Here is a 247545-nt window from a genome sequence, read left to right as displayed (position 1 = left end):
GTACTTGGGAGGCTGAGGCAGGAGAATCGCCTGAACCCGGGTGGCAGAGGTTGCAGTGAGCTGAGATCAGACAACTGCACTCCAGCCTGGGCAACAGAGTGAGACTCCATCTCAAAAAAACCAAAAACCAAAAACCAAAAAAAAAAAAAACCACCACCACAAAAACAACAACAACAAAACAATCAACATATCATGTCTCACTGTTTCTGTGGGTCTAGAATCCAGCTTATGTGGATGATTCTGGCTTGGGGTCTTTCTTGAGGTTGTAGGCAAGATGTTGGCCAAGGCTGAAGTCATGTGAAAGTTTGTCTGGGGCTACTGTCATATAGACCTCTCCAGAAAGCTGCTTGAGTGTCCTTATGACCTGGTGGCTAGTTTCCCCCAGAGCATGTGACCTGAAACAAGGCAGAGCTGCAATGTTTTCTCTGACCTAGCCCCAGAAGCCACGTATGCTCATTTCCAGTTACAGAGTTCAGCCCTAGTCAAAGTGGGAGGGAACTAAAAAAGGATATGAATGTGAGGAGGTAGCCATTTCTAAGGCTACCACAGTGCCTTAGAAAGAACTTGGAATGAGGAGCTTGGGGTTTAAATGTTGACTCCAGCAACAACCAATTGTGCGATCTTGGGAAAGTGTCTTTTCTTTACTGGCCCACTTTTCTCATTCACCTCGTATGATGGTTTTGGAATTCAAGAGTTAAGTCCTGTGAAAAGCCATTTATATAAGCCCCCAACTTCACGTTTATATATTAGAGGAAGAAAAGGCATTTAGGGTAGGGTGTAAGTTGATGTTTTTATTATAAATCATAGGAAACAAAGAAATAACCCATTCACCGCTCTCATCACTTTGACACACCACCCTCTCAGCATTTTGATGTTAAAATACATTTTAAAGTTTCTTTTCCTTCTTTCACAGAGGAAATAATAGAGGAAATGGCTTAAATTGAGGCCAGAAGCATTATGGTGGATGTGAGTACATCTCTGCATTAAGAGAGATTAAAAATTGGGATGGGTACCTTATTGAGGTCCTGAAATCTATACCTGAAAACCTTAAAGCATCAGAGAGCTGCCATTTTCCATGATTTCGGTAAAAAGAAGCTCAGGTTATCCTTCCTTTGAGGCCATTCTAGGGCGTCCCACAAATCTTTTTAAGCAAAATAAAAATATTAATAATTATTAAAGTTGTTTTCACATTGTTGAGGTATATTGCATTGAGAATGGAATTTGTTTTTCCATCATAAAAGTAGCACATACTAATTCTAGGTTTTGAAAATACAAATATAAAAAAATATATATTACCCATAGCTACTACCTTAATCTAAATGCTCCATGTTTTGTGGTTGAAATGAAAAAGAATTTTTTTCAATTAAAAAGTGTAATATGGGCCAGGCGTGGTGGCTCATGCCTATAATCCCAGCACTTTGGGAGGCTGAGGCAGGCAGATCACTTGAGGTCTGGAGTTTGAGACCAGCCTGGCCAAACATGGAGAAACCCCGTCTCTACTAAAAATACAAAAATTAACCTGGTGTTGTGGCACATGCCTGTTATCCCAGCAACTGAGGTAGGAAAATTGCTTGAACCTGGGAGGCAGAGGTTGCAGTGAGCCAAGATCATGCCACTGCACTCCACCCTGGATGACAGAGCAAGACTTTGTGTCAAAAACAAAAGGTAATACGGCCATGGCTCACAACTGTAATGCCAGCACTTTGGGAGGCTGAGGCAGGAGGATCACTTGAGGTTAGGAGTTCGAGACTATCCTGGGCAACATAGCAAGTCCCTGTCTCTACAAAAAATTAAAAAAAAATTAGCTGGGGGTGGTGGGATGTGTCTGTGGCCCTACCTACTAGTTACTCAGGAGTCTGAGGTGGGAGGATGGCTTAAGCCCAGGAGGTCAAGACTGCAGTGAGCCATGATCATGCTACTGCACTCCAGCCTGGGTGACAGAGTGAGACCTTGTCTCAAAAAAAAAAAAAGACAAAAGTTGCCATAGTCTTATGGTTACCCAGAGGTAACCATTATTGACATTTTGTTGCCAGGCACAGTGGCTCATGCCTGCAATCCCAGCACTTTGGGAGGCTGAGGTGGGAGAATTACTTGAGCCCAGGAGGTCAAGGCTACAATGAGCTGAGATTGCACCATTGCACTCCAGTCTAGGCAACAGAGAGACCCTGTCTCAAACGAAAAAGACATTTTGGTAATTTAAACACATTTTCCTCCCTACTGGGAGACTGAACAGCAGGATTTAAATGATGGTAAATGGAAGGTGAGCTATGAGTTAGGGCTGCCCATCACGTGGGCAGATTCTGTGACTTAATGACAATAATAAGGTCATGAAGTCTCCTATACAGGGTCTTGCTCTGTCACCCAAGCTGGAGTGCAATGGCGCAACCATGGCTCACTGCAGCCTCAAACTCTTGGGCTCAAATGATCCTCCTGCCTCAGCCTCCTGAGTAGTTGGGACTATAGGCACAGGCTACCACGCCCAGCTGGTCATGCTCTCTATCCATGAGCATCTTTATAACTTGCATAGATATATTTGGGTGAAATCCTGTCTTAGTCTTTCCCGGTTCTCCCTGAGCAGGTTCCAAACATTGTTTAGGGCTCAAAGGGAAATTAGTCTTCAGAGAGTTTCTCCAATAAAGTAATTACTGAGATCGGGTCATTTATTCAACAGATTGGGTGCCTACCATGTGCCAAGACTGTGCCAGGCATTGGGGATATGATGATGAAACCAAAGGTGCTAGCATGAACACAATCACTAAACCAAAGTCACACAAAGCAATTAAATGTGGGAGGGACAAGGAGAGCTATACATGTACTGATCATCTGCTATGCTGGAAGTTTATTTAGCAAATGTAATCTCATTTAATCATCTGGACCCGGGGGAGGTAATCTGACCTCTCTGAACCTCAGCTTCATTTGAAAATGGGGATAATATTATTGAGAGACAACATTTGTTACAGGGGCAAACCCTGTTCCAAGGTTTGGTTCACTCAAGATAAACAATGAGGTACTTTTTACACTGTAGACACTAACACTTTTTGGAGGCAAAGAGGGCTGGTATTTAGTGAGTATCTACTATGTGCTAGGCACTTTACAAAGATCTCATTTAATCTCAGTTCCATTTTTTGAATTTGCTATGTACCCTGCTGTCCAAATGATGGCACTGAGTCAGTGAGAGGTTTCATAACTTGCCCAAGGCCACAGAGCTGGACGGAGAAAGACTGCAGAGATTCAAACCCAGGCCTGCTGACGTGCAGAGCCAATGAGAATATATTATCTTGCAGTGCAGTTTATGGGATATATATATGTCACTTTGGGAATTCCTGGGTGTCTGCTGGTGGCCTGTTAACTTGGTTCTTGAATATGCACTTTGCTTATAACTGTGCAGTTTGAAAACAGTGAGTCATCCCCAAACTACGCAGGGTTGAGTATCTGTCCTGTTTATCTTCCACATGCCACCTGCACTAACTTCTGAAGATAATCTATAATAAAAGCACTATGATTAAAAAACAGAAAAACACACACCAAAAATGTATAGGTTTGTCTGTTGGTGCTTCTGACAAGAAAATAAACTCATGAATCTCATTAACTTTAAAAAAATCACATCTACTTAAGGTTTAATGACTAAAGCCAACTTTCTAACATACCTGTACAGTTCTCTGAACATACTCTTTTCACACTTAACTACGATGTTGTCATTTGTTTCTGTTTGATTCTGCAAGGGCAGAGACCTTGAAATATTCACATCTGGATTCCCCCATGGTTTGACCCAACTGAAGTCAGGTAGTGTTTGCTGAAAGAAATAAAGGTGTTTCCATAATGCCTGTATTAGCTTTCTTTTGGGGCTGTAAGAAGTTACCACAGATTTAGTGTCATAAAACAATATTCGTTTCTGTTTTACGCTTATTGTGGGCCTGACGTCTGGATTCCATGGCTCAGCTGGTTCTCTGCTTCCAGTCTCACAAGGCTGAAATCAAGGTGTCTATATTCCTTTCTAGAGAGTTGGGGAGGGGATATAATCTGTTCCCAAGTTCATTCAGCTTGTCAGAATTCAGCTCTGTGAGGTTGTAGGACTGAAGTCCCCATTTCCTTGCTGGCTCTTGGCAGGACTTCCTCTGAGCTTTTAGAGGCTGCCTGGATTCCCTGGCTTGTGGTCACTTTCAAAGCCAGCAACAGTGGGTTGAATTCCTCTCATACTTTGAATTTAATTCCTCTGCCTCATCTCTCCAAAACATCTTTTGCCTCCCTTTTCTGCTTTTAAGGGTTCACGTGATTACATTGGGCTCACCCAGATAATACGGAATCATCTTATTTTAAGGGCTTTATTTTTCCATTGGCAAAATATCTTTTGCCAAAGAATGCTGGCTGGTAATCCCAGCACTTTGGGAGGCCGAGATGGGTAGATCACCTGAGGTCAGGAGTTCAAGACCAGCCTGGCCAACATGGAGAAACCCAGTCACTACTAAGGATACAAAAATTAGCTGGGCACGGTAGCGCATGCCTGTAATCCCAGCTACTTGGGAGGCTGAAGCAGAAGGATCGCATGAACCCAGGAGGCAGAGGTTGCAGTGAGCCAAGATCACGCCACTGCATTCCAGCCTGGGCAACAGAGCAAGACTCTGTCTCAAAAAAAAAAAAAAAAAAGCAACATATTCACAGGGTTCCAGGGACTAGGGCTTGGACAGTTTTGGGCAAGGGGGGAAGACATTATTCTGTCTACCACAGTGCCTGTATTAAACATGTAAATTTCAGTTATTCCCTGTAGGTCAGAGGGGAGTAAAGCTACTTCAGAAGACATCTGAAAGAAGCCAAATGACTTGCCAAAGAGTACTGTATCGGCTGTAGATTGAAAAAAAAAAAAAGTTAAAAATCCTTTGTAAAAAATCAAGTCAAACAGTTTTTTGAGGGAAGGTAGTTCCTCCGTTCTCTCAGGGTAAAGCAAGAGAGATTTTAAGAGGTGTCTTACTCTAACTTTGCAGTCTTTTCCCTTCGTAGGATTTTGCTTACCAGACTCAAAAGTTTTCTGTGACCAGTATTAGAAGCAGAACACTGAACCCTTTGGCGTTACATTTGGGCTACACCATAATGGTCTCCTATCAATACCGGCTCTTGCTACGTGTTAACATTAGGGAGTGGAGAGTGTGTTTCCTCACCCAGGGAAACGGTTTAAATGTGGCCACTGATCCTGTCTTCATAGTTTTTAAGAGTTGGCATCAATCCAACTCCGGACGGACTCCAGAAATGTTTCTGGACAACGACTGAACCTATAGTTACAGAAAACCTATGTGCTAGGTGCTCTGAATTTCATTTCAGGTTCTAAAACTAAGGCTCAGAGAGGCTAAGTACATTGCCCATTGTCTCTCAGCTGGTAATAACAGCTACCATTTATTAAACATTTGCTCTATGCCAGGCGCCAAATCATACGGACCTAATAATGTCAAGATCTCCCTTCACATCCTCTTCCAATCTGTCAAGAATTGTATGCTAATTTTAATTCCAATAATGCCATGAAATACAAGACAAATGCAGATCAGAAAACTGAGGCTCAGAGAGGTTGAGTGGACAGCCAGGGAGTGACTCAGCCAAGATTCCAGTCTAGGTCCGTTGGACTCCAGGGCCTGAGTTCGCTCCAGGGTACTGCCTCTAAAAAAAAAACGCACTCAGGTGCATCCTGGTCAGTGTGGCCCCAGAGCCCAAGTTCTTTACACGACCCGTCAACATATCACCAAGTTCCTAAGAACGCTCTAGGCTGCGGGTGCAGTCTCTGCAAATACACAGCGGCCTGAAAGCACAGGAGGAAATGAGGAACCGTCTAAGTCCATCAGCCGTGGAATAACCGTTTTACTGGTATGAGGGTCTTTATGTCTCATTATTATGTGGCAGTGAGTCATTTAGAGGGAACCAAAAGGGAAAGTCCTGCCTCTCGTCCCCTACGAGAAGTGTAGGTGAGAACCGTTTAGGCGAGGAGAAGCACGAAGTGGGAACTGCCAGTCGAGCTCCCCATCCTCACTCCCCACCCGCACCCGCCCGGAGGTCCTGAAGCAAAAAGCACCGAAGGGGTTAAGGGTGACCGGGGGAGCCCAGCCACCGCCCCTTCCCAGCATCGCCTCCCAGAATCCCGCAGGCCCCAGTCAGTTCCCGCACCTCGCGAGACTCCACCCAGCCCCTTCCCCGAACAGCCACCCGTCCCCCTTCCTAGCTGAGGTCGGTGCTAGGCGGAGGACGCGAGAGGCAGAGCGGAAGGGGGCTGCCGGGCACGCCGGGAAGTGTGGTCCACGCGCTTCACGGGGCCATCTTCTTCCGGAGCGGAGGAGGCCAGAGAGGCCGCTAGGACTACGACTCCCAGCCGCCCTTTCGGTTTGTTTTTGTTCAAAAAAAAAAAAACCCACACTCCCCCTCCTCACTCTTCACACACACTCACACACACCCACGGCAGACACGCACGCACCCGGGCGCCGAAGGGAAAGCCGCGTCTCGCCCTCCCGCCCCGCCGTCGGTCCTGTCTCAGTCCCTCAGCAGAGCGGGAAAGCGGAGGCCGGAGCCGTGACCTCTGACCCCGTGGTTATGCGGAGCCGCCGCATTCCTTAGCGATCGCGGGGCAGCCGCCGCTGCCGCCGTGGGCGACTGACGCAGCGCGAGCGCGTGGAGCCGCCGCCGCCCCTCCCCCACCGCCGCTCTCGCGCCAGCCGGTCCCCGCGTGCCCGCCCCTTCTCCCCGGCCGCACCCGATACCTCGCGCGCCGCCGCTGCCACGCGCCCCCCCGCCGCCGCTGCCGCCGCCCCAGCCCCGCGCCACCGCCCCAGCCCGCCTAGCCCGGAGGTCCCGCGTGGAGCTGCCGCCGCCGCCGGGGAGAAGGATGAAGGACAAACAGAAGAAGAAGAAGGAGCGCACGTGGGCCGAGGCCGCGCGCCTGGTGAGGCGGGCAGCCGAGGGGGGCTCTGTGGGGCCCCGGGGGGGTGGGCTGGCCGCGCACCCCCTCTAGAGGGGGAGGGGCGAGGCCCTGCCCACCGCGGGAGGGGGCGGGGCCATCTTCCTTTAAAAACGGGACAGCCCCGCAAGGCGAGGGGTGGGGAGCGCTCCGCCGGGATGGGATGTGGCGCCTTTTTCCGCTCGCCCTCGCGCCCCCGCCCCGCGCAGCTAAATTCCTGCGGAGGGGCGAGCTGGCAGGCCGGCTCCTCCCCCTCTGGGCAGCGGGGTCCCGCCTCCCCTCCCCCACTATTTGGCAGCGTCTGGGGGTCTGGGGCAGCTTCGTTCATTTACCCGGGGGAGTTGGGTTTCCGGGAAGGGTCGGAAGCTCCTCCCTCGCTTCCTGGTGGGTAATGGGGTGGTGCCTTTGACTCCGGGGGTGGAAAAGCGACCCCACATTCAAGGACGCCAATGGCATTTTGAGCTTTCCCAATCTAAACCAGGTGCGTGGAGGGAAGCAAGTGCTTACTCCCAGCTTGAACCCTGAGCAGCGGTTCTCTAACTTCAGTGTCCTGTGGGCGACACCTGGGAGGCGGTTAGGAACGCTCCTCCTAGGGCCGTTCGTAAGACCTGCTGAGCCTCAGGGTCTGGGATAGAGCCTGGGAATCTGCGCTTTCACCAGCTTCCGAGGTGATTCAAACACAGTGGCTCACGGACCCCACTTTGAGAAACGCTGACTGGGGTGCTTTCCTTCAGAAGCTGGACTGGAAATTGGTATTTTGAGGAGAACTGAATCCACTTTGCAAAGAATGTATGTTGGACAAAGACAAAGTATCTCTGTTGGGAGACATTGTTCACTGAGAATTTAGCAAGGGAGAGCGTAATTTGAGTGTTTGAAGCCGTCTCGTTCAACTGATGGGGGTTGTGAATTTTGTGTTCAGAGCGTCAGAGGACTTGCAGGTGAAATAGCTTCCTTTTGGATTACACCCACAAAGCTCAGACACTTTGAGACATATTCGTGTAATTATCTGCTGATACCAGTAGTAACAGGTTATACTAAGATGTCAGTTCCTAAGATCTGTCACACAGCGAGGTTGTGGTGCAGATAGCATAAGTGTCTCTTGACACAGTAGTTTATATGTAATGATTGTAATTCAGTTTTAATGATGAGTGAAGCTCAGACTTAATTTTCTCTCTTATTTTGAAGTGAGTTTTCTGCTTCAAAGGTGTGCAAAAAAAAAAATAGACTGTATTGGGGGGGGTTTGATACAAACCTGAAGTACACCTTTTTCTCGAAGTCTGTAAAAGTTACGGATTTATAAAAACTGAAGAAATTTGGGCTACAGAATTTTCATTGGTGCTTGCTATCCTCTTCCCTAGTCATTTGTTGCCCAGGGAACAAAAATAGCAATTGTTTGTGTGCTGAAGTTTTGTGCTTCAGTTTATTTTGGCCTGGCATGTGAAGTTTGAAGATTTTGAGGTTCCGAAATATTTTTTTTTCTGATTCAGTCAAAATTGGAAGCTTGGGCTAGTTTTCAGGATCTTGTAGAAATTTCAGGATTTCTCTAATGGTTTTTCACCTGGAAACAAATATAGGCCTGATGGGGAGTGGGAGAGAGCTCTCGTTCTCCTCCTGGACGATGAGTTTTCTGTGTTCATTGACATTCTCCTTGGCGTTCCTGTTATGCGGGTGTTTATGACCCTGGGCACCCAAGGAAATTTGCTTGCTAGAGTTTTACTTGTTAGAGGTAGGTGAAAGTACCTTTAAATCCTGTGTTATGTATGTCTTGACAGAATTATAAAATCTGTTTGTCTCAAAGTTCTGTTGGCTCTTACTAGTTGACTTTAGGAATTTGGGGTCCACTGTTAAGTCTCTTTAGATTCTCGAATTTACTGTGGTCTGAACTTCAACATCGAGGTTGCTATTTCTGTTTTATCATTGACTCAACTTAAAGCCAGGTTATCAGGGTAAGTTATTCCTCTTTTTCTTCTAAGGCTTTTCATTAAAAATAGTAATATGAATAGGAATTACTTTGTTTGTTTTTCGTTTCTTTGCCACCACACCCGGCTAATTTTGTATTTTTAGTAAAGATAGGGGTTTCTCCATGTTGGTCAGGCTGGTGTCGAACTCGTGACCTTAGGTTATCCACCCACCTTGGCCTCCCAAAGTGCCGGGATTACAGCCGTGAGCCACCGCGCCCAGCCTATGAATAGGAATTACTTTGTGGTGCTGTTATACATGTGAAAAAGGATTTGAGAGACTTTGGGAGGCTGAGAGACAATAATCACTTGAGGCTAGGAGTTCGAGATGAGCCTGGGCAACATAGACCCGGTCTCTACAACAACAGCAACAAAATGAGCTGGGCATGGTGGTGCACACCTGTGGTCCTAGCTTCTCGGGAGGCTGAGGATAGCTTAGGCCGAGGAGTTGGAGGCTCCAGTGCCCAATGATTGTACCACTGCACTCCAGCCTGGGTGATAGAGGGAGACCCTGACTCTAAAAAAATATTGAGGCTGGGCGCCGTGGCTCACGCCTGTAATCCCAACACTTTGGGACTCTGAGGTGGGTGGATCACAGGGTCAGGAGTTCTAGACCAGCTGGGCCAACATGGTAAAACCCAGTCTCTACTAAAAATACAAAAATTAGCCGGGTGTGGTGGTGCATGCCTGTAATCCCAGCTACTCAGGGGGCTGAGACAGGAGAATCACTTGAACTCAGGAGGTGGAGGTTGCAGAGAGCCAAGGTCATGCCACTGCACTCCAGCCTGGGTGACAGAGCGAGAGACTCATCTCAAAAAAAAAAAAAAAAAGGACTTGTGAGAATGTGATACATAATTTGAGTATCTTGTGTGTGTGTTTTGTTTTAGAATTTTCCATTTCTTTGGATGGGACTGGATGATAGGTGAGGGGGAACTTTTTAAGAGTCCTAGGCTGGGCGCGGTGGCTCACGCCTGTAATGCTAGCTCTTTGGGAGGCTGAGGCAGATGGATCACCTGAGGTCAGGAGTTCGAGACCAGCCTGGCCAACATGGTGAAACCCCGTCTCTACTAAAAATACAAAAATTAGCCAGGCATGGTGATGGTGCATGCCTGTAACCTCAGCTACTCGGGAGGCTGAGGCAGGAGAATCACTTGAACCCGGGAGGTGGAGGTTGCAGTGAACCGAGATCGCACCACTGCACTCCAGCGGCGACAGTGAGACTCTGTCTCAAAAACAAAACAAAAGAAAAAACCAGTCCTCTTAATGTTTAAAACAAGTTGCTGTAACACTGTGCTGGAGACTTTGTGAGAGCTTACACTGGACTGAGAAACTTGACTAGGAGGGAATGTTGAAACTTGACTAGGCCAGTTGATTAGAACACCTGAACACTACTCTTCTCTTGGGCAGGTGAATTTGGAGTGCTTGCAATGGCAATTGTATGCACTTCCAGGGGAACACTTTCAGATTGCTCCTGACCCCACTCAGATTGGTGACTAGAGTGTTACTGGGAATCCTTTTAAAAATTGTTTTTGTAGGCCGGGCGCGGTGGCTCACACCTGTAATCCCAGCACTTTGGGAGGCCGAGGCGGGCGGATCATGAGGTCAGGAGATCGAGACCATCCTGGCTAACACGGTGAAACCCCGTCTCTACTAAAAATACAAAAAATTAGCCAGGCGTGGTGGCGAGTGCCTGTAGTCCCAGCTACTCGGGAGGCTGAGGCAGGAGAATGGCATGAACCCGGGAGGCAGAGCTTGCAGTGAGCCGAGATGGAGCCACTGCACTCCAGCCTGGGTGACAGAGCGAGACTCCGTCTCAAAACAAACAAACAAACAAACTTTTTGTAGAGGAAAGAAGATTCTTCTTGAGAATTTCAGTATAGCTACCCCAGGAGATTGATTTTTGCAGATGTTAATTAATGCTGTTGAAAAATAGTCTTTCTTTCACACATTTTGTAGTATTGTCTTTTCTAGATGTAAGAAGTAGACCTTACGTGATTGGGTCGATATAAATCCTCCAACTTGTTATGAACAGTTTGTTTGGGAGAAATAGCCAAGGAGATTTCCCTTTAAATTGAGGACCCTAAATGGATTCTCCCTGGCTTTGAGAAACTCTTTGTTGAATGCTTTATTTTTTACTTTGATTCATGACTGACCAGTTCTTACATCAAACATTTTTTCCCCATTGAAGTAAGAGAAGAGACACTTAAAAAAAAATGTAGTCTAGAAAGAGACTAGGAATAGAACACTGCTGACTTGTTCTTATACCAAGAGCTGGAGGCATAAACAGTTTTAATGAAAGTGAATACTTTGTATCTTTTGATGTAACTTCCCTTTAGAGATTCTGTTTCCCCCGTCTTAAATTCTCAGGCTATTTCTGATTGCTGTTTAAATAATTGTTAGTTACTATTTGAGTCATGCTTCTTAAAAAAAAAAAAAATGCTACAAAAATTCACTAGCTCAGCTTTCATTTAATTAGTATCAAAGAAATGATATCTGTGGCAGTGAACATTAGTAGCTTGTTCCAGGGTTTATTGTAGGTTTGTTCAAGTCAGTACTGCCCATCTTGGCACTTAGATTCTTGGAATACAGAGGTGGATGAGGTTTGCCCCTCGGGGCTTATGGTCTTCTGGGGATGAAGAAGGTCCAGACACAGGAACAGAATTTTACTACAGTCATGATACATGTTATCATAGTTGTATAAATCATAAACAGATATCCCAGTTGCTGCCTCCTGTCCAGTCATAATTATAAATAGTTTCTCCTTTCACTCTCAACTGTCCTGGTTTGGAAGATAATTGTATGTGTTATGAAGCAATGGGAACACTGAAAAGAGACGTTTACCTCTGCCTGGCAGAAATCAGGGAAGGCTTCCTGGAGGAAGGTGCTTTCTGAGCTGAATCTTGAAGGGTAACTAGGAGTTAGGCCAGTCACAGAGGGCATAAGCAGGAGCTGGTGAAACACATAGCAGGAGAGAAAGAGAGAGAGAGAGAAAGGGTGAGAGGGAGTGTGTGTATTTGCAAAGTGTGGGAATTAGGTATATCTACAAATTATTGGAACATAAAGTTTGTAGAGTGTCATTGTGGATGGGTAGAGAGACAGGCAGAGACCAGATTGTGAGGGTTCCATATGCCAGGCCAGTGAGCACCTACTCTGTGCCAGACATTGTAGGCATCACTTACATTGTCTCTAACCTGTCCAACAAATCTGAGAGAAAGACATCAGTATCCTTCAAAAGAGAACCTGGGTTCAGGTTGGGTTGTAGTTGTCTCAGTTTAGAATGTAAAAATTTGAATCTAACTCTAGATCCTGTTCTTTACCAGTGGGCCAGTGGACTTTGGAAGCTTCAGCTTTTGCAGTATGTGATTAAGGAGCTGTTGAAGGATTTTATTTGCTTTCTATTATTATTATTATTTTTTGAGACAGGGTCTTACTCTGTCACCCTGGCTGAAGTGCAGTGGCGCCATCACAGCTCACTGCAGCTTCCACTTCCTGGGCTCAGATGATTCTCCCACCTCAGCCTCCTGTGTAGCTGGGATTACAGGCATGCGCCACCATGCCCAGCTAGTTTTTTGTATTTTTTTGTAGAGACAGGGTTTCACCATGTTGCCCAGGCTGGTTTTGAACTCCTAGGCTCAAGCAATCTGCCCACCTTGGCCTCCCAAAGTTCTGGGATTACAGGTGTGACCCACTTTATCCAGCCATATATATTTTTAAAATTCTTTAAACAGATGAGGTTTCACTGTGTTACCCAGGCTGTAGTGCAGTGGCTATACACGGGCACGATCATGGTGCACTACAGCCTGGAGCTCCTGAGCTCAAGTGACCCTCCTGCCTCAGTCTCAGCTGGGACTATAGGTGTGCACCACTGTGCCTGGCCTGTTGAAGGATTTTAGAGCTGAAGGTGATGAGGGCAGGTTTGCTTTGCCGGGTTGACCTCAGGCTATAACATGTAAGTTCTACCAGAGCAGGGATTTGATCTTGTTTACTGTGAATCCGTAGAATTGTGTCTGGCACAAGGTACGTGTTCCATGTGTTTGTCGAATGATGGATGACAGCAGAGTCAGAATGGATTTAAGGAAAGCAGGACTGGATGGAGGGATAAATATTAAGAGGCTGTTGTGTTGGCAGGTAAGAGACTGGTTTTGGGACTTGGCGGACAGATGAGCGAGAAGGATGACACCTGCGTTTCTGAATTAGGTGATTATACAGGCTGTCAATCAAGGTAGGGAACACAGGAAGAAGAGTGGGTCTGGAGAAGAGGTGAATTAGAGTTGCCAATTAGATGAATTAAGAGTAGAGCTGAATTAGAGTAGATTATGAAGGGGTATACACTTGATCTTAGCCAAAAGGCCGAGAAGCGATAGATTATGAAGGGGTATAATCGGTACACAACTGAATATTTGAATCTGAAATTTGGGGGAGAAGTCAGCTAGAGGTAGAGATTAGGTGGTTATCAGAATTTAGGTAGTAGCTGAAACTGAGATGATAATGTTACTCATAGAGAATGGAAAATCTGAAAAGAGAAGCAAAGAATAGGACCATGGGAAATAGGGGTTTTATTTTAGTACCTTCTCCAAACCTTGACTTTGGTGCTGAGGTCTTAGGTCTGCTGTGGAAGGTACTCTCTATGGAAGAACATATCAGACAAGATCGGGCACATTCAGGGTGGTATGGCTGTAGACAGCAGCGTCCTATCAGACTTACTGCTTTATGTTTTGCTTGTGACAGCAGTACTTGGCTATGGTAGTTAAATGGACTGTAAGATGTTAGCTTGATTTGGACTACCCTGAGTAGCTGCACAGGTAGACAAAGTACAAAGATATTGACAGCTTTTTTCTTCCTTTAGAAGAACATATCTAAAACAACTCTTAAAGCAAGAGAGCTGCAGTTGCACACTAAGAAAATACTGCAATACTGCCATGACTTGGTTATAGGTGATGCTAACATAAATGAGATATTCTGTTTCTCATTGCACCAGTCATGCAGAATCATAGCATCACGTGCCAAATGGCAGAACATACTGTGGCAGTTAACACCACAAATTAACAACACAGTGGCAAAAAGCACCGTTTAAAAATATGGGTACTTGGCCGGTCGTGGTGCCTCACTTCTATAATCCCAGCACTTTAGGAGGCTGAGGCGGGCAAATCACCTGAGGTCAGGAGTTCGAGACTAGCCTGGCCAACATGGTGAAGCTCCGTCTCTACTAAAATACAAAAACTAGTGTGTGTGTGTATATATATATGTACTAATCAAACTTCCTTGGGAAAGAAAATGTGAATGCATTTCTGTCTCATACATTTCTTGTGCAGCGCTATATATTCTGTGGTTTAGCAGTATTAACAGAATCAAGCTAATCAGTAACCAATGTTGCTAAGGTCTTGCATACTATACCATGTATGCTGAGAAGATATGCATCCTTAGAATTGAGAATTGGAACATTTCAGTTAATTGCAGTAACTTTCAGTAACTGGATATATGTGTAATTTGATTTCTGAAGTAATTTTAATGTGGAAAAACTAAGTTGTCACCAGTGGTACCTCATAGCATAACTTTAGCCCATGATATATGGACGGATGGATATAAATGGAAATTGTACACTGAAATTAGGACGTTTATATTTCTTCAGGTATTAGAAAACTACTCAGATGCTCCAATGACACCAAAACAGATTCTGCAGGTCATAGAGGCAGAAGGACTAAAGGAAATGAGGTTTGTATTGTTCTTGTTGCTTAACACGAGGGTTTCATAGGATATGTGTCTTTCTGTAGTTGTGTAGTGATATGAGTAAGTACACCTGTGTATGTATTTGTGCTTCTGTGTCAGGTAGTGAGATGGAACTATCCATTTCCCAAATTGTGTGTTGTCTGAGTGGTGGGTGGCAGTGGGTGAACATCCATTTGTTTTCATTTAGAGGTGCAGTGGCTTTCCCCATCTCCTTGCTCTTCCTTAAATCTTGGCATAGAGGTTGTTTTTTGTGTAAGGAGTCAGGGCACATTTTCTCTTGTGCTGTTTTGGAAGTTTCAGACCTGATAGCCTCTATTGTGCCTAATGCTACCCTTTTCTCTATGCCGTATCACTGAAGTTCTTTCTTTTAGAATAAAAGAACAGTGGTCTCATCAACATAAAAAAACCCACTGACTTTTTTCCCCCTACTAATTCCAGTCTTATATGATATGATTTTTTTTTTTTTTTTTTTTGAAACGGAGTCTCGCTGTCACCCAGGCTGGAGTGCAGTGGCGCGATCTCGGCTCACTGCAAGCTCTGCCTCCCGGATTCACGCCATTCTCCTGCCTCAGCCTCTCCGAGTAGCTGGGACTACAGGCGCCCGCCACCACGCCCGGCTAATTTTTTTTTGTATTTTTAGTAGAGCGGGGTTTCACTGTGGTCTGGATCTCCTGAACTCGTGATCCGCCCGCCTCGGCCTCCCAAAGTGCTGGGATTACAAGCGTGAGCCACTGCGCCTGGCCTATGATATGAATTTACTAAATTTTGAGGTTGACCTTTATTTTCTAAATTTATGGTGTAGTATTCCTGGAGAAGTAACAAGTTAGAAACATAGAATTGCTGGCCTGAAACCCAGGGACTATCTTTAATCTTTTTCCTCATCCTAACTTCAAACTTAAAAAAAAAAAAAAAGCTGGGTGTAGTGGCCCACACCTGTAATCCCAGCACTTTGGGAGGCCAAGGCAGGGAGATCACTTAGGTCAGGAATTCGAGACCAGCCTGGCCAACATGGCAAAACCCCGTCTCTACCAACAGTACAAACATTAGCCAGCATGGTGATGCATGCCTGTAGCCTGTAGTTCCAGCTTGGGAGCCTGAGGCCAGAGAATCGCTTGAACTCAGGAGACGGAGGTTGCAGTGAGCCGAGATTGCACCACTGCACTCCAGCCTGGGCGACAGAATAAGACTCCGTCTCAAAAAACAAAACAAAAAAAAAGTACTTAAATGAGGAAAGAGGAGAGCACTACACAGTCCTCGCCTGGGACTCAGAGCAAACTTCATGTTTTTGCTAGTCAAACTTAGCTGCTTTAATTGACCTTTTAGGGTCAAAAGGCCCTCACTTTCCAGTTGTCAGTTCAAACATTCTCAAGTTGATGTTTTGTGGGGAGGGAAGATTAAGATTGTCTGCATCACATTTATTTGACTTGTACTTATCCACTGTGTAGTGTTATAATTGTGCTTTATTTTTGCTTTTATGGGCTATTTCCCATCATGCTGCTGTCTGCACTGCTGTTGGACCACTTTGCCTATAGAAGGTAAATGAGTCCCTTTGGGACATATGGAATTGAGAACCTTAACTTGTTTCTGCTTCTTGTTCTTAGAGGAATTATGAAGCAGTCATGATGGCTCATGATGAGTGAGCAGCTCTGTAATTTGTAGACAGAGGTATAATATGTAGGAGTCACAGAATAGCTGTGCCAGCATGCTGTTCCCCTTGTAGCAGAGATGCTAGCACACCCACTTGATACTCCAGATTTTGCACAAGGTTTCTTTTAGAGATTGGTTCTTGGTGAAAAATTTTTTAGCATCCAGTGTGTTCCAAGGCAAAATAAGTTATAGTTTTTTAATGGCTTTTTTAGACTCAGAATTTATTTTTAACACTGCATAAATTAGGGCCTCTAGTTCTGAAAAATGTGAAGAGGCTTACTTAAGCTATTTATGTATTTTTTAACATGCTGGGGAGAGGGAAGAGAGGGTGCACAGGTGACTGCTAGCACTAATATGCTAGTGCCAAACTCAGTTAATATTAATAATGGGCATTTGTTGATATTTTTGGTAGCTTTTCTAGTTAAAGATTCAGTAAGTAACATCCTTGGCACTGAATTGTCACCGTTTTGCAACCTGCTGTTGTGGCAGGGACCATGAAACAACTTAGTATGTCATTGTTTCAGTTTAATGTTTAAGCATTACTGGGAACTAAATCCACTTGACTTACTTTTTGCATTTAGGTTTAAATAATTGTTCCTGGGTAGATATAGAATTAAACTCAATCTCCCCACTCCCAGCAGAGAAAAAAACAAATGAAATACTGTTCTTTTTGTGTACTTACTAGAAAATGTTTAACTGGAGAAAAAGTTCTGCTTGTTATATTGGCACAGCACCATTGATTCTGTCATTCTTTGTGATAATATTCTATGGCAGTTTCTGAGTGATATGTAGATTGAAATATAGAGGCTAGGAAACTTTTAATAGTAAAATTTTACTAAAATTTATTAACTTATTAAAATATAACTTGAAGAAATTGTGAGGTTTTTCTAAATTTCTTGGAAATTTGATTTATATTGTCAAAAAGCACTGAAGAAGTGTTAGTTATGGATTTTGGGTATCACATAATGTTTATTCCAGAGTTCTCTGAGTGTGATTTATGTGAATTTCATTTGGTTATTCTTTTACTATTTTCACAGTGAAATTGTCATGAGATTTTTTCTTCTGTATTTCTTGCTTAGCTTCTTCTCATTTAAGAATGAGTTGGAGGGATTGAGTCTTTAAGTAGGCAGATGGATTGTATGACCCTCATCCATTCTTTTGTGGTTTTACAGTGGGACGTCCCCTCTCGCATGCCTCAATGCTATGCTACATTCCAATTCAAGAGGAGGAGAGGGGTTGTTTTATAAACTGCCTGGCCGAATCAGCCTTTTCACACTCAAGGTAAGTGATATGAACTCTGTTTTGGCGCAGTGATTCTTGGACTTTTAATGTGCATAAGAATCACCTGGTAGGTCTGGAATAGGGGCCATGAATTTGCATTTCTCATATGCAGTCAGGTGACACTAATGTTGTTCTTTTTTTTAGACGTAGTCTTGCTGTGTCACTCAGGCTGGAGTGCAATGGGGCGAGATCTCGGCTCACTGCAACCTCTGCCTCCCATGTTCAAGTGATTCTCCCACCTTAACCTCCCAAGTAGCTGGGACTACAGGCACACGCCACCATGCCCGGCTAATTTTTTTATTTTTTTTTAATAGAGACAGGGTTTCACCATGTTGGCCAGGCTGGTCTCGAAATCCTGACCTCAGATGATCCACCTGCCTCGGCCTCCCAAAGCGCTGGGATTACAGGCGTGAGCCACCGCACCTGGCCAGATGCTATTGGTTCTAAATGGCACTTTGAGGTGTTCTAATATGAATTGGATATTAGAAATTATTTAGTCATAGAAGCTCTTATCTGTGTGTTCATCTTTTCTTGTCTATATCTTTGTAGATTGTACAAAACTGAAGCATAACTATGGGGATAATTGCAGATGTGCCTTTTTTTTTTTCCTTTTTTTTTTTTTTTTTTTTTTTCCCTGAGATGGAGTCTCACTCTGTTGCCCAGGCTGGAGTGCAGTGGTGCGATCTCAGCTCATTGCAACCTCTACCTCCCAGGTTCAAGCAATTCTTCTGCCTCAACCTCCTGAGTAGCTAGGAGTGCACTACCACGCCCAGGTAATTTTTGTATTTTTAGTAGAGACGGGGTTTCACCATGTTGGTCAGGCTTGTCTTGAACTCCTGACCTCGTGATCCATCCGCCTTAGCCTCCCAAAGTGCTGGGATTACAGGCATGAGCTACCGCACCTGGCCACAGATGTGCCTTAATTAGGATTTTGTTGTAGTAATGATGTGAAGGATAAATTACTGGGCAGCTAATGTAAGACCTACTCTGGAAAATAACTGAAATGTGGACATATTTGTGGAAATTAAGTGACAGTAATTATAAAGGAAGAGTACTTAAATCAGGTAGAGTTAATAATAAAGCTTAAATAGGGCCGAAATGAACAGGCTAATTATTTTTCCACCATTTGTGATATATGGTAATCATTTAGACCAGGGGTCTGCAAACTTTCTCTGTAAAGGACCAGAAAATCAGTGTTTTTTGTTTTGTGGATCATATTTGTCTTCACCACTCAGGTCTGCCATTGTAGTAGGAAAGCAGCCATACCCAAATGAATGGGCATGGCTGTGTTCCAATTTAAAAAAATTATTTTATTTACAAATGTTTGTTTTACTTACGAAAACAGGCTGCAGGCCAGATTTGATTTGGGGCTGTACTTTGTCAACCCCTGATTTAGACATAAGATGACTTGTCGACATTGGAGAAACTGAAAATTTGATGCTGACCCTTTCATTCTTCCATAGTGTGTTATAAATTGTAGCAGTCAGTACAAACTTTTTCCTTTAAGTTTTGTTTTCTTGATGGACCATATTCAAGATAAATACCTGAACAAATACCAACTATATAACATGAAGCCATAAAACTTGGTCTTTATATATAAATAAAATTTATCTTGGGGTCAGATGTCTGTGCTGTTTTCTATATTGTTTTTATATCCAATAGTTTGATCTTTTTCTTGTAATCGAGCTTTTTGTATGCTTTTCTTATAATCGAGCCTTGGAAGAGACAGAGCCACTGAGCTCAAAACCTAGCTTTATGGTCGAGTGTGGTGGCTCATGCCTGTAATCCCAGCACTTTGGGAGGCTAAGGCGGGAGGATTACTTAAACTCAGGAGTACGAGACCTTGTCTCTATTAAAAAAAAAAAAAGCCTTGCATGTTGGTGTGTGTGCTTGTAGTTTTAGCTACTCAGGAGGCTGAGGCAGGAGGGTAGCTTGGAGATGGAGGCTGCAGTGAGCTGTGATCACACCACTGCTCTCCAGCCTGGGCCACATAGCAAGACCCTGTCTCAAAACAAAAACCTAGCTTTGTAACCTGGGAGGGATTTAACCCCTCTTTTTGGTGGAATGTGCATCCCTGGCATTGAGTCAGTCCTTAATAAATGATAGCCTTTATGATGATCTGAGGTTTATCATCCTTAATTGCCTGTTAATGGCACTTTTCTATTAATATTATATATTTTTTGAGACAGGGTCTTGTTCTGTCACCTGGGCTGGAGTACAGTAGCACAGTCACAGCTCACTGCAGCCTTGACCTCCTAGGCTCAAGTGATCCCCCCACCTCAGCCTTCTGAGTAGCTAGGACTTCGGGCACATACCACTATGCCTGGCTGATTTTGTGTATTTTTTGTGGAGAAGGAGTTTTGCCATGTTGCCCAGATTGGTCTCGAACTCCTGGGGTCAAGCGATCCACTGGCTTTGGCCTCCCAAAGTGCCAGGATTACAGACGTGAGCCACTGCACCTGGCCTATTATTTTTTAATTTAATATTAATTTATATTTTTAGAAACAGGGTCTCACTCTGTTGTCCACAGCTGGAGTGCAGTGGTATAATCGTAGCTCACTGTAGCCTTGAACTCCTGGGCTCAAGCAGTAGTCCCACCTCAGCCTTCCGAGTAGCATACACCACCACCCCAGCTAATTTTTAAATTTTTTCCTAGAGATGAAGTCTTGCTATGTTGGTTAAACTGGTCTCAAACTCCTGGCCTCAAGTGATCTTCCCACCACAGCTTCACAAAGCACTGGGATTACAGGTGTGAGCAACCATACCTGGCCCTCTATTGTCATATATATAGCGTATTGTTACATATGCTGTTAATTATATATGGTTATAATTATTTAATACATATTATATGTTTATTACAAATATGCCTGTTAATGGTATATTCTGTTTTTAAAAGGGAGGATAATTTTTTTCTATGAGTACCTTAAGGGCAGGAACTGAGTTTTATTTGTGTTTGTAATTTGGCTCTGGGCAGAATTCTTGGCATAGTACATGCTTTATGTGCGAACTGAATTATATTTCTTCATCTTAGTTTTACAGGTGTGAGCCACTGCACCAGGCCCCTTCATCTTAATTTGAATATATCTTTGAATAAACACCATTGTATGAACCTGCTGTAAGCTTGGGGGTGGTCTGTTAGTCTACAGCTTGTGTCTGAGATGTGCTAATTGAATATTTTGCTCAGTGCCTCATCTTAACTGCCTTTGGCTTTTTGTCGCTTATCCTTCATAGTATCTTGTTCATTGGCCTTTTACATCCATAGGCATTACTTCTCTGATATTCGTTGTGCTCTTTTAATGGATTAATGGTTTGCTTGGTTGGTTCCTCTAGTTAGACTGTAAACTCCTTGAGAGCAGAGTCTGTATTTTATTAATTACCTACAGTACTAGGTACATAGTTGCCTTCAATAAATATATATTTAATGAACGAATTTAGTGAATAATGGCTACACTTTTGTACTTCATTATTCTTTTTTTTTTTTTTTTTCTGAGACAGAGTCTTGCTCTGTAACCCACGCTGGAGTGCAGTAGTGTGGTCTTGGCTCACTGCAACCTCCACTTCCCAGACTGAAGTGATTCTCCTGCCTCAGCCTCCCGAGTAGCTAGGACTACAGGTGTGCACCACCATGCCTGGCTAATTTTTGTATTTTTAGTAGAGATGGGGTTTTACTATGTTGGCCAGGCTGGTCTTGAACTCTTGACCTCGTGATCCGTCTGCCTCGGCCTCCCAAAGTGCTGGGATTACAGGCGTGAGCCACTGCACTCAGCCTTCGTTATTCTTTTGACATTTGATGATAAATACTGTTTATGATTTTCTTTTTCTTTTTCTTTTTCTTTTTTTGGTAGAGACAGTCTCGCTTTGTTCCCCGGGCTGGTCTGGAACTTTTGGACTCAAGCGATCCACCCACCTCAGCCTCCCAAAGTGTTGGGATTACAGGCATGAGCCACCTCGTCTGTCCTTGTTCATAATTTTGATGGGCTGGGCACCGTGGCTCACGCCTGTAATCCCAGCACTTTGGGAGGCCGAGGTGGGTGGATCACTTGAGGTCAGGAGTTCAAGACCAGCCTGGCCAACATGGTGAAACCCCGTCTCTACTAAAAATACAAAAATTAGCTGGGCGTGGGTGTGCACGCCTGTAATCCTAGCTACTCAGGAGGCTGAGGCAGGAGAATCGCTTTAACTCGGGAGATGGAGGTTGCAGTGAGCCGAGATCGTGCCATTGCACTCCAGCCTGGGCAACAAGAGTGAAGCTCCATCTCAAAAACAATTCTGATGAATCTGTCCCTAGATTTGCATCTGGCATCTAGCTCATATCTCAGAGCCAGAATGAAGGATGCTTACCTCTGGGTTTGGTAAATTTTAGCTTGGTTAATTATGTGTGTGCCTTAATTTTTTTGACCTATTATAAAAGCAATATACATAAATGCAACAGAGAAAATGAAAGTAATCCATAAAATTCTACCTGCAACCAGCTGTGATGGCTCATGCCTGTAATCCCAGCACTTTGGGAGGTTGAGGCGGGTGGATCACTTGAGGTCAGGAGTTTGAGACCAGCCTGGCCAACATGGTGAAACCCTGTCTCTACTGAAAATGCAAAAATTAGCTAGGCGTGGTGGTGGGTGCCTGTAATTCCAGCTACTTGGGGAGGCTGAGGCTGGAGAATTGCTTGAACCTGGGAGGTGGAGGTTGCTGTGAGCCAAGATCGCACTACCTCACTGTAGCCTGGGTGGCAGAGACTGTTAAGAAAAAGAAAAAAAAAGTTCAGATACCTGTAACCTAAATAATTAATACTTGAAAAAATTTCATCATTGCTTCTTTCATTCAGTTAATATATTTTGAACCACTTGTCATTGTGTTATATATAGACATGTCTTATATATGTGTATATATATGTGTGTGTTTATTTTTTGAGACAGGGTCTCACTTTGTCATCCAGGCTGGAGTTCAGTGGTACAATCATGGCTCACTGCACCCTTGACTTCCTGGGCTCAAGCAGTCCTTCCAGCTTCCCTAGTAGCTGGGACTACAGGCGCATGCCACCACACCCAACTAATTTTTGTAGTTTTTGTTGAGGTGGGAGTTCACTAGTCTTGAATTCCTGAGCTCAAGCAATCCTCCTATCTTGGCTTCCCAAAGTGCTGGGATTATAGGCACGAGCCACTGTGCTCGCCTAGTTTTTTATTTTTAGATACAGGGTCTCACTCTGTGGCCTAAAGCTAGATGGTGCAGTGGCACCATCATAGCTCACTACAACCTTGAGCTCCTGGGCTCAAGGAATCTTCCTGTCAGCCTCCCCAGTAGCTGGGACCACAGGCATGCACCACTGCACCTAATTAAAAAAAATTTTTTTTATAGAGATAGAGGGGGTCTCATTTTGTTCCTCAGGCTAGTCTCAAACTCCTGGCCTCAAGCATTCCTCTGCTTCAGACTCCCAAAGTGCTGGGATTACAGGTGTGAGCCACGGTGCCTGGCCCCTTATTCTTTTTGAAGGCTGTTTTAAGAATTCCAGATTTCCGGCCATGAATGTGTGATTACTAACTAGTCTCTTATTATATGCCTCATTAACACCACACTTCTCTCAGAAGTTGTGCAGGCATTTAGTTTATTGTTACTCAGGAATGGATGAGAAAGGATGTCAAAGATCTGAACCAGCTGATTACCATCTTGACCACTTGAGAACTCAGGTCTGTCCAATAAACACCTTAATCCAAGGTGGTGTTAAATACATATTTTTATTTTTTACTTTATGTTTATTTATTTTGAAAAATTTCAAACCTATAGAAAAATTGAAGGAGTACCATAGTGTCTTAGTCCATTTTCTATTACTTATAACAGAATATCCAAAAGTGAGTAATTTATAAAGAAAAGTAATTTATTTCTTACAGTTATGGAGGCCAAGGTCGAGGGGACATATCTGGTCAGTGTTTTGCCATGTTGATCAGGCTGGTCTCAAACTCCTGACCTCAAGGCCTGCCTTGGCCTCCCAAAGTGCTGGGATTACGGGCGTGAGCCACCGTGCCCAGCCACCTCTGAGCACTTTAAATAGTATGTCTTAAGAACAAAGACATGGCCTGGCGCAGTGGCTCACGCCTGTAATCCCAGCACTTTGGGAGGCTGAGTTGGGCGGATCACCTTAGGTCAGGAGTTTGAGGCAAAACCCCGTCACTACTAAAAATACAAAAAATTAGCTGGGCATGGTGGCGTGCACCTGTAATCCCAGCTACTCGGGAGGCTGAGGCTGGAGAATCACTTGAACCCAGGAGGCAGAGGCTGCAGTGAGCCGAGATGGCACCACTGCACTCTAGCCTGGGTGACAGAGCAAGACTTGGTCTCAAAAAAAAAAAAAGAACAAAGACATTTTCCTACACCACAATGCCATTATCACACTCAAGAAACTTAACATTGATATGATTGTATATAATATATAGTCCAGATTCAAATTTTTCTCTCATTTCAAAATTATTCTTTGTGGCTTAAAATCCTGTATCCAATCGTGATATTTTTGAACAATCCAGACTAGTTGTTGTATAGAACTAAGTAGTTTTTAATTTATTTATTTTTTATTTTTTATTTTTTTGAGACAGGGCCTGGCTCCGTCGCCCAGGCATGGCTTACTGCAACCTCTGCCTCCTGTGCTCAAGCAATCTTGTGCCTCAGCTTCCCAAGTAGCTGGAATTAGAGGTGTGTGACACCACACCTAGCTAATTTTTGTATTTTTAGTAGATATGGGGTTTTGTCATGTTGCCCAGACTGGTCTTGAATTCCTGGACTCAAAGCAATCCTCCCACCTCAGCCTCCCAAAGTGCTGGGATTATAGGTGTGAGCCACGAGGCCTGGCAATTAAGTACATTTTTTAAGGACTAATAAAAATGTAGAAAACTTGGTTATTTCCAGAATCATTTATGTTTTACTGTCAGTAGTAATGCCAGACAGTAGTCATGTCTACTGTTCCAGGTTGTCCAAAGGATTCAGCAGCAAAGGATGAAAGTGGTGGGAAGTTTTGCATAATGGTCGACCAAGGGCTAGTTTGGTGAGTGTCTTGCCTGTGATAATGGACAGGAAGACACCAGTTTTTTTATTTTATTTTATTTTATTTTATTTTATTTTCTGTTGTGTTGTGTTGTGTTGTGTTATGTTATCTTTGAGACGGAGTCTCACTGTATCACCCAGGCTGGAGTGCAGTGGTGCAGTCTCGGCTCACTGTAACCTCTGCCTCCTGGGTTGAAGTGATCCTCCTGCCTCAGCCTCCTGAGTAGCTGGGATTATAGGCGTGAGCCACCACACCCGACTAATTTTTTGTATTTTTAGTAGAGACAGGGTTTTACCATGTTGGCCAGGCTGGTCTTGAACTCCGTACCTCAGGTGATCCACCCACCTCAGACCCCCAAAGTGTTGGGATTACAGGCATAAGCCACCACACCCAGCTGACACCAGTTATTTAACTCACATTTCTCCCTTTTCCTTTTAAAGGTAGTAGTGACACCTTTGAAATCTTTTGGCATTTTCTTTGCCCGTTCTCCCTTATGTGTTAAGGATAAGCTTATGTGCAGAATGACTTGTTAGTTTTTTCTCCTCCGTACTTGGAAATCTCATCTGGTGGGACATTAGGGTCAGAATTTTGTATATTATATATTATATATCTGTTATATATATAATATATTTTATATATTATATAATATATATTTATATATAACAGATACAGAATATATGATATAAAGATATATATGATAATATATATTATATAATATATATCTCATATGTATTATATAGTATATAGATCTATTTTATATATTATATATAATACATAATAGATATATATTATCTATTATATAGATATATTTTATATATTATATCTATATATATTGTATCACCTGACCTCAGGTGATCCACCCACCTTAGCCTCCCAGAGTGCTGGGATTACAGGCATGAGCCACGTGCCTGGCCAGAATTATATTTTATCTATGTGATTTTACTATTTGAAAATAATTGCAATTTTTTATTTTTATTTTTTGGTCCCGGAAACATTTGTGTGGACTTATCTATGATTATCAAAGGTTTACTGATTTGCTGGAGATTTTTTGAGCACGACAAAGGGTTTCTTCTTTGATAAAAGCTTTTCTGGGTAATGTGATGGTACAGGTTGAGTATCCTTTATCTGAAATGCTTGAGACTGAAGTGTTTTGGATTTGAGAATTTTTAGCGTCTTGGAATATTTACCACATACATAATAAGGTATCTTGAGGATGGGGCCCAAGTCTAAACACAGAATTCGTTTGTGTTTCATATTTACCTTATATGCATGAAACAAAGTTGTTTTCTTTTTTTTGAGACGGAGTCTCACTCTGTCGCCCAGGCTGGAGTGCAATGGCGTGGTCTTGGCTCACTGCAACCTCCACCTCCCAGGTCCAAGCGATTCTCTTACCTCAGCCTCCTGAGTAGCTGGGATTACGGACATGAAGCATCATGCCCGGCAAATTTTTGTATTTTTAGTAGAGATGGGGGTTTCACCGTATTGGCCAGGCTGGTCTCAAACCCCTGACCTGAAGTGATCTGCCTGCCTCAGCCTCCCAAAGTCCTGGGATTACAGGTGTGAACCACCGCACCTGGCCCCAAAATAAAGTTTTGACTGTGTGTGTGTGTGTTGGAGACAGAGTCTCACTCTGTCGCCCAGGCTGGAGTGCAGTGGCATGATCACAGCTCACTGCAACCTTAGCTTCCTGGGCTCAAACGATCCTCCCACTTTAGCTTCCCAAGTAGTTGGGACTACAGGCGCATGCCACTGTGGCTGAGTAATTTTTGTGTGTGTGTGTTTTTGTTTGTTTGTTTTTGTTTTTTTAATAGAGATGGGGTTTTACCATGTTGCCCAACCTGGTCTTGACCTCCTGGGCTCAAGCCATCTGCCCACCTTGACCTCCCAAAGTGCTAGGATTATAGGCATGAACCACCATGTCCAGCCTTTGACTGTGTTTTGATGGCAACCCATCATGTGAGGTCAGGTGTAGACATTTCCATTTTTGGCGTCAGATTGGCACTCCAAAGGTTTCAGATTTTGGAGCTTCTTGGAGTTTTGGATTAGGGATGCTCAGCCTGTACATTTGACAATTTATATACAGATGCTTGCATCAGTACTTGGAACTAGTCCTCAATGGTGGGATAGGTGAAAATTATCTCTACTTTGAGTTCTTGATTTGAATTCTTTTTTCTTAAGCTTTTCCTAAAGTCATCTGTCAGTGTTAATTATTGCCCGGTTAGAGGTAGGATTTGTATTGTTTTTTACACTTGGGATTTCCTATTGTCATAAGATCACTGTGAACTCCCTTGTAGTGTTGTACATTCTTAAGACTTTCATGCTGAAATACTATGCTTTTATGAAATGGTTGTTGTGTCTTTGCTGAGTTTAAATAGGGTCCAGGCCGGGCATGGTGGCTCATGCTTACCCTGTCTCAAAAAAAAAAAAAAAAAAAAAAACCCTCAACTAAATATAGTTAAATAGGCCAGGCTTGGTGGCTCATGCCTGTAATCCCAGCACTTTGGGAGGCGGAGGCGGGCGGATCACCTGAGGTCAGGAGTTCGAGACCAGCCTGGCTAACATGGCGAAGCCCTGTCTCTATTAAAAATAAAAAAAACTAGCCAGGTGTGGTGGTGCACGCCTGTAGTCCCAGCTACTCGGGAGGCTGAGGCAGGAGAATCACTTGAACCCAGAGACAGGTGAGACTCTGTCTCTCACAGACACACACACACACACAGATAAATAAATTGGGCTCATAAATGGTGATTCCAGCACTCACTGTCAGGTATAACTTCAGTCTTTTTTTTTTTTTTTTTTTTTTTTTTTGAGACAGAGTCTTCTTCTGTCGCCCAGGCTGGAGAGCAGTGGTGCAGTCTCAGCTCACTGCAACCTCCACCTTCTGGGTTCAAGCAATTCACCTGCCTCAGCCTCCCGGGTAGCTGGGATTACAGGTGCAGACCACCACGCCCAACTAATTTATTTATTTTTTATTATTATTTTTTAGTAGAGATGGAGTTTTGCCATGTTGGTCAGGCTGGCTTTGAACTCCTGACCTCATGTGATCCACCTGCCTTGGCCTCCCAAAGTGCTGGGATTACAGGTGTGAGCCACTGTGCCCAGCCAACATTATTCCCTTCTGTTGTTACATAAGATGTCACGGCCAGGCATGGTGGCTCACGCCTGTAATCCCAGCACTTTGGGAGGCCGAGGCGTGTGAGAAACCTGAGGTCAGGAGTTTGAGACCAGCCTGGCCAACCTGGTGAAACCTCGTCTCTCCTAAAAATATGAAAATTAGCTGGGATTACAGGCGCCCACCTGTAATCCCAGCTACTAGGGAGGCTGAGGCAGGAGAATCACTTGAACCTGGGAGGTGGAGGTTGCAGTGAGCCGAGATCACACCATTGCACTCCAGCCTGGGTGACAGAGCGAAACTGTGTCTCAAAAAAAGAAAAAAGTAAAAAGATGTCACTTATGGCTATTTGTACTTTATTATACTTCATGTGATGATATATGGTTCAGCATCAGGGTCTTTTTTCAGTTAAGTTCAGTTGAACCCTTTTCCTGTTTAGAATATTTTTTTAAAGTATAAAAAAACTTAATAAAAGAAATGGATGGCTGGGCATGGTGGCTTACCCCTGTAATCCCAGCACTTTGGGAGGCTGAGGCAGGTGGATCACCTGAGGTCAGGAGTTCAAGACCAGCCTGGCCAACACAGTGAAACCCCATCTCTACTAAAAATACAAAAATTAGCTGGGCATGGTGGCGGCCGCCTGTAATCCCAGCCACTTGGGAGGCTGAGGCAGGATAATCCCTTGAACCTGGGAGGCGGAGATTGCAATGAGCCTATCGCACGACTGCACTGTAGCCTGGGTGACAAGAAGGAGACTCCGTCCCTCCCATAAAAAAAAGAAATAGATGGCCGGGCGCGGTGGCTCACGCTTGTAATCCCAGCACTTTGGGAGGCCGAGGCGGGCGGATCACGAGGTCAGGAGATCGAGACCACAGTGAAACCCCGTCTCTACTAAAAATACAAAAAATTAGCCGGGCGTGGTGGCGGACGCCTGTAGTCCCAGCTACTCGGAGAGGCTGAGGCAGGAGAATGGCGTGAACCCGGGAGGCGGAGCTTGCAGTGAGCCGAGATTGCGCCACTGCACTCCAGCCTGGGCGACAGCGAGACTCCGTCTCAAAAAAAAAAAAAAAAAAAAAAAAAAAAAAAAAGAAATAGATGACTATATTTAAAGTATCTTCCATTTAAACCCATAGTTTGCAAATAAAGGAAAAAGCAGTGGAGGAAGAGAGTGAGATAATTACTGCATTTTTACAATGTTAAATAATTACAATTAAAATTTTTGTGTACAATTCCACATTTAATAGCAATTTGCAAATGACTTATTGCCAGGTGTGGTGTCTTACGCCTGTAATCCCAGTACTTTGGGACCCCAAGGTGGGAGAATTACTTGAGCCCTGGAATTCGAGACCAGTCTGGGCAACATAGTGAAGCTTTGTCTCTACAAGAAATAAACAAAATTAGCCAGGTGTGGTAGCCTGCATCTGTAGTTGGAGGTACTGGGGAAGCTAACGTGAGAGGATTGCTTGAGCCCAGGAGGTTGAGGCTGCCCCTGACATCAAGCCACTAGACTCTATCCTGGGCAACTAATTGAGACCGTGTCTCAATGAACAAACAAACAAAAAAAAACCCAAATGATTTACTTATCATTAAATACCAAGAAAAGAATGACTGGAGTAAGCTTAGATTTAGATACAATAAAATCATGGAGCTTATCATTTGAAAGGCATTTTTGACTTTTCATAGGTGCCTAGCAAGCAAAGTGGTCCTTTTGAAAAATGCAAGTCACATCATGTCACTTTTCTGCTTGGCTCTTGCCTGCTTCTCGAACGGTTCTCCTAGCACATTCTAATTGGTCATTATTCGTTGTGTTTCAGCCATTCTGGCCTTCAGCCTATTTCTCAAACACCCCAATCTTGGGTACACTTTAGGGCCCTTGCATTTGCTAGCTCATTTACCTGGAAAATTCTGCGGTAACTTCTTGCACATAATAGGTACTAATAAATATTGGCTGAATGCAACCAAAAAAGCTGACTTCGGTAGTAGAAGAGAACATTACCAAAGTCATTTTTTTTGAGACAAGATTTCCCTCTGTTATCTAGGCTGAGTTTAGTGGTGCCATCACGGCTCACTGCAGCCTTGACTTCTCGGGCTCAAATGATCCTCCCACCTCAGCCTCCTGAGAAGCTGGGACCACGGGTGTGTGCCACCATGCCTGGCCAATTTTTTTATTTGTAGAGATGAGGTCTTATTCTGTTGCCCAGAATGGTGTCAAACTCCTGGGCTCAAGTGATCTACCTGCCTCAGCCTCCCAAAATACTGAGATTATAGGTGTGAGCCGCTGGTCCAGCCTCTTACCAAAATCTTTTTTTTTTTTTTTTTTTTTTTTTAGACGGAGTCTCACTCTGTCACCCAGGCTGGAGTGCAGTGGCGAGATCTCGGCTCACTGCAAGCTCCACCTCCTGGGTTCACGCCATTCTGCTGCCTCAGCCTCCCGAGGTGCTGGGACTACAGGCTCCCACCACCACGCCTGGCTAATTTTTTGTATTTTTAGTAGAGACGGGGTTTCACCATGTTGGCCAGGATGGTCTCGATCTCTTGACCTTGTGATCCACCCGCCTCGGCCTCCCAAAGTTCTGGGATTATAGGCGTGAGTCACTGCACCTGGCCACCTCTTACCAAAATCTTTTTTTTTTTTTTTTTTGAGACGGAGTCTCGCTCTGTCGCCCAGGCTGGAGTGCAGTGGCGCGATCTCAGCTCACTGCAAGCTCTGCCTCCTGGGTTCACGCCATTCTCCTGCCTCAGCCTCTCTGAGTAGCTGGGACTACAGGCGCCCGCCACCACGCCCGGCTAATTTTTTTGTATTTTTAGTAGAGACGAGGTTTCACCGTGGTCTTGATCTCCTGACCTCGTGATCCGCCCACCTCGGCCTCCCAAAGTGCTGGGATTACAAGCGTGAGCCACCGCGCCCAGCCCAAAATCTTAAACTAGTTAATTCTTGTATCTCACCTTGCTTTTATATCAGTTTTTGTTATAGAATGTGCTTTCTTTTTAGGTTATTTTTCTTCTCAGCAAGTTAACTTTGAAGAATCTTTTTTTTCTTGCCCTTTTTTTTTTTTTTTTTTGAGACAGAATTTTGTTTTTGTTGCCCAGGCTGGAGTGCAATGGTGTGATCTCAACTAACGGCAACCTCCACTTCCCAGGTTCAAGCGATTCTCCTTCCCTAGCCTCCTGAGTAGCTGGGATTACAGGCATGCACCACCAGGCCTGGTTAATTTTGTATTTTTCTTTTTTAGTAGAGACAGGGTTTTTCCATGTTGGTCAGGCTGGTCTTGAACTCTCGTCCTCAGGTGATCCGCCCGCCTCGGCCTCCCGAAGTCCTGGGATTACAGGCGTGAGCCAGCGCACCCAGCCTCTTGCCCTCTTTCTAGCGGTTCTACATAAATCTGTGGAATAATCTGCTGACGTTAGAAATAAACCTTTCTCAGGCTGTGGCCATAATCTGGTTCATTTTAATTGCTGAAGGAAGAAACTGAACCCTTAGGAACAGTTTAAACATTCTAGGTGGTTTTTAGATATATTATTCCTGTTAGATTTTTGAACTTTGATCATCTTGTTAGAAAAAAGAGGCCAGGCACTGTGCCTCATGCCTGTAATCCCAGCATTTTGGGAGGCTGAATCGTCAGGAAATCACTTGAGCCCAGGAGTTTGGTACCAGCCTGGGCAACATATGGAGACCTCATCTCTACAAAAAAAAAAAAAAAGAAAAAAAAAAAAAAAGAATTAGCCAGGCGTGGTCGCCCATGCCTGTGGTCCCAGCTACTCAGGAGGCTGAGATGGGAGGATTGCTTGAACCTTGGAAGTTGCGGCTGCAGTGAGCTGTGATTGTGCCACTGCACTCCAGCCTGGGCAACAGAGTAAGACCCTGTCTCAAAAGGAATTTTTGCATTCATTTAAAAATGAATGGTAGCAACATTTTAGATAATAACTTATGTAGTCTGTGTGAATCTCATCAAATATATGTGATTTTTAATGCGTAGAATCCTATAATTTTAGTGAGAGTGGAGCTCTCAAGTTATCTAATTTACTTTCATTTTATAGATAAAAACTAAACTTCTGATAGATGAAAGGATTTATACCATACATCTATATGATAATTGCATATGGCTGAGTTGGGGTTAGAACCCAGGACCCAACCTTTGATTTGATTTCTTTTCATTATGCCAATTTAGAATAAAATTTTTTCTCTTGGTTTTCTGACCTTTGGCCACTTCATCTTTTGAAGGATCTTGTAAGTTCCTTGATATTTCTCAAAATGCCAGTTTTATTCTCTTCAATGAAAGTTCTTGTTAAGTGAAAGTAGCCTTTCATATACTTAAATGTGAACCTGTTCCTTAGGCTTGAGTTTTGCACTCTCCATTATATTGGCATTTATAGTTGTTGGTTTTTTTTTTTCTTTTGAGATGGAGTCTCTCTCTGTCGCCCAGGCTAGAGTGCAGTGGTGCGATCTCGGCTCACTGCAAGCTCTGCCTCCCAGGTTCACACCATTCTCCTGCCTCAGCCTCCTGAGTAGCTGGGGCTATAGGCGCCCACCATCATGCCCGGCTAATTTTTTTTGTATTTTTAATAGAGATGGGGTTTCACCATGTTCGCCAGGGTGGTCTCATCTCCTGACCTTGTGATCCGCCCGCCTCGGCCTCCCACAAGTGCTGGGATTACAGGCGTGAGCCACCGCACCCAGCCAGTTGTTGGTTTTCTTTTCTGTGCCAGATTGAGTGATACGTGGTGGTACTAAGAGCACTGGAATAGGAGTCAAGGACTGAGGTACAGCATAGCACCTCATGTATTACTTGGGTATCTCCACTTGTCTCTAACACTGAAGAGGTATAATTGGTTGTTTAAAAACTGTGGGTGTAAAATGCTAGTATCCCATGAAATGGAAGTGCAGAATATAAACGAATGCAAGCGTAAGGGCTCAATTTCTCCATCTCTCATGGGCTCCACCATCACTGTCTGACATCCTGATCTCCTAAGGCATCTTTCCTCCATCCCAGAGCTCTGTTGAAAATCTCTTGGGCTAAAAACCAGTACAGACCTTCTGATACTCACATTCTAGCCTTTTTAGATTGTTGTATGTGAAGAGTAAGTCAGCTGTGGATATTTTTCTTTCCTATTTTGTGATGCATTTGGTATTTACTGGAGGCTGCCTGTTTTGTTGCAAACCCTGTTCCACTATGTACTGTAGGAGGTCTGCTCAGAAAGCCTAGTTAGTAGAACGGTACCATTTGCTTTGGTCAATTGTAGCAGCAGTCTTTTTTTTTTTTTTTTTTTTTTTTTGAGACAGAGTCTTGCTGTGTTGCTCAGGCTGGAGTGCAGTGGTGTGATCTTTGCTCACTGCAACCTCCGCCTCCTGGGTTCAAGCGATTCTCCTGCCTCAGCCTCCCGAGTGGGATTACAGATGTGTGCCACCATGCCCAGCTAATTTTGTATTTTTAGTAGAGATGGGTTTCACCCCAGGCTGGTCTTAAACTCCTGACCTCAAGTGATCCACTTGCTTCGGCCTCCCAAAGTGCTAGGATTACAGATGTGAGCCACTGTGCCCGGCCAGCAATCTGGTTTTGAAGGAGGCTTTGCCCCTCATTTGGTAAAAGGTTCCTTCTTTGACTAATTCCCAAAGGACATCTGGATCTGTCTTCAAAAGAAGGGGTATTCCATTGTCAGTATTCCTAGCTAGCTCTGGGAGAAGAGAGAACTTGATTGTTTTCAGGGCCCTGGTCAGAGTCTGGTTTTATGCCCAAGAGATGAACTGCCTTTTGTCCTTCTACCTCCTGAAGTTCAGAGCCCTGTGAAAATGAAGTGGTAAAGGTCAAGTAGCAGTAGTTTGAAAAGCACCAGCACTGGGACGATTTTGTGGTAGCCTAGCGGAGTGGGCAGGATGCTTACTTCAGAGGTGCTAAAGGGATGTATTTTTTTTAAACAAGAAGGTTACAAATGTTTCTATTAAGTTTGATTTTAAAGCATGAGGGTTCTGGGAAAATGAGAAGATTGTACATACTCTAGGCTTCCTTGGGACTGTATTTGAAAAAAAATAAACTTTTCTTTGGGTCAGCCAGTATGAAAACTGCATTTGATCTCAATCCTTCAGATCAGGCTTTTGGGGAGAGTTAGTTGAAGAATTTGTTTAGTCTTAAGAAAGTTGCTTCTAGCTTAGCTAAATCTGGAAGAAAAGATGGAACCTGATGTTTGAGTGCTAACTGTATTCCAGACAGACGTTATACTCCTTATATTGGTCCTTTTGAAGCATAAATATGTTTCCAAGTCCTATAATAATGAGGAAATTGCCTGTGAGAGTTTAAGTAAATTGTACAAAGTAACACTTTTGGTTGAGAGATTTGTTTTTAATACAGAGAGGACAGGTTAGGAACTTTGAAGCTTCAACTAAATGAGTCAGTTCTCAAATGTTTGAGAAGCATGCTCAAGGTTCTGGAGGAATAGCTTAATTAATTTGTACATCATGAGGGGAGTAGGGAGCAAAAATATGTATAATTTCTTCTGAATGATGCTGTCTTTTTTGATGCAGTGGTGCTAAATGGGCTTTGCTTGTATGATACTTCTTAAACGCATTAGCTAATTATTTTGTTTTAGTCTTCTTTTTTGAAATACAGATGACTCTTCAAGCTGGTTTTCTTTGGGAAGTTATCTGTCCTGACAATTCTACTTCTAAAACTTCAACTTTTTTTTTTTAGTCTTCATTTCCATTGCCACCACCCTATCCTAAATTATCCTCTTATGCTGGATACCGAAATAGCTTCTGCCTGGTCTACTTACTTTCACTTCGCCCCCTTATGATCCAGTGCTTTGCTCCTTTTAATCCAGTGGCCAGAGGGATTTTTTTCAAAACATAATTTGATTATGACAGATCTATGTTTGATACTTATCCATGGTTTCCCGTGGCAGTTGGCAGAAAAATCCAAACTTCGTTTGGCCACACTGCCCTTCTTTCAGTAATTTGAATTCCTTAAGCTTTTTCTAGTTTCAGGATTTCCCATTTTGAACTCTTTCTCCTCCACTTTTTCCTGGCCACAGGTTTCAAGAGCTGACAACTTACCTCAGTTCTTAAGAGGATCCTTTGTTTATCTCTAAATTGGATTTTCCTGTGTCCAAACCAGTGGGCAGCAAGCCACCCAGGTGCCGAGGCAAGAGACTGAGGACATGAGCTGTTCCAGTATAATAAAATATAAAACAAGAATAGTCATACCAGATATAGATTTTAGATATGATTATATATGAATATCATTAATCATTAGTTGGTAGTAATTACTCTTTATCCCAATATTATAATAATCCCTGCTCTATAATCATAATCTAGGAAAAACCAGGCCATACAGGGATAGGAGCTGAGGGGACATAGTGAGGTGTGACCAGAAGACAGGAGTGCGAGCCTTCAGTATGCCTAGACAGGGCCACCAGAGGGCTCCTTGGTCTAATGCCAAGCATCTGGGAAGATGCCCGTTGCCAGGCGGACCGTGGTCTAGTGGTAGCAAAAGGTGTCAAGGAACAACACTCGCTACTTAGCAGACTGGGAAAGGGAGTCTCCTTTTCCCCAGGGGAGTTTAGAGAAGACTCTGCTCCTCCGCCTCTTGTGGAGGGCCTGACACCAGTCAGGCTTGCCCGCAGTTATCCGGAGGCCTAACCGTCTCCCTGTGATGCTGTGCTTCAGTGGTCACACTCCTAGTCCACCTTCATGTTCCATCTTGTACACCTGGCTCTGCCTTCTAGATAGCAGTAGTAAATTAGTGAAAGTACTAAAAGTCTCTGATATGTAGAAATAATGGCGTAAGCTGTCTTTCTCTTTGTCTTCTCTCTCTCTCTGCCTCGGCTGCCAGGCAGGGAAGGGCCCCCTGTCCGGTGGACACGTGACCCACGTGACCTTACCTATCACTGGAGAAGACACATTCTTTACCCTGCCCCTTTTGCTTTGTATACAATAAATAACAGCGCAGCCAGACATTCGAGGCCACTACAGGTCTCCGCGCATTGGTGGTAGTGGTTCCCTGGGCCCAGCTGCCTTTTCTTTTATCTCTTTGTCTTGTGTCTTTATTTCTACACTCTCTCGTCGCCGCACACAGGGAGAGACCCACTGACCCTGTGGGGCTGGTCCCTACACAAACCTTACTTGTTATCACAAGTTTATAATTATTTGGGTGATTGTTTGATGTGTCTCTCCTGACTGGGCCTTAGGGGCAGAGAATCTGTATTTTGTTCTTGTTTATATCCCTAGGAGCTCTTATAGTAGGTATTCAATAAATGTTTGTTGAATAAAGGCAGTGGAAAAACACATAGAAGATGTGCTGTGGCAGCAGTTCTCAGTACCAACAGTTGAATTGGTTTACAATAGTAATTTTTGGTGTCAAAATGGAGATGTGTAGTATGGAATGTTTAGGAAGATCTTTTTCGCATGAATGTTTGAAAACCTCCAAAGTGTAAGGTTTTTTTTTTTTCTCAAAAGAAAAAAGTCATATTTGGGGTTACTTTTTTTTTTTTGAGACAGAGTCTTGTTCTGTTGCCCAGGCTGGAGTGCAGTGGCATGATCCTGGCTCACTGCAACCTCCACCTCCCGAGTTTAAGTAATTCTCATGCCTTATCCTCTGGAATAGCTGGGATTACAGGCGTGTGCCACCGTGCCCAGCTGTTTTTGTATAATTATTAGAGATGGGGTTTCGCCATGTTGACCAGGCTGGTCTCAAACTCCTGGCCTCAAGTGATCTGCCAGCCTTGGCCTCCCAAAGTGCCGGGATTACAGATGAGAGCCACCGCACCCGGCCCAGTGTTACTTCTGAAATTGAAATCAAATGCCATATTGATTCCTGATCTTTTGTGTATGACCACTCTCTCTCTCTCTTTTTTTTTTTTTTTGCTACGTCTCCCCGAAAGTTTTTAGGATCTTTTTTTCCACGATTATGTACCTTGATGTGGGTCTTTTCTCACCCTTTGTGCTATTAGGTCTAGCAACTCATGTGTCTCAGGTCTGGGAAATGATTTTACAGTTTTTCCAGCTGGTGCATAACTAGCTGTTTGTTCTGATACTGTCAGTATTTAACTTTATGTTAGAAACATTTCATAATGCAAATAAAAAATTTAAGCCAGGTGCAGTGGCTCATGCACTTTGAGAGGCTGAGGTGGGAGGAGCACTTGAGGTCAGGAGTTCAAAACCAGCCTGGCCAACATGGTGAAACCCCTTCTACTAAAAAAAAAACAAAAACAAAAATTAACTGGGCATGGTGGTGCACCCCCATAATCCCAATTACTCAGGAGGCTGAGGTACGAGAATCACTAGAACTGGGAGACAGGTTTCAGTAAGCCGAGATTGTGCGACTGTACTCCAGCCTGGGTAACAGAGTAAGACCCTGTCTCAAAAAATAAAATACATAAAAAATTTAATATTATGTATATAATATCCAGCCCAGGCTTTTCTATTTGTCATGCCCTGTTTCTTTCACATCATAGCCTTACTCAGATGTCTGCTGATCCTTGATTGAGGTGTGATGATTGAGAGTCAGGCTCTTATATACTGCTGGCAAATTCAGTGCATTGTGGTTTTGTGACTTCACTTGTCTCTCACAGAAGTGGGGAAGTGGTTTTTACTTCGATGCATGGTTCTGAAGTAGAGATGTCTATCTCCTGATGCACACTTTAAATAATCCCCATGTTTTCCACTCCATACTCCATCCTTGTCTGGTTTAAGCTCTTAGCCTGTCTGCAGTTCCGGGGATGAATTTGCTTGGTTCTTTTCAGCATCTCTCTCTGCAACACTTATGCTTTGCTAACTATTCTCTTTGCTCCTCCATTTGTTTCTCTGTCATTGATGACTTCCAAGTTATATCCCCATCCTCGATATTCCTTTTTGAACATCAGACTCATATATTCAGTTACCTCCTCAGTATCTCTATTCGGATATCTAATGGCATCTCAAAATTAACGTGCAAAACCAACCTGTTCCACCCTTGTGTTGACTGTATAAATTAGTGGGAACTCCATTTTTTAAGTTGCTTAAATCAGAAACCTGGGAGTCATCAATCTTGGAGTCTGTCCCTTTGCTCTTGTGGCATATGTAATCATGAATAAATCCTGTTGGCTCTACCTTCAGAATATACCTCATTTTATCACTCCCTCTGCCACCAGAGTGGTTTAAGCCACCTTCATATCTGAGGTTATTTTAGTAGCTTCCTAACTGGTCTCCTTCCTTCCATTCTTGCCACCTTCCTCAACACCGAAGATATATTTTATTTATTTATTTATTTTGAGACAGAGTCTTGCTCTGTCGCCCCAGCTGGAATGTGGTGGCTTGATCTTGGCTCACTGCAACCTCTCTCTTCCAGGCTTAAGCAATTCTCCTGCCTCGGCCTCCCGAGTAGCTGGGGCTGCAGGCATGCACCACCATGCCCGGCTAATTTTTGTATTTTTTAGTAGAGGTGGGGTTTCACCATGTTGGCCAGGCTGGTCTCAAACTCCTGACCTCAGGTCATCCACCCACCTCAGCCTCCCAAAGTGTTGGGATTACAGGCGTGAGCCACCATGCTTGGCCAAATTTTTTCTTCCTTTGGGTAAAGGGATATATTTTATTTCCTTTAATTTGGTAATATAGTGAGTTATGTTAATAGATTTTTTTTTTTCCAGTGCTCAAGCATCCTTGCATTCCTGGGATAAATGGTACTTCAACATGATTTTCCATTTAAATATACATTGCTGGGTTTAGGTTATAAATTATTTAGAATTTTTGCATCTGTATTTACAAGTGTTATATTCTAATTTCAGGCCTTTTCCAGTTTTATTATCAAAACAAGCTGTGCTGTTTTTCCTCTCTTGATTCTCAGTAGTAGTCTCTTTAAGATAGTGATTATTCATTCTTTTTGGTAGATCATGCCTGTAAGACCTGGGCATGTATGTTTTTATTGTGGGAATGTATTGTTTTTACTTTCCTTGTTATGAAATATATAATTTATTTTAAAGTATGTATATACAGAGTTTGTGTTCCTTTAAAGAATAGTAGCTAAAAATAAATTGCACGCCCCCACATCCAACCATCGTCAAACAAAACGTCCTTTACACTCTATTTTATTTATTTATTTTCCCCCACCCCTCTAGAGTGTACACCCCTTTGGAGCCTCTGAGCATTTTCTTTTCCCTCACTGCTTTAGATAACCTCTATTCAGATTTTCATATTAATGATTCTTTTGCTTTTAACCCACATATGTTACTGAAGTTTAAGTCCTAAATAATTTTTCCTGCTTTAAAATATATTTTTATGTCAATGAAATCATACTGGTGGATGTATTTTCTCTGATTTGCTGCTTTTGCCTCTCATTTCTGAGCTTAATCTATTTGGTGCATTTATAGAAATACTTCATATTTTCTGCTGTGTACCATCTTATGCTATCAATGTGCCATATGATTTACCCATTCTTAGCATGTATTTGGGTTGTTTCTGGTTCTTGCTGTAACAAACAGCTGCATTTAGTGCTTGTGTATGTGTCTCCTGATGCATGTGTGCATTCACTTCTCTGGGGTGTATATGTTGCTGGGAATGGGACTGAGTATTGTGAGTGTATAGTAGTATCTTGTTTTTGTTTTTTTTCCCTCTCAGTTTATGGCATAATTTACATACAGTAAAATTTACCACCGCCCCCCCTGCCTTTTTTTTTTTTTTTTTGTTCGAGACAGTGTCTCGCTCTGTTGCCCAGGCTGGAGTGCAGTGGCACAATCTCGGCTCACTGCAACCTTTACTTCCTGGGTTCAAGCGATTCTCCTGCCTCTGCCTCACAAGTAGCTGGGATTACAGGTGCCTGCCAGGCTAATTTTTGCATTTTCAGTAGAGACAGGGTTTCACCATGTTGGCCAGGCTGGTCTCAAACTCCTTACCTCAGGTGATCCACCCACCTTGGCCTCCCCAAGTGTTGTGATATAGGCATGAGCCACCATGCCCAGCCAAATTCACCCTTTTTAGTGTACAAGTATACAGCTTTGTGAGAGTTTGATTTCTTAAGTTCAAATTTGTTTTAAAGTTATATTTGATATTTTAACAGTGGTATTTAAATATATGCCATATATGGCTTGAAGGCAATTATCCTAGTACAGATGGTCCTTGACTTATGATGTTTTTATGTCCCTTTAAACCCACCATAAGTTGAAAATATTAAGTTGAAAATGCATTTAATACGACTAACCTGCTGTAAATCCTAACTTAGCCTACCTTAAATGCGCTTAGAACACTTACATTAGTTTACAGTGGGCAAATCATCAAACACAAAGCCTATTTTATAATAAAGTGTTGAATATCTTATATAATTCATTGAATACTAAAGTGAAAAGCAATAGTTGTATGAGTAGTCAGAGTATGGCTTCTCTTCAATGCATATCACTTTCATATATCATCGTAAACTCAAAAAATCATAAGTCAGGGTATGCTGTATATTTTATTGGTGCTAACATACTTCTCCCATTTTAAAATCCAGGAAATTCACCTGTTTTTGTGTGTGTATAGTCTTGTAAGTTTTGACAGATATATATACAGATATGTAATCCCCACCCATGATTCTTTCTTAATTTAAAAAAATATATTTTTGAGAGAGCTCACTGTCACCCAGGCTGGAATACAGTGGCGTGATCGTAGCTCACTGCAGCCTCAAACTCCTGGTCTTAAGTGATCCTCCTGCCTCAGCCTCCCAAAGTGCTAGGATTACAGGAATGAGCTAGTGTGCCCTGCCACCACCATTATTAAGATCCAGAACAGTTTCATCATCCCAGAAACTTTCCCTGTATCCTTTTGTAGTCAGCTTCTTTCTTCACCCCCAGCTCCTGGTGACCACTGATTTGTTCTCTGTCCTTGCAGTACTGTCTTTTCCAGAATGTCGTATAAATTGAATCATACATTATATAACACTTTGAGTCTGGCGTCTTTTACTTAGTGTGAAGTATTTGAGATTTATTTGTCATGTGATGTGTATTAGCAATTTATTTCTTTTTTCTTTTTTTTCTTTTTGGAGACAAGGTCTTGCTCTGTCACCCAGGCTGAAGTGCAGTGGCACGATCATAGTTCACTGTAGGCTTAAACTCAAGCAGTCCTCCCACTTCAGCCTCCTGAGTAGCTGGGACTGCAGGCACACACCACCATGTTCAGCTAATTTTTTTTTTTTTTTTCTTGGTAGAGACAGGATCTCACTTTGTTGCCCAGGCTGATTTCAAACTCCTGGCCTCAAGCAATCCTCCCACCTCTGCCTTGCAAAGTGCTGGGATTACAGGTGTGAACCATTACAGCTGGCTAGCAGTTTATTTCTGTATATTGCAGGATAGTATCTCATTGTATAGATGTACCACATTTTGCCTGTTCATTCTTCAGTTGATAGATGTTTGGACTGCTTCCTCCTTTTGGCTGCTGTGAGTAATGCTGCTATGAATAAATATTGGTGTGTAAGTTTCTATGTGGACGTACAGTTTCATTATTCTTGGGTAGATAAACCTTGGAGTAATTGCTGGGTTGGGTGGTAATTTTTGTTTAACTTTTAAAGAAATAGCTAAGCTGTTTTCCAAAGTGGCTTCACCATCTTACATTCCAGTTTTTGTTTTTGTTGTATTTGAGGCAGAGCCCTACTCTGTTTCCCAGGCTGGAGTGCGATGGCAAGATTATATTATAGCTCACTGCAGCCTCAATCTTCCAGGCTCAAGCGATCCTCTCACCTCAGCCTCCCAGGTAGCTGAGAGTACAGGTGTGTGTCACCATGCCTGGCTAAGTTTTGATTTTTAGTAGAGATAAGATCTGGCTATGTTTCCCAGGCTGGACTTGAACTTCTCAGCTCAAGCAGTCCTCCTGCCTTGGCCTCCCAAAGTGCTGGGATTGCAGGTGTGAGCCACCAAGCCCAGCCAAGGTTATTGTGTTTTAGTAAAATTTCTGCTCTTCCTGGCAACATTTTTTTCTCAAATTTACTTTGATATTGATATAGTCACTCCAATTCTTTTCATGCTTGGTTTTTGCATGGTATATATTTTTCCATCCTTCTGTGGTATACTGTCTGTTTCATTATATTTGTAGTTGGACCTTGATTTTTTTTTTTCCTAATTCTTTTACTTGGGATGCTTGGACCTAATGTGTGTCTAGTTTTTACTAATGTGTCTTTTACTTGGGATGCTTGGACCATGTGTATTTAATTATTGATATGATTGGGTTAAGTCCACCATCTAGCTATTTGTTATTTATTTATTTTTAGAGCCAAGGTCTCGCTGTGTCACCCAGGCTGGGGTGCCAGTGGCATGATCATGGCTCACTGAAGCCTCTAAATTCTGGGCTCAAGCAGTCATCTCACTGCAGCCTCCTGAGAAGCTGGGATTACAGGCGTGTGCCACCAAGCCTAGCTGATTTTTTTTTTTGAGATGGAGTTTCACTCTTGTTGCCCACTCTGGAGTGCAGTGGTGCCATCTTGGCTCACCGCAGCCTCTGCCTCCTGGGTTCAAGCGATTCTCCTGCCTCAGTCTCCCGAGTAGCTGGGATTACAGGTGCCCGCCACCATGCCCAGCTAGTTCTGTATTTTTAGTAGAGATGGGGTTTCACTGTGTTGTCCAGGCTGGTCTTGAACTCCTGACCTCGTGATCTGCCCGCCTCGGCCTCCCAAAGTGTTGGAAGGCCGAGGCGGGCAGATCACGCCTGTGCTGGGAGGCTGAGGCGGGCAGCCACTGCTCCCGGCCCTAAAATCTTTACTCTTTTCTAAGATAGACATTTAATGCACACACACATTTTGATATGCTATGTTTTAATTTTCATTCAGCTTAAAATATCTAATTTTTCTTTTGATTTATTTTTTAACTTACTGATTATTTAGAAGTGTGATATTATATTTTGGGAATAAAAATCCAGAGATCTTTCTGCTACTGATTTTTGATTTAATTCCATTGTGGTTAGAGAACATAGCTTGTATGATTTGAATCCTTTTAAATTGATTGAGACTTGTTTTATGGATCAGAATAAGATGTCTTGATAAAGGTTCCACGGGCACTTGAAAAGAATGTGTATTCTACTGTTGTTAGGTAGAGCATTCTATTAATGTTGATTGGCTTGTTGATTGATAATGTTCAAGTCTTCTGTATTCTTACCGATTTCCTATTCTATCAATTATAGAGAGAGGTGTTAAAATCTCAATTCTGTTTGTTTTTGCTTTGAAATTTACTTATAAGATACATAAGCATTTATGATTGTCGTTGTCTTGATGAATTGGTCTCTGTCATTTTGAAATGACAACTTACTTTGTCTCATAGCTACTCATGCTTTTCATTTGATTAGTGTTTGTATGGCATATATTTTTATATTAAAAAAATCACCTGTGTTTTATGTTTAAAGTGGGTTTTTTTTCCAGGCATCATGTAGTTGCATCTTGCTTTTATCCAGTTTGATAGTGTTTGCCTTTTAATTGGAGTTTGTAGACTATGTTTAATGTGATTACTGATTTTTTTTTGAGATGGAGTCTCGCTGTGTCGCCCAGGCTGCAGTGCAGTGGCACGATCTCAGCTCACTCCAACCTCCGCCTCCCGGGTTCAAGTGATTCTCTTGCCTCAGCCTCCCAAGTAGCTGGGACTACAGGCACCTGTCACCATGCCCGGCTAATTTTTGTATTTTTAGTAGAGACGGGGTTTCACCATATTGGCCAGGCTGGTCTCAAACTCGTGACCTTGTGATCCACCCACCTCAGCCTCCCAAAGTGCTGGGATTACAGGTGTGAGCCACTGCAGCTGGATGTTTACTGATTTTTATAGAGTTTAAACTACCATCTTTTCTATTTGTCCGATATGGTGGTTTTTTTTGTTTGTTTTGTTTTTTTAAGACGGACTGTCACTCTGTCGCCTAGGCTGGAGTGCAGTGGTGCAATCTCGACTCACTGTAACCTTTACCTCCTGGGTTCAAGCAGTTTTCCTGTCTCAGCCTCCCAAGTAGGTGGGATTACAGGTGTGTGCCACCACACCTGGCTATTTTTTGTTTGAGACAGAGTCTCGCACTGTCACCTGGGCTGGAGTGCAGTGGCGCAATCTCGGCTCACTGCAATCTCCGACTCCCGGGTTCAAGCGATTCTTCTGCCTCAGCCTCCCAAGTAGCTGGGATTACAGGCGCCCATCACCACACCCAGCTAATGTTTTGCATTTTTAGTAGAGACAGGATTTCACTATATTGGCCAGGCTGGTCTCAAATTCCTGACCTCGTGATCTGCCCGCCTCGGCCTCCCAAAGTGCTGGGATTACAGGCGTGAGCAATGCCATGCCTGGCCTGGATTGAGGATTTTTTAGTGGTTCATTTTTAAGTCCTTTCTTGGCTCATTAGTACTTTGTTATTTTAGTGGCTGCTTTAGTGTTTATTGAGTTAAACTTGTGAAACTCAGTCTTTAATATTATACCACTTCACCTATATTACAAGAAACTTATAGCAGTACACTTCATTTTCCTCTCAGACTTTGTGCTATGTTTGTCATACACTTTTACATATGTTGTAAACTCCACAATACATTATTATTTTTCATTTAAGTAGTCAATTTTTTAAAAACAATTTTTTTTTTTTTTTTTGAGACAGAGTCTCACACTGTCTCCCAGGCTAGAGTGCAGTGGCGCAATCTCGGCTTACTGCAGCCTCTGCCTCCTGGGTTCACGTGATTCTCATGCCTCAGCCTCCTGAGTAGCTGGGATTACAGGTGTGCGTCGTCATGCCTGGCTGATTTTTGTATTATTAGTAGAGATGGGGTTTTGCCACGTTGGCCAAGCAGGTCTCGAACTCCTGAGCTCAGGTGATCCGCCTGTCTTGGCCTCCCAAAGTGCTGGGATTACAGGCATGAGCCACCATGCCTGGCCTAAAAAGATTTTAAAAGTAAGAAAAAATGTCTTTTACTTTATATATTTTCCATTTCTGGTGTTCTTTATTGCCTATGAGCGGTTCCAGATTCTCATCTGCCAGATTTTCTTCAGTTTTTTCTCGTCAGTTCAGATTTTCTTTCTGCCACAGGACTTCCTGTAATGTGTTTCTTGTAGTGTAGGTCTGCTGATGATATCTTTAAGCTTTGGTGTGTTTGAAAAAGTACTTCCTCTTGTTTTTAGAAAGATATATTCCTTTGATACAGAATTCTAGGTTGACAGGTTTTTTTTCATTGTGTACTTTAAAGATGTTGCTCCACTGTCTCTAGCTTGCATTATTTCTTCTGTGAAATCTGTTATTTTAATCTTTGTTCTTCAGTGAGCAATTTATCTTTTTTGCCTTTTTTGGTTAATTTTTAAGATTTTCTTTTTATCACTGCTTTTTCAGCAATGTGTTTATTATATACTTTGTTGTAATTTGCATCATTTTTTTTGTGTTTGAATTCTCTTGAGCTTCATGGATGAAATTTACGTATTCAGCTATTATTTCTTGAAATATTTTTCTTTTGTACTTCCCCACTGCATCTGGAGCCTGTAATTACATGTATATTTGGCTGCTTGAAGTAGTCATACAACTCACTGATGCACTGTTTATGTTTTTTAGTCATTTGATTCTCTTTGTTTTGGGTAGTTTCTACTGATCTTCATTTCACTAGTCTTTATCTTTCCCATGTTAAATCTGTTACTCTTATCCAGAATTATACCTTTTATCTTTAAAAATTCCGTTTGTTTCTTTTTTTTTTCCTTTTTTTTTGAGACGGAGTCTCATTCTGTCACCCAGGCTGGAGTGCAGTGGCATGATCTTGGCTCATTGCAACCTCCGCCTCCCAGGTTCAAGTGATTCTCCTGCCTCATCCTCCCAAGTAGCTGGGATTACAGGTGTGCATCACCATGTCCAGCTAGTTTTTGTATTTTTAGTAGAGACAGGGTTTCACCATGTTTGCCAGGCTAGTCTGGACCCCCTGACTTCAGGTGATCCACCTGCCTCAGCCTCCTAGAGTGCTGGGATTACAGGCATGAGTGACCACACCTGGTTTGTTTCTTAAAAAACATCTTACATTTCTCTGCTTAACGTGCTCAATGTTGAACATGTGAAATATAATAACTGTTTTCATAATCTCTTCTGATTCTGTCTCTATATCATTTTGGGGTCTGTTTTTATGTATTCTATTTTTCTTGTCATTATGGGTCAGATTTTCCCAGTTCTTCGCAATCCTAATAAATTCTGTTTAGATGAAAGACATTGTGAATTTCACTTTGGGTTGTGGATATTTTTGTATTCATGTTGGTATTTTTGAGCTTTGTTCTGGAGTGCAGATGAGTTAGCTGGAAACTAATTCTTTTGAGGCTTGCTTTTTAGCTTTGTTAGGTGGGGCTTATCCTTTCTGTGTTTATTTTTGTAAGGGTATACAGATATACATGTTTTCTTATTTCCCTCTATTTATTCTTATTTAATCTATAACAATCTTTTTCCTTATATTCGTAACATTCTTAGTTAGGGAGTAATTAACTCTTGCCTAACTGTTGCATTAGCTTCTTAATTGGCACTCTAGTTCCCAGACTTTTTCTGTCTCTAATGCAGTGTACAGACTACTGTCACAGTAATTCTAAAGCACAATTCTGATATTGTCACTGCATTACTTTTCAGTGCCTATAGCAGTAGGATTCACTTAAAAAAATTATTCTCCTAATGGTAATATAAAAAATTTTTTGGAACTCAAACTCTTATTCTCTCTCTGTATACATATTTGTTTATACATGAGGTCACATACTACTTAGTAAGTTAGCATTTTTTATGTGTTCATTTTGAAATAACTCTAAACAGTGGTATCCAATCTTTTGGCTTCCCTGGGCCACATTAGAAGAAGAATTGTCTTGGGCCACACATAAAATACACTAATGATAGCTGATGAGCTAAAAATTAAAAATTGCAAAAAAAACAAAAACAAAACACAGTGGCTTTTTTTTTTTTCCCCTGTATTTTTCTTTTTCCCGAGGTGAAGTCGTGCTCTGTTGCTCAGGCTGGAGTGCAGTGGTGTGATCTCGGCTCACTGCAACCTCTGCCTCCCAGGTTCAAGCAGTTCTCCTGCCTCAGCCTCCCGTGTAGCTGGGATTAAAGGTGTGAGCCACCACACCTGGTTTTTTTGTTTGTTTGTTTTTTGTTTTTTTTTTTTTTTTAGTAGAGATGGGGTTTCATCCTGTTGGCCAGGCTGGTCTCGAACTCTTGACTTTGTAATCCACCTGCATTGGCCTCCTAAAGTGCTGGGATTACAGGTGTGAGCCACCACTCCTGGCCTTTTTTATTTTGAGATGGAGTCTCACTTTGTCACCCAGGCTGGAGTGCAGTGGCATGATCTCAGCTCACTGCAGCCACCGCCTCCCAGGTTCAAGCAATTCTCCTGCCTCACCCTCCCGAGTAGCTGGGATTACAGGTGCGCGCCACCACTGCCAGCTAGTTTTTTGTATTTTTAGTAGAGGCAGGTTTCACCATATTGGCCAGGCTGGCCTCAAACTCCTGACCTCAAGTGATCCACCCACCTGCGCCTCCCAAATGCTGCTAGAATTGCAGGCGTGAGCCACCACACCAAGCCAATTGTGTTTTAAGAAAAGTTTATGAATTAGTGTTGGGCCGACACTAATTCAAAGTTTACAAATTTGTGTTGGGCCGCATTGAAAGCTGTCCTGGGCTGTGTGCGACCTGCTGGCCGCAGGTTGGACAAACTTGCTCTGGGACATAAGTTTAAAAGTTACAGGCCGAGTGCCTTGGCTCACGCCTGTAATGTCTTTGCATTTCATCAGTTTTTCCACTGTTATCTTTCTGTTACAGTACACAGTCAGAATACCACATTGCATTTAGTTGTCATGTTTCCTTAGATGTGAAACAAATTTACCAATTGTAGTATGGTATTTATGTATAGATCGGTTCGTTTGTAGGCTTATAGTATCTAGTCAAAACACTGTTATAAAGTTATGGTTATGTATCCTTTTGGGTGTGATTTCTTTCCTTAGAAAAATACATTTAAAATTCATGTTGTTACACGAATCAATAGGTTGTTTCTCTTTTAAAAATTGAGATGAAATTCACATAACAAAATTAACCATTTTATTATTTTTTTTTTATTTTATATGTTTTCTGAGATGGAGTCTCACTCTGTCGCCCAGGCTGGAGTGCAGTGACGCCATCTCGGCTCACTGCAACATCTGCTTCCTGGGTTCAAGCGATTCTCAGCCTTAACCATTTTAAAGTGCACAGTTAAGTGGCATTTAGTACATTCACAGTGTTGGGTAACCACCATCTTTATCTGGTTCCAAAACATTTTTTTTTCTTTAAAAGAAAACCCCCTATTTATTAAGCATTTTTCTCTCTGTCCTTTTCCTTTCACTCGCTTTTGGCAAACACCAGTCTGCTCTGATTCTGTGGATTTACCTGTTCTGGATATTTTATACAAATGGAATCATAGCGTATGTAGCCTTTTGTGGCTGGTTTTGTTTTAGTAAGATACTTTCGCTGGATTAAGAATAAGGTTGGGCCAGGGGTGGTGGCTCACACCTATAATCCCAGCACTTTGGGAGGCCGAGTCGGCCCAGCCTGGCCAACATAGTGAAACTCCATCTTTACTAAAAATACAAAAATTAATCGGGCATGGTGGTGGGTACCTGTAATCCCAGCTACTTGGAAGGCTGAGGCAGGAGAATTGCTTGAACCCGGGAAGCGGAGTTTGCCGTTAGCCAAGATCATGCCACTGCACTCTAGCCTGGGCGACAAGAGCAAGACTCGTTTCAAAGAAAAAAAAAAAAGAATACGTAGTTGACAGGTTTTTATTCTTTCAATACTTTAAAGATGATATACCACTGTCTTGTCACTCACCTTGTTTCTAACAAGATAATCTGCTATCTTTGTTCTGTATTTTGCATGCTTTTTTTTTTCCTTGCTGCTTTTATTATTTTCTCTTTATTACTGGTTTTGAGCATTAGATTATGATATGCCAGTATGGTTTTTCTTGTGTTTATCGTGCTTGTGGTTCATTGATATTCTTGGATATGTCGGTTTATAGTTTTCTTCAGGTTTCGGATTTTTTTTTTTTTGCCATTTTTTTCAAATTATTTTCCATCTAATTTCTCTTTTCTTTTTAGTCAGGTACTCTTTATCCAGACATTAGGCTGCTTGAAGTTGCCCCATAGCTTACTGATAGTTTTTGTTTTTGTTTTTGTTTTTGTTTTTTTGAGATGGAGTCTCGCTCTGTTGCCCAGGCTGGAGTGCAGTGGCGCAATCTTGGCTCACTGCAAGCTCCGCCTTCCAGGTTCACGCCATTCTCCTGCCTCAGCCTCTCCCAGTAGCTGGGACTACAGGCGCCCGCCACCATGCCCGGCTAATTTTTTGTATTTTTAGTAGAGACGGGGTTTCACCGTGATCTCGATCTCCTGACCTCGTGATCCGCCCGCCTTGGCCTCCCGAAGTGCAGGGATTACAAGCGTGAGCCACCGTGCCTGGCCTGTTTTTGTTTTAACCTGTGTTTTATTTGAAATATTCTATTTCTGTGCCTTTGAATTTACTTTCTTTGGCAATGTGTAATCTGAAGTTAGCCACATTTAGCATTTTTGAAAATCTCACATGTTACTCTTTTTTTTTTTTAGACCGAGTCTGTGTTGCCCAGGCTGGGGTGCAGTGGCACAATTTCAGCTCACTACAACCTCCGCCTCCTGGTTTCAAGCGATCCTCCCGCCTCAGCCTCCCTAGTAGCTGGGACTACAGGCACCCGCCATTACGCCTGGCTCATTTTTGTATTTGTAGTAGAGACGGGGTTTTGCCATGTTGGCCAAGCTGGTCTTGAACTCCTGACCTCAAGTGATCTGCTTGCCTCAGCCTCCCAAATTGATGGGATTACAGGCGTGAGCCACCATGCCCGGCCATATTTTACCATTTTTTATTGTTAGAATTTTGATTTGGCTTAAAAAAAAATCTTTCCTGTCTCTACTTAAATTTTCGAATATATGAAATGCAGATATAACTCTTCTAATGTCCTTGTGTACTCATTCTAACATCTATGTCATTTCAGGGTTGGTTGCAATTGACTATTCTCTTTAGTATACTATTTTTTCCTTGCCTCTTGCCTGGTGATCTTTGATTGGATGTCAGACATAGTGAGTTTTACCTCGTTGGGTGCTGGGGATATTTGTATTTCTACATATGTTCTTTAACTTTGTTATTGGATGCAGTTAAGTCACTTGAAAACCGTTGATTCCTTTAGGTCTTGTTTGTAAGATTTGTTAGCTGGGAACGGTGTAGTAATTGGTTTATGGCTAATTCTTCCTCACTTCTGAGACAAGATTCTTCCCAAATCTTGAGGGTTGTCTTGAGATTTCCAGTCAATAGCTACTTGAGTGGGTAAGGGCAGAGTACTGTTCATAATTCTTTTGGGTGTTGTTTTCCTCTCCTTGCTGCCCATGGTCTTGGGTAGTTTTATCACACTATGGGCCAGTCAGTACTCAGCTGAGTACTTCAGAGGTTTCCTCTCTAGATCTCTGCAGCCCTCTACTGTGTGGTATTGTCCCACGAATTCTAGCTGCCTAAGTCCTGCACTCTCAGGTGAGCTCTCTCTCTCCAATTTTGAGTTCTGCAGCCTCCATAGGGCTTCTGCTTCTGCATGGTGCCCAGGAAACTCTCTTCAGGCACTAAGTTTGGCCATCATAGGACTCATATCTTTGTTTCTCTTCTTTTGGAGATTACTGTCTCTCATTGCCTGCTACGCAGCATCTTGAAAGCTATAGTTTCATGTTTTGTTAGTTATTTTAGTGGTTTAAGGTGAGGGTAAATCTGGTCCCTGTTGTGCTTGAAAAGTTTTTTTCAACTTTTGTTTTAGAAATAATTTTAGGCTTACTAAAAGCTGCAGAAATAATACAGAGTTCTGAGGTATCTTTCACCCACTTCCCCCGTGATAACATTTTACAAAACCATAGTATAGTTATTAAGACTAGGAAATTGACATTGGTATAATACTGTTAACTAAACCTCATGCCTTATTTCATATTTTCACATGAACTATTTTGAGCTGGCATGGTTAATATACAGTTCTATGAAGTTTTATCACGTGTATAGATTTCGTGTAATTATCACGACAGTCAGGTTATAGAAGTATTCCATCATTTTAATGAAATGCCTTTGTACTACTCATGTGTAGTCATCATGTCCTCCCTCCACCTCCCTCCCCCCCCACCAATCAACCAGCCAACTTTGATCCCGGCAGCTACCAGTTGTCTGAATTTTATCACTTTCGCTATAATTTTATCTTTCTCAGAATGTCATAATACAGTAGTCCCCATTATCTGTGGTGATATGTTCTAAGACCCCCAGTGGATGCCCGAAACCAGCTATAGTACCGAACAATATATGTGTGTGTGTTTGCATGTTTTTTTTTTTTTTCCTTTTTTTGAGATGGAGTCTGACTCTCGTCACCCAGACTAGGGTGCAGTGGTGTGATCTTGGCTCACTGCAGTCTCCACCTCACAGGTTCAAGTGATTCTTCTGCCTCAACCTCCTGGGTAACTGGGATTACAGGTTCGTGCTACTACGCCAGGCTAATTTTTTGTATTTTTAGTTGAGGCGGGGTTTCACCATGTTGGCCAGGCTAGTCTCGAACTCCTGACCTCAAGTGATCCACCCACCTTAGCCTCCCAAAGTGCTGGGATTACAGGCGTGAGCCACTGCACCTGGCCTACTATACATATACACCTATGATGAAATTTAATTTATGTTAGGCACAGTAAGAAACTAACAATAATAAAAAATTATAACAATATGCTATAATAAAAGTTATGTGAATGTGGTTTCTCTCTCAAAATACTGTAATATTTCCAGGCTGCAGTTGACCATGCATAACTGAAAGCAAGGGTAAGTGGTGACTACTGTAAATAGAATCATATAATATGTTACCTTTGAGATTGGCTTTTCTTTTTTAACTTGGCGAAATGCCTTTGAAATCGATCCAAGTTCTGTGTATTAACACTGTTTCTTTTCATTGGTGAGTAGTATTCTATTCTTGGGCACACTACAGTTTACCCATTCTTCCATTGAGAACATTTTTCACCCCTAAATTACAAACAGAGAACGGGGTCTTGCTTTGTGGTTGGTCTCCAACTCCTGGGCTCAGTCTGTCCTGCCTCAGCATCCCAAAGTGCTGGGATTAGAGGCATGTGCCACTGTGCCTGGCCCCACTGAAGAACATTTGAGTTGTTCCCAGTTTGGGGCTCTTACAAATAAAGCTGCTGTGAACATTTGCGTGCAGATTTTAGTGTGAAAATATTTTTATTTCTCTAGGATGAATACCTACCTATGAGTGGAATTACTGGGTCGTATGATACATGTATATTTAACTCTGTAAGAAACGACTACACTGTTTTCCAGAGTGGTGGTAGTTTTTCATTCCCACTAACAATGTATAAGAAGTCCAATTGTTCTGCTTTCTTATTAGCACTTGGAATTGTCAGTATTTTTCCTTCTGTTCATTGTAATAGATGCATAGTAGTATCTCATGCCTTAAATTTGCGTTTCCGTAATGGCTAATGATGTTGAATATCTTTTCATCTACTTAGGTTCCATTTGAATATTCTCTTTGGTGTAGTTTATGTTCAAGTCTTTTCTATTCTCAAATTGGATTTTTTCTTATTGTTGAGTGTTCTAGACACAAGTTATTTGTTGGATACGTGGTTTGCAAATATTTTCTCCTAATCTTTTAATTTGCTTAAGAGTGTGTTTCATAGAGCAAAAGGTTTGAATTCTTATGAAGTCTAATTTATCTATTTTTAAATTTTATAGTTTTTTTTTGGTGTCACATCTAAGCACTCTTTGGCTGACAAAATTTTCTCCTCTTTTTTTTCTAAAAGTTGTATGCTTTACATTTAAGTCTGTGATCGCATTTGAATTAATTTTTAAATTAAGCATAAGGTTACATCAGTGTTCATTTTTCTTTTTGGGGGGCCAGTTATTCCAAAACTGGTAAATTTGCTTAAAATGATTATTCTTTCTCTATTGAATTGCTTTCTCACCTCTAGCAAAAGTCAGTTGGCCATGTTTTGTGAAAAGTTCTGTTCCTATGCACACTGTTCTGGCTCATTGATCTACACGTCTGTTCCTCTGTCAATACCGTACTGTCTTGATTACTGTAATATAGCTGTATAGTAAGTCCTAAAATCAGGCAGTGTTATTCCTCCACCTTCGTTTTTCTTTTTCAGAGTTGTTTCAGCTATTCTGGTTTCTTTGTCTTTACGTGGAAATTTTATTTATTTATTATTTATTTTCTTGAGACGGCCTCAGTCTTTTGCCTGGGCTGGGGTGTGGTGGTGTGATCATAGTTCACTGCTGCCTCGAATTCCTGGGCTGAAGGGATCATCCTGCCTCAGCCTTCCAGGTAGCTGGGACTACAGATGTGCACCACCACTCCCAGCTAATTTTTACATTTTTTGTAGTGCTGTGGTGTCACCCTGTTGCCCATGTTGGTCTCAAACACCTGGGCTCAAGTGATCTTCCTGCCTCAGCCTCCCAAAGTGCTGGGATTAAAGGCATGAGCCACCACAGTCAGCTGTGTATAAATTTTGGAATCATTATTATCTACAATAAAATTTTGGTGGAGTTTCAATAGTAAATGCATTAAACCCATTGGTTAGTTTGGGGAGAAGTGACATCTTGGCCATGTTGTCTTCCAGTTCATGGCTATAATATGTTTTTTTTTTACATTTATTTAGGTTGTCTTTTTTTTTTAAAGGTACATAATAATTGTACATATTTATGGGGTGCATGTGATGTTTTGATACAGGCATGCAGTGTATAATGATCAAAGCAAGGTATTTAGGATATCCATCACCTCAAATATTTATCATTTCTTTATGTTGGGAACTTTTCAACTCTTCCCTTCTAGGTATTTTGAAATATACAACAAATTATTGTTAACTACAGTCACCATACTGTGCTGTTGAATGCTGGAACTAATTTCTTCTATCTAACTGTATGTTTGTACCCATTGACCAACCCCTCTTTATCTCCCTGCCCCCTTCTCAGCTCTGGTAACCATCATTTTACTCTCTGCCTCCATGAGATCAACTCTTTTAGCTCCCACATAGGAATGACAACATGTGATATTTATCTTTCAGTGCCTCTTCCTTTACCTAACAATGTATTTGGGTCATCTTTGATATTTTTATCAGCATTTCATAGGTTTTAGCATGCATATTTTGTACAGTTTTGATATATACCTAGTTTTTTTTGGTAAACTATTATAAATGAAATTGTGCTTTTAATTTTTGTTTCTAATTGCTGATTGCTAATATATAGACATTATTGATGTTAGTGTGTTGATCTATATTCTGTGACCTTTATAAACTCACTATTAGTTCTACAAGTTTTTCTCCTAGAATCTTTGGGATTTTCTCTGTTAGACCATCATATCATCTGTTAATAGGGCCGGTTTAATATATTCCTTTCTGATATGTGTGCCTTTTATTTCCTTTTCTTGCTTGATTGCCTAGCTGGGACTTGTTTGCTGTGTCGAACATGAGTGCTTAGTGTGGACATTCTTGCCTTATTCCTGCTTTCAGATAGAAAGCCTTTAGTCTTTCACCACTAGTATGATGTTAGTTATAGACATTTTATAGATGGTCTTCATCAAGTTGAGGACGTTTTCTTCTATTCCTAGTTTACTGAGAGTTTTTATCATGAATGTATATGTTGAATTTTGTCAAAGTTTCTGCATTGATATAATTATGCTTTCTTTTCACATCTCATTGTTTAGTTTGCATTTCCTTGATGATGAATTCCTTTTCATATGCTTACTGACCAGTTTATCATCTTCCTGTGTGAATTTTCTATTAGTTTTGCCCATTTAAAAAATAGTTTCTATTTTGTAGCCATTTTAAGCTTTCATAAAGTTCTAAGTACAGTACAAAGAACTTTATTTTTTCCTGACCCATTTTAGAGCCCTGTTGTTCCTTACTATTTTTACTTATTTTTTGAGACAGGGTCTGTCACTCTGTCGTACAGACTGGAGTGCAGTGGTACGATCATAGCTCACTCCAGGGCATAAGCGATCCTCCTGCCTCAGCCTCCTGAGTAGCTGGGACTACAAGTGTGCGCCACCATGCCTGGCTAATTTTTTTAATTTTAATTTTTTGAACTTCTGGGCTCAAGCGATCCTCTTGCCTCAGCCTCCCAAAGTGTTGGGATTACAGGCGTGCACCACTGCACCTGGCCCTACCCTTAATACTTTAGTATTAATGTTTTAGTGTATTTGCCTTAAAGTTAATGACATTCTGCTTGCTACATGTCCACAATACATTCATAAAATTCGGAAAATTACATTGAGTCATTATTACCATCTAATCTTCAGATTTCATTAAAGTTTAGCTAATTGTCCATGTAATGTCCTTTTTGTCTAAAGGATCTAGGTCAGAATTATGTGTTGCATGGAGTTGTCATATGTCTTTGGTCTCCTTCATTCTAGAACAGTTCTTTAATCTTTCTTTGATTTTCGTGACCTTGACTCTTTTGAAGACGGCAGACCAGTTATTTTGTGGACTCTTTTTTAGTTTGAATTTTCTCATAATTGGATTCAGGTTTTGCATCTTTGTCAGGTATAGCAGAGAAGTGATGCTAGGTTCTTGTGTGTCCTGTCAGGTAGCTCTTTATTTCAGTTTGTCCTATTATTATCTCTTTGATCACTTGGTTAAGGTAGCATCTGCCATCCTTCATCACTATAAAGCTCCTTTTTACCCCCACCCCCCCCCTTTTTTTTTTTTTTTGAGATGGAGTTTTGCTCCTCTTGCCCAGGCTGGAGTGCAATGTCTCAAAAAAAAAATCAATAGTAATATATACAGTCATATTTAGAAGCCAAGATCTAGTTTCTAAGTATGTTTGCTGCTGTTGGAGTGTTGGTGATCCCAGTTCCTTTCAGTGGGAAGGGGCTAAGGAATATATGGGTATATTTACATACATACACATATGTTCACTCAATCTATATTTATATCTGTCTTTAAATATGTTGAAAACTATGAGCTTACCCCAATAATACAAGTTCTAATCCAGTCATTCTAGTTTTTTCCCTTTCCATATTTATAAGTCCTTTTTCCAACAATAATAAATCTGGTCTGGGCGCAGTGGCTCACATCTGTAATCCCAGCACTTTGGGAGGCTGAGACGGGTGGATTGCTTGAACACAGGAGTTCAAGATCAGCCTGGGCAACATGTCAAAACCCCATCTATACGGGAGAAAAAAAAAAAGTTAGCCAGGTGTGGTGGCACATGCCTGTAGTCCCAGCTACTCGGGAGGTTGAGGTGGGAGGATCGCTTGAGCCCAGGAGGTCAAGGCTACAGTGAGCCGAGATTGCACCACTGCACTCCAACCAGTGCTACTGAGTGAGACCCTCTCTCAAATCTGGCTTCTGTTTTTCCTGTTATCCCTAATATATTTACCTAATTACTTAATCACCCACTCTTCACTGTTGCAGCCCTTTCTTCCTGCAGATGTCCTCTTTACTTCGCTTGGACTCCAACACCCTGTGTTGGGTTGGCTCCACTCTCATCCCATGAATGAGTTCATTCAAGCTCTGACCAGTCACATCAGGGTGTTCTCCCATATACATGCCCTCCTCAACCCACGTGGGCTTCAGTACCCTGCCCTTTGTCATTCCCTGTTTGGGCATTTCACTCTTCTTGATCTCCGACTCCCACGTCATACCATAGTCAGATACACACAGATACCTTCTGTGTTCCACTCAGGCTCTGACTGTGTACTCTTGTCTATCTAGCCTCAGGCCCCCACTTTTGTATGGTTGCCTACCTTGCTGTGTACCGTGTAATGGAAGGGAAGACTAGTTTGGGGGAAGAGAATGGTAGCTCTTCCCATTTAAGAAGATTGGTTTGTCTTTTTATTTTAGGTTTATAGAATTGAAATATATAGGCTGGGCATGTAATCCCAGCACTTTGGGAGGCTGAGGCAGGTGGATCACTTTGGTTTAGGAGTTTGAGATCAGCCTGGTCAACATGGTGAAACCCCATCTCTACTAAAAATACAGAAAAATTAACTGAGTGTGGTGGAGGGCACCTGTAATTCCAGCTACTCAGAAGGCTGAGGCACATGAATTGCTTGAACCTGGGAGATGGAGGTTGCAGTGAGCTGAGATCACACCACTGCTCTCCAACCTGGGCAACAGAGCTAGACTCCATCTCGGGGAAAAAAAAAGAATTGAAATATATATATACACACATATACACACTCTGGATATATACTGTATCCTGAGTATGTGTATTGCAAATATTTTCTCCCAGTCTGTGGCCTGCCTTTTATTTCTTTTTTTTGAGACAGGGTCTTCCTCTGTCATCCACGCTAAAGTACAGTAGCACAATCACAACTCACCACAGCCTCAACTTCCTGGGCTCAATGTGATCCTCCCACCTCAGTCTCTTGAGTAGCTGCGACTACAGACATGTGCCACCACTCCTGGCTCATTTTGTCTATTTTTTGTAGAGACGAGGTCTCACTATGTTGCCTAGGGTGGTCTCGAACTCCTAGGCTAAAGTGATCATCCCACCTCAGCCTCCCAAAGTGCTGGTGAGCCACCATGCCCAGCCTGGCCTGGCCTGCCTTTGCATTTTTATTAAAGTGTCTTTTGATTAGAAGTTTTTTTGTTTTGAGGAAGTCTATTTTATCCACATTAAAACAATGTGTTTTTAGAAACTTTTGCCTATCTATTAATAGTCGCACAAAAATATTTTTTGGCTTTATATTTTTGGCTCTTAGGGGTGCGATTTATGTCAAATTTATTTTTATTTTTGAGAGGGAGTCTAGCTTTGTCACCCAGGCTGGAGTGCAGTGGCACGATCTTGGCTCACTGCAATCTCCACCTCCCAGGTTCAAGCAGTCCTCCTACCTCAGCCTCCTGAGTAGCTAGGATTATAAGCACTTGCCACCATGCCTGACTATTTTTCTATTTTTAGTAGAGACGGGGTTTTACCATGTTTGCCAGCCTGGTCTTGAACTCCTGACCTCAGATGACCCGCCCGCCTCAGCCTCCCAAAGTTGCTGGGATTACAGGCTTGAGTCAACATGCCTGGACTCAAATTAATTTCTATGTGTGGTTTGAGGTAGTCATTCAGATTTGTGTTTTTACGTGTTTATCTTGTTTCAGCTTTATTTGTTGAAATGATGTTCCCCTCTAGCTTTGGTGTCTTTGTCAAAAATCAATTGAGTCCATACATAAGGATATGTTTTTGTACTCTGTTCTGTTCCATTAATCTATTTATTTGTATACCAATATTTTACTCTCCTAATTTTAGTAAGTCATGAGATTGGGTAGTGTTAGTAGTGTGAATCCTCTGTGTTCTTCCTTCTTAAAATTGATTGGACTGCTTTTGGTTCTTTGCATTTATTTTTCTTTCTTCCTTTTTTAGAGACAAGGTCTTGCTCTGTCAGCAGGCTGTAGTGCAGTGGCACAGTCCTAGCTTACTGCATCCTAAAACTTCTGGGCTCAAGCCATCCTCCTGCCTCAAGCTCCCAAGGCGCTGGGATTATGTGTGTGAGCCACCATGCCCAGCCTTCTTTGCATTTTCATGTAAATTTTAGAATCAACTTGTCAATTTTTACCAATTTAAAAAATTGGGATTTTGATTGGGATTATGTTGACTTTGTAGGGAGAATTAACTTCTCAATGGCATTTTTTTCAATCCATGAACATGGTATAATCTCTAGTTATTATCATCTTTAATTTTTCTTAGTGTTTTATAGTTTCCAGTGAGGTCTTGCATGCCTTAACATTTTTTTCAAGTATTTTTATTTTTTTAATTTTTTAAGTTAATTTATTTTTTTGAGATGGAGTTTTGCTCTTGTTACCCAGACTGGAGTGCAATGGTGGAATCTCGGCTCATTGCAACCTTTGCCTCCTGGTTTCAAGCAATTCACCAGCTTCAGCCTCCCTAGTAGCTGGGATTACAGGCAGGCACCACCATACCTGGCTAATTTTTTGTATTTTTAGTAGAGACGGGGTTTCACCATGTTGCCAGGCTGTTCTCGACCTCTTGACCTCATGATCTACCTGCCTTGGCCTTCCAAAGTGCTGAGATTATAGGCGTGAGCTACCATGCCCAGCCTCAACTATTTTTATTTTCGATGCTATTATAAATGGAATTTGTTTTAAAATTTTGTTTCCCAGTTTTTTTGCCCTAGCAGGTATACAGCTGATTTTTTGATAACTTGTAGTTTTGATATAATTTCAGACACTATTGTATTTGCTTTATAATTCTAGCTACATGTTATTTTTTCATGTACTAAAGTGCAGACATATGCCCTGTAACCTCTAAATAGTTATTAACAACAAGTACATTCTCTTTCATAACGACATTGCAATTATCAATGTCAGAAAATTAATGTTGATGTGGTACTGCTTGCTATCTAATGTGCATACTTTGAGCTGGGCTTGGTAGTATACACCTATAGTCCTAACTACTCAGGAGGCTGAGGTGGGAGGATCGCTTGAGCCTAGGAGTTGAAGGCTGCAGTATGCCATGATCAACCCTGTGAATAGCCACTGTACTCCAGCCTGGGCAACAATAGTGAGATCTTTAAAAAAAAAATCTGCATATTTTACTGAAATTTTACCTATTATTTTCTAATGCCAATTATAAAGCAAAATTCTGGTTGAGGATCTCATCTTTGATTACATGGTACATTTGTTTGTCAAATCTCATTTCCTTTAATCTGAAAAAGTTCTCACAAACATTGTCTTTTATGACTTAATTTTTTTTTAAAGTACAGACCGTTCATTTTGTATTAATAGTAAGTTCTCCAATATGGATTTGTCTTGATGCTTTTCATTATTAAAGTAATGTTTTTGACAGGAATACCTCAGCATGTCTTCCTCAGTACATTTTATCAGGAGACACATGATACCTGTTTGTCTGATTTCTGATAATGATAACTTCAATCACTTGGTTAAGGTGGTGTCTGCCTTATTTCTCTCCTGTAAATAGTACCTTGTAGAGAGATACAGTAGTCCCCTTTATCTGCTGGGGATGTTTCAAGACCAGTGGGTGCCTGAAATTACAGATAGTCCCAAGCCCTATATATACTGTGTTTTTTCCTATGCATACGTACCTATGATAAATTTTATTTTATTATTCCTTTATTTAGTTTTTAGAAATACAGTCTTACACTGTTGCCCAGCCTGGTCCTGAACTTCTGGCCTCAAGTGATCCTCCTGCGTTGGTTTCCCAAAGTGTTGGGATTACAGGTGTGAGCCACTGTGCCCAGCCCCACAAGTTTAATTTATAAATTAGGCACAGTAAAAGAATAACAACAATAACTAAGAATAAAATACAAAAATTGCAACAATGTACTGTAATCAGAGTTATGTGGATGTGATCCTTCTTTCTCTCTCAAAATACTGTAATATTTTTGGACTGCTGTTGACCACAGGTTATTGAAACTGTGGAAAGTGAAACTTCGGGTAGGGGACACTTACTGTACTTTGAGACTATATGAATAGTCTCATATACTTTCATTCACTGGTTTTAGTATCCACTGATGAAGGATTCCTACCTAAAAGAGTTAGTACTCTGAGGCTGGGTACGGTGGCTCATGCCTGTAATCCCAACACTTTGGGAGACTGAGGTGGGTGGATCATTTGAGGTCAGGAGTTTGAGACCAGCCTAGCCAACATGGTGAAACCCTGTCTCTACTAAAAATACAAAAAAATTAGCTAGACATGATGGCGCACGCCTGTAATCCCAGCTACTTGGGGAGGCTGAGGCAGGAGAATCGCTTGAACTCCGGAGATGGAGGTTGCAGTGAGCTGAGATCGTGCCACTGCCCTCCAGCCTGGGCAACAGAACAAGAGTCTGTCTCAAAAAAAAAAAAAAAAAAAGTACTCCGAGAGTTGTCAAGTGGTGATATTTTTTTTTTTTTTTTTTTTTTTTTTTTTTTTTTTTTTTTAGTTCTGCCATTTATCTGACATCTATTAGTTGTGATTCTTCAGTTAAGGGGGAGCGCTTTAGTTTATCCCCCCCATTTGTTTATTCATTGTGAATTTATGGATTTTGTTTTGTTTTGTTTTGTTTTTTTGAGATGGAGTCTCATGCACTCTGTTGCCCAGGCTGGAATGTAGTGGCACAATCTTGGCTCACTGCAACCTCTGTCTCCTGGGTTCAAGTGATTCATCTTCGTTAGCTTCCTGAGTAGCTGGGATTACAGGTGCTTGCCACCATGCCCAGCTAATTTTTGTCTTTTTAGTAGAGACGGTGTTTCACCATGTTGGCCAGGCTTGTCTCCAACTCCTGGCCTCAAGCAATCCACCTGCCTCGGCCTCCCAAAGTGCTGGGATTACAGGCGTGAGCCACTGTGCCCAGCCATGGATTCCTTTTTTTTTTTTTTTTTTTTTTTTTTTTTAAATATGAAGACTTGCTCTGTTGCCCAGGCTGGAGTGCAGTGGTGAGATCTTGGCTCACTGCAGCCTCTGCCGCCTGGGTTCAAGTGATTCTCCTGCCTCAGCCTCATGAGTAGCTGGGATTACAGGTTTGTGCCACCACACCTGGCTTTTATATTTTTAGTAGAGATGGGGTTTCACCATGTTGGCCAGGCTGGTCTCAAACTCCTGACCTCAAGTTACCCACCCGCTTTGGCCTCCCAAAGTGCTGAGATTATAGGTATGAGCCATTGTGCCCAGCCCTACCCATGGATTCTTATTTAATTATTGAGTTATAATCTTACTGTCATTTTTAATGTACAAATTGTCTCTGGTTTGGCCAGTGGAATTGCATGTGCTCCAGCTTTTGTGTCCTTTTAATGTGTCTTCCTCATTCCTGAACACTTCTTTACTTACCTGCTTTCTGACCCAGCAAGATGTTCTGGGCTTAGCTTATATTTTCCCAGCCCACTTCTGGAATCATCCATTTTCCTGGGGAGCTCTGGTTTCTTTTAGCTTAGAATAGTATGCATGTATACATCTGTACCTGTTTCTCTCTTTGTCTGTCTATAGGTAAATATAGTATTCATACTAATACCTTGAAATTAGTCTCTTACTGGAGGTTTCATTCTAACTTTACCCTTGTATATGTGTGTCTTGCTACTCCAACATTGAACAACCTGGCTTCTATTATGTACTTTGTATCTACCTACTTGCTCAGTTTTAGTATAAACACTTAGTAGTTTTACAATTGTTAACCCATTCCGCTGTGGAAGAACAAATCTAACTAGAACTCAGTATTTGTTTATAGTTCATTTAGGTTTTTAGCCTAAGGATACATAGTCAAAATACTTGAAGAATTATTTGGGTTAGATCTGTCCTTATGCCCCTTCAGTGTGGTTATGTTATTCACTTTAAGTATATGTCAGTAAAAATTTTAAATGTATCACAACCACTTCCTCTTTTTAGTGCTGTGGTAAAACAAGCACTGTTGCATTACCTTAAGAAAAGAAATAATTTTTTTTTTTTTTTTTTTGAAACAGGTCTCACTCTGTCTCCCAGGCTGGAGGGCAGTAGTGGGATCATAGCTCACGTCAGCCTCCCAAGTAGCTGGGACTACACGCATATGCATCGTGGCCAGCTAATTTTTTTTTTTTCCCCCAGACATGGGAGTCTCACTATGTTGCCTAGGTTTATCTTGAACTCCTGGGCTCAAGTGATCCTCCCGCCTTGGCCTTCCAAAGTGCTGGATTACAGGCGTGAGCCACTGTCCCCAGGTCAAGAAAACAAATTGATACTTTTTTTGTTGGGGGATTTGACACTATTAACAAAATTATATTTGCATCTACCTTTTGACCGATCGTTTCCATTTGGTTATTCAAGGCAGTAATATTTGTAGTTGCAGAATATTAAAAGCCATCTAAATGCTGGTGGTACATGAGGGAGTGGTTATATAAATTTTGATACATTAACATCATGGAGTATCATGCAGCTGAGAAGAAAATGAGGAAGTTTTCTATGAAACAATAGAGTAATTTCCAGAATATATTGTTAAGTGAAAAATTGAAGTGCAAAATACTCTCTGAGGCACGCAGATTTTGTTGTTGTTTAAGGATGAAGGGTTAATAAAATAGATGTGTATATTATCATTTGTACAAAAAGAAACACAAGAAGAATAAACCGGAAACAATGAGGTTGGTTAGGGGACTAATAGGAATGGAATGGAGAGTTGGAGGGGGATGGAAATGGAAGGGATGGTGGGGAGCAGTGTCACTTACTCTGAGTATAGCCTTTTATATAGTTTTGATTTGTAACCATGTTATATTTCACATAATTCAATATGTAGATAAAATAACAAAGATAGGAAATAAAAAACAAAATGGGTTACAAACAAAAGATGAAACCCAGTGCTATTAACAGCTATACAATTCTTGATGTGTTCAACGTATTGATTTCATTCTTCTTTCTGAATGTTTGTTCCTGGAGCCATCTTTTTTCCTGCTCTCCGCATGGACAGTTTGTGGTGTAAGGTGGCCAGCCATCCGGGTTTGCCCAGGATTGAGGGATTTCCCGGGATGTAGGACTTTCAGTGCTAAAACTGGAAACTCCCAGGCAAACTGGGGCCTGTTGGTTACTCTTTTCACGTGCATGTGGCTGGTTTTCCTCGGACTTTCCTTATATGTACCTTGGGAATTCTCTTCACTTTCTCCTGTGTTATGTCCTGCCTTGCCTAGATCTCACACAAATCTCATTTATTGTTACTCCTTTAGTTGTGTGCGCATTCTCTACACAATACATTTATGTAGAGCAGACTGACGTAGAGTTGCTTCTTGAGAACAGGTGCCTAGGAAGTAAATTGAGGCCTTACATGTCTTTATTCTGTGTTCCACACTGGATTATTGGTTGGGCTCAGAATTCCAGAAGGTGTTACTCTTACTACTACATTCTTCAGAGCTGCTTTTGAGAAACATGCCATTGTGATTTCTGGGTATCATGTGTTTTTTTCTGACTGGAAGATTTTAGGATCTGTTTCTCTCCTGTGTTTTGAGATTTCATGATAATGCTGTGGAATGGGTCTTTTTCATTCATTATGCTGAGTGTTTTGCCTTATTAAACTCGGAAACTGGAGTCTTCTCGTTTTCGGAAAATTTCTTGTATTCTGTCTTTTGGCTTTCTTCCTCTGGACCTTCTATTTGTTGGATGTGGGACTCTCTTAATGGAGCTTCTTTTTCTTTTTTTTTTTTTTTTTAATCAGTTCTCTAGGAGATAATCTGTTGTTTTTGGCCTCTCATTTTTAATTTCTAGCAGATTGTTCATGTTCTTTAATGTTGCTTTATTTTTTTAAAAAAATATTCTGGCTGAGCTGTAGTATGTGTCTGTAGTCCCGACTACTGGGGAGGCCAAGGTGGGAGAATTGCTTACGCCCAGGAGTTTGAGTCCAGCCTGGGCAACATAGCAAGACCCTGTATCTTATTTTAAAAAAAGCACTCTATGTTTGTTTTGGGGCTCTTTGAGAACATTTACTGTGAAATTTTATTTATCTTCGTTTCCTTTCAGTTCTTCTTTTGTTTATTGTGATTATCTTTCATATAAGAATGTGCTTAAATAGCTGGTGGTTCTTGATAGGTCACTCAGCATTGAGCAAACTGATGGATCCTGTGTTTGTGAGCAGTGTTTATTGGCTGTGATAGAGGGTGGGGACCTAGATGCTTTTAGGGGATCCTCCTGTTATCCATTTCTGAAAGTGTTTTCTCCTAGGCTGGTCACTTTTTCCAGGAGGAGAAATCCTTTCATCTCTTGCCATCTACATGAGAGTAGGCTGTGGTTGGGGTCATAGTACTACTGCTATTTGGGGAGCTTTGGGAGCCAAGGTGGGGAGGGAAGCTAGTGGCGTCATGATTTTCTGGTGTTTTTTGTTTGTTTGTTTTGTTTTGTTTTGTTTTGAGATGGAGTTTAGCTCTTGCCGCCCAAGCTGGAATACAGTGGTGCCATCTCAACTCACTGCAACCTCCACCTCCTGACTTCAAGCAATTCTCCAGCCTCAGCCTCCCTAGTAGCTGGGATTACAGGTGCCCACCATCACCCCTGGCTAATTTTTGTATTTTTAGTATAGATGGGGTTTCGCCATGTTGGCCAGGCTGGTCTCGAACTCCTGACCTCAGGTGATCTTCCTGCCTCAGCCTCCCAAAGTGCGGGGATTACAGGTGTAAGCCACCATGCCTGGCCTGCGTCATGATTTTCTATGGTTGGTCTTATTTAGAGTGTGGCATCTCACTCCATGCCCCATCCCTTGAGCTGTGCCTCTAGTCTTCTATTCCAGAACTTCTGTGGTTCAGTTTAATCAGAATGTAAATCTGTTTTCCTCTGGAGTGGGAGAAGGGTGTATTGCCTTACTGTTTAGGGACAGGACGGAGACCTGAGGGGGTCTGACTTCTTTATTCAGAGTTTGAAACAGTTCTCCTGTTCTCAGCCCCTGCCTCTCAACTCTTGTCTGCAGTGGTTCCTGGTGCCTCCCACTTCCCTGCCTGCTCTGGGCTTTTGAAGCACTGGCTTGCTCTTTGTGGCTTTTCCCTCAGCAGCTGTAAACTTCAACTTTCCTTCTTTGCTGAGTCAGTTACTTCTTATCTTCCTGCTCAACCTGGTCTTTCAGATTTCTGTTGACATCCCTCATCTACTGCCTTTTTCCTTCCCCTTACTCTTTGTCTTTATGCATGTACACTTTTACTATTCCCTTATAGTCATTCTAGTGAACCCTCAGGAAGATGCAAAGAAGTATGTGTTCATTTTGCCATGTTTATCCACAACCCCCAAATATTAAACAAAAGAAAACAAAAGAAAAAATATTTTAAACAAAGAAAAAAAAAACAACAAAACAAACCCTAAATAAATGGAGAGCAGCTATACCATGCTCTTGATTAAGAAGATTCTATATCGTAAAGATGTCAATTCTTCCCAATTTGATTTGTAGATTCAATGCAGTACACTACAAATTTTGAAAATTGAGATATAATAGTTGTATGTATTTTGGGGGTACAGGTGATATTTTGATACCTGTATGCAATGCATAGACATTTTTCTTTGTGTTGGGAACATTAAAATTCTTCTTTTCTAGTTATTTTGAAATATATAGTAAATTATTGTTTACTATAATTTTCCTACTCTACTATTGAATATTAGAACTTACTCCTTCTATTTAACTGTAATTTTATACCCCTTAACCAACTTCTATTTTGCCATGTTTAAATATGGAAGCTCAAGCCTTTGTACAGAGAAAGTGGAAAATGCCCTTGGCTTTTATGCCAAACCCCAACCCCTCTGTCCCCACCCGCCACCCTGGCCTGTTGCCCCTGTTCTTCCCAGTAGCTACAACCACTATCATTAATTTAACATGCATCCTCCTATTCATATGGAGGTATGTGGTGTGTTTGTTTATATAAGTGTATTTTATTTTCTTTAATGTTTAATAGTGTATCATATCAGTATAGCTACATTTTATTTATCCAGTCCCCTGCTATGAATATGTGCGTTTTTCACTGTTTTCTAATCTCTGTTATAAACACTGCAGCAACACTTACCCTTAATCTCCATGTACAAACGTGTGAGAATTTCATATTGTATGCTTGGGTAAAATGGTAGTTACTTGGAGGCTCTTTTTATGGGGGTTGGTGAAAAGATTTCATTACATTTTCTTTGCATTTTGTAATTATGATGAGAAAAATGTAATTATAAAACTTACAAATCTTTTTTAAAAGTTTTGAGAAACATGCTTTGTTATGATCATGACATCAAGTTTTATGCCTAAAAAGTCTAATTCCTTGTGTTTAATGATGAACTCTTCACATTCCTGATACAGATCTATAGTCCCTTATTAACAATTCTGAAATCCAAAATATTATGAGAACTGAATTTTTTTCCCCTTGACTGATTTAGTAGTAAAACCTGACCTGTCTAAATTCATTTTGTGTCAAAACTCTGATGTAGATTGACAGGGTTAGGTTAGCTTATTTATTTCACTTGGTCTTTGTCTACATTTTATTTTTTTAAAAATTAATGTGTTTGATAATGGGTTGCTGGTGGTGATAATACACAATATATGCATATATTAACATTCTAAAATTCAAGAAATTCTAAATAAAAACACATCTAGACCCAAAGATTTCAGGTAAGGGATTGTGGGCCTGTGATCACCATTAGCTAGAAACTTTCAGCTGTGAGTGGCAACTTACAAGAATTTATTTCTGGTTGATAGAAACTCCCTTCTTATTATTAATAAGAACTCAGACAATTTCTTTAAGCTATTTTCCAAGAGTGTGTTCATTTTTTAAATAACAGCTCTTCCTTTTCTTTCGTTGACAGATATAATATTGAAATTGCTTTTGATAATACAAACGGATTTCACATTCAATAGAACCTTTTTACGTTAAGTATTCTGTTTAAATGGAGAAGCCTTTTCTCAAGCGTGTATGGAGATTGCTTTCCTAGTTTTAATTCGTCTTTAGGATTTTCATGAGAAAATTAAAGCATCATTAATGGACCATTTTAGCCACAGTTTTCCAAAGTTGCATTTTGACTTTGGATCTTTAAACTTTCTGTATACTTTAATAGGTATGTGTAGGTTTAAAAAAAATTTTTTTTATCAGAATCTTTTGTTTTAGGCCGGGTGTGGTGGCTCACACCTGTAATCCCAGCACTTGAGGCCGAGGAGGGTGGATTGCTTGCGCTCAGGAGTTCAAGACCAGCCTGGGCAATATGGCAAAAACCCCATCTCTACAAAAAATACAAAAATTGACCGGGCGCGGTGGCTCATGTCTGTAATCCCAGCACTTTGGGATGCTGAGGTGGGCGAATGACAAGGTCAGGAGTTCGAGACTAGCCTGGCCAACATGGGGAAACCCCATCTCTACTAAAAATACAAAAAATTAGCTGGGCATAGTGGCGGGTGCCTGTAACCTCAGCTACTTGGGAGGCTGAGGCAGGAGAATTGCTTGAACCCGGGAGGCGGAGGTTGCAGTGAGCTGAGATCGAGCCACTGTACTCTAGCCCAGATGACAGAGCAAGACTCCGTCTCAAAAAAATAATAAATAAATAAATAAATAAGCCTGGAGTGGTGGTGCGTGCCTCTAGTTCCAGCTACTTGAGAGGCTGAGGTGGGAAGATCACTTAAGCCTGGGAGGTCAAGGCTGCAAGTGAGCTGTGATAGCACTGTGGCACTTTAGCCTGGGCCTGCACAGTGAGACCCTGTCTCAAAAAACAAAAACAAAAAATAGTTTTAGAACTATCAGTTAAATTTTGTAAGCCATTGTTTACCTACTTTTATTGGGATTTAATTCATAGACCATACAGTTCACCCATTTAAAGTATACAATTCAGTGGCTTCTAGTATATTCATGAAGTTATGCAACCATCACCATGGTCTGATTGCATAGTATTTCCATCACCCCAAAAGGAAACCCCAGTAGGTCACTCCTATTCTCACCTCCTCCTAGTCCCTAGCATCACCAGTCTACTCATTTAATTACTGGAACTTTCTAAAAAGCAACTCCTCTCATCTTGTTCTTCAGGAGTATCTTGGCTCTTTGTGACCCTGTGCTTTTCCATGTAAAGTTCTGTAAAAGATCATGTTGAGAGCTTTATTGGAACTGCATTGAATCGACAAATCAAAATGGGAAGAATTGACATCTTTTTTTTTTTTTTTTTGAGACGGAGTCTTGCTGTGTCACCCAGGCTGGAATGCAGTGGCATAATCTTGGCCTACTGTAACCTCCGCCTCCCAGGTTCAAGCGATTCTCCTGCCTTAGCCTCTTGAGTAGCTAGGATTACAGGCGCACGCCACCATGTCTGGCTAATTTTTGTATTTTTGGTAGAGACGGGTTTCACCATGTTGGTCAGGCTGGTCTTGAACTCCTGATGTCGTGATCTGCCCACCTTAGCCTCCCAAAGTGCTGGGATTACAGGCTTGAGCCACTACGCCCAGCCAAATTGACATCTTTATGATATAAAATCTTCTTAATCCAGAACATGGTATAGCTCTCCGTTTATTTAGGGTTTGTTTTTGTTTTTTTGAGACATGGTCTTGTTCTGTCTCTCAGGCTAGAGTGCAGTGGTGTGATCATGGCTCGCTGCAACCTCAAACTCCTGGGCTCAAGCAATCCTCCCACCTCAGCCTCCCGAGTAGCTGAGACTACAGGTGCGCGTCACCATGTCCAGCTAATTTTTGAATTTTTTTGTAGAGCGGAGGTCTCCTTATGTTGCTCATGTTGGTCTTGAACTCCTGGGCTCAAGTAATCCTCCTTCCTCAGCTTCCCCAAGTGCTGGGATTACAAGTGTAGCCAACACGCCTGGCCTTATTAAGGTTTTAAACCTTTCTTGATAAAGTTTTATGTTTTCCTCATAAAATGATTATATTTCTTTTGTGAAATTTATCCCTGGGTAACTTATGTTCTTTTTTGTTATAAATTATATTTTTGTTTTCTTTTTTCTTCAACCCTGGCAAATGGATATATTTTCTTTTTTTTTTTTTGAGATGGAGTTTTGCTCTTGTTGCCCAGGCTGGAGTGCAGTGGCACCATGTCAGCTCACTGCAACCTCTATCTCCCAGTTCAAGGGATTCTCCTGCCTCAGCCTCCCGAGTGGCCAGGATTACAGGCCTGCGCTACCACGCTGGGCTAATTTTTGTATTTTTACTAGAGTCGGGGTTTCACCATGTTGGCCAGGCTGGTCTTGAACTCCTGACCTCAAGTGATCCACCCACCTCAGCCTCCCAAAGTGCTGGGATTACAGGCATGAGCCACTGTGCCCGGCCGATGGATAAATTTTCTAATTGATGATGTTAATTGGTGATGTTAGTATCAGTTGATTTTTTCCTTTTTTTTGATGTGATCTCAGATGTCACAATGTGGCCAAAATCTTTTACTAGGTCTGAGTCTCTTGGATCTTTAATGTAAATAATTATGCTGTCTGGAAATTATGACATGCTTTTCTTTTCTAATCCTTTCTTGTTTCTATTATGCATTGAAAGGAATTCTAGTATACTGTTGAATGGTTGGTATGTTCTTAGTTTTTAACAGCCTTCAAGTCAGCCTTCTCCTAAGAGATAGTACTTATTTTTTGCTCAGGAAAGATATAAGGAAAGGCATAACTGATATATATATATATATATATATTTTTTACTTCAGAATCTAATCTTGGGCCGTTTAAACTTTATCAATTTAAATGTTAGCTCTCCTTTGCTCATATTTGCTACATTCGTAGTGTCTTGTATTTTTTAAAACATCTGACCTGTGGGAGAACATTTTATTTTGGTTTACTTATTACTGATGGTTTATTTTTTTTCATCACTAGCTTCTTTTCTAGTTACCTTGCTGAACTAGTATACATTATGCATTTTAGAAACACTTATTTGTATTAATAGATGAACGTGAGTAAAAAGTATACAGCAAGTCTTCTTTGTACTGTTTTACTCTTTCAAAAGTAGAATGAAAAGCTCTTGCAGCTTTCCTGTAAAATTGAATTTGTTTCCATATAAAAATGTTCAAAATATATTTGTAAAAGGAATACATACTCATCATCAGTATTAAAAAGGTTCAGAATAAAGAATCCCTACAACTACAGTTTTTAAAAGACAACTCAAAAAAAATAGGTGAAAGACTTGAACAGATACTTAAAGAGGAAGATATGAATATGGCCAATAAGCACATTAAAAAGTGCTCATGCAGCCATAAAAAGAATGAGTTCATGCCCTTTGCAGGGACATGGATGAAGCTGGAAACCATCATCCTCAGCAAACTAACACAGGAACAGAAAACCAAACACCCCATGTTCTCACTCATAAATGGGAGTGAACAGTAAGAACCCATGGACACAGGGAGGAAAGCATCACACACCGGGGCCTGTTGGGGGGTGGGGGCAAAGGGGAGGGAGAGCATCAGGACAAATACCTAATGCATGCGGGGCTTAAAACCTAGATGATGGGTTAATAGGTGCAGCAAACCACCATGGCACATGTATACTTACGTAACAAACCTGCCCGTTCTGCACATGTAGCCCAGAACTTAAAGTAAAATTAAAAAAAAAAAAAAAAAAGTGCTCAACATCTTTAGACATTAGGCAAATTAAAATGAAAATCATTGAATTCTAGCACTCTGAACTAAAATTAAAACCACAATGAGGTACCATTATATTCCCACTAGAATGGCTAAAATAAGACTGCCAGCTTCAAATAATGGTGAGGATTTGGATCAACTGGAACTCATCAAGTGCTGTTGGGAGTATAATTTTTTTTTTTTTAATAAAGTTAGCTTTCATCCATCTTATGACTCGGCAATTCTACTCCTAGATAGTTATTCAGGAGAAATGAAAACATCTACAAGAAGTTTACAAGAATGTTCATAATAGCTTTATTCATAATAGCTAAAACCTGGAAGTAACCCAAATGTCCATCAAGAGAGAATATACAAATGGTTGTATATGAGAATATTACTCTGAAATAACAAATAATGAACTACTGATGCATGCAACAACGTAGATGAATAGCATAAACAGGCTGAGTGAAAGAAGCCAGATACAAAAGAATATATATGTATGAGTCCGTTTACATGAAGACCAAGAACAGGCAAAAGTACGTTATGGAGGTAGAAGTCAGAACAATGATTGCCTTAGTGGGGTGAGAGGGGTGGTTTTATTTATTTATTTATTTATTTATTTATTTTATTTTTTTTTTTTTTTTTGAGACGGAGTCTCGCTCTGTCACCCAGGTTGGAGTGCAGTGGCGTGATCTCGGCTCACTGCAAGCTCCGCCTCCCAGGTTCATGCCATTCTCCTTCCACAGCCTCCCGAGTAGCTGGGACTACAGGCTCCTGCCACCATGCCCGGCTAATTTTTTTTTTTTTTGTATTTTTTGTAGAGGGGGGTTTCACCGTGTTAGCCAGGATGGTCTCGATCTCCTGACCTCGTGATCTGCCCGCCTCGGCCTTCCAAAGTGCTGGGATTACAGGTGTGAGCCACCGCGCCCGCCTAGAGGGTTGGTTTCAAATGGGGGTTGATTAGGAAGGGGCACAAGGAAACTTTTGGGGGTGTTGGAAATGCTCTGTATCTTGATATGCATTTGTTAGAACTCATTAAATGGTACACCTAAGATCTGTGCATATTACTGTGTTTAAATTAAACTTTAATTTTAAAAAAATAGGGGAACGGTATGAGGAGGTATACATTGATCCAAGGGCATTCTCCTGCATAAGCACAATACAGTTATCACACTTAGAAAATTTAACATTAATGCAGCATTGCCATCTAGTATGCAGTTCACGTTCAAATATCCCAGTGTCTTGAAATTTGCTGAGAGTAGATCTTAACTGTCTTCACATTTCCCATCTCACACTCTCCCTCTTATGGTAACTGTGTGTGGTGAAGGATTGGTTAATTTTTTTTTTTTTTTTTAAGACAGAGTCTTGCACTGTCTCCCAGGCTGGAGTGCAGTGGCGTGATCTCGGCTCACTGCAACCTCTGCCTTCCAGGTTCAAGTGATTCTTGTGCCTCAGCCTCCCAAGTAGCTGGGATTACAAGCGTGTACCACCATGCCCGGCTAATTTTTGTATTTTTAGTAGAGACGGGGTTTCACCATGTGGGCCAGGCTGGTCTCGAACTCCTGACCTTGTGATCCACCCGCCTTGGCCTCCCAAAGTGCTGGGATTACAGGCATGAGCCACCGTGCCCGGCCTATAGAATTTTTTATATGTAGGATTCAGTAAAAGATCACCCATTATTAATTTTTTAAAAAGCTTCATGATGAAAATTATTCTTGTAAAATGTTAAAATCTTGAATCCTAGGGCATGTTTCTGGCACCTGTTATTTTCAGTAACCCATTTCGTTTTTGTCAGACATACAGGGTTAATGTATGAAAAGTCAATTATGTCAAACTTACAGAGTTTATATGGAAAGATTAATGATCTTTTACAAATGCAGAATTGGCTGGATGTGGCTAATTGTAGAATTGGCCTGTAACCTAGCACTTTAGGAGGCTGAGGCGGGAGGATCGCTCAAGTCCAGGAGTTTGATTTTTTTTTTTTTTAATTTTTTATTTTTTGAGACAGTCTCTGTCGCCCTGGTTGAAGTGCAATGGCATGATCTCAGCTCACTGCAACCTCCACCTCCACCTCCCAGGTTCAAGCGATTCTTGTGCCTCAGCTTCCCAAGTAGCTGGGATTACAGGTGTGTGCCACCATGCCCAGCTAATATTTTGTGTGTGTATATTTAGTAGAGAGGGAGTTTCATCATGTTGGCCCAGGCTGGTCTCGAACTCCCAACCTCAGGTGGTCCACCCATCTCAGCCTCCCAAAGTGCTGGATTACAGGTGTGAGCCACGATACCCAGCATTTTTATTTATTTATTTATTTGAGATGGAGTTTCACCCTGTTGCCCAGGCTGGAGTGCAATGGCACGATCTTGGCTCACTGCAGCCTGCACGTCCTGGGTTCAAGTGATCCTCTTGCCACAGCTTCCCGAGTAGCTGGGAATACAGGCATGTGCACCACACCCAACTAATTTTTGTATTTAAGTAGAGTCGGGGTTTCATTACGTTGGTCAGGCTGGTCTCGAACTCCTGACCTCAAGTGTCTGCCTGCCTCAGCCTCCCAAAATGCTGGAATTACAGGCTTGAGCCACTGCACCCGGCCAAGCCCAGGACTTTGAGACCAGCCTGGGCAACAGACCAAGACCCTGTCTGTACAATAAAAATTATGCAGTATTAGAATAGTAAATCTTACTCTTAAAAGTTTTGTTTTCCTCATTGTTTTTTTTACTGAAAATGCATGGCGTTAGAAACTTCTGGGTAGTTTGAATTGCAGACAAGCAGGCCCTATTCCTGTTTGTTTAACTAATGAGATTTGTAAACAGTACTTGGTTTCCCCAGACTCTAGGACCTAGAGGAAGGAAATTTTGATTTAGCTCTTGGTAAAGCATTTAGCACCTAATTTTTCTTTTTCATTGTTATTTTCTTGATCACAGAAAACAATACATGTTAATAGTAGAAAATACCCACAATTGAAAAGAATATAAAGCACTTAATAAAACTCTACCACCTAGGCTAGGTACGGTGGCTCACACCTGTAATCCCAGCACTTTGAGAGGCCGAGGGGGTGGATCACCTGAGGTCGGGAGTTCAAGACCATCCTGGCCAACATGGTGAAACCCCGTATCTACTACAACTACAAAAATTAGCTGGGCGTGGTGGCAGCCGCCTGTAATCCCAGCTGCTCAGGAGGCTGAGGCAGGAAAATCGCTTGAACCCAGGAGGCGGAGGTTGCAGTGAGCCGAGATCATGCCACTGCACTCCATCCTGGGTGACAGAGCGAGACTCTGTCTCAAAAAACAAACAAAAAAACTGCCACCTAGAGATGGTGGTGGCCAACAGCTTAGCAAGAATTTCTCTTGCATTTTTCTATGCAAACACATTCAAATTTTCATTTTTTAAAAATGATAGAATCATACTGTATGAATTTAACTGCCTAATTAGCTTGTTGTATCATCGTTTCTCTTGTCATTAAATGCTCTACAGCTTTCTTTTAAATGGTCATCTGTGGGAAGGAAATACCTTAAATTTTTTTGTTTTTAAACTTTAATAATTGTGGGAATGTAATACAGTGAATGCCTAGGACACAAATGTTCAGCTTAATGAATTATTATAAAGTGAACATCCTGTAACTGCCACTTAGATCACGACATCGTATATGGCCAGCAGACAGGAGCACCTCCCCTACCCCCTACTGCTCCTTCCCAGTCACAGCCCCATTCTTCCCACTGAAGGTAACTTCTGTCCTGACTTTATGAAAGTTATTTTCTTGCTTTCCTTTAGATTACCTACCTGTCTTTGCATTCCTAGTGCTGTACTTTAGTTGAGCTTATTTTGAACTTTTCACAAATGGAATCATCAGCTGTGCATTATTTTGTATCTGGCTTTCATTCACTATTTTGTTTTTAATATTCATCTATGTCGTTAGTAGCTATAGTTCATTCATTTTTTGTTGCTGTATAATCATTTGTTGAATGTACTACAATTTGATTCTGCCTTTGACAGCCACTTTGATTGTTTATAATCCAGATTGCAAATGCTGCATCATGAACGTGTGGGTTGTGATTTGTGTGGATGTGCATGTACTTCTCTAGGGAATCCAAGCCTAGGAGGGACGTTGCTGGGTCAGAGGATGTTTGTGTCTTCAGCTGAACCAGATAAGGCCAAATTGTATTCTCGAATGCTTGGATCCGTTTTCAGTGTACTTGTTCTACTCCTAACACTACTTGATATTGTCAAACTTTAATTTTAGCCATTCTGATGGATGTGGTAGTATCTCATTGCAGTTTTAATTTGCATTATTTTGCATTTTCTTTATTGTTAGATTAAATACCCTTTTGTATGTTTTGGCTACTTCAGTATCCTCTTGTGCAGTGCCTAATTCACTTCTTTTATTTTTCTTCTGAGTTGCCTTTTGCCCATTGATTTATGTTTGTTCCCCCACTCCCCCCACCCCTGAGAAGGAGTCTGGCTCTGTCACCCAGGCTGGAGGACAGTGGCGTAATCTTGGCTCACTAACCTCTGCCTCCTTCGTTCAAGTGATTCTCCTGCCTCAGCCTCCCAAATAGCTGGGACTACAGGTGTGCGCCACCACGCCCAGCTAATTTTTGTATTTTTAGTAGAGACAGGGTTTCACCATGTTGACTAGGCTGGTCTTGAACTCCTGACCTCAAGTGATCCATCCGCCTCGGCCTCCCAAAGTGCTGGGATTACAGGTGCAAGCCACCATGCCCGGCCTGATTTATGTAGTCTAAATACAAGTTCTTTATTGGTTATGTAAGTTGCAAGTACCTTTTTCAGCTCTGTAGGTAATAATGTTTTTTGATGAATAGGAGGTAATTTTAATGTAGTTTAATTGATTTGTTTTCTCCTTTGTAAGAATTAATATTTTTCATGTCTTGTGTAAATCTTGTATTGGGATAAAAGATACATACATATTTTTTAGGTTTTGGCTAATAGTTTTCCGTTGGCAGCATGTGAACATTTTTATGCCATTTTTACTTTCATCAAAAGTGTTTGTATGATTTTCTCATACTCTTGTCAGAACTGGAGATTTGGGGTCAACTTTGCCAGTGTAATAGACTTTCTTAATTCATTAAGGAGTATTTTATCTTAGTTTGCCCATGACAGAAGAGAGATTAAATTTGTTGTATTATACCAAGAACATGGCAGTCAATAAGCATAACTAAAAATATTATTTAGCTTTTGATTCTGAAGACCATGTATGGCCAGTAAGGAAAAGAGGTAAAGATCTAGAAAACTGTTTTCTTTTTTTTCTTTCTTTCTTTCTTTCTTTTTTTTTTTTTTTTTTGAGACGGAGTCTTGCTCTGTCACCAGGCTGGAGTGCAGTGGCGTAATCTCAGCTCACTGTATCCTCCACCTCTCGGGTTCAAGCGATTCCCCTGCCTTAGCCTCCCAAGTAGCTGGGACTACAGGCGCGTGCCACCACACCTGGCTAATTTTTTGTATTTTAGTAGAAATGGGGTTTCACCACGTTGGCCAGGATGGTCTCAATCTCCTGACCTCGTGATCCACCTGCCTCAGCCTCCCAAAGTGCTGGGATTACAGGTGTGAGCCACTGCACCTGGCCTCTTTTTTATTAATTTAAGATACATGATTTTGGCTAAAACTAATGAAAATAAATTGATGAAACTTCAATGTAGTGGATCAAGAGACTCATGAAATTGATGAGTTAGATTGTTGTGGGCACCTGTTTTAAATTCATGGTGCCTTTTTAGCAGAATCATGACTTTATCAACTCTTTTTCACATACTTTTATTCAAAGAAGACATTCTCCTCCTCTGCCCCAACTTATCTTCTTCTTGTCTCCAATTACCAGTATTCTCATCCACACTCTTTGTAGTTTTGAGGTGTGAGATAACTCCTAAGTTCTTCTTAGGAATGGGTTGAGTTTAATTCTGAGTCTACATATAGTGAGTCTATTGGAAGAAGCTTTTCTTAGGAGGTGAAATTTGGGAGGGAGTTCTCTACACTCTAGCTCTGTGGCCACAATCTTTGGTTTAGATCTTTGGCATTTTTTGTTGGACATCTGTCATAGTGTCTACCTCTTCTTCCTGCCTCTAGGCTTCCCGTGATTGCCAGATGAAATTCCAAAAACTCAAATCATTCCTGTAGTTAATATCCTTCAGTGACTCCGGAACAATCAAATTCTTGATCCCTCCACATGAGTCTTACCATCTGCCCTCGTGCCCTCTCTAGCATCCTGCATATTGAGTTCCCCACAGCCCTAGTTTCCCTGAGTTTGGAATATTCTTTCACATTTGCTCATCCCACTATCTAGAACTTCCTACAATCTCTCTGCTGCCAACCTGTTTGTCTAGTTGCTAATTTATTTTAAAACCCAGCTTAAGCAACACATCTTTTTGGATGTGTTACGTCCCTGATCGTTACTCACCTCCATGCTGTCTTTCGTTCAACTCCTTGAAGTTAGGTGCCCCCTCTTCTGGGCTGCCACAGCTCTCCGTGTTCACCTATGTACTGTACTTTGTATTGTAATCAGTTTAATTGACCCCCCTACTTATTTGAGCTCCTTGAGAGCAGGGCCCTGATTCCTGCTCCTTAGCACTCCACTCTCCCCAGAACTAACATGGTATATAGCTTATAGGAGGCTCCCTATAAATGTTTAATGAATGTTTGAATGCAAAAGTGTACCTAACTTTCTTAATGATATATTTATGAAAAGAACTTGCTGAGAAAAAGGTCAGTTAGAAAGGGTTAGGAACTTGTCAGTATTCTAAATCCCTCTTTTTCAAAAGCATACACATTTAGGAATGACTGCCTTGCTTTAAGAATTTGTAGTGTTTTGTTCACCTGAGTTGTACCTTGCTATCACAGAAGGATGCCCTGCAGTGGTCTCGCCATCCGGCTACAGTGGAGGGAGAGGAGCCAGAGGACACGGCTGATGTGGAGAGCTGTGGGTCTAATGAAGCCAGCACTGTGAGTGGTGAGAACGATGGTAAGGACCCTTTACCGGATGGGTGAGGGAGCCACAGCAGGCACTAGGGACTAATCTTTATTTTTCCTCTCTTCCAGTATCTCTTGATGAAACATCTTCGAACGCATCCTGTTCTACAGAATCTCAGAGTCGACCTCTTTCCAATCCCAGGGACAGCTACAGAGCTTCCTCACAGGTAAGGAAGAGGTAGAGCCTAGCCCGGGAGGATGAATGATGACAGGTATAAGGCAAGATCCCTCCTTCTTCTGTAGTGAGCTGTGAACGTGTTCAGAGAGTGAAGAATAGAAGTCTGGTCTCCAGCTGTTAGTAGCATTTAACAGGGGGCCGTAGGAAAAGTGAACAGTAGGTTTGAGCAGAGTAAGTTTTTTCTTTTTCTTTACCTTGGCTGAGTGATTTTGTTCATTCTTTTTTTTTTTTTTTGAGATGGAGTTGTGCCTGTCGCTCAGGCTGGATTGCAGTGGCATGATCTCTGCTTACTGCAACCTCTACCTCTGGGGTTCAAGCAATTCTCCTGCCTCAGCCTCCCGAGTAGCTGGGATTACAGGCACATACCACCGTGCCTGGCTAATATTTGTATTTTTAGTAGAGATGGGGTTGTGCCATGTCAGCCAGGCTAGTCTCGAATTCCTGACCTCAAGTGATCTGTCTGCCTCGGCCTCCCAAAGTGCTGGGATTACAGGCATGAGTCACCATGCCCAGCCTGATTCTGTTCATTCTTGTAATATACACGTGAACATTCAGGGAGAAGTGTGGTTAGTGCAGAGTGGAGAGATCAGGAGATTGGGAGTGAACAGTTTGAATGATAACCCTGCACTTACTAGCCTTGAGACTTTGGGAAAATTCCTTACCTGTAAAATGGGGATAACAGTACATTTTTGTAGCTTGGAATGATGCTTGGCAGTGACCAGCACGTAGCTCAGTAACATTAATCAGTGCTTTTGTCAGCATTATTTGACAGATCTGGTTGAAGAGAGTGAGTAGAGATAGTGTCGCCAGGGAATGCTTTTGTGGCTCTGCAGTTGACTTGGGCTCTCTTTTGTTCTCTCTGGGAACGAAGGCGAACAAACAAAAGAAAAAGACTGGGGTGATGCTGCCTCGAGTTGTCCTGACTCCTCTGAAGGTAAACGGGGCCCACGTGGAATCTGCATCAGGTATGTGTAAACTCATGGTTTTGATTCTTTTTCCTCAGGTCCTGGGGACCTGGCCTCCCTCTGTCAGCAGTTTCTGACCTAATAGTGTGATACCAGGAGAGCTGTCGGGCCACAGGCAAGAGCCCTGCCAGTGGATGAGGCCTGCCATAGGTTCTAGTGCTGGGCTCTGCTGTGTGCCTTCCTCTTTGTCTCCCAGGGCAGTCATGAGGATCCAGCGGAGGATTTGATTGTGCCAGTGCTTTGTAAAAGGTGTAGTGCTATACAAATAAAGATGGCGGTTTGGCACCTGTAAGGTGATATTTTAAAGCCAGACCATGAAGTGGTGGTTTCTCTCAGCCTAAGGCTGGGAGATGGAAGCATCCCAGTATTGCTGGCAGCATCTCAGGAAGAGTTGGGAGAAGTGAGCTTGTCTGAGAGCCATGGGCGCGGCTTGTGATACTTTTGACCAGTGGAATGCTGTGCCTTCAGGGTTCTCGGGCTGCCACGCTGATGGCGAGAGCGGCAGCCCGTCCAGCAGCAGCAGCGGCTCTCTGGCCCTGGGCAGCGCTGCTATTCATGGCCAGGCCGAGGTCACCCAGGACCCTGCCCCGCTCCTGAGAGGCTTCCGGAAGCCAGCCACAGGTGAGTGGCTTGGCACTTATTTCTCTGCCTGTAAAGGGGGCCCCTGCAGGCCTAGTGAGAAGATGATGTCTTCTATTCCAATTCCTTTACCAGTTTATTTTTACTTCTTGGGTGGCCCTCTATTTTTTGTTTATTTTTACTTTGTAATTTGGTTATTTCATTTGTAGCTCTCTGCTAGACTGTGAGAAGTCCTTTCAGGCAGAGATGATGCCACAATTGTTTCTTATATGTCCCTGTGGGCTTAGTCTGTGCCTGTCTTGTACTGCGTAGTAAGTGTTTGAGTGAGTGAAAACTGCTTCTGAGCTTCTCAGTGAAGAATTCCAACACCCCTTTTCTCTCTTCGGTAGCATCTTGCCACGTTTGTTCCCAACATCTGTAGTCTGTATCAGACACTCCCTTTTTTACAACCTAGTCAGTATGTCGAGTGGAAGCATGTGTTGAATTTTGGGGATGCAAACAAATTCAGTAGTGCTATTATCTATACCTCCCACCCCTCACCCCACCCCACCCGCATTAGAGTTATTTGCAATATTAGTATGCTCTTTGCTATTTCAGGATTTAATTCTTAATGACCCACATGCTGGTTTTTTTTGTAGATGAAACCATTAAGAAGACAAGCTTTTGCTTCTGAGAATTAGAGTAAACCTTTGCCCATGTGAGAACTAGGTTTGCTGTCTTGCTGCTTTTCCAGCTCATCAGCAGTGCTCAATCTAAGGTGTCACAGGTCTCTAGTCCTAGTTAGTTTTTCAGATAAAAGTAGCATTTGCTGAGGCTTCTGTGAGAGGTATTAGCATCTCAGTTGGCTTTGAACAGTCCTTAGTACATTTCTGCATGGAGATCATCCCTCTCCAGCCCATTCACAGAAGGCTTCTGCAGATTTTTCTTTAGTATACTAACTAGATTTACTTTTAGACAATTTCCATGATTTCTCCAGTTGAGCTTTGTGGAGCCTGTTCTCCAGCTTTGGAGGGAAGCTCAGAACCTGCTCCTTGCCTGATTTTCTGCGGGAAGTGTCCTTTTCAGGCTGTGACACAGCACGGTACAGAGTTTTGTCTGAGGGGATGCAATCCCAAAACCTGGAAAGAATATACAGGTTAGGATGGACTGGACAATTGAGCAGATTGTGTGCAGATAACTTCTGGGTAGCTTGGGTGCTGTCACCAAAGTTTTCCCATCAGTAGGTATTTGCTTTTTTCTTTTAAAAAGCTGAAATCCATACCTTGCTTCTTCTTGCTTCAAAAATGATAGGTCAAATGAAGCGCAACAGAGGGGAAGAAATAGATTTTGAGACACCTGGGTCCATTCTTGTCAACACCAACCTCCGTGCCCTGATCAACTCTCGGACCTTCCATGCCTTACCATCACACTTCCAGCAGCAGCTCCTCTTCCTCCTGCCTGAAGTAGACAGACAGGTGCACATGGGCAGCCTCCCCTTTGCCTCTCTCTGGGTGGGCTTCTGTTCTCTTTTAAGTTTATTTATTAGGATTTCTCCCCCTTGATCCTTCTAGGTGGGGACAGATGGCCTGTTGCGTCTCAGCAGCAGTGCACTAAATAACGAGTTTTTTACCCATGCGGCTCAGAGCTGGCGGGAGCGCCTGGCTGATGGTATGTAGACTTGATCATCTCGGACGGCTTGTGATGCACCTGTCATGTGGTGTTGCATGTCTCCTGGTATTTAAAACCCAAGCTCGCTCTTCTCAAAGGGTTATTTAGTGTAAGACAGGCTTTCCTCATTACTAATAAATGTGGTGGGTATTAATATGCCACACAGCTCTGAAGAAATAACGGGGTGTTTAGATTTAGACTTTCACTATATTGTATGTATATACTCATTCATCATCTCCTGTTTATCATTAGAACTATAAACGCCTATTCCAGTAATCATGGCATCGTCTGGAAGGGTGGAGGAAAGTACACTGTGGAGTTGACAAGCTCCACCATGCTCTGTCTTTTTAGGCATTGTCACTTGGAGTGATTGTTAGCGTCTATTAATTTAATTTTGTGGGGAAAGTGTTGAGAGGGCTCTAAGAATGCCCCTAGGTTTGATGATTTGCTAGCAGGACTCAGCATATAGTTATGTGTACAGGGCTGCGGTTTATTACAGCAGAAGAATACAAAGTAAAATCAGCAGATGGAGAGGCACGTGGGGTGAGGTCCAGGGGAAACCATGTGTTGGCTTCCAAGGTCCTCTCTCAGTGGTGTCACACAGGACACATTTAATTCCCCAGTAACAAGTTCTGACAACATGTATGAAATGTCTACTAGGGAAACCTGTTAAAGACTTGGTGCCCAGGGTTTTTATCAAGGGCTGATCATGTAGGAAGCCACTGCTTGGCACATACCCAGATTCCAGATTCCCAAAAGGAAGGCAGGTGTTCAGCATAAGCCATATTGTTTGCATAAACAATTGAGGCACAGTGAACAACTCATATCAGTTAGGGTGGTTGGTAACCCTCCTGAAATCTAAGTTCCCAGATGTCAGCCAAGGGCTGTTCTTTTAAGTAGGCCTTTCTAAGAGTAAACAGTCAGGCCTACCTACTATGTTAACTTTTTATCTACACAGGAAATAAGAATGGTTCTTTTGTTGTTTTGCTTTTTCGATCAAGGAGTTGCTTGGTCTCACTTTAAGGAAGAGTGAATTTCCCTTATAGTAGACGTGTTAGCTCTGTCCCTATAAGAGCATGATGTGAGAGAGCCTTTAGAAGAGACGTGTTGTTTTAAAACTGGGAGATTCAGCTGTCCATAAGACAGACATTACTATCCCGAATGCACTTACTAGAAGAGGTTTATTTCTCCCTAGGCGAATTTACTCATGAGATGCAAGTCAGGATACGACAGGAAATGGAGAAGGAAAAGAAGGTGGAACAATGGAAAGAAAAGTTCTTTGAAGACTACTATGGACAGAAGTAAGGCAGTTGGAGCTATGAGTCCTGGTCTGGGGTTTTGAGGGGATAGAGGTAGATGGTCTCAAAATAGTGTATACTTATGTGTTGGACAAGAATGTGGAGATTTATCTTAATGCCATTCATAGTGAAGCTAACAGAAGTTTTTCCATGGTTAGATTGTGCACCACGCAGATTTATTTTGTTCTGAGATATCTTGTGTTTCTGGGTCCATATTATTCATAGAAATAAAACAGACATGTCCACTCTGGCTTGAAACTGATGGCTGTGATTTTGATTTGCAGGCTGGGTTTGACCAAAGAAGAGTCATTGCAGCAGAATGTGGGCCAGGAGGAGGCTGAAATCAAAAGTGGCTTGTGTGTCCCAGGAGAATCAGTGCGTACACAGCGTGGTCCAGCCACCCGACAGCGAGATGGGCATTTTAAGAAACGCTCTCGGCCAGATCTCCGAACCAGAGCCAGAAGGAATCTATACAAAAAACAGGAGCCAGAACAAGCAGGGGTTGCTAAGGATGCAAAATCTGTGGCCTCAGATGTTCCCCTCTACAAGGATGGGGAGGCTAAGACTGACCCAGCAGGGCTGAGCAGTCCCCATGTGCCAGGCACATCCTCTGCAGCACCTGACCCGGAGGGTCCCAGATTCCCAGTTGAGTCTGTGGCTTCTTGGATCCAGGCTGAGCCAGACAACTTGGCACGTGCCTCTGCATCTCCAGACAGAATTCCTAGCCTGCCTCAGGAAACTGTGGATCAGGAACCCAAGGATCAGAAGAGGAAATCCTTTGAGCAGGCGGCCTCTGCATCCTTTCCCGAAAAGAAGCCCCGGCTTGAAGATCGTCAGTCCTTTCGTAACACAATTGAAAGTGTTCACACCGAAAAGCCACAGCCCACTAAAGAGGAGCCCAAAGTCCCGCCCATCCGGGTAGGAGACTGTTTGATTCCTGGCTGCCCTGGAGCCAGGTTTTCTTTGAGGGTCATGAGATTATAGAGCCCTTAACTCTGGGGCCCTGAAGTTAATTATGTGGGAATGTAGAGCTTTTTATGAGAGGTTTGCTTGAGACAGCCTTCAAGTTTAGTGAGATAGGTTCTTTTCTTCCTCACTTTTTTGTTCACTCTGTTGAAGTTATCTTGAGAGGTCAAAATCCTTTGGGGTTTTAAAATCTTTTTAAGATGGTGTTAGATTCTTTGCTGTAGTGACTCACACAGTCCCACCAGAAATTAAATTTAGAAGTGTGGCATATAACAGCCCTTGAGCAGAATCTTCTCTGAATGGTGTGTTATGGCAGCCATTTTACTATGATTTCATTGTTTTAAGGAAATTATTTGATTCTGTATGTCGTGACCCTTAAGCTACTAGAATCCTAGTTTTGCTTTACAGTCCCTAGGTCAGATCACCCAGTCAGTTAAAACTGTTTTCTAATTCTTTTTTTGCAGATTCAACTTTCACGTATCAAACCACCCTGGGTGGTTAAAGGTCAGCCCACTTACCAGATATGCCCCCGGATCATCCCCACCACGGAGTCCTCCTGCCGGGGTTGGACTGGCGCCAGGACCCTCGCAGACATTAAAGCCCGTGCTCTGCAGGTCCGAGGGGCGAGAGGTCACCACTGCCATAGAGAGGCGGCCACCACTGCCATCGGAGGGGGGGGTGGCCCGGGTGGAGGTGGCGGCGGGGCCACCGATGAGGGAGGTGGCAGAGGCGGCAGCAGTGGTGATGGTGGTGAGGCCTGTGGCCACTCTGAGCCCAGGGGAGGCCCGAGCACCCATGGAAAGTGTACGTCAGATCTACAGCGAACACAACTACTGCCGCCTTATCCTCTAAATGGGGAGCATACCCAGGCTGGAACTGCCATGTCCAGAGCTAGGAGAGAGGACCTGCCTTCTCTGAGAAAGGAGGAAAGCTGCCTACTACAGAGGGCTACAGTTGGACTTACAGATGGGCTAGGAGATGCCTCCCAACTCCCCATTGCTCCCACTGGGGACCAGCCATGCCAGGCCTTGCCCCCACTGTCCTCCCAAACCTCAGTAGCTGAGAGATTAGTGGAGCAGCCTCAGTTGCATCCGGATGTTAGAACTGAATGTGAGTCTGGCACCACTTCCTGGGAAAGTGATGATGAAGAGCGAGGACCCACCGTTCTCGCAGACAATGGTCTTATTCCGTCTCTAGTGGGAGATGATACATTAGAGAAAGGAACTGGCCAAGCTCTTGACAGTCATCCCACTATGAAGGATCCTGTAAATGTGACCCCCAGTTCCACACCTGAATCCTCACCGACTGATTGCCTGCAGAACAGACCATTTGATGACGAATTAGGGCTTGGTGGCTCATGCCCTCCTATGAGGGAAAGTGATACTAGACAAGAAAACTTGAAAACCAAGGCTCTCATTTCTAACAGTTCTGTGCATTGGATACCCATCTCATCAAATGATGAGGTAGTGAAACAGCCTGAACCAGAATCCAGAGAACATGTACCATCTGTTGAGCCCCAGGTTGGAGAGGAGTGGGAGAAAGCTGCTCCCACCCCTCCTGCATTGCCTGGGGATTTGACAGCCGAGGAGGGTCTAGATCCTCCTGACAGCCTTACTTCACTCTGGACTGTGCCATCTCGAGGAGGCAATGACAGCACTGGCAGTTACTGTCAACAGGTGGACATTGAAAAGCTGAAAATCAACGGAGACTCTGAAGCACTGAGTCCTCACAGTGAGTCCACAGATACAGCCTCTGACTTTGAAGGTCACCTCACGGAGGACAGCAGTGAGGCTGACACTAGTGAAGCTGCAGTGACAAAGGGATCTTCGGTGGACAAGGATGAGAAACCCAATTGGAACCAATCTGCCTCACTGTCCAAGGTGAATGGTGACCTGTGTCTGGTTACAAGGACAGATGGGATGGTTGCTTCTCAGAGCTGGGTGTCTCGAGTATGTGCAGTCCGCCAAAAGATCCCAGATTCCCTACTGCTGGCCAATACTGAGTACCAGCCAAGAGCCGTGTGCCTGTCCAGGCCTGGGTCCTCAGTGGAGGCCACTAACTCACTTGTGATGCAGTTGCTGCAAGGTAACTTGCCCCTAGAGAAAGTTCTTCCACCAGCCCACAATGACAGCATGTCAGAATCCCCACAAGTACCACTTACAAAAGAGCAGAGCCATGGCTCCCTGCGCATGGGATCTTTACATGGTCTTGGAAAAAACAGTGGCATGGTTGGTGGAAGCAGCCCCAGTTCTTTAAGGGCTTTGAAGGAGCCTCTTCTACCAGATAGCTGTGAAACAGGCACTGGTCTTGCCAGGATTGAGGCCACCCAGGCTCCTGGAGCACCCCAAAAGAATTCTAGAGCAGTCCCAAGTTTTGACTCTCTCCATCCAGTGACAAATCCCATTACATCCTCTAGGAAACTGGAAGAAATGGATTCCAAAGAGCAGTTCTCTTCCTTTAGTTGTGAAGATCAGAAGGAAGTCTGTGCCATGTCACAGGACAGTAATTCAAATGCTGCTCCAGGCAAGAGCCCAGGAGATCTTGCTACCTCGAGAACACCTCGTTTCTCATCTCCAAATGTGATCTCCTTTGGTCCAGAGCAGACAGGTCGGGCCCTGGGTGATCAGAGCAATGTTACAGGCCAAGGGAAGAAGCTTTTTGGCTCTGGGAATGTGGCTGCAACCCTTCAGCGCCCCAGGCCTGCGGACCCGATGTCTCTGCCTGCTGAGATCCCTCCAGTTTTTCCCAGTGGGAAGTTGGGACCAAGCACAAACTCCATGTCTGGTGGGGTACAGACTCCAAGGGAAGACTGGGCTCCAAAGCCACATGCCTCTGTTGGCAGCGTCAAGAATGAGAAGACTTTTGTGGGGGGTCCTCTTAAGGCAAATGCCGAGAACAGGAAAGCTACTGGGCATAGTCCTCTGGAACTGATGGGTCACTTGCAAGGGATGCCCTTTGTCATGGACTTGCCCTTCTGGAAATTACCCCGAGAGCCAGGAAAAGGGCTCAGTGAGCCTCTGGAGCCTTCTTCTCTCCCCTCCCAACTCAGCATCAAGCAGGCATTTTATGGGAAGCTTTCTAAACTCCAACTGAGTTCCACCAGCTTTAATTATTCCTCTAGCTCTCCCACCTTTCCCAAAGGCCTTGCTGGAAGTGTGGTGCAGCTGAGCCACAAAGCAAACTTTGGTGCGAGCCACAGTGCATCCCTTTCCTTGCAAATGTTCACTGACAGCAGCACGGTGGAAAGCATCTCGCTCCAGTGTGCGTGCAGCCTGAAAGCCATGATCATGTGCCAAGGCTGCGGTGCGTTCTGTCACGATGACTGTATTGGACCCTCAAAGCTCTGTGTATTGTGCCTTGTGGTGAGATAATAAATTATGGCCATGGGAAACATTGTATATTTAGTGTGTGTATTTTGATAATGATTGATCTTAAATCTGTATACAGAATATCATTGATACAATACTCTTTTTAGGCAGGAGCACTCTTGCCTTCCCCCAAAATTTATACTGCTAAAGCCCTCTGTCACTTGGTGACCCTTCTGGTCTTGCTGGAGGGGTTTCCTGGGTATAACCCATTGGGCTGCCCAAGGCCAGCCAGCCTGAGCTCTCCTGCAAGACACAGCCTGATGTGGCACGGAGTGGGGTTGCAGGGGGTGGGGGGACTGCCTGACTCCCAGAGGGACTTGAAACTGAAGCAAGAAGGTTGCGTTCTCCACCAAGGGAGTTAACCTACCTGAACTAAGTAGAAATGCCAGTCTTCCACTGCCCCCTCCCTGCCATCTTTTCTTCTGCTACTTTGGGGAGTTGATGGCCAGGAAAGAAGCCAGCACAGGGTTAAAGTAACTCCCAGCATTGCCCACCAGGGGGCTGGTGCACCTGCTGACCTTAGGGTCACAGTTGAGTCATTTGCCAGTTGACGGAGCAAGTTTGACCTTGGTTCTGTTGCTGAAGCAAATTTGGAACTTTTCTGTCTCAGTGTGATCCACTAACCCACAGGATCATTTGGAACCTTGAATAGCTCTGCTTGGACAATGGGGTTGGGGAATAGGGTTGTCTTTCCTATGAAAATGCCATCTGTAGACCTTGTGAGTCAGCCGTCCAGACGTTTGCAGGTGAATTCCTCTGCTTGACATCCTCCCTGTCACTTTGGACCCTATGGGAGTGGGCATCTCCACGCACCTGTGTATGTGAAAGTCATTTTACATTTCAAAGCGGTGTGTGTTTCTTATTTTTATATTTTTAACTCTTTATTCTTGGATGTATAAAGTGAACTTTTTGGCTTCTGTAAGTATGCTCTATGCACCTCTAATGTTTTAACATGTATTTATATGTTGTACACAGTACTGGCTGATTCTGTAAATGGATGTATTGTACAGAGAACGTGAACGTCTCTTCCTAATTTTACATCTTCAGCATCATTGCATTAAAGTGGTGTAATCTCCTTCTCTACACCTGTTGTCAGAGCCACTGAGTGCTGTGCTGCTCGACGTGAGGGTGAAATGATTGACTTGTGACCTGCCAGGTTGCCTGATGCCCTGTCGGGTCACCGGCTGGACCTGCTGCAGCCTGCAGAGCCACAGTCAGCCTGCCCACACGCCACCGAGCAAACGCATCTTGCTTTTCACATCTCTCCTCCTACAGTCTTAATGGCTGCTCGCTGCCATATGTGACAAATCACCACCACCAGTGTTAAGTGCTTCTGGATTCATGGGTGAATTCCCTGGGCAGCCCCCAGGAAGGCCTTCCAGATCTGGCTCCAGGGTTACCACCTGTCACAGCAATACCTGGGACCATGCTCTCCTGGGACCGTGAGGCTCCTTTTGACGTACTTTTGACATCAGGCAGGTTTGGGAAGAAACAAAGCCATGCCTGCTCCTGCCTCTCTCCCAACATGTTTCCAGCAAGTAGATGCCCCTGTGTGTGTTTTTCCCTTGCCTTGTTTCCTGCCTTATATCTTGTATTTCGACTTATTACAGAGTTGAGGGTTCTTGCTTAATTTAGGTCAAGTATCAAATTTGTATGACTTCAAGTCTTATGTTATCTGAAAGGTTTTTTTCTCATTTGATGTGGCATTTTCGTCATCTGAAGCATGAGTGACAAGTTGGGAATGATATGGTGATTTAGAATGCAGTATTGGCCAAGTCCAAGTTGTCAACTTAAGCGTCTGTTTACCAAAGACCGGGAACAGGGGCCCAAGCATGTCCAGTCCTCTTCTTCCCTCCGCTGGAACCTTTGGGGACACTCAAGGGTACAGTTTGACACTGATCTGGTCCATGGGGCTGCCCAGAGAAAGCACTGCTTCTGTATGTCTCTTGTGGTATTGGAACAATAAACCCGTACAACCTGCAGTTGTGGTCTCAGTCATCTGTGGCTGCCTTGCTGGTGTGGGAAGGTCAGCTGGAGTGCTGAGCTGGAAGGGAAGGGGTAGACGCCAGCTCTCCTCACCTTGGCTCTGGAGCTACTGTTCTTATACTTGGAGCTCTTCTTTTGGGAGGTTAGTCCAAAAGGAATGACTTGGCAGCTTCACTGGTCTTTAGCTGTTCATGACTTGGCGGACTTCACCACATAGACTGCAGTCAGCAATCTACTGAGAGCAATGAGAATGTTTCCCCTTGGGAGTGCGAGTCACAAACTGTGACATCCCTCTGCAGCAACTCGTCCAAACAGCTTCACTGAGCTTGAGGTTGCCAAGTGGCTTCCTAATGGTTAGGGGTCTTCTGTGGGAGGGTGACTAGCTCTGACCTTGGAAAACCTTAACCACAAGCACCTCTGGTGGCAGAGGAAGGTGCTGGCCCAGAGTGGGGTGTCTGATGCTAGTTGAGTGAGCCTGAGTAGATGACGTGCTTCAGGGATTGACTTCTTGATTGAGAAGTCCTCGGACGTCTCTAGAGTACGTAAATACATTGACTTTGTGCTTATCAGAAATAATTTTATTCGTATATAAATAAGCCAAAAGCGCAAAATGATGGAAGTTTAAACATATATTCATTAATTTTTTCCTGTGAGTTGGAGGAAAAACTTTGTGGTGGGATATCCTTTGGGGAGTTCAAGCTGCCATTTTGTATTGCTGTCGTTTGATCGACATGCAGTTTTGAGAATTGATGGTTCAGAGGCCCTGTGGTGACTGAGCAACTGCCTGGTGGTGGTGATATGTCCTTGTGTCACAGAATCCGTTTACCCACTTAATGTCTGCAGGAGCTCAGAATGAGCTCAGAATGCATTACGGTCCCAGATCGGGACCTTCCAATGCCTGTTGCCTCTCCTCAGGGAGGCAGAATAGTGTAGTGAGTTCCTAGAGTACAGCCTCTGCGACGTGCCAGCTCTGTGTTCTTGGGCCATGTTATTCAACCACGCTCCCAACTCTCATCTGTGAATGGGTATAATAGTTCCTACTTCCTGAGGTTGTTAGTGCCTGCCACCTAGCACATAATGACTATTAGTTCACAGCAGGCCAAGACAATTGTTAGATGAACTTATAGTAGAAATTTATACAGCTACTGCCACCTACTTCACTCTTGCTCCAGAAAGGAGCTGTCAGGATGTAGGCCTTGTGCCCACTGCGCTGAGGGGTGATGCAGTCTGTGAAGTCACTTTGGACCCTGGCTTTTGGTCTCAGGCCACAGACCTGACCAAAGGTTGAGTGTAGTCCTGAGTTTAGACTGAATATTTGGTCAGGAAGGCTTATTTTGCTTATGGTCCAAAGGACAAGGGAAATAATGTTTCAGAATACAAGAAGAATGGTACTGGCCTGGCAAGGTGTCATTTATTTGCTATCCAGCCTGCTGTAAGACTGTGTTAGAGGGGTGTGTGCGTATGTGTGCATGCTAAATAGAGCCGCCTGCATCCATCAGGGGTCTTGATGGCCAAAGCATCTGCCTGCCCTGTCTCCCTGAGAGGAGGGGACCCAAGCTGTGTTGCCCTCATGTGTGGGTGTTGTTTGAAGCCATGGAAGGGGCAGGATGTGGAACTTTGGAGATTGCTCCAAAATTGGACAACACCCCCATGCTTCCTCTTGTCTCTGGTCAATTTGAAAGCCTAAAATGAACATCTCTACTGCAAGCCATAGACGAACGCCCTGTGAGAACAACAGTTGTCAGTGCTGTGTTACCTGATATGGGTGAGTCTTAACCTTTTTTTGGGAACTCTCCCCCCATGGAATGCACATACAAAGTTTTTTGGGGTTTTTTTTTTTGCAGACTCTCACTCTTTTCAGGCTGGAGTGCAGTGGCGTGATCATAGCTCACTGTAACCTCGAACTCCTGAGCTCCAGTGATCCTTCCACCTCATCCTCCCAAGTAGCTCAGGCTACAGGCACGTGCCACCACACCCAGCTAATATTAAAATTTTTTGTAGAGACTGTTGCCCAGACTAGTGTTGAACTCCTGGCCTCAAGTGATCTTCCCGCCAGCACACCTGGCCTCACAAAGTTTTGCATACTGTGTCAGGATTTACCAGCTCCTTAGGCAGCTGGCGCCCTTTGTTTAAGAACCACTGGCTGAGAATAAACCTAATAAAATCTGTGTTTATACAGAAGATCAATTAAGGGAAGATAGGATTTTGCAAAGATTCTTCTTGCAAAGAAATGTAACTACTAAGCTTCCCTAGTGCGTTTTAAGTTGGAAAAATAGCATATGCATGTTTTCCTGTTTTTCATGAAGGGAGGTTTGCCTGTTTTGTCATTGAATACATTTTAGTTCACTCTTCTGAGGGGACATTCCCATTTGATGAAGTCTTTTATCCACTGTTAACAACAGTGGTGTGGAACCCCATTTAAAGAAGCTAGACTAGAATAAGGTAGCACTTTTCTGCCCTCAGGCAATTTCTCCTGGGAATCTCAGTGCTCTGGTGGACTGCAGTATTTCCTGTGGAAGGAGGTAAGTGTTTGCGGGGCTGGCCAGCAGGCCAGCGGGGTCCGTGTTCTGGAGCTGTTATCCCAGGTTGTGGGTTTCTAATAGTCTTAATAGTTTGAGGAGTCTCAGTGGTGATCATTTTAGGCAGGAGAAGGAATTTCCGTGGTATTAACTGAGGATTTGCTGCCCTTCAGCAAAAGGAAAGTGTCAAGGGCCGTCGTCTTCTGTCTCTCAGTGAGTCTCAGCCCCCAAAATCATGCCCTTCTCCATTTTATATATTTGGCTACTGCACAGAATTTCTATGAGAAAAAGGATTCTTATGTCGTTATTTAAAAATCAAGGTTTTAATAAGAACTGCCATAAATGTGTGTGTGTGTATATATATACACACACACAATTTTAGCAGTCAAATGTATGCTTTTAACATGCCTAAGTTGTTTTTAAATCCATGATCACGTTTGTTCCCAGCCATATTCCTACAATTTTTCCTTAAAGCTTAACCTAAACCATACATACAGGATGAAAAAACATTAGCACAAATAAGTATCTTTGGGAAAAGCAGCCCTTTTGTTTCCTTCACGGTGGGATCCAGGGTTTTGCATAGAATGGAAAGTTCAGCACTGAAGGTTCAGAACCAGGGATCATGTTTGCTCAGTTTTCCAAATTAGCGCTTAGGGATTGTTACGAGAATTTGGTTTCAGTCAGTTGCCCATGTGCTAGGGTGAGAGGTTGTGGAAAAGCTACAAGTTTTTTGCTGGTCACTGAATTTCAGCAAGGCGTGTACCCCGTGTGCCTCTGTGTCTGCACGTGGCAGATAAGGGGGCTGAGATTTAAAACAGTGCATGAGAGTTCTGCCTGTGCTCAGCAGCTGAAGGGCACCTGGGAAAGGTTCATTTCCTTCCCTTTCTAACAGATGAGGTGCTGGAATTACAGGTTTATTTGTTCTAGAAAATGTACTGAGGACCTTCTGTGTGCCATACTATTGGCTAGGAAAAGGTGGAATCTACTAGTAGAAAGATGTTTCGGTGCCCAACTAGATGAGGAAGGATGAGAAGTGGCAGGCAGTGCTGCTGTTGATAGGACACAGTGGAAGCAGAGCATTCCGTTTGTTGTTCAGTGTTTATTAAGTAGATTCAGTCTTATATATGATATACAGATTCAAAAGGAAAAGGATTCCACATACTTAAGAAATCAGTGCATTTAGCAAGTAATACCATGGAGATAACAGCTCGATTAACAGCTCATTGGTCTTTTGTTAAGTGAGGGAGAGAGGGAGTCGGCCTGTGCTAGTCATTCCACAAACAAAACAGAATTTAGTCGCATCACGTAGAGAAGACACATTCTAAGAATTAAAATATTAAGCCACATTTACTGGTAAAACTCACTATATAGAACACAAATAATTTTTATAGAGAGCATTGAGGAGGAAGTCCTCACCTGCTTAGAAGAGCCACGTTAAGTTGCATAGGTGCATATCTGTAAAAATATAATTTAGAGGTGAAGCCATTGATTAATAGAGTCACCTTTAAAAGTTGGTGCCATCCACTGTTTGCCTTAAGTGCTTACTATCTAGAGCCCTGTGCCCCTCCCCGGAGGTGGGACCTCATGAAGGAGCTGCCCCCAGAGGAACCCTGAAGAAATGGCTTGTACTATCTGCACTGAAAGTCTTAAATCTCATCTCGGATATGGAGCTCGTACTCTTCCAAAACATGTCTAAATTACGCCAGAGGGCTAAAGACCTCTTGGGTTGTCCCTAAATCCTGGTTGGCTTGATCCTGAAGGCCACATGAGTCATTCTGACCTTCCCACTCCCAGGCTGCCCAGGGAAGAACTACATTCATCCCACAGCTCTGCAGCAAAGTCCTGCCTTCCCTTTTCCTCTGTCCATGCAGTTACCCACCAGCAGCCAATAGGAGGTCTCTCTTCTGACTCCTGCTCCTAAACAGACCACATAATCGAGGCATATGGGCCATGTACCAGGTGGAAAGTGTTTTTCAGCCAATCTGAGTTCTACGTGGTGTAGGTTTTTTGTTGTATTTTTAGGTGGAAACGTAGGTAAAAAGTGAGAGGTTTTTGTTTGTGGCTTTGCTAAGCAGATGAGCTTAGTGAGGTGCATCTTCCTCCTCAAGAGCAAGTCTTGCAGAACACACAGGGACTGGGGGCATCTGTACATGTAAACAGTACACTTTCACTGAGTCCAAAATTAGGAGCAAAAATACAAAGGTTCACATTGGTCTTAGGTAGATACAGGCGAAAAAGAATTGAGCTGTTTAGCTCAGAAACAACAAAAACAAAGTTTCTAAAGCACCACTAAATTATATAAAAATCAGACCATGGACGGATTGAAACTGGTATTCTGGTGAAATACTTTACTATTTTGTAAAAAGTTTTACAAAAAATTACAAATTAAAAGTATCAACCCTCTGAGTTCAAAGCAGCATTTTGAAAATGAACTGGTAGTTAATCCTGTAACCACCCTTGGAGTTGTAAGTGGCCCTTGGGAATAGGGATGGATGGGTTCCACCTGTTTGAAATCCTTGAAAACCCTCCTAACTCCCTGCCTGTCCCCCTCCCCGTCAGCACTGTCCTTGGGAATAAACTGTCCTTTGTAAGAGTGGTGACGGTAAGATGAATTTCAGATGGGTTACACACACTATGACTTGCCTACCTGATGATCCACCACTAAGACCAATGCCCACTTCTGTGATGCTACCCTTGTGGGATTAGCCCCCTGCAAAGACTCTGGAATTGGAGTATCCTACTTCTGCATTTCCTTTTTAACTTAGGATCCCAAATGATTACTTTGTGCCCTGAGGCCCTTCAGAAGATTTTTAAATGGCTGTGGGACAGGGCTTTGGGGGCTCCTTTTGGGAGAAGACAGTCCCTCTGGTGAGGGTGAGACAGCAGCGAGCTTAGTTCATCAGAACCAGCTCTTTGGTGCCCTCCAAGTCAGGAGTAGGGGGAAGGGGTTGAAGCTGCATCTTTTAAAACAAAAGCAAAACAGAACAAGTTCCCTGACTGAGCCAGCTAAATGGAATCCTGTTCCCATGCAGAAACTTGCTCCTGATTCTGCCGTTTCCAGGGCTTCAGGTGTAGTTTCACTGGAAAGGAGGAGCCCACCCAAGAGGTGGGGTCGACATGATGAAATCCATTGCCCTGGAGGGGCCTGGGAGGCCCAGTGGACTTTAACAACATATTCTTTCCTTTCTCTTGAAAACACATTGAACCTACGCTCTTGCCGCAGTACTAAGGCAGGCTGGAGGGTGGTCAGTTCCAACAGCTTGAACTCAGAAAAACGTGACTTCAAACTGTAACTTATGCTGATCTTTAGATCTAATCCTTGTGTGGGTAGGGGGAGGGAGCCCCTTCCCCAGTCTTTCTCACTCCTGTCTGCCAAGAAATGCAAACGGTTCATGTCTAGCTTGGGTACTGCCTCTGGGAGAAGTGACATGTTAAGTAACTGATACCAGGAATTCTAGGGTGGCGATTGTCTCTGCCAGGTTTTAACATTAAGATTTTCACAAATTGCCTGGGGTAACATTTTGCAAAAGATCTTACTGATTACTTTGTAGTATTGTTCACACACAAAAATAAATATTTACACGAATTCAAATGTTGAGGGGAGTAGTACTGAGCAGGTGGGGCTGGATGTGTGGATGGCTGGGGTGTGGGAGAGGCCTTGGGCACTGGAGGTTGTGCTGTGCTAAGGGTGAGTCTCAGGTGTCCTGGCCCTGACCAGAGGCCTGGGGATTGGTCAGATGGAAGGCAGAGGTGGTGTGGCTGGATGGGGTGTTGGAGGCCACTTGAGAGATAACGACCACCCCTAACCTCTAGGGGCCGGAAGTAAGCACGGGGTGGGCACCCTACCTTTCAGAGTTCTGGACCTGAGGCAGGATGGGGCATCCTCACTGGTGCCCCCTCCCCATCCCTCCTTGTGGGGAGTCTGCCACAGTGCTGGGAGGCAGTGGCCACAGCTGCAACAGGCAATTGGCTGCAGAAAAGCTGGTTTGCGAAGGGGTGCCTGTTCTGGGAGCGAGTGGCTCTCCGTGGCCATCCTAGGATCCACTCGGCCCTGGCTCCCCTGGGGCCTCTCTGCTCTGAGGGAGGAAAGGCAACAGAGGGCTTCTGCCAGCTCTGGGCAGGGGCGGGCAGCAGAGAGCTGCTGTCATGGCTACGGAGTGTTGCATGGAGAGGCCCTTTGGGGGCCTGCTGAGGTCTGGGCGAATCCCTGGTTTAGCAGCACTGGTAGGTATTGCACTGAGCAAGAGGAAGTGCCTATCAGGGAGGAAGGAAACCAGGCCAGCTTTTTCTTTTTGCCCTTTTTCACACTCCAGGGATTACGGGTTTCTTCCAGGACTGGCCCCTCCAGAAGGGCTGGTCTTAGGAGAACCCAAGTGGCTCCTCCACTTCCACTGATCCCTTTACTCCAAACATGGCGCAAGGGGATGGGAGCTGCAGTCCGCCCTGGAACTCACAGCTGCCTGACAGCCGAGGCTCACCCTGAAGAAGTGGCCCCTCTTGGCAGGAGTCTGTGGCAGGAGTCTGCGGGCCCAGGCCTGTGCACAGAAGTTCAGACCTGGCTCCTGGCAGCGGGGTGTGAGGGCAAGGGCCCTGCCAACCGGCTGCCATCTCCCAGCAGTCCGTCCTGTCAAGCAGCTGAGGACCAGAGCTGGAGGACTGCAGTGGCTGGTTAGGGACAGGACGCTCTCTGGGTTCCAGCTCCTGGACACCCAGTCTGGACTTACCTCCCAGGCAGACACATTGTGTTGGGGAGTTGGGGTGACAGCTGTTCAGAACAGGCTCAGGGCACATCCTGGAAAAAGCCCACGCTGGAGTGTGAGGTAGAATACAGGTGACCATGGACTGGGGCTTCTGTAGAATGGGGTCAGGGTGCCTCTTTTGTTTTGCTTTGCCATGGGTGCGGGTGAGGTCCTCCTGCTTGGTGCCTAGGGAGGTGCCTGGTGGTGTCCCTGTGGCAGCACTGGGATCTGCAACAGGATGGCCTGGCCAAGGGATAGCAGCCACAGGGTGCGCCAGGCACGCAGAGGAACAGCCAGCCTGGCACCCGCCCTGCCCCTACTGGCCCCAGCCCACATCAGTGTAGTGATATGGAATGTTAGGTATGGGGATACATCCTTCTGATCAGACAGACACAGACTAGCAATCTGTACAAACACAAAAGAATCCATTTCAGAAAAATAAATTACTAAGGGGAGAGGAAGAAAGGGTCCACTTTGTTTTTCTCAATAAATATGCAATTCTGCTCACCTAAGACTTGAAAGGTAATTATCTGGGGGTGGGATTCTAACATCAGGGTCCACGAAGGTGATTCTAAACAGAGCTGCAGCCCCAGCGCCTTGTCAGGGGAGCCCCCAACCCTTCCAGAGCTGCCCCGTTGGCCTCTTCCAAGCAGGTCAGAGCACCCGTGTTGTGAGATTCCAAAAAAAAAAAGTGTCCTTGTGCCCAAAGTCTCAGGTGCTTGGAGTGTGGCTAGAAACAGCTCTTTTGGATCCCACCTCTTTCAAAAACAAAATGTACCAACTGGTGAGGCAGGAAGCCGGGTCCAGGCTGGGATAGCCTCCTTCCCTAGGGCAGTGCGCTCCAGGTGCCGGTGGGGTCAGTTCTGCTGTAGGATGAGGTTTTCCAGTTCATCTGCAGAGCGCAGCAGGAAGGCAGCAGACTCCCGGTAGCCCGCGATGAGCTGCCGCACGGCGCTGATCTCCGTGGGGCTGAGCTGAGCGGTGGGCACGGGCCTGCTGGTGCTGGTGCTGGAGGGGGTGGGCGTGGGGGTGGTGGAGGTGGTAGAGGCCCCGCCTTTCATGCTGAGGTCCGTGGGCCCTGTGGAGAGGGAAGTAGGGTGAGACTGGAGCAGCCACCCTGCCTGGCATCTGGGAGGTGTACCTTCCTTGGCGCTGTCATAACCTATGGCCCAGTGCCCACTGTGAGTTGGGCACTGGAGTCCGTGGCTCTGGTCCATCTCCCTGATGGCTCTATCCCTAGTGCTTAGAATGGGCCTGCGGATCACAGGGTTCTCAGAGAATCCTCAGGATGATCTTGCAAAGATCTGGTTTTAGGTGAGGAAGAGGAGGCCTTGGGGCAAAGGAACTCCTAAGATCTGCCTCTCCTCAGTGTGGTGAGCAGAGCTTGGGAATGGGAAATACTACTTCCATTGAGGAACTGTGGGACAAGTGCTAAAAGAAAGCCTCTGCCAGCATTCCTAAAGGAGCAGCACCCATCTGTGTGCTCTTCCTCAGCCCAGACATCGAGGCTGGAAGGGGAGCTGGTGTGCAGGAGACTGCAGGTAGGCAAGGGCCCAACACACCTGAGAGATGCGTGTGGGGAAAGCCCAGGAGGAGTTGAGAGTCGAGCCACAAAAGGCCAGGAGAAGAAACATCTGTGTGCCCAGACAAGAAAGGGGCTTCTGTCCAGCTGGAGAGAGGCCAGCTGCCCCGGTTGTCTGGGGGAAGAGGTACAGGCCAGACCGGCCAGGCCATAACTGCAGGTCCCCCAGGAGGGACCATGGCAGCCAGTGGATGGAGGAAGGGGCTGGGTGTGTGAAGCCTCTTTCTGCTAAGCCTCAGCACCTCGAACCCCCGCTCCTGGGAGGAGTCCTGTGCCTAAGTGAGGTGAAGGGTTCATGCTGCTGGGATACGAGGGAGTGTGGGCCGGAACCATCAGGACAAGACTCAGACTCGCTTCTGGAGAAACTGCCTGCCCTTTGTCCTCGGATGATGATGGCAAAGAGGGAGCCTGCCATCTTTTAAAACACACTGGGGTGTGTGTGTTGGGGAGGGGACTGCCAGGCCCTGTCCTCTCTTGGCCTTTCCCAAGAAGCTCCTGGCTTTGGAGTCGGGCGAGTGTGGATTCAGGTCCTGCCCTGCTACCTCACTGGCAAATTCTTTAACTTCTCTGGGCCTCAGAGCCCTCATCTGCCAAAACTAGGCGGCTCCTGTGAGCAGAAGCTGAGATGCCGGTTGTTGAGCAGAAGCTGAGATGCCAGTTGTGAAACACTCAGCACAGGCTGAGGCTCCTTCTCAGCCAGCAGGAGGCCTGACTGCCTAGACTGGCCCAGTAGGGAAGGGCTTCCAAACAGGTTTCAGGGCTTTCTGAATGGGCTCCCAGGAGACCTGGAAGCTCCTGGAATTTGAAAAGCATTCTGCAAGGTGTTCAGCCAAGAAACAGCCAAAGAAGAGAGAATCTGGGCAGGTGCAGGCAGAGCTGCCGCTTCCCCTGGGAAGCCTTCTCTGATGCAGCCAGGTCAGCTTCTCTGTTCTCTGCCCTCCCCCTGGAGTCCCTTCCCCACAGCTTTATCTTCCACGGGGGTGTGAGGCTCCCCCAACTACCCTGAAGGTTCTGATGGCCACATTCGCTCATGATTGCGTCTCCATGGCAGTTTTTATGCTGCTATGAAGAGAGATGGACAAGCTCTTGGCACGGGAGGTATCCAGACTGGAAGTAACATCTTGGGATAAACTATGGAAACCTGACTGCTGCTAAAAGGAAGCTGGTGCAGCCCCCAAATGGGGAAGGAAGCTGGAGTCTAAGATGGGACAGTTTGTCACATGGGGTTATTTCCTCTCCGGCCAGAGAATGTGGACACCAAGGAGGAGGTCCTAGGAACTATTTTCTAAACAGCGTCCTTGGAATTGAGAGTTAAGGAAACAGTTGAGTCTGTTAAAATCAAACACGGGGAAGGGGTTGGGGCTGTGTCTGGAAACAGCAGCCAAACAGGTGACCGACTCCCAAGGTGTTGTCACAATGCGGGACTAAGAAGCTTGGAACAGGAGTACCTCTGCTAACTTCTGGATATTGCAGGGGCTGGACCCAGAGGGATGGGGAGGAGAGGGTCTGGTTCCCTCTAGGGTGGTTCCGGTCCCCTCTGCATCATGCTTGGGAGTGGCCAGAGCCTCCTGGCATAGTCAACATGAGCAGTGGCCCCGGTTCCTTTCTTTTCTCCTCTCCCCAAGTGCTATCCTGTTCATGCCTGTGCTCAGAGCTTCCTCCCTTCTCTCCTGGGCTGTAGCTGAGGCTTGGAAAGGAGAAGGTCCCTATCTCCATGCAGACTCTGGTTACAGGCAGATGCTCAGGTTGCCGAGTGACTGCCGTATGGTGGGTAGAGGGATAGGAGTGAGCATGAGTTACCCAGCACCCCAGGCAAGACAGGCCCAGCCTGATTCTATCTAAGCTGATTTGCATCCCCAGATGACAACGTAATGAGCAAAGTGAGGAGCTCTGAGCCATTAATACGACTGCCCGGCCGAGGTACCAAACTGATTGAACAATCACTTGAAAGGCTGAGGCTGGGGAGGCCAGTGGGGCTGGATGGCCCTGCAACCATGCGGCTGCCTGTCGCCTTCCTTCAACTGCTGGAGGATTTAAACAATGTTCTTCAAATGAGGTACTAGTGCTCCAGGACAGGTGCTGCCCCAGGCAAGGAGGTAAATGACCAGATTTCTGCTTCAGTGGCCTCCCCACCCACCATGAAGGAACCAGGGTATTCACAGATGGGAGACTTAGACCCCAGGATGCACAAGGGCAGAGCCAGCTGCCTCCCTGGAAGAATCATCCTCTGGCTGCTGTTTGTGCCTCTTGGGCAGGTGTGAACGGACAGGCATGAAGCAGGCTCAGCCCCACCATGAGAGGCCCTTAGGAGGGTCAGGGGAACCTGGCAGTCGCAGCCCTGAGATAGGTCATGCTGGGTGGACACCAGGTAGAGGCATGTCACCATCGCCTGCTGTTAAGAGGGAGCAGGCCCCAGACCACCCTCACCTCACCTGCTGGGCCCCAGACCCCCATGTGTAGGGAGGGCAGAGCTTTTCTTCCTGGAACGAAAGGAGCCCGCCTAGGACAGCCACTCCACCTCTCACCATGCTGGCCACTCTGGCCTTAGCTTCAGGGATTAGGGCCAGGCGGCCTCTTATTTTAGGTTAAGAGGCATTAGGAAGGGATGAGGAGTTAAGCCCAGGCAGGAATCTTCCAGGGACCTGCATACACTTCCTGGTTCTGGGGGGTGGGGGGTCAAGGCGAGTGGAGGCAGCCTGGGCTTCCTGCCATGGGTGGGGACTAGCTCTCTCCCTTGCTGCCCAGGAACAGTGAGGGGTCTCCTGCAGCCAAGGATGGGGGCTTAGGGAATCCTCAGGCATATTCAGCCAAGACCTTGCACCAGGGTTCCCCAGCTTACAGGTGGCACCTTTCTCCAACCTACTCAAGTTCCTCAATTCCTCCCTTCATTCCCTGGCTTCTGAACGACCCCCAAAGCACGCGGCTTCTGCCTCCTGCTCTCCCCATTCAAAGCTTCTTACAAGGGCAGACAGAATGACACAGACCACACAATTCACAGCCCTTCTGTGCTTAAAACCTAGCAGGGGCTCCTTCTGCACACACAACACAACCCGAGTGCCTGGCCCAAGAGGTCCTGTGACCCACCAGGCTGATCCCACTCCTCCCCTGCTTCCCTTGGCCTCACAGTAAAGGGGTCTGAGGTTCCCCACTCCAGTTCGTGCTCACGGCAGCACCTGACTCCATGAGGAAGCCTCTGTCTCTTCGGGGGCTGTCTCCTCTAATGGTCTGTGCCCCATCTGCGCAGAGTAGCCTGGGAAGTTACCGGAAAAGCACCTACTGAATCACCCAGCTACAGGAGCGGAGCGAGGGAGCAGGTGTGCACCATCACCCCGGGTGTCTCAGATGTAGGCTCCATGAGCGCAGGGGCAAGAACGGAGGCCCAGCACCCGGGTGAGAAACGCTTTCACCTCACAAGGCAGGCCCTGAGCGAAGGCCTGGGGAGGGAGCCGCCCTGCAGGCCAGCGGGGCCACAGCTGGGCCGGGCCAGCAGCTGTCTCACTGAGCCTCGGTCGCTGTGGGTGAGATGGGGCTGTGGAGATTCAACTCAGGTCAAGAACAGGCCCTTGGCTGGGACTCAGCACCCACAGGGGCCCTGGGGGAGTGGAACCAGTGAGAGGCGCTGGTAGTGAAGGTGGGAAGTGTTGGAGTAAGCGTCACTGGCGGTGAGAAGGGGGCGGTAGGTTTTTGCTTTAACCAACTAAGTCTCCTTCACCTTCCAATCTAAGGACCAGCTAAGACGATGAAGTGGGAGGGTGCCAGAGCCGCCCCTCCTGTTCCCTATGCTGTGAGGCAGCCCCTTTCCATCACTGGCCTCTGCTTCCCTCTACCCTTTCCCCTGCCCAGGGCTGCTCTGCAGACCCAGCTGGGTGCTGGTCAGGGAGCCAGAGCCCAGGCCTCCCCCGACTCACCATTACTGTGGTTTCCTGTTTGGAGGGAGGCAGGGGGCTGCAGGTTGCTGCTCAAGGCCCCGTACCCGCGGTAACTGTAGTTGAGGCCGCCATTGGCGTACACAGGGTCCTGGGAGTAGGAGGAGGCTGGCAGTGAGTAGGTGGAGTGGGTGATGGCTGTGGAGTCCCGCGAGTGCTGCTTGTCCAGGGCTATGGGCTCATCCTGCAGAGGGGAGAGGGGGGCGCTGGGGAAACCAAGGGGCAGCTGGCCCCAACTACCATCCCTGGACACAAGGTGGATAAATGCTGCAGCCCCAGGACTCCTGGGACCCAGTGCTGTGGTTTGACCTGTGGGATTCCATCTGTCCCCTCCCCCGGCCACTTTCCCCCCGGGGGCTTTCCCCAACTCTGCTCATCTGCCCGTCAGCATATTTGATCAGGGCCCTCTGGTCTCCGGATGAAGTCCAGGCTTCCGTGTGAGGTCTGAGGACCTCTGAGAACACCACACCTGACCTCCACCCACCTCCTCTCCTTGTCTTTGCCCTCCTGTTCCCCCTCTGCCCCTCTCCCGACTGCACCCATCACAGCTCCCTCAGTCCACACCCATATGAGGCCTGCCCTCCCTGGCTGCCCAGGAGCGGCCCCTGTAGTGGCTGCAGTGGCAGGTACCTGTGAGGACTGGTAGATCTCTAGACGCATCCGCTTGGCTGCCTTTCTCGTCTCGCTCTCACAGGCAGCTGCCAGGATGTTTTCTGCCATGGCCGAGGTCAGATGGGGTGGCGTGGGTCTGGTCTACAGGCAGAACGGGGATGGAGCTAGCATGGGGCTCATGGGGGCCCTGGGCTTGTGCAGAGACCCTGCCCTAGGGGTGGGTGGCACAGGGTGGGGTTTGGGCTCCAGCACCTCAGTCTACGGAGCTGTGTGACCTTTCTGGGCCTTAGTTCCCTCATTTGCAAACCAGGGATTATGGTACTTGCTTCCAGGGCTCCTGGGAAGACCCTGGGTGAGGGGCCCGGGCATCCTGGGAGTGTGGCAGGAGGTCAGTGGTGGTGCCGAGGGAAAGTGTGGGCCAGGGAGGGGGACTCACCATCTCCATGCCGTTCTTCTTCATGCGACGGCAGGACTTGAGGTACGTGCGGATGCGCTTGCGGGCCCGCTCCTGGAACTCGGGGAACTGCCGGCTGCAGGACTCGATGATGGCCTGGATCTTCTCCTTGGGCTGCTTGGAGATGGGCACCATGCGGTCCAGGTTCTCGTCCACAAAGAGACGCACAAACATCTGTGGAGACACGGGCCATGGGAAGGGCTGGCCCTGGCCTTGCCCCCATCCCACCCCACCTGTTTCCAGCCGGTGCTCACGTTGAAGGCCTTAAGACGCTCAGGGTCCATGCCTTCAGAGTCGTTCATCTTGTCATTGTCCTCATGGTCATCGTGGTCATCGTCGTCATCATCTGCCGTCGGGGCCCGGCCCACTGTCAGGTCCTCAGGGCAGCCGCTGACCTCAGTCTTGATGGAATCGTAGCTCCCAGAGCTGTAGGGGGGGGACTAAAAGGAGGGCAAGAGGCAGAGGGTTGGGCCAAGCAGCTGCTCATGCCCTTGCTGGGTCTCCTACAGGCGGTGAGCTTGGGGACCAGGGTGGCACGCATGCCCTGCTGCCACGAGAGCCACAGCTGCAAGGCCCTGAGCAAGTCACTCCCCTTTTCTGCTCCCTTCATCTGTGCAATGGGGACAGCAATGCTACCACCTCCCTCCCTGGGCTGCCGCAGGGAGGACCGACTGCAATAGGGTATGCAGAGACCTGACTCCCGGGGCTGCGGAGCGCTTAGGAGGGTGTCAGCTGTTTCCTCAGCAGGGGCCAACACCAGGACCTGCCATGTGTGCAGGGGAAAGGCAGACACAGAAAGGACTCCCACCACCCGCCAGCCTCTTCTTGTGCCAAGATATATTTTGGCTCTGGGGTTTTCCTCCCTGATCCCCAAGGGGCTGCAACCCCAAGTTGACAACCGAGCTGTCACCAAAGCAACAAGCATGCTGTCTGTCGGGAGGAGGAACAGATGGGCTGGGCGAGGTAGCCAGCCAAGGCGACAGGTCCATTAAGCAGGATGCGTTCTTGCAGCTCCTGAGCTGGCCTTCTCCTGTCTGCACCCCCACCAGGACAACACAGTGGCCCCTTGAGAATATGTGGGCAGAAAGGGAGAGGGAGCCAGATCCGGCCTCCCCCAGCAGTCTCCTGTCCTCCAGTAGAGAAGGGCTCCAGCCCTGTGCCCCCACCACGAGTTTCTCCCTGGACAAGCCCCCTCACCCATCTCTCCTTAGAGGCAGCTCCCTCTTTTCCTCCATGCCTCCTCCATCTTCTCATCCTTCATGGCTCAGCTCCCACACCACCTGTCTCCTGCCCCTGCCTCGGGGCACTGCTGTGGGACGGCTGAGGACCAATGTTGCCTTTTGGAAAGTTTGTGCCTTCAATGTGTCCTAACTACTCATTCAGATCCTGACTGGCAGTAGCCTAGGGACACTGTCCCTGCCCTCAAGGAGGGTGGCATCTAGCAGGTAAGGCAGGCTCAGGGAGCAGGTGGCTGCATGGTCAGACCCTGTGATGTGGCAGCATGGCCATGGCACAGCCTGGAGGGGAACAGCACTCACTGAGGAGCAAATCCAGGAAGAAGTGCATTAGCTGGCACCTGGTCCCACAGCACAACCCCTGCCAGGCCTCTCTCCCTGGGAACAGGCCCACAGGGGTTGGTCCCCTAGGGACACTGGCTTGGTGCCTGTCTCTTCATCCACATACAGACTTGGATGGGGGCAGGATGCCGAGGGACCCCGCTGGCTACCATAACTGGCCGTGCGGCCCCAGGCAAGCCACACTCCCACACCACTCAGCCAAGCCCTGAGCCAGGGCCAGGGCAGACAGATGGAGAAAAGACTAAGATAGGAGCTGCTGGTGGCGTTCCTGCTCTCATCTCACTTCCTTGGGCCCCCCATGTACCCTGTGGCCACAGTGGCAATGGCTGCTGAACACAACTCACCCCCTCCATGGAACAGCAGCTATGCCTGTCCCTTGGACCCAGGCAAAGCCTGCTCTGGCCAGAACCTGCTCCCAGCCACCTGCGCTAGACACATAGCAACAACTCAGCACTGAGCCCACAGTACAGAATGTCCCCATGAGACATTCCAACTGAGGCAGGCACTAGCACCTACTCCACTCTCTCTGCAGAAGAGAAAACAGGCCCAGGGAGGAAGAAGAACCTATCCAGAGGTGTAAGCTCCAGGAAGGCACCTCTGGCCCCTGGGCCCAGGTTGGAGAAGAGGCACTACTGCAGGAAACCTTAGTGGCCCGGAGGCAGCTTGTGGAAGTGTGGGGGAGGCCCCAGGAAGCAGGGGGGATGCCCACTGGTAGGGGTACCTACTGTGCCCACCCTTACCACCGTCCATCAGCCTGGTCAAAGGAGGAGTTCCACTGCCCACATCCCTGGGCCCTCGCCCTTTTTTCGCACGACCTATAAAATGGGGACAGGCACGCAGAGAAACCAGGCAGTGGGAGGCCTCATACCTGGCTGTGCCGAAAGTGGCCACTTGCTGTTATCCACAGCAGATGCTGTTCTGGGGGAGGGGGAGGGGTTGTGGGGATGCATATCCATCTAACACCTCTACCAAGGCAGGGGCCGTCAGCTCCACTTCACAGGCTCGGAGAAGGGGGCCTGGCTTGGGGGCACACTCCAAGCCATCTCCCATTCCAGAGCTTCACCAGGAACCCGATGGCATAACAGCCACAGCCACCACCCTGGCTTGGTGTCACACACATGGGCTGGCTCCAGCTAAGCTCTGGGCATACACAATTTCATTCTTGCCTCTCGACAGCCCTTTACAGAAAGAAATGGACTCAGCCCCCAGCCCCACACACCTCAGGGGTGGTCTTCACCCCGTATTTGACGCGGCTCCGCAGCCCGTCGGCACCGCAGCCATCGGAGGGGTAGGAGGGTGTGCCAAGTGCCGTGGCCGGCGGGAGCTTGTCACACAGGTTGATGGGCTGATCCTCAGCGGCTGTGGTGAAGTCCATGGGGGCCACGGCGCCGTTGCCATTCATCTCGGGGAAGGCAGGGTCGCCCTGCGTGCTGCTCGACGTGGATGGGTTCAGGGTGGAGGAGCCATTGCCGCTGCCACTCTCAGAGGAGGAGTCATCTGGAATGAGAGGCCTGGGTGTGAGGCCCCATCCCAGGCACTGTGGCCACTGCAGCCACATAGGAGTATCCCACCCTGTGTCCTCCTCATGAGTGTCCCTGGGTGGGGGTGAGTGCTACTACCCTACCTCAGAGGCAACTTGCCCCAGCCCACAGCCTTAGCTGAGGCAGCCACAGGGTCCCCTCTGCCAGAATAGAGGGGCCATCAGGAGGGGAGTGGCCAGGCAGGGCTGTGCAGGGCATGGAGGGTCTTCCTGCACCCCAAACTCGCAAGCGTTATGTCCAGGCTTAAGGAAGGCCCAGCTGCAAGGGTTTGGGAGTGAGTGGCCTGCCAGAGGGCCCTGGAGACCCTCGAAGCCCGGCCAGGCTCTCCCTTCTCCCCAGCTCCCAGGACCGCACCTGCCACCCACCTGCCCCTGCTGCCGGGCACTGCCTTGCATCTTCGAGCTTTCAGAGCCCCTGCCCACAGTGGGCCCTCAAATGTCCCCTTCCTCTGCCCGAGGCAGGAAGGATGGCTCTACTGTGACCTCCAGCCATTCACTCCCTCCTGCAAGCAAGCCCAGCCCAGCCCTGGCAGCCTAGGCACAGGCACGGTGGCCCCTGGATCCGCGCTCTGTGCAGCCCCATGGCCTGGGACGTGCCAAGCCGGGACTGCAAGGTCTAGGGTCTGCACGCGGCCCCCAGTGGGCCTGCCCGGCGTCTCAGGGTGGGCGGCCCCGGCAAAGCACTGCGAGGGCGCCCCCTGCCGCGAAGAGCGCGGCACCGCCAGCCTGCGGGCGCCGGGGAGGAAACTTTAACCGGGGGACCAGACAGTTCCAGATACATTCCAGGCCTCTGCGCACCCAGCCCCAGCCCCAGCCCCAGCCCCGGCCTCCTGCTTGCTCAGCTGAGACGGCAGAGGCTGAAGCTGCACGGGAACTCCCGGGGTCACTGTCAGGTGAGCACCCGCGAGGGTCCCGGGGACGCACGGGTGACCCTGGCGGCTCCGCACCTGCACCCAGAGTGGGTGGGGGAGGGGTGGTCACAGCGAGCCCTGCCGCCCCTTCCCCCAGGCCAGGGTCACGCCGGACCCCACCCCCACCCTCCCAGCCGGCAGATTATGAAGATTTAGTCCCCGGTGCTGGGCACTGGGCACGCGCACCTCCAGAGCGTCCCCATGGCGACCGAGCGGCTCTAGTGCCCCAACCAATTGCTGGCCTCCCGGCTGCCCGGGGGCGGGTCCAGGCTGCCCATCATGCAGCCAGGCCGGGCAGAGGGGGATGGGAGGCCACGGCGGTGCAGTGCACCCCTCCCCCTCGGCTGCAGCAGGTCCCCTGGGCCAGGCGTCCTGTCCTCCTCCGGGCAGCCTAGCTTCATCACTCCCTCCATCCTCCCGCAGGGCAGCTCCGGGCTCTGCTCAAAGCCCGCCCATAGCTGCCCCTCACTGGCTGCATCCTCGGAGCCCCGGCCCACGCTGGCTGTCCCCAGGACCCCACAGCCTACTTGCGCCCAGTCTGGAGCGAACACATTCCCCAGCATTTTTACTGAGCACCTACTGAGCACTGGCCTGGAAACAAAGTAATGACTGCAACCAAGGTGCCAGACCTCCTGGGGGGCAGATGTGCCTTACTGAGCCTCGTGGGTAACAGGGAAGGTGAACTGTGAGAATGGGGGTGCCCACTGTCCTCCACCCGGGAACCAGACCAGCTCCTCATGCAGCCCCTACTGGCTGCTCTCCAGCGCCCAGGCCACCCACATCCCACCTGTGAGAGCCAGGCCTAATCCTCACTCCCCTATCCCATGCTTTCCTGTAGCTGAGTAAGAGTCTGGCTCATGGCCACTGGCACTCTCAGTCCTGTGACCTCTGCAGTCCCCCAGCCCAGCCTCACTATCCTGTGCTGGGGCTCTGCAATCTGCCTGCCATGACACCTCCAGCTGAGCAGATGGCAGCCAGCCTTCAAGGTCTGCTTCCACACTGCCACCTCAGGCTGGGACTTTTCTCCACTGTCCCTAGGAAGGAGGCACTCACGCCTCCAACCCCAGCTTGCTGCCCGGCCCTGCCAGGGATCCTCATGCTCCCTTCCCCTGGCCCAGGGTCATCGTGAGGGCCATCTGCCCCACCAGGACAGACCCTGTCACCAGAGAAGCCCCTGCACCTGAGGACCAGGAGCCTCCACGGGGGACAGGGATGACACCCATACTGACTGGTTACCCACGCTCCCATGAGCCGCAGGGGGCCCATCTTTCACCCACCTTGCAGGTGCGACTTCACATACCGACACCACCCTCACAGGCCACTTGCTTGACCTTGGAGGGCCTTAGATTCCTCCTCTGGAAGGAGGGGCTGCTCCTCAGTGGGCATCATGCCTGGCACACAGTGAGCCAGTGGTCACTGCATTCATCACAGGCACGAGGTCCAAGGCTGGCTGCAGTGCCCCAGCCTGCACAGGCCCAGAGGTGACATCCCATCATTCCATCACCCACCTCCCGATTGGGTTTTCCCGAGAAGATGGACTTGCCCTCCCCAGGTGTGAGGTCCAGAGACACGCTGCTCAGGGTGCTCCTGGAGCCTCTACCAGGTCAGATGCCTGGCACAGGGGCCCAGACTCTCCAGCTACCAAGACCTTTGCCTCGGGGCTGTGCCCCCGGCTGCCTGGCTGGGGATCGACAGGCACTAGTGCCGGGGCAGAACCTCCCCTAACTGCACTCAGACGCCACCCTGGTCTGGCCAGGGAAGTGGTTGGGCGGGTAAGACCCGTAAGGCACCAGGTGCTAGGACCTCGTATGGCCACGTGTTCCAAGCTGTTAGAAGAAACTGGAAATCTGCACCATTATGTAAACAGATTTTAAAATATTGGCGACTGATTTACATGGTTTACTTTTTTTTTTTTTTTTAGGTTCTTGCTCTGTTGCCCAGGCTGGAGTGCAGCGGTGCCTTTAGGGCTCACTGCAACTGCTGCCTCCTGGGCTGAAGCAATCTCCCCAGCAGCGCACACCACAACGCTTGGCTAATTTTTTTTTTTTTTTTTTTTTGAGATGGAGTTTCACTCTTGCTGCCCAGGCTAGAGTGCAATGGGGTGATCTTGGCTCACTGCAACCTCCGCCTCCCAGGTTCAAGTGATTCTCCTACCTTCAGCCTCCCAAGTTGCTGGGATTACAGGCGCCCGCCACCATATTCAGCTAATTTTGTGTATTTTTAGTGGAGACAGGGTTTCACTATGTTGGCCAGGCTGGTCTCGAATTCGTGACCCCAGGCCTCCCAAAGTGCTAGGATTACAGGCATGAGCCACCGTGCCCAGCCTCGGCTAATTTTTAAAGTTTTCTTTTTTTGTAGAGAAGAGGTCTCACTATATTGCCCAGGCTGGTCTTGAACTCCCAAGGCTCAAGCCATCCTTTGGCCTCTCAAAGTGCTGGGATGACAGGCGTGAGCCACTGCGCCCAACCCATTATTTATATTTTTAAAAACTTCGACAAGTAAATGGGTACACAAGTGTGGTCTATTCATACGATGGAATAGTATCCAGCCATGAAAAGGAATGAAGTTTGGATAAGCGCTGCAATGTGGATGATAAAAACACGAGGCTATGGGAAACAGGCCAGACGGACAAGGATACCCAGTGATTCTACTTCTACGCAGCAACTGGAACAGGCAAATTCACAGAGACAGAAGGTACAGTGAGGCTCCACGGGCTGGGGGAATGGGCGGTTGGTACCTAAAGCGTGCAGAGTTTCTGTTGGGGGATGAACAAGCTGTGGAATAACGGTACTTCTGGAGTGTACACTTAAAAATGGCAAATTTTATGTCACACATTTTACCACACACAAAAAACCCAGACCAAAACCAGCCCCTTCGCCCTAGTTTATAGGCTCTATCTGCCATTATCTCATTTTCTCACGCCGCACACACAGAGCCTACTCAGAGGGACAACATGGATGGCAAAAGCCTGCCTTCCCCAGTGACACCAAGGTCTCGCCTACCCCCAGCGCCGCTCAGGCAGCCCCGGCATGCCAGCCCCCACCCCACACAGCTGCCCTCGCACGACATGCTCTGGGGGCTGCCTACAACCTGAGGCCCATGTTTTGCCGACTGGGGAGGCCACAGGTTTGAGCCGTGGAGTGGCTGGAAGAGGCTACTCCACCTTCTGGAGCCTCCGTTTCCTTTCAGAGTGGGTCCCACAGCCGTAAAACACAGTTCTAAGGTGCGGATGGTGCCCGAAATGGGGCAGGAGCTCAAAAGGAAAACCCGATTCCCTGCACACATTTTCTCACATCATAACTCACCCACTGCCGACGCACAAGGCTCTCCCAGACTGCAACGGGGGCTTCTGGGGATCCCGGAGCCCAGCCTGTGACAGTGTGAGGTGGGCCCAGTGAGAGGGTCACCATGGGGATGGGGGCGGCTGCCACCCTCGGAGCTCATGCTCCAGCAGCGACAAATCAAACCTGAGGGCTCCAGAGGAGATGGGGCTTCGAAGGGGTGTCACCAGCTTTCTGGCCCCTGAGCCATGGTCTCTCCTTACTCTCGGCGACTCCTGCTCGCCCTTCTGTGCTAACCCGAGCACCACCACCTCAGGGAAGCCCTCCCTGCCTGCCCCAATCTCCAACATGGCACCGGCTGTGGGCCATAGCTCTGCAGAAGCCATCCCAGGGACGGTGGGGCGAGGGCTGAAGCCTCGTGAACCAGCAGGGGCAGAGGTGCTGCTTGGGGTGGGGTTGCTCCAGCCTGTCCCTTGGCCCCACAAGCAGTGGATTTGATGCCGGCTGCAGCCACAAGGGCTGAGTTTACTCCAACTGGAAGCCAGGTCCCTCCTTTGGGCCCACCAGGCCCTTCCAGCGAGCCCCTAGGGCTCACCCACCCGCCCCAGCTGTGACCCAGCCTTGGCACTTGCTGTTCCCTCTTCCTGCTCCACTCTGTCCCGGGTGCAGTCCCTCACTTCCAGGGCTCTGCGTAAAGGTCAACTTCTCGGTAAGCCCAGCTCCCGCGCCCTGCTCTGGCACACTGACCCCTCTACCTATTTTTTTTTCTTTTTTGAGATGGAGTCTCGCTCTGTCGCTCAGGTCGGAGTATGGTGGTGTGATCCCGGCTCACTGCAAGCTCCGCCTCCCGGGTTCACGCCATTCTCCTGCCTCAGCCTCCTGAGTAGCTGGGACTACAGGCGCCCGCCACCACGCCCGGCTAATTTTTTGTATTTTTAGTAGAGACGGGGTTTCACCGTGTTAGCCAGGATGGTCTCAATCTCCTGACCTCATGATCCACCTGCCTCGGCCTCCCAAAGTGCTGGGATTACAGGCGTGAGCCACTGCGCCTGGCCCCCTCCCACACAGTAGTATTGCAAGGAGAGGGTAAGTGCTTGGAAGAAACCTATTTCTTCTTTCTTCCACGCCCTTATCCTCTCCTTGCAGTACTACTGTGTTTATTGTGTCTCTGGCCTGTGCCCAGCCTTCACAGAAGCAGCCCCAGCCCTAGAGACCCAGAGTTGGTTCAGCTGTATTGGGTGGGCCTGGATGGCTCCTGCTGCCCCCTAGATCACACCCCTCCCTCTGGTGGGGGCAACTGAGTCTTCCTGGGCTCGCCGGGGTGAGTGCATGCCCCAGGCCTGGCCAGTCAGCCCATCACGGCAACTGGTGATAGTGTGTGACCAAGCTGGGCCCGAGGACATCACGCGGGGACTCCTGCTGTGATGGCTGGGAAGGTCCTCTCTACCTGGGGTTGTGGGGCCCATGGTGCAGAGAGGCCCACGCTGGGGAAAGCAGTGCTGATAGGGGGCACAGATGATCCCCTGAAATCCATCTGTGCCTGCCCTAGGAAGGCCCTAGAGGTTTTGGTGAGGGAGCTAATAATTTCCTTATTGCTTAGGCCGGCTAGAGGCAGGCTCACACCAATGGCTTGGTCTCTGAGTAGTCCAGCGTCTTCTCCCTGGCAGAGGCCAAGGGATGGGACCCGGGGGCTGGGATCGCTCTGCATGGGGACCTCACCATGACACCCAGCTCAGTCCTGAGGAGGCTGGTACCCACAGGAGGGGGTGGTGCCCACGGGAGGGCTGAAGCCCACAGAAGGGGCTGGCTGCAACCCTCACACCCACCCCTCACTGCACCTGGCCAGGAGAATGCGCCTGTCACTGTTTGGGGAAAGAAGGAACAGAGAGACTGGAGGCAGTTGGGTTTTGATCCGATTGGAATTCTGCCTCCCACAATCCTAAAAAAAAAATAGATTTAGGCCAGGTGCAGTGGCTCACACCTGTAATCCCAGCACTTTGGGAGGCAGAGGCAGGCAGATCATGAGGTCAAGAGATCGAGATCATCCTGGCCAACATGGTGAAACCCCGTCACTACTAAACATACAAAAATTAGCTGGGCGTGGTGGTGCACGCCTGTAGTCCCAGCTACTCAGGAGGCTGAGGCAGGAGAATCACTTGAACCTGGGAGGTGGAGATTGCAGTGAGACAAGATTGCGCCACTGGACTTCAGCCTGGCGACAAAGCGAGACTCTGTCTCAAAAAAAAAAAAAAAAAAACTGATTTAAAAGAGACATAGACAGGCACACAAACTCATGCTGGGATGGAATGCAGTGGGGCCCGGGCAGGGATGGTGCGGGTGTAGGGTCCTGCAGTCTGGGTGACCTTGGGCACTGCCACCTCCTGGGCCTCCTCTTATCTACAGTCCTGGGAGTTGCCGCTGACGCCCTCCTGGGCTCTGGCACTTTATGACTCTGTGAAGAAACCCAGCCGGCTCCATGGGCACCGAAGCCCCAGCACACAGGCCTCACGGGGTGCAGGCCTCCAGCTGGGAGGCTCAGTGGGAAGCTCAGATGGATCCTCCACACCTGGAGCTGGAAGTGGAACCTAGTGCCCAGGTGACCTCTTGTCCCCACCTGGTCCCCATCTTGCTGTTTCCAGGAGGCCCCTCCAGGAGGGTCACCCCTGAGGCCAACCTGCTGGGGCCCAGCGTGATGGCAGCAGGGTGGGCCTGCCCCCAGCCCATGGCTGCGTGGCCAGCAGAGACATCCTGAGGGGTCTTGGGGGAGCAGCCCGGGATGCACCCCCTCTGAGCATTTCCACAAAACCAGGCTTTCCCTGCTGTGGCAAAGGGTGACTCCTTCATCTGGGCAGGACCCGGAGCCCACCACCTGTGCCCAGAATGCCTGCGGGCAGGGAAGGACTGCCGTGTCCGTCTATTTGAACATGGGGCAATGTGCTGCTATTCAAATGGAGGAATTAGTGATGAATGGGGGAAATTGTTCCTCCCTCTGTCCCGTCTCCAGGAGGAGACAAAAACCCCTTTTACCTCAGCAAACAATGCCCTTATGTGGGCGCCAGTGCCCCGCAGCCCGCACAAACCCAGCTCTGTGCGAACCACCAATCGCCACACCGCGCTCTGGGGCCCACAGCCAGTGGCACCCTCTCCTGGTGGGCGACTCCCACCAGCTCCCAGGCTAGGCTTGGAGAACGGGAAGGCCCACCATCCCTGGGACCACAGACCAGGTACACAGCCACTGGAGGCCAGCAGGCCCTGCGTGCAGACTGCCTTCCGTGTCCAGAGGTGTGGCTGCTGGAGGCAGTGCCGCCTCCATGAGACTCTGTCACAGCAGCAGCCAGGCGGGGGACAGGAGGGGCATCAATAATTCACACACAACAGGGCGACGGGGGAGGAGGGGGCGGGAGACTGCTGGAGCCACGGCCCACCATGGCCAGGGAGGTGTGGACAGCAGGGCTCTGGGCTGTGGTCTGCAGGTGCTGACTCTGCTCTGAATTTGAGGCGTGCACCTCCCCAGGGCTGGCCCCCTGCCTGCTTTGACAAAGGCCAGTGCCCAGGCCGTGTTTACATGATGCAGAGTTCCAAGGAGCACCAGGCTCAGGGCAGGCTGCCCAGCTCTTCCTCCGGAAAGGCAGGAGGGGCGCAGGGGTCAAATAGGGGACACTAGGACCCTACCATCCCGGGTGATGGGGCCACACGGGGCACCTGCATTCTCCACGTGGCCCTCAGGCCCCGGCTGCCTGCACAGCTGCCCTCCTGAGCGCCCAGCTCTGTCCCTGTGGTTCACACAGCCTGGCCCAGCCCCAGCCCCAGCCACGGAGCAGAGAGCCCATGCCCCCCCATCTGGGTGCCACACTTGCCCCCGATTTGCAGCCCCGGGGCGCCAGTTCCTCTGCCCCCACAGCATGCGCCTCCTCTACGTGTGCCCCTCAGTGCCCAGGCAGCGGGCGTTCCTGCTGAAACTCTGGTCACTCTTTCCTTAGGCAGGTGCCAATCTAGGCCCTCACAGTCGGGAGCAGCACTGTCCGACAGAAACAGAGTGTGGGCCACATGAGGGATTTTAGTGCCCCAGTACCCACATTTTAAAAAGTAATAAACAGGTGAAAGCAATTTTAATAATCTACTTTATTTAACCCAATATATCCAAAATAGTACCATTTCAACAAATAGTCGATACCGTGTTATCAGAGCTGAGATATTTCACCTTCTTCTTTCCTAAGGAGCCACTGAGACACAGCGTGTACTGCACACCTGTCTGCACTGGCCTTTTCCAAGGCTCCATAGCCGTCCTTGGCTAATGAATTCGACGTCGCACACCTAGATTTTCCCCTAAAACTGAGATCATTTCTCTCTGCAGAGACCCTGGGGGTCCTGGCCCCTAGAGAGGTGTCCAAGCTGCAGATGATGTTCAGGCCTTGGGACAGGTGGCTCAAGCCGTGGGGCCCTGGAGACAGACACCACCTTCAGTGGAGGGGGAGGCGGACACCAATTATGCGTCAGGTCCCGAGTGTCAGGCGGCGGGTAACTCATCACGCCTGATTTGCACAACCACTCTCTGCAGCAGACATCAGGGAGGAACCAGAGGCTCCAGAGGGAAGTCACCGACCCATCACCCGGGATGAGTGGAGGCGCCCAGACAGCCCGAAAGCACCACCCAGGCCGCCCAGTGCTCTCAGACATTCTGGGAGCCTCCAAGGCCAGCCTTGACTTGCCCATCTGTACTGTGGGACAATTCCCTACCCCTGCTACCAGACCGCTCCACTTCCTAGAGCCCCTCCCCCAACACCTACTGGCCACTGATGCCCCCGGGGAAGCGCTCCCAGCATGAACTGCCTGGGTGTGGGTGTTCTCCCTGGCCCCATCCTCCAGGCCAAGCACAGGCGGTGAGAAATAAACACTAATTCAGTGTGCAAAGATCGAGCCGAGACACACACAGCCTGCTCCCCGTGTTCTCAGAGCAAACAGAGCCACTCCAGGCCACCATGTGTGAATGATTCACGGGGCAGGGCCCGGGCCCCAAAGCCCCTGCAGGCCCTCCTCCAGCTCTCCCGGAAGCCAGTCTGGGTTCGGTGCATTGCAGTCCTTAGGTGGGGGTGATGACGCCAACGTGGCCTGGTCACTTCCTGGTTCCTGGGAAAGTCACCCTTGAACAGGCTCCCGGTGGAGGTGCCTCAGGAGGGCCTGGCCTGACACAGGAGCCTGCAGGATGGAGCTCTGTATGTGGTCCTGGGCTGAGGGGCGGTGGCGAAGGGCAAGGGCATTGATCCCCACATGGCCCCACCAGCCTAGGCTCACCTTCACCTCCATTCTTTTTTTTTTTTTTTTTTTTTGAGATGGAGTCACTCTGTAGCCCAGGCTGGAGTTCGGTGGTGTGATCTTGGCTCACTGCAGCCTCCACCTCCTGGGTTCAAGCAATTCTCCTGCCTCAGCCTCCTGAGTAGCTGGGATTACAGGTACCCATCACCATGCCCGGCTGATTTTTGTATTTTTAGTAGAAGTGGGGTTTTGCCATGTTGGCCAGGCTGGTCTCAAACTCCTGACCTCAAGTGATCCGCCCGTCTTAGCCTCCCAAAGTGCTGGGATTACGGGCGTGAGCCACCGCGCCTGGCCCACCTCCCCACTTTCTCAGTAGGTGAACCTCCCAGCTCCTCAGGCCCCAGAGCTTGTCCTCCCCAGGCCTCTGGAGACCCAAGGCCCCAGCACCCCGGACAAGGCCAGGGCTGTGTAGGCCCTGCCCACTCCTGGATAAAGGGATCTCTCGGTGCTGTCTCCCGGCGTCTCTCACCCCTTGGCGGGCCGGGGCCCAGCACAGCCCAGCATTGTCTGTGCCGCCTGCGGCCCAGCTGATGATGGACACTTTCCTGTGACCCGGGACTGCCAGTGTGGCCCACAGCCAATCCCTGGAAGGCTTGGGCCCCAGCTCTCTGCTCCTGGGGGAGGGGAAGCCAGGAGGCCGCCGCCTGCTCATCTGTTGTGGGTATTTGGAGCCTTGACGAGGAACAAACAGCTCTTGCTCCTGGGGTGGGGGTGGGTGGGACCTGCACCCAGAAAATGGGGCCCAGTTCTGGTTTCTGGCCTCAGCTGTGAGAATTAGGGTCAGGGCAATGGACATGGCCATAATGAGCAGGTGGTGGGGAGAAGGCTTGGCTTAAAAACCCACTGCAAGAGAAGCCTTTCACAGGCCAGCCCAGGGAGGCTGGTGCAGGGGCCACAACTCCTGCCATGCATACCGACCAGGGCAGACGTCTGGCCATGAGTGTTGGGTCCAGGGGGAGGCAGCAGCAGGCTGGAATTCTATGCCCCCTGGTGGGAGAGGGCTGCTGTGACCCAGGGATGGGCCCAGGGGAGGGTGGGCATCACCTGAGGAGGACACTAGAAGGAGCCGCAGCACAGGGGTAACTCGGGTAATGGTCGCTGAACCCGGGTGGCCTGGCCATTACTCCCACCAGCTCCTTCCCCACCAGCCGTATGGCCTCCTGCCTGATCCTTCACTCAAACGGCTTCACCCTGTGCTGGGGACACCCCATGGCACCCTGAGTACCAGAAGCCAGAGGCACACTTCTGCCTGGCACCTTCTCCTTGGATGGCAGCACTGACTCCTCACTGCCTGCTTAGCTGCCCATCAGTGTGGGCACCTGGGATGGGTCTGGCGTTTGCCAAATTGAGAAGCAGGGTCTTGGGAACTCGGGGTCCCTGGACAGGGCCTGGAGCATGTGGGTGGGGAGGGAGGGACAGGGACTCAGGACAAGTTGTGAGTGCCTGGGTCTGGTTGACACCAAGGACCCCCTAGCCTGGCTCCCTTTCCGAAGAAGCACAACCCGGGTGGTGGTTGGGAGCTGAGAGCAGGGGCGGGGATGCTGCTGAGGGTGGCTGTGAGGCAAGCTGTGGTCAGGGTCCCACAGGCCTCCATGGCGGAGGGGACCAGGGGAGACCAGGCTGGCTGAGGAGGCAAGACTGGACCAAGGGGGTGACGTGCAGGGCTCAGAGAATCTGGGGGAGGTGAGGAAGACCGCCCACATCCAGTCCCAGCCTGGCCCCCGACGGGCCTCTGTGCTGTCCACATCTGGTCCTCAACCACCTGGCAAGGTGGGCCAAGATGATCACCCCCAGGCCGGCAAGGGGTCAGCACCCGCCCAAGGCTGCCTGGCAAGGAGGGAGCTGAGCAAGATCTGAGCTCTGTGCGCCCTCACACTTCCCTGCAGACCTCTTGGAGGCCAGGGAGGAGGCACCCAGGGGAGGGGGCTGGGCCAGGGAGGAGAGGCCAATAGCACTGCTGCTGTAAATACCGAGCCCTGGGCACTCAGCAACCACACCTGCTCCCCAGAAGCCTGCCCTGCTGCCCAGTTTGCATTTCTGGGTGGCAGAGGGCCCCACCCGAGGGCAGCAGGGGCCAGAAGGTAGGAAGCCTTAGTCTTCTCACTAAGAGCTCCTGGGGGCATGCCAGGGTGAGGGGCTGCAGCCCCCAGGCCATGTCACAGAAAGAAGCTGTGGCCCAGAGTTGGGGGGTCGGCTAGCTCAGGACCATACTTCGGGGAAGGGCCGGCCAGATCCATGGCACGGCGCCCAGGACCTGCCTACAGGATACCACATATTGGGCCCAACCACTCCATCCTCCCAGAACCCTTCCATGCCAGACCCTCCCCAGATGGCCTGGCTGTGGCCTCTCTGCCCTTCTCTCCTGGTTGGAGCTTGGGGTCATAAGGAGCTTTTGGAAACAGGTGACCCAAGAAACCCTGAATCCTGGCATCGGGCACCTCCTCCCTTCCCAGTCCCCTGCTGCCACGCCTCTGCCCGGCTTCCCAGGCCACCTCCTCCCAGGCCCTTTCTCTGATCCCGCATCTCTGCTGAGAGTGACTCAGTGGCTATTGGTTGAGCACCTGTTCAGTGCTAGGGCCTGGGGATAAAGCCCAGGACAGGAGACTCAGGCCACATGGGGCCAGCCCTGAGGGGCGCCCTGTGGCGCCACTTTCAGCAATGAAAAACAGGGACTTGGCCAAGCACGGTGGCTCACGCCTGTAATCCCTGTACTTTGGGAGGCCAAGGTGGGCAGATCATGAGGTCAGGAGTTTGAGACCAGCCTGACCAACATGGTGAAACACTGTCTCTACTAAAAATACAAAAATTAGTCAGGCGTGGTGGTGCTCGCCTGTAATCCCAGCTACTCGGGAGGCTGAGGCAGGAGAATCGCTTGAACCTGAAAGGCGGAGGTTGCAGTGAGCCGAGATTGCGCCATTTGCACTCCAGCCTGGGCAACAGAGCGGGACTCTGTCTCAAAAAAAAAAAAAAAGAAAAGAAAAACAGAGACTTGAGTGTCCTTCCACAGGAGTGGCCAAAACGCTGGCTCTGGAGAGACCCAGTCCCTGTGGTCTGGGCAAGTTACTTCCCTTCGGAGACAACGTTTCCTGCCCTGTGGAACAGCGATATGTATAGCTCTGGGCACACAGCAGGGTCAGGCTGGGCACACAGCAGGCTCAGGAATGGGACCCCAGTCACCGGGCTGACTAGACAACCTTCGAACTGTGGCTGGCCCACATCAGTGTCAGGGAGGCCAATGACTATATGAGAAAAAAGGTGGTGCCAATACTGCCTCATTGAAAAGAAAACGAGGCTCTGGTTACTTAGATACATAGAAAAGTCTGAGAAAAATAGGGCCCTATACATCATTATTTTTCATTTTCTTTTTTCCTCCTTTATTTTTCTATTTGTTTTTCTTTTTCTTTCTTTTTTTTTAGATGGAGTTTTGCTCTTGTTACTCAGGCTGGAGTGCAATGGTGCGGTCTTGGCTCACTGCAACCTCCGCCTCCCAGGTTCAAGCGATTCTCCTGCCTCAGCCTCCAGAGTAGCTGGGATTACGGGCATGCGCCACCACACCCAGCTAATTTTGTATTTTTAGTAGAGACAGGGTTTTTCCATGTTGGTTAGGCTGGTCTCAAACTCCTGACCTCAGGTGATCCGCCCGCCTCGGCCTCCCAAAATGCTGGGCTTACAGGAGTGAGCCACCGCACCTGGCCTTCTCCTTTATTTTCCTACAATAATTGTAATACTTCTCAAAGAAAGGGAGAAATAAGGGACATTTCTACAAAGATGTGGCTCCTGCCCTCTGCAAGCTGAGAGACTGCAGGGGTCCCACACTGGTGCCTGTTTGGCTTCAACCAAACCCCAGACTCCTCCAGGGAGATGGGGACAGGGCTCATCACCCCTGTGTGTCACAAGGCCAACGCTAGTGTGACTAAAGTGGCCAAGAACCTGGAAGAACCAAATGGCCCTCAGTGCCCTTGTCCAGACTCAGGCCTGCACAGTGCGGGAGCCCCAGTGTGTCCCAAGGCCCAGGCTGGAGGAGTGGCCTCATCTGAGAGGCACACACACCAGGCCCTGACCTGCCCCAGCCAGGGCTCCACACGACTCTTGCTCAGCAACCCCCCAACTGCCCACCCTGCGGAAGGCGGAAGCAGGCCCAGCGAGCAGACCCCTGCTCTCCCCTGGCGCTGGCTTCCTGTCTGCCCAGGAGGTGAGTAATGTCCGCTCCCTGCCCCCACGCATCCCTTCTGGAGGCCAGGCGGGCCTCACATTTTCCGCTCAGGAAGGGGCAGAGTGAGAGGCCTGCTGAAGCACATCCAGGGGAAACGGAAGGAGCGGCCCCGCCTGCCGGGTCAGGAACCTGGGCCAGCCCCGGCCTGCAGGAGGCACACTGGCTCACCTGCCTCTGTGCATGCCTTCGTTCATTTTCATCCACTCATTCATTCAACAAACAGCACCCCAGCACCTGCGCGGTGCCAGGCCCTGTGCTGGGTGCTGCAGTCCTGGCTCTCAGGGTGCTTATGGTACTTGGGGAGGAGACTGCATCAAACAGATCATTCCACCGGTGGCGGCGTAAGTACAGACGGATGTGCTGTTCAGCCCCAAGGCAATGCCAGACCACAGTGCCTCTGGACAAAGTCTCTCAGGCATCCTCCCTCCACACCCTGTGATGTGCACAGAGCCCCGTTCAGACCCAAAAGAAAGCCCAAGCCTCAGCCGGGGCTTAGCCAAGGGTCTTTAGGGGACCTGGCCCGTGCTGGGCAGGAAACTGTGGCAGGAGCTGGCCTGCATGGCCCTGGGCCCCAAGGGGGAAGCACCCCAAGTGTGTGGAGAGGGCCTTCTTTGGTTCCCTAGCTCCCCTGCCCATCTTCTGGGGACCCTCACACATGGCCCTTGCCCCTGCCAAAGGGGAGAGAGGAGAAGGGCTGGGACCTCCCCAACTCTGGCTGAGTTGCCGCAAGTCTCTCTCTGATCCTAAGTTTCCTCCCCATGAGATGAGGGCACTGTGAGTGGTGCTCCCTGCCAAGCACCAGCGGCTGTGATCGCAGGGACCTGGGAGCATCCCAGGACTTCAGAGTGTGGGGAACTGGTGTAAAGGGGTCTGGGAGACCAAGACTCGCAGCCAGTGGCAGGGTTGGGGGCAGAAACCTAACTGTGTTTCAGGACAAGCAGACACTCACCCCGGTAGAACCTCAGAGGCAAGCTCCCGGGGAGTGGGAGCAGACACTCACTCCGGTAGAAGCTCAGAGGCAAGCTCCCGGGGAGTGAGAGCAGACACTCACCCCGGTAGAAGCTCAGAGGCAAGCTCCCGGGGAGTGAGAGCAGACACTCACCCCGGTAGAAGCTCAGAGGCAAGCTCCCCGGGAGTGAGAGCTGGCACCCGCACAACTCACTCTTGGGCCCAGTGGTCTCCGCCATGGGATTTGCTCTGCCACTCAGCCTTCATCTGCCTTTGTTAAAATCTTTAAAGAAGGGCCCCAACAAATCCACAGCTGTAGATCTGTGCTAACTGCCTGGCTCCCTGAAATCACTCCCGGCTGGATCACTCGTCAGCAGGGATGGGGTGCTGATATGGTTGGGATCTGGGTCCCCTCCAAATCTCATGGTGAAATGTGTCCTCCAGGGTTGGAGGTGGGCCTGGTGGGGGATGTCTGGGTCATGAGGGGCAGATTCCTTATGAGTGGCTGGGTGCTGTATGGAGTGAGTTCTCACTATGAGTTCATGCGAGAGCTGGTTATTTAAAAGAGCCTGGTACCTCTTCCCACTCTCTTGCTCCCTCTCTCGCCATGAGACATGCCTGCTCCCCCTTCACCTTCTGCCACGTCTGTAAGCTTCCTGAGGCCTCACCAGAAGCCAAGCAGATGCTAGTGCCATGCCTGTACAGCCTGTGGAACTGTGAACCAAATAAACCTCTTTTCCTTATAAATTACCCAGCCTCAGGTATTCCTTTATAGCAACACCAAACGGGCCAACACAGGTGTGTCATCGGCACAGCCTTGGGAGTCCCCACACTCCCGGCGAAGAGAAAAGGCCCAGGTGCTCAGATGGGAAGGATGTCCCTAGAAACAAACAACCCAACTTATCCCCCATCGGAGGCGGAGCTCCATCTGCTCTGCAATGGTGTGCTTGGGTAGGTCTCAGTAAATGTTTGTTCGTTTGTTCATTCGGGGATAACAGACATTCAGCAGGTACCGACAATGGGCCAGGTTCGCAACCGAGTCCCAGGGGCAGGGCAGAGACCAAGAATGACCTTACAGCAGGCCTCAGACTTCCACGGAGGACTGAGGGCCAGAGCCCACACACCAAGCCCACCTGGGCATCACTGGGGTTGGGGGGCTTCTGCGATGGAGACCCTCGGGCGGGGAGTGGAGCACACAGAGGGCTAAAGTGAGTGCCTCTGCTTGGGCTGTCCCTACCTAGTCCTGTGTCAATAACAGGGGCCTGAGAGTGCTCTGATGGGAGCCCCTTGACTCATTCACGGGAGCTGGACCTCACATTTCTGTACCGTGAGCACCTTCAAGAGGGGCTGGTTGTATGTCTCCAGGGGGGTCGGAAGATGGCCCAGGACTCTAGGCTGGAAACCCACTGCTCTGGACAGACACCAACAGGCCCACAGGCCCAGAAGGGGCAGCAGAGGCCAGGCCAGCTGCCTGGGCCTTCCCAAGGCCTGTGCCCTGCCCGGGGTCTCAGCTGGCCAGCGGGGTGGCCCACAACTCCATGAGTGCCTCGGAGTGGACAGTGAGGCCCACGGCCCTGCGGTCAGCAGCATCCTCCCTGTCCCAGCTCTGGTGTCCATCAGGAGGGGAAGGTGGCATGTGACTACCCCAGGCTGACCCCGCACTAGGCTCTTGGGGACCTACGGACCCCCCCCCAGCCTCCCTGCGTCTCTCAGCCTCATCCTCATGGCCAGGCCAGCCAACCTCTGGGCAGCAGGTGCTGAGGGAGCCCCATGGACCCCACAGAAATGCCACTGTTAGCTACCTGATCCTGACGGCCCCCAAATCACCAGACCTCCCCAGGACGTGTCTGCAAGACAGATCACACTCTCAAAGGGTGGTCATGAGGAATAACAGCATGAGATCTGCTTGGGAATGAGTAGGGTGACCATGGCCCCTTCAGCCCCACTGCTCTGGGTTTCTGAACAACTGTCCCAGACCCTTCTTGCGGGGGACCACAGCCTGCAGCCCCAGCTGGTCTCTGCAGGCACCGCCCTCAGTATTCCTTGGGCGTGGCCTCAATCGGCTCAGTTGAGGCAGGAGGTCAGCTGCTGCGCTTGTCCCGGCCCCAGAGCCCCCCAGAGCACGTGGCTGCCCCCGCCGGTCCCCACCCCCGTGGGAACACTGGAAGGCGGCACTGGCCTGGGAGGCTGGCAGCACGAGGGGGTTGCGCCGACCTCACGAGGCATCAGGCACAAAAGCCTTTTCTTTGCCGGCAGCCACGCACCCCACTCCTCCTGCAGCCACTCCCTGTGCTCCCCAGCCCCTGGCCCAGACACCTCCAGCTGCCTCCAGGCTGGGTCTCCTCCCAAACAAAGCCGGATTCAGGCCTTCAGGAGGCAGGCGCGCAGGTTCTGCCATGGAGATGAACTTTGACCCAAACAGCAAGGCTCCTACCCCTTATTTACTCTTTAAGGCTGACCCGTTTCACAGAGTTAACATTACACCCCTTTTTAACCCGCACCTCCCTCCCACATTCCAGGCCTCGACCTTCAACCCCTCCTAATTGCTGGCTCCGGCTCCTACACCCCAGTTCTCTGGGGCCCAGCCCACTCATCCCCTGCCCCCAACCATCTCCTCCATGGAAACAAAGGCAATGCTGGGGTGCTTTGCTCACAGGCCCACCTCACAACCCTGGCACACCAAGGTAGATGCCAGGGTCCCAGAGCCCAACCACTTGGGGGAGTCCACGTGGAGGCTGGGGTGGATCTTTGGGGTCTGATTCCTGACCCTAACTCTCCAACCCCTGAGAAGCAAGCCTCTATTCCAAGGGAGGCTGGAATAGGCTGCCTGGCAGGCCCTGCGCGGAGGCAGCCAGGGCTAGGGAAGAATCCGGACAGCTCCCCAGCCAGCCGCATCGCATCCCAAGGGGCTAGGATGCATGTGGACAGCTGCACTGCCTGGTCACTCACCAGGTGACCCGGGCTATAGCCTCACATGTGGCTGCAGAAACACAGCTCGTTTCCCTTGCTGGGCAGTGGAACTGCTCTGGGTTAGGTACACTGTGAACCTTCCCAGGCCTGCCCCTGGTAATTCTGAAACCCACATTGCAGAAGCCCATGGCATCCCGGCAACCAGGCAGACCCCCTGCCCTGCAGGCTGCCAGTCCCATGGGCTCTCTCCCTCATCTTTGGGAGGAAGGAGCCAGGGGCTGGGGCATTGGGGCCCATGGAGATGCTGAGAACACTGGGGGCAGTGCAAGCTTCGGCCTGAGCCACCCGAAGGCCTTGGCCCAGATTCCGCCACCCTGGAGTGTGTCCACACCTCTCACCTGAGGACAACTGGGAGCAGGGGGCCGGACACAGCCCCTCCTCAATTGCCACCAAGTGGCACTCACCGTCCTCTTGACTGTGGAGGTTCTGTGGGCTCCGCATCCTCTCGTCCTGGCTGGGGCTCAGGCTGGAGGCCAGGTGCGGGTCAGCTGACATCCATGTGGAGTCGCTCATATCAAAATCCTCGCTGCTCACAGAAGTCTCATCCTGAGCAGGGACAAAGAAGGTGGGCATTCAGCAGGGACGGGCTCTCATCAGCCTGAGGCAGCCTTGCAGGTGGACCCCAGGGCCAGTGGGCGTTTGGGAGTGCCCTGAAGGCCGCAGGGAGCCCTCAAACTTTGAAGCGAGGGCTGGGTGGTGCTCCCCCTTGCCCAGTGGAAGTGGCCCCGGCTCTGGTTCCTGTCGGAAGCCAAGGCTAAGGGCCGGCACTGTCTGTAATTGAAGACAATTATGAGGTCTCGCATCCTGCAGGGGCGGATGGCAGGGCCTGGCTCTTACCCTTGTGAGCCAAGGTTGAAACAAGCGCTGTAAACAAGGGCTGCCGCTCCCTGCTCCCAGCCCAGGGACCAAGGCTCACTCTGCACAGGACCCGGCGGCAAGAAGCGGGCAACAGGACATGCCGGCCACCGGGCACTGAGGCTGAGCTGAGTGCCCCCAGCAGGCCTGGCTCCCTGACTCCCATGAAGCATGCATGGAATTCCTTTCTCCCACTCCCCCAGCCTAGAGGACATTTCTGTCTTCCTCCTTCCTAACCTTTGCTGTGCTTCAAAGATATGCTCTTGGGCAGCTTCCAGGGCTGAAAGGGCCAGCCCCAGAAGTGCAGAGAAGGAAGGGGGCGGGGCAGGCCAGGGTTCGGACCAGACCGCAAAGAGGGTTCAGCTCAAGGGCCTGGGGGGCCGCCAGGGCGTTCCAAACAGCCGGATGGCCTACTAGAGAGGACCACGCCTGCCTCCTCTCCCCTCGCTGCTGGCTTTGACCAGCCCTTGGCCAGTCATCCGGGAACCCCCGGGGCGGGGCCCCTTCAACCCAGCCCTCCAGCGGGAAGGGCCCCCACCTCCTCCAGGCCCAGCCTTTCAGGAGCAGCAAGCAACTGTGCCTGGGAGCTGGCTGTAAAACCAAGAAAGATGACCCAGCAGCTCCCACACCCGGAGTTCTGGCCTCCCCCCAGCAAGACACAATGGCCTATGTGGGCCCCCAGTGAGGACCTCTGACAGAGCACCCCCCAAGCCTCCCCTCCAGGGCCCCCCTCACAGACGCCTCTTTTATAGTGAGCAAACACACTTTGGTTGGAACTTTCTTAGGCTGCTGTCCCTGAGGCAGACACATCTGCTCCAAGTGCTAGGGAACCAGTGTGGATTCGTTTCCACTCCCTCCCCCACCGGCTGGGCTGGTAGGGAGTTTCCTGGAATTTATAGCTTCTGTGCAGTGTGGACCCTCTGCTGAATCCAGAGGACAGGAGCTGGGCTGTGACGCCTGCAGTCCCCACGCAGCACACCCAGGGCCTCGGGGGATGGACAGAGCCCACGTGTCCTCTAGTGTCCTCTCCCCACACACAGGCACACGCACTCACTCTGCCTCCCTCCCACAAGCTGCCTTGCTCCATAAACACAAGCACCTCCACCCACAGCCCTCCTTCGTGAAAACTCGCTCACACACCCGGAGGGACACAGACACACACACACACACACACATTCAAAAGGCTCTCTGCACAAAGGGTACAAAGGGACAACAAAACTCTCCCCTGTGCTAACGAAGGGTGGGGAAGAGAGGCTGGCAGGTGGGGGAAGGTTCCTTGGAGCCTTGAACAAGGCCCCATCTTCCCAGCTGGTCGTGCCATGCGGGCTCCGGGAACAGGAACAGGGCATCTTGCATGGGCCCCTTGCTACTTCCTGGCTGCCCAGCCGGTGCCATGCTCTGGGTTTGACCTGAAGTCACAGCTGAAGGAGGAAGACTCTTGGGTATTGTTCAAATGCTCATGACTTAAAAGACGGAATATTCTAGTAACAGTTGAAAGTGCCACCTACTCCAAACTCCCCATCCATCCATTCGACAGGTATTTACTGAGCACCTACTATGGGCCAAGCTCCCCTCTAGGTGCTGGGAAACTCAGCTGTGGACCAGACACACTCCTGGCCTGTCTGACACCCCTTGATCCACGAGGGAGATGGACAATGAGCAGAAAAATATTGATGAGGGCCGCAAAGCACACAGAAGCAGGGCGAGAGGGCAGAGGGACCTGTTTGCCAGGGCAGCCCAGGAAAACCCCACAGGTCAGAAACGCTGGAGCAGAGGCCTGCGAGAAGTGAGGAGGGGAGCCCATGAGGTCTGTGTGGCTCCACACGTTTCAGGCACAGGCAGCAGCAAGTGGGGCACAAGCTGCTGGGTTTGAGGAGAGGCAAGGAGGCCACTGTGGGCAGGCGTGGGCGGGCACATGGGGGCAGAGGAGCCACACGAAAAGTTCCCCTCCCACAGTGCACATAACCCTGGCAGGGCCGTACCTGCCACCTCTGGCTTGGAGAAAGGCTCTTGAACTCCACTCAATACGCACACCCTGGCCTCACTCAGCCAAGTTCAAAGCCATAACAACAGAAGGCAAACCTTTTCAGGGGCCCAGCGCTCCCCTGGACTTGTGGCATTTCACTCTCACTACAGGCCTACCAGGTAGGTACAGTTGTCAGTCCCGCTCCACAGATGAGGAAACCGAGGCTCCAGGAGGTTAAGGCACTTGCCCAAGGTCACGAGCTAACACGAGGCAGAGCCAGATCTGTGCAATCGCCAAGGACTGGACACGCCCTCCTAACTGAGTTGGCCCTCGCCTAGAACCCACACTGCTGCTGTGAACCACAATCCCAATTCCAAGCTGTATCCAGCTGTCGCTGTCTTGTGGATCTCTGCCCTGTCTTTCCCCGGAAAACCTTCGGTGCTTCCAACAGTGGGGACCAGACTGTATGTCCTCTGAATCCCTCACAAGGCAGTGAGACTTGTTGAATCAACTGAATTGCTTGGCATGGTGTTGGTGTTTAATGAGGACGCTGCATTAATCTGACAATTAAGGACTCTGGTCCCATTGCGCACGGTTCTTGAATGGAGGGCATATGAAGCCCGGGATGCAGGCTGGTGGGCTGGTGGCAGCCTGGTGCCCTGCAATGCCTCCCTCCTGCTGCTGCCAGCCACCCCACACACAGCCAGGGTTTCTCTGGCTCACATCACTGAACTGTTCACCCAAACGCCCCCCTCCAACCCTCACTCCCTTGATGGGTCCCACTGGGAAAAGGTGGGCTACACCTAACTTGGCATCAAAATCACCTGATTAGGACGAGCACCCAGTGCCCACAGGCACGGGACTTCAGGTTAAGGGTTTTATTAGATTTCCTCCCATGACCCCATAACACAGGCACCCACGTCAGGCCTAGCTCCAGCTCTGATAACTGCCCTGCGAGGCCCGCCCCACCTGCCCCAAGTGCCCAGGGGCATGGAGCCAGCAGCACAGCTGGGTGTGTAGACCCAGGCAGCCTGTGCCCAGAGCCTGCATCACACTGTCACTGCACCATGGGCCACCTCACCACATCTTCTCCCTTCAATGGGAGGAACCAGATTCTTTAACAACCAAGTGTCTCAAGATGAGGCCCAGAGGGAACTCATGGGTGATGAGGCTATATTTACACACACACACACACACACACACACACACACACACACACACTCTCTCTCTCTCTCTCTTTCTCACGCATGCTCACTTTCTTCAATGAGTTGCTGCACATTTATTGAGCATCTACTATGTGCTGGCACTGTGCTAGGGACATAGATAACTAAGGCAGGGTTCCCTCACACCAGGCCTTGTTAGCTAGGAAAAGGGACCAGCAAAACTTCTGACCCACCTGTAGGTGCAGTGGGGAGACACTGTGGACACACTGCCTAGTCACCTAACGATGACTGCTCTCTCCCCAGCTCCCCAGAGAATTTTCCCACAGCCTCCAGGGTTCTGCCACGTGGACCCCAGTTTTGTGAAAAGTGGTTCTAAGATTCTGATATCTTGACTGCTATAGCTTTTTTTAAAGACAAGATCTTACTGTCACATAGGCTGGAGTACAGTGGTGCAATTGTGGCTAACTGCAGCCTCGACTCCCCAGGCTCCTGCCTCAGCCTCCCGAGGAGCTGGCACTACAGGCATACACCACCATGCCTGGCTAACTTCTAATTTTTTGTAGAGACAAGGGCTCACTATATTGCCCAGGCTGGCCCCGAACTCCTGGGCTCAAGTGCCTTGGCCTCCCAAAGTGCTGGGAGTACAGGTGTGAGCTGCCACACCTGGCTGTGACAGCAATTTTTTTTTTTAAGTGAGAAATCAAGTCTATTAAGCCTAACTTTTCAAAAATACACAATACAAAAATAAGTGTTGGTCAGACTTACACAAACCCTTCAACACCCAGACTTTCAAGGGCTGAGCTAGAGAAGACTTCCCAAGACCCCTCTGCAACCTGTCTGGCACAGCAAAGCCCAGTTCATGGGTGTAAGCCCCCCAGCCGCAGATGGCCATACTGTAGCTCCAGTCCCTCACTCACACCCTAAGCCAAGGCTGGAGGAGCAGGCTAATCACACAGGCAGTTACAGGTACACACAGATCAGAACCCGTCAACGACAACTGTGCAGAGGGGGAAAATACACCCAAGTCCAGAGGGCCATGCTGGAGGCACTGGTGCAGGTTTGAGAGTGGCCAAGGCCTCAGGGACCCAAGGTGCTCACCAGCTCACCCAGAGGTCACAGGGCGCTTTTTACTTTTCCCTTCAGGAATCTCAGATGAATTGAGGGCTAATTTCTCCCTTCTGTTAACAAACTTCAACAAAACTTTACATTAGAGAATAAAAGTGTGGGCTGGGTGCGATGGCTCACACCTGTAATGCCAACATTTTGGGAGGCTGAGGTGAATGAATTGTTTAAGGCCAGGAGTTCAAGACCCACCTGGGCAACACAGTGAGACTCTGTCTCTATTTACGAAAGAAAAGTGTGTGCAATCCATTACTTCTGGGTTCCCTCTCCCCAGTCCCCATGTGACTGGCCAGTCAGCTACCCCCTGGTTTCTCTAGCCTCTGCCCTTTGGACACCCTGAAGCCCGTGGCCTTGCCCACCCAGCAATCATTTATTCCAGTACCAAAGCCATCATGGGTCACAGGGTAACAGAGCCAAAGCCAAATGCTCTTCTGAAAAGGGAACTTAAGAGTTAGGCAGGCAGATGGGTAGCACCCAGTCAGCCTCTGGGACACACCCCAACCTGGGAGCCCTGCCTCTGGGGCAGAGGGAGAGGAGCTGACCAGACCCTCCCTGCTCTTATCTTCAGTCCAAAATTCATGGACAGGTTCAGTCTCTCTCCACCCAGCTTCCTCTTCTTCAGGGTAACTAGCACAACCACTGCCCAGCCCAGGAGGAGGAGAAAACGGGAGACCAGAGGGGAAATGGTGGAAACGGGCCTGTATCCATGGCTTGTAACTACAGGCAGGTGCTATCAGTAACCTGATTATTTTACAACTGGGGTCAATTTCTCTGGAACTGGGTTCCTCGTGCCTCTGAAGTTAAGCCATTTGCATCCTCGGGGACTTGGGATCCTGGGGCGTGCCTCACACAGTATTTTCCAGACCCTTCCTGAGAGCTGTAATTCTATCTCTACAGCTTGCTTGAAAAAGAAAAGGAGGAGGATTTGCTGAGAATTTAGTGCAATTGTAAGCCATAAGCCCAGACCAGGAGCCCTGGGTGTGTGTTTCAGAGGAGGGCGGGGGCAGGGATGTGCAGGGGATGTTTCTGGGCTGAGCAGGAAAGAGACCCCTCTCTAAACAGCCCCCAGGCTTGTTCGACAGGAGGCTAAAGCTCCCACTGGGAAGAACACCAGCCTCAGGCGGTTGCCCCAGCACCAGCTCTATCCTAAAGTGGAGTCTCTTCTCAACCCACTGGTGGGCCCCTCCTTCTGGGCACCTGTAGGCCCCTTCCAGGCCCTGGACATTCTTCCACACGAGGCAACTCTCCCCCTTGTCTCCATGTCAGCGAGCATTACACACACAGCCTTCTGAGCATGCCAAGAAGGTACTGAACCGCATGTGACCCCAACTTAACCACTTCAGTTCATCAGATGGCTTATTAATGGAAGACGAAAAACCCCCAGGATCTAAAGCAACAGGGGTTCAAATCCTTGTTGTGAAGCGGCCGCACACATGAAACATGAGGGTGGTCTGAGCCATAGCTCCTGGGGGGTGTGGGGTCCCAAGGTTGTTGCTTCATGGCTACACCCCAAGCCCACCTAGCCACCAGGGAAGGAGGCCAGCCTTCCAGCACTCCCTGCACAATTCCACTCCTTCCTGCAAACATGCCTCCTCTGCTTACTAGCCATGCAAGCACCAGCTCTTCTGGGAAATATGAGGCAGGAAGGGCTGAGACACAGCCAATCACCTACCACACTGGAGGCATTCTCGCTCTCTCTCTCTCTCACACTCACTCACACGCACACTGTGTCTGTCAGAAGCGTATTCCCATCTACATGTGGTCCTCTGTTGTCCCTGCTGTCATGGACGCCTGGATGCTCGAAGTGAGCATTTCCCACACCTTCCCACTGTATATCGAGTGGAAAACAGGCTTTTGTTCCTAAGCAAAGGCACCTGGCTGCTCCCCATCAGCATTCCTCACCACGAGGGCCTCGCTGGTACCCTCAGACCCTGCCATTAATGGGGGTTTCTTTAAAAGTGAAGCTGGAGAGAGGAGCTTCAGCAGACAGGGATCTTCCAGCCAAAAGGAAGGCTGGAAGGGAGCCGCTGTGAGCTAATCCCCTGCAGGGCTGTCCTTCCAAGAAAGGAACCCAGACAACACAGAAAAAGTTCTTGAGCAATTCCCTGGCAGTCCAGCTCCACAGAGCCCCAGGGTAGCGGCCACAGGAAAAGTTCCCCAAAGGCGTCTTCTCAGCTGGGAGGAAGGCCGCAGTGAGCTCTGTTCCCATTGTGCGGCAGGAAGGTGCTGAATAGGGTGGTGTCGCCCAGCTCAAGAGGTGCTGTCTTAAAACCCTGCTCTATAAAGCAAGCCCAGCCTGAGCCTGGATTAGACAGGAGCTTGATATTATTCAAGGACACATTTAGGCCCTAATGGCTTTCCAATGAAGGGGTAATTTACTACCCGGGGGGCTAAACTGCCACAGGGCCTGGGCCATAAATGGGCCTTTTCCCCAGACCAACTCAGTCCAGAATCCAGCCTATGTCAGGGGTCAAGACAGGGGCCTGGTCCCATCACACAGATGGCTCTCTCCAGAAGAGCCATGAGGTCCCCCAAACACCTCTCCCCACACCCACTTTGGTGTGTGTGAGTTGGTGGGGCGGGGGGTGGCAGGCTGGGGTTGCCAGCTGATTCTGGGATAAGTAGGGCTTTATCTCAAGGGAGAATCTATTTCAAGCCACAATCCTTCTCAGAAAGAGGAGGAAATCACAGAGTCCAAACACCATTTCAGGTGAAATCAGGAGGTTATTCATCTCCCCTCAGAGCAGACAGAAAGGAAAATCAATGTTTTAGAGGGGGAAAAAAGGTTCCGTTTGAATTAATGGGTTTGTGGCTTCTCCATTGATCTGAGCCTCTTCACACTTTCTTTTTGTGCTTTTGTGCTCTTGGGGAGAGGGGAGGGAGTGGGGAATGGGGAGGGGGTGGGCCTCCCATAAGGAAAAGGACGGTCTAACCTTAACCTTTCTACAGGAATAATGCTAATTAGCGAGGCTTAATGAGAACTTCCCCCAGGAAGCGCAGCCCGGTAGGGGCGGCCGGACTCGGGCAAACGCAGCTCCGGGTGGGAGCAGGGTCATTTCTGCTCTCGAGCGGCTGGAATAAAAATGCGGATTGCACTCCCCCCTCCTCCCCACCCAAAGTGTCCAGCCTTGAAGACGAGGTGGAGGGAGGAGACAGCGGGCGGAGGTGTAAATCCAACTTAACCCCTGCGCGCGCCCTCGAGGCGGCCGGCTGCCCCCGCCCCGCCGTGTCCCATCATTAAGGAAGGCCCCTTCGCCAGGGGCCGCCGACGCCCGCGGCTTCCGGTCAGACGGTGCACCTGAGAGGGACACCCCATCCCCTCCCGGGAGGCACCCGGGCCTGCCGAAGTGGGCTCAACTCTGCAAACCGCGTCTCAACTCCCCGCGCCGCGCCGGGGAACCCCTCCCTGACACTCAACGCTTCCCGTCCTCACATCCCCAAACACAGTCCACTTCCCTTCTCGTGGCGGCCGCGGCAACCCGAGCCCGGCCCCCACCCGGCCGCCAGAGAACGCCTCCCTCCCCGGGACGCGGTGCCGAGCCCGCTGCACACCGAGCGGCCGTCGCACAATACCGCTGCGCGGCGCGCACAATCACCGCCCCCCAGGACCCGCGGCGCGCACCCCGGCAGTGGGGTGCGTCCCGCGACCCTGGACGCTCAGGGCCTGACACACCTCTTGGGCGCCCCGCGGCCCCCACAGTGCAGCCTTCATCGCCCCCCCCCCCACTCTCGGGCACACTCACCCGTCCCCCGCCCCAGCCCACTCCGCCCGCCCAGGGCGCAGCCGCTCCTCCGCGCCCCCTTCCTCAGCCCCGGCAAAGGAAGCTCCCCCTGCGCCCCCCTACCCAGAACCGCCCCCAGCCCCCCGCCCCCTAACCGCAGCTCAACGGCCAGCGGCAGCAGCCGGAGAAGGGGGGCGGCGGCTGGGGCCCCGGAAACGGCCCGATCGCCGGGATCCGGGCCGGACTCCGTACCTGGGCTGGAGGCGAGGCGGAGATGGGCGGTCGGGATCCGCGAGTGAGCGGGGCGGGCGGCGGTGACAGCCCCACAGCTCCAGCTGCTGCTGCTGCTGCTGCCGCCGCGGCCGCCCGGGGAGAGGGGCTGGCACCGCCGCGGCGCGTCACTGCCCGGCCCGGGGGCGGGGGTGGCCAGGAGGAGGGCCCAGGCGAGCAGCGGCGGCAGCGGCGGCGGCGCCGCGGCCCGGAGGAAGGGGGAGGGGGCACCGGGCACGGGGAGGCGGGAGAGGGGGGCGGGACCGGGCACGGGGCGGGGGCGCGGGGGAGGGGAACGCAGGGAGGGCGCAAGCAGGGGGAATAGGAGGAGCAGCAGGAGGAGGCGGCGGAGGGGCGGGTGAGAGGGAGGAGTGGGCACGGGGGGAAGGGGAGAGAGGAAAAGGAGGCACCCAGGGAGAGGGGAGAGGAGAAAGGAGGGAGAGAGGCGCGGGGGGAGAAGAGGAGGAAGGAGGGGGCGCTGGGCCAGGTAGGGGGGGATAAGGGCGCGCTGGACGCGCCGCCGTGCGCTTCGGTGGGGAGCGCGCTCTTAAGGGGGAAGAGCTTCGAGGAAGATCCTTGCACCGGGCTGAGCCCGGAAAGAAGGCGCTGGGATCTGTGCCTACCCATCGCTCCCGGAGGCTGCGGTCTCTGGGTCCGGTGGGGGCTGGGGGGAGTGGGCACCCGGCGGGCTGTCTGCGGTCAGGCCAGGAGAGGGAGACTTGGCCCAAAGAAAGTGACTCAGGCACCCTCAGGAACTCTCGGCGCCCGGGGCCCCTTCGGGCAGCCTTTGACCCCCGTGCGTCTCTAGGGTCCCCAGGGACGCGGGTACTTGTGGGGCGGGGCTGCCGGGCCTCGGGGTTCGGCTCCCCCGGGCGGCCGGAGCGAGACCCCGGGCTGGGAAAGCCAGGCACGTGGCCGGCTCTCTGCCGTGCCCCCGCCCCACCCCCACGGCAGGGCCCCCAGTGCTTGATCAAGTTCAAGCTCGAGCTCCTCGGCGCGCTGCCCACCGGCTGCCCCTCCGCGCCCCTCCCCCTTCCCCATCCTCACCGTCTCGCTCTTCACTCTTCCTTTGTCTCTTTCCCACCACTTAGTTTACACCCCCTCCGCCCTCCTCCCCTCCCCCCGCGGGCGCCCGAGTGTCCGGGAGGCGCTCACCTGTTCGACCCAAACATCTACGCGACCCCCAGCGCCCGCCGCCCGCTCGCGCCCGCGTGCCCGCCCCCGCCCCGCTGCCGGTCATTGTGCTCCGCCAGCCCACACGGGGCCAGGTCCTGACGGCGCGCGAGCCACAGTTGTAAAGTAATAGGATAATCTCGGGGACGCCGCTCCAGCCCGGACCCGGGCACCCACTGTCCGCGGAGACGGCACCGCCGGGGAGGGGGGCCACGCGGATCCCAGAGTCGGTCCCCCGGGCGGACAGACCCCTGCCCGGGGCGCAGGAGGAGGCGGGACGGGCGTCGCGGGGTGGGAGCCCTGGACCTCCCAGCAACCTCGGACTCGGCCCGAAAAGCAACACTCTGGTCACCAAACCGCAGAATTAGACCCCGATGGAGAAAATGGGTCAGGGGACCCATTCCCACCCCACCCCTCCAAATCCAGACCCTCCGCTACCACAGATCAGCCTCGAAAAAAGCTTGTGCTTCAACAAGGATGGGGAGCTGCCCTCGTGGAATTCTGTGGGGAAATTGCCAAAAAAAAAAAAAAAAAAACAAAAACTAAAAAAAACCCTGATAAGGATCCCACCTCCTGATTCCTCTGGTCGCATCCGAAGAGGAAGGGCAATTTCTACTGACTCTTTACGCTACCATTCATTCACGGTGGAACCAGCAGAGAAGAGAAAACGAGACAGCCACCGCGATTGTTTGCAATTTTGAAACAGACTGCCTTTAACCCTCCAACTTTTTTTCTGTAAAAAGCCTTTTTCTTTCTTCCTCTGAAAGCTTTGCATTGTGAACAATCCATGGTAAACAAGGCTCCCTCTACAGCCGCGAGCGCGAAGTACAACCCCACAGGTTCAGGGCCCAGCGTTTACCCGTCAGAAAAATAAAATGATGACAAGACATCACATTAGTGCCATGCAGGCTTCCTTCCGCACATGCTCAAGACTCTGCTGTCAATAGAAAACCCACACTTTCTTTTTAAAAGAGGGTTTAGGCACATTTACTCATTAGCACCTTTTATTCCTGAAATCAAATGTGTTTTCAAACCAATTCACTCTCCCCAGTTTACTAGATCTTCTCATCCTCAGTGGTGTGGGGCAGGTGGGAGGCTTTATTTATCCACACATGCTGGTGCCCAATAATGATTTTTAGAACGAACTAGTGGCCACAGCTCTTAAGTTCATCCAGGAAATGTGTTTCCAACGCGGGAACTGTCCATCCTCACTCTGAAAATGAGATAATTCAGACTCAGGATTTCCCTCTTTCCCCACCACATTTCCAGAGACCTTTGACTTCTCCTGGCCTGAATTACTATTTCACAGCAGTGGTGGACATCTGAGCTTGAAATATAAAGCCAAATCCAACTGAAGTTCAAAGGTGGAATTGAACCCAGATAACCCACCTCTTCTCTGACTAATAAAAGAGAGCTAGTACCGCCCAGGAGGGCAGAGCAGTGATTTTCTGTAGGCATGAAATGTGAACTCATTTACTATCCCTGAGATAAAACAGTCCGGCCCTGCTCAACCCACAGAAAACAGTTGAGAGCCCTGCAGAAACCTGGCTGTTGAGCAGCACTGCAAATGAGGCGAGTTTTCATGTGTGTGTGCTGAAGCCCTTGGAAATCTCCCAGATCCTTATTCCTACACAAGCTGCCACTCCTGGAGTAACCTTGTGTAGGTTGTTTTCAGTGTCCTTGTGCCACTCCCCCACTCCTTAAAGTGGCCACAGCATGAGTCCCAACGAGGAATCGGGTGACCTAGTTTCTTGACCACTAATTCTCCCAGTGATGTATCCCTTCTTCTGGCCCCAGCCTGATAGGAGACCATGGCAGAGAAAGCTGATCCCATCTGCTTTGGCGGGGGGCAATGCTGCCACAGGTCCCCTCCAGCCTCTGAAGACATTGGGTGCTTTTGTAAACAGATGATTAGGGTATGCTCTGATGGGACTTTTTAAGCAGCAAACCCCTTTCATGCAGCTTCCCATATGAAGTAAGCATGTCCCACAAGTGGGGACCTGGCCATGGGACTCTGGTTTGCCATTATTAGGACAAATAGGATCTTAGCGTGACCAGAGCAGACACTGTTCAAGCATGTCAAAACATTAAAAAAAAAATTATCCCCACAAATGACTTATTAATGACAGAGGAGAAAATGTACCTGCACAATGGAGCGATCTGGCAGACACTTCCCAATCAAGTCATCAAATTCAGCAGCCTCCAAAGTGGGGCCACCAGACATGATGTCCTCGGCTCCTGAAGGGAGGCACTGGAAGACACAGCATCACTTGAGCCGTGTGCTCCCCCAACACGCTTCACCTGAATCTGCTCCTCAAGAGACAACCAGACAAGAAATCCAGAAAGAGAAACTCCACAACACAACAGTCCTGGACTGTACAAAACATTCATTGTCACTAATTGACTTTCTAAATGATGAGATGAAAGAGAAATAACAGCTGGGTGCAGTGGCTCACACCTGTAATCCGAGCACTTTGGGAGGCCGAGGCGGGTGGATCACCTGAGGTCAGGGGTTCGAGACCAGCTTGGCCAACATGGTGAAACCTGGTCTCTACTAAAAATACAAAATTGGATGGGTGTGGTGGCACACACTTGTAATCCCAGCTACTCAGGAGGCTGGGGTAGGAGAATTGCTTGAACCCGGGAAGCCGAGGTTGCAGTGAGCCGAGATTGTGCCGTTGCACTCCAGCCTGGGCGACAGGAGTGAAACTCCATCTCAAAAAAATTAGAGAGAAATAACAACTAAACTTAATGTGTGACTCTTCTTAGATCCTGTAGAGAAGGAGTGAAGTGCAGACAAGGGGTGGGGGAGAGGCAGAGGATGGGGATGGAGTGAGGGTGGAGGCCAGGGTGGGCTCTGGGCTGAGTGGTCAGGGAAGAGCTCTCCCAGGAGGAAGCCACTGGGTATCCTAATCCCCAGAGGGCAGAAGTTGACAGCTGGGTGAAGACCTGGGGGCACTGTCTTCCAGGCAGAGGGAATAGCTGGTGCAAAGCTGCTGATGAAAGGAAAGGTGACCAGAGTGGCTAGAGCAATGTGGGCTGGGGGAGGGCAGGAGGGATGAGCGTCGGGGGGCAAACAGGGCCAAGCATGCAACATCCTGAACATCCGCCGTGAGGTGTGTGGGCTTTACACTGAGAGTGAGGAGAGGATGCAATCTGAGTTACGTTTTTAGATCAGGCGAGATGAGATTATAAAGGAGCAGAAGTGGTGACAGGGAGGCCAGTGAGGAGGTCCAATGGAAAGAGTATCATCAGATGGAACTAGTTCAAATTCTGGCTCTGACACTAGATGGATGACTTTGGGCACCATACCTAAACCTCTCTAAGCATCAGTTTCCTCATCTACACGTGATCCACAATGTTTTTGTTTGTTGGTTTTATTTTTATTTTTTATTTTTGGCCAAATCTTGCTGTGTCACCCAGGCTGGAGTGCAGTGGCACGATCTGGGCCCACTGCATCCTCCACCTCCCTGACTCGAGCCATTCTTGTGCCTCAGCCTCCCAAGTAGCTGGGATTACAGGTGTGCGCCACCATGCCTGGCTAATTTTTGTATTTTTAGTAGAGATGGAGTTTTACCATGTTGTCCAGGCTGGTCTCAAGCTCCTGGACTCAAGTGATCCACCCGCCTTGGCCTTCCAAAGATCCACTATGTTTAACATGTGTTTAACGTAGCATTTGGCAACAAATTTTCCCCTTTGAGATTACAAACTGTGGTAGACAGTCTCCAAGATGGCCCCACAATGACCCTCACCGCCCAGTTTCATACCCTGGTACCATCACAATGCACAGGGCTGTGGAACCAATGGTATATTGTGGAAATGAGGGTGTGTGACTGCAGAGGCTAGATCCTAAAAGACATCTTGATCTTTTCCCCAGAGGGAGTACTTGGTAGATGGTAGCTTTTATCATCAGGATTGTACATTTCATAATTGCACAACTGGGGTCACATCCCTCTCTCTAAATGCTACATGAGTTCACTCTGCCACCAGCAATATCTAGCAGCATTCATTTCACTGCACACTTGTCACTGCTTACTATTAGCAATCTCTTTTATCTCTGTCAATCTGAGGAGGGAAGAATGGTATCTCTTATTTTCCTTTGCTCCTCTTCACTTGGGAATGTAAGTAGATGTTTCTGTGCACTGTGTGTTTATGAGGCACCTGTATTTCTTTTTCTTTCTTTCTCTTCCTTCCTTCCTTCCCTCCTTCCTTCCTTCCTTCCTTCCTTCCTTCCTTCCTTCCTTTCTTTCTTTCTTTCTTTCTTTCTTTCTTTCTTTCTTTCTTTCTTTCTTTCTTTCCGACTAACCTGTTCATATCCTTTGCCCATTTCTCTATTTGAATTGTTGGTCTTTTTTTTTTTGGTAAGAACTTTTTGGAAGTAAGGAAAATTAATCTTTTGTCATGTATTTTGCAAATACGTTTTCCTTTTGTTGTCTTTTTATTTAGTTTATGACAAGATTTTTTTTAGCCATATGGAAATTTTACATTTTCATATCATCTTATTTTTTTTTTCCTTTAGGGCTTTAGGGCTTCAGGTTAAAACAAAAGCTTTTTTCCACTCTAAGATTACAAAAGTAATTCACCCATATTTTCTTCTGGAAACTTTATGTCTTCATTACATTTAAATCTTTATTCCATCTTTTATTTATCTAAATATAAGTAATGAAGTGGGGATCTAGCTTATTTTTTTCTAAATGGCTTTCTAAGTGGTGTCAATACCATCTTTTATCTTTTATTTTTTATTTTTGAAACAGGGTCTCATTCTGTTACCCAGACTGAAGTGCAGTGGCATGATCTTGGCTCATGCAGGCTCAACCTCCTGGGCTCAAGCAATCCTCCTGCCTTAGCCTCCCAAAGTGCTGGAATTACTGGCATGTGCCACTGCACCTGGCCTAAATATCATCTTTTAAATAACTCATCTTTATCCATTAATTGGAAATGTCATCTTATACTAATTTTCTATTATGTGTGGATTTTTATTATATTCTGTTGATCTACTATTCCTCTCTCAGTATTATGGCTTTAAAATATGTTTTCTGGGCCAGGCGCAGTGGCTCACGCCTGTAATCCCAGCACTTTTGGAGGCTGAGGCAGGAGAATGGTGTGAACCCGGGAGGCAGAGCTTGCAGTGAGCCGAGATCATGCCACTGCACTCCAGACTGGGTGAGAGTGAGACTCCCTCTCAAATAAATAAATAAATAAATAAATAAATAAATAAATAAATAAAGTTTTCTGGCCTGGCATGGTGACTCATGCCCGTAATCCCAGCACTTTGCAAAGCCGAGGTGGGCAGATCACTTCAGGTCATGAGTTTGAGACCAGCCTGGCCAACATGGTAAAACCCCATCTCTACTAAAAATACAAAAATTAGCTGGGCTTGGTGGTGCCTGTCTGTAGTCCTAGCTACTGGGGAGGCTGAGGCAGGAGAATCGCTTGAACCCAGGAAGGGGAGGCTGCAGTAAGCAGGGATCATGCCACTGCACTCCAGCCTGGGCGACAGAGAGAGACTCCATCTCAAAATATATATATCTATAATGTATATATATGTTTTCCTACTAGGTAGGGCTAGCATCCATCTCTACCCCATAAACTGTCCCTGCCCACACCATAACAAAAATGATTGAAGCAGTGCCACAGCCAAGGGGTACTCTAGGTGCAGCATATTTATGGAGAAAGGAGAGATGTTTCTCCTGGGGGACTGGGGGGTGAAAGGGAAGGTTCTTCAGAAGAAATGACATTTACTGTGAACCAAAGAAGGTGGGAGGCTTGTGACAGGTGGAAAGTAGGGAGGCATCCGGCCGGAAGAGGAGGACATGGAGAACACGAGGGCTTCACACATGCCTGGATTCAAAACACCCGATCTGTGGGCTGGGCCGTAGCGCTGACTATCCATTTATTCTTTATATTAACTGATTTTTGCATAGCTGCCTGCAACCTCACAGTCAGTTTGACACCTTTGCTGAAATCTAGGAGAAACAGTCCAATACTATTTCCTCATTCTTCTCTATTTAGATAAATTTTCCATTACGAATACAACTAACTGAGCCTGACTTGTTGAAATATATTCTCCTGAAAACCATGATAAAAGGTAAAAATTACAATTTAATTATTCTCCTTTTCAAAAAGTCTTGCTTTAAAATGTCATCAGTTAATTCTGGTCATGTCACTCTCTCCTATTCCAAAACCTTCAATAGCTCCCAGTCACCGGCGGAATTGAGTTATAGCTCTCTCTGGTCTGGCGTTGTAGGCCCCACTGCCCTGCTGGCCTTATTTCCTTCTGTTCCTCTCTGGGAACTGTGATGCAGACGGACTTGCCATCTTTTGTCCCCTAGTCACCCATATGCGACCCCTCCATGCCTTTGACCACACATGTTTTTAGGCCTGTGTTCCTTCCACAAATATGCACGGAGCCACTACCACACACCAGGCACCATGACAAGTGCAGGTGACATGGCAATGTACAATACGGACTCAGGGTTGACCACAGGGAGCCTCCAGGCCAGCAGGGGAGAGAGAGATTAAACAAGTGATGTCATAGGATCCTGATCTGCATGTTGGTCATGGGCAGTGTATTCCAGTTTGTACTTGATAGTCCTGAAACATACTAGGAAGGAAGTGCCCAGGGTGTGAGAAGGATGTAGCAGATCTGGGAGGGCTCCACTGAGGTGACATTTAAGTTGGGCACTGAAGGATGCATGGGTGTTCATGAGGTGGAAAGGTGCCTGGGCTGTCAACAAAGACACCTTCCACCCCAGCCAAATCAAGATCCCTCCACAGACTGCCGCCCAGCTTGCTCTGAACTGACGCGTTTGTGGTACTTTCTGTTTCCTGCATTAAACTTCATTTTCCCAACTGGGTCATTCACTGTGAGGGCTGGGACAGGTTCTTAGAAGAGTTACCCTGCACACAGTAGGGATGCATCACTGCCTTACTCAGGCCCCTTCCTGCCCACTGCCAGCACAGCTCTGAAGTCTTCGACAGAGCTCAGAATGAAGCGGGCCATCCTGGACACGGGCCACACTTTGTAACTCCCATGGGGCATGCACATGCCTCTTTTCCCTCCCTTCTTTCCTAGTGCCCTTGGAGAGGCTCAGAGAAAACACCAAGGCCAGCCACAACCCTGCATTTCCACTTGCAGGTGTGTACACAATAAAATGAACACAGATGTTCCCTAAAGAACACACAGTAGGCCGGGCATGGTGGCTCACACCCATAATCCCAGCACTTTGGGAGGCTGAGGTGGGAAGATCACTTGAAGTCTGGAGTTCGAGATAAGCCTGGGCAACATAGCAAGACCCTGTCTCTGCACAAAGAATTTAGCTGTGCATGATGGCATGCACCCGTAGTCCCGGCTACTGTGGAGGCTGAGGTGGGAGGATTGCTTGAGGCTGGGAGATCAAGGATGCAGTGAGCTGTGATTGTGCCACTGCATTCCAGCCTGGGCCATAGAGCATGACCCTGCCTCGAAAGATGGAAAGACGAAAGAACACATAGCAGACTGGAAGGCTGGTCATAGCAGCACTATTCACAACAGCTCCCAACTGTCCACCAATGAAGGATGGATACATTGTGGGCTCCCCATACCATGAAATACTACTCAGCCATAAAAAGAAACAAACTACTGACGCATGCCATAACACAGATGACGCTCACACACTCATGCTTGTGAGCAAACGAGTACATACTGTACAATTCCATTTCTATAAAGTTCTAGAACAGGCAAAATCAATGTATGCTCCTAGAAGTCAGGTCAGTGGTCACCCTGTCCCAGGGGCAGTGACTAGAGGAAGCACAAGGGGTCTTTAGGGTGGTGCCAATGTTTTGTTTCTTGATCTGGACATAGGTCACAGGAGGTGAGGTCAGTTTGTGAACTTGGCTGAGCTGTGAAACTGAGTGATGCATGCTCTTTTCTGAATGTGCATTATGCTTCAGTAGAAGTTTCAAAAGGGGAAACAGCAAGCCAGGCCAGCTTCCATGGCTAAGCAGCCTGGAGCTCGTTGTAGTCGATTACTGCGACCCACTGGACACCAGGCACCTGTGCTGGGCAGTGTGTATGTGTTATTTAATCCACCAAATAACAAGGTTCATATTCATTTGCCATTGTGCACATGAAGACTAGGGGCTTCTGGGAGGAAGATTAAGTGACTCACCCAGTCACCCAAGAGTGGGGAAACTGGCACTCAGAGAGCAGGTGACACATCCACAGTCATGAAGCTAGAAGCCACTGGCTGTGCTGGACCAAGATGTATGGGTCTCCAGGGTGTGTGGTGGGCCCTGCTAAGGTGAGACCACTGAGCCAGGCCACGTGGTGCTGCGCTTCACCGACCTCCAGCAGAGCAGGAGGAACCCACCAGAGCGAGTCAGATGCAGCCAGAGATTTCCCTTGGGCCAAGACCTGGGAATGGGCTAGGGCTGCTGTGAGGCCCTGCCTTGGGATGGACCCCAGGGCTTCACCATACAAGCCTTGGAAGGAGGCTGGCCTTGGAAGCCTGAAGGGATGAAACTCCAGCTGGCTCTCCGGCAGGTGAGGAGAGGTAAGGACCCTCCATGGGCTGTAGGGGTGTGAGACTAACTTACGTTCACTCAATCCAAGGAAGCCATGCAGGGAAACAGGGGCAGGTTACCAAGAGAAAGAGGCAGGCAGCACCTCCTTCCTAGGCCTTCAGTCCCTTCATGACAGAGCCCACAGCTCCGGTGCGGATGATGGCCCAAGGCTCTGGGGCCCGAGATGCTGCATGGGGACCTTTCTGGGGCTGAATCTAGTGTGGGGGGACATGTCCAGGTGTGGAGGGGAGTGGGCAGCTGCGGACACGCTCTGTTTGCACTCAGGCCCTTGCTTGGTGTGACCTCAGGCAGGTGACTTGGCTCTCCAAGCCTTGGTTTCCTCATCTCTAAAATGAGGGAACAACAGCAGGGACTTGTTTTTGAAGGTTGCAGTGAGGCCTAAATGCAGTGATAGCTGAAGAGGCCTGGACTGGTGCTGGGCACAGAGCACCGCCTGAACCGTAGTTATGGATAGTGATGGTACTATGAAAACTAAGTAATAACTCAGTCATCGGTCCACACGCATTTATTGAGCCCCTACTATGCTCCAAGGCCCGGTCCAGGTGCAGGGACCACAGTGGTGAGATAAGCAGACCTGGGTCTGTTCATGTGGAGCTGATGGTGCTGGTGCTGGTGCTGCTGTGGCCTCAGCTTGTCCCTACTCTGACTGTTGCTTTCTTTTTCCTTTCTATTTCCCCACCCCTTCCCTTGAGAAATAACAGCATTAAGGTTGGAGAGACTAGGGCTCTCTTTCTTACTAATTCTGTGACTTCAGACAAATTACTGGCCAGGCGCAGTGGCTCATGCCTATAATCCCAGCACTTTGGGAGGCCAAGGCAGGTGGATCACCTGAGGTCAGGAGTTCAAGACCAGTCTGACCAACATGGTGAAACCTCGTCTCTACTAAAAATACAAAAATTAGCTGGGTGTGGTGGCACATGCCTGTAATCCTAGCTACTTGGGAGGCTGAGGCAGGAGAATCACTTGAACCCAGGAGGTGGAGCTTGCAGTGAGCTGAGATCATGCCGCTGCACACCAGCCTGGGCCACAGAGTGAGATTCCATCTCAAAAAAAAAACAAAAACAAACAAAAAAACAAACACACACACACACACAAATTACTTAAGCTCTCTAAAGCCGAGCCTCAGTTTCCCTGTGTGCTGAGGAACTGAATTCTGTGTCTGGGGGGTACCCAGCACACAGAAGGCCCCCAACAATTGCTGTACCTGCTCCCCTGCCTACCTCCCTCTCCTCTCTTCTTCCTCCCCACTTACCCCATTTCCTTTCCTTACCATTGTTTTTCTCTGCCCAAGCCTTCGGCATCTTAACACCCAAAGCGATTGTCAAAGTTTAGTTGATGGTGCCCAGGCTGTGGCAGAGACTGTGAACCACTTTTCTTGATATTATACCCTGAATCAACATTCTCCCTTATCTTTTTCAACCACAGAGGGTAGAAACATGAAATTCTTTCTTTCCCAGCCTCCCTTACAGCTGGGAACCATGTGACGCTCTTGCAGCAATGAGACATCCACACAATGCCTCGAACGTGGACAAGGTTGGAACAATAGCAACTTACAACCATGAGGCAAAGACTCAACAACATCGCAGAGACATCAACCCAACATTGCAAACGGTACCAGTGGCGGCTCCTCCATTCTTCTTGTTTTAGGAGTAAAATAACTTCATGTTTTGCTATAGTCAACTGCGTTTGGGGGCCTGTAGTCAAAAGCATTCCTGACTTATTCACATGGCTCCTGTCTGCGGGTGGACTAGATGGCAAGGATCCCCCACTCCTATGTGGCCTTTTCTCTTTCAAGAGGACACAGGAGCCTCTTGACTCTTTGAAGAGGACACAGGGGTGCTACGTCCAGGCACCTGCCGTGCGTACTGTGGTGCCTGGGGAGCAGACGAGCATTTAGTTCCCTCACTTGTGGACTCTGAAGGAGGGAAAACTGTCACGGCTGCAGCACAAGTGTGCCTGGGCACTTCCTCAGCCACAGGAGTATCCCAGTTAAAGAACATCTTCTGTTTCTATCTTATCTCCTCTTGAGGTATTTAGAGCCATTCTAAATGCCAGAGCCTTAGAATGACCATGGGGCTGGCAGGGCATGGGCTCTGTGACTCATATCTGTCGAGGAGACTGCTTATGGTTGCGCTGGACCAAGCCCCTCTCCTTGACTGTCTTCGGCACCACAGGCCAAAGCTCAGGGCTGCCCAGGCCTGTTCCTGGGGTGGTGCAGGAGAGGCAGATGGGCTGCTGGGGACAAAAGGGGCAAGTGGGCGGGTTCTGGGCTCCGTGCCCAGCATTGCCAGCAACATGCCTGTCTGCTGCTGACCCCTGACCCACTCAACTTCCTCCCCAAAAGACAGTCCCTTGAAGAAAGGGGTTCCTCCATCAAAATGCAAAATTTGAAAGCCACAAATGTCTAACCCAAACCTGCTGATCTAGTAACAGGGAAGCTACAGCATGAAGAAGTTAGATGGCTGGGGCACAGTGGCTCATGTCCCAGCACTTTGGGGAGGCTGAGGTGGGGGATTGCTTAAGCCCAGGAGTTCAAGACCAGCCTGAGCAACACGGCGAGACCCCATCCCTACAAAAAATACAAACATTAGCTGGGTGCGGTGTTGCGCACCTGTGGTCTCAGCTACTCGGGGGGCTGAAGTGGGAGAATCGCTTGAGCTCAGGAGGTCAAGGCTGCAGTGAGCTGTGAACAAATCACTGCACCCCAATAAAATAACTTAGATGGCTCGTGGGGCAGAGGCACACCTAGAACCAGAGTCGCTGGACTCCCTTCTCAGGTGCTCATCTCCACTTTCGACCTGAGACAGGCCCAGGTCCCTGCCCTGCTCCCCTCTGGCAGAGAAAGATCACCACTAGGCTTCACATCACAACACATGTGTACCTGGCTGGCAGGCCCTGGGAGAGCTGCCTCTGAAGACGGCTCCCAGGCATAGCTCCCACTTGCTCTTCTATCCGAGCCCCACTGCTGTTCCTACCCCAGGGTCTTTGCATGTGCTGTCTCCCGTGCCTGGAAAGCCCTCCCACTTCATCTCTGCAGGGCTGGCCACTTCTCACCATTCAGGCCTTGGCTCGGATGCCGCCTCTTCAGAGAGGCCTTCTCGCCCTGAGGCACAGTCTGTCATCTTACTCTATTTTAATTATCTACCCCAAATTTCCTCCTTTTGCATATTTTTTTTATATTGCCTTGTTTATCATCTCCAAGTCTGTGAGCTCCTAGGGATGGGTACCTTATCTGTCTCATTCACTGTGGTATCCTCCATGCTTGGAATGACCTCCAGCATGTAGTAGGAACCTCGGAAATGATTTTTGAGTGAATAAAGGAAGAAATTTCTTTCTTTCTTTTTTTTTTTTTTGAGATAGAGTTTCACTCTTGTTGCCCAGGCTGGAGTACAGTGGCATGATCTCAGCTCACTGCAACCTCTGCCTCCCAGGTTCAAGCGATTCTCCTGCCTCAGCCTCCCGTGTAGCTGGGACTACAGGTGCCTGCCACCACAGCTGGCTAATTTTTTGTATTTTTAGTAGAGACAGGGTTTCATCATGTTGACCGGGCTGGTCTCGAACTGACCTCAGGTGATCCGCCCACTTCAGCCTCCCAAGATGTGCTGGGATTACAGGCATGAACCACCACACCTGGCCTAGGAAATTTCTTTAAAACCACAGGATGCTGTGTTGCAGGGAGGACAAGGGTCTGGTGGGCCGTGAGCAGAAGCTGTGCTGTGTGCCTCTCACTCTGAATAGGGGTGGGGGAGCTACCCGCCTGCTGGGATCCACACCCAGTCATCCCGAGCAAAACAAAGCAGACAGCACAAATTCACAAAGCAACACTATGCCCTCCCACCCTCAAAAAAAAAAAAAAAAAAGAAGTCCGATAATGAGGTAAACACAATCATGACCAGGAAAAAGCTTGGCCATGCTTCTTCCAGTCCACCCAAAGCCATTATCTCTAATTGATCTCCAGACATCAGCTGCTGAAGTGTCTGAAACCCTCCTGCACCCTCCAGGTCTGGTTACAAAGCCCTGGCCCACCCACCCGCCCTGTGGAGTCAGGTCTCCTGGAGCTGCTCTTTGCTGGGGGTGACAGGGCCTATCTGGGCCCCACATGAAAATGACCCATCAGGCTGACAAGAGTCAGGGTGGGTCAAGAACCTGTGTAAAAGCCACAACCACTAAGTGCTCAGCTGCCAGGGGGCTGAGCTGCCTGAGTTTCAGTGCCTTAAGTAGAAGGCTTGACAAAACCATCAGGGGTCCCGCATTCAAAATAAAAAGCAAGGAAAACCAGGGAGGGCTGCAGAAAAGCACCCTGCCCAAAATATCCCACTAGTTCTGGGTGAAACAGGCACCCAAAAGCTGGAGTGAGGAGTTTAGTTGCAAAACGGAACAGGATTTAGCCACAAGATCACGAATCCCTTCTGGGTCTCGGTCAGGCTGTGGCGGTCACAAGGGCGGCCATCGGTACAGGGACTGTCTGGATGTTTTGAGCTGCTCCTTCCTGGCCCAGCCCAGGAAAGACGTCTCCTTTCCTGTTAGGTCTCTCTTGTCCTTAGAAACAGAGCAGGAGTCAGCTCCCTGGGCTGCCTGGCAGGGGTGTTTTACTGCCAGAGCTCTGACAGGACACAGCCACTGCCTCTCTTCATTCATGGATGCCCAGGTAGCAGCTCCTGACCTCTGCAAGCTTTTCCCTTGACACACACAAAGTGTCCCCAGGCCAGCCCTGCATGCAGGGTTGCTGCTTATAGCACCAGGCAGCTCTCCTGCTTGCAACAGTAAATTACGAGTGCTTCCTGCATTTTTTTCCCCAGATAATAAAGTTGAAAGGCCACCTTGGCATCCTCGCATTTGTGGGGGTGGAGGTCTGCAGCCCGGAAGGGGCTCGAGCCTCAAGGAGCTGCTGGGGACAATGAGCTGTTCAGGTTCGGGGTATCTGCCAACCCCATCAGACACTGGCTTTCCAGACAGGGTGGTGGCTGTTTTCCACTTTCCCATACAGCTTCGGGGAAGCGAGAGGAAAGAAAAGACACAGACCTCTCCCAGCCCAGGTTGCCCTCACAAAAGAGAAGAAATGCTCACTTTCTGTGAGAATTTGGAAATTGTAGTAAGTTTCTAGAAAGCACCCCAGGATGTTCAAGAACATATACTGATTGCAAAAATAATGCCCCATAACAAAAGATGTTTGACAATGAGCTTTTTTCGCCTCTCTCTGTTCTCTTAAAAAAAAAAGTTTCTGATAAATCATTCCCTCTCAAGTTTAGAAATGCCCTATTTTCACAGGGCATGGTGGCTTATGCCTGTCATTCCAGCACTTTAGGAGGCCAAAGTGGGAGGATCGCTTGAGCCCAGGAGTTCAAGACCAGCCTGGGCAACACGTGAAGCCCCATCTCTATAAAAAAATGCAAAAAAATTAGCCAGGTGTGGTGGTGTGTGCCTGTAGTCCCAGCTACTTGGGAGGCTGAGTTGGGAGGATCACTAGAGCCTGGGAAGTCAAGGCTGCATTGAGCTGTGATTGCACCACTGCACTCTACCGTGGGCAACGGGAGTGAGACCCTGTCTCAAAAAAAAAAAAAAAAAAAAAAAAAGAAAAGAAATGCACTATTTTCGCTATTTTCTTTGGGAGGCCCAGAAGTTCAAGATCAGCCTGGGCAACAAAGTGAGGCATTGTTTCTACTTAAAAAAATTTTTTGTTTGTTTGTTTTTGAGACAGAGTCTTGGTCTTGCTCTGTTGCCCAGGATGGAGTGCAGTGGTGCGATCTTAGCTCACTGCAACCTCTGCCTCCCAGGTTCAAGTGATTCTCCTGCCTCAATCTCCTGAGTACCTGGGATTACAGGCTCCTGCCACCACGCCTGACTAATTTTTGTATTTTTAGTAGAGACGGGCTTCACCATGTTGATCAGGCTGGTCTCAAACTCCTGGCCTTGTGATCTGCCCACCTTGGCCTCCCAAAGTGCTGGGATTACAGGCGTGAGCCACTGCTCCCGGCCAAAAAAAAATTTGTTTTAAAGAAATGCCCTATTTTGCATGATACCATTTTAGGAGGATGGGGAATGCTGTGCTATCCATGTTCAGAGCCCCCCGATCCTGACACTGGGATCATAGTGCTCCTGGCTCTCAGTCCACCTCTGTTTGTCAGTGAACAAAGAGGCCTGGGATAAAGTATCTTCACTTAACGCTCGTGTGGTCAGATCAGTGGTGCTGCTGCAGTATTTTTCCTCCACCAAAAAGGGAATACAAACATTTTTAGGCATTAAACAATTTTTGGCTGGGTGCAGTGGATCATGCCTGTAATCCCAGCACTTTAGGAGGCTGAGGTAGGCAGATCACTTGAGGCCAGGAGTTTGAGACCAGCTTGGCCAACATGGTAAAACCCCATCACTACTAAAAATGCAAAAATTAGCTGGGCATGGTGGTGGGCATCTGTAGTCCCAGCTACTCAGTCGGCTGAGGCAGGAGAATTGCTTGAGCCCAGGCAGCGGAGGTTGTAGTGAGCCAAGATTTTGCGACTGCACTCTAGCCTGGGCCACAGAGGGAGACCTTGTCTCAAAAAAAAAAAAAAAAAAGGAACAATTTTTTTTTTCAAAGTAATGCCTTTTTTCAAGCCAGCAAAACTTTTAAAAAGAAAGCCAACAAAGGAGAAACAATTCCTACTAGATATTAAAACATATGATAAAGTTTTCACACTTAAAACAGTTTGTTGCTGCTACATGAATAGTCAAGGAGCCCAATGGACCAAACAGAAGTAGATTCTGTTTTGGATGGAAACTTAGTAAGTTTTAAAGGTGTCATCTCAAATCAGTGGGAGAAAGTGGAGTATTTAACAAATGATGCTGAGACAAAAGGGTTAAGTGGAATCTGTATCTCAGAATACTTCAGCATAAGCTCCAAATGGATCAAAGATTAAATATAAAAAATGAAAATAAAAACATGTATGCTTTTTGCTCTGTCAGTTGGAAGGCCCTGCAAGAAAGGATACTTCAGTACCAATGAGCACACATAGTGCCCGGATCTTGTTTTTTTGTTTTGTTTTATACAAAATATATAGAGATGAGGTTTCACTATGTTGCCCAGGCTGGTCTTGAACTCCTGAACTCAAGAGACCCTTCTGCCTTGGCCTCCCAAAGTGTTGGGATAATGGGTGTAAGCCACCATGCCCAGCCAGATTTTTTTTTTTTTTTTTTTTTTTTTTGAGACGAAGTCTCGCTTTGTTGCCCAGGCTGGAGTGCAGTGGCACAATCTCAGCTTACTGCAAGCTCCGCCTCCCGGGTTCACACCATTCTCCTGCCTCAGCCTCCCAAGTAGCTGGGAGTACAGGCGCCTGCCACCACACCCAGCTATTTTTTTTTTTTTTTTTTTTAGTAGAGACGTGGTTTCATCATGTTAGCCAGGATGGTCTCGATCAGATATTTTGGTTTTTAAAATGGTTTTCCAATAAAAGGAATCAGAGCTCCTTGGAGAAATCACTGATTCCAGGATTGGGGCAGGAAATATGCAAGATGAGCCTGGAGTCTTACAGCGCCAGAAAGCAAAGAAGCACTAAAAAACAAGAAACGAACAAACAAAAATCCCAAACACCAATGAGGTATGGCAAAAGAGCACGGGAAACAACTGAAAAAGCTCCAATGGCCAAAGCTAGAACAATTTGTACAACAAAATGAAGAAGTATTGAATGATCATCAAAGCATAAAATAAACAGCTATGAGTCTCCACTTCTATAAATGGCTGAATAAATTAATAAGTGGGGGAGGAGAAACAAATCTCCTATGCATAAGCAATCTAAATAATTTATGTCGATAATTCACCCTAAAAAAGGCAGAGCATGACTCCTCACTCTTCAGGTGTGGGCTGCACACAGTGCCTTCCTTCCCAAGTGCACAGTGTGGAAAGAGGGAAAAGTCACTTGACAGCAGAGAAACGTGACAACCATTATTTCAACAGGTGTGATCAAGGCCAATGGCAACAGTCCTAAAACATGTTGATATTATAGACCCTTAACAGGATGTGATGAAAATGACACTCCATGTCTGTGGTCTTCCTCCTAATAACCCATAACCCCGGTTTTATATAGAGAAAAACGTCAAATTTCTAAATCCTACAAAATACATGACTAGTACTCTTCGAAACTGTCAAGGTTATCAAAAACAAGGGAAGTCTGAGAAACTGTCAAAGCCCAAAGAAGACTAAAGGGACATGACAATTAAATGCAATTAAATGTTACAATGAAAATTAAATGTTGTATCCTGGATGAAATCTTGGAACAGAAAAGGAAATTAGGTAAAAGCTAAGGGAATCTAAATAAACTATAGACTTTAGTTACAATAATGTATCAATGTGGTTCATTAGTGGTAACAAATGTATCACCTTAACGTAAGACATTGATAATAGGCGAAACTGTGTGTCGAGGAGTGTGCAATGTGGCTACTCTGTACTATCTTCCCAATTTTTCTGTAAAGTTAAAACTGTTCTCAAAAATAGTCTATCAAAAAAATGAAAACATAAAAATACTAAAAGAAAACATGGGGGTGGAGTGGAGTTAGCCTTTTTAAGACTCAAATGCAGAAGCGATTTGAAGAAAAAATTGATACATCTGAGTACATAAAAATAAAAATGACAACACACACAGCATAGGCAATATCAAAAGAGAGAGAGCTACGGATGGGGAAAAGGAGGCAATGACTAACTCTGGGGAATCCGAAGAAAGGAAATGTAAGGAAATGTAATCATAGCATATGCTAATTGGGTCAGCTATGAGTACTATGCACACAGTCATAATAATATAAACAATGAATAGCAATTTATCTAAATAGAGAGGTATAGATTTGTTGCAGGATGGAGGAAGGAGAAATAATAAGTGTATTTATGAGAGGGCGTAAGAGTGCAAATACTTATTTCCTACAGCAAGAAATTAACAACAACAAAAGCCCCAATTGAAAAATCAAGAACTTATAGTATAAGCAGGTTATTTCAAAATAGGAGTTAAATACCAGAAGAGACAGCTAAAAGATAAGAAAGAAAAGAGACTGTCCCTAGAGAGTAGAAATTGAAGTGGGGAGGCTGGGGCAGGGTCTGCTATTTTTCTATATGATTTTAAAAAATGTATTCTAGAGGCCGGGTGTGGTGGCTCATGCCTGTAATCCCAGCACTTTGGGAGGCCGAGGCAGGCGGATTACCTGAGGTCAAGAGTTCAAGATCAGCCTGGCCAACATGGTGAAACCTCGTCTCTACTAAAAGTACAAAAATTAGCGGGGTTTGGTGGTGGGCGCCTGTAATTCCAGTTACTCAGGAGGCTGAGGCAAGAGAAACGCCTGAATCCGGGAGGCGGAGGCTGCAGTGAGGATTGCGCCACTACACTCCAGCCTAGGTGACGGTGAGACTCCATCTAAAAAAAAAAAAAGTATTCTATCTATAAAAATAAAAATAATGCAGGCCAGGTGTGGTGGCTCACCCCTGTAATCCCAGCACTTTGGGAAGCCGAGGCGGGCAGATCACCTGAGGTCAGGAGTTCGAGACCAGCCTGGCCAACATGGTGAAATCCCGTATCTACTAAATATACAAAAATTAGCCGGGAGTGGTGGCTGGGGCCTGTAATCTCAGCTACTCGGGAGGCTGAGGCAGGAGAATCTCTTGAACTTGAGAGCAGAGTTTGCAACGAGCCAAGATCACATCACTGCACTCCAGCCTAGGCAGCAAGAGCAAAACTCCATCTCAAAATAAAAAATAAACATAAAAAGTAAATAAATGCAAATAAATCAAAACAATTTAAAAAGGGGTAAAAGGCCACCTGGAAGCGATTTCTGTAGGCGAGCTGCCCTGGGATTGTGGTGGAAGGTCTGAGGGCACAAGGTAGAAACTCACAGCAGCTTCTCCAGCTGTACGTCCTCTCACAGCAGAAATGCTCCAAGGATTGTCCTCTGCCTAGAGAAATCCCAACAGCAGCCCTGGTCAAGGACAGTATTTTAGTTGCTTTTGTTTTCTTGCTGCAGCATAAACCTTCCACAGGGCCAGGAATTTACTGAGACAGGACGAAGGTTTGGGCTATAGATTCTCAGATACTGAAAATGTGGCCAATGGCATTTCAGGCCTTTCCCGTGCTCTCAGGGTGGCAAGTTAGGCCCTTGCAGCTCAGCTACACAACAAGAGGAGGTAATAGATGGAGCAAAGGAAAGAAGCCAGAAGCAGACCAGCAAGGCTGGGAGTAGGGAAGACAGTTGGTGGGACGGGTAGAAGCCTGGGAGGCTGGGAACTGAGAGGAAAGTGGTGGCCTCAGTGGGAGAGCCCCGTGGGGAGAGAATGAGGCAGACTAAAATCTAGGCAGCCAAAGCAGCAGACCCCATATCCTCACAAATGCCACAGGGTCTATCCCACTTATTGGTCCACGCACATTTTCAGGAGCAGACACAGATGCTCAAAGTTTGAACAGTCTAGAGAAATGGCTATTCCAAGACAGTAGCAAAATTTGCAAATGGTGAAAAGAGAGTGGAGATGGCAAAGATACGCTGAGAGCTAGAAAGAAAGATTCTGCCACTTACAGCAAAGCTTAACAGCCCTCCTCACCTCCCCAATGGCAGACCTCCAAGGTCTGGAGTGTCACTGGGAAACTGTCTTTGATCATCATAAAATATCACACTTTGCCCTACTTAATGCTTTTTTTTTGCCTTGAACATTTATTTAACATTAATAGCGCTACTCCCTCTTTTTTGTTTTAATTTTCCTTTTTGCGTCATTTTGATAAATGTCTTTTGTAAATACCAAATGCCATTTAAGAAGGCCCTTCTGAGCTTTTTATGATACTGTGTAATGAAATTTAACCCATTCACATTTTTTATATTTAGTAGTTTGGTCTTGTTTGTATTATGTTACTTTATGTAATTTATTATATACATTTATTTATCATATTCCTTTATATTTATTTTATATGTATACATAAATCTCTTTTTTGTGGTTTCTTCGTTTAGTCCCCTTAATCACTCTTGCTGGACTGATTAAGTTTTCTGTGTTTCTTTTATTCACTCTACTAGTTTAGAAGTTCTACATTCTATTTCTAGTCCATGGAGATTACTCTTTAACTTTAAAGAAACATCTCAGAGGCCGGGCGCGGTGGCTCACGCCTGTAATCCCAGCACTTTGGGAGACTGAGGTGGGTGGATCACGAGGTCAGGAGATCAAGACCATCCTGGCTAACACAGTGAAACCCTGTCTCTACTAAAAATACAAAAAATTAGCCGGGTGTCGTGGCGGGCGCCTGTAGTCCCAGCTACTTGGGAGGCTGAGGCAGGAGAATGGTGTGTACCCAGGAGACGGAGCTTGCAGTGAGCCAAGATCGCGCCACTGCACTCCAGCCTGGGTGAAAGAGTGAGACTCCATCAAAAAAAAAAAAAAAAAAAAAAAAAAAAAAAAAAAAAAAGAAACATCTCAGAACCTCTGCAGCTGCTTTTTTTTTTTTTTTTTTTTTTGAGACTGAGTCTTGCTCTGTTGCCAGGCTGGAGTGCAGTGGCGCAATCTCTGCTCACTGCAACCTCTGCCTCCCGGGTTCAAGCGATTCTCCTGCCTCAGCCTCCGAGTAGCTGGGACTACAAGCACGCGCCACCATGCCCAGCTAATTTTTGTATTTTTAGAAATGGGGTTTCATCGTGTTGGCCAGGATGGTCTCAATCTCTTGACCTTGTGATCCACTCGCCTCAGCCTCCCAAAGTCCTGGGATTACAGGCGTGAGCCACTGCACCGGCCACCTCTGCTTCTTTAAGAGACCATCAAAGGTCACACACATTGAGCCACAGCAGGAGACGAGGCCATGTTTCCATTCTGCTATTACTCCTCTGAACTCCCAGCTCACCTGGGCTGCAGGGCAGCCTGAGGAAGGAAAGAAGGGAATCATCACTGCTATCAGGCTCCTAAACATGGTTGTCTAAGTCAGTACTCTTGGGTTCTCCATGGTAAGAACCCCATGAGTCAGCACTGTTTGAGTAAGTGACAGTCTCTCACAGTAACCCATTAACACTCCTTCTCCTTTGTGTCTGCCCATATTTGGGGGTCTTTCTGGGCAGGAGGGAGATTGAGACGGTTCATAAGAAAAGAAAGAGAAAAGATAATGATTAAAAAGTAAATGTAGTTAGCCAAAAAAGTGGAAACAACCCAAATGTCCATGAACAGATAAATGCAATAAACAAAATGTGGTTAATACAAATAAATACAAATACAATAAACAAAATCTATGGTTAATACAATGAAATATTATTGTCATAAAAAGGAATAAAGTTGGTCAGGGGCAATAGCACACATGCCTGTAATCCCAGCACTTTGGGAGGCTGAGACGGGCAGATTGCTTGAGTTCCAGACCAGCCCAGACAACATGGCGAACTACATCTCTACAAAAAAAATGCAAAAACTAGCTAGATGTGGTGGTGCTCGCCTGTGGTCCCAGATACTCAGGAGGCTGAGGTGGGCAGATTGAGCCTGGGAGGGCAAGGCTGCAGTGAACTGTGATCATGTCACTGCACTCCAGCCTGGGTGACAGGGTGAGACCCTGTCTCAAAAAACTAACAAAAAGGAATAAAGTTCTGACACATGCTACTACATGGATGAACCTTGAGGACATGATGCACAAAAGGACAAAAGGACAAATATTGTCTGATTCCACTGACATGAGGTGCCTAGAAGAGCCAATTGCATAGAGAGAAAGCAGAATAGAGGTTACCAGGGCTGGGAGAGGGGAGGAAGGGGAATTATTGCTTAATGGGTACAGAGTTTCTGTTTCAGGTGATGAAAAAATTTTGGAAATAGATAGTTGGTGATGGTTGTGCAACATTGTGAATATACTCAATGCCACTCAATTATATACTTAAAAGTGGTTAAAATGGCACATTTTAGGTTTTATATATTTATCACAGTTTTCTTTAAAAAAAAGAAGGTGGTGGAGAGTTTTTCAGAGTGGGCTTGTTTCCTTCTCCATTTAGGGAGATGGAAGCCTGAGAAAATTCCTGCTTGAAATCTGAACCTCGCTCCCTAGTGCTGACTGAGGAAGGGCTCTCTCCTGGACCTGGCTTCCAAGGAGGGGGCTTCCTCGGAGTCCTGGCCTCCTTCTCCTCTGTTCCCCAAACTGGCTCCAGCCTCCCCTGGCCCCAGGTCCTGCTCCAGCTGTTACTTCTCAGCTACCCTCACCCAGGCCCTCTCTGCTTGCCCAAATACCATTTTAAAAGTAAGCCAGGCCCGGCGCGGTGGCTCACACTTATAATCCCAGCACTTTGGGAGGCCGAGGAGGGTGGATCACCTGAGGTCAGGAGTTCAAGACCAGCCTGACCAACATGGAGAAACCCCATCTCTACTAAAAATACAAAATTAGCCGGGCGTGGTGGTGCGCACCTGTAATCTCAGCTATTCAGGAGGCTAAGGCAGGAGCACCGCTTGAACCCAGGAGGCAGAGGTTGCAGTGAGCCGAGATAGTGCCATTGCACTCCAGCCTGGGCAACAAGAGCAAAACTCCGTCTCCAAATAAATAAATAAATAAGCCAGTGCCCCTGAACTTCCTGGCACTAGCCCCTTCTGTTTTCTGTCCTGGGTGACAGCTCTGTGGCTGCTGTTTTGTCCCCTCTACTAAGAAGAGCTCACTGTCTGTGAAGGGGTCTGCTCCTCCTCACCTGCCCTCCAGGACCCAAGGAAAATTCTGGGCCAGGACAGAACAGTAGAGAGGGAGGCAGAGGTTAATGGGGACAAGCTAGAACCTCCATCACGTGGGCTCAGACAATGGAGCCGCACCACTTCACACACTGCTGTGAGGGCCATTAAAACCATTAGCAGGACATTAGCTCTGCTCCAGGAACTGCAGAGAGGGAGGCAAGGGAGGTGCCCACAGTCCTCCAGAGCTGAGCCCTGAGCCTCTCTGGGCCTCGGCTTCCTCTGGGTGGGAGAAGGAGCACAGTTGTCTCTCTGCTTCCACAGCTAATTTCTACAATGGGCCTGAAATCTTCCTTCCCTGCCCCTTCCAAGAAGATGGCTCCTTCCTCTGTACAACTAAATACAATTTCCATTTTATAGCTTTATAAGAGTATTCCCAAATAAAAAACTCTTTGATCAGGCCACACTCCACTATTTTCTGCTCAGTGTGGCCATTTTGATGACAGCTCCTGGTGTCCGTGTCTTAGGCTGGAGGTGCCGAGAGGGTGGAGTCTAACCCCCACAGTGGTGCCTTGTATCTTGACGACACTATAAATATTGGGTGCATTGAATGAGACTTCAAGAAGAATCTTTCTTCTTTCTGTGGATCTTGTTATTGAATTTTCGTATTATCTAATACCCTCTGCAGAGAAGGACTCATTTTCCAGCATATTAATCTAATACAACTGGCCTACAAGTAACATGATTCTGTCCAGCCCTCAAGAAAATCCCACCACCTGCATATTGATCAAAGCAAAGTGAGGGAAAATGTTCTCCTTATCTTACCATTTGTCTCTTTGATACGTGATGTTAGAAATAAACAGATTATTGAGATTTTTTCTTACCCAAAGTTTTCAGACACAGAGCTTTGTTCAGCATTAATAAAATATTTATCATGGCTGGGCACAGTGGCTCATGCCTGTAATCCCAGCACTTTGGGAGGCTAAGGCAGGTGGATCATGAGGTCAGGAGTTCGAGATCAGCCTGGCCAACAGAGTGAACCATGTCTCTACTAAAAATACAAAAAAAATTAGCCGGGCCTAGTGGCAGCCGCCTGTAATCCCAGCTACTCGGGAGGTAGAGGCATGAGAATTGCTCGAACCCGGGAAGTGGAGGTTGCAGTGAGCCGAGATCACGCCATTGCATTCCAGCCAGGGTGACAGTGTGAGACTCCATCTCGAAATAAATAAATAAAATAAAACAAAATATTTATCCTGGTTACCGGTTACTTTAGAATTGGGTTTATTTTCCATGTAACCTGCATTAGAAATTTGCAAACACTACAGATGTCCTCTTTTGGCATTTTGTGGTCAGAGTGATGAAACCACTCTCAAAGCCTTGTCTTGGGACATCGGATTTGACAGCAGCCGAACCTATCCTGTGGCTGTGTTTGGATGGTGGGGAGTCATTCACCCACCCTGGCCTGCCTTTGCTGCACAGGAAATAAGCTAGTAATTGAAGTATATGTATTTTTAGTTCTAACTCAAGCTGAAGAATCAAAGACTGCTGGGTCCTTGGCCCTTCCTTGATGCTGCAGATAAATAATCTGGTGAGCCATGTGATTTCATGTTGTGCCACGTGCCCAGCCATAAAACAGGGATAACGGCACTGCCTAAGAGGCTGAGGCCTTGAGAGTTCATTGCTTTGCACGGAGTGCTGAAGACTGACAGATGAAGGGCTCTAGGCACGAGGAGGGAGGCTGCTTCACCTGCCAGGTGGTGAAAGGCAGGCCTGAACTTCCATCTCCTGCTGCACTCAGAAGAAGCTGGCAACATTCAGACACCCCCACCTGGAAACTACTAATGAAGCTGAGGAAGTCACATCCAGCCCCACTGTAAGCAGAGGCCACCTCGATCTTGGCCCTGCCCCAGCTGGACTCCCAGAGCACCCTGGAGACCAATGCCCTCCACAGTCCTTCCTTCCTTTGGGAGCTGCCAGAGCCTCACTAGGGCAATTCCTGCATCTCATGTCATGAACTACGGTTCATCCCCGATACTCATCAGGTGCTTATGCACCCAACACTGTGCCTTCCCCCTTTTGCTTTGGCAACAGAACTCCTCACATTCTCTGCTGCAGCCACACCAGCCCCTCAAATCTCTTACAGGCTTGGTCCTCCCTTGAGCCACAAGGCCTTTGCATAAGCTGTTCCCTTGGCCTGGAACTCTCTTCCCTTCAGATTCCACTCTCAGCTGAAGCTCCTTTTCTGAGGCACAGCTTCCCTGACCCCTGCCTCAGTCCACCCTCCAGCCCACCCTAAGTACCCCCAGTGCCACGTGTCCTTCTGTATCATGGCAATGCCCCACTGATCACTTCCTCCATTGTTTATCACCGCCTGCTGTGAGCTGGGCATTTGTGTGCGATCCTCTGGCTGGTGTCTGTCTCCCCTAGATCAGAAGAAAATACAGGGATGCCAGCTGGAATCGCAGCACTTTGGGAGGCCTAGGCAGGCAGATTGCTTGAGCCCAGGAGTTCAAGACCAGCCTGGCCAACATGAGGAAACCCCATCTCTACAAAAAATATAAAAAATTAGCCAGGCGTGGTGGCAGGTGCCTGTAATCCCAGCTACTCGGGAGGCTGAGGCGGGAGAATCGCTTGAACCCGGGAGGCGGAGGTTACAGTGAGCTGAGATCCGGCCATTGCACTCCAGCCTGGGTGGCAGAGTAAGACTCTGCCTCAAAAAAAAAAAAAAAAAAGAAGAAGAAGAAAGAAAATCTAGGGGTACTGCTGTTTCTGCTAATCCCCAGAGCCTGGCTCACAGAACAGAGCTCCACAAATATTTGTGGAATGACTGAATCCTCGTTAAAGCACCTAACCCATAGTCTTAACTCCCCTCCTTCCATTGATGCAAGTGAAGATACAGTTAGGATTTTTAACCAGATCAAATATCTGATTCGTTAGTGAGAGATCGCAACTTGCATGACACTGACCACTACTGGTTCTAGTGGTGACCTGGATTTAGTGCCATTCTGTAGGAAACAAAACCAGGGGGCTGTGCTCCCGGCTGTTTCTGCGGTTTTGTGCTTCATTCTTCATGGGCACAGATGAGCACGGTCATAACCGTGTTTACGAAGCCAGGTGCCGGTGACAGTGAGGATGGCTACAGGAAAGAAAGGCCACAGATTGCTCTTCAGCGGCAGTCAGAGGAGACCTAACGCAGAGGCTGCACAGTGGTGCTGGGATTCTATAACCAATAACAAAAGCGACACCCTCATTACCGACACCCCTGCAGCCCAAACTACTTTGCCTTTGCGCATTGGAAACCCAACCCAAGCCCATTTTCTCCACTGGAATTATTTGTGATGATGTGAAGTTTTTGGAGATGCAACCATCCCAGAACAGGCACGCTCAGATGAGAAGACGTGGGAAACACAGTTCTAGCAAACAGTTCTACCGCTCAGAGCAAAGCCTACATCACACAGCCTCTAGGGTCTGGGCACAGTATGGGGACAGGAGGGCTGGCCGCCCCGCCTCTTGAAAGGAATACGCAGCTCTGCAGGTTCAAGCCACCCAGCTGAAGTCCTCAAACTGGGTATCATGGGCCAAGATGCCACCTGCACGTGTCCTGCTACATCACCATGGATCTGGCCGAGGAGCCGCCACCACCCCCTCAGAGCACGCACGCTGGGGTTGTCAAGGACACCAGTGCACAGGACGGCCGCACCCAGAGCTAGAGACCGGCTGCACAGGAGAGCCGCACCCAGGGCTGGAAGACAGACTCGAGTTCTGACCCATCTTTCAATGGGAGAGAAAGAATCCAATCCCCTGCTAGGGCCACAAGGACATGATGGGTTTGGATGTCCTAAGAGACGAGAACACTCCAAGCCAAAGGCAAGAAGTGATTACCCTGGTTTTAGGCGGTGCGGGGTGGGGAGGGTGGAGGTGGAGGGAAACTCACCTAGTCCTTCTTTGAAAGACAGTCAGGCTACTTGCTTTGCAAAGGGTTAGGAGGTGGACTGTGTGGGAAGGCAGGCGAGAGGGAGTTTCTTTTCATAGCCTGTTTCCATGGTGTCTCATGGCCCTTGGCAAACCCCAGCTGGGGAGGCTTGGACGGCCAGGAGGCCCCAGGGCCACCCTCCAAGGACTATCCCCTAGTCCATCTGGGCCCCAAGAGTGACAGAGGCCACAGGCAGGCGGTTACTCTCTCTTGCCTCCCTGGGGGAAGGTGGCAAGAGGCCAGCGATATAGGGCAGAGCAGAGAGAGAACAACTCCAGGGGCCAGGGCTGCAGCTCCCTCCCTTCCACGTCCTCTCCTCCCCCTCCTCCTATGAGCCCACCCAAGGGGAAAGTTTTCTCCCTGAAGACCCGCAGGGCTGTCTGCACAGGAGACCCTCTCACGAGAAACACATTCTTGCCTCCCCCCTCTCCGCCTGGACAGCCCAGATAACCAGATAAGGGCCTCTTTGATTTCCCGTGTATTTACACAAGCTGTGGCCCCTAGTCTTGGAAAGAATCAACCACCGCCAGGCAAGTCAGGACGCCTCCAGGTGGGGTGAGGGGAGACGGCCGCCTTACCTGCTCCTGGGAATTCATCACTCGAAGCTTCATCTGCTTCAGGTAGGTAGAGGTGAGGGGCATGTTGTAATCAATAATCCCAGAGACCAGTGGAGATGGAGGCTCGTTTTCTGGCAGAAAGAACAAAAGGAAAGCCCTTTCAGTCTGTGCTGCGGGCCTGTCACCCATATGGAGCATTTAACAGAGCCCATGGAAGAGGAAGCCACCTCGGAGGAGAAGGGACAGGTCAGAGGTCGCAGACTCTGTGGCTCACCCACATCTGGCCCAGAGATGTGGACTGCATGGCATCAAAAATATTTTTTTTATTAGATGCCAGTGTTTTAGAGATTTCACATGTTAAAAAACAATGAGGCCAGGCATGGTGGCTCATGCCTGTAATTCCAGCACTTTGGGAGGCCAAGGCAGGAGGATCGCTTGAGCCCTAGGAGGAGACACAGGCCCCAGGAGTTCGAGACCAGCCTGGGCAACACAGGGAGATCTCATCTTTACAAATAATAAAACAAATTAGCCAGACGTGGTGGTGTGTGCCTGCAGTCCTAGCTACATAGGAGGCTAAAGTGGGAGGATAGCTTGAGCCCAGGTAGTCAAGGCTGCAGTCTGCAGTGAGCTGTGATGGCACCACTGCACTCCAGCCTCAGCAACAGAGTGAGACTCTATCTCTAAAAAACAAACAAACAAAAAAACCCAACAAACCCACCCCCCCAACACACATGCACATGTTTGTATGAATTTTTGGCTTCTTTGAAGAACATAAAGTCTGGCCACATGGAGCCCCCACTCCTGAAGGCAAGCAACCACTGCCACTTCAGCAGCCACTTCTTTTAGGCCGGGTGTGTGGCTCCCATTTTGCCACAGTCCCCACCACTCCTTATCGTATTGCACAGCTTTGCTCATTTGCAAGTATCAATTATGATACTTGCTAGACCCTTGAAGGCATCTGTGTTTCCAACCACTGTCTAAGTCAGTTATCTTCCAGGTGAACACATGCCACTCTCACCTCACGCAATCCCACTACCCCACAGCATCCCCCAAAAACATCCTCAGGTGCCATATGGTTCCCAGGTCTGAGCCAGGCCTTCAGTAGCCCCCAAATTCTGGTTCCTCCTTCATCATATGCAGAGGAACATTCTCCTCCCATTTATTCCTTTGTTGTCCTGAAGATCAAAGTGATGCATGTTCTTTTTGCAGAGAATTTGCAAAGTGCAGAAAGATGTAAAGAAAAAATTTAAAAACCATAATTGCACCACGCGGCTTGGCATATGCTTCTGTTTATTTTTTCTCTGTGATTTTTCTTTTTTACACATGATCTCATAATGCATACAGAGAATTCCAGTCTGCTTTTAAAACGTTTTTTTTTCCTTAACATTTTGTCATAGGTATTTTCCCCAACATCAAGAATCTTATTTTGCTTTGTAGGTAGAATTTTTATGGCCATGTAATATTTTACCATAATTTGCTTAAGTCACTCTCTAATGATTGGCTATTTAGGTTGTTTCCCACTGGGGCTATCATAAACAACACTGCAGGGGACATCTTTGTGCATAAATATTGCTCCATATTTCTGATCTTATTTCTGCCTTTTTTAAACAGATTACAAGAAATTAAAAGGTAGGGACATAATTTGATAACCACTAAAATCTCTGACCAAGCTGCTGTAGGAATTGTTTCAATTACTTGTTATCTGGCCTCCTCCTCCTTCTTCCAAGGACTTCAGGCCAGATTCATTTTGCCCCAGGCTTTTAATCAAAAGGTGCCCCTGGTACACAGTCCCACTGATGGGCTGGGATTTCCATAGCATGAGGAAAAGTGGGAGCAACGTCCAGAACAAGTGCCCTCTACCATCACAAGAAGGCCCAAGAGACAGGCTGCAGGGTGACAGGGCCGAGGTCCAGAGGATATCCGGGGGTGACTTATACTACTTGCCCCTCCAGAGCCATAGCCCAAAAGGGTCCCTGCAACCTTGAAAACGCGATACCAAGGGCAAGAAGCCAGACATAAAACGACAACCACTGTATGATTCCACTTACACGAAATATCTAGAATAGGCAAATTCAAAGAGACAGAAAGTAACTAGAGGTTACTGGAGACTGGTGGCTGAGGGAATGGGACTTTATTGCTTAATGGGTACAGAGTTTCTGTTTGGGGTGATGAAAAAGTTTTGGAAATAGTGGTGATGATTGCTCAACAGTGTGAATATAATGTCTTTAAAATGGAACGATTAAGCCGGGCACGGTGGCTCACGCATGTAATGCACTTTGGGAGGCAGAGGCAGGAGGACTGCTTGACCCCAGGAGTTCAGGCCAGCCTGGGAAACATAGTGAGTCCCTCGTCTCTACTAAAAGGTAAAAATGTTAGCTGGGCGTGGAGGCTCGTGCCTGAAGTCCCAGCTACTTGGGAGGCTGAGGTGGGAGGATCACCTGAGCCCAGGATGTTGAGGCAGCACTGCACTCCAGCCTGGGTGAGAGAGACTGTGTCTCAACAATAACAACAGAAAAAAACAAAATTATTAAAAAGGCAAGTTTTTATGCTGTAAATGTTTTACCATAATTTAAAAAGAAAAAAAAGTCTGCAAACAAGGGGTGAAGTTACCCAAAGAGGACAACGGAAGTTCCTGCTTGGCAAGGATAGGAACAGCCCTGCAGAAAAGGTGGGAACCCGGAATAGCTGGGGCCTAGAGGATGGGGGTCCACTTTGACGCTGTGTACTTCTGGTGACTTCACAGATCAAATAACATTTTGAATCAAGTTTTACAGGAATGCAGAACTTAGTTTTGCTCTTTAAAGCTACCCTGTCACATACAGAATGTTTCATTCTGTTCTTTGAGGAAGAAGTAGATGTCAGCTGGGTGCGGTGGCTCACACCTGTAATCCCAGCACTTAGGGAGGCTGAGGCAGGCGGATCACCTGAGGTCAGGAGTTGGAGACCAGCCTGACCAACATGGCAAACCCCCACTCTACTAAAAATACAAGAATTAGCTGGGCATGGTGGCACGTGCCTGTAATCCAGCTACTTCAGAGGCTGAGGCAGGAGAATCGCTTGAACCTGAGAGGTGGAGGTTGCAGTGAGCCAAGATCACGTCATTGCACTCCAGCCTGGTGACAGAACGAGACTCCATCCCAAGGGAAAAAAAAAAAAAAAGTAAATGTCACTAATGGAATGGCTAAGAGACTGGCCTGAAAGGGACCACCCCCTCCTCCTCTTTTTCAGAGAGACTTCTGCTTGGTTGGGTGGCAGGGATCCTCTGCACCGATACCAAACTCAAATGGGTTTCCACCCCACTGTCAACCTAGATTTGACTTTCTTAACCTCAGTGGGGTTTTGAACCCTAGCCCCATACATTGACCGGGTCGGATGCACATGTCAAGCAGACAGTCTAGTGATGACACTGAGATGGTATCACTCAGAAGAGCCGTGGGTCCTGTTTTCAGAGGTGGATGTTCAGACTGAGAATTCTGCCATTGCTGTTTCCTCTAAGAGGAGGCTGTCTGGTGAGAAGCTGTTAAGTACCATGGTGAGTGTGACATGGTGAGTGTGAAGGGCACCCAGCACTCTTGCGGCCCCGGTCGGCCCTTCACTGGGTGTTGCAGGGATTGTCTAGGTTTGGGAGGCGCGGAGGCGGGGAGCTGTGTTCTTTTATTGATGGTCGCCCCTGTCCTGACTGCAGTGTCATGACTGCTCATGAGAAAGTATCTTTAATAAAGCTAGTGGCAGTGTGGCTTAGGAAAAATAAAACAGTGGCCAGGACAGCACCCTTGGGAGGCGGGAGAAGAGGTCTTCCTTGGCCTGTTCCCGCCCCGGCGTCTCCAGAGATGAGAAACCACTTCCTGTGCCTGTGGGTGAGCCAAGAGAGATCAGAAGAGGAAGGCAGGATGCCCTGGTCTTGGGGAAGCTGGAACATCCCAAGCAGACCCCTAAACCCATCGGAGAACACCTTACATTGCTATAAGGTGAAATGCTTGATTTTGCAGTTCCAGAATGAGAGTTCTGTGGGGGAGATAGGACCTCCGCAGGGAGGGGACATTCTAGGTGAGGAAATGAGCCATGGAGCCATGGGTGGGAGGTCAGAGCTCAACCACACCACTGGGAGAAAGGCAGGCAAGCTTTTCAGCAGTGAGGAGCCCCAGGTGTTCTGGATTCAATAAGTGGGTGCACACTGAGAGGATGGGCTTAGTGGGAAAGAGAGACGGAGCAGGGGCCAGTGGGAGCCTCAGAGTCAGATGCTCACCAGTGAGAAAAATGCCAGGATGGGGGACAAGCTCAGGTGGAAATGTGAACAAGGAAGAAGTGGGTTTCTTGGACTCTGAGACACGCCGCCCCCCTCCCTGCCCTATGGTCAACATGTGGTGCCACACTCGAGCCTCTACAAATGACCTGATAGTGTGGCACCGCTGGACTCTGTTGCCATGGAGAAGGGTGAGCTAGGAGGTAGCAAGGGTCACGGAGCCTAAATCATCCAGCAGGTTGCTGGCAAGAGAAGCACAGGAAGTGCCCAGAGAGATGTTTCAACATCTCTTTGCCAAGAAAAATGGAAACCAGCCCAGGCACTAGACCTAGTTTTATGCAGTTTCGAGAATAATCAATGATGTGGGTGCTTGGGCCAAGCCAAGTTGTTTGCTGGCCTGTGCAGCTGGGCACCAATGGCACTCATCAACCAATGCAAACCTCAACCGTGGGAGTGACCCTCGTTTCCTCGCCGGAACACCAGGCGGTGATGCTCACAAGCTTTCACCTACAGCACGAAGAACTCTCAGTCCAGAGACAGGTATGAAAGATCTTCCAGGCAGGGGTGGGCGTCGAAGGACATGTGCACAATGGGGGCCTGGCACAGAGAGGCCGTGAGACCATCCAGCCTCAGGGGGTTCAAATTTGGAAACAGAGATCCCAGGCCTGAGGCCAGCTCAAAAGGTGGCAAAAAATATCTCCTTCCTGGGGAAGTAAATCATTGAATTGGCAAGTCTTCGAGGAGTGCTGATGTGCATGCTATCTGGGTGGGGAACATGAGGAAACTGTGTGTGGTGCAGTCCCCAGGCTCAGGAAACAAGGGTGAAGGATGAGCAGGGTGCGACAGACGTGAGACCATTAGGGTCACTGGAGGAAGGGCTGAGAGGGCCCCAGAGTAGCTCAAGGAAGCTTCATGGAGAGAATCTGAATGGGACTCACGAACTATTGCTCAGCTGACAGCTCCTTAGCACCTGCTTAGGGCTCCACACACACACTCTGGTTAGAGGCTCCCAGGAACCTTGTGAGGTGGGTGCTCATAGTAATGCCCTGACTTTACAGATGAGGCAACAGCACACAGAGAGGCTATGCAACCTTCCCACAGTCCCACAGCAAGTGAGTATGAGAGCTGGGAGAGGCCAGGCTGGCAAGGAGGGATGTAAAGGGGCCAGGCACGGAGGGCCTTGAAAACCATGCAGAGTCTGGGCCTGGTTGCGAAGGGGCGGAGACCCAAGTGGACAACCTGCCTACTGAGGAAGAGTCAGCATTGCTGCCCATTGGCTACTCCCAGTTTGCAGCCATGTAACAATATTTTGTCACATCAAAGAAAACAGAGACATGTCTCCAAAGGTCCCTTTCCCCAAGAGCTGGGCTGGTCTGAAGTCACACCCACTTTGCGTGCTCTGTCAATTCCTCAGGGACTGGTGGAAGAGGAGTGTGGAGTCAGGAGGTCCTGGAATTTCCCGTCCTCAGACTTCCTGATCCTCTGCCACCTCTTTTGTTTATGCTCCTGGCACTGGGGGAGGGCACGGGGCTGTCCAGGCCCCCCCACTCTGCTGCGGAGAGACCGCTGAGCAAAGGAGGCCACTCTATTTCCTTTCTTTCTTTTTAACATGAGGCCAGGAAGCCAGGCATTCTCCCAGCAGCCCTCAAGGAGCCTCCATCCTGTCCCCGTCCCCGCTCCCTCCCACCTTCCTGGGGCAGGAACACTGGGCCTGCCTCTGGGGCTGGTGCAGGCTCTGCTTTCCCAGCAGCTGGAGAGGGAGAAGGGAGGGCTGGCAATGCAGGGGTGCCTGGGAGACAGCAGGATATAGCTACATCCAGTGGCCAGCATGGCAGGCAGAGATAGGATCTGCAGGCTTTCAGCGGGGGCAGGAGGAGGGGAACCTGGGGACAGTCCAGGAGGTGAGTGCCTCTGGCCACTTAGCAGACAGTGGAGCCTTTCAGACTCTAAACTCTCCACTGGCAGCTTCCAGAAACCAGGCCTTTCCCTTCTAACCCTGTCCAGGGTGTGGACCCAGCATGCTTGCCTGGCAGGGCTGGGGGCCACATCTGACCTTACCTGGGTAGAGGCAAACCTTGTGTCTCTGTGGGGCCACCTGGACGTTAGCAGCCTTGTGTCTGGGCACCGTAGGCCACTACACGGGCTGGAGGCAGGAGGCAGGGTGATGCTCCCGAGGTACCCGCTGCGTCCCAGGTGCCCTCCACAACAGGCTCACCCTCACCACCCTGAAAGGATGGCATTCCTTCCACTTTGCTGATGAGAAAATACGGTTTCCTGCCTGCACTTCTATCTCCTGGGAGAGCTTGGATGAATGATTTCACCTCAACGCCTCTCTGTGCCTCAGTTTCCTCACCTGTAAGCCAGGACTAACACCTCATAGGATCCTTGTAACTGTCATGATCAGGAGCTGCTCAGAGAGGTTCCCTGTCCTGCCGAGGGACACGCAGTGGGGAACAGGGCTGCACACCAGACCTGCCTGACTCCAAGTCCATGCCCTTCCATGCGCCACTTCCCCGGGCTCCTGCTCCCTCAGCGTCTTCTCCTCTCCCTGCGAGGGGAAGCTCCACTACCTGGGACAGAGATGGCATTGTGCCTGAGGATGGGGGAGGATGGGTGAGAATGGGCATGGTGCTCATCTTCTGTCCAGCCTGAAGAAAGCCTCAGGAAAGATGGGCTTCAGCAGCGAGCCCACAGCGCTGGTTTATATTCCAGATGGCTCCTGGCCTGTGTGCTCCCTCCCTCCCTGGCCTCTTTCTCCTCCCTGGGGTGGGGCGTGGTGGTGGCAGCCAGTGAGGAGAGGAAGCAGGCCACTGCTGTGCTCCGCGTTGCCCTCCTGGCCACACAGAAGCCCGCAGATGAGGAGCGCAGCCTGCAGCGTGGGGAGACCCAGCAGCCATCAGTGAGGAGTGCAGGGGGAGTTGAGGAACGCCCTCCACACTGCCGTGGGATGCGTGGCAGGGGAGGGGAGCGGATGGCGTCTCAGACACCCCAGAGCAGCCCACAAACAGAGCCCCTCTTGGCTTCGCCTCTGTTCCTCCAGGCAAGCAATTCTGTGTCTGACTCCACCAGTTGCTATGGAAACAATGAGGAAAGGAATGGGAGGGGACAGGCGGATGGGTGGGCAGGAACCAGGCAGTCACCACTAGGACATACACCCCTGGCCCCTGTGGCCTAAACTCTGGCAGGGTGGAGAGTGCGGCAGGGAAAGCCTTCCAGCCCATCTGCAGGTACCAAATGCTGTCTTGGCCCAGGAGTTGCAGCTGCTGCCTGGCCCGGGGCAGGCCACGTGGGCGGCAGCATTCAGGATCACTGGCTCAGGCATGCATCGTGGGAGTGTCCAGCATTATAACAGGAACCGCAATAGCCACAGCTCTCTCTTCCTGCACCAATGCCAGGTACAGGGACTAACCCACATCTTGTCAGCCTTCTGATTAACCCCATTTCACAGATAGGGAACTGTGGCTCAGAAAGATGAAGTCCCTTGCCCAGGACACACAGCAGCGGAATGGTAGTGCAGCCCTGGAGCCCTGTTCTTAACATAGGAACCAGCATTTATGAGGGATTAACTAGATTCATTCCTGCCCCTCGTGCTTTGAAGTTGGCACATGTGCCCAATGAAACAGCCGTGGCCTGATGGCTCCCAAGGGCATGGAAGCCTCTGGATTTGGTGAGTCAGTTGCTGTCAGAAGCCGTTCACGTGTGTCAGGGACAATGAACACGAGCAGAAAGCCCTGCTTGACGCCCATGCTCCCAATCCTTTGTTGTCTGCTCAGGCTTTGCTGTGGATTTTTCCTTCCCCAGATTCAATGGATGCTACTTGAGTGCCACCGGCTAAACGGCGTGCCCTTCATTCGAGTCTGTTTCCATCCTCGGGCAAAACACCCACTGACTTCAGCAACTTCCACAGGCCCGATGCCCGGGAGCTGGCACGATGCACCAGGCAGTCCTGGAAACCCTGATAAATCGCCCACCTGGGCACCATTTCTCAGGGCAGCATTATAATTGTACCAGCCAAATGTGCTGGGCCGTCTCACTGTGCCAAAGCCACCTGCAAACAGATGGGTCCCCAGATTTCCTGGAGGCCTCTGGGATGTTCAGTTTGAGGGGGTGTGGGGGGTGCTGAAGTGAGGTCCTTGCTGGTCTCACTGGGCAGGACAGAGCTGGAGGGCATGGACGTCAGTCCAAGGGATCACCTTTGGTGGTCACAAGTGCTTTGGGCATTTTATTTTATTTGTTTTTTGAGATGGGGTCTAACTCTGTCACCCAGGCTGGAGTGCAGTGGCATGATCATGGCTCACTGCAGCTTCCACCTCCCGGGCTCAAGCAATCCTCCCACCTCAGCCTCCCAAACTGCTGAGATTACAGGCATGAGCCACTGTGCCCAGCCTGCCCTGGACATTTTAAATTCTCATCAGTCGGCCGGGTGCAGATTACACACCTGTAATCCCAGCACTTTGGGAGGTCGAGGCGGGCGGATCACGAGGTCAGGAGATCGAGACTATCCTGGCTAACACAGTGAAACCCCGTCTCTACTAAAAATACAAAAAAAAAAATTAGCCAGGCGTGGCGGTGGGCACCTGAAGTCCCAGCTACCCGGGAGGCTGAGGCAGAAGAATGGCGTGAACCCGGGAGGCGGAGCTGGCAGTGAGCCGAGATTGCGCCACTGCACTCCAGCCTGGGCGACAGAGCAAGACTCTGTCTCAAAAAAAAAAAAAAAATTCTCATCAGTACCCCATGGGTTTACTGATCAGCGGCCACATGGGTGTGCACAGGATGGAAACAAGCACCAGGGAAGACGTATCATTAACAGGTATGTGGGTGGGAGGATGCATGCACACGTCTCAGGGAGAGTACAGGCCAGACCATGGCTAGTGCATGGAGAAGCAGTGGGAGGCCTGGATGGAACTTTGAGAATGGGGCAGGCTGGCCATTCCCAACTGGAATCCACCTGGGAGGAGAAGGGCTGTCCTGGGCCTTGAAAGGCAGGGGAAACATGTTGTTCGCTTTTTTGTTTTGTATGGTTGGTTTTTAAATGAAACTTGAGATTTAAAAAAAGTTAAACAAAACAAAACAAGGCTCTTTGGGCAGCACCACGGACCCATACTGGCCTCTGGGACTAGCAACAACAGCTGCTGGACACATTTCTGTGCCAGCAAAAGCTGGCGTCTTCAGGGACAGTCTACTCTCAGATGGCCCCCGCCCTAGCCCTCCAGCACGCCACCCCCCGCTACCTTTGGGTTCCAGGCCATTGGAGTTAAAGTGCATCCTCTTCTGACACTCCGTACAGCTCATCAGGAACCGGGTCACGGCCTCTCTCGGGAGGAAGGCATAGGTCTCTGCGATCTGGAGGAGAGAAGAGCTTCGCTTGTTATATGGATCCGTGGGGAGGCGACTTGGCCGTGGGGTCACCAAGGTCTGAGCTTTGGTGGCAGATGCTTTGGCTCTTGCAAGGAAAGTCAGGGATTTGAGGAGCAAGGGGCAGGTGTCCTGGATTCTCTGCTGTGGAAATGAGACAGTACTTTTGTGGAAAACCATTTGTTTTAAAAATAAAGGAGGTTAAAAATTGAAAAAGCAAACCCTTTAAACATTATCTAGTCTTTAACCTATATTCTAATAAGTAACATTCCTCAGAACATTTTATTGCTGCTACGAAAAAAATGGGCTTATAAACATTGCTCTAGCATAGGGTGAGCAGTTCCCCTCTTAGAGATGGATAGACTGAGACCCACAGATAAATTCACTGCCCCGGGCCCATACACAGAACCAAAGGTCCCACAAGCCATCTCCTGTGATCACTCACAGGTCAAGAACCTTCTTAGGAAGAGCTGTGAAGGGCTAGTACCAGGCATCAGACTTTTCAAACTAGACAGGCTCTGCGGGACCCCCAAGTTCCAGGCAACTATGGCTTGGAGAGGTGAGCCGACTCCCCAAGGTCACACAGAACTTTCAAGGCAGTGCCAGAGTAAACCCCATGCTCCAGGTCACACTACTCCACAGTTGCCTCCAGAAGGCCTCCCCTAGTTAAGGAGGAGGACAGGGATGCAGAGGGCTGGGGAGAGACACAGAGAAGGGAGGGAACGTGAAAAAAGGGCTGGGCGGGGGAGTGGGGAAGAAGTGGCTGTGGGCCTAGGTGTCCAGCCCTTTCCTCTTGCTCTGGGTTTTGGAAAAGCCACTGACCCTGATTTAGCTGTCTGGTGGGGTCAAAGAGTCCCTTGTCCCAGGTTCCCTGGGCTGAGGCTGCCCAGTTACTGGTTTTCCATGTGCTTCCTGGAGCCTGGGTCCTCCCGCAACTCTCCACTAAGGGGCAGCATCACCCAAGCATTCCGCTGTCCTCGCCGCAACCCGCAGCCCGGAGCCCGGCTGGGAAAGTTGGCCAAGGGTGAGGGGCTGCTCTTGGCTGCGCTTGGCCCCACTTTCCCTCAGCAACTGCAGGGGTTTGCTCCTTTGGAAATCCACGAATGTCCTTCTCCATCTCTGCGATGGCTGGAGGGTAGAGGTGGGCTAGGGCGGGGTTGGGGAGTGGAGTTGTGGGGGGATGCAGAAGGCCTTGGGGTGCCCCAGGCTGTGGCTGGGCCCTTGGAGGACCAGCTCAGGCACAGCTTCCAGCTCAGCCCACTGGCAGAGTCCAGGGGCCACTCTTGCCAGCTGCAAATGCGAAGTTAATTTTGGTGACACAATTGTTATTTCTCAGCTGATCTGATGCTCTGTGGAGCAGGCAAGCTCCTTGATGAGTTATCTCCCTTCCAAATTCCCTGTCTGATTGCCTTCCTCTGGAGGTCAGGGACAAGGGCAAACCCCAGTGTCTCTGACTGCAGCAGCGGATGGGAGAGCAACATCAGGGATGCAGCTGGTCCTTGACAGGTGTCAGGGCCAAGGGATGGGGCTTTTCTATCATGCACATGGAGAGCTTCATCCCCAGCCCAGGCCAGGATAAATGTGGCCACCACTCTACCCCTGGAGAGGGAGCCACTCCTGTGCCCTCAGCAAGAATGGCCCTGCCCATCCTGTGTGCAGCCCTCAGCAGAGCAGCCCAGGGCTGCCTGGAAGTCTGGGGGCACGTTTCTCTCAGGCCTGCTGGGTCTGGAGGGAGATGCCTGGCTGAAGGGTGGCAGCTGCAGGAGCAAGTGTGCAGGAGGGAAGGGCGTGTGCTAGGCAGAGCAGAGGGCTGTGGCTGACTTGGGCCGACAGATGCTCCTCGGCTCCCGAGACGTGGCACCCTAGGTCAAGCCTCAGGAGAGCTCAGTGGAGGGCCCGGGGGAGGGTTGCACAGTCAGCTGGGAGAAGAGGGCCAGGTCCCTACCATGAGGGCAGCCCTACTAAGCTACCAAAGCTTGCCCGCTCACCTGCCAATGGGCAAAGAAACATTTTTTAAAGTGCTCAGGGGGTCCTTCCTGGCCTGGCTGCTCTGCTGAGGGCTGCACACAGGATGGGCAGGGCCCTTCTTGCTGCCTGGCCTGCTGAGGGAACAGGAATGGCTCCCTCTCCAGGGGTAGAGTGGTGGCCACATTTATCCTGGCCTTGGCAGGGACCCCAGCAGTGTGCAAAGGCTGGCTGGCATGCCACACAGGGAGGGAAGTGCTGAGCACACACCTTCTGGCCCTGGGTCCCATAGACGGGTGGAAGGGGAGGATAGAAAGCTGACAGGTGAGAAGTCCTTGGAACTGCCTGAGGGCCAGGGAGGGAAGCCCTGCCCCACAAGGTTGGATTGTCTGCCAGCCTGGCTTAGAGCTCCCTGGGGAGTCAATAAAGCGTAGAGTCCAGCCCAGCTCTTCACTGCCGTAGGGACCCGTATAGAGGATGGCAAACCCTCCCCCTGCAACCTTCAGCAGGCATCTTCTGATTCATCTTCCCGGCTTCCCTGGTACCAGAAATGGGACCTCCATTTCTGATTGAGTGCATGGATGCCCAAGGCCACAGGACCACAGAATGAGTCGAAACCAGGAGGACAATCCTAGCAGATGCTCTAGTTAATAGGATGGTGGTTTTCAGATGGTTTTAGATTTAAGCTGCAGACCCTGTTCTAGAAATAGACTCAAACACTGAAGCCCAAAACATGAAACAGATAAAGACAGAGCCGCTGTGTCTAAGGAGGGGAAGTTCCAGGACCCTTGTCCCTGCCCAGCTGCCCTCCGCTGCCCTGGGCTGCCTGCTGCCTTGCTCCCCGGGCCTCCTGCCTGGACATTGAGTCCCGTATGTGAATTTGCCTTTCACATTTTTCCTGGTGGTAAAAAACAGGGACTTCACTGGCAGAGAGAGCAGGAGCTATTTGCAGAGTCGCTGACTTGCAAGGCCCCATTTCACTCCCCAACTCAGAGGCCGACAAAGACAGATGAGGCCAATTGGGGGGATTTGCACCACTTTACAAGATCCTCCTTCTGCCCCGCGGGTGGATTAGCACGTGGTGGGCCCCGAGCAGCTGCTGACCACATCTGGCCCCAACTCCAAAGTGGCCTGGGCAGCTAGATCCGGACTGTGGAACCCGATCTGACCTACCAGCACCTTGGGAGGGAGAAAGGAAGCAAAAGGGCTTGTTCCAACCCAGAAGGGTGCAGAAATCAGAAAAGCAGGAAGGCCCCTTGGAAAAAGGACTAGCTCTCTGTGTGAGTTCAGGAAACTCTATAGAACCAGCTGGAACCTTCCTCAAACCCTGGTGCTGGAGAGACCTCCAAGATCCTCTGCACCTCAGGTCACACTGAGAAGCTAAGTGGGACAGGGACTTCCTGCTCGAAATGGGAATCCCTGCATTATCCATTGCACATGGCCATCTAACTCCAGCTCGAATACCTCCAGTTTCAGAAAGCCCAGTGCCTGCCCTATCTGATCCACGGCTGGACAGCAGTAGATGCCAGAAAGCTCTTTTCCCCACCAAATAACGCGCCTCATTTAGTGCACTGAACAAGTCTGCCACTGCCCTGCCAGTCCTAACTCCTATAGTACTCCAGGCCTGGAAAAATCCAGAGGGGCCCCGTGCCCTAGAGACTGTTAGGCAGTCTGAGGATTCAGCGTTGGCAAAACACAGAGATAGATTCAAAAAGTCCTCAGCCTGGGGCTTGATGCGTACCCTGTGATGCCAGGCTGTGCCCCTCTGCAGCCATCAGCAGGGGTTTCCTTGGGGGCTCTTTCCACAGGCATGGATGGGTGAGGGCCTCGTGTCTGCAGAGTGGGGCTGAAGAGCTAGGTATGGGTCGAGGAAAATGAGAGCAGATGAAGAGGGGCACAAAGGCATCCAGGCACCACCCCCTGCCCCCAAAAAAGGAAAAGGGTGGCATGAGAAGGGTGACAGATGGGGAAGAGAAGGGGAAAAGGAGAGGAGGCACGTAGAGGAGGAGGGAGGTGTGCCAGCCCCCTCAGCCTCACACCCACTGCAGGAGGGCCCTGGCCTGCTCAGCTCAGCCTTGGCCCTGCTGCTGAAATTCCAGCTCTGTGTGCAGCCCAGCTGGCTCAGTGCCAGTCATGTGCCAGCTCCAGGCTGGGCAGCGGGAAGTGGGGCACGCGGCAGGCATATGGACGAGAAGCCAGGAAGTGCAGAGCAAAGGGCTGGATGTCCGCTTGGCCCAGGGATGCAAGTGCTGGCAGAACCAGCTCAGCCCTGCCCTCCCCACAGCATGGAGGCCGCAGACCCCTGCCTTCCTAAACCGCCCAAAGAGTGCCTGTGGGCGAGGCTTGATGCTGGGCACCGAAGGGGCCAGGGAAATCACATGATCCGGCTGGCTCCAGCCCATCCGCCTGGACAACAGCAAGTCGTAGGGCTTAGGAGCTGACCACAGGAAGGTTGCAGAGAGGCAGGATGTGTGGTGGTCAGGGCACAGGCTCTGGGGTGGGTGGCCTGGCTCTGAATGTCAGCTGACTGACCTCAGGCAGGTTATGTGTTTCTCTGAGTCTCAGTTTTCTCATCTTAAAATGGAGGTAACAACAGCACCTGCTTCATGCATGCAACCTTCATACATGTATAGGAAGTGCTGGTGTAGGGCACATGCTGACTGCTCAGCACAATGGTGAATTTTATTTTATTTATTTATTTATTTTTTTGAGACAGGGTCTTGCTCTGTCACCCAGGCTGGAGTGCAGTGGTACAATCATAGCTCAATGCAGCCTCAAGCAATCTTCCTGCCTCAGCCTCCCAAGTAGCTAGGACTACAGGCACACACCACTAGGTCTGAATTTTTTAATTTATTTTTTATTTTTATTTTTGGAGACAAGAGTCTCACTCTGTCACCCTGGCTGGAGTGCAGTGGCATGATCCCAGCTCACTGCAACCTCTGTTTCCTGGGCTCAAGTGATTCTCATGCCTCAGCCTCCCGAGTAGCTGGGATTATAGGCATGCGCCACCATGCCCAGCTAATTTTTGTATTTTTAGTAGAGGTAGGGTTTTGCCATGTTGGCCAGGCTGGTCTCACACTCCTGGCTTCAAGTGATCTGCCTGTCTTGGCCTCCCAAAGTGCTGGGATTACAAGCATGAGCCACCACGCCTGGCCCAAATTTTTTTTTAAGAGAAGGGGTCTTCCTATGTTGCCCAGGTTGGTCTTGAACTTCCAGCCTCAAGCAATCCTCCCATCTCAACCTTCCAAAGTGCTGGGATTATAGGTGTGAACCACCATGCCCCACCCACAATGGTAAATTTAATGCTGAGAAAATGTGGTCTTGTCAGTGCCGAGGGGCCCATGTGGGCCCCAGCCTGGGTGCCTCTTCCTTCTTTTATGATCCTCTGGTGGAAATACCCTCAGAACTCCCTTCCCACAAGTCACTTCCCAAAGCACACAGACCAAGAAGCAGGAGGGGCGGGGAGACCATCACCATCTCCTGCCTTCCTGGGCAGACACCTTTCCTCTCTGAGGCTCTTGGCACATGGGTCCATTCTTAAAATCCATTTAGGGCAAAAGCCATTTTCTGAGGACAAGGACTAACCGGATGGTTGCATTTAAAAAAAAAAAAAAAAAAAAAAAAAAAAGATGGGCCATAAGGGGAAATTATAGACTTTACAGCCACCTCCACGCTAGTCCAAAGCTATTTATACAAAGAACTTGGGGTGGGGAGTTTCACATCTGCCTTGGGTGGGGAAGCCCAGCCACAGAAGGGCATATCTCTAGAAGCTCCAGAGAAAGTCGGCATGGGGGACACCGGCTGACTGCAACTCAGCTGCCGTCTGACCTTGGACAAGTGACCCAATTCTCTGGGTCCCAGTTTCCTTAACTGTGAAATGGGTCCTCAGTGCCTCGGTCACAGGACTGCAGCAAGGCTTGAATGAGCACGAAGGGCTTGGCTTTACTGGCTTCCCTGGGCACTGGACAAATGGTTCAGAGCTATGTATAAGCCGTGGATAGGCTCACATGTGGGTCAGCAGGGAACAGATCAGAACCCAGGCAAGCCCCTCTGCAGGGTGAGGAGGGACCTCTGGTCTGGCCAGTCCCATCTATTTCCACTTCCCTGGCATTTGTGATGCTTTCTGCCCCTAGGTTGCCTTTTTTGCCCTTATGCCTCCCCAAAGCGTAGAATGCCAGTACAGGTGTCACCTTCTCCACACAGTCCCCCAGGCTCATCTGTGTCTGGCGGTGCCTTTGCTAAATGCCCCTGAGCCTGGGTTCTTGCTCTCTCAAAGCCAGCCTTGGAGACATTTCTGCTTCTCATGCATCTTGTTTTTGCTCTCAGCCTCCCCACCCCAAATCCAATTGTGATCTCCTGGAGGGTGGGGAGCAAGTCCTTCGACTTCCCCTGGGGAACTCCCAGTCCTGACTTCACAGGATGAGCTCACACATAGGAAGAGCTCAGGACAGGCCTGGCATGCAGTAAATGCCATGCCATGAAGGCATTTGCTCCTCTGATTATTATCTGTCCCCAGCACCCCAGCCCCAGAACAGGCTGCAAAGGGCTGGGGGTGGTGTCGGGTGGGAGTGAGTGAAGCAGAAACAGGGAAGAGGAGGGCACCTCCTGCCCTCATCCCTCTCCTTCCCTCCCTCTCACCCCCTTCAACCTGCTTTTCCTTTGTGCTCAGACCACAGATTCCCTCCTCTCGCCCTGTGAGCCATCTCTGGCTGCTGTGCCCTTGCCCTGTGCCCCCCTAGATCCCCAAAGGCCGTTTCATCACGCCTCAGCTCCCTGCCCCGCCCCCCAAGCCCAACATGTGCGGAGCCCGTGGCCTCCTGCCAAGGCCTGGGGCTGCCAGTGGAGGCAAAGAGACAGAAATCTCACCGCTCGGTAGGTTTTCTTCTGCCCAGCGTGCTTGGGGGCTTTGCCTGGCTCCGCTGAGCTCTCCACATGCATCGAGTAGATGATGTCAAAGAAATCTTCCACCACAGCGACCCGCTTCAGAGAGATGCCCTCTGGCTCCGACAGGCCATCTGCCCCCTGCGACAGGGTGGACAAGCTGTGTTAGTGTCAGGGATGATGGCGGGGTGAGAACTGGGCCCTGAGGCCGGGGCAGCAGGTCAGGACGGGCAATGCCTCCGACAGTGGGTCTTGGGATGGGGAGGGGAGGGAGCCTGCCGAGGGGGCTCCCTGGAGGGGGACGCCAGAGTCAGGGTGGCTGCAGCTATGAAATCTACCAACAACAATGGGCAGAGAACGGCGACAACGAAAATACAAATTAAAAAACCAAGAGGCTCCATGTTCACAATTTCAGACAGATTGTGCCAGACTCGGGCGGGGAGCTCTTGAATCACACACTGTGCCAAGACCATCCTGGAAGTCTCTGGGGAGGGGGGAGTGCTAAATAGATGCGGCCCCATCAGGAGCTCACCAATTAGCAGTAACCTTTCACTGTGGGCCTGGGCTGGGGTCCCGGGGGAACGGCTCTGATCACCTGGGTGACTCCTGCCTCCGCCCTGGCCTTTCTGAAAAGCTTTTCGCGGCTGCCCGCCCTCCCCACTCCAGCAGCTGAGCGCCAGCAACAGCACCCGGGCCCTTTGTGTGTGGAGATGTACAGAATAACAGGCACGAGGCCACGAGGAGGTGGCAGGGCCGTGTGAACGGGGCGGCCGTGGGCCCCGAGCCTCTTATCAGGAGGCTGAGTGGTGTCAGCTGGCCCGACAAGGTGTGCCAGGAGCAAGACGGGTCCTTCAATAGCAAACAGCTGCGGGGCTGACGCCTGCCCTCCCCTCCAGCAGGAAAGGGGGCTGCAGGGAAACCACAGGGCAGGAGGCTGGGGGCGAGGCCAGGGCCTGGAATGGAACAGACTGCTGGGGAACTGCTCCGTGCAGGCAGTTCCCGCAAGGGAGGTACGCAGACCCAGGGACACTAGGCTGTCAGCCGCCAGCTCCCTAAGGGGAGTCTGTGGGGATGTTAGGGGGCTTTGAAGATCAAGAGCAAGCCATATGGAGGGAATCTGGGGGGAAAGGAAGCAGGCTTTTCTCTAAAAGTGCCCAAAAGACACATCTCCAAGAGAATTCTTCCCCAAAGGACCCCAACTCAAGGATGTCAGCAACAAGAGGATGTGGGCTTCGCCTGCTCCTTCTCAGCTCTCTCCAGCACTTACAACAGTGCCTGACACATAGTAGGTAGTCAGTAAATAATGACTGGATGACTGAGTGGTCATAAGTGGCAGCCGGGCAGGGCCACTTGGATACACTCTGCCCTGGTTTGAATACGGCCCCATCATGGAAGTGGCCCTGTGACCCCGAGCACTTACTGTGCTTCGAGCCTCAGGCCCTTTATCTGTAAAATGGGGATAACAGAAGCCCCTTTCCCATGAAGAACTGAGTTGTGTGTGCAGCACTTGGCACTGAGCCTGGAGTACAGGGATTGCTAGATAAATATTGTTATTAAGAAGTGCTTTGCAGTTCACCACGTTTCCCCCAGGTATGAGAGAGCCGAACACCGGGGCAACTCTGGGAGGTTGTTAGGGTCAGGACCTGCCTGAGGTATGGTGGCTGGTGGATGGCACAGATGGCTTCAGACCTTGGACTTTGTAGTCCAAGTAGAATACAAGCCACACGGGGAGGGGACGCTCGCACACAACACGTTCTGGCACAGACAGGTCTTGGTTTCACCCAGTAGCTTTCCTGACACACCGTGTTGGCCAAACAGCAGTGTCTCTTCACCAGCAGCCCATTCAAGAGCAGAGAGCAGATGGGGGGCAAAGGGCATCTGGGGTGTGGGGTCCTGAGCCCCACAGCTAGCGGGCAGTGTCCCTAAGTGGTGACCCTGGGAGGTGACCTCACTGGCCCCAACCAGGCCCTCTTGCCAATGGCTTCCTTCCTGGTCAGAACCCATTTCAATGGGACGTCTCAGATAGCACATATCTCTCTCTCTCTGCGTGTACAGGAGAAGCCACTTGCTGGTCTGGCTTCCTCGCTGTGAGATTATAGGCAAACGCTTCAACCTCTCCGAGCTTCACTTATGAGATGAGCTGTAAAGTTCCATGACTTTTCTGTTCTTAACGTCTCTCGGGAATCAATTTTACCTCTTTTGGGGAGTATCCCACCCCCTCCGACATCTCAGGCCATCTGTACAGGCTGATCAATGACTAACTTGTTCACTATTGACCCATAAACGCCCAGCATTACAGGGCCCTTCAAATACCACCATGACAGGGTTGGGATGGGACAAATACTATGATAGGTCAGTTAGACTTTTAAAAAATTTTTTACTCAGCAAAGATCTGGATTTGGGATGTACAGTTATAATACACTTCTAACCAGAGGTTCACATTGGTGAAAATAAACAAAATGAACCTTAAGAATGAATATAGCTGGGTTTGGCTGTGCGTGGTGGCTCACACCTGTAATCCCAGCACTTTGGGAGGCCAAGGCGGGCGGATCACGAGGTCAGGAGATCGAGACCATCCTGGCTAACATGGTGAAACCCCGTCTCTACTAAAAATACAAAAAATTAGCCGGGCATGGTGGCGGGCTCTGTAGTCCCAGCTCCTCGGGAGGCTGAGGCAGAATGGTGTGAACCCAGGAGGCAGAGCTTGCAGTGAGCCGAGATCGTGCCACCACACTCCAGCCTGGGCAACAGAGCAAGACTCTGTCTCAAAAAAAAAAAAAAAAAATGAATATAGCTGGGTTTCTATTTGTTGATCTGGGCAGTAGTTATAGAAGTGTATTCAACTTATTAAGTCATTAAATCTTAACATTTGGCTGGGCATGGTGGCTCGTGCCTGTAATCCCAACACTTTGGGAGGCCCGGGCGGCCGGATCACCTGAGGTCCGGAGTTTGAGACCAGCCTGACCAACATGGAGAAACCCCGTCTCTACTAAAAATATAAAATTAGCCGGGCGTGGTGGCGCATGCCTGTAATCCCAGCTACTCAGGAGGCTGAGGCAGGAGAATCGCTTGAACCCAGGAGGCAGAGGTTGCAGTGAGCCGAGATCGTACCATTGCACTCTAGCCTGGGCAACAAGAGTGAAACTCCGTCTCAAAACAAAAACAAAAACAAAAACCTTAACATTTATAATCTGTGTATTTCTGTATGTCTGATAAACTTTAATTTAAAAAACAGTTTTTAAAAAGGATATCATGGGGGTAGTTCCACTGAATTTTAAAATTCAGGTAAAATACCCATGCAGAATGTACCATCTTTACCATTTTTAAGTATACAGTGAAATCTGCCACATTTGGATCACCTGAATCCAGAGGCATAGCTCTGGAGGCTTAGCTGCTTAAAGGCCAGTAGACCTCCCTGTTCAAAATTGTTTCAGACCAGAACACAAGTATTTCTGGAAAAGGAAGGAGATAAAATTTTGTGGGAAGGAATGGAGAAAGAAAGCAATCTGATGAGGAGACAATATTTTATGTAGGTGAGATGGAAATTTCCCACTAACCAGCTTGGGGGCCTTGGATGGGTTACTTTATTTCTATACCTTTTCTTTTTGAAACAGAGTCTCGCTCTGTCATCAGGCTGGAGTGCTCACTGCAACCTCTGCCTCCTGGGTTCAAACGATTCTCCTGCCTCGGCCTCCCAAGTAGCTGGGATTAAAGGCGCCCGCCACCACTCCTGGCTAATTTTTATATTTTTAGTAGAGATGGGGTTTCACCATGTTGGCCAAGCTGGTCTGAAACTCCTGACCTCAGGTGATCCGTCCACCTCAGCCTCCCAAAGTGCTGGGATTACATGTGTGAGCCACTGTGTCCGGCCTATTTCTATACCTCTTGAAAGTCAGTTTCCACACCTATAAAATGGGCCTAAAAAGTGCTAGTTGGATGTTCCAAGGATCAAGCATGTATGTCAGGCATCCAGCACACAGACTTGGTTAATGTTCATCTCTTCCCTTGGACCCCTCCGAGTCTGGATATTTTGTGTTTAGGAATCTCCTCTTATCTCTGGTCCCTCTGACGCGTCCATAGGGGACCCATGACAAAATGTGTCCCCCTCAGTAACACCCACCATCAGAAGAGATGCACAGTCTTATTGAATTCCTAAATAATATGCTAAGGCTCCCACAAACTTGGAATAAGCTTTCCAAAAGTCAAAATGTAATTGACCAACCCAGATAAAAAAGCAAAACATACTGTCCCATGTGGCCTGTCTCTATCCCAGCCTCCCACCTGCACTCTTAGGCTGACTTTGATAAACAACAGCTTTGCACCTGGTCCGATGTGACCATAAAATTAATCCCAGCAAAATTATTCAGGGAAGCAGTTTTCAGTTAGTTCCTTCTTTAAAAATTGATCACTTTCTCCCTTGATGTTCAAATTTGGGTCCTGTAATCCACCTGTCTCTACAGCAAAGATTTATATAGGAAAGGAGAGGGCCTGGAGCGACCAGAACTCAAACCACACAAGGGCTGCAGAGCCACACCTTGAACTGTCCTCTGGTGAGCTGGGGCCACCTGGATTCCATGTGTGCTACACCCTAGGGGAAGAACACCAGGATGTCTGCGTGGCCTTCAAGGAGAACCCTGAGAAGACAGCAACAAAGGGATCCGACAATAGTCACATGCCACAGACATCTCTGCTATCCCTTGCATCCATGGAGGTAATAACCTTCATGCTAAATGCTGCAGGGGAGGCAGGCCTTCCCTAGCTAAGGATCCAGACAGTGCTGCAAGGGAAGAGCTGCTAATAAAGGGAGCAGAAAGCACCTTCCCTGTAGCCTTGGGAAGCCCCTGCCATCCCCCTTCTGTCAGGTACCCAAATTAGCTTCATCTAATCCATTGCCCTAAGCAAACTGGACAGTGAATTGACAAAGGAAGTTCACTTCATCTATAGGCTGGATCAAGAAGGGACCTGGAGTCTCCTGACTATCCCAGCTTCCTGGAAACACTTAGCAGGAGTAATGGAATGGAACCCTGTAGCACCCCTTGGGAAGAACCATGAAAAACACACAGTCACTTGTGTAGGATCAACCTCTGGGGCCTTCCTGCATGGAGAAGAACATTGCCATGGTAACGCACACCATCGTTTCGAACCATCCAACCCCCAAACAGCCTGCCAGAGCCAGGCCAACAGAATTAGACATGGCAATAGTTTTAAAAATTTATGGAGAAGCTGGGCATGGTGGCGCATGCCTGTAGTCTCAGCTACTCAGGATGCTGAGGTGGGAAGATAACTTGAGCCCAGGGGTTTGAGTCTAGCCTGGGCAACACAGAAAGACCCATCTCTAAAACAAAAAAACAAACAAAAAAAACCTACACATTTATGGAGCTACATTCTTGGACATCACCAGCTCCCTTAAAACCAGCCCATTTGGGTTCTAAATGAAAAGCTAGGTGGCAAGTCATTGACAAAATTGCCAAATGTCTACTTAAATACTGCTGATATTTCAAAATGTTACAGCAGTGGTCCTTAGACTAGCAGCATTGGCATCACCTGGGAACTTGTTAGAAATGCACATTTTCAGGTTCCACCTTAAATCTACCAAATCTGATGTGCTGGGGGTTTTAACAGGCCCCCCCCAGATGATTCTGATGCAAGACAGATTTTGAGAACTGCTGATTAGAATGTCTCCATGATTCAGCCAGGGAGGTAACTGTAGGAAAACAGGCATTGGCTCATTAAATATAGACATGCTCTGTGCTTCCTGGCCTAATATATTAATATTTTCATTTCCAATGAAGGCCAATTTTCCTAATGGTGAGAACAAAAGAATCTTATTGGGCAACATTAGTATAAATTCAAGACATCTGCCCAGAGACTTAATGTGGATTATGGATAGAAAGAGCAGGAATGCCCCGCATCCTGACATCAGATTTTTAAGTCCTCCCTGGCAAAGTTAATTAATACTTAAGCAGGGCATCCCTTGGCAGGTCCTTTCTGGCTTCCTCGGTTTCCTCATATGGATCTGAATGCTCGGCACGAGAAGATTGCTAATTCCCAGGCTTCAGACCTAAGAGGGCGATCGGCATGTCTTACCAGGCCATTAGACAGGCTCCTGCCAGGGCGACCTCAGGGAGCTCCTGAATCGGACTGAATCTTGCCTGTCTCCCCACATGAGCCAATTAAATGGACCCCTGCCCTTGATGGTGAAGTGAGGTCCAGTTGCTAATGGATTGCAGTTCTGTCATCTCCATTAGAACTTCGAAGTCACTTGCTGGTAATAAGTTACATACTTATCAAGGTGGGATCACAGTTTTAGGCCACCAGGGTGCCATTTAGTGTGACACCATCACCATATTAGTAGAGTGTGCCTTCCAGCAACAACGAGGCCGTGGTTGAGAGGATGCGGCTAAATAGCGGAGACATTTCTCAACTGGGTTTCTCCTATGGTAGAAGAAGAAACCACAGAGAAAGGCCTTAGGATATGCCTTCTGGTGCATTTCAGATCCAGCACTTGACAAGGAATAAAAATCAACGAGATTGCTATTGGAGGAGAAAGTCAGCCAGTAGAGCCCACCCCAAAGGAAGCAAATCTTTGGCTACCACGTGGGAGGGAGCCCAGGACTTCAGGGGGCTGATTGCACAGGCAAATGTGAGGATGCCGCTCTATCCCATCCAGGCCATCAAAGTGGCTGAGATGACAGACAAAAGTTACCCTGCATATTAATTACTAGCATGCTCTTCCCAACTTCTGTAATCATGCCATTCCTCCTGTCCCCCAAACCCAGCCTTAATAAATTCAGTCAGGGCTGGGTGCAATGGCTCACACCTGTAATCCCAGCACTTTGGGAGACAAAGGTGGGAGGATCGCTTGAGCTCAGGAGTTCAAGACCAGCCTGGGCAATACGGCGACTCCCCTCCCCTCACCACCCCGCCGCCAGGAGGTCTCTACAGAAAATACAAAAAACCCAGCTGGGCGTGGTGGCATTCAACTGTAGTCCCAGGTACTCAGGAAGCTGAGGTAGGAGGATCACTTGAGCCTGGGGAGGTGTAGGCTGCAGTGAGTCATGATCGTACCACTAAACTCCAGCCTGGGTGACACAGTGAGACCCCATCTCAAAAAAAAAAAAAAAAAAAGTCAGCCAGAACTGGAGTTTTGGAAGCTTCTAGGGGGATTCCTGTAAAGTCTCATTTCAGCTCCTGGTGGGGCTGAAAAAAGAAGCAAGGGGGAGGAGTCAGTCTCCTGCAAAGGGGCCCCAGAGGGAAAGGAAGGAGGAGGTGGAGAGGAAATTGAAAACCACACTAAACTAAGAGAACAAAAAGAAAAGAAAACCAGAATGAAGACCATCACCCAAACACCCAGAAACCCTCTCTTCAGCATCCCCAAGAGAAGCTGTCATAATTTGTAAAGGGCAATCAGGTGATTGAAGAGAGGGTATTGCTTCACTGGGACAAAGGCAGTATTTTAATTTCTCTCGGTTCTGAATACTACCTACTGGGGACTGGAAATCGAAAAAAAAAAAAACCCAAAATAGGAATTTACCCCAGAATTTTAGGACCCAAAGTTCCATAGGCCTGGATGGGGCAGAGGGATGGGACCACACTCTCCCCATAAATAAATAAATACATAAACAAGGCGCTGAGGACTCAATATAGCACCTGCCTCTTCTCCACCCTTGTGCACAATCTCCAACTGTTAGCGCGTAGCCGCCGCCGCCACCGCCACCACCGAGTCGCACCTGCCATCTGGAACAGGCCTCACATATTCCAAGACCTCCTTTCTGCTTCGCTGAACCTCCATCTTCTTTCAAATAACGCTGGGGACCAAAACGCACACCCCAGGCCACAGAGAAAGGTGCCTGGGACCAGCCCTTCAAACAACGGCGCTACATTTGAGGATGCCATCTCCTCCAAGCAGCTCTGAGTCTTTTTTCTCTTACTTTTGGGTTTTGTTAACTCTGGGATGTCTGGAATGGGTGTAGGGGGAAGGAATGGGAAAAGAAAGGGGCACAGTGGGCCACAGTGCCCCCCAGTTAGGAGAGGGGCTGGGGAAATGCAGATCCGAATGACAATGACTTGTGAGGGCTGGAGGGAGGGGCACTGTCCAGCATCCCCGGACGGACAGGACAGGGTCTGGGCCTGGCTGCAGGACTCTGGCCTGGCGGGGGCAGGAAGGGGGTCCACAGGAGGGTGCTCTAGAGGTGAAGTCACAGGCCTAAGGACAACCCAGCCCCCACCCCAGGCAAGGGGCTGTCCTGCCTGGGCCTCAGTTTCCCCCTGAGTGAGGTGACACCATACGCATAATGGCTTTCGCCACCTCATAGGAAGTGTGTGGGAACCCAAATGATGCACAAACAGCACCCGCCCTAGAAGACACCCATTAAAGAGCTCTGTCTGCTACTCTGGAGACCCGCCTCCCGGGGCACCGCAGCCTAGGACAGGGAATCCGGAGTCACCGAAGGGGGGGTCCTAGGCGGAAGGAGGTAGTCCTGAGCCAGCCAGGCCCCGCGGGCGGGTCCCTCTCGGGCCAAGGAGGCGGCCTGGGCGCGCTAACGAGCGGAGAGCCTCAGGTGCGGGCCCCACCCAGGGCCGGGGGAAGAGGTGGGGCTGGAGGGGGAGGGGAGCGGGCCGCGCTAATGACTGTTGACAGCGCGCGCTGGAGCCGGGCTGGCCGCGCGCGCCGCTGACAGCTGCTCGGGCGGGGGGCAGGGGCGGGGGCGAGGCGGCCGCGCTCTCTTCACGGCGCAGGCGCGTGCGCCCCGGCGGGGAGGGGCGGGAAGGCGCGCGCGCGCGCGCCGGGCTGGGTTCGGAGGGCCTGCTGGAGCGGCTCGCGCGGCCTCCTCGCGGGCAGGCAGGTAGGTAATGAGAGTAACCATGGCAACCCACCAGAGGAAGTGTATTCTGCAGGAGACGTTAATCCCCTCTCCCCGGAGCTGGGACAGCCTGACTTTCCATTCTCACACAGTAATTAGATACCAGCTGTCAGTGCAGGGGGGACGGCTCCGCGGCTGCAGCCCGGCTGGGAGTGGGGGGGCGCACCAACGGGGCGGGGGGGGGGACACGCAGGAACGGGGGCGTTAAAGACACAGGGACGCTCGGCGGCGGCGGGCCAGGGCGGCTGGCCTCCCCCAGTCTCCAGCCTCCAGGCGCGCGCCCGCTCACCTGGAGACCGCGCCCGCGCGGGCCCCGCCCACCCCACGCGCACCTGCTGCGCGCGCGCCCGCCGGCCTCGCGTCCCCCTTCCGGCCCCGCCAACCGGCTCCCGGTGCACCTGCCCTGCCCCGCCCCCCGGGACGCTGCCCACCTGTCCTTTGTGCAGGGCGGTACCATTCTATCTTGCCAGCTCTCCAGGGAGCGCCCGCTATGTGCCAGGCGCCGTGCCAAGCCTGATCTCCCGTAATCCTCACAGACCCTCCTCGGTCAGTGCCTCTGCTGCTCCCCGCCCAAGGCGCAGCGGGGTGTGGCCATTTGCCCAGGGTCACGCAGACTTGAACCCCCCATCCCCGTGCCCACTTAACAACCAAGATACAGCGCCTCCCACCGCGACCACATCCACATCTGCTGTGGCTCCGGGGCCTCCTAACCGTCCTGGGAGACAAAACAGTCACACTGGTGGCTGGCGTCGCGGTGCACCTACTGTGTGCCAAGCACTCACGGCCTCGTTTCACTTTCGCAACAGCAACGAGAGATCTGTTGCCCCAGGGTGAGGAAGCGAAGGCACAGAAGAGCTGAAGCGATTTGCCCACAGTCAGTCACAAGGTACAGAGTGACAGAGCTGGGGTTCAAATCCGGGGAGTCAGACCCCAGGATACCAACTACTGGGCTCCATTAGCCCCACCCCTGGATTCGTGGTGGCTGAAATCCAGCCCACACCTCTTCTTCCTTCCCACAGTTCAACCCACGCAGGTTCTGTCCCAGCATCGTGAGTAGCTGCCTCTCCTAGCCATACCTGAGAAATTGAAGAAGTTTCTAGGCCTAAAGCCACTGCCACAACCCGCGTTTTTTTTTTTTTTTTTTTTTTTGGAGACAGAATCTTGCTCTGTAGCCCAGCATGGAGTGCAATGGCACCATCTCCGCCCACTGCAACCTCCAGCTCCTGGGTTCAAGCGATTCTTCTGCTACAGCCTCCCAAGTAGCTGGGATTACAGGCACACACCACCATGCCCAGCTAATTTTTGTAGTTTAGTAGAGACAGGGTTTCCCTATGTTGGCCAGGCTAGTCTCGAACTCCTGGCCTAAAATGATCCGACTGCCTCGGCCTCCCAAAGTGCTGGGATGACAGGCGTGAGCCACCACACTCAGCCCACAACCCTCACTTCGTTCTGTCAGGCCTCCCAGAAGCTACTACTGTCAGTGCAGGCAGCTGCTTGGAAGTCATTCTAGGCCACCCCTTCCATTTCCCAGATAGGTGAACCAAGACCATTCAGGTGCGAGGCTGGCCCGAGTCAGAGATGGCCTGGGAGAGCCTTTGGGGGGCAGGGAGGGTTCAGTCCCTTCAGGCCTGGCTGTGTCCCCTGCTCCCCACCCACAATCAGGCCCAGGGTTGGGGGTGCACACCAAGGAGGGGCAGGAAGTGTCCAAGAAGCAGAACCGGCTCTGTGTCCCTAGTGGCGGTGGGTGTCTGGGACAGGAGGAGGCTATCTGATCCCTTCCCCACTGCCCCGGCCATGACCTCCTCCCTCCCTCCCTCGCTCCCTCCCTCCCTCCTCCCTCATGGCTGGGGTAGCCAGCACCCTGGGCTGCAGCTGAGAACCCAGCGTTCCCCAACCCCGCCAGCATTCCAGTGAGAGGAGGGGTGGGAGGAGGCTGCACCCAGAGCTTTAGGGACAGGGGCACCCCTGGGGCTGCTCCACTCTGGGAGGGCCAAGGCCAGGCTGCCTCCAACCTCACCATTTCCTGCCTCCGCTCTCCCCATCTCTCAGTAGCAGAGCTGCCTAAATTTGGCTCCAGGAGGGAATGGGGGAGGCAGCGGCAGGCGGGTGCCGTCAGAGGCCAGGGCGTCGCTCCTGTCTAGCCGGCTGGCATTTTTGCTGTCTGGAGGAGGGCAGGGGGCCCGGCAGCCCTCTCCCGGAAAGGGAGATGTTCGTACCTTCTGACATACACTGAGTAATGTGCAAACGACATGCAAACCGAGCTTCAAATCAGCATCTCAGCCAGGGAACAGCTTGAGAGCTCCTTTTGGGATGACAGCAGAAGGACCAGAGCCCAGTGCCCAGGGGCTCCAGTGGGGGCGGGGTGGGGGCGGCACAGAGTGTCTAGGGCTGGGCGTTGGGAGACTCATTTTCTTGCCAGCTGTAGGGCTTTGTTCCAGTTGCTGGACCCTCGGTCCCAGCCCAAGGGCAGGGCCATGGCTTTCTCTGCCTGCTCCAGCAAAGCACCGGGCACACCCTGTCACGTGGTTAAGCACGTGAGTTCTGCAGCCATCCTGCCTAGGTTTGAACCCTGGCTCTCCACGGGCCAGCTGAGTGAATTCCTCAACCGAGCACCCAGACAAGCAGCTAGTGGAACTGAGTGTCTGTTTTAGAACAGCCACTTCCCTTCCGTGGAAGTTGGGCACGGGGGCATGACCTGAAAGAACCTGGGCTTTGGAATCAGATCTGGATTCCAGGCCTCGCTCAGCCAGTGAGGCTCTCTGAGTCTCACTCCCCTCATTTGGGAAACGGGTTCAGGATCTCAAGGTCAGCTGTGACGTCCACGTGATGACCTTGCACATGGTGGGCACACACAGGCCTTCCCATGGTACAGCCTCACTGCTGTCTGCATTCATATGACTCCTAGCTCCATCCTGTCCCATTGCTCCTCTTCTCTTAGCTCTTCTTTCCTGGCTTTTTCGTCTCTAGATGTAAATTTCTTGCAGTCTTTTTCCCTTCTGTCTCTCTACTTAACTGGTGATCTTGGAAAAGTCATTGCCTCTCAGAGTCTCAGTCTGCACATCTTCTAAATGGGAGTAAATGAGAGGTGGACGATGAGCCCTGTCTGGGGCCAGGGGCTCATCTTTACAAGACCGCCCACCCATCATTCCAAAGGGCCATCAGGGGCGGGCTGTGCCCTCAGCTCTATCGGGCATGGCGTGTTGGGGGCTCCACTTCTCAGTAACTCTGTTTAACCCCAGATAACTGCTCTCCTGCCCCTCGGCCGGGGCTGATATGAGCTGAATCCAGCTTCCTGCCACCCAAAAGCCACTTCCTGCCAAGCTGATACCAGAAGAACTTGTTTTCTGTGCACAGAGCAGTCCCTGGTGGGGCAGCCACCAGCTTGCCTCGGGTGTGAACATTTTTTTCCATTTGCCAGTCTGTCTGCTGGGCTGGGCAGGGGAGGCTGGGGACTCTGACCCCTTCGCCTCTGCACCTGCCTGTCCTGCCCCGAGGTAGCCTCCGGGCCCACCAGCCATCCCAGGAAGGGTGCCAAGTGTCCCTCTGGGCCCAGACAGATGTGTGTAGGCCGTGACACACAGTCTGACACAGCCACACACACACAGTCAGTCTGACAGAGCCACTGTGGCCACTGGGCATTTGGGCAAGGACTCAGGGAGACAATGTGTGACCGTCACACACAGTTAAGGTCACAGAGACATGGACATAGCCTCACACATGCAACCATCTGCAGTCCTTGGACAGTCTCACACACGGTTACACGCAGGCCCACAGCCATGCTCAGAATCCCACAGCACTCCACACAGCTTCACACATGTACACAGGAATCTTCCTCCCAGGCCCCCACACCTGCCCAGCACCGACCTTCCAGATGCATTCACTGATGCAACAAATCCTTTTTGAGGGTCTTCTCTGTGCAGGCCCTGGGCTAACCCATAATGAGAATGACTGGAACAGGAACAAATAATTAGCTGACCTGTGCTGTTGCCTCCTTTTCCCCATCTGTGAGATGGGGATCCTAGCCCTGCCCCATGGGACTGTCAATGTTAGGAGTGAATGTGTGGAAAGCCCTCGGTCCATGTTTGGCCCATAGAGAGTGTCGTGTAAGTAAGCCTATTCTGGTTAGCCAAAAGCAGCCCATGCCCAGCTCCACGCAGAACACCTGGCACACATTATCTCCCTGAGCCCTTTCCCAAGTCCCCAGCAGCTGGGGTCATCGCCCCCATTCCTCGGATGAGGAAACTGAGGCTCAGAGAAGAGGCCCACAGTCTGTAGGTTGCCCCACCGACCTCATGTCATGCCACAGTGCTGCTCCAGCCTGCCTCGCCACCCCCTCCACACACACACACACACACACACACACACACACACACACACACATGCACACACACACACACTGTTCCCTCTGGCTGGAACGCCCTTCCCACTTGCATATAGCATGCCCAGCTCCTCTGAGCTGCCTACTTACACTTCTGTGAAATGGGGATACTAGCCCGTGTCAGCCCCTGTTTATTTTCCCCAGGGCACTGGACTTTAAGGGCTAAGAGTGAAGACCATTTTATCCTGTTCTCTGGCACACAGTAGGCATTCGACAACTATTTCAAAACTAAAGGAATAAGCAAGTGGCCTCATGGCTACTGAGGACAGAGTCTGGAACTGAACACAGGGCACTCTGAAGCTGGAGCTCACTTCTACGTTATTGCCTTTCTCATGCTACTAGCAGATACTGAATGTGTCAGTGAGTGAATGAATGAATGAAACCAAGATCTCAGGATCCCAGTCAAGTGCTCCCTGAGCTTCATTTCCTGGTAGTGTGGACATGAGCCAAGCTCCAGCCACCTTGGATGGTGGCGGGGGTGGTGGGGCTGATGGGCCGCCTGAAGCCGGCTGTCAGGAGCTCGTCTGGCCACAGCCGCCAGCAGGGGAGACCAGCTGGCGGTGCAGGGTCCATCGGCCCAGGCCTGGAATCTGAGCTGCCCTCAGAGGCCCAGCTTCTCTCTGGGCCCCCACAAACTGGCCTTTGTTCCTGGGCCGGCCAAGACCCAGCAGCTTGGGCTTTCTGTCTGCCCGCGGCACCCGCGCTGAGCTGGCGGGGGTAAATGGGCCAGCCTCCCCTCTGTCCATGCCCAGGACGTCGCTTTAGGACTAAATGGAGATGTAATTTTCTATACAAATCCATGACAATTTAGATGGAGTGATTGTAATTGGCTTTTCAATGGGGGTTTTGTCCAGAGCTGGTGGCTAGAACTGGGTGGCCTGTTTGAGGCAGGCTCCATTTAAATGACAATAAAGCAATAATATTGAGGACTTGTACAGTGCCCAGCACTCCTCCCAGCCCAAGTAGAGCCTCATGTTTATGGATCTGGTCCTTCCCTGGGGCTGTCTGGACAGGCGGGTGGTGGGGGGCACTAAGCCCAGGAGACAGGTGGCCATATCTTTGGGCTTCGGGACACAGAGCTTCAGAACGGCTGGGGCGGGGTCCTGCATCCACTGGCTTACCTGCGCCCTTATTCCTGATACTGTCACTAACTAGTGCCTCCTCGGGCTAACTGCTAGTCCAGGTTTCGGGGGCACCAAGACAATGAGAGCTGCTCAGGCAGGTCAGAGGGAGAAGGCTACAATGGCCAGTACAGCATGATATTTAAGCACATGACCAAGAGATGACCAACAGCCAGACAGCCTGAGCTCAAATCCTACTCCACTTCTTTTTAAAAAAATTTTTTGAGACAGGGTCTCGCTGTGTCACCCAGACTGGAGTATAGTGGCAGGATCATGGCTCACTGCAGCCTCGACCTCCAAGGCTTAAGCAATCCTCCCACCTCAGCCTCCCAAGTAACTGGACCATAGGCATGTGCCACTACACCTGGCTAATCTTTTTATTTTTTTGTAGAGACAGAGTCTCATTGTGTTGCGCACGCTGGTCTCGAACTACTGGGCTCAAGAGATCCTCCCGCCTCAGCCTCCCAAAGTGCTGGGATTACAGTTATGAGCCACTGTGCTCAGCCCCTACTCCACTTCTGACTCGTCTCTTGAACTTTACCAAGTTACTTAACCTCTCCATGCCTCAGTTTCCCCAGCCATAACATGAAGCTGCAGTGAAAGTTTTTGTGAAGATGAAACACCTTCATAGTGCCTGGCATGTGGAAGGTGCTATATATAAGTCATTGCCATGATTCATTCCAAGCTCTAGCTCTGGTGTCAGGGTGACCTTGGGCACGTGACTTAACCTCTTTAAACCTCCACTGGCTCCTCTTTAAAATGGGGCTTTTAGGAGAACCGACCTCAGGGGGTTGTGAGGATTTTAAAGGATGCAGGAAAGTGCTGAGCACACAGCCGTTCTCAATAAACACGAGCTCTCTTGCTGTGGTGCTCTTGCCTTGAGGAGCTCACCAGCCAGTGATCACTACCATGTTGAGTGTGGGGAAAAGGGAAGAGAATAAAGCTCGCGGGAAGCCGCCACGGAGCTCAGCTGGCTCTGCCATCAGGGGATGCAATAGGAGAGAATGATCCAGAGGGCCCTCAGGAACAGGGCAGGGAGTGGGGCTGCATGAAGGAAGGCTTCACAGAGGAGGTGACATTTGGGCTGGGCCTTGAAGGATGCATGGCACTTTTGCCACCAGAAAGGGTGATACCCAGTCTGGCCAACATGGTGAAACCCCGTGTCTACTAAAAATACAAAAATTAGCTGGGGCCGGGCGCGGTGGCTCATGCCTGTAATTCCAGCACTTTGGGAGGCCCAGGTGGGTGGATCACTGAAATCAGGAATTCGAGACCAGCCTGACCAATATGGTGAAACCCTGTCTCTACTAAAAATACAAAAATTAGCTGGGTGTGGTTGCGGGCACCTGTAATCTCAGCTACTAGGGAGGCTGAGGCAGGAGAATCGCTTGAACCTAGGAGGAGGAGGTTGCAGTGAGCTGAGATTGTGCCATTGCACTCTAGCCTGAATGACAGAGCGAGACTCTGTCACAAAAAAAAAAAAAGAAAAGAAAAAAAGATTAGCTGGGTGTGGTGGTGCACACCTGTAGTCCCAGCTTCTTGGGAGGCTGAGGCACAATAACCACTTGAACCCAGGAGGTGGAGGTTGCAGTGAGCCGAGATCTCGCCACTGTACTCCAGCTGGATGACAGAGCGAGACCTTGTCTCAGAAAAAAAACAAAAACAAAAAAACAACAAAACAAACAAACAAACAAACAAAAAAAGATACCGGGGCAGGCACTGTGGTTACAAAGTCAACAGGCAGACCTGGCTGCCTCCTGAACGAGTGATTTGTGCCTGTGAAAAGGGTGGTGGACAGGGAGCCTCTGCTGAAGGTGCGATGTTAAGTCACCTCTGAAGGCCAACAGCCTGTGCAAAGGCCCTCAGGCAGGCAGGCGGCCGGCATCGTGGGCAGTGGTGAGTAGGATGGTGGGGAGGCTATGCTGAACGTGCTGGAGGGACGGATGGGGTGGTGGCTGTATTCACGTGAAACAGGCAGCCATAGAGGGATTTTAAGCAGGCGGGTGACACCATCCAGAGGATATTTTTAAATGATCCCTCTGACTGCTTGTGGAAAATGGGCTATGGAGAAGAAGGGGTGAGAGAGAGGCAGGGAAGCCATGGGGAGGTAGTTGGATCACTGGGGGAGAGAAGTTGTTAGACCCAAGGTATAGTAGGGCCCAGGAGCTGCTGGAAGGATGATGGGAAGGCAGGGGGCAGGTGGAGAAAGGACGGGGGAAGGGGCACAAAGAGGCATGGGGCCTTTGAGGCGTGGTGAGGGGCTGTGTGCAGCTGGTACCCAAGCAGGGTTGGTGGAAGGAGATAGCAGAAGAGAGGTGAGGGCCACCTCCCACCTCCCTGCACCAGGCTAAGGCTCTCCAGCTTTGTCCTGAAGGCAGCGGGGTGCCAACAAGGATTTTTCTCCAGGCAGGAAAAGACCATGCTGAGATTTGTGCTTTTGAAGGATCATTTTGGCTGCAGGGTAGAGGGGTGGGAGGTGGCAGGTGGGCGAGGCTGGAAGGAGAGAGGCAGGGAGGGAGGGTGGTCAGTGGGGGCTCAGAGGCCTCAGCAGACATCCTGGCCAGCTCCCAACTCCAAGAGCAACAAACCACTTTCTCAGGGGTCTAAAACCAGCCCCAGGTCACAGAGCTTGTCAATGGCAGAGATAGATCCCACCCCAGGGTGAAATCAAAATCCAGTGCACTGTTCCCCTTTGCTATCATCAGCCTTGGTCACTAGTAAAATCCATCACAAATAGCTTTTCATCACGACTCTCAGAGAACCCGTACTATGACACGAAAAGGTAAGTACTATTATTATTCCTATTTTACAGATCAGGAAACTGAGGCTAAGTCACCTCCCTAAAAGCACACAGCTGGGAATCGACAGCCAGGTTCAGATCTAGGCAGTGGGACTCCAGACCCACACCACAGGTCCTAAGCAGGAGGTCTCAGGCCAAGTGGGGTCTATGGATGTATTTGGGGGAAACTACAGAGGTTTATTACAATTTGAGTTTGTTGCTGATACTTAAAAGTTGGGGCTGGGCATGGTGGTGCCTGCCTGTAGTCCCAGCTACCCAGGAGGCTGAAGCGGGAGGATTGCGTGACCCCAGGAGTTTGAGGCTGCAGTGAGTTATAATAGTGCCACTACACTCCAGCCTGGGTGACAGAGCGTGACCCTGTCTCTAAAGAATAAAAATTTTTTAAGGGTGGGACATTTCACGAAAGAAGAAAAACGTGAACTTTGGACAGGACCTCTTAATGTTGACAACCCCAAGCCCCAGTCCTTGAACTTCATCCACCTTGGAACCATTCACACATGTGCGATGTCACGTTAACATCTCCAGCATGGGCCTCTCCTCTGCTGCCAGACAGCCGACTGGACACATCTGAAAGCAAGTGTGTGTCTAGGGCCCCCTGGAGAGCCAGGGAGACACATCCATTCACTCATCCAGCAAGCATTTAGACCCCCTTCCCCTGCCCCGCCCACAGCCCTGGCCACCACCACCAAACTTCCTCCCCCAGCAGGTTTCTCCATCTCCCTTGCTTAGGCCAAACACCCTGAAGGCATCCTTGACTGCTCACTCGTTCTCACAGCCCACATCCCATCCATCGGCAAGTTCTGTTGGCTCCACCTTTAAACTATATCCAGAATGCAGCTGCATTCTCCGCTGTCCCAGGGGCTGGAGGTGCAGGGAGAGGCATGTGCCGTTATTCTAGCGTGCTGAGTCTCAGTTCCCTTGTCTGTAAGAAGGGCGGGCTAGAGCAGGATATTTGGATTTCCATTATTCTTGTGTCCAGATTTTGGAGCTAGGAAGAGCCTGTTTACAAGACACTTAGGTTGTAATTCTTTTTTTTTCTTTTTTTTCTTTTTTTTTTTTTGAGACGGAGTCTTGCTCTGTCGCCCAGGCTGGAATGCAGTGGCATGATCTCAGCTCACTGCAACCTCCGCCTCCTGGGTTCAGGCGATTCTCCCGCCTCAGCCTCCCAGTAGCTGGGATTACAGGCAGGCACCACCATGCCCAGCTAATTTTTGTATTTTTAGTAGAGACGGGGTATCACCATGCTGGCCAGGCTGGTCTCAAACACCTGACCTCATGATCTGCCGGCCTTGGCCTCACAAAGTGCTGGGATTACAGGCGTGAGCCACCGCACCTGGCTTTTTTTTGGGGAGGTGGGGGGATGGAGTTTTGCTCGTTACCCAGGCTGGAGTGCAATGGCGCGATCTCGGCTCACCGCAACCTCTGCCTCCTGGGTTCAAGTGATTCTCCTTTCTCAGCCTCCTGAGTAGCTGGAATTACAGTCATGCACCACGACGCCCAGCTAATTTTGTATTTTTAGTAGAGACAGGGTTTCTCCATGTTTTTATTTATTTTTTGAGATGGAGTTTCATTCTTGTTGCCTCGGCTGGAATGCAATGGCATGATCTCAGCTTACCACAACCTCCACTTCCCAGGTTCAAGCAATTTTCCTGCCTCAGCCTCCCAAGTAGCTGGGATTACAGGCATGTGCCACCATGCCTGGCTAATTTTGTATTTTTAGTAGAGACGGAGTTTCTCCATGATCAGGCTGGTCTCAAACTCCCGAACTCAGGTGATCCACCCGGCTCAGTCTCCCAAAGTGCTGGGATTACAGGCGTGAGCCACCGCGCCTGGCAAGGCTGTAATTCTAATTCCCCTCTGGCCTGGGCAAGACACAGGTGGGACACAGGAGGACAGCATGGGTGTTGGAGGCAATGACAGTCTTGACTTTCAACTCCCTGGGTCAGGAGCTCCCTGGGATGGAGGCTGTCTTGTTCACCACTGCATCCCCAGTATTTGCCAGAGCTGACCACAAAGTAGGTGCCCAGGAAACATGTACTGAAAGAATAAGTGATGAATGAGTCCTCCTGGTCCTCCAGAGGGACCTTGGGCATTCACTAACTTTCAGAGGGCCTTGATTTTCCCATCTGAGAAACAGGCAGGACAATCTAATGCCACTGCCTTCCTTCTCTGTAACAACAAACATTTACCATGTGCTTACTGTGTGCCTCACCCTGCTCTAAGTGCTTTACATTTATCAACTCATTGACTCTTCACTTCAGCCCCAGGAAGTTGGGACAACTCTCTTTTATGAGGGAGAAAACTATGGCCCAGAGAAGAAAGTGACATACATGCCCAATGTCACACAGCAGAAAGCACCTGAGCTAGAGACCAGCCCGGGCAGCCTGGCCCCAGAACTCTCATTCTTTTTTGAGAGAGGATCCCAGTCTGTCGCCCAGGCCAGAGGGAAGTGGCTCAATCATGACTCACTGCAGCCTCAACCTTCCATGCTCAAGCGATCTTCCCACCTCAGCCTCCCAAGTAGCTGGACTACAGGCACAAGCCACCATGCCTAGCTAATTTTTGTATTTTTTTGTAGACAGGTTTTCACCATGTTGCCCAGGCTGGTCTTGAACTCCTGGGCTCAAGTCATTCTCCCACCTCAGACTCCCATAGTTCAGGGATTACAGGCATGAGCCACCATGCCTGGCTTTCTCATTCTTTAACACTGTCCTAGGCTGCCCCTCAGGAAGAAATGAGGTTTGGGAAGCCTGCCCCAAGGAAGCACCCAAGTTGCAGGTAGGGACATGGTGGGCAGGACTGCAAGCTCAACAATCCTTCTGTGGCTCTGTACTGCCCTTCAAATGCCATCCAAAAACTCATGCCTGGATTTGAAGCCCCTGAAAGCAGCTCCATCCATGTCTCCTCCTCCCAGAGGTCCCAGCACAAACCTGACATTCCAGCCTCCCTGGCTGCTTCTCCTCCCATGAGCTCTGGGGCAATCGTGCCTCTGTGCCTGGACACACACTGTCCCCTCTGCCTGGAGTGCCCACAACTGGGTGGTTTCATTCAAATGTCCTCTCTCTCCCCAGGAATCCTTCCCTGACCTTCCCCCAACCCCCAACCCAACATGTCTCTTGCCTTCAATTTCCTGTAACACTTTGCCAACAAGGATAATAATAGCCAATGTGTATTAAACACTCCTGATGTACCAGTAGGTACTATTGTCAATACCATTTTACAGACAAGGAAACTTAGGCACTGAGAGGAGAAGCAAGTTGCCCAAAGATAGGCGGGATGGAGTCAGGATTGAACCTACATTTGCCTGACAAATTGCAAAGCTAGACCTCTAAGCCCCTAAACCAGACCACATCTCATAGGCAGGCACACAACAGATGCTCATTCAAGATTCCCTAGTAACTGACTGCCTTTGGCTTCCACACTTAATTGCCTTTTGCACACTTAAGTATGATCTTAGAGATTCCCCAGGCGTCACCTGCTGAATTTGCATTTTTCTGGTAGTTATTTCAGGATTGGTCGGAGACACTCTCAAGGCATGGGGGCCAAATCAAATGGTGAAAAATAAATAGGATCAGAAGTCGGATAGATCATGTGAACTGAGATCTCTGTAAAGTGGGGATTTTAATTCTGATCTTCAGGGTCATTATGAGGGGATGCACAGTACCAGCATACACTGAGTGCTCAATATACAGTAACCACGGTCGTTACACGAATGGCTCACATTCTAGACATTATTGCCGGGAGTGAAAATTGGTTCCCTGTCTGGGGAGGACAGTCTATATCATCTCCAAAAGCACATGCCCTCGGACACAGCAATTCAACTCCTTGATATAAACTCGCCCATGCTTGAAATGGCCATCTATATTCAAGGATGTTCACTGAAGTCTTGGGAGAGCAGAATATCATAAACAATCCAAATGTCCATTAACAGGGGACTGGATAAGTAAATTACGGTACATCCATAAAATTGAATACTACACAGCTGTAAAAAAGAAGGAGAAAGTTCTTTATGTTCTGACATACTTATGCACTGACAGCATACAGATTTACTGTTTAGTGGGAAAAACAACCTGAAGAATGTAAGAGCTAAAACTATAAAACTCTTACAAGAAAACACAGGGATAAATCTTTGTGACCCCAGATTAGGCAATGACTTCTTAGATATGACACCAAAAGTTCAAGCAACAGATGAAAAATTAGACAAATTGCACTTCATTAAAATTAAAAACATTAGTGCTACAATGGACACCATCAAGAAAGCAAAAAGACAACTCACAGACTGGCGTAAAATATTTGCAAACCATGTATCTGATAAGAGACTTGTATCTAGAATACAGAAGAGATTCTTACAACTCAATGGTAAAATGACAAGTAATACAATTTTTTTTTTTTTTTTTTTTGAGACGGAGTCTTGCTCTGTCGCCCAGGCTGGAGTGCAGTGGCGCAATCTCGGCTCACTGCAAGCTCCGCCTCCCAGGTTCACACCATTCTCCTGCCTCAGCCTCTCCGAGTAGCTGGGACAACAGGCGCCCGCCACCACGCCCGGCTAATTTTTTGTATTTTTAGTAGAGACGGGGTTTCACCGTGGTCTCGATCTCCTGACCTCGTGATCTGCCCGCCTCGGCCTCCCAAAGTGCTGGGATTACAAGCGTGAGCCACCGCACCCGGCCAGATATTTCTTCAATAGAGACATACAAATGGCCAATAAGCACATGAAAAGATACTCAACATCATCAGCCATCAGGGAAATGGAAATCAAAACCACGGTGAGATGCCACTTCACACTCACTAGGATGGCTCTAATCAAAAAGACAGCCACTAACAAGTTTTGGCCAGGCATGGTGGCTCATGCCTGTGATCCTAGCACTTTGGGAGATCGAGGCGGGTGGGTAACTTGAGGTCAGGAGTTCAAGACCAGCCTGGCCAACATGGTGAAACCCTGTCTCTACTAAAAATACAAAAATTAGCCAGGAGTGATTGCCCGCGCCTGTAATCCCAGCTACTCGGGAGGCTGAGGCAGGGGAATCACTTGAACCAGGGAGGCAGAGATTGCAGTGAGCCGAGATCGCGCCATTGCACTCTAGCCTGGGTGACAGAGCAAGACTCGGTCTCAAAAATAAATAAATAAATAAATAAATAAATAAATAAATAACAAGTTTTGGCAAAAATGTAGAGAAATTGCAACCCTCATGCACTACTGGTGGGAATGTAAAATGATGTACTGATTTGGAAAACAGGTAGTTCCTCAAAAGGTTAAACATAGAGTTACCATATGACTTAGAATTCCACTCCTACATGGAAGAGAATAAAAAGCAGAGATGAACACAAAAACTTGTACATGACTGTTCATAGCAACATGATTCAAAATAGCCAAAATGTGGAAACAACACAAATGTCCATCAACTGTTGAATAAATAAATAACATGTGGTATGTCCATTCAATGGAATATTATCAGCAATAAAAAGGAATGAAGTACAGTCAGGTGTCAGTGATGGGATAGGTTCTGAGAAATGCATCATTAGATGATTGCATCGTTGTATGAACATCATAGAGTGTATCTACACGATCCTAGATGACACAGCCTATTATTGTACTGAATACTGTAGACTATTGTAACACAATGATATTTGATGTTTTGTTATTTTGAGGCAGAGTCTCACTCTGTCACCCAGGCTGGAGTACAATGGTGCGATCTCAGCTCACTGCAACCTCTGCCTCCCAGGTTCAAGCGATTCTCCTGCCTCGGCCTCCCGAGTAGCTGGGCCACTGCACCCAGCCAATATTTGTATATCTAAACATATCTAAGCATACAAAAGGTACAGTAAACAATAATACAGTATTATAGGTCAGGCACGGTGGCTCACGCCTATAATCTCAGAACTTTGGGAGGACGAGGCGAGCGGATCACTTGAGGTCAGGAGTTCAAGACCAGCCTGGTCAACATGGTGAAACTTCGTCTCTACTAAAAATACAAAAAAGTGGCCAGGCGCAGTGGCTCACGCCTATAATCCCAACACTTTGGGAGGCTAAGGTGGGCAGATCATGAGGACAGGAGTTCGAGACCAGACTGACCAACACGGTGAAACCCCATCTCTACTAAAAATACAAAAATTAGCCAGGTTTGGTGGCGTGTGCCTGTAATCCCAGCTACTCAGGAGGCTGAGGCTGGAAAATCACTTGAACCCAGGAGGCAGAGGTTGCAGTGAGCTGAATCATGCCACTGCACTCCAGCCTGGGAGACAGGGCGAGACTCCATCTCAAAAAAGAGAAAAAAAAATACAAAAAAGTTAGCCAGGCATGGTGGTGGGTGCCTGTAATCCCAGCTACTTGGGAGGCTGAGACAGGAGAATTACTTGAACACAGGATGCGGAAGTTGCAGTGAGCCCAGATTGTGCCACTGCACTCTAGCCTGGGAGACAGAGCAAGACTCCATCTCAAAAAAAAAAAAAAAAAAATTAATACAGTATTATAATAATTTGGGCTGGGCACGGTGGCTCATGCCTGTAATCTCCGCACTTTGGGAGGCCAAGGCGGGTGGATCACCTGAGGTCAGGAGTTCGAGACCAGCCTGGCCAACATGGTGAAACCCCATTTCTACTAAAAATACAAAAATTAGCCGAGCGTGGTGGTGGGTGCCTGTAGTCCCAGCTACTCGGGAGGCCAAGGCAGGAGAATCACTTGAACCCTGGAGGCGGAGGTTGCAGTGAGCTGAGATCATGCCACTGCACTCCAGCCTGGGCGACAGCATGAGACTTGGTCTCAAAATAATCATCATCATCATCCTCCTCCTCATCTCATGGGACCACTGTCATATATGTGGTCCATTGTTGACCAAAATGTCCTTAAGTGGTGCATGACTGTACTGATACATGCTACAACATGGATGAACCCCGAAAATGTAAGTAAAAGAAATCCATTACAAAAGATCACGTATTGTATAATTCCACTTACAGGAAATGTCCAGAAAAGGCCAATCTAAAGACACAGAAAGCACAGTAGTGGTTGTCTCCCTACCTGGGGGAGGGGGTCAAGAGGAAATGAGGAGTGAGGGGTATGGGGGGTTTCTGGGGATGACGCAAATGTTCTAAAATTGATTGTGGCAATGGTTGCACATGTCTGAATATATAATACTGAAAGTCACTTAACTGTATTTACTATTTTTTTTTTAGGGACAAGGTCTCACTCTGTTTCCCAGGCTGGAATGCAGTGGTGTAATCATAACTCCCTGCAGCCTTGAACTCCTGGGCTCAAGTGATCCTCCCACCTCAGCCTCCAGAGTAGCTGGGGCTATGGGTACACACCACCATGCCCAGCTAATTTTTTAAATGTTTTGTAGAGACAGGGTCTGGCTATATTGCACAGGCTGGTCTTGAAGTCCTGGGCTCAAGTGATCCTCCTGCCTTGGCCTCCCAAAGTGCTAGATTACAGGTGTGAGCTACTATGCCCAGCCTGAATCATATTTTAAATGGGTGAATTGTGTGGCATGTGAATTATATCTCAAAAAAAAAAGCTATTATATTTAAAAAAGCAACCTATGGAACAATGTACAACATATTTTGTGTAAAACTAGAAACAAAACCCAGAAATAGATTTGCATATGTGCATATATATGTATAAAATATCTCTGAAAGGATACCCAAGAAATAACAGTGATTTCGCCTGGGGAGAGAAACAGGGTGACTGGCAGGCAGGGCCAGAAAGGGGACTTTTTCTTTTTAACAGTCCACGGGTACTTGATTAATTTTTTTTTTTTTAATAATGAAATTCTGGCAGTGCGCGGTAGCTCACGCCTATAATCCCAACACTTTGGGAGGCTGAGGCGGGTGGATGACCTGAGGTCAGGAGTTCAAGACCAGCCTAGCCAACATGGTGAAACTCTGTCTCTACTAAAAGTACAAAAATTAGCCAGGCGTCGTGGTGGGCGCCTGTAATCTCAGCTACTTGGGAGGCTGAGGCAGGAGAATCACTTGAACCCGGGAGGCGGAGGTTGCAGTGAGCCGAGATCATGCCACTGCACTCCAGCCTGGGCGACAAGAGAAAGACTCCGTCTCAAAACAAAACAAAACAAAACAAAAAAAACGCCTTTTTTTGGCTGGGCACAGTGGCTCACACCTGTAATCCCAGCACTTTGGGAGGCCAAGATGGGCAGATTGCCTGATGTCAGGAGTTCGAGACCAGCCTGGCCAACATGGTGAAACTCAGTCTCTACTGAAATATACAAAAATTAGCCGGGCATGGTGGCGCATGCCTGTAATCCCAGCTACTTGGGAGGCTGAGGCAGGGGAATTGCTTGAATCTGGAGGCAGAGGCTGCAATGAGCTAAGATTACTCACTGGCCCTCAGCCGGAGGATGAGCTTGGTTGGAGGCTCTGAGAGCACAGGAGATCCCCTGAGGAATCCTACTTTACAGTGTGCCAAGCCTGCTCACAACCATCCTCTGATTCCTCACACAGGCCCTGCCAGAAGGCTTCAGCACCGCCCCATTTCCACCAGCAAATCCTGTGGCGTGCCCTTCAAAACAGGCCTAGAATTGGCTCACTTCTCACCCCACCATGGGCACCATTCTGGTCCAGGCCGCCACCCTTTCTCCCTGGTTCACCTGGATCACTGCAGCAGCCTCCTTCCAGCTTCCACCCTCATCCCTGACCCCAATCTGTAACCCACAGAGATCTGCGCTCACCTCTCACCTCTCACCCCCACACCCAGGGCTCCAACCCACTCCACTGGCCTTCTCCTGGCTCTGCTCACCAGGCACTTCCTGCCGCGGGGCCTTTGCACTTGTCCTTTTCTCTGCCTGGAATCCTCTCCCACCAGGTCCCCACATGGATGTTCTCTCACCTCCAGTGGGTCTCTGCTCCCATGTCTCCTTGGGAACAGGAGGCCTCCCCACACCTATCTCAAGCAGCAGCCCCCAGCCCTAGCCCCATTCTCTGCTTTATTTTTCTATATATTTAACACTTACATTTAGGGTTCATGGTCTGCCTCCCACCCCCGAACATACAGGCTCCATGGAAGATGGGATTCTGTTTCTTTCTCTAGCACCAAGAACAGATCAATGCACGTTGTAGGTGCTCAGAAATATTTGTCAAAATAAAACTGGGTCTTATGAAACTGTCACAGACCAGAGGAGGTTAAGGAGACGTGACAACTAAATGTAACGTAGTATTATGGTTGGATCCTGGGACAGAAAATGGACATTAGGGAAAAACTAGTGAAATAAAAAAAAGTATGAGTTGAGTTAATAGTGATGTGCCTGGATGGGTTCCTTAGTAATCTCAAATGTTAACCACAGGGGAAAGTGGGTGAGGAGTAGACAGGAACTCTCTGGACTATCTTTGCAACTTTGTAACTATAAATCTAAACCGACCCTACAATAAACCATTTACTGAAATGTTAAGAATGTATTGGATGTGGCCTGGCACGGTGGCTCACGCCTGTAATCCCAGCACTTTGGGAGGCCAAGGCGGGCGGATCACGAGGTCAGGAGATCGAGACCATCCTGGCTAACACAGTGAAACCCCGTCTCTACTAAAAAATACAAAAAATTAGCTGGGCGTGGTGGCAGGTGCCTGTAGTCCCAGCTACTCGGGAGGCTGAGGCAGAAGAATGGTGTGAACCCAGAAGGCAGAGCTTGCAGTGAGCCAAGATCGCGCCACTGCACTCCAGCCTCGGCAACAGAGTGAGACTCCATCTCAAAAAAAAAAAAGGAATGTATTGGATGTAAGCGCAAATGAACAAACAAGCTCAGAGGTGAAGGCGCTTGTCACAGGCTGCACAGCCAAACAGAAAGTGGCTCATGGGCAGAGAGACCCAGCAAACACCTCCCCAAGAGGAGGCCCCTGTCACTGAAGATCGATTTCTTGTGCAATGAAGGACAATGTTGTGTTGGGGGAGGGTGGAGCTTTTCTTCCCAAATATCGTAGGAGGCTCAGATGCTTCATTGAGGATCACCCCTGGTCGTGTATTCACTCAGAAGCGGGCACCCTCTCCTGGGAAACCCCTCAGGAAATCCTCCTTTTCTCCTTGCCTCCCAGGAGGCCCAGAGGGCCTTGATGAGTCACAATACCGTTTGTCAAGAGTCATTGGCCCTGGAGCTCAGGATCTCAAGCTGGGTCATCCAAATCAGGGTAGGGGACAAGGAGGGGGCTAGGGAGACCAAAGGTGGTCCAGGAAGGGAGGAGAAAGGGACAACTAATTCATCTTGAGCACCTACTAGGAGCTGGCATGGGGCAAGACATTTTAGAAGTATGTGACCACCTTCCAGCTCCCAGCCCCAAAAGGCTAACTTTGATTACTCCTGTTTCCCCAGTGAGGAAACCAAGGACTGGAAATGGATCCAGTAACAAAGCAATGGAGCAGCCAAACTGGGATTGGGCCTCCTTGGCCTCCTCTTGAACCCCACTCCGTGGGCAACCTGTACCCTGACCATGCTGGCTTCCCCCAGCTACATCTGCACCATGTGCCCTCTCTCAGCACCTGGCCTCTGCCCAGGCTGCTCCCTCTGCCTCAAACACCCTTTCTTTCCTTGTGTTACGTTAACTTCTACTTGATCTTCAGGTCTCAGGTGTTACTGCCTGTTATGGCCTGAATTGTGCCCCCTCCAATTCATATGTTGAAGTCCTGACCCCTGTTAATGTGACTGTATTTGTGGATAGGACCTTTTTAAAAATTTTTAAATTTCTTCTGAGAGCCAGTTTTGCTCTATGGCACAGGCTGGAGTGCAGTGGAGTGATCATGGCTCACTGCAGCCTCAATTTTCTGAGCTCAGGTGATTCTCCTGCATCAGTCTCCCAAGTAGCTGGGACTACAGGCATGTAACACCATGCCTGGCTAATTTTTTTTTCATAGAAATGAGGTCTCACTATGTTTCCCAGGATGGTCTCAGCCCCCTGGGTTCCAGTAATTCTCCTGCCTCGGCGTCCCAAAGTGCTAGGATGTCACAGGAGTGACAACATACCTGGCCAAGACAGGATCTTTCAAGAGGTGACTAAGTTAAATGAGGTCCTTAGTGTGGGCCGCACTCTAATATGAATGATGTCTTCCCAAGAAGAGAAGATTAGGACACAGACATTCACAGAGAGACCATGAGAAGACACGGAGAGAAGTGACTGTCCACAAGCCAAGAAGAGAAGCCCCAGAAGAAATCAACCCTGCTGACACCTTGATTTTGAACTTCCAGCTGCCAGAGCTGTGAGAAAATGTCAGTGGTTTAAGCCACCAGTCTGTGTTACTCTGTCATGGCAGCCCAAGCAGACTCATTAGGTGGCCTCCGAGAAGCCCTCCCTGACCCTCCAGACCCAAGCTGGGACGCTGTGAATGCTCTTTCCTTCACGGCGCCTCTCATGACCACAGTGTTCTGCATATTTCTGTGACCTTTTGGTTAATGGCTGTGTCCTCCATAGATGGTGACAATCACAAGGGCACAGACGGGGTCTGCCTTGGTCTCTGCACAGTGCCAGGTGCATAGTAGGCCCTCCCTAAATACATGCGGAGTGAGATGAGAAGGGAAGAGCCAGAGAGGCTCTGTGGCCTCGGGAGCTCTCCTGCCTCCCTCTGTGCCTCTATTCCCCGACCAAAACAGCACCGCCAAGGCTTCTGGAATGTTTGAACTTCAATCCTCTTCTTCAGCAAATATTTCCTTTCGGGGGGTTTCCCTGGAACCTCTCAGCTCTGTCAGGCTTGGTTTTGTCCAGAGACTTTAAATCAAATCCTTGCTGAAAAATGTGAAATTCATTCCTGAAGTCAGCAAAAGATAAGGTGCCTCGTCCTCTGCTACTTGTCTCTGTCTCTCCTTGAACCCTGTTCTTCCTGATCCCCCATTCCAGCCCTGCCCAAATCCTGCCAGCTATTAAGGGCTACACTCCAAACTTCCCTTCTCCAAAAGCTCATCCCCGGAGGCCCCGAAACTAGAAGTGGAGGCTCAGAAAGGGAGAGAGAGTGGCCCAAAGTCACACAGCTGAGCAGAGGCTGGTGTGTCTGTGAATCTCAACTCTGGCCTGGTCCCATCTCCAGGCATATCAGCGAAGGCATCTGGTGACACAAGTGTCAGCCCCAGGGGAAAATGCTCTACCTCCTCCATTCATTCCACTGGGCAGGTTGGATCTGAACTGAGGTGGGCCTGGCAGAGGTCCTGGGCCTCTGCCACCGAGAGCATGTGACCTGCCCAAGGCCACACAACCGGTTAACAGTGGAGCCAGAGCTGGAAGTGCCGGAGCCACAGTGGCTTGCCACACGGCCACCTTGCTCCTTCTGCACCAGCGACGTGACTATGCAGGAGGCAGCTTGTGTGATATTGATCAAGCTCCTGATGCAAAGCAGGGTGGGAAATCCTAGGAATCAGGTAGACCCGATTTTAAATCCAGCCATGTGATTGTGATCTCAGCCAAAGAACTCTGTCTCCTTGGGACTTTTCCACAGCTGTTACAGGGGGTTCTACCTGGTGGGGATATGTGTGGGTTGAAACAATGTTTGTGAAACCCGTAACACAGAGCCTATCCGCTACATAAAGCAGGGTCAAACTGCTGAGCTCATTGCATAAAGTGGGGTCCACCCTCACGCATCCCCACCCTGGCCACGGAGCAGCCTCCCTGCCACCGTCCTGCCCTTGCAGTCCCATTGCCCCTGGAGTCCCATTGATTTGAGTCCAAGCACCAAGCCTCCTTATCATTTTCGTTGTGATGGTGCTGCAACTGCTCAGTGTAGCTAATTAGAACTTTCTCAACATCTCCTTGGTCCCTATTTACTGCTTACAAAGAAGAGACGCTCTGGAGGCAGGAGCCTCCTTGGCCTCCTGTGCAGCAAAGTCAGAGCAGCCCCAGCCAGCCTCTCTGAGTCTCCTCGGTTGGGCAGGCCCAGTGCTTCAGCAGGGAGAGGATGGCGGAGGGCTCTACCCTCTGCCAAGCTCTGCAACCTCATGCAAGCCCTTAATGGTGGGCATGGGGCAAACTCAGAAAATGACTAGTTCCTCCTAGCCCTAAAAATGAATTTTGCACACCAGCATTTGCCTACACATGCATCAAATATCTCTGCAAGGACAGGCAAGAAACCAGTCACAGGGGAACCTTCTGGGAAGGAAGCTGAATGGCTGGGGGAAAGAAAAAGTTTGTATTTTTAAACTTTTGCATTTTAAATAATGTGAACACAGCGAGGTGCGGTGGTTCATGCCTGTAATCCCAGCACTTTGGGAAGCTGAGGCAGGTGAATCACTTCAGCTCAGGAGTTTGAGACCAGCATGGGCAACATAGTGAAACCTTGTTTCTACAAAAAATATAAAAAGTAGCCAGGCATGGTGGCACGCGCCTGTAATCCCAGCTACTTGGGAGGATCACTTGAGCCTGGGGAGGTGGAGGCTGCAGTGAGCCGTGATCATGCCACTGAACCCCAGCCTGGGTGACAGAATGGAACCCTGTCTCAATGTAACAGTAATAATGTGAATGCACTGATATTTAAACAAAGTTGAAATTAAAAATAATAAAATCTAGATTTCAAGTGAAGGGATTAAAATCCCCAGCTTCCCCAGTTTGCACGACCTCTCCTAAGGGATTCCCAGTGCCGCTGCCCTGTGTCATTGCTGCTGACGACTGACAACTGGCCACAGAGGAGCTTGGCTAAAAGAGTGAGCCCAGGAAGGGTCACTTCACCTTATGGGCCTCAGTTCCTCCTCACGATCAAGAGAGCTGCTGAAATCCGCATCGTAATCTAACCCTGATTTGCTGGTCTCTTCTTTTGATCAGATCTGGGGAGAGCATGAAACATTCCATCACGGGAGCCCCAGGGTGTGTGTAGGGGGCGAGCTCACCAAAGGCCAAGGGGCCCCAGCACCCTGAATGAGACTGTTGAGGGCATCACCCCTGAGGCCCTCTTGTTTTACCGATGAAGAAACTGACGCATGGATCTGGAAAGGAACTGTATGCTGAGATCACACAGCCGGCTGGGTACGTGGCTGCCCCACCACCCCGCACCACTCGTCCCCTGACAGCCGTAACCGAGGATTCCAGCTGCACCGGCAGGTGGAGGATCTGGCCTGGCTGTGGCCCCTTCCTCTGACTGGTGGGGCTGGAGGGTCAGCGGTGCTGGGCCTGGCCGGGCCTTGCAGGCTGTGGTATGGAGTCTGGTCTTTGTCCTAAGAGCCCCTGGGGAACCACTGAAGGGTTTTAGGCTAGGAACTGATGATGTGTGATTTATGTTTCGGAAGATCGCTCTGGCTGCTGGATGGAGAGAGGGAGCCGGCAGTCCGAAGCAAGAGCCGCTGCAGCCTGGACCGGAGCAGGGGCAGCGGAGGGGCCGCCGAGAACCAGTGCAAGGGAAGGTGAGCCGATCGCAGATGGAAAAAGTATATTCCTCCTTGGGTAGTGTGTCCTGTATCTCCAGATGTGTAAACTGAGGCCAGATCACATGATGGGCATGTTGCAGAAGAGAGTTGTAGCGTGGCCACAATGCCCAAGATTCCAGATCACCTCCTCCAGGAAGCCTTCCCTGGCCCCCAGGCATCCCCCATGGGACTACCCTGGGTGATAATCATCGGGTTCTGGATTTCTGTCCTTCCCTATCATGAAGGCAGGGGCCACTGCTTTCCTCTCTGGACTCCCAGTGCTCGGCAAACAGCATGGCACGTAGTAGGACCTCATACCTCACCTCCCTTCCCTTTCCTTTTCCTTCTATCCCCACACCCCTGCCCCAGGTCTTGCATCCAGGTATCCCCAAAGCCCAGCCTAGATGCTGGCACATAGTAGGTACGCAGTAGCTATTTCTTGAATTGGATTCTCTTCAGGTCAAAAGTCTAACACACAGTAGGAACTCGATAAATGTTCAGCCCTTTCTCCTCAAGGGCAGAGTCAATGACAAATTGCCCAGAGTTACTGGGAGCTCTCTTTGTTCCCGGCACTGCTCGGAGCACTTGAGGTAGGAATGTTATTACGTTCATTTTGCAGATCAGCAAATGGAGGCCTACACGGGGGAGGGAATTTGCTTGGGCCACACAGCTGTCAAATAGTGGAGCAGGGATTGGAACCCAGGCCCCCAGGCGCCAGGACCGGAATGCATGCCCTAGTTCTGAGGGTCCAGTGGCTGCCACTGTTCCTGGCACTTAGTAGGTACTGAGGTGTGTCTGTAATGGGCCCCAGAAGGACACATTCACCTACGAGCTGGCTGCCGCCCTCCTCCCAGGTGTGGGCATCCCTCTCGCCTGAGTGGGCCAAGCTGTCCCAAGGGACCACTGCCAGCCCAGGCCTGCCCAGGCCCTGCCGCCCACGCAGCCTCCCTGAGCCACCAGCAGGCCAGCAGTGTGGCCTGCCCTGGGAGACCGAGCCTCCCTCTGCCTCCAGGGTGGCCCAGACAAAGGCGGCGGTGTGCCCGGCCCCCTGGCACGAGGGCTGCCTTCTTGTCCTCCTCCTCCTCTCGCTCCAGGGCACTCGCGGAGGTTCTTTTCACAAAGGAGCTGGAGGATGGGGGGCAGGGCTGGGCAGCCCCAAGGCAGGGGAAGGGAGCACTGGTGAGGCCACGCCCTGCCAGGCCTGACTCCTCTCCCAGCCCTCACACAGGCACCCAGTGGGCACCAATCATGGCCTGCTGAATAATGACCATTCTGAGTACTGAGTGTGGCCAGGGTGGGGCCCTGGCACACGTGGACACCACTAATCCTCCCGACAAGAGATGGGGTTTCACACTTAGGCTGAAGAGGGGAGCGTGTCAAGGCAGCTATTATTTCCCCAATGTAGTCAAGAGGAAACTGAGGCTCAGAGAGGCCGAGCCACCTGTCTAAGGTCATACGGTTCAAAGTGGGACAAACTTGCCCCCCACCCAGGTCTACCTGATTGCCACAGATGGCATGCTACCCGCTGCCCCAACTGTCATCTAACAAACAATTAATAATAAAAAGAGAAAAAATGAACATTTAGCAAGCATTTAATATGTGGCAGGCACTGTGCCTAAGGCATTACCTATATTAAGTGATTTAATCCTCACAACAACCCTATGAGGTAAGAACTGTTATTATATCCATTTCATAGATGAAGAAACTGGGGCCGGCAAGGTGGGGCAATGCACCAAAGGACAAACAGCAAGGATTTGGTGGAGCGGGTTTCAACCCAGCCCTCCAGAACCTGCGCGCCAAACCACAGTTCTATCCTGGACAGCTGGATAGGGGGATGGACAGACTGACGGATGGGACTAATGATTGACAGCTCTGTCTCACCTGCACCAGGCCTGAGGCTGGGCACCCAGTAGGAGCTTAGCCAGCAGCGGCCACAAGAACACTGGGCATTCTCATGCAGTGCCTGCCGGAGGGGCCTCATGTCCCCAGCAGGGCTGGAGCTTGGGGGCGGTGGGCAGTGTGCCTGGGCTGCTGGGGGGGCCCAACTCCCTCCCGAGCGGAGCCACGGGCATGACGGATGTGCCCGCCACCGCGGGGAGCCCAGGGTATAGCAGTTGCCTGGAAACAGGCTGCTCTTGCGGCCCACACTCAGACCTTTGTCACCATCTCAAGGACCTTTTTTCCCTCTTCCTCCTTTCTCGCTGGAGCCAGACCCGGCACGCAGGTGAGAAATCGCAGCCAACCCACCAGCAGCCCCCTGTCACCAGGGACCATGGGGGCCCTTGGGGCCTGGTTGCGGCGGGGAGGTAGGTGGGTGCCGGGAGGATGAGGGGAGCCTGCAGTGGGAAGTCAGCGCTCCACGGGCGGCCCAGCCGAGGCTTGGAAAAATCCCGACGCTGGAATGCTTCTCTCACTGGCTTTATTTTCCCCTAGCTTCCCTGACAAAAAACGAGGCTGAGTCCTTTTTCTTAATGGCGCAATACAAGAAGCATCAGCTTCCAGAGCCGAGGGTGTGCCCAAAGGATCTGGGCAGGGCTGGGCCTCTGGGGGGCCCAGAGCAGGGGACAGGTGTGGTGCCCCCAGCACAGCAGGCACTAATTGGCTCTCATGCCGGTGGCCCTGAGAGGGGATTAACTGGGCCCTGGGGAACTGGCTGGGGATGGGGCCACACCCCAGCCAGAGTTGGGCTTGGGGATAGGAGTGTGGAGGAGCAACTAGTGAGGACTCTGGGGTCACCCCAGCATGGGCCCAAATCCCAGCTTTGTCTCTTGGGCAAGTTACTTCTCTCCCCTGTGACTCAGTTTTCTCCTCAATAAATGGGGAGGACCTAAAAGGGTGGTTATGAGAATGAAACAATATAATTCGTGTAAAGTACCTAGCATATTAGCTGGGCATGGTGGCACGTGCCTGTAGTCCCAGCTATTCGGGAAGCTGAGGTGGGAGGATCGCTTGAGCCTGGGAGGTGGAGGCTGCAATGAGCCGTGGTCATGCCACTGCACTCCAGCCTGGGTGACAGAGTGAGACTCTGCCTCAAAAAATTGAACAAATAAATAAATAAATAATAAAATATCTAGCATATAGCAAGTGCTCAATGAAAGACCACAGGCACACTTACTCTGAGGGCCACGGGGTGCCTGGCTCCAGGCATGCCATCAGGAGTATTTCATTCTCACCCTAAGCACTCAGGAAGGCAGGAAGTCCACAGTCCACTCACTGGCCATAGGCAGAACTGAGGCTCCAGGAGGAATGGCATTTGCCTAGGTGACACTGGGGAGCATGAGATGTCAGATTGACTTCCACCCCCTACCCGCCCATCAGGCTTCCGGTTTCACTGTCTCAGCCACTATCTCAGCCTCCCTGATTAGCAGTGCTGTATGTTGACCCTGAAAATCAGACCTCAACGCCGCCTGCCCCAAACCTTCCTGGGCTCCCCAGTGCCCAGATAAAATCCAGGCTGATTTGCTGGGCACTAGAGGCCTGTGTGCTATGGCTCCGCCCACCTCAGGTTTAAATGACACTTCCATGCCTCTGCACAGGCTGTCTCCTCTACCTGGGACACCCACCCTCTGCTTAGCCCCTTGGTGAGCCTCAGCCCTAGGGTATACTCTGCCAGAAAATCTCCCCAGCCCAGACTCCCCAGGCCAAGCCAGGGATTCCTCCTCTGCTCCACACCCTCTGGGTAGCCCTGGGAGATCTCCTCCCCGGAGTCACCAGCCAGCAGGGAGAATGCTCCCGGCCTGGTATCCTATCTCTGGAATCTCTGCCCTCCCTTGACCTCCACAGCTTCCCGGCTGGCACTCCTTTTCTCACTCAGCACCCACAGCCCTCAGCCCTCCCCATTCTGCTCCTGCAGGAGGGGCCTTTCCCTGATCACCCCAAGCCACAGGCTGACAGCCCTTCTACCACGCTATTGCTCCAGGAGCTACTGTGTTCCTGAGGAGGGCAGGGAGGGTGGAGGGGAGGGAGAGTAGAGGGGAGAGAGAGTGGAGAAGGAGGGTGGAGGGGAGGGAGGGTGGGGAGGGAGAGTGGAGGGCAGAGAGTGGAGGGGAGGGACAGTGGAGAGGAAGGAGGGTAGAGGGAGGGAGAGTGGAAGGAGGGAGAGTGGAGGGGAAGGAGGGTGGAGGGAGGGTGGAGGCAGCGAGAATGTAGGGCAGGGAGGGTGGAGGGAGGGAGAGTGGAGGGCAGGGAGGATGGAGGGCAGGGAGGATGGAGGGAGGGAGAGTGGGGAGGGAGGGTGGAGGGTAAGGAGGGTGGAGGGGAGGGAGGGAGAGTGGAAGGCAGGGAGGATGGAGGGAGGGAGGGTGGGGAGGGAGGATGGAGGACAGGGAGAGTGGGGAGGGAGGGTGGAGGGAGAGTGGGGAGGGCAGGGAGGGTGGAGGGGAAGGAGAGTGGAGGGCAGGGAGGGTGGAGGGAGGGAAAGTGGGGAGGGTGGAGGGAAGGGAGGGTGGAGGGCAGGGAAGATGGAGGGAGGGAGAGTGGGGAGGGTGGAGGGAGGATGGAGGGAGGGAGAGTGGGGAGGGTGGAGGGGAGGAAGGGTGGAGGGAGGGAGAGGGGAGGGTGGAGGGCAGGGAGGGTGGACAGCAGGGAGGGTGGAGGGAGGGAGAGCGGGGAGGGTGGAGGGAGGGAGAGTGGGGAGGGTGGAGGGAGGGAGAGTGGGGAGGGTAGAGGGAGGGAAAGGGGAGGGTGGAGGGGAGGCATGGGGGAGGGGAGGAGGGAGGGACAGTGGGGAGGGTGGAGGGCAGGCAGGGTGGAGGGCAGGGAGGATGGAGGGAGAGTGGGGAGGGTGGAGGGCAGGGAGGGGGGAGGGAGGAAGAGTGGGGAGGTTGGAGGGGAGGGAGGGTGGAGGGCAGGGAGGGTAGAGAGCAAGGAGGGTGGGGAAGGAGGGTGGAGGGCAGGGACGGTGGAGGGAGGAAGAGTGGGGAGGGAGGGAGAGTGGAAAGGGAGGGTGGAGGGGAGGGAGGGTGGAGGGCAGGGAGGGTGGAGGGCAGGGAGGGTGGAGGGAGGGAGAGTGGGGAGGGAGGGTGGAGGACAGGGAGGGTGGAGGGAGGGAGAGTGGGGAGGGAGGGTGGAGGGCAGGGAGGGAGAGTGGGGAGGGAGAGTGGGGAGGGAGGGTGGAGGATAGGGAAGGTGGAGGGAGGGAGAGTGGGGAGGGAGGGTGGAGGTCAGGGAGGGTGGGGAGGGAGAGTGGAGAGGGAGGGTGGAGGTCAGGGAGGGTGGGGAGGGAGGGTAGAGGACAGGGAGGGTGGAGGGAGGGAGAGTGGGGAGGGAGGGTGGAGGGCAGGGAGGGAGAGTGGGGAGGGAGAGTGGGGAGGGAGGGTGGAGGACAGGGAGGGTGGAGGGAGGGAGAGTGGGGAGGGAGAGTGGAGGTCAGGGAGGGTGGGGAGGGAGAGTGGGGAGGGAGGGTGGAGGACAGGGAGGGTGGAGAGCAGGGAGTGTGGAGGGGAGGGAGGGAGAGAGCCTCACCTTTACTGAATACTTGCCTGGGGTCAGGCCCTATTCTAGGCACATGGCCAACAAGTATCTCGATGACTCCATTTCATAGAGGACTGAAAGGAGATTGGGGTTGGAGAGATGAAGGGTCCCTCTTGCCTAAGGGCGTGAGGCCTAGCTCGGCTTTTCCACTGCCTGCGCTGCTCAGGCGACATTACGGGGTCCCCAAGGGCCATCACAGGGCTTGCATATTCCTCATGTTCTCTCACCTGAGCCAGCTAGCCCAGGCCCAAGGCAATGGCAGCGGTGACAATAGCAGTAATCATAACACTGGCTGGTAACTGGCACCGTTTAGCTACTGGGCTCCAAAACCCACATAATCCTAAACATGAAGAAATTGTTGCCCAGAGAGGCCAAGTGACTTATGTAAGGTCACACAGCTGACAAGCCATAGCCCTAGGACTTACACCCCATGATGGAAAAGCCATGATGTCCTAGAGGCTGGGACATTGCCTGGTCTCCCAACCAAGGTGGCAGCAGCCCCCAGGCAGCGGTGGCCCCAATTCTGGTCACTAGGCCCTTAGCGTATCCCCGGCGGCCACCCGCTAATTAGCCAGGCGTCTCCTGCCTGCTCAGTGGCTGTTTTGGAGCAATTCTCCCAGGAAAGGCCAAGCTTGCAGGAGCAGGAAAGGTAATTGCTAATTTGCACGAGAGGAGACAAAGGGACAAAGGCGCCCTTGGCTGCCCGGGTGCAGCCTGAGCCAGCTTTACATCCAGAGCTCCCTGCCACTTGCCATCCGCCACGGTGGGCCTCGGGACGTCTGTCTGTCCCCATGACACATCCACACAGTCTCTGTTCAGTGTGGGCCACCCGGCCACACCCCAGAAAGGCCAGAAGAGACCATTAACGTGGCCCTGTCATCCTTCAGAGCACTGCAGGGGAGGTGGACAGGGAGCTAACGATTGAAAAAGTGGATGACTCCCACGAACATTCCAGCATCTTCTGGATGCTCTGCGTGTGTTGCTTACAGAACCTCACAGCCGCTCATGGGTTGATACTGCTCTCAGCCCCATTTACAGGGGAGAACACTGAGGTACAGGGATGAAGCGACTGCCCAAGGCCACCTGGTAGGACATGAAGGAGCCAGGATTAGAACTCAGCCCATCTCGCTGCTGAGCTTGTACTATTCTAACTATGATCTAAATTGAGACTGTCTAGTTCAAGGATCCCATTTTGCAGTGGAAGAAACTGAGGGCAGAAGGCTGGAAGGGATGGAAGAAGCTGGGCTTTGGAGTCCCAGTTCTGCCTCGTATGTTCTGTGTGCTCCAGGACACAATCTTCCCTCTTTGTGCCTCAGTTTCTTCATCTGTAAAATGGTCTAGGAATCTCCAAGTTGTGTGGGCACTGGGGAAAAGATGTCTGGCCTTTCAAGGTGCTGCACAAAGGTGGGCTCCCTGATTGCTCCTTCGAGGGGTCCAGCAGCCAAGTGCCTTGGGGGGCTGAAGCAGGTGCGGCTAGAACCTAGGGCCAGGAGCCCTGTGAGATGAGGCTCAGGCTGCAGGAACCAAGGAGCAGAGACTTGTGGGCAGGGCCCACTGTCAAGGGCTGGGAGGCTGGGCTGTGGCCAGGAAGGCTGGCCCAGGGAGGAGGGGGCCCGCTTGCACAAAGCCCACCTGCCAGTACCTGCCTGAGCTGTGACTAGCGCCCTGGGGCTTGGGATCAGGCAGGCCCGGGTCCAAATCCCACCAGGCGTGCCCCTCTCTCAACCTCTGCTTCCTCATGTGCAGCCCCTCACAGAGCTGTCCTGAGGCTCAGAGAAGCTGACAGAGATGGGCATCTGGATGACAAGGCACTGGGGGCCAGGCTGTTAAGGGAACAGTCTGGAGACCCCGCCCTCCCAGCCCAGCCAGGCCAGACACCGGATGGACACACAGGCCGAGTGGACAGTCACGTGAGGTACCTCTTCCTCTTCTCGCTGAGACCTGCCCCGGACTCTGCCTGCCTGCGGCCTGAGCTTCCCCAGGCTCCGGGCCTTTCAACATCCTTACAACAGACCTCCTGTCCCACCAAGCCGTGCCTTACAAAATCTGGTCGGAGACCACAAATCTGAAAGGCGCTATTATTACATAGCACACATGTGCAGGAGGTGCATGCATGGGGCTGCTTATGGTGGGGGCTATAAGGGCGCTGGACGATCTCTCCTGTCCCGCACCCCCTGGGCTCTCTGAACCAGGACAGCCTGGTCTTAGCCCTCCATCAGCCCTGCCTCACTGTCACCCTGGGCAAGTCACACATCCTCTCCAGGCCTCAACTTACCCCCTCTGTAAACTGGGGCTATTACTTCTTGTTCCATCTTCCTCATGGGGTTCTTAGAAGACTCAAGTGATAGGACAAATTTCCAACAGCTTTGAAAACAATTCAGAGTCATACCAGAATGTTAGGTTGTTAGGTTCTGGTTTTAAGCATTAGGCATGGTGGCTCATGCCTGTAATCTGTAATCTGAGCATTTTGGGAGGCTGAGGTGTTGGAGACCAGACTGGGCAACATGGCAAGACCCTGTCTCTAAAAAAAAAAAAAAAAAAAAAAAAAAAAAAAAAACAGAAGAAGAAGAAAAAACTTAGTTGGGTGTAGTGATGTGCACCTGTAGTGCCAGCCACTTGGGAGGCTGAGGTGGGATGCTTTGAGCCCAGGTCAAGGCTACAGTGAGCTATGATTGCACCACTGCACTCCAGCCTGGGCAACAGAGCAAGGCCCTGTCTTAAAAAATAAGAAAATAAAAATAAACATTTACTGAGAAGCTCCTATAAGCCAGGCCCCAGGCTGGGCACTTACACACACGCTTCCCAGAGTGGTCTCTGTAAGTCCCATCGCAACCCGGTTCTATGGGCTGCGAAACTCCTGTCCCTGTTTTGCAGTTGAGGACACTGAAGCTCAGAGAGTGATTTGCCTAAGATCACGCGGCTGGAAAGCAGTGGACCCAGGATTCGAATCCAGGGCCATCTGAGAATCCGCCACTCAGGGTGAGGAGCTGGATGATGGTAGCCTCTTTTCCAAGTCCCCATGGGTCTTCAAACCCACTCAGCACCTTTAAGATATGAGCAGCAAGGCACCTGCCCCAGCCCCACCTACAAGGCTGGCATCACTGACCCCCGTGGGGACAGGCCACCAGGGCTCAGAAATCATTTTGTTTTGAGGCCCAAGGTCCTGCAGAATAAAATGTGGTCTTTTGATTCCCAAATACAGGGGGTGGGAGGAGCTGGGGACACTGGCTTCCTTGCAGTTCCTCAAACCAACCAGACACACTCCTGCCTTGGGGCCTTTGCACTTGCTGTTCCCTCTACTTGGAATGTTTTTCCACCCAATTCCTGCATCACTTGCTCCTGCACCTCCTGCAGGGCTTTGCTCAAAATGTCACATTTCATAGCTGAAGGCCTCTCACTGAGGCCCTCCCTGACACCCTGTTTAAAATTCTAACACCTCCTGCTCCAACCCCTTGAGTTTCCCTGGTTCTGCTTTACTTTTCTCCACGCATTTACCAGCGTCTGACACAGTGGGCCTGTTCCTTGTTTACTGGGTACTGTCAGCCTGCCCTAGAACGTCAGTTCTCAGAGGGCAGGGATTTTGTTTATGCCTCCAGAGTAGAGTGTCTAGGACAGAGCAGGTGCTTGGCAAATATTTGAACAAGTGAATCAAACTGAGGCCCAGAGAGGAAAGCTGGTGGGCCCCAGGCTGCACAGGAAGCGCAGGGGCAGCATTTGTGTCCTGGCCTTCTGCCCCCAGCTCTGGGCATCTGTCCCCTCTCTTTACTGGCATGGAATCAGCTTGGGTTTGCTAGAATTGGGGGTGCAGGAGCCTGGGTCCCTGCCTCCTTCCCCTCCTGAGAGATCTGGGAGCCAGCAATGGGTGGGAGAATAGCCTCCGCCCTGGGGCTGTGTCTGGGAAACAGCAATGTGCGTGGGTAGAATGTGTCCTTCCAAGAGACCCTGACTTCCCACCTGCCCCACTCTCCATCCCAGCTCCCAGAGGCAAGGCTGAGAACAGAGCCTTCTTTTCTTTCTTCCTCCTGATTTAGGGAATGGGATCTGCCCCAGACACACTAGCTGCCATGGCGAGGTGGCAGTCCCTTGCCTTCCTGGTGGCCTCCGTGGAGGATGGTTCTTCCTTTTCACAGACAAGGTGCTGAGGGCAAAGGAGCCAGGGCACCATTTGTCCAAACTTACTCGGGCAAAATCAGACCTCAAACTCTGCTCTGGCAAGTCAGACTCATACACTTTCCCTGTGCTGAGCCCCCCACAGAGGGAGGAAACTGCCTGCTGGAAGTAGCAGGTGGCCATAGCTGGGAGCAGCTGCTGGTCAGCCGCCTGCCTGAGTGCACATCTGGGTGCTGCCCTTTGCTCACAGGGGCCCTTGGGCAAGTGGCATAAGATCTCAGTGCCTCTCAGTGTTGCTGCGGGAGCCCGGTGTGCAAACACACAGGGAGCACTTAGAACAGACTGGCACCCACTGAGTGCTCAACAAACATGAGCTGACACACTACCATCATCACCATCATTGGTGTGTGCCATCACACACACCACCATCACCATCACCACTACCATTGTCATCACCACCACCATCATCACCATCATCTTCATCACCATCACCACCACCATCATCATCACCATCATCATCACCATCATCTTCATCACCATCACCACCACCATCATCATCACCATCACCACCACCATCATCATCACCATCACCACCACCATCATCATCACCATCACCACCACCATCATCATCACCATCATCATCACCATCATCTTCATCACCATCACCACCACCATCATCATCACCATCACCACCACCATCATTATCACCATCATCATCACCATATTCATCACCATCATCATCACCACCATCACCACCACCATCATCATCGTCACCATCATCACCATATTCATCACCATCATCATCACCATCATCATCACCATCACCACCACCATCATCATCATCACCACCACCATCATCATCATCACCACCACCATCACCATATTCATCACCATCATCATCACCACCATCATCACCATCACCACCACCATCATCATCACCATCACCACCACCATCATCACCATCACCACCACCATCATCATCGTCACCATCATCACCATATTCATCACCATCATCATCACCACCATCACCACATCAACATTATCGTCATCATCATCGTCACCATCATCACCATTAATACCACTATTGTTACCATTACCATCACCACTATAATCATCATCATGACCGCCATCACCATCCTCACCACCATCCCCACCATCCCCAACACCATCACCACCATCAGCACCAGCACTGCCACCACCGTAACTGTGTCATGTAGCATCCATTCCCCACAATATGTCCTGAACTCTGCCAGGGCAAGAACCACATCTGTGGGTCTCAGCAGTGCACCCCAGGAGGCCCTCTCTAGGTTGCTAAATGGATAAATGAGTGAATGAAATGATGAATAGTTCTCTGTGGAGGGCAAAGCAGCTGATGAGGAGGAGACTCAGATTCACCCCTCCAGCCCCTCCCCCTCATTCCTGTAAATCTGCTCCCATTTAGGGCACTGCCTCCTAGAACCTACAGCCTCCCTGGACCTCAGACTCCAGTCTCTGCCCTGCACACACTGGACCAGACTCACTCCCTAAACACCTCCCTCCCCATGTTCTTCCTGCTCTACAACACTCAATGGCTCCCAATCCCCAAGATCTGGCTTTCTGGGGCCCCATTATGGGGCCATCCAGCCATATCTCCCCAGCCCTGCACCTTCCTTCAAGCCAGTTTCCTTCCCTCCTTCCCACTGTCTGTGCCCCTGCCCCACCTGGGCTTCCCAACATGGCCAGAGGAAGTGGAAATCCTCTCGATGGAGCTTGAGGCCCATGATGACCCAGCCCTGCTGACCCTGCCAGGCTCCTGAGTCTCTCTGTCCTGGGACTGGAGGAGTCTGCTTGTTGGGTGGGTTGGACCCCCCTTGATGGGACTGCAGGCTGCTTGTGTGGGGGACCCTGGCCATCTCGCCAGCCCTCATGTTGGCCCCACAACAGCTCTGCTTCTCCATTTTGCGAAGGAGAAAACTGAGGCACAAAATGGATAAAGACAAGGCTTGAGGCATTCATTTAAAAAATATCCACTGAGTGCTAGGAACTCAGCAGTGAACCAGACAGCAAATATTCCTGTCCTTATGGAACCCAAGAGGAACATGCACAAAAACACAGCTTGGTCAGATGTTCATAAGGGCTCCAAAGTTAGTGTAAGGGGCTTGAGAGTGATGGGAACCAATGACATTTTGAAAAGACAATCAGGGAGGGCCTCCCTGAGGAGGTGATATTTCAGCAGAGCTCAGTGACGTCCAGGGGAACAGCCAGGAGGCCAGTGTGGCTGAAGGAGAGTGAGCAGGGGCCAAGGAACTGGAAAGAGGGACCAGAGCTGGGCCTTGCAGGTCATGGTGACTTTTGCTCAGAGAGTGATGAGAAGCCACAGGAGAGTTTTGAACAGAGAAGGAACATGGTCAGGTTTACATTTTTAACACAGCACTTTGGCCACAGTGTGAAGCAGGGCGGAAGTAGGAGGGAGGACAATGAGTGCTACAGCTGGGGAGGAGGTGACAAGAGCTGGGGTAGGGGGTAGTGATGGAAAAGGCCTTGCACTCCCACACTCCCTAGAGCACTACTTCCTGGGAAAGGCAGGCTCAGAGGAGCCAGACACCAGGGCAGCAGGGCTGGCACGGGGGACTCCAGGCAGAAGCTACCTCCTGGAGCTCAGCAAGCCTGGCACAACCAGGACAGGGGCTGGCTCCCTGAGCCAACCAGCTGGAGAGCACACCAGCCCCTAGGCTGCCCCCGACCTCCAGCCAGGGGGGTACCTGGTACTCCCAGCTCTGAGAGGGCAGAGATCAAGTCCTGTTCACCACCACGGAGGCAGTACCTAGCACAGCTCCTAGCAAAGAGTAGGTGCTCTGGCAATCTTTATGGAATGAATGACAGGACCTGGTACATAGCAGGCACCAATCAAAATGTACTGAACAAATCAGTGGATGAATGGATTGCCTGCAGCCCTGTATCATTTGCCGGTAGTTTCTCGTGTTAGTCTGAGTTCCTTAAAATAATTACAACTGCTGCGGATCGGATCGCAGAGCCTTGCCAGGAGCCAGGCCCTGGGCTAAGTCTCTTACCAGCATGAAACAACCCCAAACAGCAGGTTCTATTGCTAGGCCCACTGTACAGAGGAGGAAACTGAGGCCAAGAGAGGTTAATTAATTTCCCCAAGGTCACTCTGTTACTAGGCAGCACAGCCAGGATTCGAACCCAGGGCTGGGTTCTTCTCAGCTACGTGTTAATACCTCCGGAACCAGGATCTTATCAATGACACCGTCATTCCCAACTCAACTGTAAATCCTCCTGAGGGCAGGGATCCCTGGGGTCCCTGATGAACAACCCCAATCCTCCATCATATCTTAGGCGCTGCGTTGGCTCTCCACAGCAGCTCAGAGAATGGCACCGCCTTCCCGATAAGGAACCCAAAGGCTTGGAGCTTGGGAACTTTTCCAAGAATGGTACCCCAAAGGGGCAGCGGAGGAAGGCCTTGAGCCCCCACCTTCTGGGGCCTGGCCAAGGGCTCTTTCCATAGTCCCCTTCCCCCTCCTGTCCCCACAGCCGCCTTGTGTACCCAGCACAGGCACAGGAGGCACAGGGATTCAGTTCCCAAACCACGAGCCCTGCAAGCAGCAGCAGCCACTTCCTGGGGCCCAGCGGGTGTCCAGAAAACCCGCCCACACCAGAGGCCAGTCTCAAGGTCTGGGGCCACTGGGTTGACCCTGGGCTAACTTCTTACCTCTGCCTCTCTTTTTCCTGAATAGGCAAAAAGCACAAAAACTGAGCTTTAGGACCTGCACGGGCAGCTGGGCATTTAAAACTGCAAGGAGGGCATGCTTAGCTATATATGCACAATAATAATTAATAACAATAATGATAACAACAGCAGCTGCAGTGATGATGGCCAACACCAAGCACTCCACCGCGACCCTTAAGAAGCCCTCAATGCTCACTACGGCCTTCAGGGAAGCAGGTCCCATTAGTACTCCCACTTTTTTGGATGTAGAAACTGAAGCACAGAGAACTTCAGCAAGTTGTCCAAGCCACACAGCGAGTATGCAGTGAATTCAGGATTCAAACTGAGGAACCCCACTGCAGAGCCAAGTATGTTGGGCACAGAAGGGAGTGGACCCCTCAGGCAGGGGAACCAGGGGGCAGGGAATGGGATGGGATGGCCACTTATCAGGTCCTAGGAAACTGCTGGTTTGCTTTTTGTTATTTTGGAGGTTTTTTTGTTTTATTTTGTTTTTTTTAGTCGGAGTCTCGCTCTGTCGCCCAGGCTTGAGTGCAGTGGTGCAATCTTGGCTCATTGCAACCTCTGCCTCCCAGGTTCAAGAGATTCTCCTGCTTCAGGCTCCCAAGTAGCTGGGATTATAGGCGTGCGCCACCACGCCTGGCTAATTTTTGTATTTTTAGTAGAGACGGTTTGTTTTTTGTTTCACCACGTTGGCCAGGCTGGTCTCAAATTCCTGACCTCAAGTGATCCACCCATCTCGGCCTCCCAAAGTGCTAGGATTACAGGCATGAGCCACCATGTCCAGCCAACTGCTGGTTTTGGTTTTGGTTTTAAATCATGTGCGTGTGCTGCCATAAAACAAACCTCTTTCGTGCCACCTTCATCCACCTTGCCCCCTCCTAGGAGGTCTATCCCCTCCTCTCCCCACGGCATGGCTCCCTTCCTCACAAGAGGCTTTCCGTGCTTCCTCCCCAGCCATCGAGGCACTCTCTCCCTCTCCTAACCCCCCAGGGGGCTGCCCAAGATCATGCACTGGCCACCCGTCTGCTCTTGGGGCAGCTGGTAGCTGGCCTGGGCTGGGTGTGGGGCTGCACCTCCGCATTTAGGCCCCACCGCTGAGGGCAGAGGCCTGGTCTCACAAGAGCCGGCAGGAGGCTCTCTCAGCCTTGGCTGACGTGGAGTGGCCAGCGGCTGGCTGTGGGGCTCCATACTACTCTGTACCCTCCCTGAACTGCAGAATCTCTGGGGGATCCCTGAGGGTGAACCCTACCAATAGACCCTGCTTGTGTCTAATATCCCAAGGTTGGCACCCTCTGCCAGGCAGATTCACACCCAACTCCCCAGCCTGGGATGAACCACCGTCCAAGACCAGGTAACACCACAGAGGATCCCAGAATCTAAGCCTTGTTGTCAGAAGGATGGCGATTTAAGGAGCTGAGGACACAACCCTTCCCTGTGCGAGTTGGAGTCTGTGACCTGCCTCTTCCCAGCTGTGTGCTCTTGGGCATCTTACTTAACGTATCTAAGCCTCTGAATCTCCATTGGCGAGATAAGGATCACAGCGGCCACCAAGTTTGGACAATCACATGGGGTCGTGTGCATAAAGTGTTTAGCACAGGGCCTGGCACTTCCTAAGTGCTGGACAATACTGGCTGTGTCATGACTGCCATTGTTCTCACTCCACAGCAGACACGGACTGAGTACGTCATATATTCCAGATTCTCCCCACAGCAACTGGAAGAAGTAGCTGACGTTGCTCTCCCCATTTTACAGATGTGAAAATGGAAGAAGGTAAGATGGATCCAAGCCAGTTGGTGAGTCAGGATTAGAACCGAGGGCTCTCGTTCCCGCTCTCAGTCCCGTAATGCACAGCCTGGACTCCGTGGAGCCCACTGCCCCTCGCCCCTCCTCCCCGATGACCAGCCTCTGATTGGAGCACCAGGACTCCCGGCCTCCGCTTCCCACCACCTTTGGCTCTGCGCCGTCCCTCTGCCCTCTGGCTTCCATCAAGGTCCCCTCTCCTCCAGATCTGGGGGCTGGGGCCCTGTCAATCCTGGAGGCAAACCCAGCTGACCACCACCCTCCTGGAAGCCCCCCAGCCCAGTTTCCCTGCACATGCTCTGGCTTCCCTTCTACCTCTGCCTACTGCCCCTTCTGCTGCTCTCTGCTCCAGTGTCCCCTGCCCCTGCCCTGGACTCCATGTCCGTAGGTCTCACTGCCACTGGCCACACCACAGGCATAAGCAGAGAGCAGCACGTGTTTCCCATGCTGAGCACTTGACATGGAGTCTCTCTTCAGCTCCCCAAGGCAGCTCTGAGAGATAGGTCATACTATTGCATCCTTTTTTTTTTTTTTTTTTTTTTAGACAGGGTCTCGCTGTCACCCAGGCTGGATGGAGTGCAGTGGCACAACCATGGCTCACTGCAGCCTTAACCTCCCAGGCTCAAGTGTAGCTGGGACCACAGGCATGGCGCCACCATGCCCAGCTAATTTTTTTTAGTTATTATAGAGACACAGTCTCACTATATTGCCAGGGCTGGTCTCAAACTCCTGGGCTCAAGTAATCCTCACACTTCAGCCTCCCAAAATGCTGGGATTACAGGCATGAAACACTGTGCCTGGCCTGGATCCATTTTACAGATGAGAAAACTGTGGCTCAGAGAGGGGCAGCAACTTGCTTCAAGGTCATTCAGCTAATGAGTCACAGAGATCCACTGAAACCCCGGCCAGTCTGAGCTCCAGAGACCCACTCGGTGGCACTGCTTCACCTGGCTTCATCACAGCTTCTAGGGCATAATCCTGATCACAGCTTCCTCTCATTGAGGGCTTGACTGTCCACACCTTGGTATAGATACTTCTATACAATAACATGGAAGGAAGATATAACTGATTCCATAGCTATTATCATCCCATTTTACAGATGAGGAAACTGAGGCTCGGAGAGGGGAAGTAACTTACCCAAGACTGCACAGCAGTAAGTGGCAGAACCTGGACCCAGCCCCTGGCTCCAGACCCCCACTGCTCTGCTGACCTGCAGGGGCCTCGAATCAACATAAAGCCCTTCACCCCCAGCCTGCTCCTGTCCCAACCTCAACCTCCAGAGAACATCCATCCTCCATGGAGCCTCCCAGCCTGAGCCCTCTGAGCTGCCTCCCTTCTTCTCTCCCCTCAGCCCAGGCTTTCCTGTCACCCTACAGAGAGCCTCGGAGCTACCCTTGGGAGGTTCACAGCTGCCTGGCTTCGGGATCTTTGCTCTGAGAGACCCCAAGATGGAGCAGCAGCCCCTATTCTGTGGCCCACCTGGCAGGCTTGGTTTCATGCCATCTTCCCAGCTACCCCTTGGGGTACGGGTTTTATCACCCCCTTATACAGAAGGGGTCAGGGATCAAAGCAGGCAAGCCATTTGCCCAGAACCACATAGCTGGTGCCAGAGTTGGGATCCAAATGCAGGACTGTCCTTGGCCATACCGCCTTCTGGATGTCCCTACGGTGGCTCTGCCCAGTCAAGAGCCCCCGTTGCCCGGGGAGACTCCTCTTCACATCCTCATGACAATGACAATCCCACGAGTTAAACATTTCACATGGATTCTTGCCTTTAGTTTTTCCCAACAACCTGCAGGGGAGGGACAATCATCAGACCCATTTTACAGAAGAAGAAACTGAGGCACCTAGTGGTTGCTTAGCTGGGGGCCCAGCAGAGCCTGTGCCTTGGTTTGCTAACCTGTAGAATGGGGTCATAACAGCCTTTCAGGGCGCTTGAGGACTGTGCAAGGCTGTGGAAGCCAGGGGCTCTCGGAAACACCCCTGAGGGCTGGCCTCAGACAAGGCCGGAGGCCCAATTGTGTTTTTCTCGACTCGCCAGCATCCAGTCAGGGCCTGGCCTGCTGAAGGAAGGGCCCCATGTCTCCTTGAACATTTCCTCAGCCCGGGGATGCCGAGAAAACGATGAGTCATCCACCCAAGCAGAGGCCTCCCAGGAGCTTGCGTCGGGTCCCAGCCGGGAGGGGAGGGCTCCAAGCTGGAGAGGGGGCCTGGGTAACACGATGACTCCCACGCTGGCCCCACCGAGGCCTGAGTCACGGGGTCCCCTCCACGGCCTCCCACCGCCACAGGCTGCCAGCCTACAGGACACCCTTGGATGCTGTGCCCCAGATCCTGCCCCTGCGCCTTCACCCCAGATCTGCACCCCGGTTTCCTAAACCACTCTTCCCACCCACAAATCCCGGGGTTGTCTATGACCCTCTAGCCTCCCTCGCCCCACTCCCACCTCACCTAGCCCCAGCCACTCAACCGCTGGTCCGTCGAGGAAACCCGTCACGCCTTTCTCCCCTCACCTCGCTATGCCTCCGCCTGGTTTTCCTTCTCCATCGCCCTCTTGCCTCTCGCCACTGAATCTGAGTGTTCCTTCTAAAACCCCAACGTGACCTTAGCTCCCTCCATGTAAGCACCCTCCTGTGAGCTCCCTGCTGTCCCTGATGCGATGGGCTCCTCAGATCTCTCTCCTCCATCTGGCCCCAACCAATCTTGGCAGCTCACCCCCTCGGGACCCCACTGTGGTTCTCAAGCTGACTTGGCCATTTACTCATGTCCACTCCATCTAGAATGTTCTTCCAAACATGCTTCTCTAAGAAAATTGGCCCTGGGATCCGTCGTACAACACCCACGCTGACCCCGCCAAAACCAGTCCCACCCCCCAGAATGAGCTTCCCTATGCTCTGCTCTTGCTGAAAAGTTCTTTTTGGACTTCAAGGTCCAGGTGAAATGTCACTTTCCCTAGGACTTCTCAGGCCCTGTCCCGTGGGAAGGTGGGTCTGCACCCTGGGGCTCCTCAGGGCCTCTGTGTAGAACTGGGCAGTTCTCAGAACCCGGCTCTGAAACATCTGCTGAACCACCCTGCCCAGTGGGGAGCCCCTTAAGGGCAGGGGCTGGTCTGGGTCCTGGGGACGCAGCAGCAGCAAAAAAAAAAAAAAAAAAAAAAAGATGCAGTCCACCCTGCTAGTGCTCATGGCCTTGGGCAGACAGATCCTAAGCACAGAAAGTAGTGAAACACATAGAATGTTCAGGGAGTGATGAGGGCCACAGAGGAAAATTCAAGTAGAAAAGAGAGATGGGAGATGGTCCAAGGGATCTAAGGTGGTCCTCACTGGGTGATCAGGGAGGCCCTCTCTGAGCAGGTGACATTTGACCAAAGACCTGAAGAAGGAGAAGAGCTGACCATGCAGAGATCTGAAGAAAGAGTATTCCAAGCTAGGGGAAGGCCAGTGCAAGGGGCCTGGGGCAGGACTGTATTTGGCATGTTTGGAGAATAGCAAAGAGGCCAGTGTGGCTGAGGCCAAATGAACGAGGTGAGAGGGAATTGAGAGTGGTGGGTAGCCAGGGCCAGATCGCGCAGGGCTCTGCAGGCTACTGGGAAGGCATTGGCTCTTGCTTTAAGTGAGACAGGAGTCTTGGAGAGTTCTGGACAGAGGAGGGAGAGACCTGACTTGGGGTTTCCAAGGTTTCCTCTGGCTGTTTGTGGGAAGAACGGGTTATGCAGGCAGGGAACAGGGTAGACACGGGGGGCCCCGTGGGGAGGCAGCCGCCTCTCCAGGCTTGGACCAGGCTGGAGGCAGTGGAGGCCATGCGACATGGTAGAATTTGAGATGTGCTTTGAAGGTAGAACCAACAGGATTTGCAAATGGGTTGGATTGGGAGGGAGAGGAGGTCAGAGAAAGGGGTCGGAAGTGACTCTCAGGTGTGGCCGAGGAAGGGGAAGGCTGCAGCTGCTGTATAGGAAGGGCAGTGAGGAAGTGAATAAATGAATGACCTGGGCTTGGGAACCAGAGGCTCACACTCAGCTCTGGAGCTCAGTGGGACTTTGAGTGAGTTCCCTCCACTCTGCCTTAGTTTCCCCATCTGCAGGGGAGGAGCTCCATGTCCAGGGTGGCCAAGAGGACTAGCGCTCCGGGATCCACAACCATGTGGGTGAGAGGATGGGCCCAGCCTCCCACCTGCTCTGCCATCTCCCCACTCCCCACGACTCCCGTCTGCTGGCCCAGCAGCCCACCCAGGCCAGGCCTGCAGCTGCAGTTGAAATCGGAGGGGAAGAGCATGGACGAGAGGCAGCAGGGGCATCTGTCTCAAACAAGGCTGGGTCTGGCCAGGTGGGAGGGCAGCCTTGAGGTCTAGAAAGCTTACGTGGGGTGCCCTCACTAAAGGCGAGAGGGCACCATGAGCCAGGGTTGGGTGGAGAGCTAGGGCACCCCTGCTGCTTTCACTCCCAGGGGTCCTCCTGCACCCCTGCCTCCAGGCTCTGGGGTTTGGAGGGTCAGACAGAGCCCTGGAGCTCCAGCCCAGCTGTGTGTTCACTGTGGGCCTTGGGGAGGTTCCCTGGCCTGTCTGGTACCAAGTTCTCATCTACTTCACAGAACCCAGGGGAGAGTAAATGGAATAATGTATCTGGCACATGGCAGGGGCTTGCAAAATTGGGAGATAGGCTCAGACCCCTGCCGGAGGGAGGCAGTCATTACGCCAGCCATTATGTGTTCTCCTTACAAATCCAGACCCCAGGAACTCAGGTTCCCAGCCAGGGGGCCGGGAGGGGGTGGGGTCCATATGGAGAAGGCGGGGGCCGGGTGGGGGTCCGGTCCATACAGGAGAAGGGCGAGAGGCTTGTCCCTCTACTCAGCAGGTGCCTGCCAGGCCTTGGGAAAGCCCTCCAGCGCCCTTCCTTGACCTCTGGGATCTGACACCTGGGAAGAATTCAGAGGCAGGGAGATCACTGAAGTCTTCTGTATGTCATAACTAAACATAATGAGGCTCACTGCAGGGCAGGAACCAGTCAGGGCAGCAAGAGACCCTGAGTCTGCAAGTTCCCAGCTCTGGGGGCTCATGCCACATCTCCATCCCTCACCAAGACTTCTGGTGCCAGGTGCAGTGCCCACCGCCTGTAAGCCCAACTACTTGGGAGGCTGAGGTAGGAGGATCACTTGAGCTCAGGAGTTTAAGACCAGCCTGGGCAACAAAGCGATAATCTGTCTCAAAGAAAAGAAAAGAAAAAGCCTTCTCTGTTCAATTCAATGCAACATTTCTCAGGCCCCTGATAGTGCTGGAGACACAAAAATGACTCAGATACAACCTCTAGGGAACTCATAGTTGCTGCCTACCTACTCTATGCCAGGGACTTGGCTGGGTGCCTCATCTCCACTGTACCATTTAATATTCACAACATCCTTCATCACCACTCCCATTTTCCAGATGAGGAATACTGAGGCTCAGTGAGATCACATAGCAGCTAACATTTCCTAAGATTTGCTACATTTGGGGGCCCCATGTGCATGAAAGCATTAATTTCCACATCACTCCTAGAAGAGGAATATGATTACAGCTCCATTTTACTGATGAGAAAATTAAGGCCATGGGAGGCAGAGGTTGCAGTAAGCCAATATTGCATCAAAAAAGAAAGACAGGAAGGAAGGAAGGAAAATTAAGGCCAAACTGATAAAAGGGCAGAGATGGGATTTGAACCCAGGGTCCTGTAGCATTAAAGCCCAGTCCCTTTACCTGTTCTCTACATCAAAGTGGACTCAAGGGTTCTTGTTCTAATAAGCCACTGGCCCTGGTGGGTGCTGTCACCAACTTCCAGCTGCTTCTTCACCTGCTTTGGGGCCCATGGGCCTAGCCTGGTTCTCTGTGTTTTTTTTGAGACACAGTCTCCCTCTGTCACCCAGGCTGGGGTGTGGTGGCATGATCACAGCTCACTGCAGCCTCTAACTCCTGAGCTGAAGTGATCCTCCTGCCTCAGCCTCCTGAGTAGCTGGGACTACAGGTGCGTGCCACCATGCCTAAGTTTTTTAAAATTTTGTATACAGACGGGGTCTCACCATGTCCCCAGGCTGGTAGGCCTGGCTTTGACATGAGTGAGCAGGGTGGCCTCAAGCACATTCCTTAGCCACCATCCTCAAATAACAGCAGAGCCTTTTCCAGTTTGCCAAGAAGTGGAGTTTTAGAGCCCATTTTCCAGAAAAGGAAACTGAGACTGAGAGAGGCCAGGCAGGCTACTTGCCCGTGGTCATGTGGCAATTAAACAGTTGAGTTAGGACCCCATAGGCCCTGGCCCCCTCACTTCAAGTTCAGAGCCTTTTCTCCCAGGACCCTCCCGCCCCATGCTTGGCTTTGGGCTTTGTTATAGGACCATAGCAAGAGGCAGGTAGGGAGTGGCGGTGGGAAGCTGGAACAAGGAGATGCCTTGGCTGCAGTCATGGGGACAGGGGTATGGCACCACCTCTTATGGCCACCACTTGGCTTCAGCCAACTGCTGAGACTCCAGGGATGGCAGGGGCCAGGGCAGCAGCTCAGGTGACTTGGTGATGATGGAGGACACCCCAACAGCACCACACTGGCAGACAGACAGGGTGAGTCCAATCCAGATCTCACATGAGTGCAAGCACATGCAGTCACACCCGTGGCTGCCAAGGCCCACAGCCCAGGTGCTCACATAGATGCCGACAAACACGCAGAGGAGCCTCTCCACCTGTGCCCTGCACACACTCCACACACACACACAAGCATTTCCAGCCTGCACATAGGAACAGCACACTCACGCCCATACAGTTGCACTTTTACACACACACACACACATGCACATGCATGTTCTAGCCCGTGAGCACACACATGTGCAGCATTCAGTTGCACAACCTCTGAGCTAATATCTGGCTTGAAGAAGCCCAGGTATGCCTGAGGCCCTCCACCTTGGTCCCCAGACACCCCCAGCCACAGGCTCCCCACACCCAAATCCTCCCAGCAGCATTTCTGAGGTCCCAGATGGGCCTTCCAGCCTCCCAGACATGCGGGGACGACAAAGCAGCCTGCAGGGGCCATAAAGGAGAGGGTTTTCCTGCCAGCTCCTACCCAGGGAAGAAGGGTGCACGGTTTCCCCACCCCTCAGCAGACAGTGACCCATGACTTAGAGGGGAGGCCCCAGGAAGGCAGAGCCTGACCTGTCTGCATCACCCTGGCACCGAAATGCAGCCCCCCAGAGTTACCTAGGACCATGCCACCCAAATCACAACATGTAACTGACAAAAACGCATGCTCCACCACTCACAAAAAATGCAAATGGGGCCTGTGCCAGGCATCACTGTCAACCTTCTTCCAAAAGCCCCCCAGGACCCAGGACAACAGAGGCCTCCTCCCTCCTCCCCACCCCACACCCATCTTCATGAGCCCTAGGAAAGCCCACAGACTTTATGCTGTGCCAGTCCTGCCTCAGGCACCAGCCTGTGAATACAGACATCTTGACCAGAGGGATGCTTTGAAACTAATTCAGACTAAAGTGTAATGGACTGAAAGCTTGACATGAAGGACCTATGCTTTCAAATTGGATCAGGTTGCAAGACCCTTCAAGGTCAGAATGGAGATGTACGCAAGGCCCCTAGCATTGGTGTGGACTAGGGGAAGTTCTGAACCTCCCTAAGCCTCAGTTTACTCATGTGAAGGTAGCAGTAATCACAGCACCGGCCTCTAGGCTGCTGTGAGAATTCCACAAGCTGATGCGTATCAGTGCCTCAGCCCAGTGACAGGCACACAGTAGGTGACCCCCAAAACAGCCGCTATACTGATAATTCAGAGAAAACCAGGAAATACTGAGGGACTCAACCAAAGGTCACAGCACATATTACACGGTGCTAAGTCAGAGGCCATTTCCCGCCCAGACCAGCGGCCGCAGGTGCCAAAGGTTTACACAAAAGCTCTGGGGAGAAAGACTTAGGACTGAAAATGCTTTCCACTAAATGAACGTTGGTGCAAACTGGGAAAAGACCACCATTAGTCAATTTGGGTAGCGGAACACCTGGGGTCCAGCTTGCAAAAGCCTGGTGTTGAGAGTGGAGTTTGGCAATCTCGAAGTTTCCCTTGGGGAATGGGGCTCTAATGGTGGGATTCCTGGCAGGTCCACGGAGAAGCTACAGCGGTGCACAGAGAACCCTGTTCCAGTCCTGGCTCCCAACAAATGGAAACTTCCTCTCTCTAGGCCTCAGTTTTCCCATCTGGAAGATGGTACAGTTGGGCTGAGAACCTCTATCTCTCCACAGAGCCTTGGGGCTCTCTGATCCTAGGAACTGACAGACAGCCCAGGACCCCACCTCAGCCGTAACCTGTGGCCCTCGCAGGCTCTGGGGACAGCTCCACTCGCTCCACTCAGAGGTCAGAGGAAAAGGAAAGGGGTTGTTTTACTTTGTGGCCAATGCCGGAACGGAATTGGAGGGTCTTGTCTCCAAGGGGTTTGCTTCCCCCACTTGGCAGCCCACAGGCCTGGAGCAGGCCAAACGTAAGAAATAATAAATCCTCACCAGGCTTCGCCCGGCCAGGAGGCCCCCAGCTGGCTCTTGTCATAAAGAGATCTTATCCCCACCAGCACCCCTAGCTGCCCATGGAGGACTCCGCCCTCCTCTCCTCCATACCCTGCTTCCACCTTCTACTTCCTGTGACAACCTGCAAACTGGAGGCCAACTTGCCTCTCCCCCACGCCCAGGCTTCTCCTCGACCCCCGCCCTGCCCCACCCCCACCCGGGCCCCAGCTGCAGGAGGCCCTGTGGAGTGTAATTCCCCTCGCCCTCTCTCTGCCCTGGGCCCGTCCGGACAGATTAAGCCTTTGTCACACACACCCAGAAAAGCTCAGGGCCAGATGGGACAGGACAAGTGGTGTCAGATCATCGACCCTTGGCTGGCCGGGACGAGGAGAGGGCCCCGACCGCAGCACCGCATATGGCTGTGGGAGGAGGAAGGGAGGCCCAGGGTGGGGGCAGCCAGAGAGCAATGGGGAAGAGAGGTGACACACCATGGCCACCCTGGGGACAGAGGCTATATGGGGCCTGTCTGCTGGATGACCCAACTCCCACCTCCCTTCTTCCTTGGAATCTTTCTACCTGCTCTCTCTTGAAGCCCCCATGGGCTTCTTTATCCTGTCCTCAGCTATGCCCACCACCCCCGACAGCTGGGTGACCTGGGAGCACGTACAGAGCCCCACCCACCCGAGCACCCCCGTGCCCGCACAAGGCCTGTGGGTACTAAACAAATGCTTTGGACAAAGGTTTATGGCCCAATGACCTTCACAAAAACCCACCGAGGACCAAACTACAGGCTCTCTCCCAAATGACACCAGGGGTGAGGGTGTGTGTGTGTGTGTGTGTGTGTGTGTGTGCGTGTGTAGGCCAGGGATCATAGGAGACGTCCTTTGCACCTTTCAAAGGAGGTCCCATTCAGCCCCTCCCAGGAAGAGGCCAATGGCTACCCCAGAATTCCCAGCAGGATTTGTTCCTCTTGGATCAGTGAAAAGGAAAATGGAAATATAAAAATAATAACTGGGCCCCAGGAAGGAACTTGGAGATGGGGGTGGCATCTCCTGCCTGGCTCCGGCTGGCTGGGCGAGTGGCAGGTAACTAACGGGCTCTCTGGGGACCAGCAGGCCAGGCAGGCGGGCGTGGGGAGCCCGAGGGGCGGGCTGTCGAGGGAGGTCACGTCCGTTGTGTTTGTCGATCTCCTGGCAGCCTGGACTGGGAGGCCTGGGTCCCCTTTCTCTGCCTCCCAGGCAGGTGGTCCCTCGGGGAGGGCTCATTATTGGTCTGAGAGCCCGGGTGGAGACTGGGGACGGTCGCGCTGCCAGGGGCAGGCAGGACGTGTCAGCGTGGGTCTCAAGGAGCGTCTGAAGCCAGCAGCTGGGCCGGCAGGACCTGGGGTCCAGGCCTAGCACCCAGTTTCTGCATGTGGCCTGGATAGGGGTAGGGGGTGCTCAGCCTCTACAGCTGTGTGGATAAAGAGTGGACGACTACTCCAGATGCCCACTCCCTAGGGAGAAGTCGAGCCACACAGAAAGCCAGTGAGCCAGCTGCCAGGTCTGGGGGGGTCACCCCCCAACTGCAGGAGAGGGTGGACTCAAGGCTCCTGCCTCAGACTAAGAAGGTTGCGCCAAGGCTTCCAGCTCTTCAGGGAGGTGTAACTAGGATGGGGGGGTGGGGTGGGGCACCGACCCGGGAAGCCCTGATGGCAGAGGGCACTGACCTAGGGTAGGGGGCAGGACCCAGCCAACCATCTCGTGGGTCACTGACCTCAGAAAAACCGCACTCCGGCGGGGGGCAGTGACCCAAGATGGGAGAACCGAGGAGGGGACCGACCTGGCAGGGTGGGGAGGGCTGACCCATACTCCCCATCTGGGAAAGTGGGCACTGATTTGGGCTGGGGGAGGGGTCCTGGACTCGATCGGGGGAGGGGACAATGACCCAGACTCGCCGGGTTTGAGCGAGAGTGCTGATTTAGGCTGCGGGGGTGGGGAGGGTCCCAGCCTTGCGCGGGCTGGGTCACTGCCCCAGCTTCCCCCTCGGGGAACCCGGTGCCGGCGCGCCCCTCGGCCCGGCCCCCTGTTCCCGGTCCGGCCGGAGGCGGCAGCGGCGCAGATGGGCTGCTGGCGGCCGCAGCGCGGTTATCAGCGCTCCTCGCAGATGGGCCGCCCGCCCTCCGCGCTCGCGGCTCCCACTCCCCGCGGCCTGCAGCCCCGTCCCCTGGGCGCGGGGGGAGGCGCCTCCGGATCTGCTCCCCGGCTCCCGCCTCCCTCCCTCGCGGCCCCCTCACCCCGCGGGCCTGGCCCGGGCGGCCGCGGAGGGGGAGGGGGAGGGGACAAGTGCACTTTTCGTAACGACCGAATCAATTGTGTGTGAAGAGCCCGCTCCGGCCGGGGACGGGGCTGAGCGCGGGGCGGGCGGGCCGGCCGGGGGAGGAGCGCGGAGTGGGGAGAGGGGGAGCGGGGGAGGGAGGGAGGCCGGCGCGGGGCTGCCCGGCTCTCGCGCTCCGGCCTGGGAGGGAGCAAGGAGGGCGGGGGGAGGCCGGCGCGGCCCGACCGGGCCGGGGGCGGAACGCACTAATGGAGGGTCTCGGCGACGGAAAGTTCAAAGCTCAGCCGCGCCCCGGGAGCGGCGGCCCCCCCCAGCCCCCACCCTCTGCAGAACAATGAGGTCCCGGCAGGGGAGCCGCGGGGCCCGCGCCGCACGCCCTCTCCAGGGCGCCCCGGGCCAAAGGGGACGCCCCCGCCCGGCCGCCCGCCTCCTCCCTTTAGGCGGCTGCGGTTCCCCGCCCCCTCCCCCACGCCACCCCGCCCGGACCGGGCCGGCCCGGGGGACGGGGGAGGGGAGGGGATGGATAGGTCAGGCCGCCCCCGTCCCGGGGAAGGGGGAGCGAGGGGCCCGGGGGGCTGAGGGGGCGCCCCACCCACCCGCGGGAGGCTGCTCCTGCGCCAGGCTGCGGCTCCGGCCGCCCCTCCCCGGGCCAGCCCCGGGTGGGGTCGGGGCGACAGTGCCCGGGCTGGCCCCCTCCCCTGGCGCTGGGAGGCCCGGCGGACTCCCCGTCCCGCGGCTGCCCCTGCCTCCCTCCCCCCCTACCCCGCGGCACCACCCTCCGCGCGCGCACACACACACACACACACACACACACACACATACACACCGCCCAGCCGGCCCGGGGGCGGGAGCGCGAGGCGCCCGGGACAGGCAGCCCCGGGGCGGGCGGGGGGGAGGCTCGGGCTCCAGAGAAGCCGCCTGCTGGCGGGGGGAGGGGACGGGAGGACGGAACATGCTGGGGTGAGCAGCCCGGGACAGCCTGCCCGGCACGGCCACGGCCCGGGCAGCGGCGCGGAGGGGGGCAGGGACGCCCCGAACCCGGAGCGCTGCCCAGGCGAGCCGGGGAGGGCCGGTGAGCAGGGACGCGTGCGCCTCCGGCGGGCCCGACACACGGACAACCTCAGGGACACACGTTCGCACACACATCCACACCCCCACCCCGCCCCCGCCCGCCTGCCCCAAGCCCCGCCGCGGGACCCGCCCGCGGCCGCCGCGCGCTCACTCACCGAGCCCGTCTTGACCGGCACATACACCACTTGGCCCATCTTGGGTTCCCGGCCGCTGCCCAGGCGGAAGCCCTTGGAGCGCACCCAGAACTGGAACTTGCCTTTCTCGCCGGCTGCGGGGCCGCTGCCCGCGCCAGTCCCGCCGCCGCCCTGCAGGACCTCGGCGATCCGCTGGTATTTGCTGCGTGTCACCGTCTTGGTTTTGGCCGAGTCGCCGTAGGTGCGCAAGCACCAGTCCCGGAACTGGCGGCCCAGCTCCGAGTCCCCGGGGCTGCGCTCGCGCTCCCAGCCCCCGCGCAGCAGCAGCGTCGGCTTCGGCATCCTCCCGCCGCGCCCGGCGCCCTCGGGGGCGGGCCGGCCGCCGGGCCGCCCGGTGCCGGGACTGGGCTGGGCTGGGCTGGACCGGGCCGGGACGCGCCGCGGCCGCGGCTGTCCCGCGGTGTGGCTCCGGCGAGGCTGCTGGATGGGCGCGGGCGGCGGCCGGACGCGCGGGGCTGCGGCGCGCTCTGTCCTGCTCGGGCGGCGGCGGCGGCGGCGTTGGCGGCGGCGGCTCCGGCTCGCCTCCTGCTCCGCCTCCTCCTCCCCCCGGCCGGGATGCAGGAGCGATGGAGGCAGCTCCGGGCCCGGAGGTGCAGAGGGGGCGGGCCGCCCCGCGGGCGGCCGGGGGAGGCGGGAGGCGGGGAGCGGCCCCGAGCGCGGGGAGCGAGACCGAGCTTGGGCGCGGGCGGCAGCAGTGGCTGTCAGCTTGCGCGGCTCATCCTGCTCTTGCTCAGGCTCCCGCTGCCGCGGCTCTTCCTCCTCCTCCTCCTCCTCCCGCGCCCGCCTCCACCACGCCGCGGGATCCCACCTGTTAGAGCGGCGCAGCCTTCGCCGCCGCCCGCCCCCCCCTTCCTCCTGCGCCCGCCCGCCGGGCCCAGCCCCCGCCCGGCCCGGCCCCTGGGGGCGCGGGGGCAGCCGCGCCCGCAGCAGCCGGGAGGGCAGGAACCAGAGGCGCGCAGTGCCCAGCCCAGGAACCGCGTTCCGTCTGGCCCGGCCGGGCCCGGAGCTTCGCAGGCCCCGCTCCTCCCGGACGCGGCGGTCCCGCGGGGAGTAGGGCGCAGACCCCAGCCCAGTCGCCGGCCTCCCGGCCGCCCCGCCCTACTTAGCCCGGCCGGGGAGGTGTAGGACAGGCTCCCCCTCCCTCGCTCCCGCAGCTGGCTTGACCTCTCTCCCGTGAGCCAAAGCCAGAAGAGCAGTGTTCCCCTGGGGGAACCCCACATCGCCGCCCTTCGGGGCCCCCAAACTTCCTCTCCTTTTGCCTCACCCTGAATTCCCCGAAGTTTGGCCAGCTTTGCCTCTGCTTGCCCGCCCCACTGCTCTAGGACAGGCTCAGGCCCCCTGGGAAGTCGCCTGTGGCCTCAGCCCAATCCCACCTCGGCTTCAGAAAACACTCAACACATCCACAAACTCATCCTGAGACACCCTGCCTTCCCAGGTGCGCCTTGACCTAGAATCTCTTGCTGAGTAAACTCAGGTAGCCCCACCGCCCCCTCCTACCTGGGCAGATCTGACCTTGGATAGAGCTAGCTGGTCCCCTCCCCCTTAATGAAATTACCAACATAAATAAAGGCACAGGTCAATTCCCCAGGATTTCTGCACCCCTACCCCCCACTTCCTTAACAGGTCATGAGGAATTGCTGCACTTCTCTCCCAGCTGTCCCCTGGGGTCTACCCCATGTCCCCATGGCACTCCTGCAGGCAAGTCACCATCTAAGTCCTGAGGCCCAGACTTTGGCTAGTGCAGGACCGTTTCCTGCGTAGGAACTACTGTCAACTCCCATCCCAAAGTCCCCCACCCCAGGACCTACTACGTGCCATGTCCTGGCAACTCTGAGAGGCAGAGGGAATGGCTCCATTTTACAGATGAAGACCTGGGGCTTGGAGAGGTGGCTGACCTGCTCAAGGTCATGCAGGAAGGAGGGGTGGGTTTCAGCTCCTGTGCATCTGGCTCCTGCTGCCATATTACACACAAAGTCTTCCCCTTTCACCGCGCTCGGAGAGAGCCCCACGCTGTGTATACCTGGCTCACTTCCCCCAGTAGACAGGGAGCTCCAGATGCTCAGGGCCATATATGACCCATCCTCATATGCACAGGCCCTAGCACAACACCTGGCACACAGTAGGTGCCAATAAATGCTGAAAGAACCCTAGAGGTCTCCCAAGTCCCAACCTCTCTCTGCATTTCACATGGGAGATTATTTTTAGATAATTTACATTTCATGTTACTTTATATACACCAACAACTCCACAGTCATTTTTCCTCTTTATCTTCCCAAGAGCTCTTTTTGGATCTATGCTGGTATGCATGCCCGTTTTTAAGAGGTGACCACTCAGAGCGGGGAAGGCACTACCCAAAGGCCAGCCCCAGGGGCGCGGGGGCTTCTGTGATTAAGAAGCTCAGACCCCGAGTTTTTCAATGTGTCCCTTGACGGTTATCCTTCCAGCAGACTCTTCCTGAGAGCACAGATGCTCTAGCCTGGCAATGGTAATGATAACTGTGGCAAATATGCCCTGTGCCTGGGTGGTGGGGTCCTTGTGTGAGCCCTGGTCTCTCTGTCCAGTTCCAGGACCCACTTCAATAACCACTAAGCCGGACCACCTCTCTACCCAGCCTGGGTCTTTGCCTGCCTTTCAGAAGCTAAAAACCTGGTTGTCAATCTTGGGCTGAGTTCTGGCACGGCAGAATGTATAGTATAATGAAAAGAACATGGGCTTCGGGTAGAGTCAGATCTGGAAGTGAATCCTGACGATTATTTGGCGTGGCATTCTTCATGCTCACAGGTCCCACTTGGCTACTTCACAATGGAATGAAGCCATCATTCCACCCTTTGCTGGGTAACCTCAGGCAGGTCACTGAGCCCCTACTTCATCATCTGTATAACGGGACAGGATGTCACAGATGTAGAGATTCAACAGGATGAGAGAGCCTGACCTGTGACGGGTGCCCAATAAGTGCCATTTTCTCCTTCATGGGGCCTCGAAGTATTCGAGGAGGAAGACAGGCATTGTTGACGCCTTTTGTGCTTCATTCTTTCAATAAACATTTGTTTAGCAGCCACTGTGCAGCAGGGGCTTGAGATATGGTCATGGGATCCCCAAGGTCCCTGCCCTATGGGAGTGCACCAATGGGTATAGAAGATGGCTATTGAACAAACCAGCTATTGATCACAATAGCCCGGGGAATGGGCCACGAAGGAAGGAGGGAGCTGTGATAGCAAATAATGCATAGAAGGGGCTGCTTTTTTTAGGGGGATCAGGGAAGGCCCCTCTAAGGAGGTAGCATCTGAGCAGTGACTTAAATGACAGGTGCCAAGGCATGCTGTTCCTGCATTCCAGGAAGAGGGAAGAGCAAGGGCAAAAGCCCCAAGGTGGAAGGAGATTGGCATTTTCTAGAAGCTGGAAGGCATCCAGTGTGGTGAGACTGAAGTGAGGGAGGAGGGTTGGGAGGGCAGGAGTCTTGAAGACCCTGGGAAATACTTCGGATGGCATTCCAGCTGCTATGGGAGCTACTGGCGAGTTTTAAACGAGCAGGACTGTGGGGTAGAGAAGAAATGAGGAGCGGAGGGCAGCTGCAGAGGTCCAGAGGTCTGTGGTCTTAGAGGTCAGAGGCCTGGAGGTGTCCCCACTGTGTGACAGCTCACTGCACCAGGCACGTCCCAGCCTCTTGCCCCAAGGGCTCCTGGGAGAGTGGAACAGCCAAAGAGTGAGAACGGCCAAGGAGTGAGAACGGCCTACTGTGGCCCAGCCCCACTTTTGCAGAAGCAGATCCTGGGTCTTCAGCCTATCTGTGTCACTGGGGTCCTTTAGGAGGGGCATGCTGGGTGGGGTGTGGGGTAAGTCTCCCACAATGCCCAACTCCTGGGGGGATGCAATCACGGTCCCGGGGGCAGCTGCTCCATTTTGATTCCCATTGCAGACACCTGCCAAAGGACAAAGTAGGCTGCCCCGTGAATCAAGGCCAGGAGATCCTCTGCATTTTTAAAAATTTTGAGACAGGGTCTCGCTCTGTCTCCCAGGCTGAGTACCGTGATGCAATTGCAGCTCCCTGGAGTCTCTACCTCTCAGGCTCAAGTGATCCTCCCACCTCAGCCTCCTCAGTAGCTGGGACCACAGGCATGCACCACCATACCCAGCTATTTTTTTTTTTTAATTATTTTTTGTAGAGACAGAGTCTCTCTCAGTTGCCCGGGCTGGTCTCAAACTCCTGGGCTCAAGTGATTCTCCCGCCTTGGACTCCCAAAGTGCTGGGATTACAGGCATGAGCCACCATGCCCGGCCTCTGGATTTTTTTTTTTCACACTTAGTCCAAGGGAGACTGGAGTTGAAGCACAGGGAGTCCAAGCCCCCAGGGCTCACGTCCACTCCAAATACAGACAGTAACGTAATGAGTCCCAAGAGCTTGGTGATGAAGGGTTCTCAGAGTATACAGTCCAAACCCTGCCTCTGATAGATGGGCAAACTGAGTCCCACAGGAGCAAAGAGGCTCAGGGCTGCAGGACAGAACCAGGTACCTGGCCTTTGCCTGATTTGGCCCAGATCACCTGCCTTTCACTGAGCTCTGACCCTGGGCCCAGATGAGCGGGAATGCCTGCAACTTGACAGTGAGGTGGCCCTGACTGTGCCACAGGAAGTTCCAGGCCTGGGGTGGGGCAGAGTGACTCAGGCTGCCACAGAGGCCTGTCCACCCAAGGGCCAGGAAGAGCAGAGAGGCCCCAGAGCCTTGGAGAGAGGTAGTTTCCACCACTGGGTGCTGGTGCCCCCTTCTATCAAGGGCTTGTGTCACCACCTGCTGTCCCCCTATTCTATAGCATCCCCCCTGCAGTCTGCCAGCCATGCTGAGCCACTGCTGTACGCCCGCCTCTCTAGAAAGGCCTCCTGACCTCTCAGGTTGGGTCAGGGGCTTTCTATGGTCACTCATAGAGCCCCAGGCTTTCCCCCTCCCAGCTCTGACCACAGCATTTCACCATGGCCTCATTGCCTGTGTCGACCAGTGCCCAGCACAGGAGCTGAGGCTTAATCGTTATTGAATAAATGGATAAATAAGCAACCAACCAAATGAATGAATGAATGAATGGGCTTATCCTCAAAAAGCAGGTGCTGGACTGAAGTCTACAGCATTGTCCACCATGCTACTATGCTTCCTCCATAATCAATCCATCCATCAGCATTTATTGTGCTTCTCCTAACAGGCTCTGCTGTTGAGTGACTGAGTCCCTTAATCTCTCTAAGCCTCAGTGTTCAAGGACGATAAAATGGGAATATTAATAATTATCCCTAACTCACAGGGCTGTCGTGAGAATAAGCACTCAACAAATGCTAGCTCCTATTGTCATTATGCCCATCCATCATTCAGACGTTTATTTGGGCATCTTCTGTAGTTCAGCCACCACGCTTGGTGTTTGGAATATAGTAATAAGCAAGAGGGACCTGACCCATGAAGCTCATGGACTAGCTGACTTTCAAAAGATCATGACAGGCCAGGCAGAGTGGCTCACCCCTGTAATCCCAGCACTTTGGGAGACCAAGACGGGTGGATTGCTTGAGCCCAGGAATTCAAGGCCAGCCTGGACAAAATGTCCAAACCCCATGTCTACAAAAAAGTACAAAAAAAATTAGCCAGCAGTGGTGGTGTGCACCTGTAGTCCCAGCTACTTGGGAGGCTGAGGTGGAAAGATTGCCTGAGCCCTGGAGGTAGAGGCTACAGTGAGCTGTGATTATGCCAATGCACTCCAGCCTGGGAGACAAAGTGAGACTGTCTCAAAAAAAAAAAAAAAAAAAAAAAAAAAAACCATGAAAAATGGGCTTAGAATTAAAAACAAAAAGTTGCCATGAGGCTGGGTGTGGTGGCTCATGCCTATAATCCCAACATTTTGAGAGGCCAAGGTGGGCAGATCACCTGAGGTCAGGAGTTCCAGACCAGCCTGGCCCACATGGCGAAACCACCCCCCCCGCCCACTAAAAGTACAAAAATTTGCCAGGTTTGGTGGTGGGCACCTGTAATCCCAGCTACTCCAGAGGCTGAGACAGGAGAATTGCTTGAACCCGGTGGGCAGAGGTTGCAGTGATCTGAGATTGTACCACTTCACTCCAGCCTGGGCGACAGAGTGAGACTCTGTCTCAGAAAAAAAATGTTGCCATGAGAACACATGGCAGGGGAGCGGGGCGCCCAGATCAGCACCTTCGAGAAGTCCCTCTCTAAGTGCCCTAAGGGTCCTTTGGACTGGAAGATGGAGCACTGGGCAAAGCGGAGGGGAAGAGAAAAGTGTCTCCAATCCTGCAGTGGCCCGTGCCACACTGCCTGTGGAATTACGACTGAGTGGGAAAAAATTCTGTCCACCTTGCAGAGTTTGAGACCCGCTCGAGTCCAGCATCCCCTTTTTTCCAGAAACTAAAGCATAAAGAGATAAGAGAACTAACTTGTCGAGGGATTTCATTCAAATGTCACCTCCCCTGAGGAGCCTTCCTTGACTGCCCTTCTTAAAAGTCCCCCAGTGGCCCTCCATTCCTTTTCCTTACTTGGTTCATCCTCATAGACTCGGTGCCACCTTCCTTTATAATACATATGTATTTGTTTCCTGTCTCTGTTCATCTCACCTACTGGAATGTACATTCCTAGAGGGCAGAGCTCTGTCCTGTTCACTGCAGTATCTCCAACATCCAGAACAATGCGTGACACATAGTAGGTGTCCCATATGTGCTTACTGAATAAATGAATGAATGAAAATCCCTGAGAGAGCGAGAGAGAGAGACTGTGTGTGTGTGTGTGTGTGTGTGTGTGTGTGTGTGTGTGTGTGTGTTTGTGTGTTTTGACTATACACTGCAATGAGATCCAGGAAGATTTCTGCTGAATTGGAGAGGCAGGGGCCTTTTTGCTTATATTCATTTTGTCTTTGGCAAGTCACTTCCCTTCATTAAGCCTCGGTTTCCTCATCTGTAAAACGGAGCTAGTTTCTGCTTTGCAGAATCTTTGCGAAGCGTCAATCAAATATGGTGCAAAGTGCCTAGGTGGGGCCTGGCACGCAGTAGGTGGGCAACTCTGTCATTTCGATGGAGCCCTTGTTGGGGGAGGCCTGTGAAGGGGGATTCCAGTGCCTGAGCCTCCCTGCAGGACACAAAGGAAGCTGACACTGGATCTGTCCTGTCACCTGAACTCACCAGTAATTTATTGATGCTGGATGCTGGCACCCAGCAGCCTGCTGGGTCAGTCTCAGGGAGCAGGTGTAGGGCCCTCGGGCCTACCCCAGCCTCACCCAGGCAGGAAGGGAAGGGGAGCCTGGGTCTGCCCAGCCCAGGAAAACTGATAGGTCAGCCCTTACAAGTCAGTCCCCTTCTGTGTGCCAGGCAGTGCAAGCAGAAAAAAAAAGCAAGTGTGGTTCCTGCCTGGCCTGAGCTCATAGAGGGTTGAAGTGGACATATTTCAAATAATCAAAATGGTGACAGCTCCATGAGGGCCTACTATGTGCCAAGAACTTTGTACCTATAACCACATTTAAGCCTCATGCAGGGCTTAAATGTGCTGAGGTCACACAGCTAGTGGGGGGCAGGAGGAGGGTTTGCACCCAGATTTGCCTGGCTCTAAAGCCGGGGCACATTATTGCCATCCCGCCCCACTCAGGCTGGCTGGGCCAATGGGCATTTAAAAAAAAAAAACGGGCCTGGCATGGTGGCTCACACCTGTAATCCCAGAACTTTGGGAGGCTGAGGTGGGTGGATCATTTCAGGTCAGGAGTAAAGACCAGCCTGGCCAACATGGTGAAACCCCATCTCTACTAAAAATACAAAAATTAGCCAGGTGTGGTGGTGCACGCCTGTAATCCCAGCTACTCGGGAGGCTGAGGCAGGAGAATCGCTTGAGTCTGGGAAGCGGAGGTTGCAGCGAGCTGAGATCATGCCATTGCACTCCAGTATAGGTGACAGAATGAGATCTTGTCTCAAAAAAAAAAAAAAAAAAAAAAATCCACTAAAAAAAGGCTCTTGGCTGGGCACTGGCTCACACCTATAATCTCAGTGCTTTGGGAGGCCAAGGTAGGAGGATTACTTTAGGCCAGGAGCTTGAGACCAGCCTGGGCAACATAGTGAGACCCCGTCTCTACCAAAAATTTTAAAAATTAGTGGGGTGTGGTGGTGTGCACCTGTAGTTCCAACTACTCAGGAGGCTGAGGCAGGAAGATTGCTTGAGCCCAGGAGTTGGAGGCTGCGGTGAGCTATGATTGTCAGAAATCTGGTCACAATCATAGTGGTCAGGGGGGCATGGAGTGCTTTCAGTGGCCACTGCATTCCAGCCTGGGTGACAGAGTGAGATCCCATCTCAAAAATAAATAAATAAATAATAAAAATAAAAAGGAAGAGCTCTGGGAGTTGAAAACTGAGAGCAGGCCCTTTCCATGGGAGGCTTCTTTAAGGCTGAGACCTTTAACCGGCCTTCAGCGGGTGGATGGAGATACCAAAGGGGGAGTGTGTTTTAGGCCAGAGAAGCAGCTGAGTGGAGGTTTGGAGGGAAAAGGGAGCGATCTGTTTGGACTGTGGTGGGCATGCCCACCTGGGAGAGCACCAGGGCCCTAGAAGCAGGCAGTGGGCATGCTGGGGCTTTGAATGCTTGGCTAAGCCTTGGGCCTCCCTGGTGGGACATGGGGAGCCATGGGAGGCTGCTGAGCAATGGAGCCACGGTTTCCCCCTGACCTATATATTGTAAGAGGCCTGCTAGTCAGGCCAGAGTGTGCTTGGCCTTCGAGAACCTCTAACATCTAGCTTCAGCCTCATCTCCCTCTACCAGCCCTCTGGACCTGGCATGTCACAGGCAGCCAAACACTTACAGCTCATTCTCACCTCTGCACCTTTGTTCTCTTGGCCCCTTCTCCTGCAATGCCCACTCTGTCTACCCAGACCCTACCTAATTGCTCAGGTCTTCCATCCAGGCCATTTCCTCCATGAAGCCTGCCCTGACCACACCAGCCCTGAGTTACATGCCTCAGCCTCAGAACCGCTGGGGGCCTGGGCTGGGAAAGTGCCCATCCTCCTCTCAAGTCCGCAGCACTCGCCATCCACCAAGATGGGCTGCTGCTTTTACCTGCATAGCAACTTTCTTCTCCTGGTAACAGCATCTTGAAATCCCTTTGAGAAACCGCCTCCTTCATATTCAGAGCATGTTGCTGGAGCTATACTGACCTGACCACTGAAAGCATTGAATGACTAGGCCACTGAAAACATCCCATGCCCCAACCACCGTGATTGTGACCAGATTTCTGAGAACACCGGCTGAGTGCGGTGGCTCATGCCTGTAATCCCAGCACTTTGGGAGGCTGAGGCAGGCGGATCACCTAAGGTCAGGAGCTTGAGACCAGCCTGGCCAACATGGCGAAACCCCGTCTCTACTAAAAATACAAAAATTAGCCAGGCATGGTGGAGCACGCCTGTAATTCCAGCCACTCGGGAGGCTGAGGCAGGCAAATCACTTGAACCTGGGAGGCAGAGGTTGCAGTGAGCCGAGATCATGCCATTGTACTCCAGGCTGGGTGACAGAGCGAGACTCCATCTCAAAAAAAAAAAAGATTTCTGACAACACCCTTTGAGCCCCTGGATTCAACCACACCTAAAGGCCCTTTTCTTTTTTTTTTGAGAAGGAGTCTCGCTCTTTCACCCAGGCTGGAGTGCAGTGGCGCGATCTCGGCTCACTGCAGGCTCCGCCCCCCCGGGGTTCACACCATTCTCCTGGCTCACCCTCCCGCGTAGCGGGGACTACAGGCACCCGCCACCTCGCCTGGCTAATTTTTTGTATTTTTAGTAGAGACGAGGTTTTACCATGTTAGCCAGGATGGTCTCGATCTCCTGACCTCGTGATCTGCCCGCCTCAGCCTCCCAAAGTGCTGGGATTACAGGCGTGAGCCACTGCGCCCAGCCGGCCCTTTTCTTCTTCACTTTGGTCTCTCAGTGCTGGATTTCCTGCAACCCCATGAGCCCTGACAGATGTACCGTTTGTTCAGTGCAGTCAGACTCCCTCTGGTCTGGCCCAGATGGCTGTACCAGCCTCCTCTCTGCACTCCTGGCCTCTAGGTTTTCCCCTCTGGTACACCTGAATAAAGTTCAAACTCCTTGGCGTGGCATTCAAGGCCTTTCACCATCTTGTTCCAGCCTCTACTTCTCTCTGTGCCAACCACACTGAACCTTCCATTCCCCTGAACAGCAAAACTGTGTTCAGACTTATTCGGATGCCCATCGACTTACAATGCGGTTAAGTCCTGATAAACCCATTGTAAGTTGAAAATATCATTGTAAGTCAGTCAAAAGTGCATTTTTTTTCTGTTTGTTTAGTTGGTTGGTTTTGTTTGTTTTGGTTTGTTTTTTTGAGATAGGGTCTCACTCTGTTGCCCAGGCTGAAGTGCAGTGGTGAGATCATGGCTCACTACAGCCTGCACCTCCTGGGCTCAAGTGATACTCCTGCCTCAGCCTCCCAAGTAGCTGTGACCACAGGTGTGCGCCATCATGCCTGGCTAATTTTTGTATTTTTTGTAGAGACAGGGTTTTGCCATGTTGCCCAGGCTGTTCTCAAATTCCTGGACCCAAGCGATCCACCCACCTTGGCCTCCCAAAGTGCTGTGATTACAAGTGTGAGCCACAGCACCCAGCAAAAATACGCTTTTAACTTACCGCATTTCCAACTTATTCTAACAGTGGGTTTACCTGGACGTAACCCCTTTGTAGTCAAGGAGTATGCTGAATGCATATCACTTTGGCACCATCGTAAAGTCGAAAAATTGTGAGTTGATCCGTTGTTAAATTGGGGATCATCTGTATATGCTGTTCCCCTCAATCACTGGGACTGCCCTTCCCCACCAATTCTCTTCCTGAAAAACTCCTACTCATCCTTCAAGATCCCATTTGATTGTCACTCCGTCTGCCATGCTTCCCTTGACCCCTAGGCAGGGTAAGATATCTCTTCTCTCCTGGCACCTCAAGCTCCCCGACTGATCTCCTTCATGCAGTGACCACCTGATGTGGTTATTCTCTTCCATCTGGCTACCTTCTTCCCTGACAAAGAGCTACTCAAAGACAGGGTCATGTCTTGTTCATTTTTCATCTCCCAAAGGGCCTATTAATAAATAGTTGTCAACTGACTGACTTACCGACAGGGCACTCAATCCAAGTTCATATTCCTGAAATCCTTGCAAACCATTAGGTAACTATTTTTGCTGGTCACCTTTTCCAGTTAACCACTCACTGGGTTTTCTTTACTGCAGGACTTCTCAGAGCCTTTCACGTGCTAATAATAGCACTTCAACTCTTCCTGAAAGGGAGAGAGTGCCAAAGCTGGCCTAGGCAATGGTTTGAGGTCATCTGGTCCATTTTAGGAATGGGGAAACTGAGGCCCAGAAAGGGACAGAGACTTATCCAGGCACTTGATGGCAGATCTGGGCCCTCAATCCAGCCTTCTGTCCCCCAGTGCCCTCCTCGCTACATCCCACTGCCTCAGGCCCAAAACGTTAAGAGTGAGGGCTCTGGAGCCAGACTGCCTGCATTTGAATCTTGTGCCCGCTCTCACCAGCTGTGTGACCTTGACTGAGTGACTTAGCCCCTCTGAGTTTCAATGTCCTCGTCCATAAGGTGTTAACAATAACAGCACCTCCTTTATGGGGTTGTTGTCAGGGTTTAAGTGAAGTGGTCCACATAAAAGCACTTAGCACAGGCTGGGGACGGCGGCTCACGTCTGTAATCCCAGCACTTTGGGAGGCCGATGTGGGAAGATCACTTGAGGCCAGGAGTTCGAAACCAGCCTGGCCAACATGGTGAACCCCCCTCTCTACTAAAAATACAAAAATTAGCCAGGCATGGTGGTGAGCACCTGTGATCCCAGCTACTTGGGAGGCTAAGGCAGGAGAATCGCTTAAACCCAGGAGGCACAGGGTGCAGTGAGCCAAGAGCCACTGTACTCCAGCCTGGGCAACAAAGCGAGACTCCATCTCAAAAAAAGAAAAAAGAAAAAAAAGCACTTAGCACGGTGCCCAGCACATAATAGGCCCCTAATAAATTGCCACCAGCATCTCCATAACCTTAGATTTCTCAGGAAATACCAGACACACTGAGCCTTGACATCTTTGGAGAGCTGTGGTTCTCTCTGGAGAAAGATGCCAATTAAATACTAGGTCCAGGCTGGGCTGACCTCCCACATGGGGCCTGCTCCTGTGGAAGCCCAGATGTTGGGCCTTCCTCCTCCCTGACTTGAAAAAAAGGTGGTTTTTGTTTAGAGGAATTTTCCCCCGATTTTCATATGGGCTCTATAAATTGGATTTTGTTGAGTGGTTTCTGACAAGCAAGTCATACAGGCATGTATGTGGAGGAGACGCAAGGCTGC

General features: G+C 49.9%; 2 protein-coding genes and 1 long non-coding RNA gene across 25 annotated transcripts; 2 read left to right on the top strand and 1 right to left on the bottom strand.

The window, feature by feature from the left end:
• Nucleotides 1-6394: 6394 nt before the first annotated feature.
• ASXL1 (ASXL transcriptional regulator 1) lies at nt 6395-88528 on the top strand. 17 transcript variants are annotated; one of them, XM_063633642.1, is made up of 13 exons: nt 6395-6913; nt 14516-14598; nt 16059-16148; nt 17433-17541; nt 77417-77525; nt 77615-77712; nt 78595-78688; nt 79157-79309; nt 80558-80721; nt 80818-80914; nt 82110-82215; nt 82497-83130; nt 83643-88528. In XM_063633642.1, the coding sequence occupies exons 1-13, from the start codon at nt 6857-6859 to the stop codon at nt 86547-86549; spliced, it is 4701 nt and encodes a 1566-aa protein (XP_063489712.1). In that variant the 5' UTR covers nt 6395-6856; the 3' UTR covers nt 86550-88528. The 17 variants fall into 17 exon arrangements, with proteins under 17 accessions (XP_063489712.1, XP_055121698.2, XP_055121710.2 ...); XM_055265723.2 differs by having other exon boundaries at nt 77417-77537; XM_055265732.2 differs by having other exon boundaries at nt 6396-6913; nt 16146-16148; nt 77417-77537.
• Nucleotides 88529-92130: 3602 nt separating this feature from the next.
• NOL4L (nucleolar protein 4 like) lies at nt 92131-236076 on the bottom strand. 7 transcript variants are annotated; one of them, XM_055265742.2, is made up of 12 exons: nt 235161-236072; nt 176513-176668; nt 169558-169669; nt 160105-160214; nt 123522-123663; nt 105161-105438; nt 102619-102804; nt 102347-102538; nt 101929-102051; nt 101281-101482; nt 100546-100622; nt 92131-96868 (listed from the first exon to the last, which is right to left on the bottom strand). In XM_055265742.2, the coding sequence occupies exons 1-12, from the start codon at nt 235479-235481 to the stop codon at nt 96848-96850; spliced, it is 1920 nt and encodes a 639-aa protein (XP_055121717.1). In that variant the 5' UTR covers nt 235482-236072; the 3' UTR covers nt 92131-96847. The 7 variants fall into 7 exon arrangements, with proteins under 7 accessions (XP_055121717.1, XP_055121716.1, XP_063489797.1 ...); XM_063633726.1 differs by having other exon boundaries at nt 96779-96868; nt 100497-100622; nt 235161-236076; XM_055265741.2 differs by lacking the exon at nt 100546-100622 and having other exon boundaries at nt 235161-236058.
• Nucleotides 132119-143893, top strand: LOC129474450 (uncharacterized). Its single transcript, XR_008654540.2, has 3 exons — nt 132119-132240; nt 139401-139476; nt 143411-143893. It is a non-coding gene; the product is annotated as an uncharacterized lncRNA (long non-coding RNA).
• Nucleotides 236077-247545: the final 11469 nt, after the last annotated feature.

This window comes from Symphalangus syndactylus, chromosome 24 (genome assembly GCF_028878055.3).
Source record: "Symphalangus syndactylus isolate Jambi chromosome 24, NHGRI_mSymSyn1-v2.1_pri, whole genome shotgun sequence".
Lineage (NCBI taxonomy): Eukaryota > Metazoa > Chordata > Mammalia > Primates > Hylobatidae > Symphalangus > Symphalangus syndactylus.
Note: the sequence above shows the minus strand (reverse complement) of the source record. Positions and strands in the feature narration are given on the sequence as shown.

Excerpts from the sequence above, each read along its gene's own strand:
- NOL4L (XM_055265741.2), bottom strand. The coding sequence starts at position 235,481 with ATGCCGAAGCCGACGCTGCTGCTGCGCGGGGGCTGGGAGCGCGAGCGC. Across the intron at positions 123,664-160,104 it reads TGATGAATTCCCAGGAGCAG|GATGAGACTTCTGTGAGCAG; the intron begins GTAAGGCGGCCG and ends GTCCCTGCTCAG. Across the intron at positions 96,869-101,280 it reads AACAGGAAACCACAGTAATG|GGCCCACGGACCTCAGCATG; the intron begins GTGAGTCGGGGG and ends CCCTCTCCACAG.
- ASXL1 (XM_055265723.2), top strand. The coding sequence starts at position 6,857 with ATGAAGGACAAACAGAAGAAGAAGAAGGAGCGCACGTGGGCCGAGGCC. Across the intron at positions 6,914-14,515 it reads GGGCCGAGGCCGCGCGCCTG|GTATTAGAAAACTACTCAGA; the intron begins GTGAGGCGGGCA and ends ATATTTCTTCAG. Across the intron at positions 80,915-82,109 it reads GCGGGAGCGCCTGGCTGATG|GCGAATTTACTCATGAGATG; the intron begins GTATGTAGACTT and ends ATTTCTCCCTAG.